The sequence below is a fragment of the Lipophrys pholis genome (assembly GCF_963383615.2).
Source record: "Lipophrys pholis genome assembly, chromosome: 9".
NCBI lineage: Eukaryota > Metazoa > Chordata > Actinopteri > Blenniiformes > Blenniidae > Lipophrys > Lipophrys pholis.
In genome coordinates this window covers 4,146,035-4,434,392 of record NC_137639.1, presented here as the reverse complement: position 1 = coordinate 4,434,392, position 288,358 = coordinate 4,146,035, and the positions used below count along the sequence as shown (strand labels likewise).

At 42.9% G+C, this 288,358-nt stretch overlaps 1 protein-coding gene across 1 annotated transcript; it reads left to right on the top strand.

Moving 5' to 3' along the window:
• The first annotated feature begins 45,142 nt into the window (after positions 1 to 45,142).
• On the top strand, positions 45,143 to 275,449 carry tsnare1 (T-SNARE Domain Containing 1). Its single transcript, XM_080472247.1, has 12 exons — positions 45,143 to 45,231; positions 94,181 to 94,285; positions 132,011 to 132,088; positions 133,137 to 133,206; positions 168,145 to 168,235; positions 168,327 to 168,401; positions 168,514 to 168,570; positions 174,590 to 174,742; positions 202,340 to 202,412; positions 213,665 to 213,747; positions 240,683 to 240,793; positions 273,512 to 275,449. The coding sequence occupies exons 2-11, from the start codon at positions 94,201 to 94,203 to the stop codon at positions 240,776 to 240,778; spliced, it is 861 nt and encodes a 286-aa protein (XP_080328373.1). The 5' UTR covers positions 45,143 to 45,231; positions 94,181 to 94,200; the 3' UTR covers positions 240,779 to 240,793; positions 273,512 to 275,449.
• Positions 275,450 to 288,358: the final 12,909 nt, after the last annotated feature.

The window sequence follows — 288,358 nt, the reverse complement described above, 5'->3', positions numbered from 1 at the left end:
ACAACCAAAACCATAAATATAAGTTAATAAAAGAAAACCCATATTAGCAAATACACCTAAAAACCAAACACCTAAATAATAAACTAAATCCTAAATCCTTCTAAAACTATGTGCCACCCCCCATTTGCTCCTCCTCTTGGTTCAGCCCGGAACTTTCTTTAGCAGTGTCTGTGCAAGGGGGAATCTTTTGCCTGGACACCGGCCTGAACACAAGAGAAGAAGGAAAGTGAAAACTCTCCTCACACACCACACACCACTCTCACCCACATCTTAAAACATTCACAGCAACACATCAACAACTAAAAGAATCAGCCATTCTTAAATACACATATATTGCACAATGCTCAATTCATCAATTAATTGTTGTGTTGCCTCTACAGATGGCCGGATATACGGACAACAGAAAATTCAATAAATAAGTTAAAAACAACAATTGTGTGCATAGCTATGTTTTTGTGCAAATAGCCTGATCTTACAGTGCTGTGTGCTGCTCAAAGGGCTGGTAACATTAAAGTGCTGGTATAAAGTGCTGCGAGTGCTTAAATCAGGAACGAACTGCCTGTTCGTTACAGTACAATTTATAGGTGCATTTAAAATTTGCTTTAATTTTATTGCTAGTAAATGTGAAATATGTTCACATATGTTTGACCAGACAACCTTCTTCAAAGGTCCACCCTAAATCATTCCCCCCCAGCTTTCTTTAAGGTCTGGATTGATGACTTTCCTCCTTTCGCCAGAATCTTATAAGATCCACTGATCTTTCCCTTGATTGTGTCCGAAGTTTGAAACAGATCTTTGATTTCCAGAAGTTCTTTTCGCAGTTTGTTTGTTTTTTATAAGTGACTGGACAACAATACAAATTTGTACAAATTTTAAGAAATCTTTATTAGAAATATCATATTCATCCGTCTTTGCTTCAGGAGTCGTAAGCAGAGTTTGGGTTCAGTGTAAGTCACGTTTGGTGGTCAGCAGGGCGTCCTCCAAGTCCGAGATCCTTTGGTCTGCAGTGTCCAAACGCTGCTGGTGCGCATGCAGTGTTTGGTTTGTTTTAGCCAATGTGTCCTTTATCCCTGATACTTTTCTAGTGACCTTATCCAAATGGCTGTCAATGCCATCCAGGCGAGTAATGCTATCTTGGCCTTGTGATTTCAGTTCGGCCATGATATCTGCCAGGTCTGGCCCTTCGTCATCCTGGTGTTCCTCCACCTCTTTGTTCTTAAGCTTTGACTTTTTTTGCCTCTTTGCTTTGGCTTCTGGTTTTACCATCATCAGGCATTGCTCTTATCATGTTTACTCGCTCAGTCGGTCAAACTTGAGATTCAAATTGTGCGGTGAGGGCGAATAAAAGTAAATTAAGCAGTGAGGAAATTAGGAGCTCTCAGCTCAAGCAGCCATCTTCGTTCCTCAGCCAAGCAGCCCAAAACCTTGATTTTTACAGCATTTACATTTTGTGTGTGTGGTCTGGCTCACTGCAGTGAATCACTGTAAACTTTGATTGATCGACCATGAGAATTTAAAGACCATTTCTGATTAGAGGCCTGATTAGAGATTTACAAAGATGCTGGAAGAAGTCTTCAAAATCTCAGGGAAACAGGAGTATTGGAACAGGGTTTGTGTGCATTCTGGCAAAGAAGTTCAAATAAAACTGAAATCTCCTCCTACACACACACACACACCCACACACACACACACACACACACACATATATAGGGGCATTTAGTGATGCTGGAATCACGAATGCTTATTGAATCGGTTCCCTCATGAACGAGGATCATTCCATGTTTAATGGGAAAAGGAATTAAAAGGCCACCTTGCATTTACTTCATGTTTTATGCAAATACAAAATGCACCCAGTAGTGAGATGAATAGAGAATGGGAAGCAGAAATTAAATTAAAAGATCAGTTGAAGAGCTACCATGAGTTTTCCTTTTTTTTAAAGATCATGTTTAAAGTGTTTCTTCTTATTCAGACCCTGTAGGAAGGACCGATTATCTTCTATGACTTTAGACTAACGGAGCCTCTGTCCTCTCTCTTTCAACCTTCCTGCAGGATTTAATGTCAATATTTATTGTTCCTACTCCTTTTGACTTCGTTATTGTAATTGCGTCCATTTGTTATTTTCCAATCACTTCTTTTGTCTCTTCACGATCTACCAACCATGGTTGAGGCAGATGTGGTCCATATCTGTTGTGCCTGATGTTTCTTCCTGCTGGAAGTTTGTTTTTTCTTTCTCCAGATTCAGTCATGTCGTGCATGTATTTGCTGTTAAGTGTTTTTTGTTCTTTGGCCTTAAGATGGCCGGATATGTACTATCATATTTTAATTCTAAAAATACAGCGGGCTGAAGGGCTGCCCCTTTTCCCCACCCAGTCAGGGATTATAAAGTAAGACATCCAGAATAACCATTTCCTCACTTCAATATTTTGAGCAGTAATTTAATTTCATGTAAAATTTTTCTGTAGAAGTTATTTTGTATATTTTGCTTCTTTTGGCTCTCTGCTGGTGTAACATGAATTTCCCCATTGTGAGGTGAATAAAGTACAATCTAATCTAATCTAATCTAACCTATCACTCTTTCAAACTGTGCTTTTGGGCATACTCTTGAGGCCCTTCCATCTTTTTCACATTGTGCCTCTTCAGACTGCTTTGACTTGCACACGGACCTTGTATGTGCACGCGGTGCCATTCATAAATTTCAGGGTTCACGTCGGTATGCGTTCCATAACATAACGTAACAATCCCAAAAATAATTAGATTTCTGGTGGCCGGCATTCTCCGCCTTTTCTACAGTTGTTTATATTTCAGCCAAGGCATTCAAGGCTGTCTGGCTCTTTATGTTCTATTAAAATAGGATTGTACAGACGGGGATACCAGAGGATTTCCTCACACAGGTGCTCAGTAGGCATCCATTGTTGTTGGTGTACGTTGCTTCGGTGCATGCAGTCTGTGCAGTTACCAAAATTGGGCTGCATGCGGTTGACTGCAGAGGGGCCCGCAGAACCTCCGGCAGCGGGGATGATGACATTTATGTCACATGGACCAAAGCGCACCTTGCGGACACAGACAATATGAATTGGTCTTTAAAAGTTATGACGTTATGTTGCATTTATAGATTGTTGATTGTAAGAGGCAGGGTCCATGTTGCCTCAGGCTGCCGACACAATACAAGCCATCACTCCCAACATTGACTTCATACAGACAAAGTTAAATGAATTCATGCCACTACACAGAAGGCGTAAGGCAAAATAATGTGACGTCTGGAGAAGCTGGGAGGTTTTCTTTTGAGCTCAGGGTTTGTGTGCAGGAACTGGATACAGCCAATTGCTGCATTTCATTGTAAATAAAACTCAATTGAGTCCCAGTTGACAACCTTCACTATACATCAGACTAAATGTTCACTAGGCCAATCAACACCTGTTGTACAGCTCATCAGCAACCCTTCACCTGACTACGCTCCTATATGTGGGATTTGTAGTCGTTCAGTTGTTGCCAGAAACTCTTGTGGTTCTTGCAGCCACCATAAGAACTTCTCTCTCCCCTTTATTACATAGCTCTTCCTGAGATCACGTCTCTCTTCTGGGTTGAGACCATCACCTCGGTGCAAACCTGCCAACCTGTACGCATTTTGCGTAGCAAGTACGCAATTCGACATCTAAATACGCTGGTACGACTCGCCCCTCTAAACTACGCAAAAAGCTGCGGACATGTGAGTTCTGTGGCAGACGTGCACGTGCGGTACTCATGTGTGACAACACGATGCAGCAGCGTGGTGAAGCAGTTTCGGCCAATCATTGTAGAAAAGCAGAGAATAAGGAGTCTACTAAACCTATAGCGTAACATCCCGCCCCCCTCCTCCCTGCCTCCTCCTGCCCTCCGCCTCCCTCTCTAACTGTGTGTGTGTGTGTGTGTGTGTGTGTGTGTGTGTGTGTGTGTGTGTGTGTGTGTGTGCGTGCGTGCGTGCGTGCGTGCGTGCGTGCGTGCGTGCGTGCGTGCGTGCGTGTCAGCGGACCTGCGTAATGTTACTTTCACTGTGGAAACATTCGAGCCGAAGTCTAAGTGAACAACAAAAAAAAAAAAAGATTTGCGAGGTGTTTTTTCTTAGCAAATCTATTGATCATGTTCCCCTAATGACCCCAATGCATCGTCAAAGAAAAAAGAGAAAGAGGGAGCTGTGTGTGTGTGTGTGTGTGTGTGTGTGTGTGTGTGTGTGTGTGTGTGTGTGTGTGTGTGTGTGTGTGTGTGTGTGTGTGTGTGTGTGTGTGTGTGTGTGTGTGTGTGTGTGTGTGTTAGCATTTACATATATCCATTGCAGATAGTCAGCCTGTATAGACTGTAAGGAGGAATGTGATTCTTTATTTATTTATTATTTAAGTTTTGCAACCACTGTTAGGTCAACAAAATATATATATTTTTAAATAATATAGTTACCTTGGTTTGTTAACAGCATTTTCATGTTTTGAAAGTGTTTCTGTGTTCCATTGAAAGGCTGTCATTATAAGAACATAGCATTTTTTGGTTTTCTGTTGATGAGTGCAGAATGTCTATATTTTCTTTATTAAAAGTATTGTAATCAAAATATAAGTTTTGTTGTTTTTTTATGACCAATTTCCAGCCACTGAACGGGTAAATTACTGTGTGCAAAGCAATGGAGTTGCAAAAGTCTGCGAAAAAAAGCCGCACAACACAAGTGGTACTCCAAATATTTTGACAAGGTTGGCAGGTGTGCACGGTGAAAGAGGCCAGCCAAACATCATGTGGTAACAAGAACTCAGCAATTCCATGTTTCCAACCTGCCTGTGATCAACAGAGAAGTTAATAGCTTGAAGACTGAGAAATCACTACTTTTTGTTTCTTCCATTAAAGAGAGGCATGGTGTGTGAGCAGTGAATTTATGCACCATGAGCTGATAGTGGAAAGTTTAATGGGCCCACTTAATGGCCACGACCCACCTCTGAGGCATCTGCCTGAACAAACGCCTCACTGAAGTCCTGTGCTGCCAGTGTTGGCAGGGAACATAGAGCCCTGTTTAGGCTGGTAAAGGCCTCTTCTGCTTTCTTTGACCACTTAAGTATTCAGAGTTGCTTCTCTGTTGTCAAGTTTTTAAGGAGGCAGGACGCGTTCACCTGGCTCTTTGACACACTGTGTGGCCACTCTGAGATGGCCTTGAGTTTAACCTCCTGAGGTTTGACTAGAGCCTGGCCTCGTGTATCTCAGGTGCTTGGTTTCACCGTATACAAGTCTGCAGTGATTGGCTGTGAGTTTGGCTGCAGAAAGAGCATCCAGCGCCTGCTGTAGCTGAGGTAGATGACTTTTCCAGTCAGTGCTATGTATCACCCTGTCATCCAAATAGGCTGCAGCATACTCTTTGTGTGGTTGCAGGGCCTGGCCCATTAGTCACTGAAAGAAGATTGGAAGAGTCTCTCACTTAATGGAAAAATGGTTTTCGCTCTTGACGCTGGGGACAGGGGAACTTTTCGGGATCTCTTTGTGAGCTCAAGAGTTAGAATAAATGAAAGCCTTCCTAAACAGTTTATCAGTGGTAAACATGGTAAACATCAAAGTCAGAGACTCCATTTGCTTTTCTAAACGTCATTGCAGAGTTCAGTGTCCCTGTCAGGCACTATGGGATTCATCAATGAGTGAGAGCTGAAATTGTGTAGAATTGTTCTTGGACCAACACCTTGTTTTAGGCAGACTGAAAGAGTCCAGCAAAACAAATGGGAAGCGCTAATGTTTTAGAATGCATCAATATAGAAATGTTGATGGGGAAAAAGAAAAATGTTTTTGTGAGTTGCATATATAGAAAACCAAGTTCTAACAAAGACTCATCTACTGAATAGATGGAGGAATTCAAACATCCTCCCTGCACACTGAGCTCCCTGCCTCCCTTTCATATGTGAATTTTTTTTTTCCCCTTTCTATCTCATATTGTGCTTTTTCTTTTGCTATGTCTCACTACTGCCAAGAACCTGAGGGGTCAGTTTGTCCGTACAGTGTACCATTTTCCTTGTTGTTATCGTCATTATTATTTGTTGTCGCTTTTTTGTTTATGTTTTTGTTAGTTATTGAAAGATTCAATAAAAAAAAATTATGGGAAAAATGAATAGATGGAGGAATTGTAGTTTTCACTTCTTCCTACTCCTTTTTGAACATGTAAAACCAGATTCGCACATAGTTAAAACAGGTTGTGAGTGAGAGTCTCATCTATGTTTGTTTAATCATTTGGATGATTTCCTTTGTTTCTTTTAGCTTCTTTTTTTTATTTTTTTACACGTTTGAAAAAAAGAGATAAATAAAAATAGATAAATGAATAAATAAGCAAATAAATAAATAACTAAATGACATAACATTAGACACAAATGCCCATGTGTGAGGTGTCACAAAACTTCTTTAACTTGAAAAACATATCCAGCGTGTGGACATTACTCTCTCTGAGCAACACCGACACTAATGCACACCTTCGTATTTAGGTAGACTACTGTATCGCTCTCTTTTCTGACCTTCATCCACAGGCACAACCTCTCAGGGCACCTTAGATGGCTGAGAATATGTAGGGAGCTGGGTGAGACCGTATTTAATTGCAAGGAATCATTATTTTACTTTCTGGTACAGCACAAACTGCTGCATTTTTGACGGCCTAAACGTGCTCAAACCGTCATGAAAATTTGCACTCACATCAGAAGTGATGAAACATTTGATAATTTATGGAGATTGGACTCGTGTCTGGCAAAATGGCTCCATAGCGATTCTGCAATGTGCCTGAAACTTCACGTGTCAACGCAATGCTGCTCTGAACAAATCCAAACATATGCTTATGTATATTCAGTCATAGAGGCACCTTTTGGTAGGAGGAGGTTTAAGGATTTGTTTATTCACTTACCATGGCCCCAAACTTTATGATATCATCTTTGACATTGGTCGGGATATGAAGCACATCAGGACAATCATAAATGTCATGACACCCAGACTCTAAACTCAACAGGAAGTCAGCAATTTTGCGTGAACTCTGACAATCTCGTGTTGATCTCCTCCTACAGGGCCAATCCAAGGGACCTAAAATTTAGCCTGTATGTACAACGGTCCTTCCTGATGCAAATGGTTTACGAAAATTCACAAAAGTCAAATGACGTGGCCCTGGCAGTCTGGTGAACATGTGAGGATTTGCCATGAAACAAGAAGTGGTGTGTAACGCTGCTCCACATGCTGCAATGGGCCTAAAACGTTACATGTTTGATCAAAAACCTCTGTCAAAATCCATACACAGACATAGTGCCACATGCTGGTAGCAGGAAAGATCAGGTTTTACATTTTAATGTGTTATTATTACCTACTTGACCTACACTTATTAACCTTAAATGTTGTAGTTTAATTGTGTTAATTTTGTCATTCTAACTACATATGCATACTCTTTTTTAACGAAAGGTGAATGCAGTAAAACGTTTTTTACCTGGCTGACATGTTTCGGCTGCAGCTGCATCCTTCCTCAGAGCGTCCTCTGACGTGTGATGACGTGTTGTCATCAAAGAGAACGTGAAAAAGAAACAGCAGGATGGCTCACAAGATCAAACAAAGACACAGCAGAACAACAAAATGCTAAATCAGCCGTCACCGACCACCGCAAAAGAAACAACCATATCATGAACTGGAATGAGGGAAGGGTCATTACATCGGAATAGAACAAGCTCAAGCGGTGGATAAAGGAGGCCATTGAGATCAGAAAGTGGGACACCATAAACCTGGACGAGAGGGCTTGCATACTCCCACACACCCGGGATTCCATCCTCCAGAGACCACCGAACGGTAGGGGGCGTGGCCGGCCTGGCAGGATCTGACAGGCCGGTCACCCGATAAAGACCGACACGTCATCACACGTCAGAGGACGCTCTGCGTAAGGCTGCAGACGCAGCTGAAACCCATCAGCCAGGTAAAAAATGTTTTCCTGCATTTACCTGTCGCTAAAAATAGTCTATACATACTTAAATGGTGCTGTGAGTGTAAAAACTGTTGATGATGACTCACGGTGAAAATTGTGACTTTTGGTCAAAGGGCCTCTCTGTGGCGCCTCTCTGAACTTTGATGTGTCGGGTCTGACAGACACACAGGTCCTGCAGTGAGCTGCAGAACCACACTGAGCCCTGCTGAGGAGTCTGACACACGGTCATTACATAGCAACTGTAAAAAGCAACTATGAGGTTTTGCGGAGTGGAGGGGAAGTGGAGGAGGCAGTGTTGCCAACTCCTCAGTGAGGAAAGTACAGTAGCTATTGGCTGTCCTCAAAGTCGCTAAATGACGTCATCACATAATTTGCACAATTGGACATTAGCGTGTAATTGTAAGGCACGCTGTAGGAAAGAGGAATAACATCAAGGAAGAGTCAAAGTAAGTAAAAAAAAAAAAAAACCGCCCTAAATGTTTAGAACTGCAAATGAGCTTTCTGCTGCTGATTCTAGTGTTTTTGTTTTTATTTTTGTCATTGAAATAGGACGGTGCGAGTCAAATGCAGTGATTTACTGGATCTGATTTTGTGTGATTGAAAAAACATTTATATTTACTTGCCGCTCAGTAAACCAGCGGCGGCCTTGCGCATGCGCGGTTCCTTCTCAGTGTGGACGCAGTGTGGTGAGGGTCTCCTCTGGTCTGACTGCAGGAGGGGGGGACGTACTGTCAGACTGACCACAGGTCTGTCAATGCTTCGGGACGGAGGAGAGGCTCACAGCAGGACCCGCTGCTTGTTGACCACAGTGACTGCAGAACCAGACCTGCTTTCATGTCAGAGTCATCAAACACACTGAAAACACCAGATAACATCACTAGATTTGTCGCTGGTCGCTTTTTACAAAAAAGTCACCAACAGGACCAGAAAAGTCACTAGATTTAGCGACCTTAGTGGGGGGAGTGGGGAATCTCTGCCGACAGTGTAGCAGACATTTGACATGTTTGTCACTTTCACGTCACATTGTTCGCCCACATTTCTAGCGCACATTGACGAGAACAAAACCTCGGCATGCTCCATGTTCCAACCTGCATGGATGTGCGAGGACCTGCTCAACACTGCTGGCAGCTTTAATTTCAAACGGGACCTCAAAACTAACCTTTTCTGACTTTTATGGAATGATTTGTTATCTATAATCTTATAGAATTTGGCTCAATGTCTCACTAACACTATCTTTCTCCAGAAAGGTTTGACTTCTATTTTAGTTGTATTTAAATTTGAATCACATCTCACGACTGAACTCATGGATGAATTACGGGGAATACTGATTCTACCATTTGGAGGGTGTGTGTTCATCCTTATTGCACATACTGTATATGTTCCAAATGCTATTGGTTGAAGGTTGGACTATAATGGCTTCCTGCAGCCTGACCAACCAATCCGAGGCAGGCCAGCTGCTCCAGAAGCTCCAATAAGACACGGTTCACCAGGTGACCCTCTAAAGGACCAGTCATGCAACGGCGAGTGCGGGAACAGCATGAAATTAGTTGGCTGGAAGAATATTGTACATGCAAGCAGAGTTCCTTCACACGTTTTCCTCCCGCAGTTTCTGCTTCATTACTTCCTGTCTTGTCTTTGCACCAACATGCAAAATAAAGCTTGAACATAAAATCCCGTTTTATGACGTAGAAAATGAAGAACTGCTCTGGTGAACCATATTGGTACAGAGCTGCAAGCGTTTCTCCTTGTTTTTCCTGTCCATTGTTTCTATAAATGCTTTTCTAGCATCACATGTTCATAAATATCTGGTCTATTGCCATTTGACTAGTTAAATGGGATTAAATAATGGGATCAACATCATCCATGTGTTAACTTGATACAGATGAGTTGAGAAGAATTTATTTCTTTACCTAGTTTATTTCGGAGATAACAACAGAAAGATAAACTAACACAAACAACAAACATGACAGAGCAAAGCAAACAAAGCAAGAAAAAGTAACGGATAACAAAATAAATAATGGCCCAGCATATCAGAAAAGGAGTAGGAAGAAGCAAAGCTTATTTACTCCGACTCCTTATTCACCTCAACCAACAGTCATTTGTACCCGTTTTTTATATATACATATATATATATATATATATATATATACACATACACATATACATACGTATACATGTATATATATACTGTACATACACCAACAAAGTGTTTATCTATATTCTTTACAAAAAACAAACACAACAACAAAAGCAAACCAGTAAAATGAAATATAGATAAATAATAAGTACTCCTTCCACACGTGTCTACAGCCCGTCCTCCTTGTACTTTGTGTTGTGAATACCATTGCTTTGCACTGTTTTTTGAATTGATTCGTGCTTCGACACTGCCTGAGCTCCACCCCTAAACTGTTCCATTACCTCACTCCACATATAGAAATACAAAAGGACGTCAGTGTAACCCTCATCTCTGAAAATAAACGGGTTTTGAACATTTGAAGGAAGTTGGTTGTGTATTGCTTTATACATTATTTGTGTTGTTCGAAGATTTACCAGCTCAGTGAATTTTAGTAATTTTGCTTTTAAGAAGAGTGGATTTGCATGGTCTCTCTAGACAGTATTAGGAATGATCTGTATTGCTCTTTTTTGTAAAATTGATTGTGGCTGTAGTGAACAAGTGTTGCCCCAGACCTCTGCACAATAATTTAAACATGGTAACACCAGTGAACAGTATAATATGTGGAGTGATTTGTGGTCCAGAGTGTATCTTACTTTATTGATAACTGAGATGCTTGATGATATTTTGTTTTGAGTGTGTTTTATGTGAGATTTCCAATATATTTTATCATCGATTATAACACCAAGCTTCCCGTGGGCTCACCACCTGCAGGAAAGGTTCTTAATCGGTGCGATGTGACCTGGAAACAGATCAGTGGGAGAAAATGGATGGATGAATGGATGGATAATACCAAGAAAATTACTTTCATGAACTATCAATTTCCACACCATCCACCTGTAATTGTGCTAATACATCCCTTTTGCCATTGCCAAATACCATGAAATTAGTTTTGCTTAAGTTTAATGATAATATATTTATGGGAAACCACTTTTTTAAGTTTGCACATTTTGCCACTGATTGTTTTCAGTAGTAACTGTAGATCACACCCTGAGCAGAAAATATTTGTGTCATCCGTGAAAAGAACTACTTTTATTACTTTTGATATATTAGTAATGTCATTGATATAGAGCAAACATTAATGTGGACCCAATACTGACCCCTGAGGGAAACCACAGGCAATGTCCAAGCACGCTGATGAGTACTGTCCCATCTTCACAAACTGTTTCCTGCCCATTCAGTAACTTTTCACCCAGTGCAATACCACGCCCCTGCCCAGAAGGCTGAGAGGCCCCTCATGGACTTTGTGTTATTTTGGACCTGCAATCGATTCTGTCATGTCTGAGATGACAGATGATAAAAGTATCTGCCAATTTATCAGCTTTCACCAAGCTGGAAACCCCAAACACAAAGTGTGTGAAAAAAAGTGAGTCAACCCTCTTCATAAAGCCTGGGAGTGACAGGAAATCCATTTCTGTCGTATGCAATTACCAGCATGCTGATTCGGGGAAAACACTGCTGCTTTATATTTCATCAAGGCCGTGGAGGAGCTGAGGTGGCACTCAATACTGGCCTCAGAGCAGCACACATACATGCACAGAGCACAAGATGCTGAGTGATCACACACACCGACAACGGGACAGGACTGCACAGATTTGATTTATTTTAATGTTATGAAAGGAGAGGAAAATGAAAATTCCCCTCCAAAAAAATAAAGTGACAAAACAGCCTTGGTCAGTGTATGATTTGGTCATTGGATTTACAGTTAAGAAAAAGATATTGGAAAAAACTAAAATGAGTTGCTATTTGATTTTTATTATAAAATTTAAAAAAACTCATGATTGAAATTCAATCCAGTTTTTCTTTATCAGGATCAAGAAGGTACAAACAAAACTTTGAAAAGTATTATAACTCATGTTCTGTTTCTCAAAACAAATACAAAAAAATTATTTAGAGAACATAAACAAACAACCGCCCATTTCTACATATTATCTGAGTGGAAGTTACCATTTTTCAAAATAAGGGCGCATATGAGAGGGTACTGTGGAAAAGAAATAGAATTTCAGTGCTGCTGTGTAAGAAAAGTTGATAGATTGATCAGTGTGTTGTTTTTTGAAAAAATAAAAGAGTGTACCTGGGCAGGAGGAGGGTGGAGGCGTGGTCAGACTGGCTGAATGGTGGCTGAATCCTTGCTGTACGGCTGTCTCTGGAGAGAGTAACAGTCATCCAAAGTTCTGTCTCCTTTGGAGGGGAAGGCGATGTGCTGACGGAGTTCCAGCATCATCTTCCTCAGGGTGGCACTGTTAAAATCCCCGGTCACGATGAAGGCTGCTTCCTGGTGGTTAACCTGGTAGCTGTTGATAGCATCATGCAGCTCGGCTAATGCAGCGTCCGTGTCCGCTCACCGATGAATGTAGATGGCACTGAGGATGGTGGAGTTGAACTCACGGGGTAGATCGAAAAGCCGGCATTTAATGGTTAAGACAAGTCCAAGTTGGGCAAGCAGGAATTGGAGAGATAAGCAACATCTCTGCACCAGTTGTTATTGGTCATGAGGCACACAGCCCCGCCTCTCAACTTTCACGACTCAGCTGTTCTGTTATACAGTCAACTTTGAAGAACTCGGCTGGTTGAACAGCATGGTCCGGGATCATGGGGGTCAGCCGTGTCTCCGGGAGTCACATGATGTTGCGGTCTCTTGTGGCCCATCACTATTTTATCCTGGCTCTGAGCTCATCCAGCTTGTTGTCCAGAGACTGGACATTAGTAAACAGGATGCTGGGTAATGGTGGTTGGTGTGTGCATTGCCTCAGCTTGTTCCTGATGCCGCCTCGTTACGCTACTGGCCTCCTTTGTTGTTGTTGTTGTTGTTGTTGAGACCCTACAAGACCTCGCTGGACCACAACACAACGGAGGTAAAAGATGTGTAATATGCTGCTAAACCGATTTACCAGAGTTTCTCTGTCGTATTTTATGCGACCAGAACGTGCCATGGCAAAGACAGTGAAAAAGGATGAATTGCAATAAAAGAAGTTGTAATGGTGCTGGATCAGGTATGACAGTGGCTGACTTCACCGGCGCCACCTTTGGTAGGTGATATAATATGGAACGAACAGTCAACATAGTTCTGTCAGCATAAAGTCCTCACAGGACATTAGGATCTGGTACACACTCCCGATATGTCATATCAATAAATCAATAAAACGTGTTAATGTATGTGTGCCGTCCTGTTTGAAGTTCAGTTTCTGTGTGTGTGTGTGTGTGTGTGTGTGTGTGTGTGTGTGTGTGTGTGTGTGTGTGTGTGCGTGCGTGCGTGCGTGCGGGCGGGCCCATCATTACACATGCAAACCTTTAGTACATAAAGCCCAAGTTGGAAAATGCCCCAAGTCTTTTTTAGAAAATGAACACCACCAACTTCTGCAGTCTTATCTGCCAAGTTTTAGAGTAGCTGCCACACTATATAAACTGAATATTTTCCATGAAATGGTAAAAAAAAACATTTGGTTTGTTATCTGTGTTGTATTGTAAGTTGAATGTGGATTTGTAAGAGTTGCAGGTCATTGCATCATGTTTTTATTTACATTTTCTACATAAAATGAGAATCCATTTTAAAAAGCTTCAAATTGAGTAATTCACAAAGTGAAGCTTCACAACTTGTGGATCAAACACCCAGCGGAAACTGGCGGTCACAAAAGTGCAGCTCCACTGTCTTTTCCAGTTTCAAACTGAGAGCAGAGCAGAAAGTTTGGCTTTAAAAGTGAGCCTGGTTTCTTAGACCCTGGGGAGGTGGAGTCACAGGTCGTCAAATGTTAATGAAAATGGACAGACTCTCAAGCAGACACCTTGTGGCCCCCCGAATTCTTTAAGATCAGTTATATTTCTTATTGATATAAACATTTGATTTGAAAAAAACATTTGATTAGCGATGATGAATCTGTCAGTTTTTTCACAAACTAAAACCTAATTGGAGCTCCATTTACAGAACAACCCCATACACGTGTGTGTGTGTGTGTGCATGTGTGCGTGTGTGTGTGTGTGTGTGCATGTGTGTCTGATCTCTGACCAGAAAACAAATCCCAGTGACATTGGATCATGAAAGTAGGACATTTGAGAAGAAGGATCGATGGCGATTTCATCTCAAGCAACTTATTGCAAAAGCGAATGACACGGGAGTTTATACCAAAACAAAGAATGTCCATATCTCAATAACTTCTCATGTGACCTTGAGCGTCAATTGCAGCTTGACAATGACGTCTCCTGCTGTTCACAAGTGGACTTGATGTCTGCTGAGGCATCAAACTCTTCTTGGAGGGCGGCTCTCAGGGCACTAAGGTTCTGCGTCCAGAGCCTCTAAACGACTACTCAGCTGATAACAAGGGTTTTCTATGGATTCAAGTGTGGAGGACATGCAGGTCGCTCTATTTCAGGTCCCACAGTCTGCAGCAGCTGTTCACTGATGATGTCACCTCCATACGGCTGGAGCATTGTGGTCCATGAAGATGAAGTGAGGCCTGTGTTATTCAGGCAGGAGCACAAGGACTATATGAACAATGTTCTTCAGGTAGTCTGGGCTTGTCACTGAACCATTCACAAAGTGTAGAGACTCTCCCAGTCTCTGTATCTCAAACTACAGCAGGTAGATAGATATAGCTATATTTGTCATTGTTTGTTCATATAATGGAAATACAGGTGGCGCTCTCTTTGTACATCAGTAAAAGTTAGACAAAAGATAAAAACTAGACAAGAGTAACACAATATAGATGTATAAATATTAAGTGTAAATGTTTAAAAAGGTAAGTAAATGAGTATGCAGACACTTTGTAAAATAATCATGGGCATGTGGGGGGTATAAAACTAATTAAAGATCTGATGCCCCAAAGATAAGAAGATTAAAAGTCTGGATGTGCGAGCCTCCATCAACCTGGTGCACTTGAAGGCAGCAGTTCAAACAGGTGATGAGCTGGTGGAAGGGGTCTTTGAACAGCTGATGAGATGGTGGGAGGGGTTTTTGAGAAACAGGTGATGAGCTGGTGGTAGGGGTCTTTGAAGAGGTGATGAGCTGGTGGGAGGGGTCTTTGAGAAACAGCTGATGAGCTGGTGGGAGGGGTCATTGAGGATTGCAGTAGTCCTCCTCAGGTATCTTTAGCTGGTAATCCCTTCCAGAGAGGTAGAGGGCAGCCAATGATTTCCTGGGCTGTGTTTCTGACTCTCTGCAGGGTCTTCCTGTCTGCAGCCAAGCTCCCAGAGTTCAGTCCTGTAGGTCCAGCAGGTGGTTTATGTGAATGTCTGGTATGATTGTGTTGAAGGCTGAACTGTAATCAATAAACAGCGGTCTGAAATAGGTTCCTGGTTTTTCCAGGTGACTCAGTGTTGACTGGAGGACGGGGTTGATGGCGACCTCGGTGGATCAGTTGGCCCTGTAGACAAACTGAATAGGGGTCGAATGCTGAGGCTCGTCCTTGATGTGACGGGAGACCAACCTCTCAAAGCTCTTTATCAGCAGCGATGTGAGCGATGGCCTGAAGTTGGTCAGGCTGCTGTTTGATGGAGCTTTGGGGACAAGGACAATGGAGACTGATTTGACTCAGGCGGGATGGTGACTGTGGACAAGTCTGGGACAGATTGAATAACCTGACACTCTAAGCTCAGTGGACACTTGAACGTCCTGTTTGAAGCCCTCAATGTCGAGGTACTGTTGATCAATTGTTAGATCTGGGCTTGATTTCATAATGTTAAAATATGTCTCAGGCCTTGTCTCTGGCCTTGTCGCTGGCCTTGTCCATGGCCTTGTCCATGGCCTTGTCCATGGCCTTGGCTGCGACAAAGCAGACAGTGATGGATGAAGTGAGGACGGACTCAATGATGGCAATGTAAAAGACGCTGGCTGCCTTGGTGTGTTGGTGCGCTCTTCTCACCAACTGCCAAAAAGAATTTTGTTGTACTTGTTCAATGACAATAAAGAAAATATGAACTATGAACTATAGAGGTTCATTATCATCTTCGTAGGGAGGTCAAACTTTTTCAGCTCCTGTAAAAAGTTAATCCTCTGTTGAGCCTACTTGGTGAGGAAGCTGATGTTCTGCTCCCACCAGAGCTCCTGGGTGATGGTGGTGCCCAGGAAGTGGAAGGACTCGACAGAGGTCACCGGTGTGTCACAGAGAATGACACAGAGCAGGGTTTGGCTGAGCTCCTGGTGGTTCCTGCTGCACCATGACACCAGAATATCTGTCTCACTCCACTTTAAAAACAGCAGTAGAACTGATTCAGTTCATTGGCCAGGTGCAGGTCGTTAACAGAGTAGGGGGCTTTTGGCTTGTAGTTAGTGATATCCTTGTTCCCTCTTCAGACAGAGGAGGCACTGCTGGCTGAGAGTTGTTGTTTCAGTTTTTCTCCATGAAGTGATTTAGCTCTTCTCACCTCTTTGCGAATCTGTACTTGTCCTCCATGTCTGTCTTTGTCCCCACATCTGAATGCAGCCTCTTTCTCTGACCTGAGCCTTCCGAGTTCAGCTGTGAATCAGGGTTTTTCTTAAGTGTAACTCACCCATGTCCTCACAGAATTCAATGTAGGATGTCACAGTGTCCGTTTATTTGTCCAGACTGAATGTGGCAGACCTCAAAATATCCCAGTTCGTACTGTCCAGACATCGCTGAAGTTCTCCCACATCCTCGCTGGTCCACTTCTTTGAAGTCCTCACAACAGGTTTACAGAGTTTCAGTTTCTGCCTGTATGCAGGAATCAAGTGCGCCATGATTGGCTAAAGTTGTGGGATCTGTGAAGAGGTGTTACCCCAGCAGTTAGGTTTGATTTTTCTTGTCTCTCATTCTACGTCATGTGACTCAGTGCAGTTTGGGGGGACATTGTGCAACCAGCATCCATCATTACACAGCGATTCAAAAATCTGAAGAATGGCGAAGTAGATGTCCGTCAAACTTTGACCAGTTCACCTGAATGTCCTTGCTTTCAAAATCAAAGTCCTATACTACTTGAAAAAGAAAGCTCCTGTTAATTAAAATGACAGTTAAAACCTTTGAAATTGATATTTTATTCATATTTAAATGGCCCAGATGCAATGATTGGTCCGATCTGATGACAAGAGTATAAAGTCATTATAATTATTATTATTATTATTATTATTATTATTATTATTATTATTATTATTATTATTTGCAGTCAGTGTAAGAAGTGTCTCTTGTTCCCCGGTTCTACTTGCACATTGATGCAGAGCCAGCATTGACATCTAAGTTTTTTATTTTCACCATCACAAGTTTGTGTTGCTTTTTCAGGGTCCAACCGCCTCCTCCTGGAGCTTCTCCCCCTTTTAACGCCTTCCCAGCCGCTACGGTCAGGGAGGAGACACACAATTAAACGTTCATGGGCATCAGGTGTGCCGCCTCCCACTGTCTCTGCTGCATCTCTGCTCGGCCACACCCACACCACCACATAGGACTTAGGCCGGGGAGCTGTCTGGCTTAACCAACTCCCCCTCCCGCTCCTCATGAGAGCGGGTGAGAAAGTCGGCCCCTGGCCTATAGATCACATTGAATTTAAAGGGCTGTAAAGCCAGATACCACCGGGTGATCCGGGTGTTGGCATCCTTCATGCGGTGGAGCCATTGTAGGGGAGCGCGGTCCAAACAGAGGGTGAATGAGCACCCCAGCAGGTAGTACCTGAGGGAGTCAACCACCCACCAAAAGGCGAGGGCTTCTTTCTCCACCGTGCTGTACCTGGTCTCCCTCTTCGACAGTTTGCGAATTTATGTACACCACGGGGTGGTTGACACCCCCTACCTGCTGTGACAAAACAGCCCCCAGCCCTCTGTTCGAAGCTTCGATCTGCAGCAAGCGAGAGAAAAGTTAGGTGTGTGGAGAAGCGGCTCCCAACAAAGGACCTGCTTCACCTTCTCAAACGTCCCCTGGCACAGCTCCGACCACTGGACCGGACCTGAAGCACCTTTTCAGGTGAGGTCAGTCAGAGGACTGGTCAGGTCAGCAAAGTTTGTGATTAACTGCCGGTGGTACTCTGCCAGTCCCAAAAGCCTCCTCACCTCTGTTTTTGACCTGGGCTGCAATTGCTGCAGTCTTGTCTATCTGTGGCCGCACCTGCCCGCCCCATAAGTGGTACCCCAGATACCGCACCTCCCTCCATTCAACCGCACACTTCCTCGGGTTGGCCGGAAATCAGAGCACCGCTGCCAACCGCTGCACATGCTCCGCCCACGTGCCACTATAAATAATGACATCATCCAAGTAGGCGGCAGCATACCCAGCGTGAGGAGGCAGGACCGGGTTCATGAGACGCTGAAAAGTGGTGGGGGCCCCAAACAAACCGAAAGGAAGTGTTTCAAATTGGAAAAACCCGTACGGAGTGGCAAAGACTGTTTTCTCCCTGGACTCTGGAGACAATGGAATCTGCCAGTAGCCAATGGTCAGAGCCAGCGTCATGAAAAACCGAGCCGTGCCTAGTCGGTCCAGGAACTCGTTGACCTGGGGCCTCGGATAATCATCGAACCGGGAAACCGACAGTAGAATCGTGTAGACCCATCCTTGATAGCCACCAGCACAATGGGACAACACCAGGAACTGTTGATCTCCTCTATCACCCCGATCTCCAGCATAGCAGCTAATTCTTCCTGAACCACTTTTCTTTTATGTTCAGGCAACCTATAGGGTCGTGAATCCACCATCACCCCTGGGGTAGTCTCAATATTATGTTTTATGAGGTTTATGCGTCCTGGCAGAGGAGAAAACACATCCACAAACTCCTGCTGCAACCTGGCAACATCTGTTCTCTGGGCTGGGGAGAGATGGTTGTCAAACGTGAGGGAGGCAGGATTGGTGAAACTTGGCACCTCAGGCCCCAGCTCATCTCTCTCAACACCAGCACCTTATCTCCCGGTGAAAATGGTCTTAACCTGGCCCCCCTGTTGTACAGGCGTTGTTGGCGTTCCTGGGCCTGGAGTAAATTCTCTCGTGACAACCCTCAAAGTGTGTGAAGTTTTGCTGTCAGGTTCAGAACATACTGAATTAAATTTTTACTGGGGCTTGGACCCTCCTCCCAGTTTTCCTTAATCAGGTCCAGCACTGCCAGTAAAATTGGGCCATAATTCTTTCCAGAGTTTAATCATACCCGATGTGACCAGCAATTGGGCTATAATGACCCGCCTGGAAAACCATATTCCTGCAGCTCTTTGACACTAGCACCTGGGTTTTTTCTATGTTTGTACGGGTGTCACAGGTCACCCTATATTATTGGTCCTTAGTGACAGAAAACCGTGGGTACGTCTGTGCTGCATCAAGGCGGACCAATAGACCATCAATATAAATCACTTAATCAAAGGCTGAGCGCAAAGTGTCGTCAAGAGACTGCTGGAGTGGCAAATCCTCCATGGAGCTTATTTCTGGGACCAGCCACGCCTCCTGCGGAGGAGTCGCAGCTTCCCCCTCCCTCTCTGCAGCGTCGGACGACCTTGCCTCACCACTGTGCACAGCACAAACCCTGCACGTCCGTGATGAGCGCACCCCTGCACACTGTCCTAATAAACTATTAAACCCAGCTCAATCTGTACCCATTATCAGGGGGTGCTCTTGTTGGGCGCTAACCGCAGCTTTCATTCTATGCTTTTTACCCAGAAATTTAATCTCAACTGGTACCAGTAGGTATCAGTGAACATCCCCATGCACACATTTTATTTCCACCCACTCTGCCTCCCCCAAAGACCCAGGTTGAACCAGGTTCTGATGAATCATGGACTGCATGCAGCCAGAATCCACCATAGTCCGGTGTACACCCCCTTGGATCCTTACCAGAAAGCTGTGTGTTTCTCCCGGACTGGGGGAGGGTGTCGAAAGTCCGGCAACCTGGATCACCTGGCCGACCTCCATTAGAGGGCAGTTGACCGCCAATGTCCGGCCCGGCCGCACCTCCAACACTCCTTCCCTGACGTATAAGGAGTCATTTGTGGGCTGGGAGCAGCGCTCAGAGCGGCTGGGATCTTTGGAAGATAAAGCACAGGAGCGGTGTTAGAATAGGCGGGGCCCCCCATCTGCGCTGTCACGGTGGACCCCCAACTGCCATGTCCCTCTGTGAGGAGCTGGAACGGTACGTCCGGCGCTCAGGGCTCGACTCTCCGCCTCCGGCTGGGAGTTGATAGCCAGATGGTCCTCTGCGGCTTCCAGGTCGGCCGGGCGATGGCAGCGGACCCACTCGGACTTCACTGTCAGCACCCCCTTCACGAACTGCTCGAGGACGACCTACTCCAGCAGCCGGCCCTCCGCCGCGGTCGCTCCCGGCCGCTCCCGGCCGCTCTGCCTTTCCCAGGTGAGCTCCCCAGAATCGATGACACTGATCCTCCGGCGACAGCCCCAGCCTGTCCAAGATCCCCCACATGATGTTCCAGAAGTTGCCGCGGGCTGTGGCAGGCAGGCTGAGTTCCGCGGTCTGAGCATCCCCAGTCAGGAGTGGAAGCTGCCTCACCGCCCATTCTGCTGCGGGCCACCCACACGCCGCCGGTGTCGCCACAAACACCCAGAGGAAGGTCTGTGGGTGGTCCCATGCAGACATTTCATGCAGCGTAATGCCGGCCAGTGAAGAGGCTGCAGCACGTCCCTGTGCATCCCCCGACCGAGACAGCAGTCCCTCCAGCACCTGGGTCTGCCTCTCCAACTGCTGCAGGGGGTCCTCCAGACACTGCCGGTTCACAGCTGACTGCTCCTGCTGTAACCGCGCCATGTCCCCCATCATAGCGGCCAAGATTGCCACTGGTTGTGTCATTTGTCAGTGTAACAACTGTCTCTCGTTCCCCAGTTCTACTTGCACATAGATGCAGAGCCAGCATCGATTGTTACGTTCTTTTTTTGCACCACCACAAGTAGGTTTTTCCTTTTCAAGGTCCGGCCGCCTCCTCCTGGAGCTTCTCCCCCATTTCAACGCCTTCCCAGCCGTTACTGTCAGGGAGGAGAGACACAATTAAATGTTCATGGGCATCAGGGCATCAGGTGTGCCTCTCAGTGCCTCCCTCGAGTCGCCTCCCACTCTCTCTTCTGCATCCCTGTTCGGCCACACCCACACCACCACATTAGTATTAGTATTAGTATTAGTATTACTATTAGTATTAGTATTATTGTGGTGTATGCAGCAGCGCCCCCACCCCTCTCTTAAATCCTGCATGGAGCTTCATGCATGAAACTTCACTCTTTCACTGGAATGATTTTTCTGACTAGAGATCAGAGAGCTGATCATTACAAAACACCTCTGCGTTCAGGTAACAAGATGTAACCATGGACACACGCATACATACACGCACGCACGCACGCACATTGAGGTGTAAGCAGGTGATTCTACATGTTAGGTTTGTTAGAAATGTTTATTTAGCACATTCGGAGCTGTGTACCTGTTTTGTGAAGATATTTTGAGTCACTGTGATGTGTGTGCAGTTTATCACGCGAACGGTAAACTCTAGTACACAGTGACATAATGAAGAGGAATCACCTCAGTTCTGCCCTCTTTAAATATACAAGCCGCACTTGCTTCTTTCAGCATGAACACATTTAGCCATAAATACATTTAAGTATACATCCCTCCATTAAACCTTGATGAGGGTTAGATGTGTTTAGAAAAGCATAATCATCCTGCAGAACTGTATTCCAGCTTCCTGTAGGCCTTCAATAATAAATACTGACTGATACAGCAGCACATGACTCTTTTATAGTGCTCAAATGTCTCCTAAGCTCTCCCTGAAGCATTCAATTGACACTCTGTACCACCTGTCTAACCAGCAAATACTGTGTCACATACTGTTAGTGCCCATTGTGTGAGGCGGGACACTCATTTTGAGGTGAGATATTCTCCTCCACGCTGTGGGGAAATCAGTCCACACGGCTGCAGGAGCCATTAAACTATTAAACACCACTGTAGCGGCTGCACCATGAACACAGTCAGTCACATGACAAAGTCATCACCAGCCTTGAACCGTACACGTAAAGGCAAAAGCAGCTCAGACACAAAAGGTTGAAATTGCGCTTTAAAATTGAACATTACAATAATGTGAATTATAACATGATAGAATATTTTATAATGTGATCGCTATCGTAGACCAAAACGACCAAACATCTTGAAATGCTGTCTTCAGAAACTCCCTTGACTGGTACACGAAGGATTGTTCAGTGTGCAGCAGGTACAGTAAGCTCATTGACAACATGAGCAGGTCACATCAGAAACGTCTGCATTTATCTCCAAAATGAAGACAAATGGAGAACTTAGAACTTCACGAGGAGTTATTTTACCGGCTTTCACACAAAATGTGAACCATGGAGGGAGAACGTGGTTAAAACTCGTGAAACAAAACCGTTTGCAAGAAATTTATCAAACATTTTTCATAGTCATTTTGGTTAAAAATGCTCTTTGTGAAGCTTATTTTCAGATTTTTTTTCTATTATTGTCCAGCGTGTGTGCATGTATGTTTGTGGTGTGCATGCGTGTGTGTTTGACAAATGGGACCTCTCTCGGTCACACCTTGCCTTTTACCTCCATGAGTCTCATTCGTCCACCAGATTGTGCTAATTCAGCAGCCTTGTCAGTTTATTCTTTGCTCCACGGTGTCACTCGAATCTCATAACGTCCTTTGGTACAACATCACTTTTGACTGGATGACGTCAAACACCACTCATTCAGAGGACGGCTGCTACAATAAATCAGGAGAGAAGAATAACAGAGTGTCATGAACAGTGCTGTGAGGAAAAAAAGACTTAAATTTTCACGTAAGTGAAACGATTGTCGAGGTTTTTATTTGCACATACAGAAAATAGAAAAAAAAGCAAATGTGTGTGTGTTCTTGTGTTTGACCTCTTTGAGAATCCAGAAGTCATTTGTTGGACGTTCTTGCCAGCGTGGTGTGGATGGTTGTGTAATTTGTATTGAAAAGTAGTATTAGGTGGCAACGTCTTGCAGGATTTTATCTCCTCTCACATTATCATTGGTGAGTGACAGCCACATCTATTAAAATTTTTTTTTAAACAATTCATTATTTTATTAAAATATACAGATTTTAGAACAAAATGAGTCGTGAGAAATTGAGAGACAAATTACATATTTATAGTTGGATCCTCCTGTGAAAACAGCAGCCATAGATGGACCAAGTCCATTGCTTCACTGGCATGTTGGATATTTGAATGACGGGAATTAAATTGTGGTAATGAGTTCATAAATGCAACCAAATAGTTCCTGTCTTCATTATCTAACTCATGGTTGCAAAACAGCGGTTTTCTTCTCATCACAGTGAGTAGGCAGCACGCATAAATTTACATTAAAAATAAACTGCAGACGTATCCATTGTTACCATGATTGGTACAACTGTCCAACTTTACAGGTCTCCTTTTACCGGTGACATTAGACCCTATTCCTCCATAACAACGGAGCTGTTGAAGACTGCCAATGACTATTCACTTTAGCTGACACCAATTCAAACTAATGGACATTTATTGCAATGAAGCCATGAAGCCAGCCTGTTTTAAAGCACACAGGATTCACAGACACCCAAATATTTCACAGTTTTCTCAGTTTGTCATCTTTGTTGTTTGGTCTTTCTGAAAGTGGTTCTTGGTCCCGTTATCACCACTGCCGCGAAGTTTTCTAACGTCAATGTCTTGTTCTGCAGTGAAGACGTGCAGTACTATATGAAATAAAGCCTTTTGGTGACAGAAGAGTTTTTTCTTCAGGAACAGGAAGAGATTGGAAGACGGTATTTAGCCCCGTTTCCACAGTGCCCCTTGGTACCGGTGCCGGTCAGGTGGGGGTTGACTATCCGTAACCAGACCCGTATCAGTGCCGCGTTTCCATTACACGGGGAACGGTTTGAAATGTAGGAGGGGTTATGAACGGTTGCGTAATCATGCAGGATGTGACGCCATAACTAGTGGACATTTTCAAAAAAGTTTCCTGATTGCTGCAGAAGAAGTGATTGGAAATGGCTGCTTGCTGGGAGAACAGCGGTTGTCACGTACCAATGAGCAGACGGCAGTGTTGAAGCTCCTCCCCCTCATATCCGGCACATTGTGCCTGATACCCCAAGTGGAGGGGTAGCGAGAAATGGTTACCAATGGTACCGGTTGGTAACGGTTCTGAGTCAGTGGAAACGCACAACAACCGGTCCCAACCTGACCCGTACCGGCACCAAGGGGCACTGTGGAAACGGAGCTTTAGAGACTGGCACGGTGTGTGTGTGTGTGTGTGTGTGTGTGTGTGTGTGTGTGTGTGTGTGTGTGTGTGTGTGTGGGTGTGGGTGTGGGTGTGTGTGTGTGTGCACACATGCATGCTCACTGGAATGTCTTGAACATGAAGATGTGCAGAAGCGCTGAAGGAGGCGGCGCTTTCAATTGTTTAAAATAGGAATCTACCTTCTTTAATATTTCACAAGCTCCGTCTTTTCCAACTTTTGTTAAATGTAGAAAAATTAAATCTTTATGAGCATTTCACGCATGAGAAGCTTGCTAATAATAAATAAGTTAAATGCGAGCGTCATGTCGGCTGATGTTTTACTTCTGTCTGAGAGACCAAACTTCAGAGTGGAACATTGGAGGTTCTGCATTATGAGAGTGCCGTGCGCTTCGCTCGTGTCATGTCATGTCTTTGTCATCCTTCGCTCTGCTTCATTATGGCTGCAGGATTCTCTCAGACGGCTGCAGATGGAAGCAGGTCGAAGTGTAAACACAGTTTTACGTTTGATAATAAAATGTTTGCCCTGCATTTTAAAATGTATGCAGAATGAGCAATAAGCCATATAAACCTGTAGAAGAAGGTACATGTGACAAATAAAGAGCCTCATTACTGAAGTCCGTGTTTTCTGACAGCTCTCCACTGTCTTACGTCTTTTAATTAGCTTGGAAGGGACATTTTTATAATTTGGATGGCTTGACAGGTGTAATTTAAATATAAAAAGAGCCGCTGGATCTCACCTGCTCAGCAAGAGACATAATTAGATCTGTTCCTGAGGAACAGAACCAGACCGTCTTCTACAGATTTCTCTCTGTACAGCAGCTTGTAATTCTACATTTTCCACAAATGTGTTCTCTGTTTATCTGAATCCGGATAACTGGAGACGATCTGGGCTAAAATCAGGACTCACATGATGGTTTCTTCTGGTTTAAAAGGATTTATTTATTTTGATTGTTCACTCCATTTGCTTTTGTTTTGTTCTTTGTTTTTATATAAATTCTAAGTTTCAAATTCTATAGTTTTCATATTTCTAATAAATAGTTTTACGTTCGTTGTAAAATGCTGTCACATGACAATGATATAATTATCACCACACAAATGAATGTGACCTGATTGACACCGGTTGGTCAGTCCACCACAGAACAAACACAAAGACACACAATCCTCACAAGTGCTTCACTGCCGTTCTTTTACTGGGATTGTGAGCAGATGTTGGGCCACCGTGATGAAATCCAAGGATGCACAAAGATGCACTCCAGACAGAAAGTCCCGGAACCACGACCCATTTCAACAGGGTTTTCCCACCGTGTCCATTCAAAACACACATTGTCCTGTTTCTGCAACCGTTCAGTCAAACAATGAATCAAATCACTGGTTTGATCTTCAAAAGCTGGTGAATGTCTTAAACAGTCACCCTCTCAGTGTAATGTCAGCACTCTCACAAAAGAAAAATCCCCGGTTTGATTCCAACCATAAAAAGTTTCCTCTCTCTCTTGTTCTCTCTCTACTGTACGTTGGGTTGGATCCAGCATCCTGCGATAAGCAGCTGCACAAGATGGATGAAGATGGAGAACTTTTCACTGCTGTACAGCGAGCAAGGTGCAGATATGCTTCTCTACAATCCAGGATGACGGGGTTCAGAGGAAAAGTGCCGGGTGTTCTCCAGCTGTAACGTGTTGTTTTCAGACAACAGCGGCATTTCTGAGGAGGCAAAGGAGGTGAGGATGATGAATGGATTTTGTAGATATCCATAGAGTGGGAAACTACAAACTTCTTTTATTTCTTCCAAACAGTGAAAGATTACTTGAAGGAATGGTTATGGCAAACAGTAAGATTTGTGTAAAATTTCAAGATACTTATGAACATGTTAAAAAGGCATTCATCATCCATCCTTCCTTTAGTCCTGGGCATAATATTATAATATTAAACTGCATCCGATGGTGAGTCTCCAGAATGGGAATACTGGAGTTTTGTGGAAAATGGGGTGAGCCCTGAATCACCATCCCTCCCAGGTCCGCTCTGACCCGGAGTGGGAGCACCTGCCCAGAGTGCCAGCTATGGCTCAAAAAGTCCACTTGGCTGAGTGTAAGTATAATTTGAATGTTATTCTAAGGTACACTCTGGTGGTAAATTTTTCAGTCAAGACCTTTTCCCACCACAACGTTAAACAGAAAACTACCAGCAACAAAACACAAGACACAACATGGTTCATTTTGTGCATGTTTAATTTGCAATCCTGTATAAAAATAAAGTGCCTTAACAGTAAACAGATATGCATCATGTCGCAAGAAACATTTCCATAAAAATATTAAGACGTTTAAATGCTGAAGTGTAAACAGTACTACTCGTATACTATTCAAAAGACACAAAAAAATTGAACTGTTTATGCAAACAATCTTTCAAATTCTCAAAATAGTTCTGCTACAGTCAGAGTGCTGAGGATGTGTGTGCCTGGTTGTTTTCTTTGAGGCCTTGATGGTTGCTGGTTGGGTGGGTGACGGTGGGGGTGGGGGTCCAGGCCAGCAATCTTTATTGTCATTATTGAACAGAGTTCCATCTGCAAGCACGTCGGCACCGCTGTAAATACTCAGTCTCAGAGAGATCAGTGACTACAGAGGTGGAGAAGAAGAGTCTGATGTGAAGGTGGAGGCCTGAGAGTGACATCATGGGGGAGAGTGACATCATGGGGCAGCACCAGAGCTCACTACTGGACCCCAAAACAGACTCATGATTGTGACGCCACCGTGTTTCAGAGTGTCGGAGAGGAAGGAGACATTCTGGTGGAAACACAGCAGACCGATAAAGTTCAGTTTTATAGTTTATTAAATGTATAAATTAAATATATGAACGGGGACTGTAAAGAGGAGCCCCTGGCTAGCTCAGTAGGTAGAGCATGAGACTCACAATCTCAAGGTAGAGGGTTCATGTCCCACGCCAGGCACCACCTTCCCGTGGGCTCACCACCCGCAGGAAAGGTTCTTAAACAGTGCAATGTGATCTGTTATCCCGGAAACGGATAAGCAGGAGAAAATGGATGGATGGACTGTAAAAAGGTTCAGTGGACTTTGTGTTTTATCCTCAGTCACTGGAAAGTTGGAGGTGGAGGTGGAGGTGGAGGAGGTCGTCTGTCTCCAGCAGCAGTGCTTCCAGAGCGAATGACCGTACCGCGAGCGGCTTTTATCAGGATTCACAGCCATAATGTAAAAATATACTGAACTGTACCACGTATGTATGATAATAACATAAGCAATATAGAATCTATAATTTCTTTATTTTACATGGAACCCTTTGGTAAATCATCTCAATTACAGTTTTTTTTTGCCTGAGACTTTCCCAGAGACTCACTTTAGTTGTACCGTGTACCTACAGTTTAGTATATTTGTACCTTAAAGCTGTAAATCCTAATAAAAGCAGCTGGAACAGAAGAGACGTCCCCATCGACAGCCAGTCAGTCTGCTCTCTCGTGGACGGGAATCAGTTTTTGGCACAACACCGGCGCAGCCACACTGCAGCTTTACACACGACTGTCACCGCACTATTTATGTGTTTATTCTGAAATTAGACTGATTGTTACACACTTTGTCACAATTGATGATCAATCAGCTCTATCCACCGCTCTGGATCATTTGAAGATGAAACTATGACATATGAACATGGTGATGCTGATTCAGCAGTAACGTTCCACTAAAGAAACATCTACACCATTGCAGCTCGGCTGTTTATGATCACGTGAGATGAATCTGGCTTCAATTCTTCACCTCACAATCAGCACCGCCAGGTTCCCCGTCTCCAAAATGTGTCGCGCTGAAGGTTCAAAGTTTGCGTACCAGTACACACATTCTCCCGCAAAATGTATGTTCATAGATCACAAACTTTACGTGGGAAGTGGCGTACGCGTCTTTCAGGACCCGTTTTGTGCTTCAGCAACCTTTAGGAATGAGGCCCCAGAGCTCTTAGTGATGCAGCGGCTGCTCGCGCCGTACAGAGCAGAAGAGTGGAGGCGGAGGCGGAGCAGGATTGGTGGGATTGCGACGCCAGGAGATTCACTGACTCAGAGTTCATCCACAACTTCAGCATGTCGAGGAAGAATGAATACATCTGTCAGGGTTTCTCCTCGCGACTCACAAGACAAGACACTAATCTCTTGTCTCACGTCGATGAGCTTTCAATTCTGATTCCGTTCCACTGATGGTTTTTTCAGCACACTATTATCCCCTCCCTTGGATTTTTAAATGTTTTATGTCATGTATGTATGTAAGTGCATTATTATTGTTTTATACTCGCTGCAACACCAATTGCCCTACGGGGGGAACAAATAAAAACTGAAGAAGATTTAAGAGCAATAAATACCTTGTGTGCACTGTGATGTTCATCCTTCACATGCAGTTCAATCTGCTAATACATCATCAAACCTCTGATGAGCAGAGGGAGAAGTCTTTTTAAAGGGGTGATGCAGCTTCAGGACTGAACTGATGATTTCATGGTTGAAGATGAAGCGACGCCACAAACCTGCAAAATATCTTCAGTTTAAGTAATAAACACCAACAGCAGCTGGTCACAGGTTTGCTGCCGAATTGTTCAGAGGAGAGTCGGTTTCTCAGTCGGTCCTTGACGTGTATTATCTGTCATGCTTGGGTTCTGCCTCTCTGCCAAAAATAAGTGATTAACTAAAGAAAAGAAATTTATTGACATTTGTGTGAATCCATGAAGAATCTTCGGGAACCCACGCATGCATGGGAAGAACGTGCAAACCTCCAAACAGAAATGGAGCCTGAAGCAGGACTGTCCTCACTGTGAGGTCAGACTGCTAATAACTGTATCACTCCACAGGCCATTGTGCTCATTTGAAAGATGATATTTTAATCCGACTTTTTTGATGCAAATACCTCTTCAGAGGTCCACAGACGTCTCACATTTCCTCCACTAGTTCTGTGAGTGACACAATAATAAACACCCCACTTCAATTTGTGGAAAACGACAATATATCAATTTATTTTTGTAATTAGTGCAAAAAAAAAACTGGAAAGGTTTGGAAGGTTTTATTGCTTGTATTACAGTTCATCAGCTTTCATAAATGGTAATTATTTCAAAAAGACGAACAATGAGCCTAAGAGCGTTTCAGTGATCAACTTCTCTCTGTCTGTCATCCTCTTTTAAATACCACTTGCAAATACTTTTCACGGTGACTTAAAAATCCATTCCCCACTTCACGTCGCTGTTCTCAGTCTATTCATCTTGCCAGGACTCCCGTGCTGTGCGTATCGATTTGCTGCTGCCTGCCGTCGTGGACGGGACCAGAGGAGACCTTGAGAGGAGGGGCAGCCAGTAATGGAGTCGTCTCCTTCTCGTTATCCTCGGCGTCCGGGCAGCTTGTGACTTCTACCTGACCTTCACCTCCTCTTCAAAAACAACAGATGACAGGCGCTCCTGTTGGCCAGCATACACGATGAAAACACACATTTTCTCTGAGTCCCTCCACCTGCAAAACAGCTGCTGTCCAACCCCCCCTCCAAGGAGAGTGACTGGATTATTGGCCTGGCAGAATGGGAACATACTGATGAAAATACTTCCAATTTAATGCGCTCATGTTTTGAAATCATTAGGTGTTGTTACAATTATATGTTGTGCTGTTTAAATTTGTGAAAATTGCTTTTTTTTAATATACAGTGATGGTTTAATGCAAACTTATACTGTGGTTTCAGAAACAACACTAAACATAACACACACACACACACACACACACACACACACACACACACACAGACACACACACACACACACACACACACACACACACACACACACACACACACACACACACACACACACACACACACACACACACACACACAACCTCACCTCCTCTTCAGAGTAACTCAACTGAAACCCAAAAGAACACAAACAAATGTAAAAATCTCACCAAAACAAAACACAGCAGTCCCCGGCTCCTGCAGCTAATAGCTAATAATCTTAGTGTGCGAGTACAAACCTAATCCCTGCCAATCTGGTGAAGTTCCTTTGGAAAAGTGCCTCAATTCATTGATTTTAAAGACTCGAGAGAACAAGACCAATCATGAGCAGTAAAAGTGGGACACGGCGGTGGGATTATCTCAGACAGATTGACAGAAGGAGGCGAGGTCAGACTGGACTCAACATTAACAACAGGACAGAAATGATGACAGGCTCACTCTATTCAGAGAATCCCATCACAGACATGGGATGAAATCAACTGTAAACAGAGTCAGAATGATATGGTTTGATGTGATACATGCACTTTAACCTCTTGCGTCTTGAATGAATAGTCCAGTTTTAACTCTTTCAGGGCCACGTGTCCACGCTGCTGCTCGTCTTCCTGTCCCTGGTTGGCCAGTACTGATTCCATTTCTCTGTTCTAGTCGGTTCAGGTCTGGCTGAGAGGACTGAGACCAATGTGAGGACTGGAGCATCACTGGTCAAAAAACAGACAGTGTGTCAGTCAGTGGATAGAAATGTGGACACCCTGTAATCTGAGTGAGAACACAAGGGATTTTAGAAGAAAACTTAGTGACAGACAGAAGAAAATATGATTGCGAAGACAGCAAAGAAAAGCTGCTCAACTTGTGGGTTAATGATTGTTTCAGTGTCTATAAATACCAAACAAACAAATTGATTTGAAAGTCAAAAGTGAAAAGTGAAAATAAAAAAGTCCACTGTGTAAAGGTTTAATTTCAAAGTTTCGAAATTAAAATGTCTTGTGTTCTTGTGAGTCATGGAGATCGATGAGCACTTCAGGAACTGACAGTGACTGACAGTTGTGGCTGCGGTAACCTTTCATACATATTACACACGCCAGAATGTGGTTTTCAAGATGATAGCGTATAATTCACAATGCACACTTCATTAAGCTGGAAACCTGCTTGAGCCTGCTCAGACTGCTTCTCTCCTGCTCACAGCTTTAGAGATACTTCATTTCCCTCTGGGCAGGGTCACCTGCCCTGGCAGCTGTGCACGGTGGCTTTATCTGATGATTTCAAAGCCTCAGGAAAGGAAAGTGTGAAACAGTCACTGACCATGTTGAGAAAATAATCCTTTATATTTCTTGAAGAGTTCCACTTTGGCACCACCGAACGTGTTTATTTAGATGTGCCGCATGGCTCAGTCGTCTCCAATCAGTCAGGTAAAAACCTTCTTGGCGTTATCAGTTGTCACGATGAGGTTGTGTACTCCGTGCTGTGAAACGTCTCTTGTTTTATGGCCTTCACTCCACCGAGTGGGCAGAATAGTGAGTGGGTACTTCATTCACGAGATAATTTGGTTCCTTATTAAAAGCAGAGAGAGTGGCTCGTTTAGTGTTTGCTGAACATTTTTCTCCACTCTCACGATGCTTCTCTACATGTCTCCATGATGATTATTGTATGAGTAATCTCTCCTCTCATGACCATCTGGGTGGGAGGACTGGAGCACACAAGTATCTCACCCCACCACTTCCACCTCCGTATGCAGCATGGACGAGACGTGAACCACAGCTGACAGCCACGCTCCCAGTCAAGTGCAGATGGTTAGCATGGAATCATCCTTCTGTTACCACCTTACTTTATCAGGATTTTTATTCATTCCTCAAGAATAAATGCTTATACTGCCAATGCCGTGATTGCCTCATTGTACTCTGAAATGAAAGCATTAAAGGAAACAGACTGTTGAAGTCAAATGAAGGTATAATTGAATTCAATAAAAAAAAACAGACACACTTATCACATTATTTCTTTTTTCTAATCAAACATTTTCTAATAAGTTCTCCCATGAGTGGCAGAACTTGGTTTCCCTTCATTCTTCCGTCCAGTTCGTCCCAGACCAGCTCCATGGGGTTTCATCCTAGTGACTGCTGGCGGCTATGTCTTCTCAAAATTACATGTAGTTTTCCTTTGTTTTGTTTTGTTTGTTTTTTTCTGAGATAGGTCTGCCGCAGCTGCTGCTCATGTGTTGGTCATTGTTGTGTTGTCAAATGAACCCCTGACCAACTGGATGGTGCTGCAGGATGCTGTGGGCGTCTCACATTGTACCAGTCACTGAGCCTGGATCCAGAACAACAGCCCCACACTGCCAAGCTTCCTCTACCAGGTTTGACCGTTGATTTCACAAACTGAAGAACCCTCCCATCACCCACTCAAAAATCCCTTGTGATGGACCTGAGCTTTCATAATTTGCTTCATCAATCCGGAACACCTTCTTTAGCCTTGTTTGCACTGCGCAGTGTGGCACAGCACAGCACGGTTTGGTAAGGTAAGGCAGAGCGCACCCAGATTTAATTTGTTGTGTGGTTCTGCCACAGAGAGTACCATTAAAATGTAGGCGGGGCTGTGAACACAGCGTAACGTCGCAGGTATGTGACGTTATTACTCAACAGTCAATGCGGGACCAGCCTCCAGTCCCGGTGACACAGCTTGGAAAACGTTCTCATTCTGAACAACAGCGTCCAGCTCCCGCTGAATCTCCTCTGGAGAGGAGCATCTGCAAGTCGTCAGAACACCAGGGGGCGGTGTAGCGCCGACATTTCAATAAAACCTGTTACCAAAACAACCAGTGAGCACAAAGCAGCATATGAAAAACAACAACAGGAGGGTTTATGGCAGATGAGCTATTTCAATACTTCTGCTTGTCGAGGGTGACGATCGTCACTGACCAATCAGCAGACGGCTGCGTTGTAGCTCCTCCTCATGGAACCGTACCGATGTGCGAGGTACCTCAACGGAGGGGATATTAAAATGCTTGGGTGCGGGATTTTCAGTACTATTCACAACTTTTGTCTGTGGAAATGCATGAAAACCTGTATCATACGGTGCAGTACAGCACATAGTGCTCAGTGGAAATGAGGTTTTGCAAAAGTCAATAATCCATTGGCAGTGTTTCGTGCTTCTTGTACTCGTTCTGACATCTCAGCAGTGTCTTACTGCAACTGGACCTGTCAAACCTGCCGCTGCACGTCTTAATCAGGCTTGAATGTGAAAAGAAAACCTGTGAGATAGATATGCATGTTTCTTATTTGCTTCACTTTCATTATGTTGACTTCACGGACAACACAGGTCTGTAAACAGTTTGTTTCTGTGAGATGTTTGCATGTTCTCCCTGTGTGCCTGTCCAGGTGAACCTGACTTCACACACAGTTACCTGGGAGCCGATCAGCTGCCCACAACAGTGAACTAAAGAAATAAATGAACATCATCGCTTTAGATTTTTGTTTTTTGTTGCTTTTTCTCCAACAGTTCTCCTCGTTCATCTTGAGACATCCACATTCTTTGAGTTGAAAAAATAGAATAATCAAAATACATCACCTCGACTGTGTTGTTACTCTGCCAAGCTGAGGTCTTTCCTATTTGTAAGTCCAATGTTGGAGAGTTGCTCATCTTACGCTGCCAACATGAAGTCAACATGTTTAGAAATGCAGCCTCAGTCAGGTCTTAAATGCCTGGTGGACAGTGAAGAACATTCTCCTGCGTGTGGATATTCCAGAGTTACATTCCTGCCGGGAAAACTGATGCAAGCCTCGTGTTTTCTCCTAAATCATCCAGTTCCAGGAGGATGAGCAGCAGCAGGGCAGAGGGAAGTGAATGGCAAACTTAACCTGAGGGATTGTGTCTGTTAGAGATGAACTATGGATCTGCGTGAGTAAAGTGAGCCGTATGTGTGTGTGCGTGCGAGTGTATGTGTGTGTGTGTGTGTGTGTGTGTGTGTGTGTGTGTGTGTGTGTGTGTGTGTGTGTGTGTGTGTGTGTGTGTGTGTGTGGTGACACTGAGGAGGCCTGACAGACTTGTCCTCTGTCAGCAGATGGAGGCATGCATAATTCAATGGGGAGGCAGTTTCATGCTGTTTCTTTTCCAGCCTCGTCTCTGTTCCCCAGAAAAGACAAAGCAGGACTTGGATTTGGCTGCAGAGACGCAGGCCTACAAGTTGTCCTTCCTCTCGGGCACAGCGGCGTGTGGAACTGCCCCTCGCTTGACAGGAAGAGGGGAGTCCAAATAAAGACTACTGCCTAAGATGTGAGGATACGTTCTCACAGGCTTGTTTTGTATTTGAAAGTACAGTATAAGTGGCATGAATCCATCCGGCTTCCTTCTGTCTTTGCCTTGTACACAAGATTGACAGGAAGCAGCGGAGTTTTGGGCAGATACAACAGGAAAAATGTACAGAGTTGTCACCAGGACAACAAGACAAGCATTCACAAACAGCTCATACACTTGCGAATGCAGCCAGTTTAGACCCCAGCCTGTGGAACTGGATCCCTCCAGTCCCCCATGACTCCAAACTCAGTCTGTTGTCTCTGACTTTCTTCAGTCAGAGCTGCTAAAGCTGTCACTGTTCACTTTTATGTTTTTTATTCTCAGTTCACCTGCATTCTGACGTATTGGTTGAGTGATGTAAGTCAGGGCGTTTTAGCTGTGGAGCTGCTTCTGAACTCATAATGTGATAAAGCTATGAGGTGGCTGTGGGACTCCAAACACTTTCATGTCCAAACAGAGTATGAGATAACTGAACCTACCAAATACCACCAAGCTGGTGTCTTGGATTTTCCATATCACTCTGTATCACAATAATTCACAATAACCACAATATCATAAAGGTCCAGATCACAGTTAGAACACCACATGTACAAATCTAAATTCTATGACATTAAAGAAACTCACAATAGCAGGTTTCAGTATCATCGGCTGTATTATATACTCTATTATATGCTATTTATACTTCAATATACACTAATATAAAGGCACTCCCTGAATTAAAAATGTAATATAACGGACAAAAAATATTATATGATATAACATAATGATATTAATGATGTTATATTTCCTTCACTCTGAGCTCTGTGGAACAGCCTAAGGGGGATACAACGTTTGTCTTGTGATGACGGCGCTGGCATCCGTCCTGAGTGTGTGAGTGTATTTTCTTCCTCATTGGATGTGGCTGATCTGTGGAAGCAGCTTGGTCTGTTTCCTGTCCACGTTGACGTGTTTCCTGTCGAAGCGCCTCGGCTACTCTCTGGTCGGATGCTCACGTGTGGTAACAGGATTCCCCAGACTGCTCTGTTAGTCACCATAAATAATTGTGAGTTTGTTTGACTAATGCTGTAGTATGTATATCTCATGCTGTCATCTTTGCAGAAGAGCCTCAGATCAAGTCTCATGTTTTAGTGATCAATAGTTTTGGGCCAAGATCAATATTTACAATATTTGCATTGTGCTTTCTGTAATAGTAATGACTTAATTTGCTGCACCAGAATACATTCATGATAAATTTGATGTGTAAATCCAAATGCCATCAATGCACCTGTGTGTGCGTGCGTTCGTGAGCGAGCCATTAACATTAACATTCATTTCAAGATGAACAATCAGGTGAAACAGTTTAGGTTTTCTTTGTGTCTGTATTGAAGAATTAAAAATCTTGTTTAAAAAAATCATGCAGGTCATTTTACCTTGCAGCATCTTTACGTGATGAGGGGGCGTGACAGCAGGGTGACAGTTTTCTTTATTTTTTTTATAGTATCTAGTGAACTGCATATATGTGACAGGTGTAATTATCATTGAGTTTATTGAGTGACAATACACACAAAATCATCATGTTCCCAACTGTAGATGTGAGGCGTCTGGTTTCACACCGACAGCACAAAGATTGAGTAAAGACAAGAGTCTTCTATCAGACGTAACATGGACGACACCGGCTGGCTGTGGTCCAAAGAAGGCATTAACGTCTCGATCACCACATAGATCAGTCTCACTCAGGACGGGACAGCTGGCCGGACTCTCGCAGTATTTTCTTCTAGCCATATGCAGCGCAGTGATCAGACAGTAGGAGGGTGTGAAGGTCACTGTGGTGTCAGCGAGGCAGATGTCTCTGAGGACGTGGCGCCCCAGAGAGAACCCGGCTGTAGATTTAAAGGCTGCTGCAGTCTGAGCCCGGCAGCATGCCGCTATGACACCAGGAAGCTGGAAGACGACAAGAATTTTAACAGCAGACTTACTCTGTGCTCAGGCTAATGCCAGAAAAACAACAACCTGGGGAGTACACAGGAAGACGGGTCAGAACCATACCGTCACTTCTGGAGCTTGCTCAGCATGTGACCTGGAAAATCAATATGAAATAAAAAGTGAACAAAACTGCACAGATGATCAAACCATTTCTACCTGACGCCCTGTTACAGACTGGAGACCTGTCCAGGTGTATCCACAATGCGCTGGATGGATGGATGGATGGATGGATGGATGGATGGATGGATGGATGGATGGATGGATGGATGGATGGATGGATGGACACCATGACAGTGTTTCAAACTGGGAAGCTGTTGTGTTCACTTGTTAGATCCGGATCAGAGCTAAGGTGAGCTTTCACAGAAACCCAAATAAAGCCCCTGAAGTGAACTCTAGTCCAGATCAAACAGGCTGGTGTGAACGAGCCCTAAGAGCCTCCGCTAAAGACCGAGGTGGGTGGAGCCTCCATGCTGATCAGTGTGTCACAGATTTATTCTGCAACACTTTAATTGATGAGGCCCGACGTTCCTCACTGCTTCTGCGGTCGTTATTCCTGTCAACTCGTTCACAGAGGCGTGACCGTAAATGACCTGTGAGTGTGTCACGTGCGTGTGGGTGTGTGGGTGCGTGTGTGTGTGTGTGTGTGTGTGTGTGTGTGTGTGTGTGTGTGTGTGTGTGTGTGTGTGTGTTTGTGCGTGCGTGTGTGTTTGTGTGCGGGTGTGTGTGTGTGTGTGTGTGTTTGTGTGCGGGTGTGTGTGTGTGTGGGATAGATGGCTTACCTGTCCAGATGAATCTCTCTCTCTCTCTCTCTCTCTCTCTCTCTCTCTCTCGGTGCATGCTGGGAGTGCGGAAGGGCTGGGAGCGTGTGTGAGCAGGGAGCGTTTTGTCACATTTTTTTCTGTATTTTTCATTGTTAATGTCCACAATCAATATAGTTTAATAATCACAGAGCACTTTTGGTTTTATTTCGTTCTTTCTTGGGGGTTTCGGTGGGTTTGCGTGGTCCGTGTTTGCCGGCGACTGGCTGAGGCCATGTCGTCCGAGCTGAGAAGGCTCACCCGCAAACACGGGATCCGCATCTCGACACCTTTCCCCTGCAGCGTGGAGCAGATTGCTCTGGCTGTGGGGGAGAAGGTCGGGTACAGCAGCGTGAAGGCGGCGGCCCGGATGAACGGCGCCGTGGTGATCTTTAGGGACCGGGTGGAGAAGGCCAACTCCGTTGTGGAGACGGGAATCACCGTGCTGGACAGGTTCGTCCAGGTACAGCCGCTGTCCCAGCCTGCTGTCCGGGTTATCCTGTCCAACGTCCCTCCTTATGCTCCAGATGAGCTCTTGACTAAGGAGCTTTCTAGATTTGGAAAAGTCGTGTCTGGCTATAAGGAAATCCTGTCTGGAATTAAGTCTCCACTGCTGAAACACGCAATATGTTTCAGAAGACAAGTATTTATGATACTCAATAACCGGAATGAGGAGCTCAACCTCAGGTTCCGTGTGAGAGGAAATGATTATGACTACGTTGTCTTCGCGAGCTCAGCTGGCATGAAATGCTTCGGCTGTGGTGAGGAGGGACACACGGTGAAGTCCTGTCCGCGGCGGGCTGAGTCGGCTCAGCCCGGTTCCGCGGAGTCCCGTGGCGCTGCTGCCACGGCCGCCGCTGCCCCGATGCCGGGGCCGCGGGCCTCCGTCTGGGGGGTCCCCCCACCGCTGGTGGCTCCGCAATCCGGGCTCCCGGGAGACGCGGTGGCTGGGGCTCAGTCCGAGCGGCCAATCGCTGCTCCTCGGGTTTTACCGAGGAGACGCGCTGCTGTGACCGATCAGGAGAGCATCAAACACGGGGTGAGTAGTGTAAATACACCGGGTGGAGGTGTGAATGTGAGCGTGAGTGAGGAGAGTATGTCGGGTGGAGCTGGAGAGGAAGGAGGAGTGAATGACCCTGAATGCAGCGTGAATGAAAGAAATGTAAATATCACTGGTGAGGTGGAGGGAGAAAAAAGAAAAAAAGAAAAAAAAGTGGTTGATAAAAAGAGTGAGCCAGATGTGGAGCAGGAAAGAGAGGAGGAAGGAGAAGGAAGGAGCAGCAGAGCTGATCAGGTGGAGGAGACAGGAGGGAACAGCATGGGCAGAACAGGTGGAGGAGGCAGAAAGGAGTACAGCATGGGCAGAACAGGTGGAGGAGGCAGAGATGGAGGAAGAAAAAATTGGAAAAAATAAACCCGCAAAAAGGAGGAGGAAGAGAAAAAACAGTGAAACAAAGAAAATGTGTGGGGAGAATCGGGGGTCAGAAGACAGTGGAAACGAGTATGCGTCGGATAACAGTGACATTTCTTTTAACAGTTCTCAAAAATCCAAAGTACCGTACAGTGCAGATAAATTTAAGATGTTTTTACAGCAGACGAAAAACCAACACGGGGTAAAAGTAGAGGACCATTTCCCAGACCTCAGTCTTTTTATTTTTTCGGCCAGACCCCATCTGAGCAGCAGACAGGAGTCTGTCCTCACAGGACAGGAGGGTTTTAGACTAAGGAAACTTGTGCTGAAAGCCAAAAAACTTTTAGACGATGATGCTGACAGCCAAGTTTGTTTTAATTAATGTATTTGTTTTTATCCTAGTTTTAAACATCTCTTTTATCATGGATGTTTTTAAACTGGGTATTTTAAATGTGAACGGAGCAGAGATCTGAGAAAAAGACAAGCAATCTATGAGACAGCCACACTTAAAAAGATAGACGTCCTGTTCCTTCAGGAAACCCACAGTGATTTTAGTAATGAAGCTGAGTGGAGGAGGGAATGGAAAGGGGAGGCCATTTTAAGCCACCACACTCCTCTCAGTGGAGGAGTGGGCCTCCTCTTCTCCAGGGCTTTTAACCCCAACTCACTGGAGGTCCAGCACTGTGTACAGGGGAGGTTGCTTTTAATCAAAGCTCAGTTCCACCATTTTAAATGTGTTTTTATTAACTGTTACACCCCAACAGCCGGTGCAGAGAGGAAGCCGTTTTTCCTCAAGTTAAGTGAGGTGGTAAGTGGGTGTGGGTCGGAGGACTATTTGTTTCTGGGTGGAGATTTTAATTGTACAGAAGACGCAGCATTAGACCGCAACCATGCAGAGCCTCATCCAGCCTCTCAGCACGCCTTAAGGTAGCTAGTCCACTCTCAGGGCATAGTGGACGTCTGGAGAAGGATGCATCCTGACTGCCGACAGTATACCTGGTCCCACTTTAGAGAGAGCAGGGTCTCCTCAGCCAGGTTAGATCGTATTTATTGTTTTAAACATCATTTTAATGTCTTTAAGAAGTCTGATATTTTACCTATTGGTTTTACTGATCATTGTTTACTTTTAAATAGTATTTTTATCAGAAATGTTTTACCCAAAAGCGCCTACTGGCATTTTAATTCAGTTTTAACCTTTGATAGAAGTTTTAGAGAGGCTTTAATATTTTTTTTGGGAGGTTTTTAGAGAGAGGAAGGGTGATTTTAGCAGTCTTAGGCAGTGGTGGGACCAGGGTAAGACTCAGATCAAACTCCTGTGTCAGCAGCACACCCTAAATGTCACAGGTGACATCACCAGGTCTATGAAGCATCTAGAGACCGAGATAGTGGAACTGGAACATTTAAATGAGTCCACAGGAGATCGAGGTTATATTGAAAGCCTCGAAAGCAAAAAAAGGGCTTTAGCCGACCTGCTGAACGTTAAAGTGCAGGGCGCATTGGTCCGGTCCCGGTATCAAACCATCTCTGGGATGGATGCTCCCTCTAGCTTCTTCTTCAGCCTGGAAAAAAAGAACGGTCAGGGGAAAGTGGTCCACGCACTGCTCTCAGACACGGGGCAGGAGATCTCGGAACCAAGCCAGATGCGAAGGAGAGCGGTGAGCTTCTACGCGTCCCTGTACCGGAGTGAGTACAGGGAGGAGCATGGTCTCCTCGAGGGGTTCCTGCGGGGACTGCCTCAAGTCTCCGAGGAGACCAACAAACAGCTGGAGGCCTGCCTGGAAATGCAGGAGCTGCGGGCGGCACTGCAGGCAATGGCAACGGGCAGGTCTCCTGGGATTGACGGGCTCACCGCTGAGTTTTATAAAGCGTTCTGGGACATCCTAGGTAAGGATGTCCTAGACGTATTTAATGAGTGTCTGGCCTCTGGTTCCATGCCAGTGTCCTGCAGGAGGGCAGTCCTCACCTTGCTCCCTAAAAAAGGGAACCTGCAGGACATCAAAAACTGGCGCCCTGTGTCGTTGCTCTGTGTGGACTACAAACTCCTGTCCAAAGTACTGGCCTCCAGGCTGGGGAGGGTTATGGAGCAGGTCATCCACCGGGACCAGACCTACTGTGTCCCTGGCAGGTCCATGGTGGACAACGTCCACCTGATTCGTGATATTTTGGAAGTCTCTAGTTCTTTGGACATAGATGCTGGTCTAATTTCAGTAGACCAAGAAAAGGCTTTTGACCGCGTTGAACACGACTTCCTTTGGAGGGTCATGGAAAGCTTCGGTTTCAGTGCTGGTTTCATAGCTAAGATCAAGGTGCTGTACAGAGACATTGAGAGTGTGCTGAAGTTTAACGGCAATCTGTGTGCTCCTTTTAGAGTGTGTAGAGGTGTCAGGCAGGGCTGCGCCCTGTCTGGGATGCTCTATGCACTCTCCCTGGAACCCCTCCTCAATAAGATACGTTCTAGTTTAGGGGGTCTGTTTTTACCGGGTTTTAGTGAAGGTGCAATTTTATCTGCTTATGCAGATGATCTTATTGTTTTTATCAGGAGCCAAGAACAAATAGACCTTTTAAGTAAGATAATAAGGGATTTTAATGTGACATCAGCAGCGAGGGTCAACTGGGGAAAAAGTGAAGCCCTCGCTGTTGGCAAGTGGCATGGCGGTCTCCCAGTTCTTCCCCAGAATTTAACATGGAAAAAAGATGGTTTTAAATATTTAGGGATACATGTGGGTAAAGAACATTTTGTTCAGAAGAACTGGGAGACCGTCATGTAAAAGATTGAGGGTAAGCTCTCCAAGTGGAGGTGGCTCCTCCCCAAGATGTCACTCCGAGGTAGGGTTTTAGTTTTAAACAACCTGGTAGCATCCCAGCTGTGGCATCGGCTCACCAGTGTAGACCCTCCTCCAGGCCTCCTGGCTCAAATTCAAAAAAAAATGATGGATTTCTTCTGGGATGGTCTGCACTGGGTGCCACAGGGGGTGCTGTTTTTAGACAGAGAGGAGGGGGGTCAAGGCCTTGTCCACTTGGCCAGCCTTACTGCCACTTTTAGACTCCAGTTCCTGCAGAGATTCCTCACAGGCCCGGCAGATCTGGTGTGGAGAGGGGTGGCCAGCTGCATCCTGAGGCGTGTCAGTAAGTTGGGGTTGGATGATGTTCTGTTTTTAACTGATTCTAAATTCCTAAATCTCAAGGGGCTTCCTCCTTTTTATCAAAGTATTTTTAAATGCTGGGCTTTATTCACACATAGAAGGTGCCTGAAAGCCGACTCTCTGCACTGGCTGTTGAAAGAACCCCTGATCCACGGAGCCAGACTGGACATCAGCGGAACAACAACTCCTGGGCTGACGGGAAGGCTGATCCAGTCTGGGACCCTCACCGTGGGTCAGCTTGTGGATGCTGTGGGGCCGGACCTGAGCGACGCCCAGGCCCTGGGCTCTCGACTGAAGCTGCAGTCTGTCCGGGTGTTCCAGAGGCTCCTGGAGACCTGGAGGACGACACTCACGGCCAGAGACAGGAGCCTCCTGAGGAGATACAGTGAAGGAGAACTCTCCCCGGACGCTGCAGACCCCTTCCCTGAGGTCCTGCTGAGCCCGGGGCTGGGGGGATTGTCCGGCCCCCTCCTAGAAATCACACAGCCCGAGAGACTGTCGTTGCACAAGGCAGACAAACGGATTTTTTATCGGAACTGTGTGAAGAGCATCCACAAGGGTGGACTGAGCAACAGACCCCCCACTGTGTGGTCGCAAAGACTGGGTCAGGGCGGACCCGGTCCCCAGTGGAGGATCTTATATAAACCCCCCCTAAAGAAACGAACTGGAGACCTTCAGTGGAGGATTTTACACGGCGCGATCGCTTCCAATGCTTTTATCTCTGTTATTAACCCTGCTGTTTTAAACACTTGCCCATTTTGCACTAAAAAAGAAACTATTTATCATGTTTTTACGGAGTGTAAGAGACTTTCAGATTTCTTCACCCTTTTAACAATGGTTTTTACTCTTTTTAGTGTTGTTTTTACTGAGAGGATTTTTATCATGGGAGCAGGCTATAAAAAGAGTACAAAAGCAAAATGGCAGCTCCTGAACTTCCTCTCAGGTGAGGCAAAGATGGCCATATATGTCAGCAGGAGGAACAAGGTGGAAAACAGAGAAGGGCAGGATGTCATAGAAGTGTGGCGAGTCAATATCAAATCCAGACTCTGGCTTGAATACCGTTTTTTTAAACAAAACAATGATTTGAATGCTTTTAAAGAGGTCTGGTGTTTTAAAAACATTCTGTGCTGTACGGAAAACAATGAACTGCAATTTGCACATTTTTTAACATAAATGATTTTATAAGGCTCTGATGCACAATGTCACTGTTTTCTGACAAAATGGTGTAAATAAAAGTGTTTTTAAAAATCAAAAAAAAAATCTCTCTCTCTCTCTCTCTCTCTCTCTCTCTCTCTCTCTCTCTCTCTCTCTCTCTAGGCTTCAATCCTCCTTCACTCCAAGTACAAGATGCCTCACAAAGTAAATATAAATATTAAGTATTAAGTAAAAGTAAGTCTATTCCAGTGTGTTTGGTATCAATCGGCAGAACTACCCAGAATGCCTTGGGGAGCATGTGGTCAGTAGGAACAAATTAGTGTTGCTCTGAACTGACATTCTTGTTACTTTTCCTGAAGTCCACTGTGTTATTTTTCTGACACACTTTTACAGTGAGAGTGTGACTGTTTGCGTGGTCAGTGACCTCCTGTCAGTGTGTCTTCACTGTCTGTTGAACAATAAAGCTTTTGGCTCTCGTGGTCGTGCGGTGGGGTCAGCCTTTAAACGGTCGTCCACTCTGACTGACTCCAGCCTGCTGTTGAAAGGAGGAGCAGTGGTTTTGTAGCTGCTATTGACTTCATCATGAGAAACGACCTGTGAATGGATGAATGGATGTTCACAGACAATTATTGGCTCAGAGCAGTCGCTGTGGTGAGTCCCACCTCACCAGGAAATGGATGGAAAGGAGAAAGGAGAGGAGGAAAGAAAGGAAGGAAGGGAAAGGAGCCAGGAAAATTGATTTCACTTCAACAGTCCCCAGACTGCTTTATGTTGATGATCACATGTTCTCTCATTCACACACACTCTCACACTAATGGGACCGCTGCAATCTGGCCAATAGTGTCTTGCTGGGGGAGCCTTTGACATATACTGTATATGGGAGGAATTAACACACAGACTGAACACAGACTGAACACAAAGTGAAAGACGACCCCGTCAACAGGTCACCTCAGTCAGTGGTAAACCAAACATCCAGAAGAAACCTCACGGTCTGATGCCAAATCTTCTGCTGGAGGTGCAGATAGAAAATCATATCCCTGCTCAGTGAAATGTCTCTCATGTATTGAGTGGTGGTAGTTTTGTAAAACTCTGCCTCACCAGAAATGTTTCATCTCAAACTCTCAACCACATCTCAAGAGAGACGCGGTTGAGATTTGATGAGAAATTGTTGTTGCATACTTTATGATGCCTATTTTAATGTGTGTGTCCACAACAGGAAATAACTATTTTGGTTTCAATGTTTTGGTTACAGGTTTAGCAGCGGATTTTAATTCCTGTAACCTCAACATAGAGTAGCAGTCGTAGCAGTAGTTAGGAGTTGGGGATGCTCAGTTGCTCTTCGTGGCTGCTCTGCGTCGTGTCCACATGCGTGGTGGAAGCAGCGAGGGCGAGGCTCAGATCGAATGTGATAACGATCCTCTCCAGCTCGCCTCACTGTCGGTCTTCAGGACCGTTTCGGGTCCGAGCCCGGAGTCTTCAGACTGCTGGTGGCCAGCTTTCTGAAAGTGGGCTGACATGTTCACCCGGTCGGTCTCAAAGCTAAACCTTCACAGGTAAACAGAGGAGCTCTGCCTTCCTCATTTTATCAGTTCAAAAACACAACATCTGTTAATTCACAGGCATCGAGAGGGCGAAGGTCCTTCGGATAGTTTGATCAGAATGTTAATTAAGCTGTATAATAGTGTGGAAATGCAGTTAAATCAAGTTTAACTAGTAAATTTAGATGGAATAGTTTCTGGTTTACTGGTATCACTGTTTTTTGTCGATATAAAAGTTCTGCATGCTTCAAACCAGTGTTTAGATGCCATTATTGTTCCATCTCTTTAGTGATTTATATTGTGCATGTAACTGTACCAGTTGATAGTTATCAGACCATAACATTTCTGAGAATAGGACAGAGTCCAAAAGGTGTCTGTCAAAATAAAAGTACAATGAAATATGTTTATTGTAATGCGTTGAGCCCCCGGCTAGCTCAGTTGGTAGAGCATGAGACTCACAATCTCAACTTAGAGGGTTCATGTCCCACGCCGGGCGCCACCTTCTCATGAGCTCACCACCTGCAGGAAAGGTTCTTAATCAGTGCAATGTGATCTGGGTGACAGTGCTCAGACTGACACCCTCACCACCCAGAAACAGATAAGTGGGAGAAAATAAATAGATGGATGTAATGTGTTGATCATAACATTTCTTATTTTTGCACCATTAGTCTATTTGAAAGATGACTTTCATTATTCCAGATAGATAGATAGATAGATAGATAGATAGATAGATAGATAGATAGATAGATAGATAGATCTACTCACAGTGTCTGGTACCAGCATTCTCACTACAGATCCCAGGATGCTTTGCATTGGCTTAATCTGGTCATATGACCAGGCAGCGTGAGCACTGGTCACATGATGTTGTTAGCTGAGGCTTAGGAGCAGCAGCATTTCCACTGAATCCAGCCCACATCACTCCCTGCAACTAAAGGTAAAGCCGGAGGAATCTCTCTTTGTGTTTTGTGGGCGATGCTGCATCCCTCAGTGGGAGGGAGAGGAGGAGGAGGAGGAGCAGGAGGAGGAGGAGGAGGACAGGGGACCAGGGATGAGGGGGATGGGAGGCCATCAGGATGCCTCTCCGTTGCTTTCTGTAGACAGGAAGCACAGATGTTAGCAGTGTGTAAATCCACCTGCTGTAAACAGGTTGTGTGTCTCGGACATCAGACTCTTGTGTATTGTGGTGGAGTCTGATGGAGAGGTGACGGATGTGAGCGTCATACATATTATGTCTAAACAGGAAAGCTTTGTTCTTCTGGCAGGGGAATGGGATGTAGAGTGTGATAGCAGAGATATTTTCTCACAATCGTATCCTCCATGGGAGGTAATGACAGAGATTTAGTGAATCAGTAAAACTTCTGGTTCTGGGAGGCTGTTCCTCTGCTGGAGGTGTTTGGTTGGGAGCTGTTGTCACCCGGAGGTTCAGGTGGTTGGCGTCCCCCCACGCTGTTCTGACTGAAGTGGTTGATCTGGCTTAGATGTGAGTGTGATACCATGACTGACCCTCACTGGAGAAACACAGTATTTCATCTCCAGCTCCAGCTTTGCCCAACATAACCCTGTTTAAAAATCACAGGGCCCTTGTTTGTATGAAACCGACCTCTGGTCAGTTAGTTCTGTCGTTAAATTAATGTGACATCATTCAGGGCTCTGCTCTCTGTTCACTGACAGTAAAAGGTTTTTATTTTCTCCTTCAATCTTCCCCAACAGGTCGAATCAGATCAAACTCTTTCTGAATGAGGACACGTGCCCGGTGACAGCAGCGCTGCCAGTCTGACCTGCAGAGTTTAAATCTTAGTTCCTGTTCAAACACTGTTCACTGCTCCATTTAGCGATTCCTCACTTTATTGTGGCGACCCCTTCTAGTCCGACGAAGGATGAAGATGGGCTGAAAGCTCAGCTACTTTAAAAATGACTTCACAACAAGTGTCAGGTATTAATGAAGACGTTTTAATCCATGGAAGTGAAGCACAGCTGCACATTTACTGTTTGACAGGCACATTTTCATTCTACAGTGTGTACTGCTGACGGAAAGACCTCCCAGTGTTTAGCTCCTCTAATCCAGGAGAACAGTGCTGGTTTGGAGGTTAAACCGCTGGTTTAAGAGGTAAACTGCTGGTCCAAGGCCTGGTGAATGCTTGTACAGTAGTGACCTGCTGCTCTGCCACAGGGACGGGGAACATGGGTAGAGTTGGATGAATGCAATATTTTTTTGGAAGCCATTTTTCCTTTTTATTTTTTTTTGGTTTTTAGTCTTTTGGATGACGTGGTTAATAGTTTTACTCACGGTTTAGTTATTTCTGTCCTTGATAGTTTTAGTCATTAATTTCAGGCAAAACAATAATGACTTTCAAACATTAAACCAAGACAGACATAGGAAAGTGTAAGTTTTGTCAAGGTTGACAGATTGTGTTGCAATTTAAAAAGGACCCGTTAACTCTCCTCACACTTTGGTTTAAGAAGATGATATTCTGTCTTGCTGTGCTTGCTATTCTACTAAGAATAATGTTTTAAACACAGATAAACTAGTAACATTGGGTGGAATCAATGCTCATCACACCAAGACGGTGAAGAAACAAAACATTCTACCTTTGTGGCTTTATTTCTGGGAACCAGTAAAGTGCAATTAACACAAACGCGAGCCCACAATATGTTCAATGGATGAGTAGATGGATGAGTGTGTGCTGTTGTTTGGACCGCCGGGTTTGGTTTCAGGTCATGTGGTCTCTGGGATCTGTCACAACAATAAAATGCGGACCAATGATATTTACATTCTTTGATATGAATGCACTGAACAGCTGTAATGTAATGAACAGTTTTATCATAGGACGTGTCACATGTGACTTTTGAAATGATGGGATAACACAATACAACTCGCCTATATTATATATACACATCATCATGTGTTACACCATATTTCACACAATCCTACCATGTTAACAGAATAACCTACAAGGTTTCTACAAGTTACATTTAAAACTTTTTTTAAAGACCTTTTTAAGACAACTTAGAACAGAATTGATTTCAAAGATTAGTTCACGGTCGGCACAAATTTCTTCCTAATTGGAACTGGAAACACTAATATTACTTTCTTTGCAGTTTGGACACATCTGAACACAATATACAGTAAAAACAATTATGGCAACAAAACGTTAGTACTGGCCCCATCGGCTAATTGTGTAACGATTAATCTTTTGACTAATATTTTGATTAATCAATGACTAATTAGTCATTGATTAATCAAAATATTAATGACTAATTAGTCATTGATTAATCAAAATATTAGTCAAAAGATTAATCGTTACAAAATTAAAAAATTAAAAAAAAAAAAAAAAAAAAAATCTAATGGTTTTCATTAACTTGTGTTCACTTTATTTTTGAATTCAACTTAGGGGCCAAAATATAAAAGCTCACCTGTTCCATGACAAATGTAAATTAAATATGACCAAATAATAAAAACAACAACTTTATATATATATATATATATATATATATATATATATAGTAGTCTGCTTATCATCCAAAGACAGTCATTGTTCTTCTGAAAACTTAGCCCAGGAACACATTTATTCTTTAGAAATGGGCACTTAAGCCTACTTTATTCAGTAAAAATTCATCCATATTTGCTCATTGTCACGTAATCTTGGTATAATTTAGCGGTTAGCAATACTTTGTAATGACCCACCCTACTCCTCCTGTGATTGGCTCATCAGCCCTCATGCTGCAGGTAAACATAGATGTTAACCAATCAGATTAGAGAAAGCAGCCAGCCCTTGCCAATCAGAGGCAGGGTAGAGCGAGTCGCCGAGACGTTTGTCCAACCAGGTGCAGCACCTGAAAGCTTCCAAGGAAACTGATCACAGACCGAATGACATTAACCAAATCTAGCAAATGTACATGTGACGTGTTCACGGGACTTCTGCTAACGGTAGCCTTCTGCTAACGGTAGCCTCCTGCTAACGGTAGCCTCCTGCTAACGGTAGCCTCCTGTTTGTCAGAAACAGCAGCGTGGTGAGCCTTTAAATGCCTCTTCACGTTGGTCGTATTCGTGCCTCGTAGTTTGTAGCCACGTGTTGCTCTGTGTCACACTATAAGGCATTTAGTTTTATTTTCTGATGGATTATATGTAAAGTAAATCCATAAATCACACATCTTCTCCATGGTCCATTTGCTGCGTGTCTGACTGGTGTGAGGCTGGTGGTGGGCGTGGCTACGTGGCTGGTAGTGGGCGTGGCCAAACAAGGACAGGGTGCAGGCGCATTCCTGATGCGTTCAGTTTGTCAGACTGATTCCACGCACAGTTGAAGGAAATGCTCTGCATTTTCAGCACTCTATAACGAACACACTAACATTTTCCTCCTGTCTCCTCTCGTCAATGAAGATAACAGCTACAACTCGTCATATCTTTTGTCATCGACGAGCTATGTTCAGCTTGTCGCCATTTTTGTTTCAGCCATGAAAAAAAGATGCGTGAACAACATCGTCCTGTTATCATAAAACGAAAACAACACTGCATGACGATTAAGCCGCCTTGTATTTAAATTAAACACTAATCGGTTCTGAAATTTCTTCTAACGAGAGGCTGAACTTTTACTTCTTTGTTCCACTAACTGTGCACATCCCCTCTTTAAAGGAAGAGCATATAATTCAGAAAATAAGTCAAGGATGGAGAAATTTATAAAACAATATTTGAAATGCTTTATTATTTTATTTTTGTTATTTGGGAACAATTTTAATAAAAAGTAAAAATATATTTGAAACAGTGAAATTTCACCACAACTTTTTGTTATTATTTTCCATAAAAAAAAAAAAAAAGTCAATTTAGTTTCTTTTCTGACAAAAGTTCTTTGTAATATTGCAATAATAGAAACCCTAAAACAATTGTGGTTCAGTCATGGTAAAATGTTATCACAATATGATGAATGATGTATTGGAAAGGAAATCTCCATTTCATTTATTTATTTTCAATTGTTTTATTCATTGTACTATATTAATTCCCCTGGGGGGGAATTTCTTTACTGACTTGGGTTGGCAGCCACACAGCGCAGGGCTCGGGGGGGTCGAGGGTCTTGGTCAGGGAGAGCTGGAGGGGGTCAAGTGGGGGTGCTGGTGCATGTATTTTGACGTTTTTGGCGAAATCTCCTCTTGCTGTATTATATACAGTAAGTTGTTATTAACATCACTGCAATATGAGCTTTGCGCTACATCATCCTAAGGAAGGAATAAAATGAAATGATTTGGATTGTGGTTGAAATTCTTCATTTATTGAGATGTTTGAGGATTTAGCGCAGATTCAGAACTGATCTCTAATTTTCTCTGATATGAAGTAAGATCTGAAAGAATTGAAGGTAGAATGAGTTGAAGGACAGATGTGAGCGAGTGGACGGCCCTGATGATGAGCTGCACCTTCGTCATCTGAACTGAATGATGACATTATGAGGTGTGAGTATATGTAACGGATGGAAAGTAAGACGGAAGTGACTGCTGCGTGGCTCGCTGTGCTCAGCTGATCTTCTTCCTACACTCACATTCCTCCCAGAGCGTCCGTGGTACGCACTGGGTTTGTTAATGGTGACTCACTGTAACTTAAATCAACTGCCAACTTCGCTTTTACAAGTTCAGTGTCAGTGTGGGAGCATCTCTCGATGGATTCGTCATGATTCCTGTTTGAACATTTATGGGCAGATTCAGGATATACTGAACATGTCTATGGCAAACAAATTCATTTGGAAAGGAATCCTTTCCTAACCTGGTCCTGTGAAATGGTTCAACTCCTTTACAGTTTGTCGTTTTGGTTTTAAAATCAGCAACATTGCTGGTTTGCTCCAATTACTGATTCTCTGATTAACCGGATTCTCAGCAGCAGACAGCAGCAGTTTACACACGCACGCACGCACGCACGCACGCACGCACGCACGCACGCACGCACGCACGCACACAGATCTGTAAATGTAAATTAATATAAAATATAAATATTTAATATAATATACGTTTTAGAGCAGGTAGAGGGTTTTGGGACTTTTCTGTCTCTTGGTGGAACTCATCAGACGGAATTTGTTACCATTGTCTACCAAAACCAACTTCCCTTGTCTGTGTTTCAACAGTCTCTTGTAATATATTGTCTAAACTGATTTCTAACACTTTATATTCTCTCCTCTTTCACTCCTTCCTGTCTCTTCTGATGATAGCTACTCATTATCTCCGATTGAATTCAAGTTTTCAATAATTACATTTCCATTATCATTGTTGGCATCTAGTATGAGTCAGTTTACAACAGAACATTGGATTCTTGCCACTCAACCAGTATTTACAAGGGGAGCAGGATGATTAAGTGGCAAAATATAATATGTAAGTCATCTCATATGTTCTAAGAAAAAATAAAGTGAAGCTTGTGAAATGACATGGCCATACAGTACATTTTGCAGGTAATCAACTAAGAACAATACTGGGAGTGAAATCAAATCCAAACATGAGTATTGGAATAAAGTTATCATGTGCATTCAACGCTGTTTACTTCTGAACAATCTTGTGTTTTCCCTCGTTTGCCACGCAGCGACTGGACGGAGCGTTGAGCCGTCACAAGAAACTGTACTCATGAAGTTGGTGGAGGAGAAAGAAAATCTGTAATTGATTGAAAGTTTTAAATGTTTTGTAGTAAACTGACTGATCACTGATTGATCTGTGATCGTGGACTGATCCCAGTACTTTGTGTGATCCAGGAGGCGCACCCATTATTAAATCTTCATTGTTCATGTGCGCCGTCATGGTCTTGGGCTTCCAGTTGCTGATAGAGCTGAGACACGACGTGTTCTTGTATAATACAAAGTGTGTGTGGTGCTAAAATGTGTGCAGGGCGCCGCCCACACGCTGAGCTGTGTCAGCATGGCTTGGGGCTCAACATCTCCCTTGTATTTGTGGGCAACGTTTACACATGGCTCCTATTCAGAGCTGCCATCTGCTCGGTATCTGCACAAATATAAGATCATCCTTTGGCAAACAGTCCCAGTTACAGTGTAAATATCCTCTTTTATCCTGACACTCTGGTTTTTTAGCAGCACACTGCCTGCTGACCATGTCACAGGGACGATGAACAATTTCCACTGCTAATCCAGATCCTAATAATGTTATAGTTAGATGGATGATTACTTCTGTCCAGGTTTTCAGCCGGTCACAGCACTCTCATGTCCCACGTTAATGTAAGTTATGTCTAAATTAACACCATAAGTCAGATCTCAGGACAGGTTTTCTGTTTGAAATTAACCAAACTGAAGGTATTTGATGATCTTGAGAACTTCCTTCATCATGGATGGATGGATGGATGGAGGGCTGAAGACGCAGCAGAAAGCAGAGTTTATGTCTACCCAGTACTGAGCGCAGCAGGTTTCAGTCCGGCCCATGGGCCAGCCTTTGTTCTGTGAAGTGCAGAAGTGTCTCTCTGCAGAACATTCAAACCCGCATTGTTTACAGTTTTTGTGGGTGAATGGTTGGACGTGATTGATCTTGACTGGTGACCTGTCCAGAAGTCAACTGTCTTCATACACTGTTAGCGTGCATTGGCTCCATCAGCCCATGATCCTGGCCTCCAGACTTTCTATAGAACCAGGCTCAGAGGTGAAGAAACCTGCAGAACCAGACTAGAGGTGGAGTCTTTCTGCTGCTCGGGTTTTGGTTCGGGGATATAAGGACAGAAAAGGACAGAGACTTTGTGAGGTTGCTAAAATCAGTGGTGAAACATTATAGCTGAAATACATTCACCATTCCACAGGTGTGTGTGGGCAATTTCATGCTGACACCATGCTGAATGTTTAGTGGACCAGGCCCTCCGTTTTTTTGGACAAGTTGCAGGTCCATCACAGGACAAACACAGAGACACATGTTGGACAGCTGTTGATTTAGAGACGCAACTTCAAATAATGCCATCAGCTTTGGAAGTGGGTTGGGTTGGGTTGGAAGTCGCACCTCCACACCCTACAAATAGGATTGGTCAATGTGGAAAGTAAAATTCCCCATGGGTATTAAAGTTAAGATATCCTTTATTTATCTCACATGTGGAGAAATTTGCAGTGGTACAACAGACAGGATAGTAAAAAAGAAACGAAACACACATAGCAGAAACTAAAAAAACAGATAAAAATACAATATAATAAAATAGAAATAGATAGATATTAAATATTATGCACACGGTGCATATAAGTGTGGACATGTACAGAATATGGGGGTGGATGTATTGCACATAGTAAATACGTTTTTATAAATTATTATTGTTATTGCACAGTTGGAGTGGAGTGATATTGTCCGGTTGTGGTGTGTCAGTGGTCTACTGGGAGCAGGCTTGGTTGAAGCGGTGGTGGTGGATGAGAGCCATGTCATCTTTCTCTCAGGAATAACTTTAAACATTTAAAAACAATCTGCTTTGACCTTCTGGGTAGACTATATTGTGGGACTGTCTATGAGGAAAATGGTTGAAAAACACTTTATTAGTCTATTTGCTGAGGATGTGGACTCAGTGTGAAAACACATGATGACTTTAATGCAGCGGCATTCTGGACAGACTGGAGTTCCCAGTCCTTGTTAGGAGCTTCAGTGGAAACACACCTGAGCACGAGGCCTCGTTTGGTTCCCTGTAAATCCAGGTAAAATGTGGGTTCATCAAGAACACTGCCCAATAGCACTGCTGCTGGATATATTCACTAAAGTATTTGTTCATTTCGTTCTGTGTGTTTGTGTGGGTGCACTCATTTTGAATAATGTCCGTCAGGGCATACAATTGATTTTCATCGCAGGAACAGTTTTGTGGAAAATTTTCAACGTTATCAGGTTATTTTAGTTATTTTTCTTAGAGTTATTCAGTAACTTAAACTAATGTGTAAAATATTGTGAAAAGGCTACTTGATGTACTAAAATGAGTGTTGCTTAGTTTCAACTGACGGTTGTAAAATGAGGCCAAACATCAAACTGCAGATAGAAATCTGTTCAGCACCAAGGACAGTTCACTCTGACCCGAAGAGAACTTCATACATCACAGAGGTGTTTTGTCACCCAGTGACTTTGCGCAGAAAACATAATAAAGTTTGCATTAACTCGTAGTGATTCTGCTCCTTATCGTGTTCCTTATCACGTTCCTTATCGCGGCCAGCCTTGTGGTCGGTTGTTTCAATGACGCTTATTTATTTACAGGCAGTGTGTGACAATATTTCCATGCAAGGTTCCAAGTGAGCAATAGAAAATGTTCTAGATGACACACAGTGGCGTCGTGGTCCCTGGAGAAGTGGGGATACTCTTGAATTTTGCTTTATTTAAAATAAGCACAGAAAGACATTGGGTTGTTTTTTTTAAACAGTAGCATGAAAAACTCTGTTTAGTGAAAATGGTTCTATAGTATTTGCTCATTGTCTCGGTATAATTCATTTGTTAGCAATATTTCTCTTATAATATATAATAATATAATATATATATATATTAACCAATCAGATCAGTGAATGCAGCAAGGAGGGCGGGTCAAGGCTTCATCAGCCTAGAGAATAACAATACTGCTGAGTGAAATGAGATTTAGAAATGGGAGCACATATTTCTTACTGTACTGTACCTGGGAATACCCTGGACACTGAAAAGCACATGAATAATACAGCTCTTTTGACTGTGGGAGCAACTGAGCGTACATACAGGTAAACATGCAAACTCCACAGAGAGAGGCTTGTCAATAAAACAATACCCGTCCTACTGTCTCGCTGTGTGGCCTTGCACCCTGAGTATCTCTTTTAATCTTTGTGCTGCATAAACTCCAGACTTTCTAAGAATAACACACTTCTTCATGTCGCGTTGTACTGTGATCTAGACGGGTTTATGAAATACTTCACCACCCAGCAGGTCTTTACCTCTTCAGTCTTTTGACTCCAAAGACGCTCCAGGAATGCAAAATGTGTTTTCATTCAGCACCACTGCTGCGGCTCACTTAATAGCTGAGGTAAAAGTCTTAAACGCCGAGAAGCAACTGAGAGTCTTCAGTAAGGACAGGGAGGAGAGGGAGCCGAGACCTTTTCTCAATTTAATTTGTGGATTCAGGGAGACAAGAGGCCTCGCCATCGGCGATAACAAGGCCAGGCGCTGTGATGTGTGAATAATGGCCGGATGGAGGTTTAGACATCATTAGAATAATCAGTCTTGATGTGGATGGAGATGCGCTGCAATACAGAGGAGGCCCACTCATGGCTGATATTGTGCTAATTTAGATAATCTAGAGCTGGTGCACCGTTCTTTTCTTTGACAACGCTGATATGATATAATCCAACCTGCCAGGGTTTCCCCATGAAACTCCGCTCATCCTTTCATCCAGACTTGTTCCCTATGTGGACGAGGATCTGTTGTGGAGATCTTTTGGGCAGTTTTGTGCAACAACTCTGATGTGGAGCAGAGAAAAAGACCCATTTATCTTCTTTTTAATCACTCTCGCTGGAACATTTGCATGGTCCCCTTTCTGCTGAGGCCAAACAGTTGGATGGCAGCTCAGTCCTGCTGGAGAGCATTCAGCATATTTGAGGTTTTATAGTATTGCACTACTCATCTTGCGGTTTGCCAGATTGGAAACCCCATTGATCATATCAGATTGGTTAAGTAATTGATTGTTACTGGTTATTAACCTCCCAGAACTTTGGACCCACTTGCCAGCCACCGAGAACAGCCTGTAATCAGTCACAAATGGCAGCCGCTAATGAAATTAGTTCCTGGTTCTGCCTCACAACTTTGTTTGTTCCACAAAGTATTGGCAAGGGCAAAGAGATGCCATGGTTTACTCTCCCCGGAGAACGGAGTGATAGAACAACAGAATGCAGATAATGAGCTGCTGTGTCTGTGTTGTCTCTTTGTAATTACTCATGTGTCTGACCAAAATATAAAGATGAGGACATGAAAACTCCAACCTGCAGCCGTTTGCTTGCTGCTCAGTTTCTGAATAAACAAGCGGTGGTTCAGGTCCAGCGTCTCTGAGTGACTGTCAGAGGTTCCCCAGACCTTTCTGAAAGCTCGTCGTAGTTTTAAACCCACAATTAAATATACTATTTCAATCTATTCACCACAAAGCCATTGCAATCCAAGTCATGATATCAATACCACAGATTAAAATGTATATCTGAGTAAATCAAAATATTCAATATTGATAGAAGTGGACATTCCTCTGTTGACTAAATTTCAGTTTTTTAATTTGTGTTGACTCGTCTGAAATACAAACCTCCACAAGTGACGGGGCTTTTTGTTTCCTTTTAACACAATTCTTTACAATAAACAGAAACAAAAGCAACACAATGCAAATTTTGATTTTAAAACCACAATCCAGCTGTGCTTGAATTAAATATATAAGGGCAGTGAAGTCATTTTATTTAGAGGCCACATAAAGGCTGGTTTAATCCAAAGAGGCCCAGAGCATTTAGATGACAGCACTATAATGTTTAACTAACCACAAAATGTTAAAACAAAGCTGTTTTATCATGGAGAGGCACATCATGAAACACACAAAGTACTCTACCTCTTCTCTTTCATTGTCTTTGACACGCCGCACGGTGGAGCAGTGGTGAGCACTGTCGCCTCACAGCGAGGAAGCCTGGGTTCTCGTACCTGGTAAAGAGGTTCGGAGCTTGCTCTGTCTCTGAACTCAACTTGAATCTTACTGTTGTGCTACATTCCAACACAATCACTATTATCAATTTGAAAGAAATACTCTCGTTTGATTTTTCTACGGCTCTGGTCAGGTTTTTCCCTCGAGTTGTATGTTTCACACCCTCAAAGTATAGAACAAACAGAAACAACATTTAACAAGTAAAATGTGGAATCTTTGCATTCAGTTGGAGTACAAGTTTATTTAAGGTTTGTTCATTTTTTTTACCTCCCAATGTCTAAAGTCACTCTTGAAATCTGTGCTGTGGTTCAGTGAGAGCCCTTCCTGGGACATGGATCCTCAACAAATCCTCTCACTCAGTTGGTCCTTCAGTAGGTTATTTGGGCAGGTGATCAGGAAAAGTATCTCGCGTTGTCGTGTCTTGTCTCACTTGCCGCTGTCTCAGTTCTTTTTCATCTACATCTTTTTTGCTCACAACAGGCAGTGATCAGCGAGCAAGGAGCTACATTGGGCAGATTATACAAAATGTGGTTTCAGTGTGAAGGGATTTCAAGTTATGTTGTTAATATCAGTGATCTAGTACAACAAGTAATCCCCACCAGAGGGATTCATGACAGATGATCATTGTTGTCTGACAGTGGCAGCAACTGAGTGACAGTTAAGCAGCCATAAGCAGTACAAAAAACAGCATCCACCGCATGAATTTATGGTAAAATTCTTTTGTCATTTTACCAGATACATGTGAAATACCAAAAAAAGATCATACACAATGTCTGATACTATGGATGCAAAACAGAATGATGTGTGTGTGTGTGTGTGTGTGTGTGCGTGTGTATATATGTGTGTATATACGTATGTATATATACATAGGTAAGGTGGGGCATTCCACAAAGCCATTCATGTGTTAGGAACTTCATAGTGATGACAGGGTTAATTTAAAGAGCTCATGAGGTAAAACAAACATCAACATGAGAAAATTTTAGCTGTTTACTTTTCAAGATGCCACAAAAGTGATAATTGTTCAACAAACAGAACAAATGTGGTTTAGAGAATTTAATAGTAAATTGTCAGAGATGTGACAAATGCTGAAACACGTTGACACGTTCACATATAAAGTTTTCACACCCGAGTTAATGATTTTTGAAAACAGTGTGAGCCTATTTAGTGTCAGTAATGGTAAACTGTGCAACTCTGATTAATAGCTTGACACACAAAGCTGTTCATAACTTACTCAATATAATTTCTGTTTGATTGTTTGATTGTTTGTTTGTTTGTATTTGCTTCAGCTGGAAATATCTCACAGACATGAATCTAATGCAGCTGTGTTTATAGTCGCACATCTGTCCTCCAGATCCAACACTGACAACAGAATTCATTCATTCATATCTTCTTTCATTGGAATATTGATTGTTCCTAATGTATCCGCTTTCGTGTGTGTGTGTGTGTGTGTGTGTGTGTGTGTGTGTGTGTGTGTGTGTGTGTGTGTGTGTGTGTGTGTGTGTGTGTGTGTGTGTGTGTGTGTGTGTGTGTGTGTGTGTGTGTGTTTCCTGCTCAAATACATAGATTTGCACTTTGACCTAAAAGCCTAACGGGCTTATAAAGACGTAAAAAGGAAAATCAAGCTGTTTCATGTATGTTTTATTTCTTTGCCTAGAAGCTGCACTGTCGCTTTGCAGCTTGTGAAGCTGTGCTTTACATCAAGCCTCATATTCCTACTGGCTGCCTTTGTAATTGGGATTTCGTTTCTTCAAATGATTCTTTCATGTGTACTTGGCTGCATTTTTTGTCCACCTGCCTGTGTGTCTCTCTCTCTCCGAACTCTCAGAGCTGATTTACATTCATGAATTAGCTATATAATCAATCGTGTTTGCTTTCAAAGTATTTCATGATTAGCCTGAGCTTATCAGTCAGCCAAAGCAGGCTGATTGTTTCCCAAAGCATGCGCAGCTGACTGCTCTGAACGCTGCTGATTATCTTCTCATAACAACGGTGAAATCCATTTGTGGGAGAGTCAGCTATTTCCAAGCTTTAAATGTGATGCGTCTTATCACGGAGTTCCAAAGATCCAGCTCCATGACATGTGAAATCTGAATATTGAGGCATGTTAAGACACGCTGATGGCCACCACAGCGTCCCACTGTCCAGAATTAGGGAAATGTGTTGTGCTGATAAAGCTTTGCTTTGCAGTTTGATTGTGCTGATCTGAGCTTGAAGAGGCTTTTCCTGCTGGTGTGTGTTTGTGTTTGCTCACGCTGAGGTCTGTTCTCTACAGTTGGGATTGTGTAGCCATGGTGACGGCTGTGAGGGACTGTGAGAAAGCCATCTCCAGGAAGTCGTAGCCGCGGGGTGAAGCATATGTAGCATGAGTATGGCACCAGAAGGCCGCATCCTGAATGTCCAGTTGGCCATCTGTTGTGGTCCTGCAGACGAGGCCAGGAAGCCCTCTCCTCCCCACAGAAAGCACAGACGTCGAGCGACATTTCAAAATGCCAGATCTCTGGACAGCGCTGTGTCCCAACACATCGCAGACACTCGGCTTCACAGCCTCTCTGTGGGACTTCCAGAAAACATCCTTGAGTGGAGCGATGACTTCCTGCTGTGCATTTGTTGATGTGTAGAATGAGACTCTCACAGTGGACAGTCTCAGCCAAAGATCATTACTCTTCCTTATCTCAGGCCAAGTCCTCAGGCTGCTTCAGTCCGGGTCACTCCAGGCCTTTCCACCAGGCGTGAGGAGAAATATTGGCATTCATTTCACTGCTGGTCTGATGCTGGTTTTGTCTCTCGGCTCTGATTTAATACAAAAACAAAACAAACACAGATTTTAATTGTTGGAATGCATTCCTCCATAAACAGAATTAGCGTGATTGTTACAGCTTGTGTCATATTAAGCTTAAAAACATTAACAGATGAAACAGGACTGAACAGGATGATCTGAAGAAAAGTCAAATAACAATGCAAATGAAAAGAGTTGGTGTTTTCTTCACAAGAGAAAAACAACTCTGTCATGTCAACTGATAATTTGGACTTGTACCTTCACATATTGAAGGTATGCTATAGCTTCCAGTGACGACCTGTCCAGGCTGACCGGCCCTCTTCTGGTAGTGGAGGTCAATTAACCCCCTGACCCGAAATTAGATGAAGCTGTATGAACTTTTCATTCCTGGTTCAAACCTTTGTGTGTGGAGCTTGCATATTCTTCCTGCGACAGTGAAGGTCTTGGTCCTGATCAGCAGTGACGTTGCAGTCGATGAACATCCGGAGGACTTTGTGTCTTTGACTGTCCTTCAGATCTGTGGTGGTTCGTGAGAGATTCATGTTAGATTCTGGACTTCTGTCTGTGGTTCATCCCACAAATGCATCACAGCTCCCGCAGCACTGAAAGCTCGGAAACAACTTACATCAAACTTGTGATGAAAGTTGCATGTTTGAACTGGATGAATTGGACTTGATTCATCCTTTTGTTGTGTACTTAATACAAATATGAACTGTCTTAAAAAACAGGTGGATGCTACTGGGAATGCTCTGAACACAGTGCGTGCCCTTTGAGAACAGAAAGCAAACATTTGCAGCTTGTGACCTGTGCCTGACATCTTTGTGCCTCTCTTGAAGTAAAACCTGCCTCTGACTGTTATTATGCTTCAGCCTCTACTTTAATCCAAAGCCTTCTGGTTATTTCCTTGTTTACTTTCTTCTATCAAGGGCCATCGTTCTAAAAACACAATCAGCCGAGAAAGTTCCTGGACGGCCTGAGATAATACTGTAGGTGTGTGTGAGCACGTCACACAACCCTGAGGTAACATAATAGCTACTTTCCTTAAAGGTCAGATGAAAAAGAGGTCTGTTAAAGTGTCCTGCATGCTCGTCTGTCCTTTAGAAAAAGGCCAGAGCCAGACGGAGAGTCTGAAGGAAACCAGAACAGAACAGTTCTTAAACACAGATTAGTCAGAGGAGTTTGTGGAATAATGAACTTGTTTCCCTTGAGGACCATCACCTGCCTCGCTCCACATTCGTATGCATGTGAGATGCTGACGTGACGTAGAAAATGTTCATCCTGCCACTGACAATCCAATCAAATAAGTGCAGAGAAGACAACCTTTCTGGTCCTTTCAAACAAATGAAAGCAAGGTAGCACGGTAGCCCCGCCACTCAAGGTCACCTTCAACTCCAAGCCCCGTCTCCCGATGACTTTGTGTGAAGTGTAACATTCTAGGCTACAGGACAGGGAGTTTTGTGCCTAAACACTTGTGTCAATCCTAATGACAGCTGGTTCTTTGCAGAGAAGAAAGGACTTGTTTCAGCTGCATTTCAGGCTCAGAGGTTAGAAGAAATGTGCCAACAGAATACCAGTGTGGTCCAGTTGTGCTGCACTGTGGCAGCTCACCACTCCCAGTATGTCGATAAGGTTGACGTAATGCAGAATCCGTTTTCACAAGAGGATTAGTAAAGAATGTCTTCTTTCGTGACCTTCCCAAGTGAAAATACAGTTACAGTCTACTGAACCACACGGTGGTAGCGGTCAGCCTGGTGGGAGCCTTTCTGTCTGGAGTTTGCATGTTCTGTCTTTTCACCGTTGTTTGCGTTGTGTGTGTGCTGAAAGCTGCTAAATAGAAGGTGATAGGTTATCTCACTCTATGTGTTCCCAATATTTCGTATGAGATAATGTGAAATATCATGTGGTGCTTCATTACAAAGATTTGAATTCTGATGTTTCCTTTTTCATCGACATCATGTTAGTAAGTCTTTTTAAGTTTAGAAACCAGTTTTAGATCTTTGAGTGACTTTCTCCACGATTAACAGGATTTTTTTCTTTTTAGCTGAGTGCTGAACATTTATGCCAAAATGAGAAGCATGATATTATGATAAATAATGAAATTGTGATCAACTATCATGATAATTTATACATTTTAGGAAGAATATATTTTTTGAAGCACCTACAATAGATGACACTTTCACTGGCATTCTGTTAAGCTGTGGCTAAACAAAGTGTGCGTTGTTATGCACTCGAGTTTCCAAGGAGAAAATACAGGCACAAAATGTCCTGAAGATAGAAAGAAAATACACGTCTTCTCAAATTCAAATGGACCAAAGCAAACAGACCAAAGGAAGCGGAAATGTTTAAATATCACAACCATTCATCATGAAATGTAATCTGATTAGCCTCCATGTGTAGATCCTGTGAGCTTCTACAATTCAAATCAGATACTATTAACCATAGTTGAGGTTTACTATTTCTAATGAGCTCTTTATTTTTTTCTAGTAGCACTAGTTGCACAAAGTAGTTTTTAAATTATAAATGTGGTCAAACCAATGCGTTGTTGTCTACTTGTGCCTTATTGTCGGATCAGATTAGCATTATGATTATTTGTACCGAGATGTACGTGATTTCAGAGGTTTTGCAGAGTTTTCTCAGCTACGTGCTGTCATTGTAATTAAACACGCTGTCATCAGACAATACGTTTGACTAATGAAGAGAAACAGTCCTGTGTTTAAACGACATGTTAGCTGGCTGGAATCTTTGTTTTTCAATAAACAAGAGGTCTGCCTGTGTGAATGTGAGGATATATGCAGTATATGCATTGCAGGAGAGAAAACTGCAAGAAGAGACCAATGTCACTTTTCATTTTATCACTTCATGTGAGACAAAGGGCTAAAAGTTGTAGCTCTCATTATAGTGTTCATTTCTGCAGGACACATCATGCTGACCAGTGGTCCTCTGAGAGTCTCAGTGTCCCTGCAACCCCCCCGGGAGATGTCCCAACGGATATCAGAGGAGGACTTTTATAAAGCATACCGCATGTTTGTTTCATACTGGACTTTTTGTTTTCCCTCCCTCCAGATGAGCCTTTTTGCCACTGTTTTAACTTTCACAGTCCAGAGCTGAGCTCCAACTTGCTCTGTGAACGGCAGGTAACTGGAATTGATTCCCTTCTGTCACACAGAACAAGCTGTGCTCTAAAAGTCTCATTGTCTTATTGACCAGCTGAAGCACAGCGATGTGCAGAAACTTTTTGTTGGCAGTGATGGAACACTTCTGTGTCACTCCCCATCTTTATAGTTGCCGAGACAGCTCAAAGCTGAGGCTGCATTGCTTGGCATTATCTCCTCAGCTGAAGGTGTCTTTCTCAGCTTATTAGCTCCCTGATGGAGTGGCTGTCTCCATGGTTTCCAAACCCAATTAAGGAGGTTGTTCCAATTAGAGCAGAGAGAACTTGGCTGTGATAGGTGGGAGCAACAAGGACCCTGGTATCGCCCAGTAGGCTAGCAACCCCTTCCTGTTTCCAGGCTGCCAGAGAGTTATATTCCCAGTTCTGGGTTCAGCCAGTAGAGAAACTCATCCAAGCCATGATTCATTCTGCCCATGTACATTTATAGAACATGAAAAGTTAAGAAAACTAAATAGAAACATATTTCATTTTTAGAAAGAAGACAAAAGTAGTGAGGTATTTTCCATGTACCATTTGATTCGCATGTTCTGAATGTCACATGTTGTTACTTTAGAAATGTAGAATTTTGAAACTAGTAATTTTCTATTTTTTAATTTAGATTTTAACAACAATTGGACTGTAGTACCACATGGGAAAATATCAATATGGGCCATTATCAATGCATTACTGTAGTGTGCATTTACAAAGGGTTGCGCTGAAAAGCCAACACAGTCAGCTTCCAGTGTACTCCACACAGCAGGACATGATAAGACCTGTGAGACGGTAAGAACTGAGGAGGGTTTCTGCCTTTCTCAGGTCAGTGTCTTATCCTGAGCAACACTGTGACAGCGAGCAGAGCAAACACTCCATCGAAACCTCTTTTATAACAATTCAGCCTACAAATGTACACTTATGAATAAAGAGGGGAAACAAAATCATTGCTGCAGTTCATCAGATCCATATCCTGAATGATTGTGAGGCTTCTAACTTCTCCGTCACACTACTGTAGATTGCCATCAGAAATTTTATGTCGGTGCTGCACACACAAGCCTTTGTGTTACAGCGTCAGAGACACAGTAGTGGTCTCGTGTACAGATCTGTGCACAAACCAACAATAATCACACAAATAACTAGCTATGCATCTACATTGTGGTAAATACTTTTATTGAGCAGATTAGAATATTTCATCATGGTAGTGACATAATGAATGTTTGTATGCGTCTTCGTTTCACAGGGACACCAATTATGCTACTTCTTGTAGCAGGCTAAATCCAACATATTTTCTAATCAGTCAGTATACTGAGATCTAAACCTCCACCCAACCCCCACTACAACCACAGATACTTTAAATTGGCCACATTGGGCTTCAACTACTTAGATTAACTCAAAAAACACATATAACGAAAAAAAAACAAACAAACAATATGTCAAATTCAAGGGTAGGTTTACACTATGTCCACGGCTCCACTGCAGCCCCGTTTGCCCGAAACATAGTGCGCCGTGGGATTTTGGGGAATTCTGAGGAAGGCGTGGCACGTTTTTCACGTTCTGTCAAGGCTTTCTACGGATGAAATGTGGACGCCGGGCCATTTTGAAGCAAGTTTAAGCCCCAATGGATCACCAAAAGTGAAGGCAATCATTGTATCCTGAGATACAATATACCTGAGATTGTGCTGGGTGCATACATACCTCTTGATTTCTTTGTCGGTGGCAGAGCTTGTAGAAGGTGTTCTGTCGTTAATTGCTCAGACTCAAATGAAACTCCCCTACCGGCACGACTTCCTCCCAGACCATGCGCGCCGTGGCAGACCGGAGTAGAACGCAACGTGTCGGGTCCACAAACCGTCACACGCCGGGACAAGCCGCGATTGAGCATGATGAAACGGCTACCATACACCGTACCTACGCCGTGAGAACCGTGACGGAGCGCGGCGCGACTTGACAAAAGGCGAAGCAAACGGGAAACAACCGTGATAGAACGCGCACTAAACGTCACTTCCTGTAAGCCTCCCGTCCCACTACGGACCGCCTCCAAGTTCTGTTACGGCCAATTACGTGCTGCCACGTTTTGTGACGTTCAACCCGTTTTGTTAAGGGCTACTAAGTTTCTCAGCCGCACCGTGGCCGCCGTGGCCAATTTTTTGACAGTTTAAAAATCTGCCACGGCACACATTTGCAATCATGACCTGTTACGTTTGCTCATCCCGTCCCCCTGCGTTGTCTCATGTCTATCCCGTTTTGTTCATGGTGGCCTGAAAGGGGGCTGCCGTGGCTGCCGGGAACACAGTGTAAATGTACCTCTAGCTCCTTAATAACGCAACATTATGAATGTGAACAGTCAAACTGATTACTAAAACCAAACAAAAACACGGTGGCCTTATCCACTCTGATTTTACTGTGTGGTGTTTGCATGTTTTCCTATGCCCACGCTTTGTTTTCTTTTAAAGCTCCCTCAAACAGCACGATTTTCAGCCGTCTGAGACGAAAGATCAGATCGTGGGAGAATCATTCGTAAAATCTGTGGTCGCGGCTCAAATCGGTTGGGCTTTGTGCACATTTCTAGGACGGCCAAAGTATCAACTGTAAGCCCGCGACCACTAATGGCCTGTGTCTGATATTTGCAAAGTCATAGCAGCAGCTGTGATCACTTCAGCTTATACAAACCGATAGAAATGCAGTATGACATGATGTAGCTATCCGTGTGACACTGGAATGCTGACGTAAAATGCTAGTACATGCTTACTAACTTCAAGCTCTCTTTGCAATGTTGGCATCTCCAGTTCACGTCTCTTTCCGAGCCACGACCTCGTCCATGTTCCGCTCTTCCTTTTAGGGGGATTTTTATCCAAACATAAGAATACCTCAAGGGCAAGAGTTCTGTCCATGTTTAGAACCTTCGTATTTCCTAAATGGAAAGCGTACGCTTTTTACGTTGTATTCTTGCGTGATCACGTTGACTCATGCCGGTGTGATTGCATAATCACGTCAAGTCGGTGCAGATTCAGCTCAATCAGTCTGCAAAAACGATTATGTAAATTCATCTTGTACAGCCGTGAACAGTGTTTAAGACTTTGACAACTCAGACCGACGAAGTTTGTGGGAGCCTTAAATGTGACAAACATAGCATTCATACTTACTATATTGGTCCAAATATATGATGAAAATATTTGTTTTCCCCAAGAAATAGGTTTGAAAAATGGAGGTATATCATCTAAATTAAAAAAAGTGATATATGTACTTTCTTATCTTGACTTTTAAATGTCAATAAACATAATCTGTTACAGTTTTTATTCTATGAAGAAGTAAAAGTCTCCCTAACATCTGAATAATATTAACCTGATCCTAAAAAAATGGAGCAATATAACTATCATCTGGAGAATAGTGGATGAAAAGTGAAATGAATCATCTCCGCAGGACGACTTATGAGGACCATTTTAATCTGATGGTGATCAGAATGACTGTCAAGATAATTGGAGCAAATAATTGTCAAGAATTGTAATCTGCTACCCTGATGTCCGGACACAAAGCTGGGTTAGCAGTTCACCATCTTTATTACCTCTATTACTATAAACACACCCAAACCTCTGGCTCATGGTCTCCACCCTCTGGCTCATGGTCTCCGCCTTCTGGCTCATGGTCTCCACCCTCTGGCTCATGGTCTCCACCCTCTGGCTCATGGTCTCCACCCTCTGGCTCATTCTCTGCCCTCTGGCAGACTTGTAAGAATCTGGCCTGGTGGAGAAGATCCATGAAGTTCAACAGACTGTCATTATGGAGGAGAACCACTGTTGTCTAGGATGGACTCACACTGAGGAGAACCAATGTGGTCCAGGATGGACACAGAGTGAGGAGCTGCAGTTGTTCCACACAGGAAGATATCAGTGACCAGGAGGTCCAGTGGATTGAACAGAGTCAGTCTCTGTCCTGCTGCATGTCTCACTGACTGAACTGAACGTCCTCCGCAAGTAGTCCTGAAGCAGGAAAACAGCTGCATGGAGAACTGTCCCTGTAGATGTTCTGACATGTTCTGACATGTTCTGACATGTTCTGATGTTTATTTGTTCACACATAATCATCATGTGTCAGTCTATATTAAAGTGTTTTTTTCCTCTAAACAATATCTGGTATGCAAAGTTTTTCTTTATCAATATAAGACTTGTAGGACTGCACGGTGTGGAATGGTGCAGTGGTTAGTACGCTCGCCTCACAGCGAGAAGGTCATGGAGTTTGGATGTTTGCCCTGTGTGTGCGTGGATTTGCTCCTGGTACTCCGGTTTCTACCCAATGTGTGATTGTCTGTATCTGTGTGTTTGCCCTGTGATAGACTGGTGACCTGTCTAGGCGTATCCTGTCCTCACCTGTCCAGGTGTATCCTGTCCTCACCTGTGCCTGTGTATCCTGTCCTCACCTGTACAGGTGTATCCTGTCCTCACCCTTCGTAAGCTGGGATCCTCTCTAGCGCCCTACGACCCACAACAGGATAAGCAAAATAGAAGATGGATGGATGAGTATTGTAATAGGGGGAGGTTCGACATTCAGGGATGTCTTATTTTAAGAACAATGCACAAATTGGTTGAGTAGTTAGTCCCAACTGTGACACGAGTTTGGATTCATCCAGAGTGAACCCCGGCTCCAGCTCAACCCCACCTCTTCATTGCTGTGTGTTTTAAAGATAATGCATACAGATAATACATGAGTTATTTTCCTGCATTACCCCTGCTGTAGTTGTAATTGCTATGTTGTAGTTTAGTTAGTAATTTAGTTTGATTAAGTACAGCAGATGGACTATGTCCAAATCATATCAGTAATTGCATTTACAATCCAAAAGGTAGAAGCAGATTTATCATTTTTAAATGACACAAGCTCCTACATAGCATTTATTTTCTCTTTTGTGTAGGTAGATGAACAATCAGGCTGAGAAGACACAATATAACAGCATTATAACTTATGTTTTACAACCTGCTCTGCAGCCTGACAACTTGTAAACCTCCCTTACTTCTACACTTCATTACTTTCACTGTATTGTTCCTCTTGAGCAGAGACCAGCCTGTTTGGTTATTGAACTGACTAACAACCACATCTAATTTTAGAATCAGGCTTGATTGTTTATAGTCATTGTGTTTCTGACTCAAACTGCTTGTCAAATGTCTCTTGTGAGAAAATGGGAAGACCTGCAACAGTTAGCTCTTGTCTATTTCTTGAGCTTTCTTCTATGAGGTTAGTGGAGATGATACAATCACGTATAATAACAAGTCACTCAGGCCTCAGATTCTCCATGTTGGCTTGTAGGCACAGCGATCCACCCTCTGCCTCACCACCACAGATACTATTAGTGCATATGCAATGCTGTTTTTGATTCAACTGCCTTCCCAAGGATATCCTTGAGACATGGGATTGTTTTTATGTCCTGGACACTTTCCACCTCTCTGGAAAGTGTCCAGGACATTACAAGAACTGATTGGACCAATAGCCTGACAGGCATCAATCAAAGGTCAGCATGGCCAAATAGAAACAGCTCACTAGTTATTAATAAGAGATGAGGAATTAGCATTTTGTGATTCCATTATTGATCAAATTCAGCTTCTTGCTGGTCTACTAATGTGTAAATCTTGGTCACACTTTTAATGGAACCTTTTGAGTTGTGGTAGGGTTGAAATTAGTAGAAACTGGCCGAGCTGATCTGACTCTGGACCTGTGATACTATCCTACTGGGGACCAGAGATTTATCAATCATTCACACATCCATCTTCTCTTTTACATCCTGTCCAGCATATAAGACAGAGGGCAGCAGGGCAGTGGAGCTGATCCCATCTGTGGGCGAAGGCAGGGTAGCTGGACAGGCCAGCCGTCCATCACAGGTCCTTTTACTAAACATTTAAAAAACATTCTCATGAATGTCTTAATATCACTCCATGTGTGTGAGGACCTCAAAGAACAGTGCGTGTGCAGTGAGTTGTATAACATGTTATATCAACAAAAGGTCTGCTTCATGAGAACAATCACCGAGTGAACATGTCCTCTCCTCCGCTCAACGTGAGGGAATTTATAGGGTGGCTCAGCCCAGTGTGGGAAACACAAGGTGAAGAGTACACACCTACATACATGTGAAGAACACAGGTTCCATGCATTACAATTCCTTTGTGTTGTGTTGAACGGGCACAGACTTATTTGACTTAACAGTTTTGTAAGTCTTAAATGTTTTGATGCTTTATTGAATATTCTTTCAACAAATGAAACAGGATCATCATTCCATTATCGTATTTTGCCTCGTCCACATGAGATTCTGGAGATTCTCATCTGTTCACAAGCTGCTCCCAGGCCACAGAGAAATGTCTCACCTCGGGACTTCCTTCCAGTGGGACTTAACTGGTAAATGGCAACCTACCTCGACTGGTTCTTCTGAATGCAGAGTAGCGGATCACATTCAGTTATTCTTTTGTTCATGACTCAAAAGGTCATAAGTGAAGGTGACGGTGTGGATGTACTGAGCCTAATAAGAGCCTAAAATACCTGAACTCCTCCCCATAGAGTAGTTGAAGTAGTTTCTTCTTCCTTAATCTTGACTGTGAAACAAAACGGGACTTGGAAATGGAGGTATTGAAAACAGGAGGACCTTGTCTGATGGTGCCAAAATGACATCATCTGTGAACAGCAGGGACGTCATCCGTCAGCCTGCCCATACGATGTCCTCCTGAACTCGTCCATCCATCCATCCATTCATTCATTCATTCATTCATCCATCTTCTATACCTCTTATCCTGTTTAGGCTCATGGAGGGCAGGAATAGATCCTGGCTTACGATGGGCGAGGGCAGGATACACCTGGAGAGATCACCAGCCTAGGGTCACCAATTAACCTCACATGCATGTTTTTGAAAACCGGAGTATCAGAGGAAACCCTTGCGCAAAAGGGGAGAACATGCAAACTACACAGAAAGACCGCAGGTGGTGTTTGAAGGTGAGAACACTAACCACTGCACCACCATGTGGCTTGTCCTGAACTCAACTGCTCATATCATCATCATCATATGGTCAAGAAAGTAGCTGACGCTGTCTGGAATAGAGTGAAAAAACACTATGAGAGTGTAGAGTTCAAAAACAAGAGACAAAGGAAAGTGAAGAACATCAGGTTTGGGTGGAATAATGTGGAGAACTGTATTCATTTCTGTCCTCAAGAAGAACTCACGTCCAAAGAGACTTCTCACACTCACTAGCAAATGAAAAACCTGAATAAACAAGTTTTGATGGAAACCCTGCAGCCTTGAAAAGAAGATCAGCAGCAAAGTCTCTGTGGAGGGACTGTCATTCCGTCACCTACTATCCTCCATGTAGTTCACTTATTAAAGCAATAATGAAACAGATGGATCACCAAGGTAAAAGAGAAATGTGTGCGCCACTCCGAACAAGTTTGAAATAAAAGTGGACAGTTTTAACAAACAGTTCTGACTTAAATCCTGCTGATAAACTGAAAATCTCTCATGACAGACAAAGGTCCTGCACACCCCCTAAACTAGGAATGAATGAAACGAGTGGAAGTAAATACTAGCAGCTGTATCAAGCAGTCATTAGTGGCTAAACGTCCGGCCCCAAACGTTAGTGAGGCGTGTCACTACTGTGTCCATGGTGCATTTCATTTCATGGTCTTATATACTGAAGATGGTGGGACCAGACTACGTTCTACACAAAGTGATGCCACAGACATGTAGACGTGTCGTTTTCTTCTGACAGACTCAGCCTTTACCGCTGGGTTTCAGCTCAGTCATATTACAGACGTTTTGCCACTTACTTGTAATGAACTCCACCAGCAATTATCTTTACAACTGCACAGCGGACTGCGGCCTTCCGTGGCCCTGATCCTAACCTTTCTCAGGTGTGTTGCTGTTCAAGCTGTCCAAACCCAAACTGCTGTAATTTCTCTTGATATAATTGCAAAATGTCTTACACTCCATGTTTGATCAGACGTTTATGTTGTTTTGTGAAAGAGAGCTCCGAATTATTGATATTGTGTTTTTTCCCATCATTCTTTTTTTGGTTTTGGGTGCAGGTCTTTATATTCTATATGGAGCGTCCCACCAACTCGTGCTATATGTGGGCTCTAAAATCAAAACAGCAACTGCTAAGTTGTTAGTAAGAGTATTTGAGTCATGTGAAAGTGAGTTTGGATGGTGGATATTGAAGTTGTACCTCCAGGCGTGAGGGGAATCATCTGTGTGAAAAGTCTCTGTACCTGCTGTAGGTTGTAGGTGGAGTTATGGGAGTTATAGCTATGCTTCTGTGTTCGGGGTCGTCTAACTTTGCAGTGCCTCTTGGTATTTCTTGGTGCTCTATCACATTGTGAGATTGTTCTTTATGCTGTGCATGTGGTGTCAAATTGATGAAGATGTTTTCTTCATTTGTATGCAAATATGGTGATTTCCTGTGTGCTCTGAGTGGACCTGCTATAAACAGTTTAGGAATGTAGACGAGGAAATCAGGACTGTGCAAGGGCACTTTAATTTAAGCCGGAACGTGTATGTTTCTGCTTTTTTTCCTTGTGAAAAAAGAGTCTCACTGGGTGCCGTCGGGCGGGGCACATGACACCGCAGTCACACCGTCACGCCTGGAGCTTATTTTACTGTCTCCTTTTAAACAGACAGTGTTTTACCTTTTGACTGATGCCTCCAAATTAAAATGCAGGTGTAGATCACAGTGGAAAAAGCAAAGCCACCGGCAGCAATGTTGGACTGAGGAGGCAGACAGTCTCAGTCTAAGAGGAAGAGCACATGCGATGGCTCGGCTGGATGGCAGCTGCCACTGGAAGGTAAGCCGAGGCAGAGTTTAGTTATGGAATAGAATGGGGTGATTTATCTCAATAATGACTCCTTTTTGTGTGACAAGGCAATTTCACTGCCCGAAGGCGTTGTTTTCTCTCCCTCTCCCCTCCTCCTCTGCCTGAAGGTTGTTTTCAAAGGGAATGGTTGAGATCAGACTGGGGACAAGGTAGGAGGCTTTAGTAAACACACAAGCAATCCTTAAGTTTGGCTGTGTCAGCTGGAGAGGTGACAATAAAGAGAGGGGATGAAGGATAGCTGCTGGAGAGACTCTGATTTCCAGTTCATCTTCCCTTTCTTCTGTGAAGAGGTTACTGTCGAGGGTTGAGCTTCCAAATACTCAGCCTTTTGATTTTCAGGCTTGGCTTTGATCCTGTCATACAAATCGACCATGTGGCGACCTATCTGTATTTCCAAGTACCCACATCAAAAAGCCTGCAATCAGACCAACAGTGCGTTCATTCTCTTCATGGTGTCCATAAAACTTCCGTTGACTTTAATCTTACATTACAAGCAGGCTCTGAGTGTAGCCGCAGGGTGTTTTAGCCGCAGTACAGAGGGCTGCATTCAGAACTGCTTGGAGCAGGTGAATATTGGAGCGTTTTAATGTACGACCTCTTGGATTTGTCTCAATTCTCCAGATCTTATTATAAAACCATTGAAAGAGGGTGGACACAGTGACACATATGGCTAGTAGAGTCAGTGAACAGTGAAATGTGATGATGAATATTTATTATAGTGACAAATCCGTCCTTAATCTCAAAGCCACACGTCATTTTAAAACTACTCTTTCCAAAGTATTTACCATCTAATACAGGTGTAGCTGCTGTTGGGTATGAAATGTTTTTGATTTTAACCAAATAGGAAACAACATGTGACATTAAAGAAAGAAATGCTTCCAGACAAGCTCTCAGAAGAGCAAACGGGCCGTTGGTATTCTGGGACGTCAACTATAACTGTCCAAACAGTCCTCATGTTCTCCACCCACACTGAACTCAGGTGGAAGTTCTGTGATGCTGAAGGTGATCTCAATACTGGACCGACTGATATGAATGACAGTATGAATACTTTCACTGATCCTGGTTCAACTACATCTAATGTCAGTTTGAATTTCATTGACTGGACATTTCCTGTTATTGCAGATGTTCACGTTGTTGTTTCCCATTCCAGAAGGATTCACATGCATGTGTGGATTAGAATTATTGTTTGATTTATTATAAATGTTCATTTGTGTATTTATCATTTTGTTTGTTGATGAGGAGATGTTTACAGTCTAAGAGACAAAGTGGAGAAACAATTCAAGAGGAATGTCTTAAAATGAAAAGTTTCCAAGACCTTGGAATCTTGCTCATCACTCTCAGTAATAGTAATAAAATAAGATATGAGTTATGGAACATAAAAAAAAAACACCTCTGTGGACAGGATTGAAGAGTGAATGCTAATATTTGATGGTCACAGTGTTCAGGCTGAAACTGAAACTGCATCAAAATCAGACCTAACATTCCATTTTAAGATGCTACAATTGATCAAGGATGACAGATTTACAGGAGGAAACGTCTGGTAGAAAAGAGCAGTTTTTTATGCACCGTGTGCACATGTAAAACAGTAATTGAAGTTTCCCGATCAGGTGAACTAAACAGTGGAAGGAAGGGATGTTATGCAGGACCTCTGATGGCAGCGAGGTATAAATACATTGAGCATGTTATGATCTACTAAGCCTGCCCCTCCACGTCCTCTAAAAAGCATCAGGCAATATTCTACTAAGTGTAACGAGGGCTCTTAAAGTGCAGCCTGATCATTTCTTCATGTCCGGACAGATGATCTCATGTTACGACTGTCACTGAACTGTTCGTCCTGCCCGAGGACACAAATGTTAGGAAGAAATTAAAAACATTACCAAAGACTACAGAAACTGGAATGATCCCAAAAGACATTTCTAGGTTGGTAAATGAATTCGTACTAATGCCTTTATATATCCATTGACCTGCGTTGTGTAATTGTACTTTGTGTGTTCACTAATTAGCTGAGTTGGGATCAGGAGGCGTTGGATGTCAAACTGAGCTGATTGGTGAAAATGGGCTCAGCCGACAACACTGTCGTGTTACTGGCGCTCCCTGAAGAACTCTGGATCTTTTCACTCGAGACTGAACCATACTGACGCCGATAAAACCTACAGAACAGGACGAGCTGTGTGTGGGTCTGCACTCATCAGCCGTAACGTTAGGCACAACTCCCAGGGGGTTGATGAGAATAGATGTGATATATGGACATGAAAATAGTGCCCAGTTCACTCGTGACTATCAGGAAGTGTGCATCAAATTGCAAACTCCATAATTCTGTGAAAAAAAGTCCTTCATATCCAAAAAAGATTCTGTTTCTAAAATGCAAACATCAGTTTCTGTATGTGAGGCTCAGAAGAACAGAATTACCAATTAAGATTCCCAGATATGGAAACTGTGTTACTTGGCCTATTTTATTTCCCTGAGGAATTAAATGAAGAGAAATTGAATAGCTCACTCATGAAGTTTGTAAAATCTGAGGTTTTGTTTTGTCAGCATTTCCATGGAGGGTGTAGTGAACGTTTTCAACGGCCCACTGACACTTTGCAAAACATGTTTGTATGTGCTTTCTGAAGTGTTCCACAGTTTCAGCACAAAACTTTAAAATACATCCAGATTGATTCTGGCTGATGATGTAGACCCATCCATCCATCCATCTAAAGCTTTACACACACACACACACTCACGGTTGGTGTCCAAACTGTTTACTAATATCTACTTAGAATCTGCATTAAAACATGAAAGTAAAACAAGTTGTGATTCACAAAGATCCAGTATCTTTACCAGAACTACCAGCTGTGATTGAGGCCGATCGTCCTTCAGAATGTCGCTTTACTGAGGCGAAGCAAAGGCAGAGTGGTCGTGTGTGTGTGCGTGCAGTCAGTGAAACAAAATTCAAGTCATGACATTAATAATATTTTCTGAACAAAAGTTGAGGATGTATAATGTGAACAAAAATGCAGCCATTGGTTGTTGTCATTGTTGTTCTGATCCAGACATTTAATAAATACCTCGATACCTTAATTATTGCGCCTATGAAACAGAACTGAGCCGCTCAATGTCCCGGGATTCATTCAGAAGAAAAGCTGCATTCACTTTTAAAAATAGTCTCGTTATGAGAGCATGAGTGCTTCACAAACTGTTTCATGCTTTTTGTCTTTGATCAAACTCACAACTGAAATGCAACCGTCAGAAAAGCAGCATGAGGGAGGAGAAAACATCACACGGCTGTGGTGGAGCCTCCTACAACCACCATCACACAGCCACACACAGCTCGGGATCCAGATTCACATTCATCACATTGACTTGATATTGACCTGTAATGGGAACTAGAATACCTTATCCCCAATGAATGAAACTTTTCAGACTGCCTCAAATACAACAGCAACCTCAGCATTAGTTTGCTGTGCCTCTTATAAATCTCGTCCATTTTAGCAAGGAAGTTGCGTAGTGTGAAATGAATAAAGTCGCAACCTTTCCCTTGATTTAAAATCAGTTGGGGCATTAAAACCCGAACTGAGGCGTACCAGGAGGGATTGGGATGCACAATTTCTGAGATTGGTAGCAACAAAACAATGATAAATCCTTGATTGAGCCCTTGCTGCCCTTCAATAGCGGATTCTCTTGTGGTGTTACATTTGAATTTGAGGTCATTGAGAGAAGTTATGGAGGCTGTAAAATTATTTTCTTGGGCCTTGATGCTCATTAAACGGACTCGGTCCACACAGCCTGATAAGAACAGGAGTTGGGGCAGATAATTGGAATTAAAAGCCCACTGAGTGTCGTTCCGGGGGAGTAATAAACGCTGGTACACTGCAGTCCAGGCACATGCACACCAAATGTTGGACACAGTATCGTCAATAAACTACAGCATTTAGAAAGAAAAGAGAGCAGGTGAAAATCCAGCTCATTACTTACTTTTTTAATAAAGTCATCTCCTGGGTCAGTCAGGACTATCTGTCATGACAACGAATACAAACCCCATCATTCACTACATTCCTTCATCCTGTTCCGTCTTGATGCAATAGAATCACAATGTGACACCACACTTGTACGATTCATCTGCTGTTCCTCTGCTGTTCCTCTGCTGTTCATCTCCTGAAGGCAGCTGGCTGACACATTGTTGATGGTGTTTATGTCTCATTCTGTCTCATTTATCTAAAAGCAATGATTTGCTCTAAAACTTACCCAGAAGTGGAGGATATTTGCGATAAATGTAAGGGCTCCCCATGTCATCTTGGCCATATGATTTTTTTTATCTGTCCTTATTTATAAGATTTATGGTCCAGTTATTTTAAAACAATTTCTTTGACTCTTAAAGTGAAGGTGCAACCGTCTCCATTCATTGCCATATTTGGGATTCCTGATTCCTCATTGGCTTTAAATTCAGCACAAAGAGATATGGTGGCCTTTACGTCCTTAATAGCAAGGCACACATTATTGTTACATTGGAAGTCCACCACTTATCCCTCAATTTCCCTGTGGCTTAAGGACATTATATTTTTTCTAAAACTTGATAAAATTAAATATACAATTAGAGGATTTACAGAAAGGTTTTACCAAAGATGGCAATGTTTTTCATCTTATTTTTCAGATCTCAAAATGCTGCCCAACTAAATGTGCCTGTGTAAATATGTATAATATACATTTGTTGTTGTACTTGTACTGAATTTAGTGAGCTGAGGAGGGAGGGTATTTTGCTTATTTTTTTTTATTTTTACTTGTTTATTTTTTTCTTTTTTTGTTCCTTGGGTAGAAAAAAAAACACAATAAAACAAAAACGTGTGCATTTTTGGAAGTATACTTTAATGCATTGTTAGATTGGAACTACAGAGTTAAATGTGTGCTTTAAGAAGATGTATCATGTAATATAACTCCACACCAAAAGGAATGTGTACTTCACTAGAAAAATCTTGATTTGATTTGATTTGAAGTTTTTATTTCGAACATGTAAAAAAATGAAAACACGCACAAAAACAAAAAACAGAACATCTAATTACAAAAACGATATAAAAGAATCAACACCAAATGTGCCCATGTTTATCACATGCACGAAAAGGAGTCGGAAGAAGACGTACTTATTTAATCCTACCGCTTCACATCATTGCTGTTTTCTTAATTTACAACAATATATCTCCATCACTTTCAATACATTAAATCCTCCAATATACAATACTATCAACAGTTAACACACACCTATCACTCAAACAATACTACTGTATAAACAAACAGTCCTCATGTCATCAACAAACAGTGTACCTCGCCAGGATCAACTCTTTACATCTCTTTTTGAATTGGCACACATTTGACAATCGTTTAGTCTCCACACAGTTTATTCCATGATTTTATGAAAGTTTTTGACACAAAAACCTTTCAGGGTGGTGCGGACTTTATGAGTTTTAAACTGTAACTCTCCTCTTAAATCATAAGTTTTCTCTGTTACAGAACAGTTTTTGAATATTACCTGGTAATAAAGTTTTCTTTGCTTTATGAATTAATTGAACAGTTTTAAACTATGATGATACATAATTTTTAAAATTTTTGATTGTGAAAAAAGGGGATTAGTATGCTCCCTAGTACCAACATTGTGTACAATTCTTATTGCTCTTTTTTGCAGTATGACAAGTCTTTTCAGGGAACTTGCATAAGTATTTCCCCGTACTTCCACACAGTAAGTTAGATAAGGTAGTATCAGTGAGTTGTACAGAATATAACGAGATTTCTTGTCTAGCAAGTACTTAGCTTTGGCCAGGATTTTGTCATCAATCAGTACTCCTAACAAATTGTTTTGATATAGCTACACCCTCTATCTGTACTTTAGCCTGATTATTAATTATATATTTTCCAAAAATCATAATTTTTGTTTTACATAGATTTAATGCTAACTTATTTTTATCACACAATAATTACATTGTTTTCAGCTCTGAGGTGACTAATTCCAAAAGTTGCTGGGAATTCTCACCAGTTCCTAAAATACTTGTGTCATCAGCAAATAATACAAATTTCACATTTTCAGAGACTTTACAGATGTGGTTGATGTTCAGTATAAACAGTTTAGGTCCTAACACTGATCCCTGGGGGACCCCACACACTATATCCTACTGTTCAGAGTAACAGTTTCCCATTTTAACAAACTGTTTCCTGTTCTCCAAACAGCTTCTCACCTAATTCAATACAACTCCTCTGACTCCATACTTCTCCCGTTTATCAATTAATATGTCATGATTCATGGTATCAAATGCTTTTTTCGAATCAATGAAAACTTCAGCTGTGAGTTTTTTTATTGTCTTTAGAAATTGTAATCTCCTCAATGACTTGGGTTAGAGCTGGTGTTGTCGACCAGTTGGTTCTAAACCCAGATTGACTTTCTGAGAGTAACTTGTATATTTCTATGAATTTCTCTAATCTAGTACTCAAGATTATCTCAAGGATTTTAGAGAATTGAGGGAGAAGAGAAACAGGTCTGTAGTTTGTAAAGTGGCGTGTGTTCTTGTACAGTGGTATGACCTTGGCTGTTTTCATTTGATTTGAAAATTACCCTGTTTGAAATGATCAATTAAAAATGTAGGTTAGTGGTTTGGAAATGCCCACAATGACTTCCTAACGACCAACATGTCAATGTCGTCATAGTCAGTGGATGTTTTGTTTTTACAATTATTAACAGTTTCTATTATCTATTTTTCGTCAGTGGCATGGAGAAACATGGAATTTTGTGTTTTATCTACTAATATCTCAACACCTTTTGTGGGAGCAGGAATTCTTTCTGCCATAATGGCCCCAAGCAAGATTTTTTATTTTCTTCTATTGTCCAATCAAGGCTACTCTGTGTGACTTCACACCATATTTATTGTGTATCTGCTTTATTATGTGTTAAGGAATGACCTTGGTAGTGTTTTGGTTGTAACCTGTGGTTATATTCTGCTCTGTTTAAGCAGTTTGATGATCCTCCTCTGACCTCTGCAAGCATCAAATTGTCTTGGTCAGTGATCTGCTGCTCACTTAATATCAACAAAACGACTTTATTCATACAGGACCTTTTACACAAGAAAAAGAAAGTATCATGAAGGCCTTTACAAACAAAGAGACCTACAATTATAAACCACTAAATAAACAGTATATATACTTTATAATGAGGAAACACAAGAGGTAACATCAGTCTACATTAAAAGGTGGCGCCCTGAGTTCCTAAGGTAAATATTGTTTGTGTCCACAGCATTGACGACTGGTTTGTTCTAACTTTTGGTTTGACTGAAATATGTCCAGATGAGCTGTGAGCTCTCACGGGCTCAGATGATCAAATCTGAGGTTTTCTCCCCGCACCTGTAGTACAACAACTAAAATCTAAGTTTTAGCTCTAGAAGGTTTTTTGACATCCAAGACTTTTTGTCGATCCATCTTTTATACCGCACGGTCCAATTCAGGGTGCCGGAGCCAATCCCAGCTAACAATGGGTGATGACAGGTACCTGGACAGGTGAGGACAGGTACACCTGGACAGGCGAGGACAGGACAGGTGAGGAGTCCATTACTTTGAAAGAGATACATGGTTTTTGTACTGTAAGAGGAAACCCATGGATATATAGAAGATGCAAACTGAATACAGAAGGGTACGGCCAGTATTTGAACCAATGACCTTCTGGTTGTGAGGTGAGAGTGATCCACTGTGCAGACACAAGGCTTAATATGAAAAATAAAATGAAAGAAGATATGAATCTCTCCTGGGCCTGAGGAGACAATCCAGGAGGAACACCACAGTCCATGCTATAAAGACTGCACAGATTAGGGTTGGGGTTAGGATATGGTAGGTTTAGATTAGGGGTAGGGTTAGGTGGGGGTGAGGGTAGATTTAGGAATATGGTGGGATTAGGAGAGGTTTATGGTATTATTAGAGTTTGCATATGATTATGGTTAGGTGAGCATTTTGGTAGGATTCAGGTGAAGTGAGGACTGAGTTAGGATAAGGATTAGGTGAGGTTCAGGGTTAGGGCAAGATTGGGATTAGGATTAGGTTATGGTCAGGTTTAATTTGGAGTTCGGGTTAGAGTTACCCTATCTCTATTTGATGGTAACCAGGTCTCTACTAATCATGTCCTGAGACTTCCACATCCTTTCTCTTCAGAGTAAATTTTAGAATAATTTGATTGTTATACATTTTCTTAAAGGAATGAGCCACATTGCACAATAAATTGCCTTATCAAAAGTACTAATTTCCTAATGATGCATTTGTAAATGTATTGTTAGTTAATGTTCCATTTTCTTTCAATTTGAATGCTTCTGTATTTTTTCACTGTGACTGTGACTTTGTCTTGACTTTCTTTATTTTGACTGTCATTTTTTGAAGTGTTTACCGCTAAACCATCTCCAACATCACAGGAGGATGGTCCAAATTGTCCAGTCAGGAGCCACTTTATTTGTAGAATAAAACACTGAAACTTCCTGCTGCTCACAAAGATTGATATAAAAGAGGACACAGTAGCGCTCAGTCCTCTTCAGCACACAGATAATGGCATGATGATGAGCATGTCAAGCCCAATTTAACTAAATATTAATCAAATTTTCACTATTTCAATGTATTAATGAGTTTAGCCGTCATCCTTCTCATAAATTTCTGTTATAAGGAGGGGAGGGACACAATTAGTCCTCCTTGGTTTAAAGTATCATCTCTCTTGTGGTTTGGCTGTGAAGTATGCTGCATAAAATATACACTGTTAATCTGCCTGACGGCCTGCCTGCCTGTCTGTCTATCTGTCTGTCTGTCTGTCTGTCTGTCTGTCTGTCGAGTGATTGAACTCAATCATACTCATTGTGTGCTGTGAGGAGGTTTGAACAGAATCCGAGTTTGTACATTAATGAATCAGTGGTATTAAACACTCCATTCAAAGGTCATCAGGGGGTATTTGTTTGTGAGATACAGAGACTGAGGGTTCAAGTTAGAGTCCAGTTGGTGAAGTTCTCTGGTGACAGTAGAATTGTGTGATCAGACAGACGAAGGAGATGCAACAGTTGTGACATAATTTAAATCAAAGGAGAGTTTCTAATGTCAGATTTTCCAGAGAAGCAAAAAAACAAAACAAACTCTCTCTGTCTAAATTAAATCAATCAATTAGATAGATAGATAGATGGATGGATGGATGGATGGATCGATAGAAGACATTTTTTTTTATATTTTCTTAATTTTGACTACATATGTAAAGTCAAATAAAAGTGTCAAATAAGCCATTTCAGAAGAAATACATAAAACACACACACACACACACACACACACACACACACACACACACACACACACACACACACACACACACACACACACACACACACACACACACACACACACACACACACACACACAAAGCAAGAAAAGGACATTGAAGACAGTGTGACTGTTGCATTGGGCTGCTGTGTGATGGGCTGATCAGAGATGTGGTGGAGCCACGATGGATGAGTGTCGATGATCTCAGTCCACTCTCCGCTGAGGAACACATGTGAGGCTTCAATTCGCAGACTCCACTGCTAATCTTCAGGTGTGGAATGATTTTCTACTTCCTGAGAAGCTGCTGGGATCATTTCCTCTCAACATGGCGAGAAGCGTAAACCACAGCTTTTCTACTCTGGAGGTAACTACAGAATTTTCAGGATTTCTGCAGCATTCCTTCCTGGCTTTGGCTGTGGCAACAGTCCGGCTTTTAGCCTGGTGGATGTATTTTAATTCTTTATATTGTTATATGTAATAGTCATCTGCTCCTCCATTATGTCAGCTGCTCTGCAGGGCTTGTGATTGGCCAGACGATGAAAACTCTGCCCATTTCACGTGAAAAGCGCACTGATCCTGGAGGGAAAACTCTGGGTTGGAATATCGAGTTGATAACCTGCTTCATAGTAACGCCGCTCAGGATTATAACTGTCTGGGTAACTTAACTAGGTAACAGCCAGCTATCCAGGTATGTTTAGCGCAGGTTGTAGTATAGACCAGCGACCCTCAACTGGCGGGCTTGTTCTGGGTGGGTCGCGGACCACTGGTCAAAAATAAATAATTCGATAGCATCTCGTGTTGAACTTATCTTTTGTTTTGAAAATTTTTTTTATTTTGGCAGGCAGGCATTAGAGACGTGCAGTAGTACCATCTCTGACACATGCCGGTGAAAAGTTTTTCACAGTAACTGTTAGGTATTAGTGAAGGTTTTCTTATAACCATATATATTATCCTACGTCCGTGGAGAGGTCAATTTATTTAGTTTGTTATATATATATATATAAAGTAATATTTTAATAATAATAGTAAATTAATCTCTATATCCCCTTGTTTGTTTTCTTGAGGGATTATCTCAGTATTTGTTATTTATTACTTTTTGTAGGATTCGTTAAAGCCCGCCTCTCCGCCTATAAATAGGCGATGTCTAAAGCGTTCGGGGCTGCCCTCTCTCGATGAATCCCGTACTGACACGCAGCCCGGCGGCTTCTCTACTTCGACCTCTCCCATTCGTACCCGCAGTCAGGCGGCTTCCTTCTCCAGCTCTTCCGCCTTCGTTGTATGTTTGGGGTTAGCACAGATCCTTTTTCCCTGGTGGGATCGGTGGTCCTGTTTTCGTTTTTTGTTTGTCCTGCAACAGTAGGTTGGGGGTTTTGTTTGTTAGATTGGGTGTTGGTACCGGCTCCGACGGCCCTGTACAGCACCTGTTTGTTTGTTTGTGCCAGCCCACCAGGTACTTGTTCTTTTGGATATTTTGGTAGTTTAGGACACGGGGTGGTTTTGGGTTTTGTCGGGTTCTAGTTTGTACATAACCCGCTTGTTTTTCAGGTTCAACATTTTTTTTTAATTAAAAACCAACGAGTGAATTAAAAGAAAATTTAATAAAAATTGTAAAAATCCAACTGTTTCCCAGTGTCCTTCCAGATATGTTCCGTCCCTCCTCGGGGTGTAACAGTAACCATCATTTGATTGAGGCTCATTTTAAGTTTTTGTTGATGTCCGGATATCAAGACGTCGAAGTGCAACTATGACCTGGAGAATTCAAAATGTGGATTTTCCTACATTGAGGACAGAAAAGTAGAGGAAACCCCAGTGTGTGGTCTGTAGTGAAGTACTTGAAACCATTGAAACTGAGGCGCCATTGAGAAAATGAGCATGATCTGAGAGTAGCGCCATCTCCTGTCACCACAGACTTTGAAACAATTCAATTCAACTTTATTCATATAACTACGGTGGCCCAGAAGGGCCAACAACACAACACACCAACAAAAGCCAGAACACAGCAACAAAAGTCGCAACACAACAACAAAGAGTCGTAACACAACAACATAAGCCACAACACAACAACAAAGAGTCGCAACAGAACAAAAGTTCTTAAAAGCTCTCTGACTGCTGCGTCCTTCCGTTGTGGCATTTTGTTGTTGTGTTGTGGCTCTTTGTTGTTGTGTTGCAGCTCTTTGTTGTTGTGTTGTGGCTCTTTGTTGATGTGTTGAGGCTTTTGTTGTTGTGTTGCAGCTCTTTGTTGTTGTGTTGAGGCTTTTGTTGTTGTGTTGCAACTCTGTTGTTGTGTTGCAGCTTTTGTTGTGTTGCAGCTTTTGTTGTTGTGTTGCGGCTTTTGTAGTTGTGTTGCAGCTCTTTGTTGTTGTGTTGTGGCATTTGGTTTTTGTATTGTGGCTCTTTGTTGTTGTGTTGCGACTCTTGTTGTGTTGCAGCTTTTGTTGTGTTGCAGCTTTTGTTGTTGTGTCGCGACTGTTGTTGTGTTGTGGTTTTTGTTGGTGTGTTGTGTTGTGTTGTATATATATAAGATGATGTTTGTTTTCAACATATATTTTTGAAAAATACATTTGTTGGTTGAATTCTGAAAAATTGGGTTGCAGCTTAATTACGTGTGAAAATGTGGGTCCCAGAGTGAGACCTGTTAGAAACCCCTGCAATAGACCTCTGATGTTAAACCCATAATATAAGTGTGTGTGGCATGTATGTGTGTGTGTGTGTGTCTTTAAATAAACTTCAGTTCTTTAAATTGTAGAATATTTGCTGCTGGGCTACATGAGATGAAAATGGAAATTAAAAGAAAAAAATAAAATTTAATAGAAAATAAAATAATTGTTACTGTTGAGAATAATTTTAACTTAAAATTGAAACTGTAATGAAGGAGGCTGAGAGACTCAAGAACATGAAATAAAACATATATTGAGATTAATTGTCTGTAATAGAAAATCATTTTACCAAATGATTCCCTCAAACACAATTTAAAAAAGGAATCTGACTAATTAATATTCTACTTTACTTGAAATCAGCTGTTTGTGTTTGATGTCCTCCTGATTCTTTATCAAATATCATTATTAACTTAAAAAGAGAAAGTTCTGTGTTTTAATATTGGTTTTTTTAAAACAACACAATTAATTGAAATCATGAGTGGCCACTAGCTTATGGTGTTGGTGATGATGTGTTCATTCTTTCTTCGGTTTATGTTGTACGTGTTATAAAGAACCGGTTTGAAAGTGAAGACGTTTAGAAATATTTTTCAGACCTTTCTGAATTGTGGAAAATCACAGTTTAAGTTTACATGGTGTATTTTATTACATACCAGAGTAACTAAATAGTTTTACAACAAAATTAAGAACTTTAGATCCTTGTTGACCTGGAAGAATTAAAGTTCTATACTTCTTAGTGTGTCTGACGGAGTTGACACAAATCAAGTTTGAGAGAGAAACATGTCTTCAATTAAAAAAAATTAAATAATAATAATAAAATGTTCTTTTAAATGATTAAATAGCTAAGATTGTTCTTTACAGAAACATATAACTCTAAATAATATTGAGTGAAAAAAGATTTATAAAACCTGTTTCGTCCGAACTCTGAAGAATCAGTGACAGTTGAAGATGTTTGTGTTAGAAATATTTGGATTGATCAATTTCCTGGTCAAAAACAAGACACTCATGATGACCACTGATAATCTCTGAGATCTCCACAAGATGGAAATGTGAAACTGAGGTGAAGAAAATACAATTAAATGTTTAAAAAATAGGTTCTGTTTTGTTTTTGTTTCTTTGTCAATATATGCGGAGATGATGGATGGGGGGGGGGGGGGTTCAAATCAAGAGCATTTTTTATGGGGGTGTCCATATTCTGCTGTGGGTCCATATATGATACTACCCCAGCACTCCAGGGATCACACCCTGATAGACAGAATCGTCAGAACAAGAGAGAATCTGGCCTTCGATGCTGAGCAATGAGAAACTGTCCCTGGAGTCCTCTTCAGCGGGGATCCACACATCCTCTGAGCACCTTCATTGGTCTGCAGCTCTTCCCCTCTGCCAGATCAACCTCAACATCATCCAGAGGTGACGAAGGAATCGTGGGCAGCTCTTGTACAAGATGTATGGAACGCCGCTGTTTGGCTTTCTTCACCATCTCCTGAACCTCTGTCCAGCTGGGCTCTCTCACCGCAGCAGAGTGCACTGCTGGAGGTTCTGGACTTTTGGTGGCCCTCTGTGGCCCAAGCTCCTCTGTGGCTCGCTCATGGCGTTATACAGGAAGGCCTCCTCAATTGAGCACATGAGGTTTCCCTACGCTTGTCCCCCCATAGCTTCTCAAGCCCCGTCCACACGAGCCAAAGTGATCTTTTTTCTCTCTGTCGTTCTCCAAAACGTTCTATCGACACGGGAAACATCTGCGTCACCACGACACCATGGGAACTATTCAAAATGATGTAGTACATACGCCAGGCTTACAGGTGGCACTGTGACACTGTGACACTGCCACAGAAAAGCACCAAAAAAGGAGGAGAAGATGAGGAGCATGCAAAAAATTCGGGAAATCGACAAATCTGACATTGTTCCTTATTAAAGCAAATAACATGAGTAGCTTCTGCAGCTCAGTCTGGGGCAGGTCGTCCTCCATCGTTGTTGTTAAGTGACGTTGTAGAGAGGGTCGCGGCGTTATCACATTAAGATGTGGGGCGATGACATCATCGTCTTCAGCTAATGTGCGTCTTGTCCGTCCACAAGACGCACATTAAATAAATAAATAATAATAGCAGCATAAAAGTCAGTGTCTGGAGTCTCCAGACTGCAGGTTCCTCTTCCTCCATGCTTCTGTGCGTTTCAGCGGCGTTTTAAAATTTCCCCACTCTGGGACCTTTTTAAAAAAAAAATCTAAATTATTTACTATTTATTTACCATTCTGTCCCTCCCCCGTCCTCCACTACTTATTCGCTGTGACTGCGTCTCTCTTTTTTCTCAATGTAATTACAATTTAACTGTCCAACGCTGGAAACCTTAATCATAATGTCACATCTTTGACATAATGCAGGTTGTCTTGTATAATCCTGAGAGATTAAAGTCCTGCTGCATGGAAAGCTGTCAGGACGATGTCAACTGCTGTGGTCCAGGCAGGGACACGCCATGAACGGATACGTTTTTTAGGACTTTATTTGTTTTGAGCCAGGTTGCCATGTCCTTGTCATTTCACTCGGGACATTCATTACTTCTGACTGCTTTGGCCATTTGATTGTAGATGAAAGTGGCTGTGAAGATATTCAGTGACACATCTGAAGTGATCAGACATCATAAACATTAAGACATCCACTCTGCGTGAGCTCTGTTTTTGCCCTCCACCACCTCCTGAGCTGAAAATACTCCCCTGTTATCATCAGCTCATCTCTGACAGCGTGTGACAGTCGTCGGCTGCAGTTACGAGTGCACTCTGACTTTAAAGAGCTTCTTCACTCAGAGCGTCTACTTTAGGCCCAAATCTGCAGGCTTTGACAAATCCATTACTCGTATTAATTAGACGTGTTTCCAGGAAAGAGAGACAGCTGGATGCTTCCATCCCTTTAAGCTACAGTAAAGAACATCATGATGTGACATCTTCGGTGCGTCTACAGGTCCAGAAACGCCTGTAAGACTCTGCTACCTGTGGCTCTTTATCTCCTCTGTCTCGGCTCACTCAATCACATGTAATCAGACCAACGACCTTTAGGCTGCAGGTTGACACCTTCATGAGGAGCGATGCGTCGGTTCACTTCCTTCCACTGCAGGTGATAAACGCTGTCCTCACCAGCAATAAATCCAAACAAAGAAGTTTCAGATGAAAACAAAGAGATTAATTGGATCTACTCGCTGTCATTCATTTTCACTGCATTCAATGCTAGTTTTGTTCTGTTTTTTTAGAGACTTGGAATTTTTTCTTTTTTTTTTTATGAATTGTGGAATAAGTGGACAAAATGAAACTGCTCATATAGATGAAACATAAGAAAGGCCAAAACATGTAAAAGTACTAAAGCTGCTAAAAGAGTTTAGATGGATGAAACAGGAAAGCTAAAATGCTAAATGCTAATGTAGCTGAACACACAATGACTGAAATGCCTACAGCAGTTAAAAGGGAGAATAAATAACACAGAAAAACTCATCTTAACTGTAGCACCTACATGTTATTAAAACAACAATAAATATAGTAAAACTTCACTGATGGTCTCTCAGACGTCTATTAACTGGTGAGGAAATCTCTCTCAAAGACTTAAATCCAACTAGTTTACCACAAACTCATTGCACCGGTTCTGTTCTGCTTTCCAACAATCAGCTTTTTTTTTTACTTTATTTCTCCCATCTATTCTTTTATATACAGGTTACTGCTGTGTGGTGGCTCATCAGTCTAACATGAGCAGTTCTGTCTGGCTGGTTTTAGCTTAATCTTCAGCATAATCTGGTTATTATCAGGACACCACATATCTCAAACACACTTCAGAGGGAATTGAGAACTGTGTGGAGTAATGTGAACTAAAAAAAAAAAAGAAGATTGTTTTTATTCCTCTACGATCTCGACAACTGTGATTCAATAGAATTATTGAAACAACCGTAATCCAGAATAATGTGGTTGAATAAAACTGTAAAGGACTGAACAATGAAAATACTTTGCATCATCACCAACAGATATTAAACACACACACACACGCACACAAACACACACACATACACACACACACATACACACACACAGGTTAGCCTTGCCTGTTTGTGATAAATGCAGCGTTGTGTCCCGGCTCGGGGCTTATTTCTGCTCGGCTGCCTGCTCAGACTAAGCTAAGCCTTGTGTTGCTGATAATGACAGCTGTGAAAGGAGTGGGGGACTGAATGGAAACCAGTGGGGGTGGCGAGTAGCTGTGGATCCAGTCACTCTGCCCTGCCAGGCCTGTATTTACCATCTTCTGTGTCCTGCAGTGTCACACAGGGGTGCACACTGCTCTGCCTCACTTCTGCTCTGTTTATCAGTGTGTAAGGGCTTATTTTTCTCTTTGAATGAGTGCTGTCTGTATTCAAAAGCACCATTTGACGTGCTTGAAAAATCTTTCACTACATGGCATTTTAGTATGTTGTACAATTGCTGGAAAAAGCACATGTTTTCATTGTGATGCGCTGTTTTGAAGTAGAAACCACCAGGAAAGGTTCGAACAATCACCTTTTATTACAACTTTTTGGAGTCTTGAATTTGGACAATGTCAATGTGAACTGCGGCTGCTTGCATACAACTGCAGTTATTTCAGGTATGGTCTGAGCCAAACGTCTTTCACCTATACAACCAGTAGAGTTTGTCCTTTAACAATAAAATGTTGATTAATGAAGATGCACTTCTCTCTTAATGTTTCATATGTAGTTTTACCATCAGTCTTCTTTACTAAGTGTGTAGTTCATGGTTATACGATGGTATCCCACTGACGGTGTGAAGGCAGGTTCACCTGGTCAGGTGAGTTTCCCTCACAGGACACACACATTGTCAGGAACCGAGGTGAACCCATTTACAGACTCAGACTCAGGCCCTGTTTTCACGACAACGTTTCACGTGACAACACCTAATCCATTAAAAAAGAAAGGAGTGCCTTTACACTGCAGCAGCGGACACAGAGACAACGATGTAGTTAGTATGCCGGGCCACTGGAGGGCGCTGCTGCTTGATTTTGTTATGAAACCACACAGACATGTGCAGAGAACAATACACTATAAACGTGAAGAAAATGGAGAGAACCCGACATCCGTATGGACTGATGATGCATCGGATGCTATCAGGGTGAGTCTCAACTATTAAACTACTGATCTGGACGATAAAACTAGAATATGGACCGAGGGTTGTACCACTACGGGTCGTACCACTACGGGTCGTACCACTACGTGGCCGCCATATTTGTTTACAACTGGATGAGCAGGAGGGAGGGGGAGAGATATGCACGCGCAGTAACAGGCTCTGTAGCCTCCATCAGTCTCTGCAGGAGGGATTATGCACCATGAAAGAATCTTTCCACCTTGGGAGCCGATATAAAAACTTTGCGCATACAATGCATCCGTAAACTGGTGCCGTGTAAAAGGACCCGACAAAAGTGAAGAAAGTTTTGCAGATACACTTTTATTCGTTGTCGTGTAAACGGGGCCTCGGATAAAACGTTCACAGAGTTTATTAGAAAGCCAGGCGTACAAAACCAGATGGGCGATCCAGAAGTAGTAGTCATAAATCAGGCAGGAGTCCAAAAACACAGACAGGTAAACACAAGGAAAAGGCTGGAGTCACAAGATCAGCTGCAAATGACGATTGAGCACTGAGACAAGGGGAAAAGAGTAAATACACAGGGGGAGCAAGGGCACAGGTGACACAAATCAAACAGTAATCAGACGCACACAAAGGGAGAATGAACAGGAAAGGGATCTCAACAAAGATGCAGACAAGATGGAGACTTCAAAATAAAACAAAATAAAGCTGGAAGAGACAAGCAGGAAAGAGACACAGACTTAACAGAGACACAAGAGGAACCCTTAAGGCCAATTCATACTCCACAAGAACAAGAAGAATGTTCGGCAGTGCGGGGTCCTGCCGAACAGAATTACGTCATTTCCTTGTTCCGGCTGTGCCAACCGTCCTGGCTGAACTATGTAGGAGCCACACTGCCGAAACTTCTGCACTGCCGTGTGCTGCGCATGCGTGTTCCAGTTTGCTAATAACTGTCAGTCATATTTTAATCATATTTAGCTTGTAACATCGCTACTGTACGAGCGCCGCGGCTCGTTAAAATGTCGGAGTGCAGGCTTACGTGATGCACCTGAATGCATCACGAACAGCTGTCAGCTCCTGTAGTTAAAACCGGACCTACATGGAGCTTGGATGTCAATGCCGAATTTTCTTCTTGTTCTTATGGGTTCAAAAAGGGAGTATGCAGAGGCCATACACACATTTACAGTCAGCAGTACGAAACACACGCACACACAGACACACACACACACACACACACAAACACTAGGAGAACATGCGAATGGTTCAACCTTCAACGAGGTGGGAGTGCTTTCCACTACAGATATCTCAGTAAGCTAACCCTAATTTGACCATTAATTGTAAAGCCTTAGTTTTTTAGCATTTTGTTTTTGGAGGGTTTGTTTTTGTTCTGACAGCCCGATGTTAAAGTAACAACTGTTTTTCTGTGGTACAGTAGCATGCTATGCACTGGTGTTGTACATTATGTTAATATATGTGACTTAAAATCCAGTACATGTGACATTGGTGCAGAGGTTAGCGCTCTCACCTCACAGCGAGAAGCTTTTATTGCTCCTGACATTATCAGTCACATTTACTTATTTTAGGTCACACTCACACATGTGTTATTACACCAATGGCAAGTTAGATGGAAAGAACCTAGTTTATGGTTTGGTGTTGTGCTAAAGGACACTTTGGTACCAGAAGATGATTATATAGGCTCTTAAACCTGCAACCTTCAGACTGGAGGACGAATTCTCCCTGATTACCACCGACCGTGTAACGTTTAATGTGCAGAGCTCCAGATAACAACCCTCCACGTGTCGTCAGCATCTTCAGCTGTCGCTGCTCAGACTTTCATCACCTGAACGCCACACGCTGCTGGAGGGTTAGCCACTGCACTGATAACCAAACAGGGAGACAGAAGCACGATATAGAGCACATTCAACGTTATTGTAATATCAACAGCTGCAGTACACATATTGCAAAACACTAAGATAACCGTGATAAACGAGTTTTCTAATGGACTGGAGATTCAGAAGAAAATCCCTGCAGTGGTTTCAACCTGAACATTTACAGTATAATGTATGCATGTGAGCTGCTATCAGGAATGAAAGGTAAAACATGTTAAATCTTCTCCTGCATGCTTGTGTGTAGCAGCCCTGTTAAACAGCTGGGAGGAAGATAATCTCAGGACACTGCAGCATGAATCCACTGTTTATCTTTACTGATACTTGAACCTTGAGCCCTGAGAAAAGGTTCCACAGGTTCCTTTTTTTCACACGAGTCATTGAATTAAATCCTGCCTTGAATGTTATTGGATCAGTTGCGTTGCTCAGAGGACCGAGGCAGCTCTGCTGGATGTTATTGGATCAGTTGCGTTGCTCATAGGACCGAGGCAGCTCTGCGGGATGTTGCTGTGTTACGGTGCTGTGTTGGAGGGCTGGACTCCGAGCGTGAGGACCAGCTCTGGTGATATCAGCATCGATGACGCAACCACATCAATGAGTTATGGCACCTTTTTCACTCCTCCATCATCATCTAATGACCTCAATTTTTGAACTCGTTGGAGAAATTAAGCAAACAAGTGAAGGGAGTGTAATCCAGCACAGTGATGGAGGGGGAGTGTGAATGTGCATGCATCCATGTGTGCATCTGCCTGCAGATGGAGGCAGTACGTGGCCACGTTTCAGAGGCTATGCGAGCCACAGTCACTGGGCTTCAAATCAAACAGAGTGAAGATTGTTTATGGACTGCCAAAAGTAATTAATCTCCACTCTCAATGAAAATTAATCGGATTAAACCTTCTCGTGGCCCAGTGAATCTGTTTCCGTGTAATGTGTGAGTCTCTCGCCGCTTGCCCCGCCTGCTTCTTACCCATAATGCTGCTCCTACAGGCCAGATTCAACGCTTTCACGCCAACAATGAGCAGCACAGTGACTCCGGAGTGTAATCACATTGTCCTGCTTGTCTGAATTCTTGTCTTTCACGGTAGGGAAATGAGCTTTGGCCACTTGACCAGTATCACATTCTGACCTTTGGTAGACAAGCTGAAGCTCTGAGAGAGAGATTTGTTGATTTAAGTGTCATCTGTGCTTTTCTGGCCGCAGGTCAAACACATGTTCATATCATGATTTGACCTTTTTCTGCAGCACTCACATTGGAAGTCTGCACCCACTGCATTTGCCCTCATGCCCCTGAAGTGTACGTTGACATCCTGAAGACGTGGAATCTAGTAATTGTACTCCCTGGGTGTGTTTAATGACACTAAACGTTCCAGCTCATACTCATACTGGAGAGTTTTTACTCAGGGTGTACTCAGAAGGCTCAGTGCCAGTCCCACATGTCTAACAACCAACAGCAAGTCACAGGTCTGCTTTTACAAGTGAAAGAGAGAAACAGAAACTCAGCAGACCCTGTTCAGTTATATAGTTATATATATTAGGGATGTATCGGTATCGGGTATCAGGTCAGATACTGCAGAGTACTCATATTCATGCTCGGTAAAAGATCCGCCATACAAGCCGGCAAGTACTACGTGACATCATCCAGCAGCAACGATACACACTCACTCACTCACACACACACACACACACACACACACACACACACACACACACACACACACACACACACACACACACACACAGACTCTTGTTTCTTGTTACTTGTTTTCTACCATCATTCGTTCAACTATCAAAATCATGTTTTTCTTTTGTTGTTGCTTCTTTGTTAATTCATGTTCCTGCTTGAAAATCATTATCTCTCTCTCTTTGAGCGATCCCCCCCGGTCGTATACGTCAGCCATGCCAACTTCTAATAAAGGCAGCAACAGGATAAGACTCTTAGTCTCTTCCTGTTGCAAGAGCAAAAACTGTTCTGACACCGGAAGGTTCTCAATCACATCATATTGTTTGCCCAAGCTGCCGAACAGGACAAGGGGAAAATAAAAAATTAAAAAAAGTACACATAAGAACATCAGCGATGTCCACGGTTTGGAGATTCTTCAATATCAATGAGAATGATAAATGTACGACAGATTGTAAATTATGTTCTTACAAAAAATCAAGAGGAGGAGAAAGACGCCAGCAGAGTTATCCCAATGTCAATCATTAGTTTAAATGTTCAGTACGTAACTCTGAGCCGTGCTACATGCTACATGCTACAATAAAGAGATTCAGGCTACATGCTAAAGAGTTTCAGGCTCACACACCAGTGATGCTGCATGCTAAACATGATTAAAGTCTGACTGATACACTCATTAACAGCGACTTCAGTTCCTCAGTCTACAGTTTAAAGTAGCATAGCGCAGTTGATGGATGCTACGCACTGCGCTACCGATACTGTAGACAGTGAGGCTGGAGGAGGAGACGTAGTGTCGACACAGAGGCTGCGTAGAGGCGGTTCGCGGCAGTGCATAGCCTTCAAATATCGTGTGCGTATGGCACTTAATAAGTACTCTTATCAGTACATGGTATTGGCAAGTAGCTATTTAGCAAGTAGCTAAAAGTTAGTGGTATCGGTGCATCTTTAATATATATATATATATATATATATATATATATATATATATATATATATTTAGCAGTGCTAACTTCCCCAACCACAGAACTCAAACCTCTTTCAAACAACTGAGAGCAGCTCACTACAGGCTTCACATCATGAGTTTTCATAGTCAAGCTCTTTTTTTTTTATCAAACATACACACCATAGCTTTAATGAGAATAACATTTGAATGCTTTTTTTTATGTAATTCTTCCAGAATTTATACTTTAAATATCTTAGTTTGACTGGAAAGGACCACGGGTGTTTTCACATTGCTATCACCCTTCCATTCACACCCATCCTCTCTAGCTTTCAGTCTTTCTTGTAAAGATCTGGGTGAATGTTCAATTAGTGAACATGAACTGTTTCCATTTTAAAACACCCTGAAATGTAGTGATTTGAAATCCAAACCTGATCTCTCCAACCTTCTTGGTGCATTAACTCTGTTTTGCAATGTGAATAACCTTTGATTGTATTTCCTCAAACTTTGGCACAAGAAGGATTTGTATGCCCAGAGAGCAAAGTGTGGTTCATGTTGGTATGATTGGATGAAGGTTGGTTTCACTGATCATTGAAATACTTTTTGATGTGTTTGTACGTCATATTTTATGAACGGAGCTCACGATCAACCAAATCCCCATAATAATCTGATACTGACCTCCTCACTTTTTAACTGTCTGCTGTTTTATATATTACATGACCACATACAGTATCATCCACCAGGGAGAGTCATGCAAAAAAATAAACCCACCACACATTGACTTGTCTCTCTCTGGGGTCTCGGGACCATCTGTTGAACAACGTCTGTTTTCCTGCTTTGGGTCAGGTTGTTTTTCAGCCTACAAAAAACATTTGCTTGTGTCTGCTGTGTGGGACTCTGATTGGCCCACACAAACCATCTGCACAATGAACCTGCTCCTGAACCCAGAAAGGAACATATTGAACGTCTATACAGAAGATTTTATGATAACTATTGGCTGTGGTTGAGGAAAGGTCAAATAGATGATGTTTTGCAGGATTTTTGACACAAAGGGTAATAAAGGTGACATTTGGAGCAGGATGTGGTGAGAGGACGAATTGTAGTGTAATAATTCAACTGTTCAAGTCCGCTGGAGACACAAAAGTCAATTGTCATTTTCAATAATAGTAACATGACACTCCGTAGCTTCGTGTTGGACCTGAATCTTTATCCTGAGTCATAATGTTTGTTTAACAGAATCATATAGTAAAGAAACTCCCTTCTTGATATGTCTTGAAGCTCGGCTGATGAAACGTCATCAAGAAGACACATTTAACTAAAGCTAAACATTCCACATGCAAGTACCTGTACACAGTATGTCCAGCTCAGAGTAATATTAATTTCTTCAGTTACCTTATTTATGTTGTTTAGTATGATGTTATTACTTTATTATTGTCTTGGTGCAGAATAGCTTAGGTGATATGAAAAGTGCATGCAGGTCCAGTGAAGTTGATAAGTTGCATTCTAAGGACCAATCTTTACTTTTAGTAGTTCCACAGATTGTTTTATTTTATTCCCATCATTTGTGCTAAATGCTGAATGGTTGTTTATCTTGAGCTCTGCAGACATTTTAAGTTCTGCGTCTTTATTATTAATCCTTTGACTGAGTCTGGATTGTCTGACTTTGATAATCTATAAATATGACAATCAGAACTTGACTGCTGGTTTTAGACTTCAGATTCTGTCTCCAGGAGGTAATACTGCAGCTCCGCATACATACATCACTGTCGCTTTGATAAGACAGAAGCACTCCTTCATCACTGTTAAAAACAACTGCAGTTTGCACTGAGCGGGCTTGGAGAAAACTTGTGACGAGACTAATGGAGCTGTCTGCAGAAATCTCTCAGTAGATGCATTCAGGTACTGACTATTTAAGGAGGGAGGAATAAAATGCCTTGTGGTTTCATTGTGGATGTTTCTTTCTGCCCAGGTGACACATCATCAGACACAATGTCCTACGGGTCCATCGATGGGGACTCCTTCAGAAGCCGGAACCCGTTTGGAGGTCCGACGCGGCAGGGCTACCAGCCAGTAGGTATGAACAACACCTTCTTTGTTTGTGAAATGTTCTTTACTGCTGTTCCCCCATTTAGCCAGCAGGGGGACGGAACCCCTGGTCAAGCACTGAGAGTATTGACACTTTCATTATTGCCGCTGCTGCCACTAAATTATCCAGAGTTTCACAAGGTTTTAATACAATATGGCTTTTAACGCGTGGACACTTTTATTAGATTAGTTTAGATCAGAGTTTATTAATCCCACATGGGGAAGTGCAGTTATCACAGCAGCTCATCACAGCACACATAGTTAAAGACAGTTAGAATAGTGGCGCAAAAGAGAATAGCCTATGTATATATAAGTAGATAAATATATATGTATATATACACATAGAAGTACTAGAGACCCAGATGGGTAAAATACACACAGTAGCAGTAATATTAGTGAGGAGTGAGCAGTGATAGGATGGTGGTGTTTACAGAAATTCGGTTTCTGCTGTTGAACAGATTAACAGCAGCAGGTATGAATGTCTTGTGGTAGCAGTGTCTTGGAGCTGGTTAATGCTGACGCGGTGGTGCTGGTTAATGCTCTCACAGTGTCTTGGAGCTGGTTAATGCTGATGCAATGGTGCTGATTAATGCTCCCACAGGGCTGGTTAATGCTCCTACAGTGGTGCTGGTTAATGCTGGTGCAGTGGTGCTTGTTAAGGCTCCTACAAGAGAGTGCGTCCTGGAAAGTCAGCCAGATGGTATAACACCGAGGCTCCTGAAGGACTGTGCTGCAGAGCTGGCCATGCCTCTGCACACGCTCTTCAACTGGAGTCCCCGAACAATGCAGGTGCCGAGCCGGTGGAAGACATCCTGAATTGTGCCGGTGCCAAAGGGTGGGAGGCCGTCTGGGGTCAAAGATTACAGACCAGTGGCCCTGACGTCTGTGATCATGAAAACCCTTGAACGGCTCCTCCTACGGCTCCTGGGGCCACAACTGCAGCAGGCACTGGACCCATTACAATTTGCCTATTGGGAGAACATGGGTTTCGAGGACGCCATCCTGTATATGCTCCATCAGGTCCACTCCTTTCTCTATGGCTCTGGAGGGTGTGTGAGGCTAAAGTTTTATTATTTCTCCAGTGCTTTCAATACCATACGGCCTCTGATCCTCAGACGCAAACTGGAGAATCTGGGCATGGAGCCTGCTTTCACGGAGTTGATCACTGATTACCTGACGGAGCGTTCACAGTATGTCAGACTGGGGGACGCGAACATGGGAGCCCCCCAAGGGACTATGTTATCCCTTTTTCTCTTCACTCTGTACACATCAGACTGCAGATACAGATCACCATCATGACGTATACAGAAGTATTCCGACGACACTTCTGTGGTGGCTTGTGTGAAGGGAGGGCATGATGGGGAGGACAGGAGGGTCATCTCTGACTTTACCAACTGGAGCAAGGACAATGGACTCATACTCAATGTGTCAAAAACCAAGGAGATGATAGTGGACTTTTGGAGACGGAGAACACATCATCTTCGCGTGATGATTGAGGATGTGGGCATTGAGAGAGTCCAGAGTTATAAATATCTGGGAGTTCATCTGGACCATAAACTGGACTGGCCGGTGCATGCAAATGCAGTGTACAAGAAAGGACAGAGCAGACTTTTCTTCCTCAGGAAGTTAAAATCCTTTGGAGAAGAGGATGAGGAGCACTACGAAGGCCATTCTCAAGCACCGTGGCCACCCCCTGCACAACACTGTGGTCACTCAGAGAAGCCGCCGCAGTGACCGACGCCTTTGAATGAGAGGTTCAGGAGGTTGTTTGTCCCGGCAGCCATACGACTGTATAGCAAATCTATGTAATGAAGATTTTATATCTCTATTGACAGTAGCTTTTTAACTTATTTTTTATTATTAGAATTGTTTTTTTCTTTTTAAGTCTGTACTAGTGTGAGAGTGTTTAGTTATTGAGGGCACCCTGGATGATGTTGGACATCTGAATTTCCCCAATTGGGGATGAATAAAGTATCCATCTATCTATCTATCTATCTATCTATCTATCTATCTATCTATCTATCTATCTATCTATCTATCTATCTATCTATCTATCTATCTATCTATCTATCTATCTATCTATCTGTCTATCTGTCTGTCTGTCTGTCTGTCTGTCGTGCAGCTAGTTAATGCTCCTATAGTGTGGTAGAGGGGATAAGAGGTGTTGTCCATGATGGATTCCAGCTTTGCCAGGATCCTCCTCTCACCCACACCCTTGATGGTCTGCAGACTCTGAAGGACTTCAGCCTCGCAGCAGTTGGAGTTGGCTTTGGCCCTTCATGTACAGGGTGTCTGTGATGATAACACATTTTGTTGGACGATATATTGCCCTACAAGTTGTTGCAGATAAATTATATTATTGTCAATAAAAATGGTTGAGACCCAATTTACCACAAATGTAATGGTAATATATCAAATAAATACAAATATACCCTTTCAAATGAAAAAACCTTTATTTCTTATTTTTTACCATCGTAATTGGAAAATAAAACAAACAAAAACACATTGCAACCACAAACAATTACAGAGACCCTGACGCTCTTTAAAAAAAACAAAAAATCAAATATAAATCCCCACACACCAAAAACATTGAATAATACAATAATAATAATTTAGAAAAAAAACTCAGGTGGTTATGCTTTAGCTGACCATATTTGCATTTCTTTGTTGCCACGACTTTTACACATATTGCTCAAACTGGGCTCGTCCGTGATGATGGGCTCACCTTGCTCATTCAGTTCGAAGCCGGAATGTTTCCACTCCAGGGCCGTGGCAACAGCGGCAGTTAGCTTTGCAATAATTTTTTTCTCTTAATTTCTAGTAAGGTACCTCGAACTGCTCCTCACAAGGCTCACATTCTACACTCTATATAAGCGTGCGTGCGTGCGTGCGTGCGTGCGTGCGTGCGTGCGTGCGTGCGTGCGTGCGTGCGTGCGTGCGTGCGTGGTGCGTGCGTGCGTGCTAGTGCCCCGCCTCCCTCCACAGAGACAAAGGTTCTAGATTACCAACACGATGGTTCACTCCTCTGTTCATTCCAGTATGAAACAAATGCAGAGAGTGAAGCCTCTTGCCTTCCAGTGTGTTTGTAGGCGAGTGTGTTTGTATGGTGATATATTGAGGCCGGCAAGATTGTCAAGTTCATTTCTTTTATAGTGCAAAAAATGTACTTATTGATTATCGTCCCTGGCATAGTTTTGGTGACTTTAATGTTTAAAATGGTCTTATTATGCAAAATTTACTTTCTAATGGTTTTCCAAAAGTAATATGCATCCCCATACCAGGAATGAAGACGGTCTGTCATCTCTCTCCCTGGCTTGTTTCATCTTTTATATATTGTGTCCCCCGACGAGCAAATCAGAAACCCTATTTGGTGTCATCGGGGTTTAGCCCATCCCAATCCCTCCCACAATTAAGCTCTTCTCTGGCACATGGCACCACGAGAGGAAGTACTTCCTCCTCTTCCCAAGAAGGGCATGTGTTGGAGGAGCCAGTCCAGCTCACACAGACACAGCAGATTCTGAATGCAGCTCCTATGATCCAATATTCAAAATGGAGGAAAATCTGAGAAAAACTGAATTTGGAGCAATAAACTTTAAGTACAACATTTTTGGACCAACAAGACCATGTGAAAGTGTTGAAAACCTGGATAATATGACCCCTTTCAGTAAACATCCAGTCATTTGTCGGAGTCCACTGTCTCTTTGTCCAAACCCTGGATGTTCACCGGTTTGTGTGTCGGCACCTTCCTGCAGAAGTCTATCACCATCTTCTTCCTCCTACTGGCTTTGATCAGAAGATGGTTCTGACCACAGCAGTTGATGATGTTAGTGATGACCTCCTTGTACTCCAGATCGCCCCCCCCCGATACACAGAAGACAATGGCTGTGTCATCAGAGATCTTCTGGAGGTGGAAGCTGTCCGTAGTTGAAGGTGTAGATGGAGAGGAGGAAGGGCGAGAGCACAGTGCCCAGAGGAACTCCTGTACTGCAGACTACCACATCAGAGACACAGCCGTGAAGCCTCACATACTCCGGTCTGTTGCTGAGGTGGTCCATGGTCCATGCAGTCAATGACATCCTGAGTTCTCCAGGTGAGACAGGGACCAGTTACAGCAGGTGGATGAGAGCAATCGCTACAGCAATCCCTGCTCTGTAGGCGAACTGCAGGGGGTCTGTCTGACAGTGATGAACTCTGAGTTCTGGTCCACACTTTAAAGCTGAAATCATTGAGATGATGTTGCTTCTCAGTAAACACAACATGCACTCTAAGAAACGAGCCAGCAGACCTTCAGATTTAAGAATGGCCACATGTTCATGTCAACACATCCTTGAGAGATATTTGTACAGATCCAAACAGGTCATCACATGCTTGAGCGACTACTGCTTCATGCACATGACAGATGGAATTTGTTGTTCTCAATCCCCAGAGCGCACATCTTTTTGGGTGACCTGCTCTAACAAAAGCAGTGAGACGAGGAGTGATTGACAGGAAGAGGAGAAAAGGCTTTTTCTGGCTCATATATAACACAGATTTAAGGCATGTATAATGAAACTGCTCTCATCGCAGCTCAAACACGGTGCCAGTTGGTGAAAATAATCCTCTCTTTGCCTCTGTCTCACAATGAAGTGAAATTGTTTTCTTTGGTAAAGGGAAGAAGACGCACTCATGTCACCATGTGAAAAAAAATAAAATAAAAAATCTTTAGAGAAACTTTGATTATTGCCCAACATTTCATCCTCACTCCCATCACCAAGCACATCCAGCACAGGATTTACAAAAAATATGGTCACTCAAATTGAATGATTGGAATTGACATCAGGGCATTGCATTTTCTTTATCTTGACAAAAACAGTAATTCAATCATTTTGGTTATTTTCCATTGGTTTCAGGTTCAAATGTGCTTCAAATGACCTGTGAAAACAATCATTCATAGAGCTGTTGAAAATGTGTTTTGGACACAAACGACAGACATGAGGGCTGAATGAGAGCCGTGGGCAAATTGTTGCCTGTCTCAACTTTAACAATGACAATTTCCCAACCTCAATGAGTTAAAATTCTACAGCTGCATTTGCATGCAGTAAACAAGTGAACTCAGCACACTACACACACACTCACTGTGAAGCAACTTTGATAAACTGTGGATCCTGATTAAAGGCATTTATTCAAGTGAATAACACGAATATCTATATTACACAAACTAGTCAAACTACGTGACTGGGAGATGACTGTTTCCTTTGAGAGATACAGATAACTGTTCATAGGTCAATAATAAATCTTGATTCATGCAGTTTTGTCGCAGACATTATTAACTGAGTGAGTTCCTGCTGACGTGTGGATCAGCGGTAACTGGCTGTTTCCTGAAGGTCCCCGGTTTAAATCTGTTTGTTGATGGGATCATTTTGTTTGAGGTTTGCATGTTCTTCCTGTTTTTCCTTGTTTCTCCAGTTTCTCCCTCCCAGTGTCAGGTTGATGTAGGACTAAATCTTCCACCTGGATTGACCCCAGCAGTCCGATACACCACTTTAATTTCAACCTAACCTGCTTCACACTGCACTGTACCGATGATCAGACACACAAATCAACCCAATCACTGACAGCTTCTGACAGCTCATTTCACAAGAAGCCGGCTAATATTGAAGAACATTTGTGAGTGTGGATTGTCAACAAGAGATATGATCCAGATGCAAAAAAGAAACTTGAAATCTTTTCTAGTCACAGAAAATTTTTGACAGCAACAAATTATTATTGTGGCTTGCCAACATGGTGCCTCTCGCAGAAGAGATTTCATAGACTCCCATATTCCTATTATAAAGCAGGTAATCAGAGTCAGGTGCCTCAATCATTCCAGCACATTTGTTATTCATACAAAAATGAATAATTCAAGCAATCACGGCATCATGCACATGTGTAAAAAAGACACATTCACATTTGCACAATAAGGTTGCACAAGGATGTAGTTTGTGAATTACAATGATAGTTTTTTTTGTTTCTCCATATATTTACATTCATGTTTGAATTTCCACATTCAGAAGTGTTTACCCATCAGTCCTGTGATGTTTCTGTTCAGTGTGTGGGAACTGAAAACCTCGTCACACACTCACATCGGAACGAGACATGTCGTCCGTATGGGGAGGACACCCGGGGGGCCAGAATGAGAGGAGGGGGACGCAGAGTCTCTTTTGCAGGGGTTACATGTTTTTATCGGGGTTAAGCAGTGCAAAAAAGCTGCTTCATTGGATTTGATCCTCTCAGTGCTTTCATTAGCTTCATAAGGAGGAGGTAGGAGCAAGACTGAACCCCCGAGGCAAAGCCCGTCCCCTGCCAAACCGTGTGCGTGCGTGCGTGCGTGCGTGCGTGCGTGCGTGCGTGCGTGCGTGCGTGCGTGCGTGCGTGCGTGCGTGCGTGCGTGCGTGCGTGTGTGCGTGCGTGCGGAGAGAGAGAGACCGACAGATGGAGATGAATAGATGGTGAGGAGGGGGTAATAATGAAATGACAGATATGAGACAGAAAGTAAATATCCTCACAGATAAACGCAGGATGGCTGCATCATGGGAATATGTCCAAAATAAGTAACACCAACAACTCCCATATACATTATTTGCTTCATCTGGAACTAGTGATTTTGTGATATTTAACAAACTAACGTCAGTTTGCTAAAACACACAAACGTTTCAGCCAAAATATCGTGATCAGCTGTCGGAGGACGTGTTGTTGTTGTTATCATCTTTCATTCAGCAGCTTTCAGTTCACAAACATTTACTTCATCCAACTGAACTCTGACAAACACAAATGGTGCTAAATTCTTTTCTGTCTGTTCGGTGATTAATCAAAGTTCTAAATTAACAGTTTTGTGTATCTTTTTTTGACTCATCTGATCCTTTTTGTTCAGTTTCCCATCTTGATAAAGGCGTTGCCCTGAGGAACTCAGTTTTAGGTGTGTAACAGAAATAACTCTGTGTCATTTTGAGCTTTATTACAGCTGCGCAAACTAACCATATAAATGGTAGCACCAAGGTGACCCGGCAGCACCAAGGTGACCCAACAGCACCAAGGTGATCTGATGCCATCAAGGTGACCCGGCAGCACCAAGGTGACCCAACAGCATCAAGGTGACCCGGCAGCACCAAGATGATCCGGCAGCACCAAGGTGACCCTACAGCACCAAGGTGACCTGATGCCACCAAGGTGACCCTACAGCACCAAGGTGACCCGGCAGCACCAAGGTGACCCTACAGCACCAAGGTGACCCGGCATCACATTTCCCAGAGTCAGCTCAGTCAGCTCACCTTCTTACTGTACCACATCATGGTGCCGTATGCTCATACTCACTTCATCATCCATCGCTCGACCAGGTAACCTTCATCGCCTCGTGGTCCAGTGCTAGTGTTCATGTATCACTGTTGGTGCTCTCAGTCTTGTTGGACTGAAGTCAGCAGTCTGACTGCTCTGTGACTATGTAGCCTCTTACACACTGAACTCTGATGCTCTGTTGATTCTAATAGATTGGACCATATGGGTCAGCTGTCTCCTACATCCGTCAAGCTTTGGCCCCCCATGACCCTGTGGCCAGTTTACTGCTTTTCAACCAATGTATCACTTTTAAAAATATACATATGATGGCCGCTTACAGGAAACAACCCACATGAGCTGCAGTTTATTTACCTAGTCATTGTCAGACTCGCTCCAATCCTTACACCATTCCTTTTTAAAACATCAGCTTTGAAGACAAGACGTTCACTTTCTGCCACAACAGGAGTTATGAGGAAGAGATAATCACCGTGACTCACTTCAGCTGTCAGTGTTCATACTGTTATGACTGATCATTGTTAATGCATTTTTATAACAGTCTGATGTTTTTCATTACTTTCGTTTCATTAACCACGTTACTGAAACGAGGTTAACCACATACTGTACCTTCATGCTTTGCTGATAATTATCATACGCAAATAGAAAAATATCTCTGAGCTAAATCTTTACTCTGTGCTTACTGCTTACTCATATGCATGCACAAATAACAGCTGGTCTTATCTGAGATGACATCAGAAAACCTGTAATGAAATCAGACAGCTTTTCTTGATGCTATACTATCTGCTTTCAAATTGATGTGGAACGTGCAAACAATGGATCTTCATATAATACGTCTGGTGCTGGAGCAGAGCAGCTGATGAAACGTAGTGACTATTTTGTTGTTTCACACTGAAACTCTTTAATCTCAACCTGTGCTGAGGGGTGCAGGGTGAGTGTGAACATGTTGAGTACATAGTGAGCAGGGTCAGACACCTTGTTTATCACTGGGGTTCGTCGTGGATCCAACTGTGATCAGAAGCTGTGTGAACAGCAGACCTGTTGCTCGTGCTCACAATGCATGAACAAAAAACATGGCCACTACCAAGAAGGCAGCAGTTTGTGGTAAAAAATTCAGCAGAAATGGCACTATTTGATCCAGTGGATGTTTGTCAAGTTTAAAAATTCAGAAATGCTTCCTTTTACTTTACTACAGTGACATGAAATCATTTGAAAGACCAAATGCATACACTGCATGGAATTGGTCATGGGCTAAGCTTACTAACAGCATGTGTGAACGTTTACTGTGGACATAGTTTTGGATATCTTCCCACCTTCAACATGTCAGACTATTCAAAACATGAAATACAACCATGAAATCCCTCAAAGTGAAAAACAATGTGGCACAGAAATTAGTGATGTTATGTAGTTGAGGCTTGAACACAGAGGAAAGGGAGGGAGAAGATACTCATAGATAGATGGATGGATGGATGGACGGACAGACAGACACTTTATACATCCCCATGGGGAATTCACAGGTTCAGCAGCATCAGTACACGGCAGAATGGCGTTGCACTAGGTAATATAGGACTAACAAGAATTAAAAAGAGAATATATAGAATTTGGTCAAGTGTCACTAGTTGCCCGTTCACCAAATCTATGATGATTTCACCGGTTTTAACCAGTTTTACCTGTTTTCATATTCTGTCTTAGATGAGCTGAAGCTTGGAGTGTGTGCTACACACACGCTGACTTGCACCCACCCATGGTGACTGATTTTCTTCCAGCAGCTTTTTTTGTGGATCTGACCTTCAGGTGTTAGTAACATCCCACCCAGCAAAAAATGGTTCAAAAGATGTTGAAAAGACGCCTTTGCTTTCCATCTAAATTACGTCAAAATTTGGTGGAAGAGTGAAAGGTGAAGAGCCGTCTTTTTCAGGTTGTAAAAAAGACGTTTCCAGAAAGACGTCTCTTCATGGTTTATATAAAGTTTGATATTCAAAGGAGAAACAACGTCTTTTTCGGTTCGTTGAAAGGACGTCTGTCTCTATTCAGACATCTCTTTCTGGGAGAAAAGTGAAAAAGTGTTCCAAGATAGTTTTCATCCCTCCATCTTCTACACTACTTATCCTGCTCTGGTCGCCAGTCTATCACAGGACACACGCAGAAACCAAGCTGTGGAAATGATCTCATCATATATTCACTAAGTTGATAAGATATAATACAAGGACAGTCATCAATCTATGCTGTAGATTTTGAACTTTCACTCTAAATGAGACAATGGACTAAAAAGTGTTGGTAAAAGATTAATTTATTTACATAGTTGTTTTCATAAAATCAAAAGTTACCAAAGTGGCTCGTTTCACCACGTCAGCTTCAAAAGTTCAGTGCCTAACAAAGCAAAACCTGGTCATAACTCAGACATTGTGCAGTCTACATGCTAATGACCCACCAAACACCTGACGTGATGTACACATTGATTTTTGGACTGAATCTGGTCAGTCCATATAAATTGGATTGTTATTGGTCCGTCCAATGTGATTTGATTATAGTCCAAATATGGTAATTGAAATTGGGGTATTGGGGTGACCGTCATTGGTGGGTCCAATAACAACTTAATTTCAACAAGTATATTTGGGCTAAATTTGTCCCAAAACAACCCTATTCTTCTGCCCCAGCTCCATCACACCATCAGCCTTGTCGTGTTGTTCTTCAAGACTCAGTGCTGGTTATGGATTTTAAACACATACATGCTGCCCCTTGATACCATTGTCCGTCTACGTAGTGTCCTGCCACTGCTATGCTTATGACACACAACTATAATATTAAGGCTGACCACAAGCCCTCTGTTCTCTTTTCAATGTTAACAACACCACTTAACACGTTCTCCTGCATGTGTGGAGGAGGTTATGGTGTGCATGGAGAATAGCTTTTAAAAATGGGAGCAGAGTCATGCATCTCCCAGGAGATTGAACTCCGGTGAAGTTTCACGAAGCTGTCTTGCATTGTAAACTGGTTCATTGAGAGCTGCAGACACTGGAAAGCAAGGTGGACACAGAACACCAGAGGTTCTCCATTGATCCAAGCACATGGTGACAAGAAACACTGGCCACTTACAGCAGCAGAGTTTTAAAAATGTGGCTTGCAAAATTTGATACAGCAAGTAGTCATCCAATGAGATGTGTCCATCACCGCAAACCAGACCACCAAAGTTTAGGAATCCTCATCAGCACAACTTCAGGGCAGTACCAAAAAATAACCCCAGAAACTAAAGTTCCTGGTTCCTTTGGAAAGTTCTTGCTGTGGAAATTCTGCATCACTTTCCTATAAACTAGATTGCTTGGAAGCACTCGTCATTTTTAGGATTTTAGACAAACGATTTCACAAACGTCTGTGCCTTCGAAACAGAGCAGAGTCAGAGTTACCATCCTCTGTATCATTTTGTCCCTGTGTCTGCATGGTCTCATCTTTACATATCACTGTCTACATGGAACTATCCCTTCCTAACTGAAGGAGCTGCTCGTCTCTCCGTTCTTCACACTTTATTCCAATAACTTAGACTGTTTTCGTCCACTTCTTTAAGCTTTGATCGAACATTATGGACTTTGTATGTACATTTGGTGAGAGTTTAGGATGCAGGTAGATATTCTCAGTAATACAGATTAAATCAACCTCTCAAATTTCCAGCTTTCCTGTTTGCACATTGCAGAGTTCGTCCTGTTATCAGCCTGTTGTTCCTCCTGTACATCTGAACATACTTTTGTGCTACTGTGATCAAGAGTGGCCTTCTCAGCACCAAGGAGACTGAATTACAACATCAATAGTGAATTGTAATGTGGTGATTAGTGGTAACTTGTAAAATACCAGCCATGCACTTGCTGGCTAACTGCTAAACTCGTTTGTGTGGTGTCATGGACAAATTGCCACATTTTCACTGGGAATGTGAAATAATGGAGACAGTAAATAAATCACGTTTGGTCGTTGACATTTCGGAGGAATCAAACTTGACAATAAATGTCACTTGTGTTTCGTCAATAATAAATGAAGCTCAGTTGATTATGAGCGTAACACAGTTTTAAAATGTCATCAAGATTTTTAAGTTCACATACATTTCATCTGAATAAGCGGGTTTATCTGCTTTCATCATAATATTTGGATTTGTTTGACTCATCACTTGAGGAACTGAATGACAGACATGATGAATGGAAACGTTGACTGAGCGTGTGGTTGAAGCAGACAATCTGCATTAGCCTCTTCAGAGTTAGCTGTGACACAAAGTAGTAAGACGAAAGGCCAAACAATCATTTTAGTTTATACATTTGTGACATTTGCTCTTCAAAATACTTCTTCTATCTTCCAATTATGTTTTGATGCCATGGTGTCTCCCCAAAACCATTCAGAAGGAGGCTGCAATGAAAAAGAAACATTTTCTCTTCTCTGGTTTTTCCTTTCATTGCTTACTCCACTCTTCTGATGTTTCTGCCAAAATACTGAGGTGCAATCCTCCTGAAAACCCTTAAAATACTGAGGTCTAATCCTCCTGAAACACATTCAAAATACTGAGATCTAATCCTCCTGAAAGAGCTCGTGTGGATATTGAATTCTTTTGTGATCGTGGTGACATTAATTTTCACCCAAATTGTTAGAGGAAAGAAGCCATCCACCAACATATGCTGTCAGAGACAATGTATCCGACAGGTGCTTCACTGCAGGGTTATGATAATTCACTTGATTACTGCTGCAAGATGTTTAATAGCATGTTGGGCACCATCGTTTTCAGTAAAAATTATGTTTCTGTGTTGTTTTGAAGGTATTTTACTTCCTTCTCTCACGAGCTACTCAGACATAATTATTATAGCTGTTAACCATGTAAAACTTGACTCTCATTGTTTCTCTGCAGAGTAACTGCTGGGAGCACAGATGCAGCAGTCTGTTCAGGCAATCAAAACCTCAGTAATTTATGAAAAAGCTCAATTTACTGAGCAGAGAATTCAGCACAAGCCAGTGCTCTTAGTGTGCAGCTTAATGAATAAAGCCTCGGGCCCTTTATACTCTCGATGTTCCCAATTTGGCCAGTCAGCACCAAAATGAATATGCCCTTATTACTGTTTGTGTGCACGTGTGTGTGATTTGTACTGTGCATTTGAAGGAGTGCGTACAAACCTATGTTCATAGCTGTCACGTTTGGGACTCCAGGGGAGAAGCTGGCACAAGTCATTAGTGTGAGATTCAGCCACACAGTGAAGGAGAAAGCCATGAAATGTCAGAGGAGAAACAAACATCTCATATGTTTTTTTGTCTGAGGACTTCAGAATACTGTACTGCAGTGTGTGTCTGCTCACTGCGTCTGACAGCAGCCCCTCGTCGCTGTCGCCTCCACTGTGGGCTGACAGACGGAGCCTCCGTCACCAAGACGGGGCTCTTTGATCACACTGAAGTCTGGATACATTCTGAGGGATATGAGAAGTGTGTGTGTGTGTGTGTGTGTGTGTGTGTGTGTGTGTGTGTGTGTGTGTGTGTGTGTGTGTGTGTGTGTGTGTGTGTGTGTGTGTGTGTGTGTGTGTGTGTGTGTGTGTGTGTGTGTGTGTGTGTGTGTGTGTGTGTGTGTGTGTGTGTGTGTGTGTGTGTGTGTGTGATGGGGAGATAGAGCCCGAGCCTGTCAGATTGGCCGTCTGTTGCTCAGGCTGATCTGAGGGGAGCTCAGGAAATGATCAAAGCTCAGGTTAAGTCTCTAATAGAGCTGTCGTTTAGGCTAATCTCTCTCCTCCCTGTCCCAGCCAACACTCTCAACCCTCCACCCTGCTCTCCGAGAGGCTGCGTGTCACTGCCAAGCACAGCCAAGTGTCTTATTCAGGACGACAGCACAGCATGCGTTTAATGTCAACACATACTGACGGGCCATATGTTCCTTTTAATGAATTCCTTATGAAAAAATGAAAACTTGAAATGGCACACTGTCCTCTCCAGTACCAAACACTACCTGCTGTCACTGTACAAGAGTATGACCAGATGTGTGTGTGTGTGTGTGTGTGTGTGTGTGTGTGTGTGTGTGTGTGTGTGTGTGTGTGTGTGTGTGTGTGTGTGTGTGTGTGTGTGTGTGTGTGTGTGTGTGTGTGTGTGTGTGTGTGTGTGTGTGTGTGTGTGTGCTATATTTAGTGCTGTATAAAGAATACATTGCTTAACATTCTTCCTGCAGCCATTGCTGAAATCCTCTCAGTCCCACTTTGAAGTTGAAAATGTTCTGGAACTCAGATGAGAGCTGCTACATTTACTTTCAGAGCTCAGTGTGGTGGGTTCCATGTCTGAAAGGGTCAGTCTATCCTCTGGTGAAGAGCACAGTGACTTCTCAAGTTGCAGAAATGACCAGCAGGTGTCGAGACTCTGCCCTCCAGTGGTCAGAGTCCCTGTAACAGGAAGGCAATGAAGGAGGAGAAGCTGTTTCTGAGGCAGACGCACACGAGCACACATGCACGCACGCACGCACGCACACACACACACACACACACACACACACACACACACACACACACACACACACACACACACACACACACACACACACACACACCCAAGTGAAAAGCAGGAGTTGACGAGTTGGGAGTCCAGATCAGTTGATGAATGAACAACTTTATATCTGTTGTTTATGACTGTTTTCTCATCTCAGCCACAGAGAACGTTCTTTTAAAGGTTCAGAATACAAGTGAGTTATTTCTTGAGAAAACCTTTTTGAGACTAAAATATTGAGTAATCAGTTCGGTTGTTTCAAATTCACCACCAACTCCCACCACGATGTCACTTTTCACCCTGGTTCTGCTGCATGGTGCTGGTCCTGGTTCTGCTGCCCATTGCTGGATCTGAGCTACAGATGTTTCCACAGTGTCAGCTGCTTCTGACAAGCTATTTGAAGAAACTGCTCTGAAAGATAAAGCAATGGGTCTAGTGCAGTGGGTCGGGTGGTGTGGGTCTGGTGTGGTAGGTTGGTGTGGTGTGGGTCTAGTGCGGTGGGTCGAGCGGTGTGGGTCTGGTGTGGTAGGTCGGTGTGGTGTGGGTCTAGTGCGGTTGGTCGAGCGGTGTGGGTCTGGTGTGGTAGGTCGGTGTGGTGTGGGTCTGGTGCAGTGGGTCGGGTGGTGTGGGTCTGGTGCGGTGGGTCGAGCAGTGTGGGTCTGGTGTGGTAGGACAGTGTGGTGTGGGTCTGGTGCGGTGGGTCGAGCGGTGTGGGTCTGGTGCGGTGGGTCGGTTGGTGTGGTGTGGGTCTGGTGCGGTGGTTTGGGTGGTGTGGGTCTGGTGCGGTGGGTCGGTGTGGTGTGGGTCTGGTGCGGTGGGTCGGGTGGTGTGGGTCTGGTGCGGTGGGTCGGTGTGGTGTGGGTCTGGTGCGGTAGGACAGTGTGGTGTGGGTCTGGTGCTGTAGGTCGGGGTGGTGTGGATCTGGTGCGGTGGGTTGGGTGGTGTGGGTCTGGTGCGGTGGGTTGGGTGGTGTGGGTCTGGTGCTGTGGGTCGGTCGGTGTGGTGTGGGTCTGGTGCGGTGGGTCGGTCGGTGTGGTGTGGGTCTGGTGCGGTGGGCCGGTTGGTGTGGTGTGGGTCTGGTGCGGTGGTTTGGGTGGTGTGGGTCTGGTGCGGTGGGTCGGTGTGGTGTGGGTCTGGTGCGGTGGGTCGGGTGGTGTGGGTCTGGTGCGGTGGGTCGGTGTGGTGTGGGTCTGGTGCGGTAGGACAGTGTGGTGTGGGTCTGGTGCTGTAGGTCGGGGTGGTGTGGATCTGGTGCGGTGGGTTGGGTGGTGTGGGTCTGGTGCGGTGGGTTGGGTGGTGTGGGTCTGGTGCTGTGGGTCGGTCGGTGTGGTGTGGGTCTGGTGCGGTGGGTCGGTCGGTGTGGTGTGGGTCTGGTGCGGTGGGCCGGTCGGTGTGGTGTGGGTCTGGTGCGGTGGGTCGGGTGGCGTGAAGAACGATGATGAGCGCTCAGTGTTGCAGCTCCATGCTCGGCTGATGGGCTGTAAAGTGGCCAAAGTGAGCCATATGTTCAAAGGCCACGCGTGGATTAATGGACCCACTGAGACGCCATTGATCTCCAGTCCCAGCTCCTGCAGCCTTGCTCCGTCATATCGGCTCCTGACACGAGCTCCGGCTGGGCTTTACTGCTGATCTCACTCCAAAAACACACCAGAAGTGATTATAGCTTCCATTGAAGTCTCATTTCACACCTTGAGAAACTTTTCTAATTGAAAACAAGAAGAAAACTCAGCTGCTGCAGATGCACATTTTTGTGCTGTATAATTCTTAAGACCTAAATAGACAAACACTTTTCTTTGTCTTTTATTCATTTGTTGGGTTTGCACTGTAAAAGTGCCCTGAAATGTCTTGTGTTAGATTGAATTCAATCTGTAATGAAATAAGTCCATGAAATTGTGACATTTCTTTCTTTTTGGAAAAAAGAAAAACAGCAGCATGACTCAACAGTGTCTGAATCATGACATGAATCTATAAAGATATATAGACTTGAATGGCCTCTCAAACAAAAGCATGAAAATTGCAGGAGAAACTAATTTCCTGATGTAGTACTTCAGAATGAGGCTCTTTAATAATGACTTCTGTGCTGCAGTCTCAGTTTGAATGAAAGCACAATGTTGGTCTCCATAAGGAAAAACGTAGCTAGATCATGGGATGATAACGTCCGTCAGGCCGTCTTCAGTCAGTTCTCCTGACAGAAGCTCAGACTTCGCTGTAGAAACAAGTCCGGTCCTGGTGAGCCGAGGGAAGAGCCTCCGTCTCAAACCATAAACACAGTTTCACTATGAGATTTTGACATCTTATTGACCACAACAACATAGAGATGGCCAAACTAAAGTGCATTTCAGGTAATTTACACTTTAAATGTACAATTGTAAGTGAATGAAACAAAACAGTAGATTGATTCAACCTGATAGATCGTGGCTGATCTGCAGTAGAAGATTCTCTGACCTCAGCACAACACATGGATGTTCAGTAATAGAATTTAATAGAATATGTCTTTATTGTCACTCTGTTGATACAGTTAAAAATCATGTTAGCAGCAGTGAAATATTGTAACTACCCTGGACAATGACTAGTATGAAGCTTAAAACAATGAGCTCAGAATAAATCCAACTTTAGTGACATATGTACTCATTCTGTCGCCTGATTGAGCTGCTGAGATAAAATAATTTATTACATCCATTATTATAAAGTTTTACTGAGTTGGATTCTTCCTCTCATCAATCCACTCAGCTTCATTTGTCTCACATGATGCAAGACTGTAACTCACGTATATAATTCTGCACCACGCAGTTACTTTTAGAGTACAGTAGACAGTAGAAAAGATGATTCGTCAGTAAATCTGTGCAGGAGTGAGTCCAGAGGCCCGACGAGACGGAGGGAGAGCTGTCACTTCTGTAGCAGAAAGAAAGTCTGCTTTATGGTATGATGGTGCTCAAAACAGTATTCCATCCATCCATCCATCCATCCATCCACCAGATTGATGAGAGCTTTCACACATATAGTATAGTATATAAGTGTCGGTGTTGGTTGTGAGCAGAACAAAGACGTGTTGAAGCTTTAATTTTCTTTTCTTTTAGCTTTAGCGTCGGTCTGCCGGCTTTGCCTGAGCGGCCCTGATAGCTGAACAGAGCCGAACGCCTCCAGACGGCTCGGTGTGAGGGTGAGCGTATGTGCACGTCTTCACAGTGAAGTCAGGGTGAATCTTTTATGGATTCCTGTGGTTTGCTCACTCTGCTGTCCGGGTACTCTAACCTTTATTCAGTCATCCTGCTGAAAATAACACACGATGAAGTTCCTGTATCGTCTGAATCACAACGCAGAGCTCCAGCCAGAGCACATCAAGGACATGAGTTTCGGTTCTGCTCAAGGCTGAAAGGAAAATCTGGAATGGAGAATATAAAGACATTCCTCTTCTGCTCCACTGTGTACACATTGAATCAGAATCAGAAACTTTGACCGTCGCTGGATTGAACAGTTTTTTCTAAGAATCAGCATTTAATTCAAGGTGCAATAAAGATGGGTCATGAGAAAATACACCGCGTTGCTTTGTACAGTAGAGAAATAGCAGATTATTATTAACTATTAATTACTTATTTTATTAACTTGATCACTGCCAGTGGGGTCAAATGTTTTGAAAATGGTTCAGAATTGGTGAAGCGGGATCTGATAGTCGCCGAGCCTCTGCCTCGGCTGGAGTTTGATCCAAACGCAGACTCGCACAAAAGTTTGCAGTCGACACGAAGAAACAAGAAGTAGGAAATTGATCTCAGACACAGGGAATAGCGACGATCTGGCACAGATACAGAGGAAAATTCACTGGGAGTGGGGGCACAGGCGAAACAAATCAACCCAATCAGACACACAGAGGGAGGGGAGACAGGAAGGACAAGACAGGTGAGTCAAACTAAAACAGGAAGTCACACACAGGTAAGAGATGCAGATACGATAGCCTTTCTAGAAATAGTTATTTTACCATTTACATAGATCTTCAGTAGTTTCATTAAACTGCATATACCATGCGTTTGTTTTTCCATTAAAAAAATCGACTCTCTATTTGGGAAATAAATGAACCAATTAAGGTCTGCAGGGTGCAATTAGATGAAATGTGACTCCAATTTTCTTCACAAGATGTTATGATGAAAATGAAGTGCAGTCAGATTTTTAGCCAAGAGTTAAAGGCAGAAGATTCAATCTGGATGTGTGTGAATTTAATGGAAACACAAAATGTTGAGGTTCAATCTAATGCTAAAGAAGAATTCATCACTACAGCAAAAATAACTCTGCAGATTAAACTGTTCACAGACCAGAGGATCAAACTCGGATCCTGAACCGTTTCTATGTGTATGACAGTGTCATTGAGGCTCTTCCAGCTCGGACTCTGGTCAAACCTGCCGGTTACTATGGATACGGAGATGCTGTCCTCCACCAGTAGCCCCGCTAACTAGCAGTCAACCAGTGGCGCTAAAGAGTTCGGCCTGACAGAACTAAACTGAAGTGATGGATATTAGTCAGGACACAAGAGACGTTGTTTGTTTGATTATTTTTTCGGGACAGGAATGGTTTCATGGTCTATTCTTTTACTTAAAGACAGAATAATTTTAGATGGATTTCCCCTCGCAGATGTCCGTTATATGGCTGTGTAGGCAGCTGAGACAGGCTCATGTTGCATTCTGCCAATGTTTGGTGATCAGAGACTAATGGAAGAGAAGTGTAACGTCAGCTCCACCTGCGGTGGCTGCTGCTGGGATCGAGCCAGCTTCTTCTGGCGGCGTTCAGCCGCTCGGTGCGCTCGATTGCACAGTTTTTTGGGGAGCAAAAAGCTGCCCGTCGTCAGCGAGGAGAGACAGCCACTGACCTCAGGCGTAATTAGATGGGAGCTCTTGATTAAGTTCTCTCTGATTTGAGAGTATAATTGAACATGTTTCAGATAGCACGTTTTTGCTATCGACCAGCTCTTCGGTGAGGGCGTGATGCTAATTCATCCCAGGCGTGCTCGGGACTCACACTCATTACAGTAGGACAAATCAGGGCACTTTGAATTGATTATTCAGCTCTTGAAAAAGACGATAGAAAGAGAGAAGGGAAATCAGTGGCACTGCCTTATTGATCATGTACAATCACTTTATAGGGTTAATCACTCACAAACAAAAAGATGTAAAGTAATCATGCGTCCTACTGTTTTCTGCTTTTTTCTTCTTCTTCTTTGATAAATCTTGAAAAGACTGATTGAGACTAAAGCCCTGTTTAGTCCACATTAACCCAAAACAAACACTGGGATCTAAAATTAGAATATGTCGAATGATTTGTTCAACGTTTGTTGAAATGTTATTGTTTTATGGTTATTTCATTCATCTTCAGTTGAAACATGCACACACCTGTTCGTTTCCACTCCATATAGCATATCAGCAAATGATGCAGCACAGACTCGATCTTAAAGTCCACTTCAGCATCAGAACTTGTGTTCGTCAATGAGCTCACGCCGCGATGCTTTAAGATTGTTTTCCGTCGGGAGCGATAGTTTCTGATCCCCTCAGGCCTGCTCACGCCACACTGAATGATCAGGAGTGTCTTTGCTTCCCCATAAAGCTCGTTCATGTGGGAATTCTCACCTCATTTTGTGGGACTTGTTTTTACTCTGCTGCCGTGAGTTCAATTAAACTGTTCGTAATATAGAGAGAATTGCCAAGCTGAAGTGGAAGCGACAGCAGAGTTCAGGACTGACATCAAGGAGTATATCTGAAATCATCTGCCTTCAAGTTCCATGTGAATACTGAGGTTTTTAACACTAGAGGATCTTCCTAACATGTTTTCAGGTAAAACCTCCACTGATGTGGCCAATTCGTATATTTTCTGTTGGACGAATCAATACATGTCTCAGACCAATGATGTAAGTTGATGTTTTCAGTGTTTGACATGAACCTTTTGGTATCCAGATTATGGGTATAATTGTTTTTACACTTTGCAGGTTGGAATACTTTCATTGACTTTAGAATCTGCTCGTTGTGAGTGATGAAGGTTAACAGACTGACTTCCTCCTCTGAGGGAAGAAGAAATGCTCTCTGACTCACAATTTAAAACAACATTTCCATCAATCAGCCTCAAAGACACAAATCCAGCTTTTTTATCACATCCGGGCTTTTAAAGTTGCTGTTATCTATTTATTAACATTTGCAAGCCTCCAAAAAAAAAACTTAATCCAGTTTTCATGTAGTTTATTGAGGAAAACCATCTTTAGTTTTTTTTAAATTGGCATGTCTGGAATAGAGAGAGACAACATAAACAGCTCTTTGATGTTCATGATGAGAAGTGACCTTCATCTTCAGATCTATGAACTTCAAAATGAAATCAATATGACAAATATCATTATTTTGTTCTTTAGTTATAATCAAGCTCAGATGGTGACAAGTGCGGATAACTGATGGGAGTCTTTTGCAACGTCAAACTTGACATTTAAAGGGTTTAAAACGGGACAATATTATTTTCTCTTGCTTCAGTGACGTGAATTATTTTGGGCAGATATTTCTGAAAAGTGCAGATCATGAGCTCCAGTTGGTTAGAAAGGGAATCTTTAGGTTGGATGACGGACTGAATTCAAACTAACCAGTTGGTTTGCTCCTCTTCTTGCTCTGCGTTTGTGATGAGTGACCATCAGAGATGGACTTTGTTCTCTGCTGCAGAGTAGACGTGAAGCGTCTCAGACGACCTGCTTGATCTCCTGATGGTCTCAGCTGATAGACGAGTGGAGCTTTTCATGCGGTAACGTAATACACATCAGAAGAAACAGTAGTGGACACTTAACACACGTTGTGCTGATAATCCAGACACTGTCCAGTAAATATTGACTGAGGAACGAGTGCAAATATCTGGTGTCCATACATAGAAATGTTTTCCTCCAGTGTTTGTCTTTCAGGATCTCCAGATCAAGTCATGTGTGTTCAGTCAGCATGTGTTCTGTGTGTTGGTATGAGGAGGTGATCCAGGATCAGCTCTGATTATCTGGTGGATCCGTGGTGAAGTGCTGAAGACATTTCTATCAGGAGAATCGAGGCGGCGACGCCTTTAAACACAGCAACAGTCAATCAGGCAGACTTCTGTTCAGTCCCTCGGCATGTTTCCAGAAAGAACAAAAAAACTACAGCATTTTTATTTATCTATGAAGGAATTTAGATGTTTAAATTTAAATGTTAACAGACATTGTGCTCCATGTCTGTTTGACATTAGATTGTGAAAGTTGGTCTGACTTCTGCTCCATTGAGAAGATGAGGCACACTCCACCACGGAATCAGCAGGAAAACATTGTGCAGATGAAGTTTGACTGTGTGACACTAACCAGCTGATGATTGGAATCACTTCAGGTGTGTGTCTGGTTTCACTTCACGCTCCAGACATTTCCCCATGATTTATATTAATGTGTTCATTACCATTTTAAAGGAAATTGCCTTAGACTTAAACCTGCTTCTGAATCTTCTGCGATTTTTTTCCAGTATTTCAGCATTTTTCACCTTAGATATATATTTCTTAAATAAAGACTGTGAGTTAAGGCATCCGTTTATCGTACTAATATTATTTTATTGTGTCAATGTGAACACCAAATTTAAAAAAAAATGACTCTAATTCAGCTGACTGCCTCAGAATTGTATATGACTTCAATGTCTGTGTAGAAGAAAAACATCTTAACATGTCCCCCCCCCCCCCCCAGTTCTCAGCCGGCCTGCAATACAAACCTCCATTAAAACCGGCAGACGCAGCCACAATATCACTTTTCAGATTCATGGAAGAAATAAATTAGTTGCAGTTAATAATTAGATCAGTGAAAAAAAAAAAGAAGATGAACATCTGTTTTGAAAGGCAGTAACATCTGCACTGGAATAAGTGAATCTCCCGTAGCTGCGATGCATTCATCACGTCCGACATGAGCGGTGAGCTTGAGAGCTGTCTGCTGCTGCTCTGCATCACAGCTGTTCCGCTGACGCTTCTTCTCATTGTCATTTTAAAGAAAAGGTGTTCGTAGGAGTTTTGTCCGTATCTGTATGTCCTCACTGGAGGACATACAGTGAAGCGCTGGCGGTTAGAAAACATTTTAGAATCGCCGCACGCGGTGGGTAACGCTCTCGCCTCACGGTGAGAAGGTCATGGGTTCAAATACCACCCGGGGCCTTTTTATTTGGAGTTTGCATGTTCTCCCCCTGTGTGTGGGATTCCTCCGGGTACTCCAATTTCCTCCTGCAGTCCCAAAAACATGGCACCTCCTTCCCCGAGCGCCATGCTGTGAATCTGTTACTGATCTGTCAGTGCGAGAAGGAATGTCCCCTCTGGGGATTAATGCAGTGCAATCAGATGAAAAATAATCATATCATACGAGTGAAAAACTCAAACGGGATCAAGTAACTTCAACGAACTGATGTCACTTATTTTCCACTCGTAAATGTATCATTGCGCCCAAAATCTATACTGCAACTAATGCAGGAGTTACTTTATCAGGCTTGTAGAGTAATTTACTCTCAGCACCTGGTCAGAACCCACTTAACTGTAATCAAGTACTCTTTGTGAGACACTTGCACAAAACTGCATCAGTGAATCTGAGAACTGTATTGTTTTGTTTCTAAAAAAGATTACTAAGTGGAAGTAAGTACAACGTGCACACAAGTGGGCCGAGCACAAGACCGCATGACATGTTGGTTCTGCAACAGCTGATGTGCAAAACAACAGATCTTCTTCTGACCCAAAGTCATGTGCAACCAACACAAAGTGTTAATGCAAGACGTCTCTGATTCTTTATACAAAAAGACCAAAGGAAACTTGAAACCAACTAGTGATTTCTAGAATATAACACACAGGTTTCTCACTCACACATTTGCCACACAGCCTGATTTGTCCAGTGATTTTAAAAAGTCGATTTAAAACTGATATTGTGAGTGTAAAAATCAAAGTTTTAACTGGAGAATAAATTCTGACGCTGCAAATGAGATTCTTGCTAGTTGTAGATTCTCCGGCACAGAAGCTCTCAGTCAGCACACGTTTAACCATTCATTTGTTCTCCTCTATACAGTGTGAGGCCTTTTCAAGCCACCTTTACACATCCCTAGGCTTTTACTAAAACAGATATTTACAAAAAAAAACTTTATTTACACGGACCCACATATACACCTGGTTCAGAGCTACTATGAGCATGCCAAACCTGTAGAGGGCAGTGTAACGAGAAGCATGACACCATGCTAGCCAATCAGAATCCTGGAGAAAACATGACATCATGAATGGCAGAAGTTATTTCCTGTTCTTTCAATAAAACTGTTTGTTTGGAATGATAAACAAGTGGAGTTCCTCCTAAATGTGACGTTAGAATATAACATTAAGGCCCTGTTTACACGACAACGTTTCACTTGACAACACCTTATCCGCTAAATAAAAGGAGTTCGTTTACACTGCAGCAGCGGACACAGAGACAACGATGTAGTTAGTATGCCGGGCCACTGGAGGGCGCTGTTGCTTGATTTTGTTATGAAACTACACAGACGTGTGTGCAGAGAATAAGACACTATAAACGTGAAGAAAATGGAGAGAACCCGACATCCATATGGACTGATGACACATCGGATGATATCAGGGAGAGTCTCAACTATTAAACTACTGATCTGGACGATATAACTAGAATATAGACCGCGGGTCGTACCACTACGGGTCGTACCACTACGGGTCGTACCACTACGGGTCGTACCACTACGCGGCCGCCATCTTTGTTTACAACAAAATGAGCAGGAGGGAGGGGGACAGATGTGCATGCGCAGTAACAGGCTCTGTAGCCTCCATCAGTCTCTGCAGGAGGGATTTGCGCCGTGAAAGAATCTTTCCACCTTGGGAGCCGGATTAAAAACTGTGGATAAAGTGCATCTGCTAACTGGTGCCATGTGAACGGACCCCCCAAAAGTGAAGAAACTTTTGCGGATACACTCTAATTCGTTGTCGTGTAAACGGGGCCTAAAACAAGCAGCTTTCACTGGATCCAGTTTCATCATAGCAGTCAAGCTGTAAACACGGGTCGTACACAAACAACACCAATGTCGCTTCCATCGTATATTGTAACGTAAACCTCCATCTCCCTTCTTTGTATGCAAACGGAGACACAGAGTTTTTCTGAATCTCCACTGTGGCCAGAGTTTTCAGGAATCCTTGTTTGTGGTGACTCGTAGCTGTGTTTGTGTAGATATCTCCGTTTTTTAAATACCTGGGTACACGGTCTCGGGCCGCTCTGCTCTTTCCACACCCTCAATAGTGATCTCTTTCTGTCCCAGCCTGCTGCTGTTTGAGAGATAATTAGTCCCCGATGAGACACAGAGACGCCGAGTTGACACTCTAGCTGTGTCCACAAACTCTCCCCTGCCAACCCAGTCTCGCTCCAAACTGTGTAATACCGGCGTTTGTCCACAGCTGAAAAACGTAGTCATTTCACAAAGTTGCACAAAAGAAATGCTCCCAAAATGTAAAATGGCTATGTTTCATCTGCCCCTTCTTTTCTTTGGACAGACTTCAGGTCACATGACTGCAGAGTTACACCAGGCAGGAAGACAAAACATGGCCGACATCATTTCTATTTTGAGCAGAAATCAATGTATTTTAAGAAAGACTATGGTTTTGGCTTCATTTTGATATATTTTTGGGCAACAAATGGACACTTTATTTTCATAGTATCCATTCAGACTATGTACACAATCTGTACTATTTTCAATTCAACCTACATTCATTCAGCTTTTTCAACTGAAAGAGTTTCTTCTGGTTGCTGTGGTGTTGCTGTGGCGTTACTAAGGCGTTACTAAGGCATTACTAAGGCGTTGCTATGACGCTATCAACAACGTGCCGTTAGGAAGTTGATGTGGCGTCACGGCTCTTAAAGCTACACACACATATGCTTCTCTGCATCAAATAATGGCTTCTGTTTGATTTTCAAAAGAAAACTAAATCTTTTTAGATCAAAGTATTTTAACCAAAATACAAACTGTAGAATGCAAAGATTTTTGGTTCTTAATTTTACACAATACTGCTGAAACAATATATCAACCTTTCAAATTAATAACATCTTTTAAAACAGGTTTGATAAGATGACAAACTGTGATCAATACCACAAATTATTTCTGCTTCATTTCTTTATATATATTATTTTGGTAGGTTTATGTTATTTGTTTCATTTATTTTATTTCTTTCTTCAGATGTACGCTATGTATTCATACTGAAACAACAATGGCGTTCCCCTTCTTCAATCAATCAATCAATCAATCAATCAATCAATCAATCAATCAATCAATCAATCAATCAATCAATCAATCAATCAATCATCAAAAACAATATTAAACTAAACTAAATATTAAACATTGAACATATATAAATAATAAAACTTGGACAATGTCTTTATAAGATAAAAAGATCAATTCTCCACAGCACATGGAACGGGGCTCCCCCTCCAACTGCATTTGGTTCCTTGAGAAACATTTAAAACTTCTTTACTACCATAAGAATTTACTGTCAGAGGACAGAAGAACTGTGCTGAGTTAAAATCCACTAAATGCTTCGTAGTAAAAGTTTATATTTACATTACATTTCTACTTCAAATCAGTACAAAAAACAACCTTCTGCAACTTGGTCTGTAGAAAATATTACAACAAACAAGGAGTCATTTTTCTTGTTCAGGCTGTTTGTGTTGAAACTAGATTGTTGTCAGATTCATTTAAAGGAGCTGAGTTCATTTAACCCTTTAAAGGAGCTGAGCTCACTTAACCCTTTAAAGGAGCTGAGTTCATTTAACCCTTTAAAGGAGCTGAGCTCACTTAACCCTTTAAAGGAGCTGAGTTCACTGAACCCTTTAAAGGAGCTGAGTTCACTGAACCCTTTAAAGGAGCTGAGTTCACTTAACCCTTTAAAGGAGCTGAGCTCACTTAACCCTTTAAAGGAGCTGAGCTCACTGAACCCTTTAAAGGAGCTGAGCTCACTGAACCCTTTAAAGGAGCTGAGCTCACTGAACCCTTTGAGGCCAAGACATGAAGCCTTTTGCTCTCATTTGTCCTCGACAGTAGAAACATACCTGAAGACCTCTGTAAAGTGTGAAATCATAATCTGGTGGAAGCCTTTGACGAGCCCCTCTCCAACAGGAAGTCGTTTCAAGAAGGAGGTGGGCCTTACAAATTTTCAATATTAGTCCCTGGAATCCGTTAAATGTCATCTTATTTGGAGCAAATTTGACGAAGTCATGACGCTTAAGTCATCCTTTTAATTGGATGTTTCCGCGCCCTCTACGGGCAGCAGGAAGCACAAACTGGTACACACTGTATGTTTGCAGCCGCTTATGTCAATGAAGTGCAGAAAAACAACTGTGGTGATCCTGTCACTACTTCACTGTAAAACCCTATAGTTCTTCGAGCCTTTCATTTAAATTCAAAAAAATGTGCCCATGTGGAATTAATCTGAAGTTATGACTGTATCAGGCTCACAGCATGAACCCACAGGGGCTAAATCTGTCCCAGTGATTCGGAGGAGGCAGTGCCTATCAGTCCAGCTTTGAAGTGGCCCGCTGATATGTGAAAATGTTCATGTAAAAGAAAAGTTTCAAGTGAGAATAGATAAAAAGCTGCTGAAATGAGCCAAGGCGCTTACCGAACATTGATTGGAAATGACCCTTTTTGGAGCTCTCAACCTGTCAGGGAACACAACATCATGGCTCTCTGTGAAATGTGCACATAATCAGACCTGCAGTCGTTGCTTTGTGGGCTGAAACGTTAACAATTTTGCAGAGGACTGTGTGATAGCTTTCACCCAATCATCAGAAAGGTAAAATATGCAGAGCAGTGGAGCTCTAACAGAGGCTGGATGATGGAAAGAGTGTCCAGGCTGCAATTCCACTGCAGTAATCTCACTGAGCACAAAGACTCATCCTAAAACGCGAGGGTGGTTCTGATGGCGTTCCTCTGAGTGGATCACTCTCCTCAGGGCCAAAAAAGTCCTGCTGGGTGCTGAGGCCTGTTCAGGTGATGATTCTCTAGGCGAGGGGTCCTCAATTCCGGGCCTCGAGGGCCGTTTGAGCTCTCCCAGGTCATCAGCGAGGTCATCATCAAGCTTGTAAAAAAAAACAATAATGAGTCCTTTTTGCATTCAGGTGTGTTGAAACTGGGAGGGACCTACAATATGCAGGACATCAGACCTTAAGCCCTGGAATTGAGGAACTCTGCTCTAGGACCCCCTTTTGGGTCTTACTTGCAAAAAATCTGTCTGAAAAACTTCAATCCGGTGCAGATCTTTATGAGCATACTACTACTACTACTACTACTACTACTACTACTACAAATAATAATAATAATAATAACTATTATTATTATTATTATTATTATTATTATTATTATTATTATTATTATTATTATTATTATTATCATTATTATTATCATTATTATGATTAAGGAAAGAAGCTTGTGTGGAACCTCCATCAGTCTAAGTGGCGGAACTAGAAAATGATCCAGAGTCCTGATGCAGCTTTAACTCTGTGCTTTAATACATAGAAAAGTCTTGATCCTCACCTTCAAAGTAAAGACTGTGTCAGCGTCCTCTGAAGAGAGGCGCCTGAGAGCTGAAAGCACAGCCTCACATTCTACTTGTAGAAAACCCGAGAACCTCCAGGGGGCAGCACTCTGAGAACCAAGCGTTCTGCTGGATCATATGAAAATGTGGTTTTAGTGCATTTTGCTCTCGAGGTTTAAAGGTTTTTGGTGTGTTATGAAAATGCAAGAAGCAGCTGCATCTGATTCATAACTGCAGGCCGGCCGCTGCACCGAAGAAACACAAGCTGAAATTGAACCTCTTGGAAAAAGGCTCCAGTCTAGTGAGAATTTAAGTGGCCGGTAGAAGGTTGTAAATTGGCTGCGACATTTTCTCTTTAAAAAAAAGTGTAATATATGGTTGTTCAAAGCCAGACTTCATGATGGGCGGAGTGAATACAAATGGGCATTTCGATTTTGCTCTTTCACCAAATGTTTGTCCGGGACTCAGGCAGAAGATCCAAACATAAAACACGGCAGACAGTTGATCTCCAGTGGTGGAGGGACAGGGTTCGACCTGGAGCAGCAGATCAACAGGCAGAATCAGATCTGTCCAAAAGCAGAAAGGGGTCAAAACTAGACTTCCCCCCCCAAAAAAAAACAAAAGCAAAAAGGTGAGCAACGGCATATTGTAAAAGGCTGACACAGACTTCTGATGCAGACTTTAGAAACAAACTGACAAATAACAGAAGAGAAGGCAGCACGGGTGCACAGCTTTCACTCCATAGATGATCTGAGTCTTCATACTGTCGACCAGTCAAGGTCCGATCCGTCCTTTCCCCTTTAGCCTGGCATTTTCCTCTCTGACGGTTCCTGTACCTCCACATCGGCAGAAGCTCCCTCGTCCCCACGGCTCTCCAGTTCAGTGCCATTTGTGCAGAAAGTACTCAGCCCTTGTGCTCATGTTGGTATCGACAGTGGCTGCAGCATGACGAAGCCTGCTTGACATTTAGTACAGCCCACATTGCTGCTGAGCAACAATGAGAGGAACCGAGTCAACTAGTGCTGCTACAAGGCTGAGAATGCTGGAAACACTAGAGGAGGAGTCACACCGAGGGAGAACAGGAGAGTATTCCAGAAAGGAGCGTGCACAACCACAATAAATAGCCATCATCAATGGAGCCCCGATACCACGAGTCGCTATGGCAACAGACCAAAAACTGCTAATTTTGCCGGAAAAGTCCCAGCGGAGGAGAGACGACTGGGAGAAAACTACTGCCAGAGTCAACGCATAAGTTTGAATGAGCTACTCCATTGGCTAAACATTTATAACTTAAGATCGCAGCACACAGGTAGAAATAATAAATAGGTAAACTCAGAATTTCATTTAGGTGCAATCCAGCAGGAGGAAGGCGACTTGGAAGCAGCTAACAATGAAATATAAAAATATCTTTCAGGATGTAAAGGCATATATGTAGATATGCTCTGATTGTATCTCATTTTGATTTTAATTTTAGTCTTTAAATTGATGTAGGCTATTAAATGTAAAGAAAATATTTATTCAGGAGCAACTTCAAGTAGTAATTTAAACCAGCAACAAAATGTTGTTTGAACTCGTCCTCTGTTAATATCCTACTGAGTAGAGTAACTCAGTGTTCAGACAGTTTTATTATACTGGGGTCATTTAAAATGTGACGGTGTGGACAGCAACACTCAATAAATTAATACACACATACACACACACACATACACAAACAAACACACACAATACACACACACACACACACACACACACACACACATAGGCATTTCTTTATTTACATAACCCCCCCCCCCCAAAAAAAAAAGAAGTGGTTTCAGTGTGACAGTGATTCTCTAACTGCTCTACACACTGTTGCTTTACCAATATTATTAAGGAAACTACCGTTTCACAAAAAAACATAATGCTGTGCATAAAATGTGCTCTGATGAGAGGCACGGGTCGATTCGGGAAGGAATTAATACAGTAAAAAAAATAAAACACTTCTAATCTGAAGACTCTCATGACGTAAGTTATGTCAAATTATTTCTGCTTCGATGTCGATCAGGTTTAGAAATAACAGACAATCCATTTCTAGCAGCTGCTTCAGGTGGGAGGAGCCAGTAGAACCTCAGGTTTTCCTCTACAAAACCTGCCGGCAAGCAGGTTCTGTTCAGAGTCTGTTACCGTGGTGACTGACCCCGAGCTTCATCCAGCTCTCTTTCTGGAACAGAAAACTCTGACTTTCCCTCGTTTCAGGGTTCAGGGTTCAAATGCTCAGAACACCAGACCACAAACAGCAGACCGGTGACAGAGGGAAGTTTTATAGCAACTACTTTCATGCTCCATTGCTTTTCAGTTGTGATAAACGCATTGAAACTGGCCAGTTCCTCACAATTGATGAACAGCATTATAACGGCTGCACATTTCAATGTTGAGTCTTATTTTTAGAAAACCAGACATACAAGAAATGGAGAGGGTCAGGATACGTCTCTGTACTTTACTGAATGAATCGATCTGCTTCATGCTCTCTGAAGACCTGCTGCCGGCTGGTAACTCGTACCCTGAGAGGACACCAGCTCAATGGACCATCTGCTTCTTCGGCATCAATTTGAGTACCAGTGAGGGAGGCAGCAGCTTGAGCACAGATTAACACTTTCCAGTCCAGACCTTCTTTTTATGATGCCATTCGTCCTGCCTACCAAAAAAACTTTTAAACTAAAAATTAGGCTTAATCATGAAGACAATTCTAGAAGAGAGCGATAGAACTGCTCGTCTGAGGGGCTCTCCAAACAAGTCATGATGGATAAAAAAAGTCCAAATTATTTGGTTTTTAAACTAATTATGCAACCATAAGTCAGCTTGCTGGGCTTTATGGTGAATTAGTGGCTAGTACTTCTACTGCATGTTCTCCCTGCGCATGTGTCTGGTATCCTCCACCAGTATAAGCTGTGTGTGTGTGTGTGTGTGTGTGTGTGTGTGTGTGTGTGTGTGTGTGTGTGTGTGTGTGTGTGTGTGTGTGTGTGTGTGTGTGTGTGTGTGTCTGTGTGTGTGTGTGTGTGTGTGTGTGTGTGTGTGTGTGTGTGTGTGTGTGTGTGTGTGTGTGTGTGTGTGTGTGTGTGTGTGTGTGTGTGTGTGTGTGTGTGTGTGTGTGTGTGCCGTGAAACTGACCCTTTGATTCTCTTTCCCTCCGGGATTAATGTCCTAAAAGTAATTGAAGTAATCTCCCACAGCTCCAATCACAAGCTGATGGGGACTTCCCGTCTTTGATTTCAGACAGAAATGGCTGGAGTAATAAATTTTACTATTAAAACATGAGTTACACAAAATGATACCTGTTTTCGACAAACTTCTCACCGCAAGTCATGAAAGGGTGGAGAGGGAGAGCCTGTGCTATTAGTCTGTACAGTGATGTGGATATTTAGCTCAGCATGAGCGGCACCATTAGCAGAGCAGCCGCGACGGCTGCAGTTCAAGGAGCATCAGGTTTCTGCTTCTGCATATACCGGGATTTTGAGTAAAAATGACATGAGAATGTAGATCACACATCCAAATAACTGAGGAACTGAACACTTAACGTGTGCATTTAGCGCTTGGCGGGACAACACAATGCATCACATAACTAAATCAGATCTTTATTGAACATGTACTGCAGTTTGAAAAAAGAAATAGCAAAGTCTTGGAGCCTTGTCTAGTCCTGGTGTAACCACAAAAAAAACACAAATTTATTTGCGAGTTTAGTTCCAAAAAATATGAAACGAATTCAACATGGCAGCATAACACTGCAACAGTTTCTACATTTCAACAGAGATGAATGTGAAGATTTTACAGTGTGATGAAGGGTAAACAACCACGGTGAATTCTTCTTCAGTTTGCTCAGAACGTGGACACACAAACACGTGAATGCATTACAAATAACTCAGAGATGCATTTTAACAATTCACCAAACAAACGAGTTCGAATTAGAGATCTGCAACCTTTCCAATCACACACATACAAAAAATAAGATGTAATACACTTCTAAACTCCAGTGTTGTGTTTCGTTTGGAAGTCCTGGTCCGAGCTTCAGTGTTCACTGAGAATTAGTTTATTCAAAGGTTATTGCTCCATGTTTTCAATCTCTTTAAACCAAACTTCAGGAGAGAATTGAAGTGTCTGCAGCCGTTTCTCTAAAATACATTCTGCATTTTATCATTGCAAACACACACAGTATTCATCACAAGAACAGGGATAGAAAACCACATTTATTTCAACAATTTAATCCATTAAAAGCTACAAAAAGGATGTATGCTCTATTTTACTGTAAGCAACATGGTGAAAGCATTTCATTGATATCGATGTGCTTTCATCACTTTGACCAGTCTCAATGAGCACACACACACACACACACACACACACACACACACACACACACACACACACACACACACACACACACACACACACACACACACACACACACACACACACACACACACACACACACACACACACACAGCTGCTCAAACAAAATGAGCAGCAACTTGTGGTTCAGTGTCACCCAAATGATTTAATCAAGTGTTTTTGTATAATAAGTATAAACATTAAAAGTCAGTAGTAATAATGAACTTCCCGTGGGCTCACCACCTGCAGGAAAGGTTCTTAATCGGTGCAATGTGATCTGGGGGACGGTGCTCAGACTGCCACCCCCGCGACCCGGACACGGATAAGCGGGAGAGAATGGATGGATGGATGGATGGATAGTAATAATGAAACAACGCTCGCAGCCAAGAGATCAGCAATGCAGTGTAGGAAACGCCAAGCCAGACCAGGAGTATTTGGTATTTGGTCAGTCACTACAGTGTTCTTTTATCTGAGGGTGTTTCCACCAGGCTGCGCAAAGCATACTGAGCTACTAACACACTCACAGACAAAAACCTCATCATACATCTGCACTGCATGGCCACCAGTGAGGTGCTCACCCGGTGAGGTGATCACCTGGTGAGGTGCTCACCCAATGAAGTGATCACCCAGTGAGGCGCTCACCTGGTGAGGTGATTACGTGGTGTGACTTGTGCCACCTCTGCTATGGTCTGAACACTGGAGAGCCATCCATCATGGCCAATGAAAAGTGGACAGTGTGTGTGTGTGTGTGTGTGTGTGTGTGTGTGTGTGTGTGTGTGTGTGTGTGTGTGCTGAGATAACATTAAAAATGTAATAAAGGTCCTTCAGTTGAAAAACGAGCCATTACCAAATGTATCACAATCTTGTAACACTGCTTGACTGACCGCATGCAATCATGTTATTACCTGGACAATTTGTCAGCACAGCTGAGAGAGTGGAGTTAATGACTTGTGATGTACAATGGAGGTTTCACACTTCTTACTCCATCCTGCACCATTACTCAGTTTCTCAGCTTTGGTTCTACCCTTCCCTCTTCTTGGCTCTTCCTCTCTCTTTCATGACAATATTTTCATCCCTTACTCATCATATCCTGGGACCTTTTAGCTTTTTGGCTCCTCTACCTTCAATCTATAACCTGGTCCTTTTGACCATGTCAGGAAAAAATGACAAGTGCAGTCATTTCAGCTCACAGTATTCAACAAAAGGGTGGTGGAGATGGCCGCTTATACAGGTCGTGATGTTGATCTCAGCTGCCTGTAATGGCTCCAGGCCATTAACCCTCCCTGTCATTTGCAATGACATGTGCTTTTGAACAAGGAAAATGGCCCAGCCCACATAACTTACACAGCACACTCTCCATTCCCACTGCCAGCCAGTGGCTCAGTGCCATGCCATTTTCTCTTCCCCTGTCCAGTCTATCATCCTCACTGCAGCGAGATTCTCCATTAGAGGCTCCCGCAAGCTTTCATGTTCCCACTTCTATTATTGTAGGAACAATGCATAATAATTCTGTGTAATTACTGGAGATGTCAAAATTGCCACTATTTCCTACAATTAATTAATCCAACTTTGATGTGGTCCCTTTTTTTTACATTTATTCTTCAAAATCCTTTTGTCAGCTCTGCTTTATGTCTTTTAATGTTCCATGATTGGTGGATTTTTCTTCCTGAAGAAAGGCAGATAAAAGCATATAGCCAGTTCAGCAATAGGCACTCGGTGGAGTGAAACAAGTGGCTGTCGTCCCATTGCGTTTTTTTTTTTCTTATTTTCCTTATGCAAAGAGAAGTAAAGGACACAGTGCTGCTTTTTTTATGCCTTTAACATTCATTAGTTCTATAAAACCAGAGTATTCACACAACCCATGACCACAATTCATTTCTCAGCACTCATATTTCACCCTCGATACAAAGCTAATTGTATGAGTGGATTTCTTTCAGTGTAAACTTTCCAATATTATTTTATCTCGTAGCCTGCCTCCAAAATGTAAATTAAAGAAGGGAAGAAATGAGCTTGTCATCAAAACCTCAAGTAACCCCTCAAGTGAAAAGAGTGGAGAGTAATGAGACCACAGACCTTTGGATGTGCTTATTCTAAATTATATTCCATCAGCATTGTTTTAAACAAAATGTTATCTATAAGAGAAATATTAGCTGGAACATCCTGTTTCAGCCCTTTTTTTTTACCTCCACTGTTTGGAGTGCTGGACGTCGGTGATTTCTGTTTTTGAACAGCAAATATTTCTGCTTGTTTACTGATGCACATCTCAGCATGGCAACACCTCGGGGTCCTTCCTTTTGTTTTCCCCACATAACGTGCCAGATATTGTAATAGGGTCACGTGGGGAATGCTGTCAGGCCACTTTAGCAGAACGGTGCGGTTGTTTGGTGATACCCTCTTGAAATGCAGAAAACACATGATCTGAAACCGAAAACATTGTTCAGCATGATCAGCGCCTGCAGGGCTGTGCCAGTGAAGCATGTCGTGTGCATGAATAAGCCCCCACAATATGTGACTTTGAACATGAAATATGACTTTGAACTGAAAGATAACTAGTTCAATTGCCCACCCCCATGTTACGCAGGATGATGTGATGCAAATGATTACAAAATGAAAAAAAGATTTGAACCAAAGGATTTGTGGATATTTTATTTATCGCAGTCTGTAAGATTTGCTTTCAGGCCCGTTTCTCAAACTTATTGGTGTCTATTTAGTCTTTGCTTGAAGTGGAGGAACAGGGGTTGAGTTCTGGGGGTGGCAGAAAGGGCATCCGACAGAAAAACTGTGCAACTCTCGCCGCATGCTGCCATGACTCCCTGTAAAACAAAGCAGCACAATGGACACTCGCGTAGTGTCTCCTCACTCAAACTGTGATCACAGACAGTGGTTTCCTCCACAGACTCATCCGTCACCACTTCATTCAGAATGGGCTCATGAAGAACTGATGTTGACTTTTCTGTGAGAGGAATTGTACCGCGGTGACATTCAGACTTCGGGTTAATTCAGAGCCTTCAGTTCAACTCATACGTGTGTATTTGGACTGTGGTTGATGTGCTGAATCATTAAACAGACACCAGGAAACCTAAAGAGAAAACATGCAGCACAACCAACGGCCTGGATTCCAACCCAAAGTGCCACAAGGTGACGGTGCTAACCACTGCACCACTGGGAAGTCCACTGCATGGTGGTGGTTTTATTTGAGTGTTATCTGAGAGCCTAGACGTCACAGCCAGGACTCATTGCTATGCAGCCCGATTCTTCAATTTCTGATTCTTTTCAGGTCATTCTATTCTGTCAATTGAAAATACAACGTTTTGTGTTTCATTTTGGAATAATTGCCTGAATCATTGCACTGTTTGGCAGTTACATACATTGATTTCTGTTTTATCCTGCTTGGCGACGAGGGACAGTTGCAGTTAAGCACCTTCACAGTTGGTTCTCTGAGCCAGATAATACATGTTATGGCAAATAGTGAGGAGCTGAATTGGAACTAAACAGGGAAGAACACTGACTACTGACTAATTTCTAAATAACCACTAAGATAAAAATAAGAAGCAAAATGAGTTCAGAGAGTGATTCAGTTAATAGTCAGCATCTAGTGGTTGGTACTGACAGTGCTTCTTCAGACATCATTATTCAAATGCAGCACTGCACTGGAATAATGAAACAATCTCCGGTGTTTTATGAACATAAATTACAAAGCAAATGACCTAAGATGCTACAGATTCACATTGTGAACCATCATCTCTTTCTATGTCCTTTTGTAAATGCTTTCTAAAGCAGTTCTCTGGGTTATTGATGGCCTGTCCAGGCATATCTCTGCACATAGATGCATTACTGAAGGTTCACAATAGTTCAAAGGGACATTATACATAAAATTGCTGTTGTATCACCTTGTTGGGTCCTTCAATCACTATTTATAATGTCTGAAGCTTGTATCAGCAAATACCCTTGGACGAGTGGAGAACCTATACAGTATGAATGGCTTGCCTCTGTGTTATGGTTCTGAACTATTCTCATATCTAAGTGGTGTTAACTGCTGGGAAAAGAAAGAGGACAACCAATATTTTAGGTTGGTTTATTAACCAGCCAAGCAGACCAGAAGCCTCCAACGCTTCAAAGTGCTTTCATGTTCTAGACTTCAGTTCATCAAAGGGCTGCAAATTTTCCTTTTAACGTTTATAATTAATTCTTAGAAGACCCCAGGCAATATTAAATCATGCCAGCATGGATTACATTTTAATTATGTTTATACATCATATTAAAGCATTGTTGAGAAACTGTAACTGAAACCAACAATTACTGTTGGTTGTTGCCTCTCACAATAGATTCTCTTTTTACTAGAAATGTGAAATATCAATGTTTAATTCAACATTCTCATTTCAGATTTAGATTTTTTTAATCAGAAAGATGAACCAAGTTTTATTCAAATATGCTAATAACCATTCAATCTGAAGAGATACAAAAGTGAGCAGAGGTGAAATGAAAAAAATAGGCAGACACCAGTTTTTCACTAATCGTGGCTCGTCAGTTTATCATTGTGGCTCCATTCTGCAGACTAATTAACTAAGAAAAGTAAATAAATTAAGGCGCTGCGCTGCATCTTTATGGATCTTGAGAAAATATATAATAAGATGCAGAGAGAGGGACTGTGATCACATGAGGACATCAAGTATGTCAGTGCTACAAGACAGGAATGACCATAAGCACAGCTTCAGCTGTGCTCCACCCCCCTCCGCTCCATTTGTAGGGTTTTGCTCCATTACAAGCAGGAGCTGATACCTGCTGAACACAGTGAGAGGCAGAGGGACGGAGGAAGTGAGGATCCAGGAGTCTGCAGGGACTCTGATGTTTGCAGACGACACAGTGATCTGCAGGGAGAGCAGGTTGAGGAGAGCCTGGAGACGGGGAGGTTTGCATCAGAGGAATGAAGGAGATCAGGATAAAACAGAAAACGGGTGTGAATGCGACAGAGGACGGCAAATCAGTGAGGATGCAGAGGGGAGTCAACTAAGGCCCCGTTTACACGACGATGTTTCACGTGACGACACCCAATCCGTTAAAAAAAAAAAAAGCGTTTACACTGCAGCAGCGGACACACAGACAATGATGTAGTTAGTATGCCGGGCCACTGGAGGGCGCTGTTGTTTTTGATTTTGTAATGAAAGCACACAGACGTGTGTGCAGAGAACAATACGCTATAAATGTGAAGAAAATGGGGAGAACCCGACATCCGTATGGACTGATGACACATCGGATGCTATCAGGGGAGAGTGTCAACTTTAAAACTACTGATATGGACGATAAAACTAGAATATGGACCGCGAGTTGTACCACTACAGGTTCGCCATGTTTGTTTAGGAGGGAGGGGGAGAGATGCACATGCGCAATAAGATCGCTCCATCGCCTTCATCAGTCTCTGCAGGAGGGAATAGCGACCGTGAAAGAATCTTTCGGCCCTGGGAGCTGCTATAAAAACTTTGCAGATACAGTAGATCCGCACACTGGTGTCGTGTAAACGGACCCCCCAAAAGTGAAGAAAGTTTTGCGGATACACTCGTATTCGTTGTCGTGTAAACGGGGCCTAAGAGACAGAGGAAAAATACACTGAATCAACCGTCCCGAACAGAGGAAGGAGTGACGGGAGGTGACGAGAGCAGAAGAGAGCGGAGTCAGGAGGACTGAGGGTCTGTGGCAGAAGAGTTCCAGTCAGGTCGTCCACAGATCAGCATTTAGTCCAGCTTTGTTTTAATGGATAATCAGGACCACCAGAGCAGAATGTTACAGAAGACATGACCCCCGAAAAAAACTGAAAAATGGGAAAAATGTGAAAGAAAAACGTCTGACCTGTGGTTGCTTTCAGGTGGCACGCAATGTGAATGCAAACAGCAGCAGCAACCTTTAGTTCTATGTCTGTCATTTCTCAGTGCTGTTAGTGTGTGGTCAGCTCTGTCCGGCTCAGCGCGACGCTCCACTGGTCCGAGGAGTGTTTGCTCACACCGTGTTTTCTCTGAAGCCACACAGGTCAGCCCCGCAGAGCTGCAAGACCTGTTCCAGACGACCTCGTCCAACATCTTCCAGATCAACGCCAACGGTAAAATCACCATTTATCACTGCGACTCAGTGTGTGTGTGTGTGTGTGTGTGCGTGTGTGTGTGTGTGTGTGTGTGTGTGTGTGTGTGTGTGTGTGTGTGTGTGTGTGTGTGTGTGTGTGTGTGTGTGTGTGTGTGTGTGTGTGTGTGTGTGTGTGTGAACTGTTCCTTCTAAGATGAGGATCTCACTGTCAGAGTGGCAGTAGATGAGGATTAGGGTAGTTTAAAGACATTCTTCTAATATTTGGAGAACCATTACTTCAGGATTAAGAGTACTTCAGAGATTAAAGCTTCAGTAAAGATTAAATCGGAGATCTGATATGAGCGGTAGCTGGCTTCAGTCATGAACAAAATCTCCACTGCAGCGTGTTGAGAGTATCAAACTGTAGTTATAAATCAATTTGATACAGATGAATTGTTTTTGTGTCAGTTTAAAACAAGAGCACGTCTTTAGTGACTTTAGCTTTTGGGCCTAATGTTTCAGGAGCCTCCCGAACTGAAACTGGGATCTGGTTCCTCCATTCTACTTTTAGAGAACCTGGGAACCTCCAGTAAGTCAGCGCTCTGAGAACGAAGTGCTCTTCTGGGTAGATATGGGACTACCAGTTCTTTAAGACATGATGCAGCCTGGTTGTTCAGAGCTTTGTAAGTTAGAAGGAGGATTTTAAATTCTATTCTAGGTTTAACAGGGAGCCGATGAAGAGAGGTTAGTGTTGGAGTGATGTGGTCTCTGATGCTGGTTCTTGTTAGGACTCTCGCCGCAGCATTTTGAACCATTTGAAGACTTTAAGCAGTTATTTGGTTATTTGGACACCCTGATAATAGGGAGTTATAACAGTCTACTCTCGAAGTAACAAATACACAGATTAGTTTTTCAGAGTCAGCATGTTTCTAATTTTGGAAATATTACGTAGGTGAAAAAAGGCCGTCTCACCAATGAATCTTCAATTAACATAATAACTGAAAGAAAAACGTTTGGTTTAGTTTCAATTTAGATTTTAGAAAATGTGCAAAATATGAATTCTGTGTTTCGCCCATCTGTTCCTGCAGTTGTTACATTAGAGAAAAACCTTCAGTCACTGGGAACATCGAGAGACACAGCAGAGCTACGACAGAGCCTGTAAGTACCACACACACACACACACACACACACACACGCACACACACACACACACACACACACACACACACACACGCACACACACACACGCACACACACGCACATTTACGCATGCATGCACAAACACACACACACGCACACACACACACACATACACACACACGCACGCACTTTTGCATGCATGCACACACACACACACACACACACACACACACACACAGTGAACTAGTTCCATGGTCTCGTTGGTCAGTTACATTTTCCGCTGCTTTATTTTCTCTTTCACCCTCTTTCTCCTGCATCGATCTTTTTCAGTTTGACTTCCAGCAATTACCAGATTCATCCATGATGACAAAGTGTCCAATCTAAGATGATTGCATCTTTTGAAAATGAATTGCATCCCACTACGTTTGCTGGCATGTAATCAATTCTATCTAACAGTTTCTATGATCGCCTCAGAAACTCACTGACAATGCTTGGATGCTTTAATTTTTAACTTCACATTTCCTTGTGCAATATTGATGCTGCTTGCAAACAACCCATCCAGTGCTTCCAACTGATGCAAATTACATCCAGTGAGGGGATTTGTGTTCTTCAGCGGCCCTCTGTGTTTTGAAAGATTGTTCAGGAAGCTCAGTGTTTTGTCAAGAATTTAATGGCGACTTTTCGAGCTCATTAACTGGAAGCCTTTTGTTTTGATTGGTTTTGTGGTAGCGACAGAACTCTCTTGTCGCCTGCCATAAACTTTCACACAGTTTCTTTCCATGATTCTTCCTCTCAGTCAGAGCGGCCGTTGTGCTGCTCACGTCCATCAGCCCCGCTCTCACTTTGCTCTTCTGCACCTTCTCTCTCTGCTTTCTCTTATCACTAATCAGAGCTCTAATTCCCTCTCAGCTTCTTGCTTGTTTCTTCTTTAGCCTGACCTGACAAAACCTCATTCCCTCTTTCCATCTGCTGCCTGGTTTTTATACTCTCAGATTTTATCGCCTTGGACACACTGGAGTCTGAGTTGGGCATTTGTTGTATGAACTCCACCAGCCTTTCACCAAAACCAACCCAAACGTGTATCTACTGTTATAATTACAATAATAATGTTGTACAATTCAAGACCATCCTCTCATTTTAAAGCCTTTGAACCTCTTGGATAGGACAACCATGCAAAAATCACTGAATCTGTCAAATCATCCTCACTAGAAAATCTTATTTATCGATCAGCCGGAAATAACATTGTGAAGGTTAGTTGGTATTTCTTGGCCAAAATCAATTCTCAACTAAATTTTTGTTCATATTGTGCCAAAAACTACAGTCATTTCAAGGCACTTTTACAGAGAAAACCCAACAATTCCACGTGAGCAAGTAGAGGAGAAAGGAAAAACTCCACTTTTTGATAGGAAGAAACCTGCAGAACCAGAGAAGGAGGAGGAGACGTTGTGCAGAACCAGACTCAGAGGAGGACACGTTGTGCAGAACCAGACTCGGAGGAGGAGACGTTGTGCAGAACCAGACTCAGAGGAGGACACGTTGTGCAGAACCAGACTCAGAGGAGGACACGTTGTGCAGAACCAGACCCGGAGGAGGAGACGTTGTGCAGAACCAGACTCGGAGGAGGAGACATTGTGCAGAACCAGACTCGGAGGAGGAGACATTGTGCAGAACCAGACTCGGAGGAGGAGACAATCTGCTATTCTGGTTGCAGTTAGAGGATAGAAAGGGAGAAAAGGAGAGGACAGACAGATAAGACAGAGATCCACTCGCTACAGACGGATCAGGCCAGGAGGCTTCAGACCACCAACTTCAGTTCTACCGTTGGAGATCCTGAAGGGGTGAGACAGAGACAGAGACAGAGACAGAGACAGAGACAGAGAGAGAGACAGAGACAGAGACAGAGAGAGAGAGAGAGAGAGAGAGAGAGAGAGAGAGAGAGAGAGAGAGAGAGAGAGAGAGAGAGAGAGAGAGAGAGAGAGAGAGAGAGAGAGAGAGAGCACAGAATACATGTAGTAGTGTCACATGGTGAGTGAGAAACCAGTTTTTACTTCTGCAACATTTGCAATATTGTTCAGTTTTATTGTTTTATTGGACGACACACGTCATCATGCATGAGAACCTTGGATGTTCACGACCACTTTTTTTTCCTTCTGATCAGACTTCATAGATAATTATCAACTCAAATCCTCAGCTGCCCATTTTTCTGCTTCTCAACTTTTCAAATAATCAGCGTCCTTCATTTGCGTTTTGAGTTTTAACTAAGTACTAAAATGGTGTTTTAACTTTGTGGTGTCAGGATTGAAAGTACCACAGCCTCTTTAATGTCAACAATTACAGACTGGGAATGGACTATATATACTCAGTTACTATAATTACAACCTTTGCACCTCTGAACAAGTTCTGCTAACACATTAGCTGGTTCTGTTGATAATGATTCCACAAATCACGGCCACATTTTCTGGTGAGGTCACATTCAGAAGTGACATTTTGTGACAATACACAGACGGCAGCTGCCTGTGCAGCTCAGACTTTGACCGTGTTGCGAGCTCGATCTTATATATTCACATACTGAATACTTTCAAAAAGGTCTCATCACTCCACCATATGGCTTCATCCATACTAATAATAAAGAAATAAAAAACCTGATCTGAAAACAAGGTCAGGAGAAAATCTTATAAGTTTCACAAAATTAACAGTTCATATTCATAAATAAAAATAATTTCTTTCCGGAATCAATCATCAAAACAGTTGCGCAACACAATCAAAAACAATCTGAAATACAAACACATTAAATAGTGATATCCACGATCGCGGCTCCCGCTAACCCGAAAATCGCGATTTTCACACAAAATAACTTTTTTTCTCACTGCGATCAGAAATCTAACGTACTGGTTCAGTGGAGACCGGGCTTCGACCACTCACCGTCACATCTTGTGAACTGTCGTGATGTGGTTTCAAAGTTATGGTAACTTTTCTGAAGGTTTGTTTGTAGCTCGGGTCAGTACTTGGTCGCAGCGGAAGCATCGACTTGCCGACCAGAATGGACGGCTGTCGGCCATTTTTATGCTAGCGCCACTTGTGGCGGAGGACTGGAGCGGACATGGGTTACACAGTGCTAGGAAAATTGTGTTTGGTTGACAATAGTATCCACATTGATGTATTTTATGACTTATAGATTATATTTTCTTAGGTTTTAGTGAGACCGACTGTAAAATGTGACAAAACATTAAACTCTGCAGGGAGAGAACGACATTTAGAGGTTTTTCACTGAGCAAAGCTTCAAAAAGGGTTATTCTGTGGTGTGATTGGAGGACGCCAGGATCTTCACCCTCTAAACGGGTGTGAGGAAGAATTTGAAGGATAAGTTTATGTTCTGGTTTTTCCTGAACTCACACTGACGTCCATTACAAAAAAAGGAGAGACATTCTTATCGGACACCGTCGAATCTATCAAGGCCCATTTCTGAATTTTTAAGTTGATCTGTGATCAGCAAAGTGAACTGAATCAGCTGAATGTTGTGAACGCACAATGACCAACTTCAGCATCACAGGGTTACATACGTGTATACATACATACATACATACATACATACATACATACATACATACAGTGCAGTGAGGCGGTGCCAGTGTGAAAACAAACACCACAACGCTTTTGGGGGAAACGGCGTTGCATTCTGGTTGTTGGTTTCCATGACAACGCTGCCCAGTCACTGAAAAAATATTTGGAAAAAGCTCTTTATGTGTGTAAACATGGAAAACTGCATTTTCTGAAAAGCTGGTACTGCACATGAATACTGCAATAGTATATAGTTCTGCACATGACTACTAGAGTAGTAAATAGTCCTACACATGAACTCTAGAGTTTAGGAAATACTTCTACACATGAATACTACATTAGTAAATGCTTCTACACATGTCATAGTTCTACACATGAATACTTCAGTAGTAAATAGTTCTATACATAAAACAGGAAGTGAACACAGAGTGCGAGATGAGGACTTGACAGACACACACAAAGACACAGACACAGACCCTTACAGTGAATAGTTATACACATGAACACTACACTAGTAATGAGTTCACATGAGTGAGTAGACTTGCGGTTTGTGCTGTTCAGCCTTTAGAATTGATCAAAGAAGCTTCAGTGTTTACATCGTACTATTACTGTTGTAAACACAGCTCCCACAAGTGGTCTCCAAGGAAAACTACATTGTTTTCAGCGTTTCGGCCGTTTCTTTGTAAATGAAGATGGTGAAATGGTGTTTTCATTCAATCGTGTGAATGAGGCATCAAGCCTTTGCCCTGCATATGGGATAAACAGTTGGTCGCTAAATTCCCTGAACATGCCGTAATGTCTGAGCTCAGAAGGCTCCCATAGTCTGATGAGGAATGCAAATGATTATAAATGCACAGCTTTCCACAATACACAAGAAGAGAGTTTTGTATGCTGTGTTCAGTAAATACCCCTGGGACGGGGGTTCTAAACGCTCCATATAGCAAAAAACAATCTTGTCTGTGCCATGTGACCAGGATGCCTTTAAAGCTTCTGGGTTTACGTCAAGCTGTTTCCACATTGCATTTCAGACTCCGCCCGCCTTGCCGCCTTGACTTGCAGGTCAATACAGAAAGAAAATGTGTCACATTCGGAAAGTATCAGAATTTAATTCTAAAAAGTCTAAAAAGTGCCAAATACTCTGATCAGGATGTTTCTATCACCCAAAGCGATGGAGAGCAACTTTGACATGCAGCAGGAAAACGGCTCCCACTTGCTAATGGAGGTCATCTGGCTTTTCTTTGGACTCTCTCCTTACTCACTGGAGTCATCTGCCTCACTTGAGTTCACTTGAACAGTGTTGTCGCTGATTTACACCTGATTCAGTCTGAAGACATGAATCATTAACCCGGGATACAGGAAGTAACCACATCACAGTGTGCTGAGCTACATGCAACAATCAGCTGCGACGATACCGTGCCTGGCCTGTTCTCAATTTGTTATGTTTGGTTTATACTTTAGTGTGTTTGGAAGTGGACCACGCCCTGCTTGTGACAGAGAAAAGGATGATTAAGGCCCCGTCCCGTTTACACGATAATGTTTCATGTGACAACACCTAATAGGTAAAAAAAAGGTGTTGAGTTTACATTGCAGCAGCGGACACACTGACAACAATGTAGTTAGTATGCCAGGACACAGGAGGGCGCTGATGCTTGTTTTTGTGATGAAACCACACAGACATGTCTGCAAAGAACAATACACTGTGAACAAAATTGAGAGACCGACATTCGGATTGGCTGATGTTGAATCCGATGCTATTAACTATTAAACTACCAATATGGACAACAAAACTAGAAAAGGGGCCACAAGTCATACCACTACGGATTGGTTTACTGACACATGAGCAGAAGGAACTATTTAGCCTTTTTGTGGTCTCTGCAGGGGGGGAATCGCACTTGTACAAGAAAAGTTCCACCTCGGGAGTCCCCATTAAAAACGTGTAGCGTAAACTGACCCCCCCAAAAGTCAAGAAAGCTTCGCGTATACACTCATATTCGTGTAAATGGGGCTTAAAGCTATAAAGCTAAATGATAACCTGAACCTTTCTTCATGTCCGATGGCCGAGCTGTTCCTTGGGAACAGATTGACAGTTACACATTAGGATCTCTTGTGACCATTTTTATTATTGCCTCTGACCATTTTGCCCCACATCTGCATGTCTGCCATGAGGCATAAAAACATTCCCTGAATCACACGGTTAATAGAATTTGACCCAGCCTGTAATCGTGGAAATGCACACGGTAAAAAAATCTAAGTGGATTAATGGTGGGCACCCTCTGAGTGTCATTGTCTTTGTTAGCACATTAGGCATTCTCCAGTGTTCTGCCTGTAACACCCTGGAGGACGTGGGGCCATGTTTAGAGGAGAGCGCCCCCGAATGACTGATGGCCTCGCTGCAGACAACATTTCACAGTAACACAGAGCCAGACGCTCGCGACAGCAACAAAACACCAGGAGACAGTCACATATGAAGGGAAGACTTTGTTCTGTGAGCAGTGATTGAAAACAAACAGAGAGATTCCTGGCACATCAATACACATTAAAATACTAACTGTACAGTGTTGACATCATCTTCACAGATCAGCGTATGGATATCAATGTTAAGTAAGATGAGATGAAATGAGATAGGTGGTGGTGGGGGGGGGTTCTTTTACCGTTAGATCACATAAAGCTGAGTCTTTATGTTCATATTTGATGTCAGATGCTTGATTCTGACTTGTGAAGAGTATTTATTCATCACTGGGGTACCAAATTATCTCTGGGACCTTGAGGTCAGTCTGACCCTTGAGAATGACCGAGGCTTTTAGATGTTCAGAGCTTTACATTTCCGGAATCCTTTTGCATTGAAGTCCAGGCTGTTTCATTATGTCTGTGATAAAGTCCTGCCCTAATCTCTGTGTACTGCCTATCTATCAATTCTTAATTTTCCTGGTGTGTCTTCTCGTAAAAACACAGTGTTGAATCATCAGGCAGATAAAACTGTCAGACAGGAATTTCATCCACAATTACAATCAAAGCTTAAATTGCCATTAAAAAAAAAACACCCTCACAGTCGATGAGGTGTGTAGTTTAAAATCTACACACTGAATAGGGATCTGTTTATTCATGTAAATTTTTCCCGGGCAGTGAAAAATGTTTAAGAACTCCAGAACTAAAGGACGTATCTCCACAGTGGACTGACATGTGCTGCACCGCTGGCGTCCTTCAGAACAACTCCGAATCTGCATTTACATTAAAGGTAGCACGTTTTTCACGGGGTTTTAAAGCTGCTGTAATTTCTGCAATGCCATTTTAAACTCTTTTTTCTAGTCAGTGGGCCACACTTGCTTCAGGATTTCCCATATTTTAAGAAGATACACACGAGCTCCTGTTCTTCTCAGCACTGAAAGACAACTTTTCTTTTAAAGTGCTGTTCCACTTTTCTTTTCTACGCAATGTGATCTGTGATAGTAGGAACCAAAACCATTAAGACCCACTGCCAGGTTCACTGCTCATCCTTCTTTTGCCAACCCACCAACACCAGGGGTTGTTTATAACACAGGGTGTGGGATGCACACAAGCTGGGCATACGGCAGGACTCATATCGATAAAATTGTACACTTGCACACAATATACCCTTTATAATTCCCAGTCCACCTCATAATGTGCATACCCCGCTTTATATCCTTCCCCTAACACATGCACATTCAACTATAAATAGGCAATGCAACACAACTCATGAATATTAATAAACAAGCAAGAATCTGCACTTGAATTGCTTTCAGTGAATCAGGGCTGCACGTAGGAAGAGGACTGCAAAGATGAGGTTTGATCAAGGAGTTCTAAGATCCCACATACTGTTTAGTGACCTGTTGTGGACTTTTAGAATAAAGTAAATCGACACGGCTCGACTCAGAATAGACCATAATATAATAAACAAATGCCACAAAAATGTAAAGATGGGAAGAAAAAAAAAAAGCCCCAAGATTTATTTCACTTAAAGGGAAATCATTAAAAAATCATCAGTATCTCAAAGAAATCATTTTGGCTGAAGGTACCAGCCAAACGGAATAAGAGAAGGCAGAGAGGGGAACAAACCCAGCAATGAGTCGTTGGACATTTACACCTTTTGCTAAAATACACAACTAAAACACTCCTCACTTATTCCAGGCGCAGACCTGGAAAACAAAAAAGTCACTTGGTTTGGGCTACCTACGGTCCAAAGTAAAAAACAAACACTCCACATTCTGATAGCGATGGGGGGAAAACTAAACTCAAAGGTGCTTGGTTAAAGGAAAGAGCATCAGGATGCAAACTGAACCTCAGTCAATCCAGGAGTTTGTCTCTGACAGCGTCTCCTTCTCTCAGCCACTTTTCTACCGGGGAGTGAAGTGACTGAGGTGTGCAGCCTCCAGATGATGGAGTTTCATTGAGATATAAAGATTGTATGTCGAGTGCCCAGCACGTGAATCCCTGGTCTGTTTCTCACTGGATTTATAATAGGATATTTGTCAGTGTGCTACATAACATTGCAGAGAAGCAGAACAAACAAACAAACCTCAAAATGTTTCAGTGCCAAAACACACATGACGGCTTCATTCTCCATGGCTGAGTAGAAGCACTGATAAATAGTGAACTTTTTGGAAAAAGATGAACGTGGATGCTCCATCTCGTCAGCACCAGACCAAGAGTCAGGAGCCATTCAGACGGCAGGTTTGAATGGACGGTCAAATGCTAGTGCCGCCAAAGCACCCGTGCTGATTAATGCATCAGAAGCGGTGTTGACTGCTGTCTGACCACCGGAAGCAACTTCTAGGAGGAAGCAGGTTGAGGAGGGGAGCCGCCACACCACAAGTCTTTCTACAGAAACATGTGTGTCAGCCTGCTGTCCCCAAAGAGTATGAAGCTCCTGTCTGACTAAACCACAAGGCAGCCTCAGCTTTTAGAGCTCTTTTCTTTTATACATTAATTCACTTCAAACATGTCAAAACCAGGGCACGCACACACACACACACACAAATATAAAAACATATCCATCCTTTATTGATAATCTGTACAAATAATTCAATTAATATTTTATGAAAAAACATGTACACTATACTATATCCAAGCCTGCCCACACCTATACATGGTGGTATACATATAAGAGTCATAGTTCTAGTTTAATGGAAGAAGAAAATCTTATTTAATCCACCCCCCTTTTCCAAAATTCAAGTCACATTTATTGATTATCGTTCAATGTTATAAATGTATAGTTTTATATATGTAATTGTATACAGTCACTGTATAATGTCATTTATTATAAATAAATACACATGTGTATATACAGTACATACATATATAGACACGCAGATACATCCAGTGTGCACACACACACACACGAACAATATACATTTTTTTGTGTCTAAATTTAATGATTTATATAAAACCAGTTTTCTAATTTGTTCAATTCTGAAGTAATTTCCTCTGTGAGCTATTCTACATTCTCATTGTTCCCTGGGTTGACTCTCCCCTGATAGCTATCTATCCATCCATCCATCCATCCATCCGTCTGCCTGCCCATCCATCCATCCATCCATTCATCCATCCATCCATCCATCCATCCATCTGCCTGCCCATCCATCCATCCATCCATTCATCCATTCATCCATCCATCCATCCATCCATCCATCCATCTGCCTGCCCATCCATCCATCCATCCATCCATCCATCCATCCATCCGTCTGCCTGCCCATCCATCCATCCATCCATTCATCCATCCAGCCATCCACCTTTCCTTCTCTACCACTTATATCCCGTTCACCTGGACAGGTAAGGAGAGGTTCTGCAGATACTCTGTAGTGACTCTGTGGCTCTCCAGCTCCTCAGGCTCTCTGGTTAATTTGAGGTAACGGGACAGAGAATGTCACTGACATGGTTCCAGACTCAGATGGTGAGTGCGTGGACGCTCCTCTCCACCTCGTCCTCCTCCACTCTTACACAACACGAAGGCTTCATGCTGCCTCTCCAGCCCACATCACTGCTCAGCTTGCAGTGCGATGTGTAACAAACAGTAGGTGTACGCTCTCTGGAGCGCACGTTTAAATGTCACATTTTGCAAAACTACAGGTTTAACATTGACGGGGATCGTTTTGCCGTGTTGGTGGTCTTCGGGAAAACATCTCTAAATATACATGTACAGTAAATGTGTTGTGGAGCTTGAGCGTAGCCAGCAGGTCGTGAACAATGAAACATGCTGCCAGCAAGCAAACCTGCATGCGAAACACATGGAGGTTTCTTTCAAAGAACTAAAAGAAATGTGTTCTCTGTTACAAAATGGTGAGTGACTTTTTGTTTTATTTAAATTTGTTTCAGAAAGAGCTCCATGTTCCTGGAAAATATCTGGTCATTATAATTATTGGTTCCTCTTAAATACAGACATGTAGAAGAAATATAAAATACAAGACAAACTGAAGCTCAGGTCAAAGGAGGTTTTATAATGACCAAATGTAATTTCATTTCTCATCATACATGAGTATAATGGGATTTTTTCAAGGAAATTTGGGCATTTTGCTTTTATGCAAATTGTGGATATGTTAATGTTCAGAGAGTGCTGCCACATATTTGTCCTCCTGAGGCCATGATAACAATAAGCACTCTAAAAATCCCACAAAACAACCAAGCCTGTCAAATGATTACAGATTAGCCGGAATATGGTTCCAAATTCCTATTGGGCTTCTTCAAAAAGTACATTTAGCTCATTCTACAGTTTGGTTACTTTGGAAAACAGTATTGCCATGAGCCTGTTGAAATACCTGCAAACCTCACCAGGGGTTGCTACTCAGTGACCGGAGGGTTGCTCGGTGAACTAACCCAGAGATGTTAGAGTCAGATAAGCTCCAGTGCTCTGCTACAATAGGTTAAACGCAGAACTAGAAGAGGAAGATTGACAGGATGGAGATCATCATGCAGTATTCGAATAGTAGAGTAGATCGAAAAGAAATTCCTTCATTGAACTTTTCTCAAATGTCTCATTAACTTTGAAACAAAAGGTGAACCACTGTAGTTTAGTTCATTCCTGTTAAATATCCACATACCCAGAGCACAAAGCACATTTAAACCACGCGAGCAGCATCAGCACCTCCACAGTACCTCATCCTCCTCCATCCCTCACACCTTCGTCTGCAGCCAGCTGCTCCCAGACTCCTCGGCTCCCCTTCACAATAGCCAGCAGAGCTCAAAGGAATACCAAACACCCTTTGCCGGCTGGAGAAACACACAGCGGAGGTGACTGATTGAAATTCACAGTGTGAGCACTTCCAATTTTTGGCATGCTGTTTCTGGCTCTCCAACTTGTTGTGGGGGAGGATTGTGACTAGCAGATGTATCACTGAGCAGCGATGCTACAGAGGTCCTCATAAGTGGGCGAGCTCTGATTGTTTGGTAACAGCATGTCAGTGGTGGGCGGGGCCTCTCCTGACTCATGGATGATCCATCCAAAGTACAACTTTCACTGTATTTTTAGAAGATGGCTGCAGGTCTGAAAGGATTCCCTTCATATTCCATTAAAAAGTAGCTGTCACACTGTACTGCTTCAACCACTTCAGGGTCAAAGGTCACTGGATTCTAAACCCACCAAATCTGTGAGATACAGGTTCACCTGGACGGGCACACACACACACACACGCACATGCACATGCACGCACACACTGGGGGTCAGCTTCTCACCCGGCAGAGCCTGATGTTGTTGAAGGCACCGGAGATGTCAATGAGCGTGGCTCTGGCAGAGCTGGCTGGTCTGTCCAGGTGGAGATGATGGCATCCTCCGTTCAGAGTCGTGGCTGGTAGATGAACTTGGGGAGATCCAGGTGAGGCTTGACGAGGGGCCATAGCTGCTCCAGGACGAGTCTCTCCAGGGTCTTCATGATGTGGGACCTCAGCGCCGGTAGTCCTTAGATCCACAGGGACGTAGTGTCCTCTGAACAGGAACAATGTAGGACGTCTTCCACAGCACGGGGACACTCTGGGGGCTCCACAAAGCTGGCGGGGGAGTGCAAGGCTTCAGGACCCTGGTGCTCACACCATCAGGGCCAGCACCATTTATAGATTGGAGTTACATCAGATGTCTTTGAACATCCCCCTCTGTGATGGTCGGAGATTGAGTTGATCAGCGCTGTCATCAGATCCATTCACCTCTCTGTTGTCAATGTGCATTATCTTAATCCTCCACTATTGAAATAAAAACCTTTTTGACCATTGAATCCACCATGGTAAATGCTACCTGGAGAATCAGAAAGAAGATCAGAAAGACTTGTTCAGTTTTGTTTGAAGAGATCAGAAAAAAAAGCCCATTCGGGCTTGTTGAAGATAAACGTCACAGGAGCATCGCGAGCAGCTTGGTGTTTTCCATCAGCTCATGAGAGTGAGCAGAAACCAGCTCCAGGTGGTGCAGGAGAGTGGTGTGGGGGTAAATTCCAGGCTCGGAGGAGCCAGAGTGATGAAGAAAGGAATGAGAACATAATAGAACATTAAGTAAAACTACAGACTGACGTGGCCAAACAGTGTGAAGAGATAAAAGCAAAAACAAAGCTTCTTAAGGGACCACATGTTCACTCCTCTGTCATACTTTAGGAGCTGCTGTCCTGCACTCAAAGAAAAAACCTGAGGGCATTAAAACAGTTGTTGAATAAAAATAGATGAACATTAGAATAAACTTCTAACCACTCAGTGGGTGTATCCACACATGAACACCCTTTCATGTAAGCCGCATCGTTTTTGTCCGATCAGCCACACGGCGCAGCGTCGAAGGAGCCTGAAAACATTTTTTTGTTTTTAAGCGGGTTCCGGAGTGGAGATATTCTGGCTTTAAGGTGTGGATGAAAAAAACGCACATTTGTGGAAACGATGATGTCATCGCCATACCTCTCAACCAACCCTCTCTGCAACGCCACTTAACAACAACAACGGCGGACTACCTGCTCCAGATCGAGCTGCAGAAGCTACTGATGCTAGTCGCCATAGATAGATAGATAGATAGATAGATAGATAGATAGATAGATAGATAGATAGATAGATAGATAGATAGATAGATAGATAGATAGATAGATAGATAGATAGATAGATAGATAGATAGATAGATAGATAGATAGATTTCATTTTCTTTAGAGTGGCTATTGCATTTGAGATGAAGGATTTTTTGTTATTATTTTTTTGAGGCCAGAGGGACTTTTTTTAAATATTTTTTTAAAAATGTTTTTATTTATGTATTTATTCCAGGCAACTTATTCCACAGTGGAGCACAAGGGACACATCGTCATGACATGGTTTGTGACATATCAACATACATTTGACATTACAAAACAGCAAGCTCCAGTTTTGCCTGACAGGGAGTGGGAAGAAGAAACCTTATTTAATCCAACCCCCATTTTCAATTAATATTCTATATAATGAGTTTCACTGCTACCTCTTCCTTTTTTTCTGTAAATCATGGACTCAGGACTGATTTGCCAATCATCTATACAACAATATTAATAAATCATACAACAAAAAGAAATAGATAAACATATCAGCAATGGTAATAAAGAATATACCATCAATGGTAAAGAAACAAACACTCGTTGTCAGAGTATTGATATAAAATAAAATTAAGACCCACTTTCTCTATATTGTGATCAGACCTGGCGTTTATATAATAGTTTGAATCTATGAATGGTTTGACATTGCTTGATTTGTATTTCCAATCTATTCCAAACTTCTAATCCACATACAGAGACACAACAATATTTCCGAGTGGATTGAGCAATCGGCAATGTAAAATCTCCATATCCTCTCAGATTATGAAGTCTCTCTCAAAGTGTAAAGACACGTTGTACGTTAGTCGCTAATAATTTGTTGAACATTTTATATGAAAATATTGATGTATTATAATTTACAAGTGCCTTCAATTTTAACAACTTCGACTGAACAAACACGTTATGAGTGTGATCTAAAAAACCAACCTTGTGAACGATCCGCACCGCTCCTTTCTATAATATGATTAATGGATTAATTATGTTCTGGTAAGTATTTCCCCACATTTAAACACAATACGTAAGGTATGGGAGTACCAAGGTACAGCATAAAGTACGGAATGCCTTTTAATCCGTGATATAGTTTTGCTTTATATAAAATTGAGAGGCATTTGGAGGTTTTTGTTTTAATGTGTCTGACGCTGGGTTTCCATGACAATTTATGATCAATTATAACTTCCAAAAATGCATTCTCATTTACATTTTCACTTGGGGTACCGTCAATAATTATTTGCAGTTCCAAATTAATTTTGAGACTGCCGAATGTAATTGCATTAGTTTTTTGTATATTTTAGGATAATTTATTTATATTACATCCATCCACTTTTTGTCATATTTAGTTCCTTGTTCAAAGTATGCACAAGCGCATTACAATTATCACTATTGTTCAATATATTCGTGTCGTCTACAAAGAGAATAAGTTTTAGAGCCTGCGATACATTAAAGATTTCATTGATATACACATTGAACAGTTCTGGTATGTATTGAAATCATTTGCTCCATCGTACCATTTTCACCATTTTCATCAATAAAGTATTCAGGGTATGTTGACTTTGAAGATCCTTGTTTAATTAGGCTATTCAGAGGATCCCAAATTCCCTTTATATTGTTTTCATTGTCATATTTTTTTTCTTTCTTATGATATAACTGTTTACTGGTTTTTATAATATCTTAATTTATTTCTGTACATCTTATTTCTTTGTTTTATTTTTTGATGAACCGTTTGCAGATTCTTCTTCTTTTTAAAGGCATTCATTATTCCTTTCATCAGCCAATGGCTTTTTATGTGTTTTTTCTTTATGCAATATTCCCTCACTGGACAGTGTTTATTATGCAGAAAAGTAAATATATCTATAAATTTACTGTAAGCACTACCCACCTTTGGTTCTCTGGAAACTGAAGTCCAATCCTGAAGCGCTAAGCTGTTGTTCAGGGCACTGATACTATCTCCAGTTAATGTTCGTTTCGAAAAAAGTGTCATGGTATCTTTCATTTTGTTGAGATTACAGTCATACAGAGTAAAGACAGGTATGTAGTCAGTAATGTCACATATCAATATACCACTGGTGATTTAATTTCCCATAATATTAGTAAAGATGTTGTCAATGATCACCCGGCTAGCTCAGTTGGTAGAGCATGAGACCCACAATCTCAAGGTAGAGGATTCATGTCCCACGCCGGGCGCCACCTTCCCGTGGGCTCACCACCTGCAGGAAGGTTCTTAATTTGTGCGATGTGATCTGGGTGGCGGTGCTCAGACTGCCACCCCTGTGACCCGGAAATGGATAAGTGGGAGAAAATGGATGGATGTTGTCAATGATTGTGGCACTATGAGATGTTATTCTGCTTGGTTTGGTAATTGTTGGATATAGAGACAAACTGTACATTATGTTGGTAAAATCATCAACAGTTTTTAGCTTAGTAGGATTTAACATTGTCAATGTTGAAATCACCACAGATGAATAATTTTTGGGGGTTTACTGTGGAAGACAATTTGTCCATCCATTCATTGAAAATGACTATATTAGAACCTGGTGTATGATATACACTTATGTTGACATTCTTCTTTCTTCGATTTAAAACGACACTGTTAGACCTATAGTATAAAGTATAAAGCAACCCCACCCCCTGCTTTATTGATTCTAATCATATATCTTAGTTCATAACCATCCAGACAAAGATGCATACCTTTGTCAGCATTTCTGTAATAGCAATGATACTGAATGGATGAATGAAATTGCACAAATACTCTTTGATAGACTTAAAATTTGTATACATACTTCAACTGTTAAAGTGTATTATTGACAGTTTGCTTTCTGATTCCACACTGTTTTCATACTGTTCATTGGTATAATAATTACAGTACTTAACAATAGAGGAAATTATTATCGTGGTCTATGTCAGTGTCCATCTCTGTTGTGTTGTGCTCATGGTGTTCACAAGTTTCCATTTACATTTGTTTATGTTGTAGAATTCCCTGTAATAGATCCATATCTTTGCTTGGTGTAGTCTTTGTTCTTGGTTTATTTGGCATTGTGATGGTGAGATTCACACGTTACCTCAATAGCATTTTTGTATCAGTACTTATCCAGATCTTCCATCTTCTTCACCACCAAAACTTTAGCTTCCTCTGGACTTTCGTTCAGTTTGATGAAGGTCTTGCAGCTTGTTACCCAAGTTTGTTGAATTTTGCTTTGGTTTTTGAGTTGTCTTGCATTTCTTTTTGTCAAATGTGCATTAATGTAAACATCTGTGCCTTTCAGTTTGCATCCTTGTTTCAGAAGTGCCATTTTTTTTGATTCGTAAACCTCATGACAGCTGGTGGTCTCCCGTTCTTGGTGGGTCGTGGGTGACACGCTCCGATTTGCTCCAGGTCCATCTCTATCCCTTTGCTCTGGAGGTAGGAATCCACCTGTTGCTCCACCCAGGGCGTCTCCTAGTTGCTGGGCTCCCCGCATCGGAGCGCGGCCTGATCTTGATGCCGGTGATTGCAGGAATTGCTCCAGCTCGTCCACTCACCTCTCGAGATCCACGATGCGCTGGTCTTTCTCTGCGTTCTGGAGGCGTCGTTGTTTCACCTCCTCCACCAGGCCAATAAGGGGCTTCTGCTGCGCTCTGACAGCTGTCACAATGCCACCTAAGGACTCAAGGGAGTTATTATTTCCTTGAACTCTTCCAGTGTCAGGCCTCTCCTCTGTTGGGGCACACTGGTGATGTTTACGCCGATGTATCCAGTAGCAGAGCCTCCGTCCGTCCAGAATCTAGTATCAAAGCAGAAAATAGCCCAAAATCGAGATTCAAAACACAAGAGCGCAGTCAAAGTCAATCTACCGGAACCAGAACCGGAAATGTTCTTCACAAAAACTTTGAAGCATCTACCTGATGGGAGTAAATGGAAGGAGTGATGAAGGGGGTGAGAGGAGTCGTCTGTGATCAGGGCGGCTTTGCTGATCACAGAGTGGTTGTACAGTTCAGGGAGTTCAGGGATCTGAGTTAGTAGTGACCCAATAATTCTGCTGGCCTGTTTAACAATACGGGAGAGTTTTGTTTTGTCTTTAGTAGAGAGGGAGCCATACCAGGATGAGATATTGAATGTAATGATAGATTCAATGAGATGTCAACTAAGGTTAAAATGCCTCTGCTGACATTAAAAGTCCTCAGTTTCCTCAGCGGGTGGAGGCGGTGTTGTGCTTTTTCATAAACAAAATCAGCGTGGTTTGCAAACGACAGGCGAGTGTCTATCTGTGTTCTTAAATAATTCAACCTCAACCTGCTCGACAGACTCGTCCTGGATAGTGAGGGTGTAAAACGGGGTGTAAGAGAGTTACCTCTACAGCACAACTCCTTTGTTTTGGAAAGATTTAGCTCAAGGGAGTTTTATCCAAGGCTTGGATCAGGTTGTTGACCATGTGCTGGTAGCGGGTCAGTACTGTGCTGGCCGGCAGGTGAGCCATTAGAGCCATGTCATCTGCATATTTAAAAAGTGTCATTCCTTCACTGTTACACGAGATGTTATTAGTGTACACAGAAAAGAGATAAAACACAACACTTGCTGTGGCCTGTCCTATAAAAAATTGTGAATCCATAAAATCAGGGTGGGGTGAACCTGAAGGCGTGAGAGGGAGTGCAATAAAGTGTTAATAGGGTGAGACTTTGGATTTCTCCAGTATGAGGATGAGCAGCAGTATTCTCTGTGTCTTCTGCTACATTATTGTCTTCTCCATGTCTTCTTCTACGTTTTGGTGTATTTCTGTTGCGGTTACAGCGCCACTGAAAGGCCTGGCATCTGTACTAAGTCGTTTTGAGTTGTGTTCATAGTGACATATGGACGGAATTTTTGCTCGTGTGGACAGGGTCTGTGTTCTGTGTATAATAACCACAACCATCTGATCCGGGAGGTGTTGGCACCAAATTCCCACTTTTTTCCTTCGTTTGCGATTGGCAAATAACATGAGTTTAGTTTTGTTGAAATTTAAGAACAATTTATTTTAGTTGAACCATATTTGTTTTTTTCTTTCCTGCTGTTAGTATCTCAAAAAGCTGTTGCAATTTTTCTCCAGAACAAAAATCATGTGTATCATCTGCAAACAATACAAATTTTAAAACTTTTGAAACTTCACACAAGGCATTTATATGAAAGGTTTTGTTCCCAATATTGATTCCTGTAGGACTCCACAGGTAATGTCCAGGCACGGCGACTTGTATTCTCATATTTGTACAAACTGTTGTCAGTTCTGTAGCTTTCTTTAGTCAGCTTAATGCCAATCCTCTGATACCGAGCTTTACCATTTTATTAAGTAGTATATCATGATTTATGGTGTCACATGCTTTTTTCAGATCGATACGTTATAGAAGTGCATATTTTTCAATGTCAATGCGCGTTGTTATTTCTTCCATCAATTCTATTAGAGTCATTGATGTCATCAGTTTTTTCTAAAGCCATATTGACTGTCCGCCAACAGCTTGTGTTTTTCTATGAAGTCATCTAATCTATAATGAAAACCTTTTCTAGTACCTTTGAGAGCTGTGGTAGACGAGACACTGGCCTGTCGTTGGTAAAATGCTGTTTGTACAGTGGAATTACCTTAGCTATTGTCATTTAATGTCAGAGGTAAGTTGCAGATGTAGGTTAGCGATTGTTAGTGTTATTGATTTGAATAAAAACAGGGATGAAACAGGAATGAGAGATTTCAAAGGCAGTTTGTTCGTGTCAAACAGTTTAAATGTAACTTTCTCCAAACGTCTCCTCAGGACAGAAACATTTATCGTCCTGGACTGAAGTTTTAGCTTTGACACATCTTTCATGTAAAATGAAGACACTAGCACTGACCCTTGTGGGACCCCACATGTTACATTCAAAAAGGCAGATTCACGATTTGTGTTTACTGTTTCCATGTAAATAATTCAATTTAAAATGCTTAAAGTGAAGTCTATTTGTTGATGGTTTCTAGTTTTACCTCCATGACTGCTCCATGATTTTTTTTGTTTCTGCTCTTTCTGAGCTCGTATCGACTGACAGGAAACTGCACAGTGAAGTCATCAGGCCTCCTAATGGAGTTTACTTTCTAATCGTCTTTGTGAGATTTGGTGCTGTGATGGTCAGACCTGTAATTAGTGAAGTGCTTTTTGTCTGCAATAACTTTTAGTTTCAGGATTCAGAGAGGGGTTTTTTTTTTTTCACTTGTCTTCATTTGATCTCATTTTGGTCCTATTAAAACCATTTACCATGCCATGCATATCATTCAAACAGAATATTCTGTGTAATCTGTTTTAGTTGAACCGTTCCTAATTATACCGTTTATTATTTTTCACATACCAATATTATTGACTCTTCTCCGTGACATTTTGGAATAATTATCCTGAATAAGTCAAATCATTGTTTCAAACCATCATGTTTGTTGTGGTTCTCTGGGGCTGTGCGTTATAAATTGTCTGTATAGATTATTCTTGCCTTCCTTGAAGTACTTTGCAGTTCTTTGTGATGTGTGGCTTGTCTGTGTAGTTTTGTCTATTGCATTGATTGATTTGTTGAACATGAATCTGTTATTATTTCAGCTTCTTCAGCTGCTGTTTTCCAGTTCAGTGGTTATAGTTCAGCCTTAAAATGTATTTATTGATTCCTCCATGGAAATTATTTGTCCGTATTTAACTGAACGGCGCGGCATTGCGTTAATGCAATCATCTGACACCTTCACCTTTTTATGATTTACCACATTTACGCAATATTAAAATCCTTCTTACTAACAAAGATAATATCCATATTCTACTTTAAATGTGTTAACATTAGATAAACACTGACCTGCTTTCTGCAACCTTATATTTTGTACACACACACACACACACACACACACACACACACACACACACACACACACACACACACACACACACACACACAGTTATTCTTCCCGTTTGTATAGTTACTATTTATGTAATTTATGTACTTATTTAGAAACCTATTCTGTCTTATAAAATAATTCTCAAATCATGAAATCACTTCAACAAACTTAATTCTAACTACAGATATCTACTATTGAAATAACTCTTTGGCATTCCCATTGTTGTATTGTTTTGTCAGGTTGTTATTTAAATGGTGAAGTAAATGACAGTATGGGTTTTTTAGCTCTTCAGGTGTGGGATGGCTTCCTCTGTTGAGTCTGTCAGTTCTTCACAAGTTCAGCTGATCGGGCTCGGTTGACGTGTCTCTTCAGCTCTGTTCTTGTGTTTTGGGTCTGGTGAGCAGGTCCTGAGATCTGTGCTGTTGTCTGTCTCTATGTCTTTATGTCTGTCCTGTTTGTGTGCTGTTGATGAAGGCAGTCAGTGCTCCTGGAGGTCCGTCTGTGTCACTGGCCCGGTGTACGACCGTCCAGGTCTCCAACCCGCTGATAACATCATTAATGAAGAAGTTCTGCTCAAATCAGCCGCTCTGCTTCTACTTATGTAAATCACTTAGTCTGCAGAACTGTTTCCTCTCGGTCCATAAAACCCCATTTCACCCCGGGACCCTGATGCAGCTGTACCTGTGTGTGTGTGTGTGTGTGTGTGTGTGTGTGTGTGTGTGTGTGTGTGTGTGTGTGTGTGTGTGTGTGTGTGTGTGTGTGTGTGTGTGTGTGTGTGTGTGTGTGTGTGTGTGTTACGCACCGTTTATTTCCTATGAACAATGTATTTAAATTAAATTGCACTTTGCTGAAGATGCTGTGGAAACAATCAGTTCCGCCTCTAACCTGTCCACATCGTGTTTTTAAACTCGTATCATTTTATGGTTATGTCTTTACACCAAAAATCTTTTTTGATATTTTGCCATGACCTGAAAAAGAAAACTATTATGCTGTTGTTTATTTAGTTTTTCTGTACCGAAGAGAAATTATTTCTGTCAATATTTAATTCAAGACAGATTATTTTTCTGAGCGTTACAGCATGTGGCAGTTTTGGATTAACTGGACTGCTGTTGCGGGCTTGTCTGTCTCTTTAAAAAAAATGATGCATTATGTGAAATGAAGGCGTTCCGTGTCTTTTTACTTTTGGGAAGGGTGGTTTTTCACGTACCCCATATCACTTTAAATCAGACACCCACTCAATTATGGTGCTCAATAGAAAACAGGGGAACCTAAACATAACTTCGGATTGACAAAAAAAACTAATCTGAGTGACTCTGAGGAGAAGCAACAGGCGAGTTGAGCATGAACATGATCCAGACCCGTGGTCCTGCCGTCTCAAGGTGTATAAACTGCAGTGGCGGCTGGTAAAACATTTCTTAGGTGGGGCTCTTCATTATTATTCATTTTCAGCCAATGTTGACCTAATTTAAATACAGTGTTTTTTTTAAAACACTTTACAACAATCTTGCCTTTTTAGATTGAGAAATGCCCTCAGTGATGAAAACTATTGTACTTTTAAACAGCTCATGAATAGAGAGCACTTATTAAGATGAATTTTTTTTTAACATACTTGTAAACAAATACAAGCAGATGCTTCATTATTCTCTTGAAGGAAAAGAATTTGTTTTGGGGCTGCTTTACTTGAAATGACAGTCTGAGTTTAGGAGAAAAAAAAAGATATATCAGCCATATTTTTAAACAACACATCAATTCATCTTTCTAAGCATTTTAGAATGATTTGAAAGAAACCTCAAAAAAAGAAGTGCAAAATAAACTTTTTTAAGTTTAAGCAAATCTAAACATTTATAAACATGAACAAACCTGGACACATTTGGCAAAATCCCGAACGCATTTCTGTTTGTGTTCATATAAAACTAACTATGATGGAGAAAGTTGAACCAGATCTGCAGCTTTTCAGCCAAATTTATTCTTTCAAACCGGTAAATTAGAAGAGACGTGACTGAGTTAATAATCAGATACTCACTGCTTGTTGCCTTCATCTCAGCATCTCGAACAGACTTTAAGCCAATCACTGAGCGATGGGCGATTTAAACGGCGCCCCAAGTATCTTACATCGAATGACGCTGATTGGTGAGATCGCTACTAAGCTCCGCCTCCCCGGGGCGTCTTTCTGCAGCGCCCCAGGCTGCTCACCCGCACACACTCGAGAGAAAATCAAGAAATCATCCCTTTTATTGAAGATTTATCTGTAGAGAATGAAGCGAACACAGTTCAAGGCCCATTGTTAGTTATTTGGCATAAACATATTTTGAGAGATTTATAGTATATTAATATAATTCATTGAAAAACAAAATCCTTATTGAGCCCAGGGAGGGCGGCGCCCTGGCGCCCTCTGTTGGCCAGCCGCCACTGATAAACGGTATTATTAATATTTAGCTCTGCGTTGTAGAAGATGGTGATGAGGACCGGATTTCTTGTAGACAGGTGGTGGTGGTGTGTGTGTGTGTGTGTGTGTGTGTGTGTGTGTGTGTGTGTGTGTGTGTGTGTGTGTGTGTGTGTGTGTGTGTGTGTGTGTTTGCATGAAGAAGTCTTGTGGAAGTATAGAGATAATGTGTTGTAGACGTGTTTAGGACCAGTTCTGCTCAGAATAAATATGTATATCATTGAAATAACTGAAAAATATTTCTGGTTGTGTTTTGTACTTTTACTTTTCGTACTTAAGTCATTTCATGTGAGGTACGTTGTGACTTTTACTCAAGTAATTACTTTCTAGGTGACTTTCACTTTTACCGAAGCAGATTTCAAACAAAGTATCTTTACTTTTACTCAAGTATGCCTTGAAGGGTTTTTAACAGCACTGAATTTCTGTCAAATAAAGTGACCGACACAGGTAGAATGGACATCCTCCGTGTCATGACAAAATGAACACCATTCTCTGAGAGGGCAAAGAAATGGCCAGAGGAGGCAGAGCGCAAGGAATTGACAAATTATTTCAAGAGTACGTTTTCCACATCTCACAATGGAGGGGAAAAAAGCCTGTAGGTACTGGACAATATATAGCAGCTCAAAAAAAGACCTTTTGTATACCATGCATGCTCTTCTTCTGCACGTGAATTAGAGAAAAGGTCAACGAGTGCACTAAGTTCTACAGGTGGGATTACAGTAGCTGGGTGCATCTAAACATCACACCAAGAGCAGCTTTAAAAACAACAGTAAATATTGATTTATTTCCTGCCAGTGTGTAAATCCCGATACATAAGAAGAGTTTACGTGGCCCAAACAGCCTACGTGTAGGTTGTTGATGTTAACCACTCTTGTAAATGACTTTTCTGTTGAGGAGGAGAGGAGGTGAATAGCAGACGAGATGAGAGGAACAGGAGAGGTCCGTGTGTGTGTGTGTGTGTGTGTGTGTGTGTGTGTGTGTGTGTGTGTGTGTGTGTGTGTGTGTGTGTGTGTACTTGGCATACTTTATTCGTAATCATGGAGTAAAAATGATTTTTGAGGCTGGCACAACAGACTATGGATTCAATTTAAATGTGTTTTGAAGTTCGAGGTGAAACGATGAAGACCTTTCAGTTCGTCTGCACCTTCCTTTGTTTTACGAGGAGAGACGGAGATGCTGTTGTCACTAATAGCATGGGACTGCTATTGTTAGCTCTGCTGATCCTCCTCCACGGCTTCACGTTGCTTGGCTACCTGGAGGGTTGCATTCAGGCTCTGGTACGCTGCAGGAATTCTCCGCTGCTTTCATTGCTTTTCTCGCCTGATTTGAGTCATGCTGGAATTGCTCCGGGTGAGTCCAGGGCTGCTTTCAGGCTGCATGTGGCCCACGGATCACCACTGGAACAAACCATCAAGTTGTGAGTTTGGTGCATGAAATGTTTTGGGAAAACAGAACTCAGTTATTTGTCAGTCCCTCGCAGCCCCGATGCACTGTGCTGTTTCACATGATGGAGTATTAGCTTCCTGTCGCTTCGCAGTAATCCCTCACTGCAGCTTCTTCACAGCTAAACGATGACACATCAGGCTGAGGTTTAGCACTTGTTAATCTCTCTGTTTGGGGTGTGTGTGTGTGTGTGTGTGTGTGTGTGTGTGTGTGTGTGTGTGTGTGTGTGTGTGTGTGTGTGTGTGTGTGTACATACACTCTTTTGCAACTGTCACTCCTGATATATTGCAGAAAAGTTCCTAAATCATGAAATATAATTGCTATAGTAGCTGCATGTGTAGTACTCAGTGAAAGATAAGTTGTGTCAGATACTGCATGCAACAATCTTGTGTGGGTAATATTCATGTTATCATGCTATCTGAGCTCAGAGTTACACAGATTTACTATCAACAGTACTTGGTATACCTAAAGTCTTAAAACCTGCATACTCAGAGAGACTATTCTGTGTTCTGGGGAGACGTTGGCTGAAATCCAATTCAATTATTCCCTTTTTGTGAAAACGTTTACTTCAAGCAGGAAAGCTTGGTCTATTTTCCTGACTCCTCTCCATCCCTTTGCTCCACATGTTGCACCTGCTGCTGCTTTTTAGCACCACGCCACGGCCGCTTCTAGAACAGATGCAGAATTATAGTGACATGCTTGTCGGTGTAATCCACTGTGTCTGTCCACCGCTCAGCCACTGGCTTCACGTAGATCAATATTTGAGTAGCAGCAGAGGTGTGTTTGTGAAGCTGCCTATCTCTGTGGGGCAGCGGTTATAGTGTCAAGTCTGTAAGATGGCCGAAATGACCCCACTGCGTAGATATTTAATAACTGCCTGAACCTGGCCTTCCTGTGGATGTGCCGCGGAGTTCTTAATATGGCTGCACCTTCAACCTTTCACCCTGCTGGGGCTTGGAAAAGACGGACATGAGAGAACAGAGAGGATTTGGCTGTGACGCTCTTCACCTCTATCAGACAGATGTTAATGCTCAGTCACTCCGTTGGCCCAATGTAATCTCAGCATATACATATACCTGGGAAGAGGGCCGCTCTCTATTCATCCGACCGGAGCCTCCGCCTTACTGCTGGTGCAAAGTCACTTTTTTTTTTTGGGTGCAGCCATGGGTGTCAGTCTTACTCCCTGTTTACATGACGTTGATCTGATGGATCTGGATGAGAAAGACTTGAACAAATAGATGACAAGGATCACAGCACACATGGGGATGGTAGAAACATTCAAATCTGTAGTTAGCCTGCTTGACAACTATGATGTAGAGCCGTCAGCTCCTTCTTGGAGTAGGTGCACTCGGTATCTGTGGAAGAAATGTTCTTGACATAAGCAGATGATGGAGTAGTAACCACAGGAAATGTTTACTTTGTTGGACAAGGGCGGTTCAAATCTGACAAACTCTGAGCCAAAACAGGCGAGTGGCTACTGATCCAGCTAGTGACACGTGGGCCCCAGTAAACAGGAACTCTAGAGCAAACAGAGTTGGCTGCTCTGAAATGGATTCAAGGATAGCTGTAGAAAAAAGCCAGCTGGAAGTATTGATTGGGGAAGAGAGTATCTTCAGATCTCGGGAGGCTTCCCTGCCATTCTGGATATTGATTTGGAGTTGGCACTGGTGACTGTTCTCCGTCTGAGTAGGTGGCGAATATCAGGCTCTGGAATGGAAGACACAACTTCATCTTCCTCTTCATTCTCTTCACAGAATCATTATCACCCTATGGAGGAAAATAAAGACACACAACCTTTGAGTGGATCATCTGCTTCTCTGTTTCCATTAATTATACATGCAAGTCCTTAATCAGACACAAATATGTGCGAGCACATATAGGCATACACATCTGTTGGTCCCAGATGTTATTTTGACCTCTGACCTTCATCTGACCTTCTAACTGGACCTCTAACCTGATTCGCATCATAAAAACTGGGTCTAACAGGTTAAGGAACAGCTTTTTCCCTGGAGTCGTAGCCTCAGGACAGTGTTTTATGTTTTTGTTTTTTTATCTTAGGCCTATTTTGTATATGAATGCAAACTTGAAATTTTCTGTTTATATATGTAAATGCGTGTATATATATATGTAATAAATATGTATATGTGTGTGTGTGTGTGTGTATATATATATAAGTCTTCTAGATTAGATAACATTCTTTCTGTTATATTTACATATATAATACTAACTACTCTTGATACAGAAGGATAATTATAAAAAATAACTACTAAATATTGGAGGAGTAGGACTTTATAAGTTTACTTCTTCCTGCTCCTTTTCAGTCTTATTAATCAGATACATGAGGTGTATGGGTGCCTATGTACGTTTAAAGTACGTGTGGGTATACTTAAATATAGATTATATATTTTGTATAAATATATTTTCATAAGCTATAATAAAATTATTTATTATCATCAAATGGTGTGTATATTTTTGGATGTGTGTATGTGTGTGTGTGTGTGTGTGTTGTGTACATAAGGATATGGGTTGTGTGTGTAATTGCACAAAATGTTTGAAATGTGACATGCCTGAAATGAATTAATGTATTTTCATACTATTTTTATACTCTTTTTTATCCTTTTTACTTTTTCGCTGCTTCTCCAAGACTGACCGACTGCAACCAACAGTTCCATTGCTTTTATGGCAATGACAATAAAGTTTCTGATTCTGATTCTGATTCTGGGTCCACGCTTCCCAACGGTCACGCTCATCCTCAGTTCTTTGTCCTCGCAGTCCGTTGGAATGACTCTCACTTAGTTTCAGTCCTGAAGCTGTAAAATGTCGCTGTGTCCATTTCCTCTAATAGATCAGTCATCAAAAACATTTATGTTCTCATGGGCCGAGTCATACACATCTCCCAACATCTGTATTATTGAAAGAGAGAACGAAAGAACACAATTTCAATGTGCAAACATCACACCTGCTTCTTCACATGTCCGTGCATCTCCAAGTTAAAAGGACAGAGACAGAAGCTGAAGTGTGGTTTGTTGCTGGAGGGAAACGCGGCGCTGTCCAGGGTGAAAAGCCTCCGGCGCGACGTCACGGGGCTCCGTGTTGGTTCACATGATGCAGCAGTAACATCTCTTGAGTGAGGAAAACATACATTTGAGTTTTCACACGGAGGTTTGAACAGCAGCTGTTACTTTCTTACTGCTTGATGAATATTTTCTCGTGACAGTAATTTGTCATTCAATTTGTGTTATAAAGATCTTACTGTGATAAAAATCCAGTAACTTTGATGTGGATGTAGAAGAGGTTGTGGAGGAGCCTTTGTTTGTGGCTGGCAGTCACTACACAAGGTACCTTAAAAGGGGTTAAAATGATTGACTGGCTCCCTTCTCCAAAATATTCCATTAGAAAATTGAGGAGGTGAACTTGGACACGTCTGGATGCACTGGCATGCAGATCCACAGACTGTGTCTTTTTAGATTTAAAGTGGGGCCCGAGGCGTTGTAATTTAGTCGGGCAGTGCTCTAATACAACATGCTGGGACTGATGTTCCTGTTGTCTGCTCCTGTTTCAATCACTTTCTTGTTGGATGCGTTTTGCCTGTCTATACATCTTTTTCTAATTAGAAGTAGAACTCAGATAAAACCTCCTGCTGGGCCGTGCCTGCACTCAGCTGTCCCCACTGCTCCACTGACAGTAGCACTATGTTGAGTCACAAACATCTCCGATAATGAAAATCTAAATTGTTCTTGTGGAAATTGAGGTGTCAGCTGCCTGTTCTTACACTCGTCTTCTTTCGGGTGTTAATTCTTCGAATGAGCCAATCTGTATTCACACTGAGCTGAGGGGTTGATCTTTGAAACTCCTGTATGACCCTCACAGTGTTCAGTCACTTTATTTACACAGTCAATGGTTTGCTTGTTGTTGTCGTCACACTGTGCAACATTAACAAGCTTTCCTTGTTTTCACTCTCCCATGTCCCTGATCAGCTTCATGAATGGTGGCATAACTCATATACACTCGACTGACCAGCCACGGATTCAAACTGATTGTTGTCACTTTCTAATCATGTAAATTGGGTCTTTTCTTAAAATCAATCTACAGACATTTTTCAGTACATCATATTCTCATTAGTCCAGTACGAAGCAATCTCGTACTGGACGCTTGCAGGTAGTTTGGAAAAAATGTGTTTTTGGGATTTACGTTTCGTCATTAGCATTAAATTACTGTAATGTATTGTTGAACGTAATAAATTACTGGAAGTCATTTATGAAAAATGTTAATTACTAATTGAAGTAAACTGTCATCAACAATTCGTAAAGTGAGTAAATACTTAATGTTAATTATCTTAAAATTATTAATTAGGATTATTAATTGTAATAAATCCATTTGTTTTTCATTAATATCATGACATGATTGTATATGATATAATTATTATTCATTAATATTCATGGGGAAAAACCTTTGAATCCAGAAATAGACTAATAGACTAAACTATCAGTCCCCTTTGAAAGAATCTACTTAAGCTAGTTAATATTTCTTTACAGAATATAACAATACTTAGATAAAAAGGAAGATGTGAGATTCAGGCACAGACTGTTACAACCCAGCAAATGTGACAATAAATAAACAATAATCACTAGTGATCGTTCAATTTAGCTAACAGGTGTAAATGAACAAAATACTTGAATTGACAAAGCAACATGTCTGAGTAGCGAACGTCGCTACACTGGTGGTGGCCACATTCCCCACTAGTGGGGCACGTCCCATGGGTTTCCCCATCCCAAACATCTGGTTGGTCCCCTACGTATGTTGTGGGACTTGCCGGTCTGCCCGGGCTAGGGTGATCTGTGGGGCAGCGCCCCCTGTGGTTAGAGGCTGTGCCACTCCCAGTGTGGACGGCCCCCAAATGTGGCCTTTCCTCACCTTCGTCCTCAGTGCCCTGCCATGTCTCCATACCAATAGGCATGTCTGCATCTGTGTGTGTTTGTGTGTGTGTGTGTGTGTGTGTGTGTGTGTGTGTGTGTGTGTGTGTGTGTGTGTGTGTGTGTGTGTGTGTGTGTGTGTGTGTGTGTGTGTATGTGTGTGTTCATGTTAAGCATGTTAAGCACTTTGTATTACATTAATTGTATAAAAACAAGCTATATAAATAAAGTTCATTAAATGATTGATTCACTGTGAATAGTAAAATTCTATCAAATATCTCTTTTCTCTCACAGTCACATTTTATTGTGTCCAGCCGAAGTGGTTAATCACGGGTTCCCAAAGATCAGTAAACTGATCAACTTTCAAGTGGAGTTGGGCTGTAATTTTCTCCATAAAGTAAAACCTCCTCAGACTCTCTTGCCGTTGTTCAAGTGTGGGAGGTTGAACTTTGAGCCAAGACTTGGTAATCATTTTTCTTGCCACGAATAGCAATATTTTAATCAGGTTGGTACACTTCTTGCCTCTGCTCTCTTTTGGGGCTACTCCTATAACACCGTGAACTAATTCTAATGACAGTTTACATTTGAACATGATTTGAGTTTCCCCTAAAACTCCCCGCCAAAATGGTTTCAGGATGGGGCAATCCCAAAAAATGTGCGTATGATCTCAATTTGCTTACAATTCCTCCAGCACAAATTTGATTTACTTTTATCGAAAATGAATATTGTAGGGGGGTTCTAAAGAATCTCATCATAACCGTCCAGTCGAATTCTTTCCATATGGGACTATTTGTAGTTTTGTGACGCATTTCGCATACCTTAATCCAATCCTCATATTCAATAATAGTATTTGCTTCTAATTCCCATTTATATTTTATATCAAGAGAGTTATCTGACGATTGCACTTGTATGAGATTATACAAATTTGAAACAATTTTTGTCTTATTGTTTTCAGTCACAGTTTTGATAGATTTCTATTGAGGTAGGCAATCTTTTCAGAGATTCCAATTTCACATTCAACCGTATATAGTCCCGTATCTGTAAATATCGGTAGAAATCCTTAGAAGACAGCCCATGTTTGTCTTGCAAATGTTTAAGGCATTTTAGGATCTCCCCATCAAACATTTGATGTATCGTTTTTAATCCTTTCTCAGCCCAATTCAAAAAACCCGGGTCCATTTTATTTGGAGGAAAGTCACTTAATTTGGCTATTTGAAGTACACGAGAAGTTGCTAGAGGAACAAACCATTCTCTTCCTCACAATTGACCATATCCCATACGTACAGGCAATCCATTCGTTTTGTATTTAACTCTCTTTCCATTTCTTTTGTTCCAGGAACAATGCCGTCTCTAAGGGAACTGATGTGCTCGAATGATTTTCCAGCTTTATCCAATTTGTATCTTCATCTTCAATCACCCATTCGACTATTCCTCTTAGCTGTGCTGCCCAATAATAAAACTTAAAATTGGGTAAACTTAAGCCACCACTTCCCCTGAGCTGCACAAAAAATTCCTACGTATCCTCGGTTTTGTTCCCATGCCACACAAATGTAGAAATCGTCTTATCTCGATTTTTAAACATAGATAGGGGTATTTATATAGGCAAAGCCTTAAAAAGATATTAGACGGGGAAGAATGTTCATCTTTAAAGCTTCTATTCTTCCCAGTAAAGACAGGGGAAGAATATCCCAGCGCTAGACACTAGTTTACTGTTGTTCTCACTGTAGAGATGGGAAGAATGAGGTGTAATAACGACACCTAAATATGTGAAGCCTTGAGGGGGCCAATTAAATGATACAGTTTTTTCAAGTTCTTTTGGTCTTTCTCCTACCAGCATCAAAGCTTGTGACTTGGTCTTATTGACCTTATAGCCAGTCAAAATTCCCCCCAGCTTTCTAACAATGCAGGGACTGAAGTCACTGGGTGAGAAATAAATAAAATGACATCATCGGCATATAGTGATAATGTAAACTCTGTACCCCTAACAGATACTCCTTGTGCTCTATGCTCTTCCCTAATCATTTCTGCCAACGGTTCTATACTAATTGCAAACAGCAGGGGGCTGAGGGCCTGCCTTGTTCCTCTTTTTAGCACAGATTCTTCAGAAATAAAGCTATTTACTCTAACTTTGGAAGTAGGGTTTAGATATATCATCTGAATCCATTTAATAAATTTAGAATGCAATCCCAATTTCTTTAAAGTATTCTCTAAAAATAGCCAATCAACCCTGTCAAATGCTTTCTCAGCATCAAGGCTGAGAAACATTAATGGATGAGCTTTTTTCTTAGCTGCTGTCATTATATTTAATGTTCTTCTGATATTATTAATTCCCAAGCGACCTGGAATAAATCCAGTTGGGTCAATATTAATAACACTTTTTATACACCTTTGTAGTTTTTTTGCCAATATGGATGTTAAGATTTTCATGTCAATATTGATGTTAAGACTTATCGGTCTAAATGAGGAACAGCTTGTTGGGTCTTTGTGAATGACAGATATTGCCGCTTGAGACCAGGATTTGGAAGGATCATTTTCTGTTAGAGCATAGTTAAAGGTTCTTTGTAATCGAGGTATAATTTCATCTTTGAAGCACTTATAGAACTCACCTGGATAGCCATCCACCCCTGGGGACTTATTGTTTTTTAAATTCTTAATCGCATCTTCATATTCTTTTTTTTGATATTGGATTTACTATTTCTTTTGATTGGGTGTCCAATAATGAAAGTAATTTAATATTTTCCATAAAGCTTTCAATCTTAATTGCTTTGTCAGTGACATCTGGTGAGTTGTATAGTGCCCCATAGTATTGGAAAATGCATCAGCAATATCTTTAGGTTGAGATACTATTTTTTTGGAACTTGGATGTAAAATTTTTCCTTCTGTGCAGCTGGCCTGAGCTTTCCGTAATTCAAATGATAGTAGTCTACTTGCTCGATTTCCTGACAGTAGTATCTTTGACTAGTGTATCGTAATGCCCCCTCTGCTTTATATGTTAGCAGGTCTTAAAGATCTTGTCTGCATTTCTTTAAATCTTAGTATTTTCTTGATTACTCTTCTTTTGTTCCTTTTCTGAAACAATTTTTTTTTTCAATTGTTGTTGTCCGCTAATCCTTTCTTTCTTAATTTTAGATGCAAGGGCAATCTATTTTCCTCTTATGATCACTTTTTCTGCCTCCCATAGCGTCGATGTTGAGACCTCTCCATTATCATTATGTTCTAAATAGTCTTTCCATTCTTGCTTAATATTTTGTACAATACTCAAATTATTAAGGAGGGAAACATTTAACCACCATTGTCTCAAGCTGTTGGCTTTATCCAGGGCCAATGAAAGAACTAGCAGGGCCTGATCAGAAATTGTTATTGGCTGAATATTGCAGTGAGCTGCTTTATACATATCTCCCTTTAACAAACATATCTATTCTGGAGTACCCACCATGCATTTTAGAAAAAAAACGTGTAGTCTCTTTCTTTAGGATGTTTTTGGCGCCATACATCTACTAAGCCCAGCTCTTCCATCATACTCCGCAGTACTCTTGGTATTGGGCCTGGTTCAAAAGGTTGTTTGTCTACTTGGTGATTCAGCACACAGTTGAAATCTCCAACTATTACGAATAACCCTTCAGCAAGTGAAGTTAGAACAACAGAGATATCTTTGAAAAAGTTAGTATAATCTTAGTTTGGGGCATACAAATTTAAAATTGACATTTTTGTCTCTCCTATTCTTCCTACAATCAAAATGTATTGACCTACTTTGTCCGCATGTTTTTTCTCCAACAGTGAGGCCCAGTGCTTTGTGTACTAACATGGCAACCCCTCTTGTCCCCCCCTCTCTACATACTGAACTAGAAACCTGTCCTACCCATTCCCTTCGTGGTTTTTGGTGTTCTGTATCATTTTGGTGGGTTTCTTTGACTAAAGCAATTGAACAGTCTAGTTTTTCCAGTTGGGACAACATTTTTTTTTCCTTTTGATGGGATGATGAATACCATTTATATTATTACTAACTGCATTGAGATTGTTCATACTATATGATCGAAACAGTAACTAGGAACAGCAAAAATATACAGCCACACATACTGCTGCCGGGTGCCACAAAAAAACCCAAAAGTAACATCAATGCAAATTACTGTATTGAGCGAATCTTTATGAACTTCCATTAAACCAGTGGTTAGCCCTTGAAGTAAGAACAGCTGAAGAACAAGTAAAGGGCGTCCCACTCCCAGTGTCCTTTGGGGAGAGAGTGTTTGCTCTCCGGGTGAGGTGCACATTGTGCGGTGGAGACGTTCTTCTTGGCAAACCTGTGGTTGCATTCAGACCGTCCCAAGGCCAATCTCCTGTTAAGTCAGATGGTGGCCCCCTCCCCCCTCCCCAACAGATCCACTCTTAATGTACCTCAGTATGATATTTTAAGCCTCAAAATCAGAATTCAAACAACAAAAGATTTTGACAAATGAGTCATTCAACTCGAAACAAATTGTTCATTTTACTCATACCCTGTTGAGCACTACTCATCTTCTCTACAGATGAGCTCCCTTATATCTGATGTATTCAGCTGGCGCCGGCTCTTTCTCCCCCTGTTGGACTGTGTTGTCCAAGCATCTCGAGCCATCTTCATCTCAAGGACCTCTCTGTCCTCCAGCATGACGTTCATGCCGAGCTCTTTCAGTGTAGGCTGTGCCACCAGCAGTGTTGTAAAGATGTAGGTACCCGAGTCCCGGAACATTCTTAGCTGAGCAGGGTACGGCAACTGGGCCTTGATGTTCTTCTCTTTGAGCGTTTTTATGACTTCCCAGACTTTTTTTCTCTTTTTCTGCACTTCAGACGAGTAATCTTGGTCAAAATAGATCGTATGGCCTTCAAACTGAACATTGCGTTGTTTCCATGCCTGCTGTAGTACTGTGTGCTTCACCTGGAAGTCCAAGAAGAGAACTATGATAGATCGCGGAGGGGCCGTGCCTCGGGGCTTCAGCCCGAGAGCTCGGTGTGCTCTTTCCACTTTAATCTCCAGCCCCTCCGGTATCTTCGGCTAATTCCTGAGAAAGTGTATCACGAAGTCAACCATGTCGTCTTTCTCTGATACCTCTGGAATCCCGTATAAGCGCATATTGTTGCGGTGCAGTCGATTTTCCATATCAACATTTCTGTGTAAGATCGGCTTCTCTGCGCAGCAGGTAGCTTAGCACTCTCCCGTGTTTAGCATTGCTATCTTCCACGGCACTCGTTCTGTTCTCGGCTTCGGTCATTCTATGTTCCAAGTCGTCAGTGCGTGAAGCAAAACTGGTCAGCTTGGTCTCCATTCTGGTGTGAGAGGATTTTACTTCTCAAAATGAGTCTGTATTTTCCTGTCAGAGTTTTCGTAGCTCTGCTAACACATCGTTGGCCCCTGTGCTATCCTTGTTACTAGCATCCTCACTTGTTTTTAGTGGAGTAGCTTCGGCCATCGTTAGCTGCTTATGGCCTGGTTTTCCTTCTTCAGTTTTACTCACTTTTCCTGCTTCTCTCCTGTTCGTGTTTTGGTTTGGCATGCCCGCTAGGCTTTCTTTTTCACGTAGTCTAATATTCATTTATCAAAAAAAACTTTATCAGACGGCTATTTTTTCAGGGTCTGTCAGAACTGAAGAGTTTACGTGTTTCGATCGCGATCATGACGTAGGCGGAAGTCCAGTTTTTGCTCATTTAGATAATATTGCATTGGTTTTATATAGCGCTTTTCAGGACACTGAAAGATGCTTTATATTGCATTATTCATTCTCTCCATACTCAATGGTAGTAAACTATGTATGTAGCCACAGCTGCCCTGGGGCAGACTGACAGAAGCGAGGGTTAGGGACACGGTAGAGGCGTGCATTTTAGTCCCACGAAAATTGGTCCTTTTTTTACGGTTTTACGGTTCTGTTGAAGAACGGCTTTAGGAGAAACGTGCATTCTTCGTGCAGGTTGGGAAGACGGCTGTGCAGCGTCCTCACGGCTGTGCAGAGTCCTCACGGCTGTGCAGAGTCCTCACGGCTGTGCAGCGTCCTCATGGCTGTGCAGCGTCCTCAGACGAGCCAACAAAAATGGTTGACTAAAAAAGTAAACCAAGCTATGTTCTTCTCGTCCAGCGGGATGAATCTTGGGCTTGGTTCTGTGGTTCCACATGCGATTTTGTGTCCCCTTTTACGTCTGTTTACTGGCTTGGTAGACTGGAAAAAGTAAGGAGGTTGTCCACATGAGAACGACGTTTCATGTAAAAGCACCATTTTTGTCCGATCAGCCACAAGGGTGGCGTTTTAGGAGTCTGAAAACTTTTTTTTTTTTTTTAAACCTGGGCTGGCATATGTACTACATGCCCTGAAGCATCGTGTTGAGCCAAGTATGACCTCCTGGACTCCCACTGAGTCTGGGTTCCTTTTGACCAATGAGTGGCACAAGCATGCATTTGAATGGGTTTTGCATCCATGTCTGAGTTTATATTGGTCCCAAAAATGAGGGACACGGCCCCTACGGGTCTCGCCAAGACTGGGACCTGGTCTTTGTTTGGGGTATTATGGTCTGTTTGGTTGTTGGTGACCCCCCCCCCCCCCCCCCCCCCCCCCCCACACACACACACACACACACACACACACACACACACACAACCACCACCACTGTAAACAAGCTCCAAATATAATGTGTATATGTGAATGTCTTTGTACAGTGTTGAAATGTCTTTATGTATTTCAGTAAATACTCATGCGTGTCTTCTAACTTTTTTCCAGACACTCTACTCAGCAGCAAACCAACAAAGTCATCACCAGCACCAGCCAACTCATCAAACAGCTCTCAGATATAATCAGTGGCTCCTCACGGGTAATCTACGCACCAGCTCTCATATTGAAGAATTAAATATAGATTAAACAATAGTTAAGCTCAATAAAACTGCTCTTGTTTTGTTCCACAGCAAGACCGTCTCCGTTTGACCAGACTGAAGACTGAACTCTCAGAGTCTGTGCAGCGTTATGGGGACCTGCAGAAGGTATCCACATATCAAACATCTTCTGTTAATAGCATATATTGCTGAAGTGTTCCTTGAGTGATGTCTACAAACAGTTTTCTTGACCTTGTCTCTTCATTTGCTGCTTTCTCAGAAAATTGCACAGCGCTCAAGGGCCCTGCTCCCTCCAGCACAGAAAGACAAGAAGAAGGTGAGCTGAAAGGATGAAATACTCTGTTTGTTTCTCTGTCATTCGTAAATGACAGGAATGATGATATACAAATTTCTCCACATGCGAGATAAATAAAGGGATATCTTATCTTATCTTATCTTATATGGCGTTTCTCTATTGAGTTGCATCCTTACGAGAGCTCCTTTGAAGCTCTGTCTCCTTTCACTCATGGTCATATTACAGAGGAAGTCATTCATGTTTCTGTGTGCACTGCTAAAATATCTGTCCTCTGACTCCAGTCTGACCACAGGCAAATCATATTTTCACTTTGTGGAGCCATTAGCACGAGGGGTGGAAGTGACATTCCTTATTAAACCCACATACTCAGCTCTGCTGCCCATCCCACAAATGCATGTTCCTCACAAGTGTCCTTATTAAAGATAAATTCAAATATTAAATATCAAGCATTCCGTTGGTCTAATATTTACTGTTAAGAAGTCAAATAATCTATCAAACACATGGTCCATAACCTTTGCACATACTCAAATGTCAGCAATAAAAATAATTCAAATGACCATGTATCTGTAAATCTAGCTGTAAATTACAAAGATGTGCCACATCTTTCTTTTAACGACCTTACTAAAGTAATAGGTTACCTTGAAGCAAGTGAAAACTTGTCCGGTTGATAACAAAGTGAAATCTTTCCAAACAGATGGTAATGTAGTTTACAGATGATCAAATACCTTTAAAATAACAGCAGGACTAAAAATGGTTTCTGAAAAATGGCACAAAGTGTCAAAACAGTTCATTCACACAAAATAAGTGAGACTGGATATTTGAAAGGAGCATCCACACACATTATGGAAGAAGAGATGGAGCGGCCGTTGTGCACGCAGTGTGAGTGTGTCGTCGGGCCACTTTCAGCCTCTCTCCATGCAGACTGAATTCTCATGGAAGAGTTCTGCTGACAGCTGTGTGATACCTTGTAAGTTAACTTCAATAAGCATTGTTTGTCTTTTAAAGACCAATGAACGCCATCATATGTGAAATAATTCCACAACTTTATGCTTGTACTAAGCCCCGTTTCCACAGTGCCCCTTGGTGCCGGTACGGGTCAGGTCGGAACCGGTTGTTGTGCGTTTCCACTGCCTCGGAACCGTTACCAACCGGTACCATTGGTAACCATTTCTCGCTACCCCTCCACTTGGGGTACCAGGCACAATGTGCCGGATATGAGGGGGAGGGGCTTCAACACTGCCGTCTGCTCATTGGTCCGTGACAACCGCTGTTCTCCCAGCAAGCAGCCATTTCCAATCACTTCTTCTGCAGCAATCAGGAAACTTTTTTGAAAATGTCCACTAGTTATGGCGTCACATCCTGCATGATTACGCAACCGTTCATAACCCCGCCTACATTTCAAACCGTTCCCCGTGTAATGGAAACGCGGCACTGATACGGGTCTGGTTACGGATAGTCAACCCCCACCTGACCGGCACCGGTACCAAGGAGCACTGTGGAAACGGGGCTCTAGAGTAACCTCCATTAAAGAACTCATTAAGGACCAAACTATCTTGATAACCCAAGTGTGCAAACACCTGGTACAAGAGTAGTCTGTGAGGTCATCTTCAAACTTAAATCTGCTCCTCCAGTCTGATGTGAGCAGCTCACCGGGTTCTGCAGGTAAACATGATGAAGGTCAGCTGATGAAGGTCAAAGTGGGATGAAAAAGGTGATTGAAGTGATTCTGAACCTCCATGGTTGTTGGTCTGAGTATTTCACAAACTGCCGATCTGCTGGATCTTCACACCAACCATCTCCAGAGTTTACAGAGAACAGAGAGAAACAGAACACACAGAACACAGACACAGAACTGGACCAGAAAAGGTTTGCCGAGTCTCCATTTCTGTTGCCATATTCATAATTTGTTGTAAACACCATGAAAACTTGGCTCCATCCTGCCCGATATCAATGGATCAGCTGTCTAAAACCGAGGGATGATGAATGAATGAAGGACTTTTTCTTTCTAGTCACACTGTTTCAAAACAGAATGTTTTCTGTGAAGATATATGTAATAAATGCAGCAATGATAAATCCAAATGAATAAATAATACATGGTGGAAAATCACATATTTAACAAATGGACTGTTTAAAGGCTCTCCAGTGACTAAGCATGAACTTAGAAGTGAAGCCTGAAATAAAACTAGTACATGTTCAATAATGCTTTGTATTGCTTGTGGATCAGAACTGTCTTGAACAACAATCTATTTGAATGTGAAAGTACTGGATAGTACCAAATTACTGGAGAGAAGCAGAAACTGCTGTGTACCAGAGTACCAGAGAGAAGCAGAGTTCTAGAGAGTACCAAAGTACTGGACAGAAGCATATTACCAGAGAGAAGCAGAGTACTGAAGAAAAGCAGAGTACTGGAGAGTACCAGAGTACTGGAGAGAAGCAGAGTAATGGCGAGTACCAGAGTACTGGAGAGAAGCAGAGTACTGGAGAGTATCAGCATACTGGAGAGTACCAGAGTACTGTAGAGCACACAGGAAGAACTTGCAGACTCCACACAGAAAGGCCCAACTCCAGCCCACAATCTTCTAACTATGAAGCCAGCACGAATCAAATGGGAGTTTAATGTCACTGCCATCAAGCTTTCAGACACAACTCCAGCTCACATTCCTCGGAGGGTGAGAAGGATTGAAAGAAACCAACGTAGGATCAAGGACTCCTTTGGAAATGAAGTTAGTGTAGATCGAAAAAAGTTAACACTGTGTTACTGAATGAAAACATAAATAACCAGCTTTTGAAGCTTGATAAAACCACAATTGACCAAATAAGTTAAAAAACCTGACATGTGTTTCTGTGTCAAACAGAACCTGATGTCTATAGCCACTTGAAGTGGGTCATATTACACAGCTTTTCAACAGTTTCACGTGGGTCCAAAAACCTTGTATTCAAAGTTCATTGTCCCAAATGTTTGTCTTGATTTTCAGAAATTTGAATATTGGATCATAGGAGCTGCATGCACAATCTGGTGTTGTCTGTGTGAGCTGGACTGGCTCCGCCCACACATGTCCATCTTGGCAAGAGGAGGAAGTACTTCCTCTCGTGGTGCCATGTGCCAGAGCAGAGCTTCCTAAGTGTGGGAGGGTCAAAGGGTGGGTCTTCATTGGGACTGGCTCAACATTAATACATCATGAAGCACGTGGAAATTGGAAGGGGACAACTCAGCAAGGCAGCAGCTCCTCTGTGCTGGAGCTGGACCTGAGCAGGACTGGTGTGCGTGTGTGTGTGTGTCCATATTTTTTTGAATCAGTGGATGGACACATTGGAAGAACGATCTGGTTAAACTCTATTTTTTTAAGTGCAGAAGATGGAAACATCAGAGTGGATTTAGTGCTGCAGAAGCATTTTCAACAAGTGGAGGGAAAAAGATTGCAGGTGTCTTCAATGGGAAATGGATTTCACTTATATGATGCTTTTAAACCACTATAGCAGTCCCCAAAGCACTTTCCATTGTTAGTCACAATCACCCATTCACACGCCAATGAAGGCAGCTGCCATGCATGATGCATAATGCATCCATTGGGGGCAGTGTCTTGCTAAAGGACACTGACATGTCAACAGGGGAATTGAACCTGGAACTTTCCAATTGGGAGATGGCTGCTCTACCAACTGAGCCACAGCCACCTGCCATTCTTACGTGTTTAGAAAAAGTATTTTCTAAAACATCAATCCTCTGCTTCTTCCAGACTCTTTCTCACACAGCTGAGGTCAACTGTAGTCGACCGCGACAGTGAATTTACACAGTGCATTTTAACTGCCTACTATTCCTATTATAATTAAAAAACACTCCATTAACTTCCATTGTTATGCAGATGACACACAAATCTATGTGTCTATGAAACCAGACGATAATAACCAACTTTCTAAACTAGAAGCTTGTCTTGAAGACATAAAGGCTTGGATGAGCCATAATTTCCTGCTTCTGAACTCGAATAAAACTGAATTGATTATATTTGGCCCAAAACATCTGAGAGAAATATTGTCTCAAGATGTAACACTAGATAATATTACTCTGACCTCCAGTACCACTGTGAAGAACCTGGGAGTTATTTTTGACCAGGATTTATCCTTCAACTCCCACATTAAACAAATCTGCAGGACTGCCTCTTGTCACCTCCGTAATATTTCCAAAATTAGAAAGATGCTGACTCAGAGTGATGCTGAAAAACTAATCCATGTATTTGTTACTTCGATAAGTAGACTATTGTAACTCCCTATTATCAGGGCGAAACAATAACTGCTTAAAGTCGTCAAATGATTCAAAATGCTGCAGCGAGAGTCCTGACAAGAACCAGCATCAGAGATCACATCACTCCAACACTAACCTCACTTCATTGGCTCCCTGTTAAACCTAGAATAGAATTTAAAATCCTCCTTCTAACTTATAAAGCTCTTAACAACCAGGCTGCATCATATCATAAAGAACTGTTAAGCCACGTTTCCACTGGGATGGAACGGAGCGGCACTGAACAGTATGGCAAAGTATAACCAGAGCCATCATTTACACGGTGAACTCACGGTAATGTTAAAGTGAACTTACAGTTAACTCACACAGTGAACTCACACAGTGAAGTCACTCCCTCTGCTCTGTCTCAGCCAGATCGGTCCTGGGTTGGTCCAGGGTCGGTCCTGGGTCGGTCCTGGGTCAATCCCTTGGCCGTGTGTGACTTAGCCAGGTCGGTCCCAGCTCTGTCCCTCCGGAGTCACCCACTGTCCTCCCGTACCCTGGACGCACAGACTCACAGAGAAGGAAGACATTCGTGATGCAGAAGAGAAATGCAGGTCTTCTTCCTCCTCTGCTTCTGTTTGCTCTTGTATAAGAGTGAGCAGGTTTAGCCTATACTTTACTCTGCACTCAGCCAACATTGTTAAAGATTAAAGCCAATGGCCACACCATTTAGTCTGCATTGAACTGTCAGTACTTTAATTATAAAAGTAATCGCCTCTCTTTGATCTTCTCTTTTGTTTTGAACAAAAGTTACATGGTGGAAATATGGAGTCTGTCTTCCCTTTGTGACGATGACAGCTACTCTGTTTTACTCTCAGAAAAACATTTCAGTTGGACTTTTTCCCTGCTGCAGTCAGTTTTTCTGAAGCGGTGGCAGTCACTGTACTTAAATCCAAATCATTCACTTTTGATACAGTGAGACCCGGAACTATATTTTAACACATGTTGACCTCTTGACCTATTGTATGAAAAATCAAAACCTTCTGAAAGATGAAAGCTTTTAGACTACGGGTCATATTGTACTTAAAACTAAAGGCTTGTCATATTGCCTGATTTAATTTAATCGCATATCTTCTTTGCCATCGTGATTGTCATAAGACGTGGTGGAATACAACCTGTCACTTCTCAGGTTCTATGACCTCTGCAGCCTTCACAAACACACCGATGCTATTTCAGGAGTGATGAGCGAGCTGGCTATCACTGGCTGCTTAGTTTCAGGTTTAATGTCAGCTAATTTTACCGGTAAGATTTGGGGATTGTAGTTGCTTTTATTAACAATTCTAATTGATTTCACCCAAAATAATTCAGAAATGTCCCATGTGAACGAGTGGCCGATTGAAGCCTCTTGCAGTCTGGTTGTGGCCTGTGTGCCTTATGTTCTTATACTCAATTCTATGAAGCTTGAGGTCATGAGGGGTCGCATCAGATCCCAGCTGTCTATGGCAGGTTGTCACCATGACAATTCATCCTATAATCACAAGATCAACACACAGGCATCTAACATACATAAACAAGTACAGAGAAAACCTTATTAGCACCAAGAAAACATGATAACTCTTCACAGAAAGGCACAGAATCCATCTGAGGCTGCTGCAGTAAAGAAGAAGGGCCAAACAAAGTTCTCCTCTTTATGTTATCGGTGCTGAAAATGTTCATTGTGATGTGAAAACACAGCAACGGGAAAGGGCAGTTTTATCTTGGAGTAAGAAGAAGTTCCTCCTCGGACCCAGGTGCTGGTCTTTAAACTGATGCGTGTTCTTGCAGAGTCCTCAGACACCATCCACCGAGCTGCTGGAAGGACCTCTGTTTGGAGAAGCAGCCGGCTCAGACGGAGGAGAGCAGGCTTTCCTCTCCGAGATCAGTGAGGAGGACGTGGAAGTGCTTCATCAGCGGGAGGAGGCGCTGCTTCAGATCGAGGTGAGAACACTCCACCAGCAAAGAAACGAACCGCTGCACACTTTGCTCTGAGTCACCGCTGCTCAAGTTCTGGAAACCACCGGAGAAGAAGAGAGAGAGAGAGAGAGAGAGAGAGACATTTAATGAGACAATCAATCTGGTTCGGGAGGAGGGGAAGTCCAACTGACTTGATGGTTCCAATGAGATTATTGAGGCGAAAGAAAAGTCTGGTGCTTTGACCAAAAGCTCATTGAAACAGGCTAAAGTCTCTGTTCATGAGTTCAACACATGCAGGTCATCAGTGAGCTACGATATCCATGGAAGGACATTCCCAGGAAAGCTGAGAAAGGAAAGATAACAGTGGACTGTATGTTCACACGAGAACATCTTCAGATAAGCTGTAAGACACCGTGTCCTTTAACTTACGCCTCCAGCAGCCAGGGGAGGAACATGCTTACAGCGTCTGCTGCCAAAAAAGGTTCAAGCTGTTTTTTAATGAAGGATTTACTTCATTTCCCAGCAGCACTGTGAATGTTGGCTGAGTTTCACAACAAGATCAAGTCTGCCATATCATCAGTACACGCTGAAAAAACACGTACGAGGCCGACACAGTTCTGCTTCCCTGGGCTTTTGCGTCACATTTCGATGTGTGTGGTTTTTGTGTGAGGGTGAGAGAAGTCAGTGTGTTAACACACTTTGTAAGTTTGAGTCTCTTCTGAAGGCCTGAAGGTCTCTGGATCACAAATCATTGCAGGTCATTGTTTTTCTAGTGTGAATGTATATTTTTGGTGATATTGTTGTAAATTCTAATGTGTGGTCACAGTGCATGTTGTTTCTCTGCGGCCAAACTCGTTGACACTGGGTTTTAGTGGGCAGCAACCATCGTTGTTTACTTCCCTCACTCGCACACTGCCCTCCAGCTTCCAACACTCACACCGACACTGTTGTGCTTGGAATCCTGTTGGGTGGTCTTCTCTCTCCTCTCAGCGGCTCACACTAGTATCACACGAGCTGTCCAGGAGCAGAGCCACGACCCAAAGTCTGCTGAAGCACAGAGGGCATCAATGATGGGAACACTGTAAGAGCCAAGTATTTCAGACAGAAACGCACATTAAGAAACAAACCAGGTGATTGTTTTCCTCTGAGATGGTCTCCTAGGATACCGACACACGCCGAGTTCGAAGGCAGAAGCTCCAACAGTCTTCTCTCTCCTCCTCCCTCCCTAGTTCCAGAGCTTATTAGTATTTTGTCAAAGTACGCTAATGCTGCTGCAGGATATTGAATGCTACCCAATTACTCTGCTGCTTACATAGACTTGTTTGTTCCTCTACCTGAGTGAATGTGTGAGGAATTACAATGTTTGATTCCTGAAACCTGTGTGTCGCTTAAACAGTCTGGAATCATTTCCATACCGAGATGACAGGATGCAGGTGACAGCATGAATGGATGGAAGTTCTCACTGCTCAGTTAGAACAAGTGAAAGATGTCCAGTGTGTTTGAAACTGGACGATGCTCTGGGAGGTGGATCGCTCTGCTCCTTAAGAGAACCTTGCTACTTGAAATAGTGTGGGCGCCTGTGGCCTCTTCTGTGCTTACAGAATAAGTTGGAAGGCAACTGGGGAACCATGTGCTCCGTTTCTTACCATGCAGCAGGAAATACTTTGGATTTAGACAATTGATTTATGTTGGGGCATTTTGTTTTGCCTGTGGTCAATGATTTGTAAAGTTTTGTGAACACTTCATCGATGAGCCTGAATGAAGTCAGACACGAAGCCACAGGAGCTGCAGCAGCCTCCCTCACACAATGACTGCAAATCCAGTTGTGGAGCGCAGACCTGTGAGGACTAATGATCATCTTTTATGAGCTCTTTGTGGCGTAATGAAGATCTATCTCTGTGTCCCGCTGAAGCTGTCTGAACTTCATCAACCTTTCAAATCAGCTAATACCACCAAAGAAGCCCAGTTCTGAATAGGAGCGACAAAGGAAGAGCATCAATCTCTCTTCCACAGAGTGAAACCCAGCGAGCAGCAATGACAGCTTCATTTCAGTACTGGAGGCGCGACGGGCCGGCAGATGATTGGTGTTCAGACGCTGTCGTCTGTGCTGCGCTTTAGTCATAGCAGCATGGATAAATGTCATCATCAGTGCTCAGGCAGGTGCCGAGGGACTTGATACTGTCCCTTTTGGGAGAGCTATCACGTCGAACAATGCTCCCCCCCCCCCCCCCCCCACTCACTCAGTCCTCTAAATCGGCCATGTTTTCAGTCAACCCACAAACAACACTTCTGTCATTGTTGGCTGCTTCTTTCTGTCTCTGTAGAAAAGCCTGAATGTAATTGTAGAGTTAATTTAGATTTCTTCGCTGGGTGAATGAGTGTGTTCTGCAGACTCAAGTTACAGCTGGGGGGTCCTGGGGGGGCTCGTCTCAGCAGAACACTGATTGGCAATAACTGTGTGCGCGTGGTTTGTTGAGTTCTCAGAATGTATTCACAGTCAGTGGACTTCTCTGAGCAGACGTCAGTGCGGCAGACGACACATAGACCCTCAGAGGCTACAGTCCAACATGTGGGAGGACCAGCAAACAACCGCTGGACAAAAATGTGGCAGCTATCGACATCCTCACATAAAAAAGTCCCTGATTATCAAATGGATTAAAAAAAAAAAAATACAATAAAAGAGGGGGATGTTTTGACGTCCCTCGAGATACTTAAATGACACAGAAAGTTTACTCAAAGATGCCATATTATTTAAATATATTCATACTCTGCCTCTGCTATATGGATAAAATGAGCTTATATAACATATCTGTATGCATTCAGGGATGTTTAGAAGAGGTTACTCAACATGCTCCATTATGCCTGAAATATTCTCTCTTCCACAATCAGTTGTACAGAAATGAATCACAAATCTCCGGAATGAAATGATGATAGAAAAATGCCCCTTTTGTATAGAAATGAAAAAAAAAAGTACATCGTTCTATTCAAGTCTCACGGGATGCAAAAAGTAGATGAAATATTCGAATTCACTTTAGAAAATCCAGCTGTGATGAAAAACTGTGTTTTCAATGTGATGATGAAAACAATAACACGGCCCCATTAGATGCTAATTGAACAAATTAAATGATGTCTACGCTAATACATCCAGTAAATTGGTAACTTTGGCATTTTGCAGGTTGGTATTTTGTGGACAGAGTGCTGACCACCGCACCACCGTGCGGCCCCTGCCATGACTCCATCATTTCATTGAGCCATTAAAAAGATTTCTGTCTTTCTAGCACCATGCCAGCCTCAGTGTGTAACGACAGCGCCGCGCTCTGCACCAGCATCCCCGCGGGACAGCCAATTGAATTTTTTGGACATATCGTCCTTGAGTATCATCATATTATTCCACATGTTCTGGAAGGAGATGAAAGTCAGAATATTAGTATCCAGGCTCCGGAGCAGCCCTTCCACATTCAGATACCCCTCAGACTGTCACCTCCCAGCAGCACTTTATGTGCTTTGGCACAGGAGATCATTTCATCAAAAATGAAATCATAAAAAAATGCTGAGGGCAGAACAGAGGACAGGTTTCAAGGGGAATCTGAATACCACACCTGTCTCAGCTGAAAAACTGAATAACAGGCCCAGAGCAAGGCATGTTTGTCCTCCCAGTGTGTCCTCAGGACAGACCATCCACAGTTCCACCCTCCACTGGAGGCGAGCCTTTATGTCAGCACACACAAGAAGACCACCAACAGCTCCTGGACAATGCCATTTATTAGGCGAACAATTTCTTTTTAACCCTGCCGATCGAAAGTGCCTTCATTTTTCTCCTCTTTACAGACTAAAGCTAATATTGTTATGGCTGATCACGTATCGCTGGCTGGCTCCCGAAAAATGATGAGAATACCAACCTTGTGTGAAATCTAAATGCTGATATCCTGCTCAGACTTGATTATCTGCTCATTCAGACTTCAGCTTCCTTCTAATAACTTACTCCGTTCACACAACAAATTGTCTCTTACTTGTTGTCATTACTGCGGTTTAAGATGTACAAGAAACATAACAGTCACAGCAGGGAAATGAAGGTATTTCCAAGAGGTAGTGAAACACCTCCAGGCACAATCATGAAAACAATTTCAAAATATCATCAGAAAAAGCTCTGACATTTAGCTGAATTAAAATTCAAGTCAAGGTAAGGCGGATGTGCTAAATGCTCGCAGAAAGCATGACTTTCATTCAGTCACAATTTCTTTCTTTAGTGAATGTGATGTAAAACAAGACAAATCTTCAGCTGCACAGTTTGTTTCCAGCTGAAGAGTCCAGTGGATCAGAGCTTCACTAGAAACACCCTTAAGTCTGCAAAACCTTAAATCCACAACAACACCGCAACCCCACGGTTAAAACTGCACTTCTTCAAGTACTTTTAATAAAGACTCAAATTCTAACCACTTTTTAATTCACAACTCAGTTTTTCTTCAATTTCACGAGTCGATCGATCAATAAATCCTGACAAATATAGCACTTTGATACGTAGCTCAGAATGCAGCGCAAAGTGCTTCAGACGTTAAAAACAACAGAATACGAGAATAACAAATATCATAAGAAGTGAAGAAATCAATAGATAACCAACATAAAAACATTAAATTTTAAGTATAAACAGGTTGTAATGGAGTGATGGATGAAGATGGTTGTCAACGGCTGCCCCTGATTAGAATATTTAAGGCACGTTATATGAAAGACTAAAAAACTACTTTTTACAAACATCACTGTGTTGTGTTCTGTTATATCATCTAAATCCCACAGAGTCACAAGCACCATTAAAACCTGTGAAACTACTCTGTTTAACTCCTTTGTAACTCATCAATTCACCTGAATAGAGTATCGACAATAAAAACACTTTTCTCTGCCCCCCCCCCCCCCCCAAAAAAAAAAAGAAAACAAACTTGTAGAAAATGCTTGATACTAAAATTATTGAGGACCAACTTATCATTACAAAAGTAGGAAATGTTATCACTGGGAGGATTACTTTATTATCTCAACAAAACAAAAATAGAAAAAGAAGAATTTACCTCGGAGACAAGCTTCTATTCTATTCTATTCTATTCTGTTCTATTCTATTCTATTCATCCACTCATGACTTTTGACCTTCTGAACATCTTCACAGTTTGCCACTTTTTAGTCACATTTTTTATCAAGTTGATCCACGACTTTTGTTTCCAGATTTGCAGACATGAACCTTCATATCCCATCATGTCCCCTGTTCACTTCGTCAGCTGCATTTTATCAGTTTTTATCAAATCATCTGATTTGAGAATCCAATGTGGGTTTGTTATGTTCCAAGCCATTGAAAAAAAAAACTGTGCGTGCGTGCGTGCGGGCGTGCGTGCGGGCGTGCGTGCGTGCCTGTTCTCTTTGGACATATACTTGATGAAATATCATGTCAGCGCCTGACAATGAGGAGCTTCTCCTCAATAAGCTATTATTTTAATGCTCGCACAAGAAATGCTAAATCTTTGTTTTTTACTTGGCAAATCTGCTGAACGAGTTAAAATCCTGTCCTCCACAGTGTTTCTCTTCAGACTGAAGCTGAAAACAGATTGTAACTTCGGAACGTTGTTTCTACTTTGTGAGCATCAGATCTCCTTCTGTGTTTTTTGTTGCCCATTAATTAAACATCAGAGTGACTGTTCCCCACCCCCCCCCCCCCCCCCCCGGGGACCAAGGACCACGTTTGGCCCAAGGCCCGTGTGTTTTCCAGCCCCACTGTGTTGACGATGAAGACGGAAGACTGAATCACAGTAACTTGAACGTCACAGTCAATGAATTGTTTGCAGACCGTTGATCCCAGCATCTCCTCTCAGCTGCTCCCTCAGACACTGTTTCTGAGTTCTGGACCAGGTGGAGAGATTTAAGTCCAAGAGTACAAGAGCAAACGCCGTTTGGTAACAGCGAGATGAGCTCCGGCTCAGTGTAACCTGTCTTTAACGCCCCCTGCTCGTCTCCTCGCTGCCCTTCAGGCTCTGCTGCTGGCACCACAATATTCAGATGTGTGCTCTTCTTGGGCTCCTGCCAGTGAGGAAACATCATTTTACATTTATAAACCGTTTATACAGTAAGGGCGAAAACGATCTCTGTCACCGAGTTGGTGTGAGAACAAACGCCCGCGTCCTCTCCACCCCGCCCTCTTTTCTCAGCAGCAAGCGTGTGAGTAAATCTGCTTAACGGTTTTTCTGCTGCAGCAGTGACGCTGCATCCTGCTGACCTGTGCCTTTGGGCTCGGGTGGGAGATGTGGGGAGAATTTCATATCAGCATTAAGCACACTTAACAAAGAGGGCGAGAGTCATATGAAGGATTGGGACGGCGAATGACTGAACATCACAGATGAGAACAAAAACCTATTCATCCTCCACGCAGACAACTTTGATCGTCCCGATGACTGTAAGCTGTCCCGTGGTAATTATGTATTAGTGCCCCACTGTTTTTACCCAGTCGTCATCTCCACCCTCCACATACCTGATCAGATGATTGTTGATACTCATAGTCTGAAACCTCATTGCAGAATTAGACGGAGCATTTTAAAGGTTGTGTGTCCCCTCGTTCATGATACTCTCCATAATGTATGTACAAGAGTTTGGGTCTTCTGCCCACGTACATTAAGCATACAGGCCCATATGTTTGGGAAACCACCTGAGAAGAGGTGAAACATGCTTTTTCAAAGTGTCTGCAGCTCTTATCACTGATCTAAATGAACTAAATGTCCAACATCCTGCTTTACTGACGTTACAATGTGAAGAAGTGTGAAATGACGGGTGCTGTTTGAATAAAGTTAAATCGAAACCACATGAAGGTCATTCTGATCTCACACTCTATCTTTTTGAATGCAAAGAATAATCTGCACTGACCTCCAGCTCCATATCTACAGTTTTCATTGTGAACGCATTCATGTGAGGAAAGTGACTTTGCCTCATAGAAACCTTTAACGTCTTTAGGTCGAGCATTAAAACATTTAAACATTAAATCCTTTTTTAAGTCCTTTTAAAAAATACACTTTCTTGGAGGCGAAGACTACAAGAGATCATTTCTTTCAGCAAAAATATGATTACATGGGATATTCTGAGAAGGTTCCAGAGGCCAATAACAGAAACTGTGTTTGACTTTCATCAGCAGTTTGTGTATAAAACCTTTGGACAGCTTCTTTTATAAAATCTCAGTCATGGTGAACATTTTCTTCCAGCGTGGACCCTCTCAGATATCTGTCACATTGCACTGTGATTGAAACGTGTGCATCTACATGGTGAGTGTTTGCCGAGCTGTTGGAGGGTGTGTGACAGATCGTGGTGATAAAACATCCCCAGTGGGAATGTGCTCCGGCCCACAGACTGATCTGTACGAGGTGGAGGTGAGGAAGACTGCTCATTTGCTGTTGTTATGGAGACAGTTTCTTTTGTCTAATCATCTTCCCATGTGAACTGAAGCGAGTATCATGCACTCGCATGTATCAGCAGGATCTAGATTGCAACTGTGGCACTGCTCCGCTCTGTAAGCCACGTTGTCATGTGATCAAAATTGATAAGATGTTTTCTTTGCGGCTTTGTTCAGTTTGAGTTCATCTGAGGCTGCGTTCTGATCTATATTCAGGGTTGATTGGGAGCACAAAGCTGCAGCAAGCTCCTCCACACGATAAGAAATAATGTGCATCCCTTGTGATGTGCCATTATGCAGCAAAAGCAGAGGGAACTCGAAGTGACAAGCACTGATAGAAAGTGATGACCAATGTAGAGGGAGGATCCCCGCGGTCCCAGAGTCTGTCGGTGTGCCTGGACCAGGGGAGGAACCAGGTGAAACACTCCACTGTGCACATTGAGGCCCAGGAAGAAATGTAGGGAGTTATTATCACCACGAACCTGACGTCCTCCGTTTGTGTTTGGGCTGTCAGGTTTTCAGTGTTCTAAAAGTGTCTCTTAAATTGATTTAATGTGGCAAAGCTGTTTGACTGTTAGAAATGAAAAGATTCTCTGGTAGAAATGATTCCCCCATGTCGTTAGGGTCCGCTCTCTTTACCTGGAGAAACAGAAGAAACACTCAGACGCAGCACTGAGTCATCCGATGGGCCTCCGTCGTCTGGAGCTGGTGGAAGCTGATCTGCTGAGACGCTGAGGCTCGAGGCTGGCTGACATTTGAAGTAACACACTATTCATCAAGTGGCTTCCCTTCACGAACATGAATATCAAGTGTGTGTACCACATCATGTAAAAAGGTGGTGGGAGTTTATGCAAATGGTCTGATTTACAATGCACAATGGGACTTTCAACATCAGAAAACATTAGAGTTTTCATCATTGCGTCTGATTTTAAAGCACAGCTCAGCTTCAGCAGGCGTGCAGCTCTTAATGTGGTCTGGGACGTTTCATCAGCTGGATCCCTGTGACTTGGCGTGTTATACCCCTTCTTCCAATCTCATTTTCTTCAGTTGTGCTCTTGTTTTTGTTTTTTTATATTTGTGATGGATTATTGTTTTGTTTTTTAATGGTTTTTTTTTTTTTTTTTTTTGCCAAATCCACTTTTAGTTTATTTGGTACGTTCCTTCCCAGACTGGTTTGCCTCCATGGTGTTACCGATAGTGTTGGTGGGTCTCAGCGCTCCATCAAACCAATGTTAACAATTGAATTGCTTCAGTTGGTAACATCTTCCAACTTCACGATTTAGATTAATTCATTTAGATTTTACCACTTGAAGCAATTCAGTTAAGTTGGTCCATCTATTTATTTAGTTTTCTCAGTGTAGTGTAGTGGTTTGTATTCTCACCTCCCAACATCCAGTTTCATTGCAGATTAATTTGGGGCAAAGACTTAATGTTCTCTGTGTACATATGTCCTATTATTTCTACTGTGTTTTCCTCCTACAGTTTAAAAATGTGTATATGAGGTTATTTCTGTCTGTAAAATAGCAGTAGGTGACCGTGGGGCCTCAAAGCTGCTCTGCAGCTTGAATGAAAGATGCATGGATGAACATATGAAAATGTATTTATCTCCTGTAGACAGCTGAGAAGTCCCTCTGTAGTCACATGTCGTGTGTGTGTGTGTGTGTGTGTGTGTGTGTGTGTGTGTGTGTGTGTGTGTGTGTGTGTGTGTGTGTGTGTGTGTGTGTGTGTGTGTGTGTGTGTGTGTGTGCTGTAGTTGGATTACAGTCAGATCACGTGCGGTGGGCTTGGTTTTGGAAGAGCGCCCTCTCTCAGTGAGGTCTTGCTCTCATAGCTGAGCTCACATTTGGCCAGGAGAAGCAAACTAAGTGGGAAAAAGCAGTTGAGAGTTCCAAGTTACTTCTCAGAGTGAACAAGGTGTGAAAATGCCTTAAATCTCCCAGACGCCTCTTCAGGGGTCGTGCTGTCTATCAGCGTTCTCCCTACCAGTGGCTGCCTTGCATGCTTAATGGGCTCTTCATATTGAGGCTGGCTCACCTTAAACAGGCTGACGCTGCTGTGCTGTACCACACTCCCCTCTACAGGCTCAAACCAGACCTCCAGCCACACTCCCCTCTACAGGCTCAAACCAGACCTCCTCCCCTCTACAGGCTCAAACCAGACCTCCAGCCACACTCCCCTCTACAGGCTCAAACCAGACCTCCTCCCCTCTACAGGCTCAAACCGGACCTCCTCCCCTCTACAGGCGTAAACCAGACCTCCAGCCACACTCCCCTCTACAGGCTCACACCGGACCTCCTCCCCTCTACAGGCTCAAACCAGACCTCCAGCCACCCTCCTCTCTACAGGCTCAAACCAGACCCCCTCCCCTCTACAGGCTCAAACCAGACCTCCTCCCCTCTACAGGCTCAAACCAGACCTCCAGCCACACTCTCCTCTACAGGCTCAAACCAGACCTCCTCCCCTCTACAGGCTCAAACCGGACCTCCTCCCCTCTACAGGCGTAAACCAGACCTCCTCCCCTCTACAGGCTCAAACCAGACCTCCAGCCACCCTCCCCTCTACAGGCTCAAACCAAACCTTCCTCCCCGCTACAGGCTCAAACCAGACCTCCTCCCCTCTACAGTCTCAAACCAGACCTCCTCCCCTCTACAGGCGTAAACCAGACCTTGTCCCCTCTACGGGCTCAAACCTGACCTCCTCCCCTCTATAGACTCAAATCAGACCTTCAGCCCCTCTACAGGCTCAAACCAGACCTCCTCCCCTCTACAGGCTCAAACCAGACCTCCAGCCACACTCCCCTCTACAGGCTCAAACCAGACCTCCAGCCACACTCCCCTCTACAGGCTCAAACCAGACATCCTCCCCTCTACAGGCTCAAACCAGACCTCCTCCCCTCTACAGGCTCAAACCGGACCTCCTCCCCTCTACAGGCGTAAACCAGACCTCCTCCCCTCTACAGGCTCAAACCAGACCTCCTCCCCTCTACAGGCTCAAACCGGACCTCCTCCCCTCTACTGGCGTAAACCAGACCTCCAGCCACACTCCCCTCTACAGGTTCAAACCGGACCTCCTCCCCTCTACAGGCTCAAACCAGACCTCCAGCCACCCTCCTCTCTACAGGCTCAAACCAGACCCCCTCCCCTCTACAGGCTCAAACCAGACCTCCAGCCACACTCCCCTCTACAGGCTCAAACCAGACCTCCTCCCCTCTACAGGCTCAAACCGGACCTCCTCCCCTCTACAGGCGTAAACCAGACCTCCTCCCCTCTACAGGCTCAAACCAGACCTCCAGCCACCCTCCCCTCTACAGGCTCAAACCAAACCTTCCTCCCCGCTACAGGCTCAAACCAGACCTCCTCCCCTCTACAGTCTCAAACCAGACCTCCTCCCCTCTACAGGCGTAAACCAGACCTTGTCCCCTCTACGGGCTCAAACCTGACCTCCTCCCCTCTATAGACTCAAATCAGACCTTCAGCCCCTCTACAGGCTCAAACCAGACCTCCTCCCCTCTACAGGCTCAAACCAGACCTCCAGCCACACTCCCCTCTACAGGCTCAAACCAGACCTCCAGCCACACTCCCCTCTACAGGCTCAAACCAGACATCCTCCCCTCTACAGGCTCAAACCAGACCTCCTCCCCTCTACAGGCTCAAACCGGACCTCCTCCCCTCTACAGGCGTAAACCAGACCTCCTCCCCTCTACAGGCTCAAACCAGACCTCCAGCCACCCTCCCCTCTACAGGCTCAAACCAAACCTTCCTCCCCGCTACAGGCTCAAACCAGACCTCCTCCCCTCTACAGTCTCAAACCAGACCTCCTCCCCTCTACAGGCGTAAACCAGACCTTGTCCCCTCTACGGGCTCAAACCTGACCTCCTCCCCTCTATAGACTCAAATCAGACCTTCAGCCCCTCTACAGGCTCAAACCAGACCTCCTCCCCTCTACAGGCTCAAACCAGACCTCCAGCCACACTCCCCTCTACAGGCTCAAACCAGACCTCCAGCCACACTCCCCTCTACAGGCTCAAACCAGACATCCTCCCCTCTACAGGCTCAAACCAGACCTCCTCCCCTCTACAGGCTCAAACCGGACCTCCTCCCCTCTACAGGCGTAAACCAGACCTCCTCCCCTCTACAGGCTCAAACCAGACCTCCTCCCCTCTACAGGCTCAAACCGGACCTCCTCCCCTCTACTGGCGTAAACCAGACCTCCAGCCACACTCCCCTCTACAGGTTCAAACCGGACCTCCTCCCCTCTACAGGCTCAAACCAGACCTCCAGCCACCCTCCTCTCTACAGGCTCAAACCAGACCCCCTCCCCTCTACAGGCTCAAACCAGACCTCCAGCCACACTCCCCTCTACAGGCTCAAACCAGACCTCCTCCCCTCTACAGGCTCAAACCGGACCTCCTCCCCTCTACAGGCGTAAACCAGACCTCCTCCCCTCTACAGGCTCAAACCAGACCTCCAGCCACCCTCCCCTCTACAGGCTCAAACCAAACCTTCCTCCCCGCTACAGGCTCAAACCAGACCTCCTCCCCTCTACAGTCTCAAACCAGACCTCCTCCCCTCTACAGGCGTAAACCAGACCTTGTCCCCTCTACGGGCTCAAACCTGACCTCCTCCCCTCTATAGACTCAAATCAGACCTTCAGCCCCTCTACAGGCTCAAACCAGACCTCCTCCCCTCTACAGGCTCAAACCAGACCTCCAGCCACACTCCCCTCTACAGGCTCAAACCAGACCTCCAGCCACACTCCCCTCTACAGGCTCAAACCAGACATCCTCCCCTCTACAGGCTCAAACCAGACCTCCTCCCCTCTACAGGCTCAAACCGGACCTCCTCCCCTCTACAGGCGTAAACCAGACCTCCTCCCCTCTACAGGCTCAAACCAGACCTCTTCTCCTCTACAGGCTCAAACCAGACCTCATCCTCTCTACCGGCTCAAACCAAACCTTCCTCCCCGCTACAGGCTCAAACCAGACCTCCTCCCCTCTACAGTCTCAAACCAGACCTCCTCCCCTCTACAGTCTCAGACCAGACCTTGTCCCCTCTACAGGCTCAAACCTGACCTCCTCCCCTCTACAGGCTCAAACCAAACCTTCCTCCCCGCTACAGGCTCAAACCAGACCTCCTCCCCTCTACAGTCTCAAACCAGACCTCCTCCCCTCTACAGTCTCAGACCAGACCTTGTCCCCTCTACAGGCTCAAACCAGACCTCCTCCCCTCTACAGTCTCAGACCAGACCTTGTCCCCTCTACAGGCTCAAACCAGACCTCCTCAGTTTTAAAGTTCTCTTGCTGAACAAAAATACTTTTTAACATTTGTTCGTGAAGTAAATATATCTGGGTCAATATTGACCCATAACACCACAGCTGTTACTGTAGTTATTATTAATAAAATATAAAAAATGAAATAAAAATAAAACAAATGTATTCAGGAGATGTGTTCTAATATCACTCAGGAATAATCAGGTAACACAATAACCCTTTATCGGTTTATATTACTCTCAAGGTTTATTTTACTTTTTTTTCAGTTGAAATTGAGGTGTAATGACAAAGAAAGGCCCAGAGCCCCACATCAATTTATTTTTAAATAATATGTTCATGGCTAATGAAGCCTAACAATGTAACCAAGAGATGACAAACAAATTGGATGATAGAAACTTTTTTTTTTTAATTGTCATTTACAGCTGACTTAAGACACGGGTTGAAAGCGACCCATAAACGTAAGATTAGGCTGTGAAAGCTAACACAGGAGCAGGTTTAATACTGTTAATATTTCAATTCAGTTGAAGTATAATCAGATTGTAATCTCACTGAGTTTCTGAGAAAACATCAGTACTATAAATGTATTAATAGTATAAATAATATTTCGCTCTCCCCCTTTGGAGACTTAAGCACCTTTTCTGTACTAATACTGAAAATACTTGCTGTCTTGAAAGACTGTTTTAAAGACTGAAAATCTAAATGGGAAATAGGGCGATGCTTCGTGTCAGAGGAGATTGTGATATTGTAAAGCTCTGGAATGTAGATTTCTTTGGGGGATTTTCCACCAGAAAGAACCAGGTGCTAGTTCAGAGCCAGGGCCAGACTTGGCACCAGTTCTTTGTCTTTCCACTGCCAAAGCCCCGGCCTATCAGGGGCTAAACGGGCCGGACACGTCATCAGCTGGGGGCGGAGTTATCGCTGGCGTTTTCACTACCTACGAGGCGGAAGAGATTCTTAACTGGCATTCTGAAATCTACAGCGAACACGGAGCCCCGGAGTGGTTATAGAGAAAATAATAAATAATAATGCGTGGGAACGATATAATAAGTCGCTCCCTTAAGTTAATAATACGTGTGACCTCGTTCCTGTATGCGGGCTGTCAACGCTATATTGGTGAAATCAGTGGCGCAATGACATGGTTCTCACATGGCTCCATTAATGGTGGAAAAAGAACCGGTTATTTGGTGGCGCTCATTTAAGAACTGGCCCTGGCACCGGCCGTGAACTACCTCCTGCTTCTTTTTGGTGGAAAAGCCCTGTTACAGTGTCAGTCCCGTCCTTATGACTGGACACAGCACACAGACTTTTTCATCACATGCTTCTGACCTGTTGTTTCACTTTTAATTGTGTTTTACTGTGTCCGAGTGTCATTGACAAAGACAACTGAAAGTATGCTCAAGTATCAGCCCAACCCAACAGGAAGAGCAGCAGAACTGACAGGAGGAATTAGAATCCTCCACAGGTGAGCTCTTTCCGGAGGATCCTGCAGCTTCCATCAAAACAACTTCTGTCCAACAACAAGCTGAGTGACAGTTAACTGAGTCCGAAGACGAGTCTGTTGAATCTGTGCCTCAGACAGAAGTGCCGCCCCATTGGCCTGAATCAAATTTAGATCACATTTTTCAACTTTTATGTCCCCTGACTTGTTCCTCTTTTTTATGGTGATTTTGATGAGAAATGTAAGCTGGGAGATTCCGTGGCATATTTTTGGCAGCCCTAAATAAGATTTAGCTGAAGTCGCAGCAATGCTGTATTCACATCAGCGACGGAGTGTTGGAGGGGCCGGAGACACTGCTCCCCTGGGCGCTCTAGCAGCCCCGCAAACATCAGAAAATGTCCTTGAGGGTCTGCTCATAATTTAGAAGACTTACATAAGTTGTACAAAGGCCATCCTACTTCTGGGTAATCAAGATAAAGTGCCATATACAGATTATGAGTGTCACAATTAGAGAAAAAATACAAAAGGTCTTCAGATAAAAAACAACATATTAAAGGGAGCTTTGATATGGCTGATGTTCTTTGGACTAAAACATAGACTGTGTCATTGATGTTTTCTCAAATAATCGGTATGAATCATTCCATACTATTAAAAAGTGCACCGCTTAAAAACCTCCACCAAGAGCCCCTTAAGAGAGGATTGGATCATTCTTGGCACATCAGCTTACATCAGTTGCTGCAGAGGTTCTGGTAGAAAGTGTGAATATACAGAGGCGTGGCTTACCTGGGGTCAATAATATCACCAGGATGCATTGTGGGAAGGAAGCATGTCAGTATTCTGCTGGAAAACTTGATGCTGACCACCTCCACTCTTCCATGATGAAAATGATGGGACATGTCTTTCCATGAAGCAGAAGTTTGAGGTGGCCTCTAATTTTCCCAGATCTCATTCTAACGAGGCATCTGAGGGATGTGCTGGTCCACAGAGGTAAAACCAGCTGTGGACCCAACATCAGTCACAGTATGCTGAGTGGACAGTGCTCCAAGGCCTGATAGTGTGCTGCACGCTGGACATTTTCTTTTCAAATTTTACAAATATGGCAATAATACTATGAAAAGAAACAGCATTTAGAATAGAATAGAATAGAATAACATTTTATGGTCACATAACAAAATTTGCTGTTTCTTTCACAATGCAAAAAACACACAAAGAATTGTGTCATGACGTTCAGAATGTGTGTGAATCAGTGAATGTGTGAGTTCCAGGTTTTTATAGCTCTGGCAAAGAAACTGTTTCTGAGTCTGTTTGTTTTTGGTTTGATGCACCTGCAGTGCCCGTCAGACAGCAACAGGTCAAACAGATGGAAACCCGAGGCTGAGCTGTTGTTGACAATGTTCTGTGCTCTGCTGAGGCATCTGGAAGGACGACAAGGCGGCAGTCTTTGAGGCTGACTGGGGATGACTTTTTTGGCAGATTTTAGGCAGGAGGGTATGACTGATTGAGCCGGGGAAAGGTTGAACATTCTGTGGAAGATTTGGGTGAGCTGGTGGGCAAACGCTTTGAGATTGTTGCCTGCCCTCATGCATGTAAATACAGAGCCCCACTCCCCACTTCTTACTGGAGTCCAATCACAGCAGAACAGCGTGCAGCGAGCTCACCCCACGCTAGCGTCCAGGACTCCCGGATGGAGCCAGGTCTTCATGATGATCAGGAGACAACAGTCGCAGATTTAGTGATTCCCAGCAAGTTGTAAATCTACGACCTTCATGTTGTGTGCCATGGATCTGGCAATGGAGAGATAGAGGCTCGGTAGCGATGGCTGGTGGGTTTGGTTTGTCTTATCGGGAGGATGAAACCTGCAGCCCCACTTCTGCTTCCTGTCCCTCCGCCACACACAAAAGGTGTAGATTTTGTACCTGTACAAACATGCACATGTAAATGTAAATGTGTATTTATCTGTAGCATTGAAGGAAATCGACCCTTAACTTTCCAGCTCATCCTTGGAACACCCAGAGCCATTTCCAGGTATAGATTCTTTCTAGTAGTTGACTGAGCTAACTTGGAGAAATTTGACCCTTTTCATTGATTGAGCCTGTTCCACCATGAAGGGAGAGCGACCAGGCATACCCTAACCAGATGTTTTATGTCTCCTGTCATTGTAAAGAAATGGATGATTTAAAATGTATCTCGCCCCGGGCTAGCTCAGTTGGTAGAGCATGAGACTCGCAATCTCAAGGTAGAGGGTTCATGTCCCACGCCGGGCGCCACCTTCCCGTGGGCTCTCCACCTGCAGGAAAGGTTCTTAATCGGTGCAATGTGATCTGGGTGACGGTGCTCAGACTGCTCCGCCCACGACCCAGAAACAGATAAGCTGGAGAAAATGGATGGATGGAAATTTACCTCAGAAAACCAAACTTCTTGCACTGTGATGTAGGGAGAGCCCGTCCATCCTGTCGAGGAAACCGCTATGACAATGGGTGAGAGCAGGAATGTGGACTTACTGGCAACCAGAGCTGCTGCGGCTTGTCCTCCCATGCCATCAATCTCACAACCCTTCTTGACATGACTTGTGACCAAATCATCAAGCATGTTGTAATGTGATGTGAGGTCCATGGCAAGTGGCCCCGACTCTTCCAGGCCAACAGTCTTCTTTAGTCATTTTCTTTTCTCAAAAGACACAATCATGTTAACTACAGTGTGTACATGGTTTTACCTTACCTGAGTAATGCCTCACGGACTACTTGTACTGTGGTTTAAACTTAAATCAGCAAGACTGGATATATTTTTGACTTCTACAATGTACATTACCCATTATTTGGAAAGGGAGAACATATAATAAAGTGTCTACAAATATTACATTGGGGAGAAACGGTGAGAAAGCAAAAGAAACGCACAGCCCAGAGGCTTAAGCTAATTTATATGTGACTATGCACCCTGAGGGAGACAGAACTGGAGCGAACTCCTTCTTTAGTGTCTCCCACCAGGAAATATGCATGTTTGGCAATTTTAATGATAAAATAAATGAATTAACAGAAATCACATGGATATTTTGGCTGTAGAATCTTATATAAACAGAATTTAATTTGAACATTATTGTTTTTTATGAAGACATGTGCGGCACCTCACCTGCCTCTGTCGAATTCGCTCACTGGACCAAAGACAAACTAGTCCAATGAGGGGATATCGTCTTAATCTAAGAAAAACAACTAGCCAGCTTCACTCTCAGATGCTAATAACTTCTGGGTTTGATGAAAGTACTTGTCCGGTGATGCCAAAAAGTCAACATCATGCCTGACAGGCAGGGTCTGAGCTCATTGACTTGAACACAAAATCTTTCTAGCTTTCACCTCGTCTTGACGTAAAAATCACCAATGGAGGTAGAAATGGCAAAGTCCAACAGCCACCTGAAGCATGCTACCCAACATATTAAGAAATGTAGTGACGCTGCTCTCGATCTGAGGATCAGTCACAGGAGTGGACGTGACACGTCACACCCACCGGACCACCAAGTGAACTCAGTCGTAGACCAGCTCCCTTAACACCTTTAGATCAGACTGGCAAACGTCCATGTCGCTTACACACTGTATCTGAGCATATTGGAAGGTCTATCTATTGTTAGTACTACACATAAAGAAGAAGCAATGCTTTGAAATGTTTTGCAGAGCAGTCAAGTCTCTGAGCTCATGAAGTTTTGATCACCCAATTGTGTCTGCATCTAGACTTATACCAAGATGTGTTTGGATTGTGTCTTGTTGACCTGTCGTATCCAGAAGAGTAAAGATACCCTTTGTCTTTTACCTCTTTGTCCGGAGCAGAACAATATTAACATATAAAGTCAGTCCAAAGTCAGTAGGCAATCAGACATGGGAGGAATAACTCACTGTGGAAAGAGTAAAGTAAAAAACCAAATCAGAAGAAAAGATCTGGTTTATTTCAGCTTTGAAATACAAGTACCACACTCTCCAAGTTCAATTTGATTAAATCAAATCAATGATGAAGAGCTGCTCAGCCTCTATTGGCACTTTTCCACGAGGATCTACTCCGCCCTATTTGACTCAACTCGCTTTTCCACTATGAGTTAGTACCAGTACCAGGACCTTTCGTGGTACCTGCTCAGAAGAGGTTCCAAACGAGCTCAGGCAAGTAGAAAATGTGACATTGGCAGACAGCAGGCCACTGATTGGCCGGCATGTGACGACAACAGATGAGTCAGGAGTGCGGCTCATTCACCCCGCCATTTCTTAAACCCGATCACAACAAAAACGCTCACAGAGATAGACGCATAGATATCAACACTGTGGAGCAACAACAAGGTGCAGATGTTTCTTTGTCGGGTGGCCAACCAGAGGATTCAGCGGGAGCTCGATGGAGCGACCTGTTATGAGAAGGTCTGTTAACCACAGGTACAACCAATGTTTCAGTTTAGCTGCTTTCCCTGTTAACTGGTGACTGGCTTTTTTGAGCGTCCAAATTTCACAGCAGATCTTAAAAATCCGACCAAAATCTGTAGCTGTCCTGGCCATTTAACCGCATTTCTATTGAAGTTTAAAGTAACGTACCGTTTGTTTGTCTTATTTTAACATCAGCTGCTATTAACGCCTTGTGGCAGAAGTCACTAGTTAACAGGGGCACAAGTTAAACCGAAACACTGGACAGTGAAGCATGATTTTAACAATCCACATTTTGGAATATTATTAATAAATAAAATAAAAAATATATATGTATTAATATATTATTTGAGCTGATATTCAATGCATGTTCGCTCTACATCAGGAGATACAGATTCTGTCAGGGGCGATTGCTTGTGTAAAGCTCCGATGACTCTGCCCACGCCGCGGTGGTACTATATTGTAGTCGAAAACAAACAAAACTGAGTTGAATAGAGGAGAGGCGAGCAGAGTCGAGTAGGGCTGAGTAGGTACTAGTGGAAACGTGCTACAAGACAGTGAAGAACCCAAACACCAAATCACATTTGTGTTCTTCACGTCCTCATTTCAGCATCAAGCCTTTTCGCTGGAGCCCAAGAGTTTGGATTAATATACATTATTCCAACTTCTGCTTGTTTTCCTTCATGTTGAATGACAAACTGCAGTGTGCTTCCAATGTCCTTTGGATGTGATTTCATTTTCACACACTCACGGTTTTTGACTGTTTTATATTTGTGCTTTATATTTTCTTTTTCCTTGTTTGTCAGACAGTTATGGAGTGTGCACAATGGGAATGTGATTGGACTGAACTTTTGTAGCACGTGCCGTGTTAGCTGACGATGAATTGTACACATCAGTGCGATAAGAGAGCACAACTGTTCTTACAAAGTCACCGCAATGAATTCATGATGAATCCAAATCAATCCCTCACACACATTGAAGGGAGACTGAGGTTTTAAATCTACTTGGTTCATTTGAATTCAGAATAATCACAATTTTTGTACGATAAAAACTTTGACTGATCACTCTTAATATCAGTGTGACTACTTTGACTGCCCCCGTCTTCGTTGGGAGCTTTTATTAGTCCCCAGAGGACACTTCCAGGGTTGGATTAAGTTTCGCTTGGGTAGAGCAGGTTCGATACTTCAGCTTTCAGTTCAGTGTTTCTTCTACGATTTTCTTCAGTTGGCACCCTTGGAGGGGGGCCTTCGAACTTTTGCTGGGTCCCAGTACGAGTCACCTGGTCTAAACTATCGGAGAGTGAAAAGTGTTTTAGAGTCCTGGTGTTGGTTTGTGCTGAAGTACACTTTCTGCCCACTCATTAAAAACTAATGGGATGCAGTTTCCGCACCGTAGATTTTTTTTTCCCAGAACATTTGAGTTAAATACTTTGTTCACACTCGTCAGGTTTGGCCTGATCGTAATTGGTCTTTTAGTGCATTTGGAGAGGTATGAACACTGAACTGCGGTGGCGTTGCAGAGAATTTGATGAGAAGTGATTCTTCGTCTACTTCATTCTGAATCTGACGCAGGTTGATTCAGTCTGAAGACCTCCCACCCAGTGACAGGAATCTCCATCTCTCTTGGGAAATTTGTGTGGCTGTTTAGACTCTGATGAACTTTGTGCCATTAGAAATATGCCTGTCATATATCTTCATACCTGAATTAATATTATCATTATCATTATGACTTATTGTTAGTTGTTATTAGTAGTAGTTTGAAGCACATTCTAGTTGAGGTTTAACCCTGCCGTAAATGCAGCTACAGTATAATCATCTGTTTTTCTGGTTTCAACCTCGTTTTAATGGAAATAGTCACCCTCTTTATGATGAGGTGACAAATGTGAAGCCTGAATTAAAGAACCGTTAAATAGTTTGTAAAATAAAATACTCATCACATCCCCACACTTCAGTGGCCCGCTGCCTTCACTCCATGTGATAAATGTGGTTTTTTCAACCACATCCCTAGAAAAGGATATGAGCTAAATAAAGAGATTTTAAATCACTTTTCTTTCAACATGGACAGACTTATTGGCTGTGACTGTGAACAACACTGGTTTACATCTTTGACACACGGAAATGGCAATAAAATGGAAACTGTTTCAACATCTGAAACATGTCAAACATGAAGGATAAAACAGCTTATTCCAAAGTTGTGCTTCTGTGCGGAGGGAATGTCCTGTTCATTTTGAAGCTGTAGGTTGAGCTTGCAGGCCGCCGTCCTGTCTCTGCTGAGCTTCGTCAAACTGGTTTTACATTCATTTTACTTAACTTTTAGCATTTTTATCACAGTCAGAGTCAGCGTACAGGGGATCGAGGAGAGGAAAGACCTTGGATCATTTGTGAGAAATGTTGACTAGTCATTTTTCTGGAGCTCGTTTTGTCCCATTAAGCTTCACATAGTAACGGTAACAAATCAGAATCAATCAAATTCTCCAGTGATAAAGTTATTGGCAGTCCGCACAAGTCCAAGTGTGGGCAGGTGATCAGTGCTATCTATCTATCTATCTATCTATCTATCTATCTATCTATCTATCCATCCATCCATCCATCCATCCATCCATCCATCCATCCATCCATCCATCCATCCATCTATCTACCTATCTATATGAAACAAATACACAAATAGACTGACCATAATATCTGGTCTTGTTTTCCTGTGGTTCAAGCAAACTGCAGGTCCGAAAAAGCTCAGACTTTCCCTGCAGCTTCATGTCTTCGCAGGAACTGAAGCAGAAACTATCTCAGAGTAGTGCTGATATACTTTGCCCTGGGTGATAAAAAATCTCCGGCAGCAGACCTGTTGTTGGAAACATAATAGAAAAATCTCCAGGCCTGGTTGGCAGCCCACTGCCAGTATCCAGTGGGTGCTAGATTGGCCATGAGCAGAATTTAAAGCCCATGAAATATGGAAAAGGGCAGAGCTTTGGCTGGGAGCCTGGCCACCCACTCAGCCCCCAGGCAGGGGTCCCAGCCCATCACATCTCTGTCTTTTCCCCGTGTGTCTGTCTCCCTCCCTGCTCATTCACATCCACACAGTTTACTAAATTGGTTACACACTGTTCTGTCATTATGATGAAACGAGCCCTGATTGCCCAGTGCTTTGCCAGGTAAAATAAATGTGTTATTCTATTACAGCCTGATAGACGGGGTTGCCTAAAGATAAATGCAGAAAAGTCTTTAGCATCACAAGGTTTGCCAGCGGCCATTCTGGCTCCATCCACACGCTTTTTGCCAAGTAGCCGGACGGCTGCCAGTTTCCACAGCAATCTGCGCCACCTGTGATGGATGGCCCAGTGGGTTAGGTTGCACAAATGCATCTGTGATTGCACAGCACTATAATGGAGGAAAGGGGGACCTGTGAGCAGGAGATAGACTGAGGTTTTTAAAGCTTTCGTTTTGCTTCGAGCTGAAACATTGAGAGCAAACTGTGGAGAATTAGCTGCGGTCAACCATGGCTGCACGACTTTGCTCTGTTCTCTGACTGAGGAATAATTGAAAAGAAAAACAACTTTGAACTATTTTCTTTTTTTTTTCTTATTCCTTCAAGCCGAGCTCAAAACAGCCGGGATTAAACACTAATCCTCTGAATGTGTCCATTAAAATGCCCACAATGTTTATATTCTTTGATATCGATCCACATCAGAAGTCCTGAGCAATGCTTCAATTCAAAAGAAAATACGATTCATGCAAACCTAAGAACATCAACACATTTATGATTCCCTTAACTTTGAATATTCAGTGACTCTGATACATAAATATGTTTAAAATTGAGGTGAGGTTGTGTTCATGCTGCAGTAATTATAACAGAGAACAAAACAGGGATGTAATGCAGCATGACAGCCAACAGGAACATTAAAATCTGTATTTGGAACAGGATGGGCTGGATTGGACTTGAGACTTTAATCCAAAGGATTCTGAACAAAGTCCAGTAAGAAGACAAAAGCCCACATTTATTCTGAACTTAGTTGTACGACACCACAAAAGTAATTGTTCTTTCCATTTCAGGATAATCTGAGCTTAACTCAGTAGCTTCCAACCTGAACAGCAACAGTTGTGGCTGAAGCGCAGTGATCATGCAGGAGTCCCACAATGCAATGTGCTCCTTTGAGAGCAGGTGGAAATCTAAATAATCATGTTCATAAAAATGCAGGAGAAAGGAAAGACTCATTAGGGAAACGAAACCCACAATTTTCTGTGTTTTCCATTCAAATTACCAAATGCAGGAGGATTTTGACCCTCCCAGGGGGGGGTCATGAAGGCTGTAGCAGGTCAACTGTCAGACTCCAGAGGACGTGCATATTCACAACTACGTCACATAAAATGTGAAATGGAATTAATTTGTTTCCACCAATACAACTCAAACACAGTCATTATACAAACCAAACTTTTCGCCCCATCTTAATGAGCTTTTATTTTCAGTTCAGCTTTTACAATTCATGCTGGTGAAGACTGCAGTACCAGCTGGAACATCTTTGCAGGACTATAAAGTTAAATTGGTTTTAAACTGTCGTAGTCAGGAAGGTTTACCAATTTAAACTTGGACTATGTGTCATTCCCTCTGTTTTTATGAGTTTTTGATGGCATGCAGGTCTGAAGAAATAATTACACAGAATACAGACTTCTAATGTGTTTTCTGTTTTAGAATGTTTTTTTGTTTTTTTTTGAGCTGCTCCATGATGTTTAGCAGATCTGATCAATATGTTTTATTTGTATTTATGTTGTATTGCATGTTGTTCTTCTGGATGTAGTCATGTCAGATCTGGTTTCAGCTTTCAGGTTGTAGTGAGTGTCTTTTTTCATTTCACAAACTCCAGTTAATCTAGGTCTGATATCACACCTCACTGTGTCCATTTCATTGTTCCCGTCTGTGTCTTGTCAGGTTCCCCTTCCCTCTGTGTGTATACAGTACGTAGCCTTTAGCAGAGTAGTGATGTCCGAGATGCTACATGATGCTGCCAGTTACCCACGATGCTCCAAAATGTGCTTAATAGAGCTTCCAAGTGAAATGCAGTGGAATCTAAACCCCAGGACAGAGCCAGGACAGAGACCGGGACAGAGTGGGAAACAGAGCCCAGGACAAAGTGGGAAACAGAGCCCAGGACAAAGTGGGGAACAGAGCCATGATAGAGCCTAGGACAGAGTCAGGACAGCGCCTGCTTGTGGATGAAAAACCACTGACAAAGTGAGCAACACCAGCAGGCCAGGGGCAAAAATGAAAATATTACTATAACTATTCTCGTGCCCTTACAGCTCATTTTACTCAGTCACTTTACTGCTCTTTTACTGTGCTCACTTTGCACTTTATTTATCTGGATTGTTTTTGTGTTTATGTTATTTACATTTGCTGTACATAATCTTTATTCTTATTCAACTTTAACAGTATTTGTAGTTGTATATAACTTTTATGATGGCATGTCTGATGTACTTGGTGTGAAGCTCACAGCTCATCTGACCGTTGCGTGTCCGTTTTTTGGCACTGTGGTGGACGAGGGGCAAATTTTGTTGTACTACTGAATAAACTGTGTGATTTTGATTTTGCAATGACAATAAAGATTTATTTTATCAAACACAGAGTGTCTTAAAGGTGCCATCTTGAGTTTGTTCAGCTGATTCCACTCATCCATGTTCACCTCATCTCCAGGATGGATATTAACCTTCTGTGGCAGAGAGGTGAGGCGGCGCACCTGATTCACATTAAGGTGCTCGGTTGCCTCTCAGCCCATAAAGGAAGAGCCAGTGTGGCTAACCTACTCACCACCCTCAGGTACTCGCACAGAGACTGACTTTGTGCACAACCTTCTTTTATTTATTTAACTCGAAACCAAATCACACACTCATACACGTCCTCTTTCAGGCTCCCTCCGGCCCTTCTCCCCCCATCACCAGGCAGCTTCTCCTTTATAGGCAGAGAGGCACTGCTTCACCTCTCTGCCACACCTTCCTTTAGTGCCCTGAAGTCTGAGTCGAGTTTGTCCCAGCAGCCTTTTACTTACAACCTTTTTTTAATCTTATTTCTATATGCACTTAAATTAAAGTTTTAATCAGTTCTGGAGCTGATGTTAGTCCTGACAGCAAAATTAAAGTAATCTGAAAATAACCTATGTTTTATGGCTGCATCACAGAAAGTACACCTTCGTTATGGATGTCAACGTCCATTTGTGTCTATTTGCAGTTTGCAGAGGATTTCAGTCATTAAATACAGTTCCTGAATCAACTTGAGACGTCAGAAATTTCATCAAGCTTCTCACCGCAGCTTCACCTAAACCTAGACAAATGAAGAGATCTGTGCCAATATGTGGACTATTTTTATCGTTTTGATTTGTCAGAGGTTTCATAGTTATTCAGCAAATACAAACACTGGGATGTGTTGTTCACAATATTCTGTTAATTCATTGCATATTTTGACATGGGAAGTATAGTGTGGTATGGAGATATACGCACTGTGCACAAGCACTGCTCGCCAGACGTGGAGTTTTTACTGCTGAGATGTCGTCCCTACTACTTACCAAGGGAATTTACGTCTGTGTTTTTGGCCGCTGTTTCCATTCCTCCGCGAGCCGACTCCACAGCGGCGCTTGGCAAGCTTCATCAGCGCACTCGAGACGACTCATCCCGATGCCACTTTTATTGCCGCCAGCGACTTCAACCATTGCAACTTACGTTCTGTATTTCCCAAGTATTACCAGCATGTGGACATTCCCACCCGTGAGAAAAACACCCTGGTCTACATTAACATACATGGGGCATACAGGGCTGCACCCCACTCCCATTTCGGACACTCGGACCATATCTCTTTTTTCCTGTATCCGGCCTACAGACAAAGACTGAAACATTCACCCCCTGTCACCAAACAGGTTACGCTCTGGACCCCAGAGACTGAGGGCACACTGCTGGACTGTTTTGCTAGGACAGACTGGGATGTGTTTAGAGCTGCAGCCACACTGGAGGACTCTTCTGTCAGCATACAGGACTATGCTGAGTATGTGACTGGGTACATTAGCACCTGTGTTAACAACATCGTACCCACCGTGCAAGTCAAGAAGTTTCTCAGCCAGAAGCCCTGGATAAACGGTCAGGTACGACACATGCTGCATGCTCGCTCTACTGCATTTACATCTGGCAATGAGAGCGAGTACAAAGCTGCAAAGTAAAAACTGAGGGAGGCCATCACAGCGGCCGAGAAGCAGTACAGAGGGAAGCTGGAGGACTTCTACTCTACTGCTGACTCTGAGTGGATGTGGCAAGGCTTGCAGCACATCACTGACTACAGGACCAGCTCCAGCACCATCAGTGCCTCAGACAGCCTACCAGACAACCTCAACCCCTTCTACGCACGCTTTGAGACCTCCACCCCCAGCACAGAGAGGAGGAACCCACATAACTACTCACAATTTCCAACGGGCGCCTTGAAAAAGGCCCCCGAAGGCCTGGGGCCCTGTGCCCTTTATCCTTCTCTTGTGGGCCCCTCTTGCCTGGGGGGGATTCCTCTCTGCATTCTCCGTCTGGTGCTTTTTGGGCGGGGGCGGGGCTCTCTGGGGTGGTTCGCTGGGGTCTCCCCGGGCCTGGGGGGCTTCCGTCTGCCGGGGTGGCGGTGTCCGGGCCCGATGGCCTCGGACCCCGGGGTGTCGCCATGGGTCCCCCCACAACAGTTCCGGTCACACCCAGTGGACAAGCCCCACACACACACACACACACACACACACACACACACACTTCCACTCCTCATGAAAGGTGCTTCTGAAGTTGCTTGTTCTCTGTCATCATTTGCTCAAACTTTACAAATCATGTTCCTCTTTTGTTGTCGCCTCTTTGTTATTTCATGTTCCTGCTTCACGTTACTGTCTAGATAGAGCTGCTCAGGCTGGTTTAATCAAAAAACAGTTGGAAAGTATTTGGATCAGTGTGATAACTGCAAATAATATATGTAGCACAACAAGGATATTGTTTGTTATCCCCGTCCCCCTCCCCCTCCCCCTCCCCCTCCCCCTCCCCCTCCCCCTCCCCCCTCAAACTTTCTTCTATCTTTTCTCTTCTCTCTCTCTTTGAGCGTTCCCCCCCGGTCGTGTACGGCAGCCATGCCAACTTCTGACGGAGAAGGCAACAGGAGGAGACTCCAGGTCTCTCCCTGTTGCAAGACCAAAAACTGTTCTGACTCCGAAGGCTCTCAATCACATCATATTGTTGGCCCAAGCTGCCGAACAGGACAAGGGTGAAAAAAAAAGAAGAAAAATGCCCCCGAAGCAGGTCCGCTATCGTATCATCCGATCTTGCTGTTAAATTAGCCGCCATCACCTCCAGAATAGCAGATAATAACAGTGCGTCATCACGCACCTGCCCATGGGCCAATCAGTCAAGCTCATTTCAATGACGACACCAAGACCAGCAGTACAAACTCCGCTGGCCCTGGGGCGTTCCGTCAATAACACCTCAAAATTTGATTGGTTGATGATACTGTCACTCAACATTTTAACCCAATAGCAGCGTCCGTAACCATTTGCTTTACCAGTTACATACTGAACAAGCAGCCTAATTGATTCCAGACACAGATTTCAGAATTACTTTTTAATTATAAAAAAAAAGAAAATACATTTTAGACCCTGACTGCACACCACTGCAAGTTACACATATAATGAACACAGAAGATAGACAGAAGCTTATTCCTCCGTACGAGTATTCAGCCTGAAGAATATTGAGATCAGTTGAGAGTTTTATTTTTCAAGATATCTGCTGCTAGTTCCCGTCAGCACACTTGTTGAATCCTTTTTGCATCATCTGGAGACAAAGAGCTTTGTGAACACCAAAGAGCTGCTGATCTGTTGTGTTTTCTTCTGACAATGGTGTTTGTTCAAGTGACAAGACAAAGTCTCTCATGGAAAGCAGAAAAGATAATAGTCTTTCGAACTGAACAAATGTTTTCAATACTGGGATAAATGATTCCATCAAGTGTAAGACGAGATGTATCTAAGGAAGCACTCGCCATCAGCATAATCACCAAGCTGATAATTAGAAGAGTTTCTCTGCCAGTGTCCGATTCAATCAGTGTTTTAACACCAGCATTCTCTGTTTCCCTGTAGAGAGACATGTTGGACGTCAGTCAAATCATGAAGGACCTGGCCAGCATGGTCCACGAGCAGGGAGACGCCATCGGTAAGCTGTGTGTGTGTGTGTGTGTGTGTGTGTGTGTGTGTGTGTGTGTGTGCGTGCGTGCGTGCGTGCGTGCGTGCGTGCGTGCGTGCGTGCGTGTGTGTGTGCTTGATGTGCATGCCTGTGTGTGCGTGCGTGCGTGCGTATGTGCGTGTAGTATCTTGTGAGTTGCATAGAGTGAGATGACCAGATCCTGGATTCCTCAGTAGTGTGGGCGGCATGTCTCGGTTGGTAGAGCGGTCGTCTCCCAATCGGAAGGTTGCAGGTTCGATTCCCATCTCTGCCATCTCTGCCTGCCCACATGCCGAAGTGTCCTTGGGCAAGACACTGAACCCCAAAAGTGCCTTGTATGCTTGCTGCAGCCTCCAATGGTGTGTGTGAATGTGTGTGGATGGGTGAATGTGATCAACCATGTAAAGTGTTTTGGGGCTGCTGTCAGTAAAAAGGTGCTATATAATATGTATATATTTACCATTTAGTAATAAATAGGGTTGGGCGGTATTATGTTATCCCACGGTATCTAAAAGCAATGCTATCAGTTTAATTACCGTCTTTGAAAAATAAATAATCTAGAGATAAATTTATCTGAGATTGACGGATTTCACAGCCAATCAGAGGAGAGGGACTTCTGCCCCACAGCCAATCAGAGGAGAGGGATTGCTGTCCCAAAGCCGATCAGAGGTTGTCTGTATCGCGGCTGAGAAACAAAGTTTCCGCTGCTCAGGATCGAAATCATCAGTCATAATTCATTGAATCAACAGCAGAGAGGTGTTGTCTTTTGAGTCACATTAATATCAATGTGACTCAACCCGCCCCCCAGGACACGTATATCGCCCCCCACATCACCATCGGCAACACTGAACTAAAAACAGTACAACAATTTAAATATCTTGGCTGCATCATCTCCATTGATGCTCGCATTGATAAGGAGGTTGACAACAGGCTTGCGAAAGCAAATAGCTCATTCGGCAGACTGTACAAACGAGTTTGGAAAAACAAACACCTCAAATCCAACACTAAGATCAGTGTGTACAAAGCAGTTGTTCTTACCACCCTTCTCCACGGTTCAGAAGCCTGGGTTCCATACCGCAGCCACATCAGTCTCCTTGAACGTTTCCATCAGCGATGCCTGCGCACCATTCTAAACATCCACTGGAAGGACTATGTAACCAACACCAAGGTCCTGGAACGTGCAGGAGTAAGCAGCATCGAAGCCATGCTTCTAAAATCACAGCTTCGCTGGGCCGGACATATAGCTAGAATGGAAGATCATCGTCTACCAAAGATCATCATGTTCGGCGAGCTTTCGAGTGGTCACCGGGACAGGGGTGCTCCAAAGAAACGATATAAGGACTGTTTCAAAAAGTCTCTCAACATCTGTGGTTTAAACCCAAGCGAGTGGAAAACACAAGCAGAGGATCGAGTTGGATGGCGTCACACCATCAACGTAGCCGCCTCAACCTTTGAGAGTGAACGTAGGAGCAACTTAGCTGTAAAGAGACAACAACGGAAAGACCGGATAGCACAGCCATCAGACCCAGATGACCAATCCTTTATCTGTCGACACTGCAGCCGAGCCTGCCGTGCTCACATTGGACTTATGAGCCACGAGAGGTCTTGTGGGAGAAAACGGGGTGGACCTCCTTCATGAATCTTCGTTCGCGAAGCCAAAGCCATGAATACATTAACTTTCACATCCCGTCACTTCTCTCTGCATCAAAACAGAAAAGCTCCTCTCTTCTGATTGGCTGCGGGACAAAATCATCTCTCCTGATTGGCTGTGAAATCTGTCAATATCAGATAAGCACCGCCTTTTTCTCTATTGACCGAAAGCACAGGTCTTTTTCACCAGATATCTCAGCGGAGGGGAGCCGCGATGTTTGATTTGTAGTTGAAGAAAACAATCTGTGACTCGTGTGGAAGAACTTTACATCGATACAGGAGCACAAATATGTTTTTCACCAGATGTACTGCAACAATTGGAGGAAAACTATCAGCGTGACAGTTTTTTTAATCGGTGACTTGTATCACTAAATTTGTGCTCCTGTAATTAAGAAGTTGTGACTTTGTAACTGTGGTGTTGTTTTTGTGGAGAGAAAAGAATTCTATAGGTACACAAAACAATTGTACAGGTACACAACTCACGGCACACAACTACAAATTCACTTTTACAAGTACACAAACCTTCTTCACTAATAATACCTCCATAATTGATCCCTTGATTGGCCGGCCAATCAGGAGCTCAGGTGATCAGCTCAGATGATCTCAATCTCCCTCCAATGGAACTGAGTAAGACTCAGCTGGTAAACACAAATGAGCAAAGCACTTCAGCAACGTCCCTTTTCAACCAAAATAAACCTGATGTCAATTTATTTACCTGGAACGAACATCCAATGCCACAAACTTGCTCTTCAAACAATCTTATGGGACGGTGCTGCTGCCTTGCTCCACTGCATAGACTGCAGTTAAACAGTCAAACTGGAGGCGGGGGTTGTGAACGACTCAGGTATGTGATGTTACTACACGACAGTGAACACAGGACCTCTCTGACACAGCCTGGAAAACATTGTCATTCTGAACAGCAGAAATCCAGACAGAACCTGTAGGTTGTTGGATAAAATCCATGTGAACTCTTTTCTAACTCTGAGTGATTTCATGCTCCCTGCAGTAATGTCGACTTTACAAAAAGGATGAAACATAGAACTCTGACGATACGGCAGATTTACAGCCTCTGCTGCTCCAGGAAAATGTGCTATTAGTGATGTCTAACTCCAGATGAGCCTCCAGTGGAAGGCTGTTTTGAAAGTGGCTGTTCTGATCGGGTTACAGATCAATTCAGGGCAAAAGTGAAACGTCTGATCACACCAGTGACTCTTTAAACACATTTTTTTTAAATTCTTTCTGTGGTGAAATATTGAAAGGTAATGCTGGAGGACAAACGCTCCATTTACACTCTGTTTTGTCACTTGATTAACCAAGTAAATAGCCAATAGGACCAATGACCTCTGACCATTCATTTCTCTGGACCAGGTGTGTCCAACATGTTGGCCATGGGTCAAAAGCAGCTCACCAGGGAGTCCAATACGTTCTCCAGAAGGATCTTTGAAAGGGTGTAAAAGGAGACACGGTTCTATAAAAGAGGCTGTTGCTCCTGAACTGTCCACTGGGGATTTTAGTGATTTTCCACAATGAGTAGAGGTACACCATCTTTTGTATTGCGGTGCAAAGACAATTTCAGTTTGCCATTTTGAAGAAATGTCAGTTAATTCTCATTAAGTTTACTAAAAAGTGAATTAATTGTGAACATTTCCAAGACGTTTGTATGTCTATATGTTTTTTTGTTTTTTGTTTTTTATGTTGTGTTATCACATTGGGGTGTACTAAATGACTTTTATACTACTGTTTTAAACCATTGTCACGATTTTAATCAAATCCATGGACACAAAATGAACGATTATCATTTTTAGTGCTTAATTAACAGCTTCCAAAACACAGTCAAAATAATTGAGCTGCCTACAAATCAGAAATGTAATTATTCAAAAGCATAGAGCTGAAAACTCCATGGAAAGAAAGAAAGAGTTAAACCTTTAAACTGCGTCGAGCTGTAAACTTCTGAAATGAGTCTGTTTCTGCTTGAAGACGTGAGTCAGAAACAAGCAGCTGCCTTAACATGAACACAGGAAGCGTTCAGGGTCAGTGTCTCGGTCTGTTGTTCAGTTATTGTGAACAAATGATCAGATATGATTATAAAAAAGAAATAGCATGTCTTTCAGAAGACATTTAAATCTGTATGTGTTTCACCAGTAGAGAGGAAGTCACACACTGATTTCATCCTCCATCACATTCTTCTGCAGTGATTTTCTTTTTATCAGGAAGCATTTCTTCTTTGTCCACATTGGTGCTCATCTGTTTTTCAGGGATGCAAAGTATTTAGTCCAGCTGCTCTTCGGAGGGGGTAAAAAACGGAGCTGCCCGATAGTTTTGAGGCAGAATGACTCGGGGAACAGCTGTATGAACGGACTGTAATCTAGAAAAGATAAGACATTTGTGGAGGCCATTTCTGGACACATGAGTAAATAGATAAAGAAGATTACCCTGATGCCTAACCATTTCATAGAACCATGTCTTCTTGGGCAAAACAGTTCTCTATTTTAAATCATTTACCAAATTTACACATACCAATGTATCCTTAAATTATTTTCTTTTTACTTATTTTTTAATGGTCTATTTTGTATTTACCTGTATATCTCATCTTTAGAATTGCACTTTAATATCGTAGAGCACGTCCATTCAGCTGAGACACAGCAGGGGTAAGATGTTTCTGGTAAATATGTAAAATCCAATAGAAAAAAATGTAAATAAAGAAAGAAAGACTCATCTCTGTGAGCGGTGCATCATCTTAGTCATTATGGAAACAAACAGTCGGAGGCTTGTTGTGAGAATAATGTGTCATGATTATTCTGTGATCTGATGTAGATATTGCAAATGGAATAAATACTTAAATACAGTCTTGGAATAATGAGTTGAACAAGCTTCATGTATTTTACAGCTTTATAATGAAAAACCAGATGACGCTTCTTACATGAAATACGCGGCAATAACTGGTGCTAATTGCTGCTTTTTTGTTGCAGAGTGTCCTTTTGTCTGCTGCCTTCCTCGGGCTAATGCAGATGCCCTTTAAATACCCTTTTGCATTCAGGCTGACTCAGACTGACTCGTCCCATTTCCACGGGAACCAAACACCTTTTTACTCTTCAGTCTGCTCTCATTTTCCCTGAAGCCCCCGGCTTCAGATTCACTTCAAAACATGATGACATATATTTGTTTCTAAATGAGAGATATTTTTATTCTCTGCCGTGAGTAATATTAACCAGTTACTCGACAAGTGACCATATTTGGTCCTTATTTCTTTGTGTTTCATTCTAACTAATAAAGCTGAGATTTTACTCATTGTCATGGAAAATAACCTTTTCTACAGTTCATGGTTAGTGCACAAGTTTAACCGGTTGAGGCCTTCATATTGAAAATCAGATAAAATGTGAAAAGTGGCGCATTAATCTCGGTACCCAGCAAAGATTAAGTGACGCTTTGTGGCCCGTTACGCCTTGTTCCACTGTACAGAGTAATATAGGACAGAAAGGGATGGGAAGGTACGTAAAGAGTACCCAGACCCAACTCTGTTACGCAGTCCCACTGCAGAGAGTACGGTTAAAATGTAGGCCGGGTTGTGAGCGCCACGTGACGCTGCAGGCGCATGACAATGCAGGTGTGTGACGTCATTATGCAAGAGTAAGCGCAGGCATAACGCGGAACACTTTTGTTATTACAAACACGGGACCAGTTTCGTACAATGGAGGACTTATTCGTTGTGCTTTTTGATTTTGCTTGGTTCTGATTATGTAAGCAGTGTGCCGTGTGAAGTGCTGTAGCATTGGGGCGTGCAGCCGATGAGGGATTATAAGGCGGCAGGTTTGTCAGGATTGATGTGAATCACTGACCAATCAGCAGACGGCTGCGTTTTGCTCCTCCTTATTGCACCCGCTCTGTAGTGCTGGGTAAACAAATGGAAGGGTGACGAAAAATCATAACACTTTGGTACGGTTCTTCGGTACCATCAACAACTTTTGCAGTAGGGATGCACAAAAAGCCGTCCTGTCACATTCTGTGCAGTAGAAACGAGGCTTTATAAGCATTAGTAGAAAACTACAGATCATATTTATGGCAGAAGAGGACACAACCTCATACAGAACTTTCCCCTTAAAGATACATTTAAAATCTATATCTCAAATCATTTGAGAAAAAGATAAATGTATTATGGTGGAATTAATGTTATATTTCTGTAACTTTGAAAAGTCTCAGTTATCAAATGAGCCTTGAAATACTCACTGACCACTTTAGTGAGTTCCCTATGAAGAGATAAGCTGTAAATGTTCACTTCCAGGGCATTTAAAGTCTCCACGCTAAATTGACCTGTTTTATGCATTTATTTTGCATCCCATTGAAAAGGCTAGTGGACTGAATACAAACTAAAAACAGCAGTTGCTGAAGGTTTTTTCAAGTAAAATGAGCTGTAAAGACGTTATTGTGCAGCTACTTCAGTCACATTTTACATTGCTGCCACATCATGGTCCGATATGGAATAAAGTGTTGGTCCTGGAACGGCACTCTAATCCTTCACGTGGGCCACACGGTTCGACGACAGGGCAGCAAAATAAGGTTTCTTACAGATGAATGAATGGAGTGGGAGAAGAAGAGGCTGAGGTAGATTGCACAGTATTATACCACAGCAGAAGTCCAATCTGATCATTACGGAGACTGGCAATAATGGACCTCTTCCCATTAAAAAGAAATGCTCTAATATTGCCTTTGGCCTTTCTGTACAAGGCTTTCGTGGTGTAGTGGCAGATGTGAATAATGTGTGATTGTGCTGTGGAGGCGTTTGTAGAAAAAGCAGCAGGTAATACAAAGCCATGAATAGGCTGAAAAAGCAAGGATTAGTGCTTTTATGGTGTATTCACGTAGACTAAGGACACACTATTAAAGTGTGCAGGTAGAAGTACACAATCAACAAGGTTTCTCCAGCAGGCAGACTCAGATTCTGGCGCGTTACACAGACGAGGGGTAAAACGCATCTGTACAAATCAAACGACGACAGGCTTTTGTTCTGCTGAGTGATTATTCAGGGACGATTGAACATGTCGGGACATGTTTGTACTCGATATTATGATGTTCTACAGATCCGTGTGTGTCAGAAAGAGGGGGTGGATCTTCATGTCTCATGAGGAAATTATTCTAAATGTATGAAAATGACTTAATAGTTCATTATGAATCAGCTCATGACTGAAAGTCTGCATTGCTGTTTTTAAACACAAAATAAAGGTTCATTCACAACCACACAGTACTATCCTCACATAATTCCTTAGTTATTTCTACACCTATTTGTTTCCGTAGTCAGACGACTGAAAAAAAAAGAACAGGCGTAAATTCGAAACCCCAAAGTGTTCAGTAATTTCTGACCTCTCATGGCCATGGATCAAAGTGGCAGGGTCTTATATTGGAGCCCTAATATTCAGCTCCTGGTTTTATGCTGAGAACAGGAGTTTTAAAAACAAGAGGACCGTGCTGGTTTTTAATCAAACCTGTCAACAGTTTACTGAGTTGGTCAAACTTCAAGTGCATGTGATGAACTGTGACTCAGGGGGAGACAAGCAAGCCGAACGTTGTCAGAGTTCCTTCAAATACTGCATCACAAATGTTCTCGATGGGAATGCGGAGGAGCAGCAGGAACATGAGCATCAGAAGAGATCTGAGGAGAAACAGACGCTGGGCACTGTGGATAGGGTTAGGGTTCTGCTTCTCCTGTTTTGTTTTCAGAAGAGGTGTGAGCAGAGGGCAAAGTTTTGATGATGACCGCCGTACATATATTTGGAGGACATGACTGCACAACAGCCCCTGTCTAGCTCAGTTGGTAGAGCATGAGACTCACAATCTCAAGGTAGAGGGCTCCTTCTCGTGGGCTCACCACCCACAGGAAATGTTCTTAGTCGGTGCAATGTGATCTGGGTGACGGTGCTCAGACTGCCAACCCCGTGACCCGGAAACGGATAAGCGGTAGAAGATGGATGGATGGATGGATGGATGGATGGATGGATGGATGACTACACAACACCAGGATGTGAAGCTGTCAGCTCATGTTCTCTGTTCTTCTGCCTGCTTAGAGATCCACTCAGTCCCTGTATGTACAAATGTTCTCCATGTATGCAGGTGGTGGTGAAGTAAATAGTAGCAATTGTTCACTTTGTTGGAGAAGAGTTGATAAATTCTAAAGCGTGAACAGCACAAACACTCTGAATCCACCACTTGTATCTGCACAGCATCTAGGGGCTTTTAAAGGTTACACTCTAATGGTGTACACAATTGATTTATCAATATCAATAGAATAAAGTTGGAGGACGAGTCTCCATTCAAACCGCTTCAAAAGACATTTGACAGAAAAAATAATATTTGGAAAATGCACCTACCTAGAAGCCCCTCTGAGGGACTGTACAGCCCCCAAGAGTGCTGCGACCCACACTGTCAGAACCGTTGGCCCACGTAAATGTTGGTTTTACACTCTACTGGTCAAATGACCTCCTGTGGTGTTCAGGTCCAATCATTTTTTAATTGCACTGAATACAAGTGCAAAAACAAGTGTCAGCTCGTGTTTGGCTTGACTGTAATGTTTTGGTGAGTCAGACACTAGAGAAAGAGTCTGCAGTGCGTCCTGGAATAAACAGGTCCAATAAAACATTGTTCTTCTCTGTGAGACGAGGCTATTAGCCGAGACTCCACATTACTCAAATTTAAACCAACACCTAAAAGAGACAGTTTTCGCTTTCACATGGTGCAAAGCCTGTGATGCACCAGACACTGCATGCTCCATCCAGCGTAAGCAGTTGGCTGCAGATTAAACTATTATTGACAGAAGAATTCCTTTTACAGCAGTGAAAAACCCGTTCAGCAGAAAGAAAGCTCCCATAGAGATCGGGCAAGTAGAAGAGCCCATCTGTCTCCACCAGTTGGTTCTTTGCAGGAGCAGAGAGGAAAAACATGCGATTTACATTTACAAAAATACTAATTTAGTGAGACTTTCCTTTTTTTTAGTGCAACATGGCTCCATCAGTGCAAAGTGACTCTTTAAAGCAGAGCGGTAGAAAAAGTGAATGAATAAGTGAATCCATTAAACACCCTCACTTCTTTCGCTTCCGCATCTGAACATGTATTCCTCCAGCTACTCCAGCTCACTAAAAGTGAGGGCACGCAGTCAATCAGCACGATTCATTCACACTGCCTGCTGCTCTTGTTAGGTTCAAATGTTAATTCGCCACAAGCTCAAGTGATGCAGTAATTATCAGAGGCCATCACGGGCTTAAACACAAGTTCTTAACTAAATCTCTGCACTGGCTCTTGTGTTTCTCCTCCCTCCACACGACGCAAAATCAATAGCACTCTCACTTTTATTGGACATGTGCAAATATATGTTGTATTTATAGAGTGATGCCTAATATTTTAACCTGCCGAGGTCAGTTCACACTCCCCATCTCATCTCATTAACTCCGGTTTACTGAGTGAAAAAGTGTGGGTTGCTGTGATTGAGCCAGAGGTTTTCCATCACAACGAAATACTGGGGGGGGACCATAACCTGCACACCCACAAAAGGGCGCAGGGAAACCATATAAAGATGCCGATGGCTAAGCTAACTGAGGCTACGTTGACATTGTAGGTCTTGATGCTCGATTACGATTTCTTGCTGAGGACTGAGTTCTATGTGTGATTACTACATTTTAAACCTGACCTCCATCAGACTGCAGTATGAACGTCATCTGACCCCAAAGTGACCCGCATGTGCTGAAGAAGGACGCTATTTATGAAGTAAATGTGGATCCTACACAGGTCAGGGTGTGTAGGTCAATTTTCAAGGGGTTGTGCAATAGGAGCCGACAAAATCTCGAATGAATGAGGACGGAAGGAAGGAGTTTGAGAAAATAGAGCACACAGCTTTTAAAGTCTTTTGTGGAGCAGCGTCTGCTCGCTTCACATCTCCAACTGTCTCCACCTTCCTCCACGTGTCCTGTTCTCCTACACTTGTGGAGCTCTTGTTATGTCCAGTTGACACGCTTGTTTTCAGTTATTGGAGGTAGTGGAGACGACCCAGGAGAGAAGGCCTGAGCTTTTTGGTCCAAATGAAGAGTAAAACCAAAGAAGACACACACATACACACACACACACACACACACACACACACACACACACACACACACACACACGCAAGCAGAGATAGAACATGAAATACCACACCGAGGTGAAGTTACAGCAACATGAGACACTAGTGCACAATAAAACAGGAAGCATCCGAGAAAAACCAAGAAAGCAACAAAAGAACTAAAAAACTCTTGAACCACGAACAGAAACACACTGAAAATGACTGAAAACACAATAAACTTCAGAAAACTTTGGGAAAACACAAAATCAAAGCCAAATAGGTTGTATGTGCTTTGTTATTTAGAATGAGGAGAACGTTTCATAAACGTGCTCTTTTTCTAGTTTTGTAGAATGCTAGTAGGCGCCTACTCCAGCTTTCACTTTCACTCCACAATAATAGTAATTCAAAGAGACGTCTGCACACCTGATTTCCCGCAGAGAAGAAGAATGGCACCAACGCTGCACCCACAAGTCATCTGGTCTTCTTCATGCAGTGGAGTAGTAGCAACAGTTCCCCTTCAAGGCTCGATTCTGATCCAAGGCCAATGCAGAGTTTGCCTGTTTACCCTGTGTGTGTGCAGCTTTTCCTTGAGAACTCTGGACTGTTTGAGTAGAATTTCCAGTGGCTGCTTAATGTGAACGGGTGTTGGTCCAGTGTGTTTCTGTCTCTTTCACAACCTCATGTTGTTTCTGGTTTATTGCGTTTTGGGGTAACTCCTTGTCTTCTATCTCCTTCCTAGTCGTGCCTCCACTGATTTATTCATATGTAAAAGAAAAGAATAAAAGAATAAAGGAGCTCCTGCTTGTCAAGTTGGCTCAAACTGCGTATTGTGGCTGAATCAAACTAAAAGCTCTTGAATTACCTTGAAGCTAAGCTAAACATGCAAACAGCCCATGCAAAGAACATCTTCAGGTCATGTCAGGAGCTAATACAGAGTGTACTGATGTTGTGTTCACTGGACATTTTCCAGGTTTCTTATGTCTACATTTGTCCAACTCCACGCGAGTCATGTTTTAGATTCAATAATTAAACCTTCCAAGTGGTTTCAGCTTGTTCTTTGAATAGGAACCACTTCTTTGACAGTATTTATAATATTACAGCACTTCAGTGTACAGTCACCTCATATTTGACTTAACAAGTGAAACAAAGAGTATTTGGGTGTAAATTTGGAAAAAGCTCAACAAGCACGGCTTGTTAGTTGGAAAATTGTTTTCAAATGCTGTAGGACACGGGTCTTCAGTTCCGGGCCTCAAGGGCCGCTGTCCTGCATGTTTTAGGTCTCTTCAAGCTCCAGCACACCTCAGCCTAATGTTGATGTCATCGTCAAGCTTGTACAAAAGCCCAATGACGAGGCTCTTATTGCATTCAGGTGCGTTGCAACGGGGAGAAACTTAAAACATGCAGGACACCGGGCCTCCAGGCACGGAATTGAATATCCCTGCTGTAGGATCACACGATTCCATCCGTGTCTTTTGTCCTACAATTTGACCCAATCTGCTCTTTTCTTCCTCAGATAGTATCGAAGATTACATCCAGACCGCATCGTCCAACGTGGACTCAGCCAATCAGGAGCTTGCCAAGGCCAACCAGTACCAGGTAACCGGTGACCCTCCTCGCTCTGCTTCCACTTTGTTCTTGTTCATGTTTCTACTTGACTGAGCCTTCGCATTGTGATGCTCCCACAAGAAGCTCAGCTTGATCAGGAATGCAAACAGGGACTCTGCTAACTAGATTACACAGCTTTATCACATCCCCACAAGCATAATAACAGAGATGATGCAATTCCATGTCATACTTTACTAGCTTTTGCCTTCAGTAAAATTAATTGTATTTAAAGGCAGGAAACAAAATGATTGCCTCGAGTCTTGTGAAAACACAAAAAACTATATATATATTTCCTGTTCCATGAACATGTTTCTCCTCCTAAGATAATGGTTGTGAATTTGCATTTTTTATCCTACGAGTGTATTGACTTAGAGAGGAAATGTATTAATGGGCAAGAGCTGCGGCCAGAAATTAAATAGAATTTTTCTTCACGGTGTGATTTTGGGGGCAGCAAAGATTTTCCACTTCGGAGCACATAGTGGAGAGACATTTTATGACATGCCCAAGGGTCTGCTTTGGTTCGTTCTGTTCAAAGAAATATGTGTGTGTTCTACCTTTCTGTCAAGGACTATCTCAGCAGGCCTAAGCTGTGTGTGACTATGTACTTCGTCGGCCCCCAGCGATGGTAAATAATGTACTAAGTTGAGTGTCACTGGGTTAATAAAGAATCTACCTTGTCGTTTTTTAACCTGCTGATGGATTTCTTCAGCGGCATACAAACTCCCTCATCGCACTTTTTCAAAGAGATAGATTTTATTTATTAGTATTTATTCACGTGTGATTGATGGTGTGTAATCATATGTGATGAGTGTGTTCAGTCGTCTCTGCAAGGTGGATTATTTTCTGGAAAGTGAGGCCAAGGTAATCTTTTCTTCAGATTTTCGTTTCAAGGAGTTCAGTTTTCATTTTTATATGCTTACGGAGATATTTTGTGGCACATCGGTGGCTTTAATGTGAAAACAAGTGGAACAACAACTGCAATCATGCAGCCAGAGTGTGTCATGACTGCAGTCAGTCCCCCCATGCTGCTGCACCACTCGCCGGTGAACAAATGAGCGAATGGCAACAGCTTTCCCATTAATTGTCATTTCATTATCTCAAGGAGAGCTGAGCCGTGACCGAGCTCACACTGAGCAATTTAGCTCTCAGCCAATCCAGACAGTCGCTGTCTTTACAGAAGAGCAGCTGAATAGAGGAAAAACAAAGACGCACTGAATACCACACTCTGTCTTTTTCGAAGAGTCTTATGATCAGAACATTAACATGTGAGTGTCAGAGAGTCCAAAAGGAACAGAACGTGTATCGTCTATACAATAATAGTGTTTTAAAGTATGAAAGAAGACAAGATATGTGATCGCTCTTTAATTTTAATGTGGCTTCAAACTATGTTTCCTTACATTTCTGAGACCAAACAGTTTCAGAAAATTTGATCAAATACATTGAACATCAATTTATTCAGAAAATACAGTGAAACAAACTCTGGACATTGTGTTAATCCTGAAAAAGAAAACTGAAAGAATAAACAAGTGTTTTAAACTACTGTAATACCCTGCTTGACTTCCTGTGCAGGAGGTTTTGTCTGGGTCCTGAGGACATCGTGTTGTTGGGGTCTGTACTTGCAGTGTTTCTGTGTGTTGGCGTTGTGATGGATGGTGACCTCCACAGAAGGGTCACCTTCTCCCAATGTCAGTTTCCTTACCCTTCCATTCCTCTTCACCCCCAAATTACAACAAGGGAGTGTTTGAATTCCACAATCTTGCCTCGCTACAATAGTGCACATGACATAAGTGAAGGCTGTTGAGGAATGCTGAACAGTAATTCTGTCAGGACAAGTCAAAAGCAGACCGAGTCCAGAGTTCAGTTTTCAAAGAGTTTACTTTTGCATGCATTTACACATCGGCACAATGAGCTATGAATATCATTTTCCCGTCATTCCTGACAACATTCCTGACAACATTCCTGACATATGTGGCGCAATGCATCTGAATAAGGTTCTTAAATGGGCGAATCGCTGCGCGACAGTCGTGTTATTCGTGGAACATGTTTTTGGCGGCCCAAAAAGTCTTTCAAGAATGACAAGGCTCCCCTCGATAAGTGAAGTTTGCAACTGAGCCTGTGGATTAGTTGTGATGTGTGGTGATGCGTTATACAGCGTGACAGCATTCGCTCCCCTGTCGCATCCTCCTTTTTGATCAACTCTAGGGCATTTCTCTGGATGTGGAGCGATCTGGAGGGTGTGAACTGTACAGCAGCTGATGGTAGAATGACTGGGGCGTGTTTTGAGCCATAAACTATACATATAAATAAGCTGTGCACATTAAGGCGCAACACCACGGAACAATATTGATGACCGTGCGAAATGACTCGTAATGATCCGCCACCATTTTGTGCAATTCCTTGTAACGCATGATAATCGGTTGCGACTGTCCGTGACGGCACGTGATGTCTCTGCTCTGAATCGTAGAAGTCAGGCCAAAATCGTGATCCACGGTCAGGAATTGACATTCGTGCCATTCCTGACTTGTCATCGTTTTGTGTAGACGCACCTTTATCAAAGTCTAACATTGCTGAATCGGGTCGGCTGAGGCAAGAGGGAGGTCCAGATCAAGCAAGGCCAAACATGAGCAACAAGAGAAACACTGAGAAAAAAACACAAGAACCTATGGTATGACAAAGTAGTTCAGCATGTTTTTACCTTGCCAACATGTTTCGACTGTTTCCACAGTCTTCCTCAGAGCGTCATCTGACATGTGATGACGTGTCGGCCTTTATCAGGTACATAGCGCTGGAGCAGGATTTCTCAATTCCAGCCTTGAGGGCCGGTGTCCTGCATGTTTTAGGTTTCTCCCAGTTGCAACACACCTGAATCCAGTAAGGGCCTCGTTACTTGGCTTTTTTTACAAGCCAGACGATGACATCAACATCAGATTGAGGTGTGCTGAAGCTGGGAGAGCAAAAACATGCAGGACACCGGCCCTCGAGGCCCAGAATTGAGAACCCCTGCTCTACAGCAAAGTGATGCAATGTACCTCGTTTGGTGTGACTTTTTCCAAGTTCCTCTCCATGTTATTAACCAGTCGGACTGAAGAGTGTGATATGCCAGAACAATTCCATGACTTTTACTGAAATCCACATAGTTTGTTTGTCATATTTAGAGAAGCTATTAGGCTCTAAATGTAAGAGAGTGTGTGACGATTCTGGTCACTCTTACCCGTCACACTGATGATTAACTGTCTAACCCGAGGATCGGCAACCTTCAACAGTCAAACAGCCATTTGGACCCGTCTGCCACTGAACACCACACATTGGGAGGAACACCCTCGCCTTAACACATTGGGAGAACCCCCCCCCCCCCCCCCCCCCACACACACACACACACACACACATACACACACACACACACCACCCAACGCCCGCCGCTAATATTATTATAATATTACTAAAACGACGCATATGGGTTTTTTAAAACCATGAGTGTGAGTGGTGTGGCTTTCTATGTCATTCATTTGTTATATAGATCCTAATTATTTCGCGTAAATTGAATAATTGTGACGTGAAGGGCCCTCGTCAGCATCCTTTACATACGCCACTTTGCACACACTGGTTTTTTTTGTTGACTGGGTTTATTGAAATGTGGGCGCTCCACAGCGCCGCGGCCTTTCGATGTCGTTCAGATGCTCCTGTTGCGCAGAGGAGGAGATCCAGCCGGAGATGGATGCTGCTGTTCGGAATGAGAAAGTTTTCCAAGCTGTATCGCAGAGAACGGAGGATCACGGCTTCGGACGGCCACAGAGCTGTGTCCGCAACTTCTGCGTTCTTTGCGCCACTATTGTTGCTACATACCTGCGTCTTTATGTGGCGTTCACAACCCCGCCTACATTTTACCACACTCTCTGTGGTGGGACCGCGCAACATAGGTGTCTGGGTTGGCTTTGCCTTACCGTCCCATCCCACCCCGCCGCGCTCCGGGACATAGTGCAGTGGGACCGGGGCCCAAGGAGCCACAGCAGTGGTGCAAAAGAGTCGCATGTGGTTCCGAAGCCGCAGGATGCCAACCCCTGATCTAAACTATTGCAGCATATACAACCGGGAATGTTTCTTTCAAATTGAACGTGTTTGTGAGTGTCCTACAAACAACGCAGCAGCATGGCATTTTGAAATTATTCAATGTTTCTGTGACTTTGTGGAGCTCATAAAATGACTAAAGTTGTCTTCATGCTGAGAAATGTCATCTATTTTGGCTGACTGCTTGGTGAGATGTGCTCTACTGGTGACTCACTAAGTGATACTTGCACAGCTCGCAGTGTCCATTGTCAAACTGTCAATCCATGCTCTCACTTCATTGGACAGTTTGTCTGCTTTTAGTGGGTTTTCCCTGTGTGACATTTCACAAGCTTTCAGATCATTTCTCCCCTGCTGACACTGTTTCCATTGCTCTGTGTCAACTGTAAAGCCAACTGCTGTTTTCTTGTTTAAGTGTTTTTGACTTCCAGATTAACTTAAATGTGCATTTTTATCATCTAAGCTGCTTTGATCTTTGACTTTCACAGCCTCCTTGTCTGTTCTCCATCGTCCCGAGACTCCCCTTTTGTTCCATCAGAGGCCCTGGTACTCAGGGTCACCTGAGCCAATGTGTAGATGCTACCTCTGGGATCTGTACCTTGGCCTTGTTCAGGAGGACGGTGGCAGATGGAAGAGAGGCTGTGTTTGTGACATGAGGTTCTGGTCTTGATGCACCGAGGCCTCCGGCCAAGGAGAGTGTTTGGAAGAGTTGGTGTCCAGGGTGGGAGGGGTCAGTCACAATCTTACCTGCAAGCCTCACAGTCCTGGAGGGAAGGCAGATTGAAGCCAATGACCTTCTCAGCTGACCTTGTCCTTAGCCGTAGCTGCAGCATGCAGACGGTGATGGAGGAGGTGAGAATAGATTCTATGATGGAGGTGTAGAAGTGCACCATCATCTTCACGGGCAGCCTGAACTTCTTCAGCTGCCGAAGGAAGTACATTCTCTGCTGGGCTTTCATGATGAGGGTTGAGCTCCACGTTGTTCAACCTGCACCAGGACACCGGACGGTCTGTCTCCCAACTGTAGGCAGACTCACCTCCATCAGAGATGAAGCCGATGAGGGTGGTGATAAGGGTGTCGTACAAGTGTGACAGCTCGTCACACTGTACGCCACAAATCTAATAAACTTTGTTCACAGCATGAAGATCATTGTCATAATCATGAGAACAATCAAAATGACTTTGACACAACCTCCCATCTAACCCTAACCCTTTTTTAATTGAAACACAGTTTTGTGGAGCAAAACCTTGAATATAAAACTGTCCCTGTGTTTGGACACACAGCTAAACAAAATTAGTTTCACATTGTGGTGCTGTTCACCTGATGTATAATCAGCCCCAGTGAACTCCAACTGTGAAGCAAAAGCATTTCAGAAGCAAATACATTCAAACATGTTTGAATTAAAAAATCTCTGAAGGATCATTCAATCGTTCTTTGCTCATTTTATAAAACAAACAAAAAAACAATTTGGCATTCTGAACCTGATGACTTTCCATCTGACTTTTTATCTGTTTGTTTGTTTTATTTTTATTGTTCAGTACAATTGGCATTTCAATCTGGACTCTCAGCAGTTTTTCATTAGAAAAAGAAACCAAATCCACCAAATCCACTGAAAAACAACAGAAATAAAAAAGTTGTACTGGCTTTTTTCATTCTCTTTTTTAACCCACCTGAACACTAAAAATCACTTAACCCACAAGTCTGTCTGTCTGTCTGTCTGTCTGTCTGTCTTTACCTTTGCACACCATAAGCTACACATTATGGGAAGGTTGGCAATTGGATCAAATCACAAACGCATACATTTTAACTGAAAATGTGTGAAGAAACATGAAAAAACTCTCTAAAAATCCAAATGGCATTGCTGCAGACACTATTACCAACTGACCGGAAGGAAGTAGACGTCACTTCATGGCTCTTAAAACTCCATTTGACCACAAATGTGCTTCTATGGATTAAATAATGATTGTGTTTGATTTTCAAAACATAACTAAATCTTATACAAATAAGGAACCAGACCAAAGCAAGCCAACCACAAAATATATCAAAACAAAGCTAAAGTCCCAATATATCTTAAAATATAACAATTCCCACTGAAAATAGAAGGGAAGTCGGCCATGTGTTGTCTTCCTGTTGTGAGTAGCTCAGCAGTCATGTGACCTCAAGCATGTCCACAGAAAAGAAGAGGCAGTTGCAACGTACCCATTTTATATTTTAAGAGCAGATTTGTGGAATTTTATGATGTGATGTAAAATGTAAATACTGAAAGTTAACTAACTCATGTTTACTTCATCATCCTTTGGCACTATCCACCACTGCACTATTATCTTATACATATATGTCTTGTACATAATAGAATTACATGTTTTTATTTTTTGTTTTACTTAATGTTTCCATTTGTCCAAAGAGAGCAAAGTCTACCGAAGTTAGATTCCTTTTGTTAAACATACCTGGCCAAGCTGATTCTGATGACTATGTTGTTGTTTTTTTAACTGTGAACAAACCTAGTATTGCACACATTGGCGTGAGAGACATTGACTTTCAAGGAAATGTATCTATTCATTCATTCATTCATTTATTCATTCATTCATTCATTCATGTGTTTTTTTGCCTGAATTATGTGCTTGTAATCTGCATATATCTATATATATAGATATATGTTAATATAACCGTCTCTATTCTGTAGTGAAGCATGCTCTGTCTGTTTTCTCCGTGTCTGTGATTGGTCGTACGCAGTGAACACAACGCGTCTTACCAGCTCGGGTTAAATTGCCCAGTTGATAACAAGCTGCTTAATGTCACTGTGGTAACTCCTCTAGACTTCGCTTTGTGCAAGAAGCTGCGTGAGGAGCAGCTCCAGCTCGGTGCTGTCGAGCTTCACTAGCGCTGTGTGCACGCCACCGTTCACCAGCCCACAGCAATGCGTGCTCCTGATGCAGCTCCGTCAATGTGTTTGAGGCTCTCCACCTTTCACTGTGACGAAGCGGTTCTGAGGCTGAACGTGTTCTGGATGGTTCTTTATTCAATCACCACATTTGGGAGCTTTCCTGTGTTTTTCCTGTTTCCTCTAAACTCGCATTGGGTTCATGAGGATCACAGAAGACATTAAAATAAGCAGCTTGTAGAAAGTGTTGCTGCTTCAGTGAGAGTTTTATAGTACATTGGGACAAAAAGCGACACTCCTTGAAATATTGTATATCTTAACCTCCTAAGACCCGAACCCAGATCTAGACAAATCAAAATTATGTCCACATATGTGGACACCAGGTCCTAGGACATGAATGAGGTGTAATTGCACCTCATTCATGTTTTTCTTTAAAAACAGTTGATGATGAGGCCTCACAACGTAGCTGATCATAGTAACAAAAAAAAAAGATTGTTGAGCGGTTGAGCAGTCTCTATCATGAAAAACACACCGAAGGACTGAATGAGGTTTTATAATCTGTTGCAGAAACACAATGAAAATTATTCTCGATTGAAACACAAAGCAATATATCACATTTTTGCAATCATAAATCAGCATATGCAACTCTGGCTAGTTCCATACATTCCCCAAACATGCATTATAATTCATTGGGACATAACGATGTTATTGAGTTACTGTTGTGAAATTAAAAAGTGTAAGGATGAACTTGAGAATGAAGGATTTCGGGGTTAATTGAAGTTGTGTGTTGACGCTGCTTCATAGTTCAAATGGAACCAAGACCATGAACAGGAAAAGTGAGCTCAACCAGGAGCGCCTGTGAGAGAACAATTCTCTTTATTAGGTGTTTTTCACTGATTGATTTGTTTAATTTGGATATTTAGCATTTTGCTGTCATGCAGTGGTACGCGCCCTGGCGTCTCAGTAAGATGGTTGTGGGTTCAAATACAGCCTAGGGCCTTTCTTTGTCACATGTTCTCCGCGTGTGTGCGTGGGTTTCCCCCCACAGTCCAAAAACATGCACATGAGGTTAACTGGTGATGCTAAATTGCCCCAAGCTGTGAATGTGTGTGGTGTTTGTCCTGTGACAGACTGGCGACCTGTCCAGCTGTCTCTGCCCTCGCCCAGAGTACGCTGGGATCACCTCCAGCGCCCTGCCACCAAGAACAGCAACAAGTGAAGAAAATGGATGGATGGATGACGTCCAATTCAAAACAGTTTGTCAAGGCGAATCATTTCTGATCGTTTTATCTTGACAGACGTTATTTGTACTTATATCTGGCCTGTTGACGTGTTTCAAGTAGATGATAAAAAGTGAGTGTTGTGGTGGATGAAGGCGGCAGCAGGTCTGAGGACGCCTGTCGCCCTGAACGCTCCACCATGCTGCTCTGCATGCTCCACTGCATGCTCCACTGCACATATCCACCCATGGTCAATTAAGAACGGATGTCATTTTCTTCTCGCCCCCCTCTGTTGTCTACTTACTTTACACTGAAAATAAATTGAATCTATAATCCATTATCCGGAGGCAGATTACTCTCGACGCTGCAAGTTTCTCTAGTTGTTGTGATGTTTTATCACCTCATCTGTGTTCAGTGGACCATGATGAACTCTGATTGTTGATTACTGCACAAGATAGTTTATAATTACCAATAAAACAGATGTTGTAGCAGTTGAGTGAACAAAAGCTGAAGTCATTTGGAAAGTGGAGAAACCTGTGCAGTAGATGGAGTCATTATTGACTTGAGTTGCAGAATGGGGGTGGGGCCTTCATGCTGATGGCATTGTTAAGACGTACAAGTACATCCATCTTCAGATTTGAAAATTGATCTGCAAGTGAGCAACTACATCCTTCTGAGCCCAACAAAAATCAATGTAACACAGTTTTCCTCCGGCTAAATTGAGAATAATATGGAGCACTCACCATGAGATGGTGAAAGGAACAAAAGAGGTGAGTGAGGAGGGAAAATGACATGAAAAGAAGATGGCTTTTAAATGAATGGGTTGACGGATGAATGGATTCATCCCTATGCAGGCACATATAACACTTTGCCCTTTTGACCAATAAAATAATGAACCTAATGACAGTGCTGGAGTGATGAGTGCTCTTGGGCTGGGGGACGAGTTTGTGCTGAAAGATTGCAGGGAAGCAGGTTTGCTGTTCAATCACTCTTCCTCTAGTCCCTCTGGACTCTTTGTGCCACTTTGAAGGATATGGAGGAGAAATGACAATGTTTGAAGTTACCCAGGTTGATGTCAGTGGCACTCCTCTGGCTGCCCTGATCAGGCACAGCTGAGCTGAGCTGAGCACGTTGGAAAATCAAACACTGATAGATTCTGCAGATTTCTCTGAAGCCACTGTCTCCTTTGACTAACACATTCGGTGTAAAAGGCTAAATAGGTACTGTGCAGTTTAATACAGTGGTGCTTAATATTGACTGTGAAACTGCTCGGATCACACAGTGTACGTACATGTACATCATGTATACTTTTATTATTTCATCATCCAACTCCAGCTCTGTTTCCTCTCTGGCCCCCGGCTCGCTCAGTTGGTAGAGCATGAGACTCGCAATCTCAAGGTAGAGGATTCATGTCACACGCCGGGCGCCACCTTCCCGTGGACTCACCACCTGCAGGAAAGGTTCTCAATCGGTGCAAGGTGTCCGGGTGACAGTGCTCACACTGCCACCCCCGCCACTCAGAAATGGATAAGTGGGAGAAGATGGATGGATGGATGGATGGATGGATGGATGGATGGATGGATGGATGGATGGATGGATGGATGGATGGATCTCTTCACGTTCGCGCTGTCCCTGTCCTTCCTCATGCATTCGCCTGTGAACGCTCTGAGACTTCCTGCTGCTACACCTGAGTCTCATCTGTTTCCTTTCATCCTTCCCTGTTTTCAGTCTGTCCCTTGTATTTGGACTTTCCTCTGTGTGCCCACTCAGTAGGATGGAAAGCAAAAAACACCTGCTTCACTGTGTGTTTGAGTCCTGAGGCCTCAAAAAAAACCCAGAGACAAATAACAGACGATAGGAAAAACATTTGCTCAGGGTGGTACAATTCAGACCCAGGATAGATTCAGAGACAAGGAAATTGGAAAGCAGTTTTGCTTTCATTAGGAGTATTTGCGAATCGAAGGAGGGTGGTGAGTGGAGGCCTGAGATGGCCTGAGATGGGATGGAGGTCTGAGGGAGAAGCGAGCTGGAGCTGAGGATCGGAGAATCCTCCACACTGAGAGCCAAACACATGAAAGAGCCGCAGGACAGAACCTGAACAGAGGGACACAGCTGATAAATTCAACGAGTTACAGGGTAAAAATCAAACTTGACTTTCTAGAGCCCGACAAACAAACTACCACATGAGGTAAACAGACGACTTGATGATGAGTGGAAGATGAGCCGGAGTCTTCATCGTGGTGTTGATGACGACGGCTCCCAGGCGTGCAGCTCAGCCAGAGCGTTGGTCCTGCTGACTCCGCCCACCACAGACACAAGGGGACGAGAGACATGAGGGACGGAGAAAACTCAAAGAACAGGGCAGAAACCGTGACATTAGGACAGAGCAATGCATACAAACACACACACACATATATATATATTTATATATATCTATGTTATGGTCAGGTTAGCGCACGTATTTCTCTTCTGTTAATTTATTTATTTCACTGTGAAAAAAAAAAAAAGAAGGTTATTTTCTTTTTTTCGTCTCTCACTTGAATATACAACACAAGAGGAGCTTTCGTTGCTAAATATTTGCAACCAGGCAGATTATATTTTGGATCAAGTGTGTTGATGAGTTTTCTGAATCCAGACTTTTTTAACCACACTAACGGGGACCATGTCTTCTGCTATGTGCTGGATTACCGTGACGTTATCGTCTTATGTTTTGGACTATTTCTGTGGTATGGTATTGATCTGGAAAGGGAAGACGCCAGATTCAATTGCGTCAGTTCTGGTTGCTTTGGCTTCTTAGTTGTTTTGGAGGAGATGTTGGCGTGCATAGTTTCAGACACTCTTCATATTTTAGTGGGTGGATTTTGAAATTGTGATGTGAATTTGTTGTGCTGCTCCCTCTAGTGGCGACGTTGCGGCAGCATATTTTGCACAACACTGTTGTTTGTTCAACTTCTTCTTTCTTGATTACAAACTAGCACCATACGATGGACCCCGTGCTCTTTTTCATTAAAATTAACTTGTCTTATTTCATCTTCATATCCATTCACACATACTGCTGCCCGCTAGCACTCTGCTGAGATTAGGTGTATGACGTAGCTCTCACGAGGGTATGGAATGTCTGTAGGTGCGCTCGTTTTTGTCTCTGAGAGCCTGCCGGCTGCTGCGGCAATTTAATGCCCGCAGCTAAAAGCTACAGTGTGAAACTCAAATATTCACGACATCATCTTTTCTATATTGCACAGAGCCACGATTCATAGTATACAGAGTATATTCAGTACAACACCTAGCCCGAATTCAAACAGTGAAAGAAGTGAATGTAAAAAGCTCATATAAATATATTATTTGCAAAGCAGTAAGCCAGGATAGAAAGAGTCCAGTTTAGGACAATAATTGTACGTCTTCCTGCTGAAAGGTCAAAGTCCAGCATTGAAAACACCCCAAACCAAACCTCCAAATTGTCCCGTTGTTTTTCATTTTTGATGGTTTTCTTTATGATGTTCAGCAGTTCCCAAGCTCCTGCTATGCAACGCATAAACAACTGTACCACACTTATTAAATGTGTTCTTAAAAAATAGCATTTTCCATTTTCCTCTGGGTTTTGAAAGTTTTCAGCCAATTCCTTCAGCAGCAAGTAACAAAGAGCTCTACATCCTCGTGTATTTTCTCCTTTTCCACCCACCCAGCAATCCGGTGACTGAACAAATGCAGAGTATTTACTTTGTTGACAAAGTGGCACCTACAGAACCTTGATTAGCCAAAAATCCCAAATCAGACAGCTGAAGGAAAGAAACAGACCTGCTGTTTGAGTGACAGATCTTTGGAAAGCACAGCAACACATCAGAAGTCAGGTCTACACAACAAAGTTTGAGGACAAACTGAAAAGCACACACCGCGACTTTTCCTACGCAGGAGCACTTCTCTCAAACAAGGAGAAGAACAATAAATCCCGATGAGCTTTTTCTGTGAAAGCTTGTGTTTAGTTTGCTCTGTGGTACGTGCTCTACGTCAGCATTCACGTTAGTTTTTTGTGGCGTCGCTGCGTCTCAGTGAGGTTGTGGATTGGAGGATCAAACCTTATCCGTGCTTCCTAAACTAACTTCTCCTTCAAGTCCAGCTTTGCTCTTGGCCAATGGAGGAGCAAATGTCATGTGGGTTGAAAGCCGCAGCTGAGCTGTGACGGTCGGGCTGTGCCACACGCCTGGTGCTTGACTCTGTTTCACTCCTACACACTCGTGATGTGAAAACCAGGGCTCTCCCTATTGAATCCGGTCTGATTGTACACACCACACTCTGCTCTGAGATTAGTTCACCTTTACTTGCTCAAGGTTAAGCATCAATAGCAGCAACAAAGATTTCTTTGTGGGTCAAAAAAGCTTTCGTCTGTCTTTATTGTATTCTCTAAAAGCTTGGATGAATCAGCCATTTCACCATAAATGGATTTGCGGTCTGTTTAAACAATGAGATGTGAAGCAGCTGGTCAGAGGTGATCCGCTGAATGCAACGTGTGATTCAACAATCTCATTTGATTTGAGAAAAGCCTGCAGTGTGTTTCCTTCAGGGCAGCAGACTCATACGGATATTGTGGAAAGATAAATAATCCAGTTAACTCTTGAACTGAGATTTGTTTATGTAGACCCAATTAAAACCTTGTTATCTTACTACACATATCGAGAAAATATGAGGGACAAATAATGTGCCATTGAATGAGAAAAAACCTGCAGCAGAAGCAGATTGTGAGGCAGCAGCTCAGGCAGAAAGAAATGAATACGACTGAGCAGGTTGTAGATTGAAGACAAACTTTAGCTCCACGTCTGTACGTTCAGCAAGAAGATACAGAGAGAGCACTGACGACAGGAGAGAGGCACACAGAGGCAATGAGCGTACATAGTTACACATGGAACGTTGTTTAAAAAGTAGCTCCTCCTGTCTTCTGGTAGTTCAAACCTGCAGAAACTCAGTCTTGTGTGACCTGAACCAGCTTCAACTTAGAAACTATAACTAAGAAAGCTTTAAGTCTGGCCTGGTGAGGTTAACCTCCTGCACTGAAGGAGGGACCCTGGAAACTCTGCCTCGAGTTAATGTTGGGAAACTTGAGGAATATCCAATAAAGCAGCAACGTGAGAAAGAAGTGGTCTGCTGCAATGAAATGGGCCGGAGGATGGAGGATCTGAAACCTGAAGCGAGATAAGGGGCATCGGCGATAGCGTCCTGGAATGTGATGCGCTGTGATGATGAGAATATTTGAGACCACTCGCCATGTGATCTGACACATGAAGGCATTAGTGATTTCCTAAATGAACATCCCTTATTAATGACCTGAACTACGGCAGTGTTGTCACACGCCACAGCAATCCTTTTTCTTTCCCAGACATGGCCCCAGAGGCAGGAAGCCATGGCCATTGGATAGATTTCATGCAGTGCAGAGGACACTGATGTAGGGAGCTCTGGAGGCCATTTCCCTGCAAACCATTTGCCCTGGTAGAACCCCCCAAAACCCCCGGATGATGTAACGTCTGTGAAGAACTGCAGGGCAGCCACGGATTGGATGACGACGTCGTAAAAGAAAGACATGCCCTTCCGGTCGCGGACCAGGCGAGCCCAGAAAGAAAGCGGCAGCCGTCGTTGAGCGAGATCGTGAGAGGGTGGCCAACTGGGCAATGACATGAATGTGAGCTTGTTTATCGAGGGGGAGGGACGCGACCATGGCGATGGAGACAAGCTTGATGTAAAGAAACTCCAGCTCGGTGGCTGGGCCCACAGTTTATTTGTCCGACAGAGGCATGCCTAGTCGCCTGAACAGGGCTTGTAGTTTAGGGAGGGACGGGCCGGGCGAAAGTCGTTCTGCAGGTGTAGCACCAAGGGGACCCTAGTGTTGTTGAGGAGGATCCAGCACTGCGCCTCTGCAACCATGTTGAACAGGCAGAGACTACTCCTGCAGCCGGAAGTCAGACGAACTGCAAAATATGTGTTGGGATTAATGGTTGGTTATTAGCATTAAATTACTGTAAGTAATAGATTACTGAAAGTAATGAATCACTGGAAGTAATTTATGAAAAGTTTTAATTCTTAATGGAAGTAAACTGTCATTTACTTATTAACAAGTCATACAGTAATTGAGTAATTACTTAAAAGTTAATAAATTATGGAAAATAATTTATAAATGAAAAATTATTAATTTGAATAAATTTGTTATTTATTCACTAATACTGAAAAGGGGGGCACCACCAGAGAATCTGGAAATAGCTAATACCAAAATATCAGTCTCATTCGGAAAAAGGTTATTTAAGTTAGTAAATATTTCTTTGTAAATATAACGATCTCGGCGGTTGCTTAGCAGCCAGATAAACAGGACGAGGGGGTCTCGGAGCGACGCGGTCTCACCTACTCCTGTAAAGACCGGGTGGCGTTGTCGACCCGGTTCTGAGTGCCGGAGTTCTAACTGGATGTCGGGAACATGCACGCGGCTTTGCGTCTCAAACTCAGAGAGACTTCCTATCACTCCACTAAAGTTTCTCTTTAAAACAACCTGGACGAGGAAAACTGTTTGTTGGTGCATTTGGCACTTAGATGCCCTGAAAGTTTTTATTTTATCTGACTAACATGTCTCGAATGTTATTTCTGGAATTATACACAACAAAATAATGAATCATGCCCCTCATCTCATGTCCTTTTACAATCTGAGTGTGGAGAACTGTCTATTGTTTCTCATCCAGAATGTAATGAGCATTATTTTTCCTCAATCTGAGGTTCCAAACAAACATCTATTTTCACAAACCTCCATTCTCCAAACATACATTACAAGTTGGAATGAGCCCTTTTTCTCTCACACACACACACACACACACACACACACACACACACACACACACACACACACACACACACACACACACACACACACACACACACACACGCACACACACACAATAGATTAAGTATTTTTATCTTACCCTTCAAAAGAACTGCTGAATGAGAATAAATGTGTCCATCTCATGTTGAAACTAAACTGTTTTACTGTATTTAAATGAAATAGTGTGTCCATGTTCACCAATGTGCTGCAGCGGCTTCTTTCAACTACACTATGGAATTGAAATGATTTTCTCATAATTGCATCCATCACATTTCCGTACCTCTGTTAGTGGGGTCAGAGAAAACTATTCACCATGTCAGAGGTACACAACACAAATATTTTTTTTCCAGATGGCCAGTCAATAAAAGGCCCAACATGCTGATGCTGCCCGGCGTTTCTGCTCCATTGTTGACTGCTTGTCACTGGGCTTCCTCCCAGGATGACAGGATTGGCCGTCAAGTCTGTGTTTATTTGCTGCTCCTCTTAAATATCATAATCAGGGCGACTGCATGGGGCTCTGAGTTTTATGTAAATTACACATAAGCCGATTACGAGTGAGGCAGTTCTGCTGTAAACATTATTTATTTTATGGACTCCCAATTTTCGCGACCAGATGCGATAAAGGGAGAATAATATTATGGCCATTATCGTTGCATTGCATTATTGTAGTATTATGAGGATATTTCTTGTGTCACACTAGGTAAGTAGTTTTTCTCCCAGAAACACAGCAAATTTGTCTCGGTGGTGTGAGAGGCAGAGGTTAGAGAGACAGTTCATTCCTATGGCTGCTCTGTCATTGTTAATAGTTGTAATGCACTTTTGTTTTTTGTATATTTGTTGTAGAGAATGGGCCGTTCGGAAATGTTTCTGTGATGATAGAAAATCTCAGGTGGCTGCGGAAGTATGGGAAGGTTGAACGGTGCATTCATGTTCCTCCTCTATCTCCTCTTTGCCTTAACTAATTTCTCCTCCTTTCACTTGACCGACACTGCTGACCTTCAAATAGGCAAGTGGGATTTTCTGAACAAGGACAGCACATGACTGGAATACATGAGAGGCAGAACAATGACAGGGCTTAAAAGCTGTGCAAAGCAAGTTATATTCCACAATACGAAACTGCAGCGGAAAAGCTTTCTACCTTCCTGAACCCTGTTTGCTCAAATGTTTTCCACAGTTATTACAGCAAATTCATCACAGACAAAATTAATCCTTCAGTGTTTTGAACTAAAAATGACAACGCTCATTCTGCGAGCTGTTTTTCTTCTACATTACATTCATTAAAAGGAATTTATGAGCTTTTTGCGGTTAGTTCCACATATGTCAGGACATTAAAGTCTAAAGACAAGCAGCTGATCATGAGCGGATGTAGAATCCACTTCAGCTTCAAAAGATTCTCACAAAGAGGTGGAAATGCTTATAATAAAAAAGATTAGATGCCAGTTTCAACAGCTTATTCAAACACTTGTAACAAGATTATAAGTCACTAATGTAATCATACAGACACGAAAACTCCAGAAAAAAAATGTGATTATAACTTTAACTCATAGCAGAAACGCCTCCACCTGCGTGACCAGAAGATCCAGAAGGTTCAATCCTGGATGTGTAAACTGAAGCTCAGTTTCTGTGTTTTCTGAGGAGGCAGAACAATATTGGCCTGATCAGAGAAGAAGCAGTGCAGAATAATCAGCCCAGGGATCGGTTATAGAATTGTCACAACATTTACTTTCTAATAAAAAAACACAGAGCCTTAAATTACTCATAGAGGACTGTTCAGCAGGAGGAAACCTTCAGCAGAAGAGTCAGAAACGGTTTAACCAGGCGATCACATGATGAGTGAAACGTGAGTTTCACTCATCATGTGATCATGTTGAAAAAAAGAAGAACAAAAGAAACAAGTAAAAACAAGTAAAAAAGTAAACAAGTAAAAAAGAAAAATACATCAAAAGAAAAAAGAAGCATGTGTGTGCGTGTGCGTTTGTGTTTGTGTGTGCGTGCGTGTGTGTGTGTATATATATATATATATATATATATGCCATAGCGCACACCATTTAATATCCTACCCCTTTGCATAGTAATTATAATTTTAGTCACATGATAATTTTTTATCTTAATTTAACGTCGGTATAATTTCATAATTACACCCATGTACCTACAGTGACACTTATACAACATATTATACAACATTCATCAATCAACAATCAATGTGACACCGTGAGCACCCAAACCCTCATTGTTGTGAGAAAACCCTGGACCTTACTACTATCAACTCTTTATACATTTTTAAACTGAATCAAGTTTGGTACTTGTTTGATTCCGACATTTATTTTATTCCATATTTTAACGCCCTGCTTGTGAGACAGAAGCTTTTTATGGTGGTGCAGACTTTATACGTTTTAAACTAATTCTCCTGAAGTTGTAACCTTCTCTTTCCTGAAACAATTTCTGACTGTTCCACCGACAGTAAGGTATTCTTTGCTCTATATAAGATTTGAATGGTTTCAAACTGCACAAGGTCGATGAATTTTAACGTTTGTGACAGTAAGGTCAGTGGATTGGTTGATCACAAAAGCCCCTTTTCTGTAGGATATTAAGTCTTTGTCGTGAATTTACAGTAGTATTTCTCCACACCTTCTCACCGAAGGTGAGATATAACGGTAATAATATCAAAGGGGTGTTTGGATTGGCTTAAAAAGTATTTTATGTGTGGAAGTTGACGTACAGGTTTCTGCTGATAACATAATTATAATTAATTACAACCTCTTCTATTTATTAATGTTGGCGTTACATTGTTCCTGGGTATAATAAAAACTATTTTCATTGATGTGACAACAAAAATTGTGCACCAGATCAATGTGCGCTGTGTGAATGGTGCCCAGTGTATTGATTTTTTATTTTTTTTTCCAGGTGTGAATCATCGTATTTAGTGATACTGAGGAAGGAATGATTGAGTCCAGTGTGTGTTCGTTGCTCTTTAAGCCATCAAGAATGGTGAATGTCTGAATGCATAGTTGCTGATATTAAGTTGAGGTGTCATTTGGCTGTGTTGGAGTGATGCTGCAAATGAGAAAAAACACAAGAACAACAGGAACCACGAGAAGAAAGGACGAAACAACTGAAAAACATAATTTAGAGTATCCAGTTGCATTTGATAGACAGACAATGGAGTGTTTGGCTGGTTTCTGTTTATTGTTTAAAGAGCTCGGTGGTTCCAGGAAGAACTGTTGATATTACTCCTTTGGAGTATCGTGGAATTCCAGGGACACTCCTACATTACTCTTTATTTTTCACTAGATTACTGATTACTGCATTACTGTATATTTTCAGCAAGAGACATGATGGGAGGTTTTAATCACCATGCTGTAGTTTGATTCACAGTCTGGGGGGGGGGGGGGGGGGGGGGGCTTCTTAAGAGTAATATATTTCCTTTTCTCATTTAATTTTTGAAGTGAAAAATTAAATAGATCATAGGTCCATATAATTAATACCACCTGTGTGGATTCTGCAGATATAATTCCTCCTCTCTGCTTTAGCATTGGAATGCATCAGAGAATTTTGAACCAATCAGATGCCGCCTTTCAAAAGGTATAGACCACATGGCCCAATCATCTTGCTCGTTACTGGGCGTAATACAAAACAGGAAGTCAGTTGTGAGTTGTGTACAAAAGCCGATAATTTGCTATATTTCAGCGAAAAAAGATGAATTGAGGTAAAATTAGACGGAGACATATAGTGATGGTCATTATACACATATTTTAGAGGCAATGAGCAACACGTCCGCTATTTCTTTGGCCGTCTTTTCCAAAAATTGACCGTCCAAATGACGGCTGGACGGTCTGCTGCTAAAAACCATGATTTTCATTAACACAAATAATGACGTCTAAAGAGCAGCGATTGGCCCACAGCAGACACCTGGAGTGGACCAGAGCGGTGCAGAGGGAGGGCCGTCGTCCCCGGGGTTTTGCACCGTGGAGCTTTCTGCTCAGACTGTGAGCCTCCCCTCCTGCCCCGCAGCAATCTGGAAAATTCGGCTTTGAAAATACTGCAACACTTCCTTTGTCACACTAAGCCCCTTTGTCCCCCCCCCCTCTAACTTATTTATTTTCTTGTTCTCCCCAAATAAGAGCAGCGGTGGGAAGTGCAGGCGGGAGACAGAGAAGGGTGGAGAGCGTGGTTTGGGAGAGGCTGTCAGAGCGAGCAGGGGGAAGGAGAAGCTGGCGCAGAAAGTTTGTAAGGCGTAGTTTAGGAGGAAATGCGTGAGAGAAGCTGGGGAATCTGTGGTGGCCAGCTGCAAGAGGGGAGATAGCGGAGAAAGGCTTTTAATTCTCAATCCCCACAGAGCCTTTGAAAATTACCAATCTTCTTATCACAGACGCAGGGCTGCTTATGCAAATTGTTGTGGAGTGGAACGTTTAAACGGAAAATTACTCGACAGCATTTTTTTCTCTGGCTCTCCCCGCTCCCCCTCTCCCTCTCTCTTCCTCACAGAAAGCCTGTTTTGAGTCTCAGATAAGAAGATGAATTGCTCTCTCCGTGCTTTGAAGCGCGTCAGGATTTAAAGACTCCAGCCTCGGCTCTGGTCGAACGCGCTGCTCTCACTGCCTTTGTAGCACAAAACAGGCTGGGAGAAAATGGAAGAAAAAGCATTTCAAAACAACATAGATTCTGTGCTCCAACACATCGTCACTGCCTGAGGAGACAAGGAGCAAAGGAAAATATTTAAATATCCCCGAAACCTTCTCTGCACAGATTTGTGCTCGTCTCCTCTTTACACGGTCGACATGCTGAGAAGTCCTCACATCGGACCGCAGCTCACATGTGCAGCCGACTGGAAAGCGAAGACAAGAACATCGTTCTGTTTCAGAGAAATGACTTTTAATGACGAGTGAAGGAAAATTATTTCACCTTTGGGGTACTTTTTGGTACACGGCGCATGAATAACTCAAAGTTTGAAATCATATGAAATATTTTCAACCTTGAAAAACCACAAAATACCAGAATAATAAAATAGGATCAGTTTTGCAGGTTTTAGTCATTTATAGAATGACACTAGCAGTTTTTTTTAATCAAGGGTTGTTGAGAAACTTCTACTTCTCTTTTTGTCACCAATTATACAAATCCTGAACACACAAATAGAGAAACATCTCAAGTGATAAATCTTTAAATTATAACAACCAATGAACAACCTTTCATCGCCACATTGATTCACTTCCCAGATGAGCTTGTTGATTAGATTGTTAACTGTCCGTTACACGGCATCACACAGAAAAGCTGAATATACAATTTAGTTAAATTAAAAAAAAAGGTTTGGGATAGAAAATAGAATTAAAAGAACAACTGAAAATTCACACATTACAAGTTATATAAAATGAGCCAAATGAACCAAATTTCAATTAAAAAAAAAGACATTTGATGGCTGAATCTGATCCTTTTCTTCACGAATGTCATTCGCACTGAAACAAAATTCAAGTTATAAGTAATTTACCCTGTCCAACACCAGACCCGCCCAGTTGGGGGCTGTGGAGGCACGCCATCCAGAAAATTCTTAAACCGTGTATTCATCATGCAGAAAGATCGTCATGCTGCACATCAAATCACACAGGAAACACTCCACTAACAACAACTGGCGGGACCAGGGTACCACGACTCAATTCTATTGGCTCTGACGCAGTGGTGTAAAAAGTAGCTGAAAGCCATACTTGAGCAAAAGTACAGATATTTTACTTGAAATCTACTTCGGTAAAAGTGACAGTCACCCAGAAAATAATTACATGAGGAGTCAAGTCTTAAAGTACCTTGTATGAAATGTACTCGAGGACCAAAAAGACACAAAACATTTTTTAGTCTCTCGCTCTCTCCTTCTTACAGAGAGAATGAAAGAGAGGGAAACAGATAGAGAGAGAGAGAGTGAGAGAGAGAGACAGCGAGAGAGAGAGAGATAGAGAGAGAGAGAGAGAGAGAGAGAGAGAGAGAGAGAGAGAGCCTTTATGTACACACCAATAACACAAGAATGTGTTCATCTTTTGGTTTTTGTACATATTTAATTTCAAGAAGGGATACACACATGCACGCACGCACACACACAAACACACACACACACACCCACGCACACACACACTCACACCAAAACCAGACATCTCATTGTGTCGGCCCACAGTCGACTGCGCTTTCAAACGTGTGTTTGTGTTTGTTTGTGTGTGTCAGTGAAAAGGGTTGTGTATAAATTAACATATTCATTTATTATAACAGGTAAAATATGTGTATAAGTGAGCATGTGTGAGAAGTGTGAGAGTTTAATCTGAGCACACTCATGATGCTCACAGCTGTATGGGACATATCAATTATAAAACCTCACATCATCACACTGAGGTTCATCTTCAGGGAAATCCTGAGAAAGGTCCGCTGGTCGGCTCTCTTCAGTTTTCCTTCAAGTTTTTCAACGCGGGCAAAGTTGCTCATTCTCCGTTGACTCTGGTTGATTCTGTCTGTTGTTGCCGAACAATGGCGGCTGATTCCTCTCCTCGGACACACACTGGACGGTGCATTGTAAACAGTGCAGCACACACACGCCTGCAGCATCGCAGCAGGAGCGCAGGGAAAAACAAAGATTACACTTCACAAAAGTAAACAGACGCTCCACTTCCCACAATGCATCATTACTTAAGGCAACAGGCCATGTCTGTGATACACAGTCTGCTTAATCCAAGCATGATGAGACGTTTGTATACAATTATATTCACATTTTATTTCGTAGCATGTCCAGCATAAATGTACCACAGTAAAGGTATAATTTTTTTCTTCTTAATATAACAAATTAAAAGTGAAAGTCGTCATAAATGTAAACACACGAGTAAAGTACAGATACTGACAAAAACTACTTATGTACAGTAACAACGTATTTCCACTTGCTTCCTTAGCACCACTGGTCTGACGGTTCGATTGAGGTGGAGGATTGGCCAATCCGCTGCCGAGGTATCGGCGTTAGATCAGACATCAGTGTATCGAGATCTGCTAGATTTAAAGAAAAAAGCCAATAACGGTTGTATTCGGACGTAATGACACCAGTAGTCATATATATGTCAAATATATAGTTTAGTAGATGAGAAATTTAAAATGGCACAGATGGAACCAGAATGTGCCATTTTGGAGATTCTCCCTGACCGGTCTGCACTAAAACCTCTCTAATGTCGCCCTGCTTCACTTTGTCACAATCACACTGCAGAGCTGATGTTTAGATATTGTACTATTATTTTTTAATGATTTAAAGCTGCAACTGCATCATCCCAAAATGACATTCATTCCAAAATCAAACCTGTCATTCATGCTGTGTGCCATGTTCATTTACTCTGACCCAGTAACATTTATACTGATACTTACACATCTGAACAAATTGTCCTTTTGTTATCACACCAAAATAATTTAAATACACCTTGTGGCTGGAGAAGGACAGAGAAACCAGCAACTTGAATAAATCAGAAAGATGAACTCCAAACTACATGGAAATCAAAAATAACAGGCTGAAACAGACGTTGGCGGTCCCTGTGCATTGAGCCTACCAGATGAACCAGTTCTTTCCAGAGCTGACGGTCTTGTGCCAGCTGCTCTGCATTCTCCACAGCAACTCCATGTTGTTGGAGGTCGCCCGTAATGACGTCGAACTAATCAGGTGTGGGGTTTGCCTCGTGGTCGTCTCCAACCTGCGGCCCTTGGGTCAAACTGGAGAATGGCTCTCGTCGGATGGTCCGGAGGAAGGCGGAGGACATGGCCGAACCAGCGGGTGTGATGTTGCGCAGCCAGGCTTGATGCTCTGGGCTGGCACGTGCGGGCTCTAAGCACTTAGTTGGAAACTCGGTGAGGCCACCTGATGTTCTCAATGGTTCTGAGAGCCCTGCTATCAAAGCCATCGATTCTTACAGCCAGAGTCTTGTTTAAGGGCCAAGTTTCCGAGCCATGAAGCAGGGTGGAGAGTACTGCAGAGTTGTAAATCCGGAGCTTCATCTTGCGTGAGTTGGTCTGGTGCCGCCAGAGTGGTTTCCAGAGAGACTGCAGAGCCGATGCAGCAAGGGCTCTTCTGTGGATAATCTCTGATTTTAGGTCGCCGCTGTCTGTCACTATGGACCCCAGATACACAAAGTTCTTGACAGGCTCCACGATGTTGTTACCGAGCCGTAGGGGAGGTGGATCCGGTCCATCACCGACATACATGAGCTTGGTTTTTGTCCAACTCACTTGGAGGCCAAGCTTCTTTGCCAATTCGCTGTAGAGCGTCTCTCAGCTGTGGGATGTGCTGAGCAGAATGGTGTCGTCAGCGTACTCTAGGTCAGTCAGGTGGTAGCTGCTGAAGGACACTCCGGGGACCCGCTCACATACCCTGCACATCAGATGGTCAATGATGCAATGGAAGAGGTCGGGAGCAGCCACGCAGCCCTGGCGAATGCCACTGGAGATGGGAAACCAGTCAGAGTCTCTGCCGTTAATACGGACACAGCTCTGTGCATTGCTGTAGAGCAGCTTGAACAGGGCAACGATCTTAGATGGTGCTCCAAGGGCCTGTGGAATACTCCACAGTGAAGCATGGCAGACGGTGTTAAAGGCAGCCTTCAGATCTATGAACCCGATGTAGAGATGGCGGTCTTTACGGAATTCATAGGTCTTCTCTATCAGCAGACGAACAGCGGAGATGGTGTCTGTTGTGAAGTGGTTGTGCATGACGCCAGCCTGCTGGGGACGGCGGCTGCTTCTGATGGCTGGGAGAGCACGAGTGAGCAAGATCCTAGTAAAGAGCTTCCCGGGGATGGAAAGAAGGGTAATGCCTCTGTGGTTGCCGCAGACTAGCCTGTTACCCTTACATTTCCAGAAGGGTAGGATAACTCCTCTGGTCCAGTCGCTGGGAAGCTTCTCTGTCTCCCACACCTGATTGAATATGTGGGTGAGCCACTCGACGAAGGTATCACCACCTGATTTTAGCATCTCAGCAGTTATTGCACAGATGCCGGAGGCTTTCCTGTTGTTAAGTTTCTTCAGGGCGGCTCTGACTTCCTCAGGTGTGACAGGGTCTGTGCTGCAGGAGTCACAAGGGGCTGCAGCATTAGCGGCCGTTAGGATGATGGGATCAGCCGAGGTGGCATCGTGCTGCAGAAGGAGGCTGAAGTGCTCTTTCCAGCGTTCAAGGCAGTTTGCTTCAGTTGGTATGAGGTTGCCGTCAGAATCTTTCACCAGGGCTGTCTTGATGCGTGGGCTTGGCGCAGCAAACTGAATACACGGCTCATGTTGTGGTTGTTGGCCGCGGACTCTAGGTGTTTAGTTTCAGCTTGCCAGAACTTCTCCCTGTCCTAGGCTACAGCCACATTGTGTTGGTGGTCCAGTCGCCGATACTCCGATAGGTCACCTTGGAGCCGGGCCTCACGCCACCACTCGATGATGTCAAGAGTTCTCTCCGATATCCAGGGCTTTTTCGGGGAAGGTCGAGAGCATCCGAGGACATTGCGAGCTGACTGGAGGACACTGACCTTGAAGGTCAGCCAGTCACTTTGCCAGGGCATCTGAGGTGCGGCGGATGGCGCAACTGAAGTCTGTGGCGATATTGGGATCGCTGAGTAAAGAGGAGTCCAGGTGAGGCTGAGTCTTAGTGTGCTGGTTGGCTTGCAGCTTTAGTTTTAGCTTCAGCCACCAGCAGACGATGGTCTGTTGCCAAGCTCTGCTCCTTGGTACACACGGCAGTTGGTGACAAACGACTTCCAGCGTCGAGAGATAAGGATGTGGTCCAGCGCTTTCCTGGTTCTGCCATCTGGGCTGCACCATGTCCAGTGATGGATGAGTTTCCGAGGAAACCAGGTATCAGCGACGGCGGTTACCGTTGTCGTTTGTGGACCTGTCAGCAAATGTTGTGCTGAGGGGCGAGCCTGTGGACCGATCACAGCTGGACAGAGTGGCGTTGGCATCGGTGAGGATGATGGTGATGTCGTGTGGTGGGGCTTGGCCAACAGCCTGGTGGAGTTGGTCAAAGAAGGCGTCCTTCGCGTCCTCATTAGCAACATTGGTGGGGCATAAGCAACAATTACTGTCAACTTGCCATGTTGGCGGAGAAAGCGGGCTGACAATAATCTGTCACTCAGAGGTGTCCAGCTGATGAGGGACTTGCCTTTGGGATGGCAAGTGCCATGCCATAAAGGCCCGTCCGTCTCTCGGGGCCACTCCAGATGTAACAATGGTCTCCTGCTGTTGTTTCGCGAAGGAGTGTCTCGAGATTCCTGTGACGAAGGTTGATCCATACTTGTTGGTCGGGGGCAGGCGGGGGTCCGTTACCGTGTTGGGCAGTCCGGCTTCTATATCTGGTAAGTTTCGGAACAAAAGAGTTTCTCCTGGGTGGGTTGTTGGCCCTCCGCAGGATAGTCAGTTGGTGGGGCTGCCACCTCACAGCGTACCGACACGCTGGGGTCTTTGTTTGTCTGGAACCTACCCTGGAGACCATCTCACTTAGGGTGACTCTACCAGGAGCAAGCTCCCAACGGTATCGCTCTCCAGGAGCAAGCCCCCTCACCACGTCAAGGCCAGACCCAGAGAGAGGGTAAATGAATGACAGGTAAATGAATGATTTGCCTCTGAATGAAAACTGCTCTGTCTGTGTGTTTCACCATAACTATGAACAAATATTACTTGGATTTGCTCCACATATAAGAAGACTGAAATAATGTAAACTAGTAAAGATGCTCAACAATCTCCTTCAGGTTCTTAATTAGAGTCTCATCATAATAATTACGGTTGAAAGAATTTTACAAATAATGACTATTAACAATGATAACAATTCAGTGCTGCCGTGTACATTTAGATCCCAACAGAAAGTCTCCTCCTCTGAATCTGGTTCTGCAGGTTTCTCCTACACTAACTCGGGTTCTGCAGGTTTCTCCACTGGGTCTGGTTCTGCAGGTTTCTCCTCTGAGTCTGGTTCTGCAGGTTTCTCCTCCTCTGCGCCTGGTTCTGCAGGTTTCGTCCTGTTTAAAGGAAGGTTTTTCACCATCTCCATTTCTTGCTCATGCAAAGTCTTCTTTTTTTTTTTTTTTAAATGAAAGTCATGTGAGATGACTGTTGTATTTAGTGTTATGGAAATAAAACTGTATTGAAACTGAATTAACGTTCCATGAGCTTCCTCGAAGCAGTTTGCCTTGAATCAACAGAGTCACAGATATAATTAATAGAAAAAACAATAAATTAGTTTTTATATACTTTATTTCACCATAATTATCATGGCAGAGGTACTCTCAAAGTGTTTCAATGGAAGCTGATTAGTCTCATCAAAGTTTAACCACCTTATTAACTCACAAGCTTTGTTTCACAGCAGGATGCATTCTTTGGTTCATCATCTAATTTATTATTGTTATTATTGTGTGAGTTGGACACAGTTCATTTGAAATATCTCTACATACGGTGTGCACCTGTCATGATGTGAATGCTCATGGTTTTGTACCAAAGCTCACTGTCTCATTTTCATTAGTCTCTTATATTTGCAATAAACTTCATAAATAAGTTTAAAGTAATCACTATTTTTAACCTCCACTTATTTCTCTTCATCATGATGAAATGAAACAGAGAATCTTTTCCTGTTGCTCCTCTTCCTTCTCTTTCCATTTTGGTGTGTGTGTGAAATTCTGAGCAGAAGAACTCTGAGTTCGGTGTTGTGCCTGTGTGGCTATTAAAGTGCAGCTCGGCTTTTCCAAAGAAGCTGAAACGCTATCGGCAGATAGTCTCTGCCTCCAGACGTCTGCCTCCTTTAAATGGCCCTCACACAAACACACACACACACACACACACACACACACACACACACACACAATCAACACGTGATTTTACTTTGTCATCCAGGCTGGTGTACAGCGTTCACTTCCTCCACATTCCAATCAACTCTTTTTCTTCCACAGAGACAGCTGAGGAAGAGGAAGTGCTACCTGTTGGTGGCTGGTGCCATCATCCTCACCATCCTCATCATCATCATCGCTGTGTCAGCACGAAAATGAGGTTTGGCCACGAAGGTAAGACCCGACCGGCGTCCACAGAGAAGGTCAATGGAGTCTTTCTCAGGCTGTCCTTTTCGGTCTGAATGGTTTTATTTTTGTGGAAGAATAACTGGACACAAGCTTTTTATTAAAGTCAGACAGCTTCATCCACCTGTGATGTTATCGCCTGCCGGTCCCTGCTGACATTTCCCTATGTGCCTTTCATTTAAAAACCGCATTGTAAATAACAAATACGAACAAACACACACACACACACACACACACACACACCCACACACACACACACACACACACACACGGTCTGACATTTGTGTCCCAGTTTTGTCATTAAATGGAGGGACACACAGTTCGATTGTTGAACTTGTGTTGATTTGATTTGATGATTTTATTGTCATTATACATTTTCAGTACAACGAAATTACGTCAAGCAGCGGAGGCGGGAACAGTTCCGAGTTTTTCAATATGATTACAGGCTGAGTTTAAATCAGAATGAGTTCAAGTATATATGAAGACTTTTATTGTTTGTTTGTTTCCCTCCAGAAATTTTAGGTATTCATATTTCACAAAACATAAAGTAGTACAACCACTTCTGAAGAAACCTGGATTTGATCAGGCTGTTTCTAGGCCCATTTCCAAGCTGCCTTTTTTTTTTTTCTAATATCTTGCCTACGTGCAGCTAAAGTTTTACTTGGATGAACACATTATTTTATAGGTCATCCAGTCTGGTTTTAAACCACTGCTTAGCACCGACTCAGTACTGCTCAGGGTTTTCAATGTTGTACTCCTGGCTAACAACTCTGGTGATCACGTCTTGTTCTGTGGGAAACAATGAATCTAAGAGCTGCACAGTGACAGGCAGAGCCGCATTCTGCTCGTGGTCATTGGGGGTTTAGCCAATTCCAATGAAGGTAGGCCCTTCATTTGACTCCTCCCACAATTAGGCAGCTCTGCTCTGGTACATGGCACCATGAGAGGAAGTACTTCCTCCTCTTCCCAAGATGGGCATGTGTGGGTGGAGCCAGTCCAGCTCTCACAGACACAGCAGATTCTGAATGCAGCTCCTCTGAGCCAATATTGAAATGGAAGAAAATCATTTGAATGACTGAAAATCAAGGAAGAGCTGGATATGGGGCAATAAACTGTGAATACAATAGTTTTGGCCCAATGAGACCCACGTGAAAGTTTTGAAAAGCTGGATAATGGAAGATCTTTAGAAAACATTTTGAATCCTTTGCTTTTAACCCAGTTTGAGATTCTGCATCTGTTTTTATGTTGTATTTCTATTGTTTCAATTTTATTTATTGTATTTGTTTTGTTTGCACATTATGTGTTTAGGTTTCCACATGTACAGTATTTGTGTACAGCACTTTGGTTCGGCTGCAGTTGTTTTCTAAGTGCAATACAAATACATTTGAGTTGAGAGTTGAGTAGTGAATGAAATTGTGCTGTACGGCTTCAAATATTCAGTGGCTCTTTTCAATTGTTTCCCGATTGTACCCTTTCAAGAGTTTGTTTTAGGACATAAGATTGAGGTGAATCAGACGTTTGACTTTGTGTTATGTGACTTATAGCGATCTGCTCACTTCCCTCTGCCTTTATACCCGGGCCTGAGGAGACGAAAACATGGTGTGTGTGTGTGTGTGTGTGTGTGTGTGTGTGTGTGTGCGTGCGTGCGTGCGTGCGTGCGTGCGTGCGTGCGTGCGTATCTCATATGATAGCACATCAGTCCATGTCTAACAGTTTTTTTTAATAGAAATTTTCTTGCAAGGAAATCGTCTGTCATTTTAAATATTAACGATAAAAACTGGAAAAAAACAACCACATTTTGGCAATTTTCCTCTTTTGGGGAAAACTAAAATCCATGCACTACAAACAAATTTACACCGACCATCTCCTGGTCTCCCTTCACTTCATTCATGAATCTTTGAGGTTTTCCGTTCTCCTCCTACCTGGCAGCTCCATCTCCAACATCCTTTGTCCAAAATCTCCACCCTCTTTCCTCATCACATGTCCAAACCATCTCAACCTGGCCTCTCTAGCTTTATCTCTAAACTGCGCTACCTTTACTGTCCCTCTGATCGGCTGGTTCCTCATCCTGTCCAGGAGCGACTGGTCATTAGGGCAATGCTGAGCCCCACCTGGTGTCACCAGAGAGAACTGCATGCAACGTATGTTCTTTAGTCTTTAAGAATATCTACAATATTTTCTTCTGTGTGATTAAAGCTTCCTCCTAAATTGCAGATAATGTGTGTGTGAGGATTTTATTTCCTGGTTATTGGTCTCCTCTTGCCGCTTCAGGCTGTTTTCTCCTGATCTACACTGATGATGTATGAGTGGGGCTCGCCCCTCTTTCCCAATGCAGTGTGTATTGCATGCAGTAAAACAGAGCTATTCAACTCCGGACCTTGAGGGGTGGTTTCCTGCATGTTTTAGGTCTCTCCCAGTTGCAACACACCTGAATGCAATAAGGAGCTCTGTATTGGGCTTTACACTATCTGTCCTTTGTCTTTCCTCCTCTCTCTCCTTCTTTCATTTTTCTTGTTCATCAGCTCTTCAAAGTACTGCTTCCACCTCCTCAACACACTGTTCACTCACCAACATGTTTCCCTCTCAATCCTTCATCAACCATAACCTGCTACACATCCTGTCCTGCCTTGTCCCTGTTTAGCCCAACGATACAGGTCCTTCTCTCCTTCTCTACTGTCCAGCCTTTCATATTACTCATCATAAGCCTGTTGCTTTGCCGCCAGTGTTCTCTTTGCTATGCGCCGAGCCTCAGAGTGCTCCTGCCTGCTTCCTTTACTCCCTAGCTATCCCACTTTTTCCGAAGTGCCTTCTTCCTCTGGATGCTCTCCTGAACTTCCTCATTCCACCACCAGCTTTCCTTGTCTTCTTTCCTCTGACCGGAAGAAACACCACACACCTTCTTGCCAATTTCTCTTTTGACTTTAGCTGCACTTTCCCAGTCCTCTGGTAGCCCTTCACTACCCCACAGGGCCTTTTGCAGTTCCTCCCTGAACTGCCTGCAACAATCATCCTTCTGCACAGTGGTGTTTCTAGATGGAAATACTTGGTGGGGCAAGATTTATTTCAGGTCTAGTGATACCACTGAACTCCAAAGTAAAGTGGGTGCACAACCTTTTGGCCACAACATTATAACTACCATATAGGCGCTGATCCCGTATAAATCTTTTGCAACCTTTTATTCACAGACAAGAAAATATTGTAGATAATCTTAAAGAATTAATAACATACTTGCTTCTTCAGCTTCCACCATTTAATCTTTGGATCTGTCTTCACTCTCTTCCTCTTCCTTGTTCCTAACCTCTCCTTACATACTTCCATCCTATGCTGCTTTGCTACAGTCTGTCCTGGCGCTACTTTGAAATTTCCAATCTCTTACAGGTGACATCTACTGGTAAGGATACAATCCATGTGTGCGCACCTTCCTCCAGTCTTGTATGTCACTCCATGTTCTTCACTCTTCTGGAAATATGTGTTCACTACAGACATTTCCATTCTCTTTGCAAAGTCTACAACCATCTGTCATTCTGCTTTCCTATCTTTCACACCATGCCTTCCCAGCACCTCTTCTTTTCCACTGTTTCCTTCACCAACATGACCATTGAGGTCTGCTCCATCACTCTTTCCTCAATGGAGATACTTTCTACTACTTCATCCAACTTAGTCCACAATTCCTCTTTCTCCTCATACTGGCAACCAACCTGTGGTACATACACACTGACTGTTCAGGATGGGTCCCTCAACTTCCACCTTCTAGCTCATGATCCCATCTGACACTCTCTTTGGGTCCAGAACACTTCACAAATTGTTCCATAGGATTAGCCCTACTGTTTCTCTTCCTATCCCTACATGATTCACTCTTCCTGAAACTTTACATGTGTGATCACAGTCCTGCCCTGATTAATGCCATTCACCAATATAAAGTCACAGTGAGCGCGCCATCTGGTGAATGGACAGGAAGTGCTGCACAGGAAATCCAGTACATGCTCCACTCAGCCTGAAACTTTACGTTTGTGATCACAGTCGGCCCTCATCACATCCATTGGGCCAAAATACACGACAGTTAGAGCAATGCTTCCAATTACTGACCAGCAAGGATTTGAGGACCCGTTCAACACTAGTTGCAGCTTGAATTGTTGTTTTTTTTTATTTCGAAGCCCATCCCACAGCATGGATCAGAGGCTCTTTTGGCCCGGTTCCGGTTCAAGAGCTGCATGTTAAACACTCTTGAATTCAGAATTGAGAAAGCTGCTTCACACAAAAAACAAAAGGCTTGAAGGTTTGTCAATGACATTAGTTATTTTCATTTCATTTCATTTCATTTCACACATGTATTAGACCATCACCCGGCTAGCTCAGTTGGTAGAGCATGAGACTTGAAATCTCAAGGTAGTGGGTTCGTGTCCCACGCCAGGTGCCACCTTCCCATGGGCTCACCACCTGTAGGAAGGTTCTTCATCAATTTCAGACTGCCACCCCCGTGACCTGGAAACGGATAAGTGGGAGAAAATGGATGGATGGATGGATGGATGTATCAGACCTGTTGGATTTATAATGAGGTGCATGCTGGCTGTGATCAGACCTACAGTCAGATTTCATGCACAGAGCTGCATGTTGACTTGGGCTGGTGTAAGCTCACAGTTGGCCTGAATGTTCTGGAGAAATTAACTTTCAACTTGTGTGTTATCTCCAGGTTTATAAAGGAAGTGCAGATGTTTAAGATGTTTTAAATATGTAAGACAACAGAAAGAAGGTCCTGTTTACTTACATATCAGCATGCAGTCGGGATCATGTTGTGATCGAACTACAGAAACAATTCAAACACTTATGCGGTTTTATTTCAGGTAAACTGGGTTTAATGTGAACTGTAATACACATGTTGATATCCACCTTCTCCTCTGTCCACAAACATATATTTTTTTTTCATTATAATGGAAGGAAAATGTATACTTTAATAGAACCTGTTGGATTCACTGATGGTTCCTGTTGAATTTTCCATCTTTAATTATCATTAACCAAGAAAACAGTGTAAGAGATGACTGATCTGTACGCCGTTTTCAAGTGTAAATATTAGATTGTAGTGAACAATCTGTAACAGCAGTTTAAAGCAGAGTGAAGTGAGTTGAAAAATTCAGCTATAGACACTAAAGCAGCTGCTCGGCTAATTATAGTCTCATATTACTCACAGCTGAAAAAGCTTTCTTGACAAACATTGTTTTACTCTTACTTGACGTTCAATACAAGATGTCTCTGCCTGCATAAAGTATTGGTCGCCACATATTTTCCTCTGGAGGGAGGAAAATGGAAATCCATAGGACCAAAGTGTTCTATTCATGAAACAGCAGGTTGGATCGATGCTCCCGTGGCGACCAGCCCACGCTGAGGCTCGGCTGTTGGCAGCGAATGCTCAAGTGGCTAGACGCTAGCAGTTACAGCAGAAAAGTCTGAGAGCTGTAAGAAGAAAGGCACTGCTGTGCTGTCTACTGCACCCTGTGTCATTGCTTACTCATGTTCAAAGCTTTATTGACATCCACATGTCACAAAGTCCAGATCAACGCCGAACTGCAGACTGATGGCCTCTTCAAATATCACCAAACCATGTTTTAGCTTCAGTTGGGGATCCCGTGTTGTAACATGACTTCCAGCAATGATTTTAGTCTGCAAGTAAGAGTAAAGTGAGAGATCAATTTCTTATATCCACTCAGTCATTCTAAAACAGAAATATAAAACAATGTAACAATGCAGTCACACACAAAAAAGACCATGCAGGTTTCATTGATTTTTGTCTTTGGAGAATTGGCTAAATTTCATTGAAGGTAACAGGTGTTTCCAGATAATTCACAGAGGATTTCAGTATGTTCAGTAGTGTACACACGACAGTGTTATGTTTGGCTCCGGAGAGGTCGACTCAGAAAGCCAGAGAAACTCATTTTATTGCAAAAGATGAAACCAATAAAATTCAAAAGACCAAAGCCAATGTCCACAAGTTTAAGGGAGCGTTATCCAACAGAACACAGAGACACAAATATTGGGGCACTGATGCTCAGAAGAACCACGCTGAGATTGACTGACAACCAGAACAGACAAGAAAATCCAATTATATACCAAAGCCACCAGGAGACGACAATCACACATGCAGAACATGTGAAACACATCAGGGTGAAGAACAGCAATCAAACACAAGGAGGGGAAGCCGAGGAGCCTGAAAGCAGAGACAGATTTAGAATCAAACACAAAAGACAAAACAAAACATGAACCATGACAGGGAGAGACTGGGGCCGAGGCAGCAGTCTCACCATGACAGGGAGAGACTGGGGCCGAGGCAGCAGCCTCGCCATGACAGGGAGAGAGTGGGGCTGAGGCATCAGTGGAAGGTGCAGCGCACTGTGGCTGTCCAATGAGGGCGAAATAGGGAAAACATGCATACTGAAGGCATCTGGTCTACTTTTCCCTTAGAGGTCAATGTTTTCATCAACATTATCCTGAAGAGAGTTACTGTGTTCAAGAAGATTTCAGGTCTTTGTGTAGATTTACCAACTGAGGCTCATAGTCCGCACTAAAACAATTTTTGTCGTAGGTATCAGTGTGGATTGTTAATGTCTTCTTAATGTTGTGTTTTAAAACCTACCTTTTTACTGTTGGTAGTATTAGGTTGTAGAGATGTCAGCGTGTTTGCACTCTAAGATGCAAAAGAGACACGCTTTCAGATATTTAGATATCTGGTACAGGAGTCATTACATACAGTACATAAATCAGAAATGTATCAGATATGCGCCAGCCAGCCAGTGTATCCAGGCTGATCAAATTATCTTTACATTGCATCTCTAATGTGATCAACTCCACAACCATTTTGTTTTCTAAATAGTGAAAACGTGGTCAATAAATGAGAATGGCTATTCGACAGGAGGAAAAACCAGCAAAGTGGTCAGCTGAGGAGGTCACATGACTTCTCCATCTTCAGGGAGGGTAGGAAAGAGCAGCGTATTGTAGCGGCGGCAGTGGGAGGCCAGTGAAGATGTGATGATGGGGGTTATGAGGTCATGTTAATATTAATTCACGTTTCAATATGAAATCACAGTGAGTCCTTCATAGCAAGCCCTGCCGGTGCTACAATATGCGTAAGATGCAATTCTGGCCCTTTTCCTCCTCTGCCTAGAAATTCTGGCGATGTTTGGTGAACTTCTCAGGCACCGCGACATTAGCATCAAACATACTCATCATTCATGACCTCACAGTTAGTGCTGGGTTCAGAAGCAGCCTGAAGCTTGTAAACACTACAAGTACGCATGTGCAATGTTTCTGATGTTGGAGGCAAGTGCGATCACGAGAATCCGATCTGGGTCACTTGATAAAATATGTTTCAGAAAACGGTCAAAAAATATTTAGGCAGCACATCCGATCTGTGCACCAAGCAGTGTAAATGTAGCCTTAGAGTCAGCAGAGCACACTGAGAACAGATCAGCAGAGTGAGAACAGATCAGGAGACTGAGAACAGATCAGCAGACTGAGAACAGATCAGCAAACTGAGAACAGATCAGCAGAGTGAGAACAGATCAGGAGACTGAGAACAGATCAGCAGACTGAGAACAGATCAGCAGAGTGAGAACAGATCAGGAGACTGAGAACAGATCAGCAGAGTGAGAACAGATCAGGAGACTGAGAACAGATCAGCAGAGTGAGAACAGATCAGGAGACTGAGAACAGATCAGCAGACTGAGAACAGATCAGCAAACTGAGAACAGATCAGCAGAGTGAGAACAGATCAGGAGACTGAGAACAGATCAGCAGACTGAGAACAGATCAGCAGAGTGAGAACAGATCAGGAGACTGAGAACAGATCAGCAGAGTGAGAACCGATCAGGAGACTGAGAACAGATCAGCAGAGTGAGAACCGATCAGGAGACTGAGAACAGATCAGCAAACTGAGAACAGATCAGCAGACTGAGAACAGATCAGCAGACTGAGAACAGATTGGCTGTAATCTTTTTGGCTCGGTCCAGCTAGGATCAGGTTGGGCTTCATGAGGCCCTGAAATTAAATTAATTAAATCCTCCCGATTTGACAGTGAAAGAAAAAACTCAAAATAAAACATGGAATTTGTGGTTCATTATTTCTTTTCAGTACATTTTTTTTTCCAGTTGTGAATATTTTGCTGGGAGACATTGAAGGCAGCTGGAGGACTGAAACACATGTGATAGTTGAGGTTTTTGTTTGTTTCAGTTCACTTCGTTCTGGAGCTCCGACATACTGACCCACAGCTTTCCAGTGGTCAATATATTTCATTTTATTGTGGGACAGCTGGACTGATTGAAGGCATGTTGGACGTTTGCAGATTTATTCCAAGCAATGCATTGTTCCCTAAATGAAACCTCAGTTTAACTCAACATGAACATGTGCGCTTGTTAGGGGATATGTGATTTTCACTATTCTTTTGATCAATTCAATTTTCCTACCCTGAAACCTGAGAGTAGCATTGTGTCACCTATAACCAGAACCAATCACAGCAAAGAAAACTTTTGGGATTTCATCTTTTTAAAAAAACTTTGAAACTGTAAAATCTTCTATTTATTTCCCGTAGCTCAAAAGATACAACACACTTCAGGTGTTAAGCGTTAGTATCTGTCTTACTTCTGCCCTGCCATGTATGAAGGTGCAACCTGTTTCTTACTGACTTCATGTTTTGGCTCAGGAGATGAGGTGTGCGTGTGAGTGTGTGTGTGTGTGTGTGTGTGTGTGTGTGTGTGTGTGTGTGTGTGTGTGTGTGTGTGTGTGTGTGTGTGTGTGTGTGTGTGTGTGTGTGTAGGAGAGACAATAAGTCTTCTTGTTCGTAGTGTGGAGGGATTACATTACAGTGCCTTATTGGAGTACAGTACAGCGCTGCCAGGCTTTAATGGCTGTAGAGTGGCCATAAGTCTGGCAAAGGAAACATGATTCAAACTCGGCTTCAGCTCCATTAAACATTTTGGTGTTTGCATAAACAACTTCATTTTCATTTTACTGCAAAGACTGTCCCACAAGATTATTAGACTTGAAGTGCATTCAGTTATAGAAACATATTTACTCTCTTCAGTAAAACATATTAGTGCACTTAAATATTTTATATATATATAGATGTATTTTATACCCAATCACTCATGCATTTCGGAAACTGTAGGGGTGTTGTCAATAATTACGTTTCTTTGAAATGGGACATCAATGTCCCCAGCAGGGAAACTGGAATGTTGCTTTGGGATTGTTTGTCTGAATCAGGGATCGGGAACCCGGGTCTCTGGAGCCGCATGCTGCTCTTTCTTCCCTCTGCTGCGTCTCTTTGAGCCTCCATCCCACTGCAGTACGTGCTGGAGCGGGGCGGGAAGGTAGGGTACGATAGGTACATTACGGGATGGTATGGTAAGGCAAAGTGCGCCCAGACACAAGTCTGTTGTGCGGTTACACCACAGAAAGTGCAGTTAAAATGTAGTCAGGGTTGTGAACGACGTTTAACGTCATATGCAACAGTACACATGGGACCAACGTGGAAGTTGCAGCTGCAGCTCCGAGGCTGCCCAAGAAAAACCGTGAGCCTCCATTTTCTGTGAGACAGCAGAAAACGTTCTCATTATGAACAGCAGTTCATGAACGGTAGTGGGGGGACAGACGACACGGAGAGGCTGCTGGTCTATTCCTGGTGGGTCAGAAGCTTCTGGGTCGGAAAGGAGCCACTGCTGCCTGGTGTTAGTGTTTTTTGTGAAGGGGAAATTGAATTGGGGCCAAAACTTTTATCAAAAAGATTGAACTGAGTGACGCGGTGCTAAAATCTTTGTTGGAAGCTGCTTCACCTGTGCAGCCACAGTAATTCAGTGGTTATGACTCGAACATGCTGTGTGGGGCGACCAGGGTTCCAGTTCTTATCAATCTTATGTCATGAGGGTTTTGGAGCTCCCAGTGTGTTCTGTCCAGTGGGAAACGGATCCCAACGGCTCTTTGAGTGTTGAAGATTCCCAACCCCTGGTATAAATCAACCAGTAAAGTTACAACTGATTAGACTTTTTAAATTGAAAATAAGTGGTAGTCACAATACAATGACTTTGCCAGTGCTGATATTTAGAAGTCAGACCTTTGGTAGTGGTGTGGCCTCTGAACTTCTCCTGTTCCACAATTCTCAGTTTATAATTCTCTCCCTCTCATCTTGAGGGTTGCAGACATTATTTCTGCAGTAGCTGATGTCAGCTCTTTCCAAAGCCAGTTGTATTTGAGTCACATCTCACTGGTCATCACATCACAACATTTTCGGCCCTGTGTTGCAGCATGTGTGCGTTTGTTGTTGTCCTGCTCACAGGCCAAACACATTCACCATAGTCCACTTTTCCGGACATGAGTTAACTGGTGCTGGACAAGCAGGAAGGCTTTTGTTAGGCTTCATATGGCGGGACTGATACAAACAGATGTTCTGCATTCCCAAAGAGCTCTGGACTAGATGTAGGTCTCCATAGAATATCCCGGAAAGACTTTTCATTCTTTCTTACAGTAATGCTCTCCTCCTTGTCCTCGGTCCATGGAGTCCTGCTTGGTTTACAGTTCAGACTGAATACAGAAATCCACATTGTTCCAGCTGAGCCTGGAGCTTGTTCCATGCCCTGTTCTTCACTTTCACACACTTCTCCCATTGAGTTTCTACTTAGCTCCACAATCCCCAAGTCGACTGGGTGAAGTAGGAGATCATCCCTGGAGCTCCCATTGTTCCAATCACTTCCAATAACTACGTTCTGCCCTGACTCCAGCTGCTCCCTCCAGACCAGCTCCTTCTTAACCTGTGGACCTCTCTGTGCCTAGTCGCCCCTGGTTGCACATTGCTGTGGACTTTATCGCCGGGCTCCCATCATATAATGTTAAAACCACCATCCTGAGCATTGTGGATCGGTCTGCACACGTTTGTACAAGCTTCCCAAAGCCAAGGAGATCGTGGACCTGTTGGTGTCTGAGGTTTTTCCGCCTGCATGGAATCCCGGCGGGCATGGTTTCAGACCCGGCCATCAGTTCACTTCTGAGGTGTGGAGAGCCTTTTGCACTGCACTTGGAGCCAAGGTGAGCCTGTCCTCTGGTTTCCATCCTCAGTCCAAAAGGCAGATGAAATGCCTGAACCAGGAGTTGGAGACCTTCCTTAGATGCGTTACGTCAGAGGACTACCGACCTGGGTCGAGTGTGCACACAACTCTCACATCAACTCCTCCTCTGGACTGTCTCCATTTCAGTGCTCCCTGGGATATCAACCCCCCCCTGTTCCCTTCACATGAGACTGAGTTTTTCGTCTCTTCGGTTCAGGTCCACATCAAGAGGTGCAGGAGGATTTGGAAATGGGCCTGGGCTGCTTCTTGTCCTCTCGCAGAATGGAGCGCTAAGCCAACCATAAGCGTTCTGTCACTCCGACTTACATCCCAGGGCAGAAAGTGTGGCTGAGGGCCAAGGACCTTCCCCTGAGAGTGGAGTCAAGATAACTTTCACCCCGCTTTGTTACGCTTGAAGCTCCCCTCATCGATCCGTATCCACCAAACCGTCCATGTGTCCCAGATCAAGCCAGTGGAGGGGAGTGAACCAGCCACCCCTGTCCGTCTCCCCTCCGTGCGTCCACTGGTGGACGTTCATCGCCATGGACAAGGTCTCCAGTACCTGGTAGATTGGGAGGGCTACGGCCCTGAGGAGTGATCATGGGTACCGTGGAGTTGCTCCTGGAATCACTCACCTCTGCTCAGCTCCACTCAGCTCTGGACTTCAATTATAATGTGGGTTAATTCTAATAAACACGCTTGAAAGTGTTTCCTGGTCTGTCTTCTGCACCTGAGCCTCAGATCCCGGCCCGTAACAAAGTTAATGTCTGACTGCTTCTTCCATGTCTGTGGTGTTTTTATGTGAACTATCTCTTCTATAGTTTCATGTGCATCACCATCATTACACCATCAACCTTTGCTTCTGTGGCAGAGAGGTGAGGCAGCGCACCCGTGGTCGGCCTCTTGAGTGGTCCTGCCTCCCAATGTCCCACCTCAACCCCCTGGGGGGGGGTTTGGTTAGGCCTGGGCCTAAATCAGGCGGTGGGGATATGTGGCAGAGAGGTGATTAAGTACCTGATTCACATCAGGTACTTAATCACCTCTCTGCCCATAAAGGAGGTGCCGCCCAGAGACACGGAGTGACAGGAGGGAGACACAGTGCTGCAGTCTCTGTGTTTGAGTTTTGGTTTTGTTTTTGTTTTAATTTAATAAATAATACTGTTCCGAAGTTGTGACTCCGTGCCTTTGTGGGTGGACCCCAGGGTGCATGCACAACTGCCACAGCCTCATAATCCCACTGCTCCCTGTGTGTATTTAGGGTCCCTCATTATTTGTCAGGTGTCTGTTTTTTTTGCTGATTTGGACTCCAGTCCGTCGTTGTTTATCTTGTTTGCTATTTTTTGTGTAAATTGATTTGGTCTTCCAACAAACTGCTGCAATCGTGTTTGTCTCTAGTCTGTGTGTTTGGTCGTGTGTCTTGTTGTAGAGAGTTGTGTCTGTGCTCAGCTGCAGGGAGAGTTGTGGGATGTCGCTGCAGTTACCTGTGAGAGCCAGCAGAGTCTTTATTATGTTGTAGTGTTTATTTAAAAACTGTACAGACCTACTAGTCAAAAGCAAAGTCTGTGGTCTTGGACCATATGGGAACCAGTGAGTTAAAGAAACTTTAGGGCTTTTCATAAAGCGCAGCATGATGAGCAGGTTCAACCTGTGTCTTTATAGTCCTTTTGTGAGTATTTATCCTTATATTTTAGTTTCTCACTTATTATTAATGTCAATATGATATCTGTTACACAGACAGACACTGACTATTGATGGTACATAAATGTGTCCCTTTAACCATTTTTCACTGTACACTGACATCATTATCACTGAATTTGTGCTCCACATCCACAGTGTCTGAAAGGGCGAGAAATAAATACAAGGCTAAAAGAACATCAGTGGATATAAAATGAGAAAAAGTTTACAATGAAAAACAAATAATAATCAAGGAAACTAGATAATATAATTGTGGCTCCTACAACAACAATGGGGACACTTTGCACACGTCCCTATGACTGAGCAGCATTTACACATGTTTCAGTGATTTCAAGGGAAACTAGTCGTAGTGGGCATATTTTTATTGAAGCATAATAAAAGTAACATGCAGATGAAAAGTTTGATGAATGAAAAGAATACAGGAGCACTTTATATATTCTGGGACAGTATATGTAATTTTACCAAACACTTTTTTAAATAACTGTTTAGAAGCTGAGTGATTCATTCAAGGTCACATCCATTTAGCTGTTAAAATCTTAATTACAGAGGACATTTCTAAAGGAGTGAATCGAAAAGGGCCTGTTGAGATCCAGGAAAGGAAAAGAAAGTAGTGGACTGTTGCCAGAATATAAAACACACATTATTCCAGAAGCTGTTTGGATTAAATGAGCCATTTCTCGTAATAATGTATTGCTTATAAATATATTTGAGGGGCACTTCAGGTCAATGTCTGCCAAAGCGACAAGACTTTTCTCAGGGACTGTACAACCACCTTCCTTTGTGGTTTGTGGGGCTGGATTGGAGCCTTTTGCGGGCTGGTTTTGGCCCACGGGCTTTACATTTGACTCCCTGGTATAAAGTGTAAGTTAAGAGGAGTCACAGCGCAGCACCGCGCTGCAGGCAGGCTGTGGGCTGTCCGCTCATTTAGGTGTGTTAACAGTTAAATACGTACAGGCATCCACACTTAACAGGTCCCCTTGTCATATTTTAGACGGCTTTGAGCAAACCGTCCATTATGCGTGTGTGCGTATGTGCGTGCGTGCGTGTGTGTGTGTGTGTGTGTGTGTGCCTAGTGCCTCGGTCATTGATCATATAATTTACACACACACAAAATACAGTAAATGCCAACTTGAAATTGTTGTCGATTTGGCGCCCCCTGTGGCACGGCACCCCTATGAGCCGCACATAATGCGTACCCCCTTTTTGTGCCACTGGTAGGTGGAGATGAGGAGTTGAACCAGGCACCTTATGACTGAGAGGCTTTAATAACTGAGCCACACAACTGAATGTCATCCAACAGACAAACTCAGATTGGAGCAGAAGTCTCTTTATTCTGACGGAAAGCTCTCAGAAGGCACCACAGAGCCTCAGCTGGGAAGCCGCATGGCAGGGAAAGAGTTAATATTGACTTATCTGTAAGACTTCCAGTCGTCATCAGTGAAACAAGCAGCTACGCCGTGCTACCGGGTGTAAGAGGACGTGAGTCGATGCACAGCTGAGAATCTGAACTGGACCGCAGAGCAACGGAAGGAGACCTGCTTTGATGGAAGAAATGTTCACATCACATCCCGGGAGCTTCCATCACAGTACCAGGGGCAGGCGGAGTTCCCTGGGATACCCTCATTCCTGTGAACTCTGCTAATGAGGAAGCTGACATATCCAATAAAGCCTCTGTTAAAGCTTCTTCTGGCACACGTTTGGTGTGCTTGATGCAGACTATGATGTTGCATGGCATCCCTGTAGGAGATAAGTTGAAACACTTTATCAAACATCACCTTCCAGAGATCCACATTTCAAGATTTTCAAGACAGCAGGGTTTTGTTTTTTTTCTTTTAGTTTAAGTGGGGAGTCCAGCTGTTTAGAAATGGGGTAGCGACAGTAAAAGTAGGTAAAAAGTGCAGACCTTGGATTCATCACTTTAAACAAGCTGTCAATCTGGCTGCTTGCCACTTCTCTGCTCAAACTGCAGAGACCTACCAAAAGAGCAGTGACAGTAAAACTGGTTTTACTTTCTCCCTGGAAGCAGTGATAATCAATACTTTTTATGAAAACTTGTGTGGAAACACTGCCTCTGTTTTCAGAGTGTCAGGATTATTTTCTGCAGATTGTTCAGACAGCCAGCTGCAGTTGTGTGTCTGAGCTCTCGAGCTGTAGTGTCATTTTCAGGCCCAGCAGGTGACTGTTTACAGAGAAAACCTCTAAAAACAGTGTGGAACCTGCTCAGCATTTCATACTAAAGAGAAGTAACCACCTCACTCCTTTGAGATGTTGATAGAGGATAAGACACCAAAATGCTCGGGTACATGATTTACACCTGCTGGATCAAATAGTTTGATGTATCCGGATGTAAACCGGAAGAAGAGCAGCACAAGGGTTGGATATGTCATGTTAGACATGTTGGACTGGTCCATCAGAGGGTCTCTCTCTCTCTCTCTCTCTCTCTCTCTCTCTCTCTCTCTCTCTCTCTCTCTCTCTCTCACACACACACACACACACACACACACACACACACACACACACACACACACACACACAGTACAAGTGCTGTATATAAAATGCTGTTCATAGTCACAGTCACATGTACATTAGCATGATAAACATGAAAACTGTGTAAATTAAAGCTGGAATTTTAATGTTGTTATTAGTGTCAATGTTATTCAATCTTTTTTGTTAATAATTTACTTTAATATCATAATTATTTAATTACTTTTGGGGGTTTTTTTTGCTCTCATTATAAAGACTGCTCATATCAATTCTGGTATACAGCTTGTTCAGGTTGCTATGATTCATTTCTCTCATCATTGGTGGGAATGTCAACAGAGTTAACATTTCTTCTGTTCCAGAGAATTCCAGTTTCCTGTTTTAAGAGTAAACCAGTTCTGACATAGTAATTCATCCACTGGTTTTCATATATCCATTCATCCATCCATTCATCCATCCATCCATCCATCTTCTTAACCGCTTAATCAGTTTAGGGTCACGGTGGCTGTATAGAGAGCGAAGAACCCCAGACATCTCTGTCTCTTGCAACTTCCTCCAGCTCTTCTGGGGGACCCAACCTGCTCCCAAACCAAACCAGAGGTCTAATCTCCACAGAGTCCTGGACCGACCTCGAGGCTTCCTCCCAGTTGGACGTGCCTGGTAAACGACTAGGGGGCGTCTTAATCAGATGCGCGTACCACCTCAACTGGGTCCTCTAATGTAGAGGAGCAGCGGCTCGACTTTGAGTCTCTCCCAGATGGCTGAGCTCCGTCACTCTATCATGCAGAGTGACGCCTGCCACCCTGAGGAGAAAACTCATTTTGGCCGCTTGTATCAGCAATCTCATTCTTTTGGTCATGTTCTAAAGTTCATGACCATAGGTGAGGGTCAGACCGGTTATTGGGTGTTGCCCGGGGCCGTAGGTCCTGGCTTGAAGGAGGTGCTTGATCTGGGGGGACCTGACCTCGATCAGATCCTCCCGCTGTTCAAGGGCCCCAGGGGACCTGTCTCTGATCCAGTCTGGTGGCCGGCCTGTGCCGGTGCCGAGGTGACCGCTGGGGTTGGTGGGTTGGAATGTAGTCTGTGCCAGGGTGGGGCTTTGTGGTGGTCGGCCTTCTGGCCAAGGGCAGCATGGCTCGGTTGGTAGAGTGGTCGTCTCCCAAACGGAAGGTTGTAGGTTCCATTCTTGTCTCCACATGCCCAGTGTCCTCGGACAAGACACTGAACCCCAAATTGCTCCCATTGGAGTGACTGCATTATTATTGCAACAACACATCATCAGTAAAACTAACCTGACTCATGACAGTCTAATCTCAGCTCACGTTCCCTATTGGTGGGTGAACAATCCAACGTTTGGTGAATTCTGCTTCACAATGATAGGAAGAGCCGACATGCAAGGATCAAAACACATTCATTATACAGCCTACCTGTCTTCCCCACTGAGCCACAATTAAGGTTTTAGTAGGAATATCCTGGACATTGCTTGGACGTCTTGTCTGGACGTCATTTGAACGTCAATGTGAAAGAAAAAAAAGTGTGACTCCACCGGGAATTAAATCCACATTCACATGCACAAAATAACCTCTGAAATACGTTAACACACATTAACAAATCAATAATTGACACCAAACACTCATGAGCATCAGAATTAGAAAAAAAAGGTCCAGACTCCCAGAGCTCCAGTCCTCAGCACCATGATATACAACACAGTGCTGAATATTAATACTACAGTTTATGGACATTACCTTCAGACAGACGCCACCACAGACCTGGATCAGCTTCTGTTGCTGCTCCTCAGAGTCCCCCACATTATTGTTTACAAGGAAATCCAACATTTACCAGGTTTTCCTGTTTGAAATTGAGCAGCTGTCTGATTTAAAGTGACATTTGTGACGGTAACCTTATTAAAGTGAAAGAGTGACGATTCACCCTCATGCGCAAATAAAATAAATACAAATAATCTAATTTAACACATGATCATGACAAAACTGAAAACAAAAAAAAACTAAAAGGAAATGCATAGGAAAAAACTGCATTTTACCAATATTTTAGAGACCCCCCACAAAATTTCACAAATCATGTTTTAAGGGGGGCTCCTGTCTCATTAAGCGGGGCTGAGCCCCCCCAAGCCCCCCCTCACCTGAGAGAGAAGGTGCAGACTCCACACTGACAGGCCAGTCGTGTTGCAGCTCATAGCAGCATTACTTATGACTTTGAGACTCAGCACACATTAAGTCTGTGTGATTAAACCCACCGGACGGTGAAGTTTCATGTTTGGATGTAACAGGAGATCTAGTTCATCCTTAAACAGCGACATGTGTCGCTGCATGTTCTCATCGCGGAATAGGCCTTTATTTATGTTCTGGGCTGAACATCAGTCTTTTGGATTACAGTTGTGTGTGTAATTATTCCGTCCTACAAACATAAAACCTCCTCTTGCGCAGGGATTTAGTTTCAAGGCTGTTGCACAGTAGCTACACATCACCAGCTTCCTGAATGTTGTTGAGACGGGACGATTCGTTCTGCTTCTGTTCATCGACCGAGGTAAGGGAAGTGACACGACTCAGGCCAGGCGAGTCTGCGAATGGGTAAACACACACACACACACTGATGAGGTGCACGTCAACGTTGACAAACCCATGCTGGACAGTTCAGTGTGAAACAGTGTAGAACCCGGAGGTGTTGTCGTGTCTCTTCTGCAGACCCTCGGTTTGAATCCAGCTGCACTCCTCTGCTGCGCAGCAAACACGTTGCTTTAGACCAACTCACCGTTTGAACATGAACATGGTGAACAAGTTGATTTTGGTGGACTTGATGAACAAGATTCATTTGGTGAACAAGTTGATCTGGTTTGGTGAATCACAGTTTGCTCCTCTGACTCTGAGACTGGAGCATGTACGTCAGGACTGAAACAGGTTTTCATAGTGGGACTGAGCACATTGATGCACTAAGTTAAGTAAAGTAGAAAACATTGTTGACGTCAATCCATTTCTTCTGCTGAGCATCTTCTCACAGTGAAACCAGCCCCAGTGACAAAGACAAACGGATGGAAAAACTAAAAATGAGATAAGCGTTGAACATATCGTTTCAAAATTTCACTTCAAGTCATTGAAATTAAAAGCTCTTATTAAAGAAAAATCAGTCAAAGTGACATTCCAGTGGTGCACAGACTGCGGAGGGTTTCTTCTGCTGAAAAACAATAATAGAACTTCATGTACCTGGCGTCTAACACCATCGCACAGTTCTGTGGAAGATGATTGGATGAGGGAGCAGGTCCTCACATGGTCTCCTGGGATAGGTGTGTGTGAAGAAAGCTTCAGTAGCTGTCAGGTAAATGAGCGAGTGACGGCCGATTCAACCTCAGTAGAATTAGTGGGAGAAAACTTTGTTATGAAAGCAACTCAAATAAATCTGCCTGCAAGGAGGCTTGGCTCACAGAGTTACTCTCAGGATTAAATAAATCACTGTTTATTAAACCTGCTTTCTGAAACACTCCAGTTTGAATTTTGGTACGTTTGTGGAGGTTGACATCTCCAATCTGTAGCTCGCGGAAGCATTAGCACTGTAAATGATACCAGAATCACATCAGAGGATCCACGCTGGGATCAAATCTGCTGCACACTGATACTGAGCTGTAAATCTCACTCAGCGTGTGTGTGTGTGTGTGTGTGTGTGTGTGTGTGTGTGTGTGTGTGTGTGTGTGTGTGTGTGTGTGTGTGTGTGTGTGTGTTTGTCTTTTAGCCTTGTTAAGTGAAGTATTTTCATACACACTCTGAAAACCTTCTGGAGGTGCGAGCCTCGAGCTCAAGACTTTTTTCTTTTTTTTTTCCAAATGATTAAAAGCTAATCAATAGCTGAATTGACCCTGTATGTTATTGTCAGAATGGGATTGTGAAACATTGGGATCCAAGCGTATTCCATTTTAATGATGAGACATGAAGCCAGACAGAGCAAATAAAATGTTTGACAACAACAACAGAGGAGCTGGGAAGTAAAGAAGGACGCACTATACATCAGTTTAATGAGGCGACAATGACAGAAATAACCGAGGAGCCGCTTCTGCTTTCACATCAATAGGCCGGCTCTTTATGGCACTCTAAATAATGCAATAAATGTCTGACACTTGCTCCTGCAGGACTGAAGTTACATCTTTTTTAGAGTAATGCTCAGATTCTTCTGTATGCATGTTATTGCCATGTGGTGAAACTGTCCTGTTCAACATGATAAATTGAATGTGTTTGCCTGCTGGATGACAGATTTCCTGCTTTATTCGGCATGTTAACACGATACACTTTATAAAAATATTTCCACCAAACAAACAGTTGTTAACAGCCGAATGGTTGCAAAATGTAATTTTTCCAGAGACTTGTGAAAAAATCTTTTTTATTTCGAGCTATTATTACACACGGAGTTTATAAAAGCTTCAAAACAAATACTGGAGCTACTGTCTTGTCAGGAGTCAATAATGAAATCAGATTTTAACACCGAGGCATTGTAGTGGTTCGACGGCTCCGTACTGATGAACCTCAAGTTTCAAGCTGAAACTACAGATTTCACTCCTGCTACTGGTGGAAACACAGCGAGCAGTTAATCCTGGTGATACATGTGAATATCGCCATATGTCTTATAGGAGTATAAGAAGTGTGTTTTCAAGATAAGCTGACTCAAGCAGAAGTCTTGAAGGGAGCAGAAAGGCACCAGTAGATGAACTTTTCGTACTTGCCGGGTTGAAAGGAGGCAGAAGAAGGTCGTTCTCCCCGACGTGGATTCCAACAGGTTTTACTGAAATGTGTCAGTGTGAACGCAGCCAGTGGCGACCCAGCAGCCTCCGCAGACACAACGCTCCCTGTACCACTCAGCTTCCAAGGGTCAACAGCCGGCACCACGTTCAGAGCCCCAGCTGGACCCTAATGGTGCCGGGCTATGACACATGCTTCAAAGATATTTTATTTCCAGACACAAAGACAAACAGTGCTCTTTCTCCTTCGTTCTCTGAGCTCCAAGTCGACGGTTGGTCTTTAAACATCGGAGCTCGGACATGATGATCTGAGATCCAGCATGGAGGAGCTTTTCTATTTTCTATCAGCATCACTGGTCAAACCTCGATGAAGTGAAGAAAGAGGAAGGGGGGGGGGGGAGGAAGAGGAGAAGGAGGAAAAGGAAGAAGGGGAGGGAGGAGAAGGAGGAGGAAGAAAAAGAGGAATTGGGAAGATGAGGAGGAAGAGGAGAAGGAGGAAAAGGAAGAAGGGGAGGGAGTAGGGGGAGGAAGAGGAGAAGGAGGAGGAAGAGGAAAGGGAGGAGGAAGAATAGAAGGAGGGAGGGGGAGGAGGATGAGGAAAGAGGAAGAGGGAGAAGAAGAGGTGGAGGAGGAGGGAAGAAAAGGAGGAGGAAGAAGAAGAGGAATTGGGAAGATGAGGAGGAGGAAGAAGATGAGGAGGAGGAAGAGATTAACCCGCCAGCAGGAAACAGGAGCGAGGAACTTTGAAAGTGTCTCATTGTCATGAAACGACGAAATTGTAAATATCAACAGTTTCATGCTGGAACCAACAAAGATTCCAAGTGATCAGAAGTATTGATATTGAGGTATTGATGCTTATTGAAGCAACAGGAGCAGTCTGAGTCTTCTGGCCGGCGTCGATAGAGGAAAGTGGCGCAGCCGTTCACGCTGGACTGAAACACCACGAGGACGGGTCCGTCTGACTGATCCATGCAGACGTCTTCTTTACTGTGTTCCTTAAACTTTTTCTCTCCTTTGCAGTTTTTTGCTCTGAATTCTAAACACGATATTATTCAAGCACCTTTTCCCCACTTATAAATATTAAAGAATTAATGCAGTGGATACATGTTATATTTAGCCTCCAAAGCTGCTTTAGTCACTATGAAACACTGCAGACACGTTCTTCCTGAAAGAGGCTTATTCAAATTATGTGGGGGAAAAAAAAAAAAAAAGAAAGAAAAGCTAAGTTGACAACAAAAAGCGGGAATCCGGGAGAGCTCCGGTGCTGCCATGATATGACAAAAAAATACATATTCAAACAGAAAGTGAAACTGGAAAGAGAAAGGCGAGTTGGAGCGAATCGTTCTGAACGGCGGCGCAGAAGCAGAGAAGCGGTGATGCTGTTTGGCGTTAACCTGCCCGGTTCTCCACCACACCGCTGCAGGACGGGATTCTGACGGCTGCTTAACAAACTGGCATAGACAAGTGTTTGTATTTATGATGTGGTGTTGTTGCTTTCTTGCTGCAGACCGAATTCTCATCCGTCTGAAGCAGATATCTGAGGCGGTATAGGGGACGTGGTGAGTTGCTGCCACAGCGAGTGGAGTTCTTTGGGCCCGGTATCGTTAATCCATGTCTATGAACAAGTGTGACAATAAGCTCTCTGTCTGAACAGCAATCCTCTTAGGCAAAGCTTTGTGGGTAAACTCGCCTCATGCAAATTCCAAACCCCATTAGGTTTGAGGGACTAGTCAGCTGCATTGAGATTAATGGCTAAGTGACTACTTGATTTAATAGGGTTATTTCACATCTTCCTGGGGGAAAATAAACAACAAAGTTAATGCAAGACATTTGTCACTGACGTCCTCAATCTCTGCTCTCTAAATGAGAGAAGTTTTTACTTTGCACAGATGTGTTACTCACAGATCTGCAGACGATGTGTTTGTATGCTCTGTCTTGAAAGTAAAACCTTATTTGTGCCCAGTTTCTCAATAGTGTGGACTTTTTAAAAGCCGAAGGTAGAAAGTTTTTGTGCATTGTGGTAAATTACAGTAAAACTGTATTCGAGTTCGGTGCGGCGGAGAGAGAGAGAGAGAGAGTGCAATGTAATTTTTCTTTGCAAAATAAAAAAAATTAAAATCCTTATTTATCTTTTTCTGTGCCGTCAGCTTACTCCAAACTTGGCTGAAGGGGATTACGGGCAGGGTGCATAAGGCTCTGTCACTGCAGAGTGGGAGACAACGCAGTGTGACAACGGTGATCTGAAGGCGCCGCCGACTCCTCCAGCTCACAGCTGTGCAGGAATGATTAGCCAAAAGTTTAGCAGCAGCCTTTAAATACATCCTCGTGACCTTTAATCCCCAATCAAATCGAAATGCCATCCTTCCCTCAGCTGCAAAACACAAGCAAGCCCTCCTCTGCTCAGCTCCCAGCATCCACAGCCAGCAGCTTTCCACACAAGCTGAGATTACCCAAAGCTGTCTTATTACCTTAACAGGTGAAGTGAGTGTCAGTCTTAATGCTGCATCCTGTGAGAACAACCATGGCACGCGTTCATATGTTTGAGACAGCTTTAACATGCTTCCCACTGAGCTGGACTTGGCAGAACGTCCATAGTGCTGTCAGACACTGACCGCTGCTGTCGGTGGTATGAACACCTGCACCTGCACCAGGAAGGAACCGCCGTCATCCTCCAGACAATCTCGTCTAGACTTAAGTTGCAGTGTGACTCAGCCAGTTGGATTTGGGAATATGAATTCCAGAGGAATGTCACTATGTGATTATCACCACTTTTATTATAACTGTAATCTATTTGTTACGATATGTGCCGATATTTTTGAAACACAATATTGCAGAAGCCGAAACCAAAATAATCCACCTTTGCTTCTGATGCAGTGCTTCATACGGACGTTATATCACAATTAAATGATCCTGCTTTTGTCAACCTGCTGTGGTTTTGTAGCAAAATAAGAAAATGAAAGTAACTTCTATGAAAACCAACTTTATTTTTTGTAACATTTTTATTGACAAAAGCTTTTTCTTGATATTCTGACATTGTACCGTCAATACCTAAAGCATGAAATGCTTTTTAATTCTTAACTGTTCCTCGTTGCAGAAATAAAGAAAGTTTACTTTAGAGCTTAACAGAACATAAAATAGTCTCCTATCAGACTCTTGTACCTAATTAAATAGATTTATTATTTCAAGAGCAGGAGCCCATGTGGTTATACAATACTTAACATATAAAGGTAAACTCTAAACTAAGCTCAGACTATTGTACACACTATTCCTAACGTGAAACAATTTATTTACATTGTATATTTTTGTCCCTTATTAGTCGCCAGAGGGAACATTTCTTTGGCAGATTGATCCTTCCGGCTCTCAGGTGGGGGCCGAGGGTCCTGCTCAGGGACACATGGAACCCCGGACCCCAATGACAGTCATCAGAATCAGATTCATTCATTAATCCCCGGGCGAAATTCGACATGTTGACGACGCACAAACAAACTTCAAATCCTTCATCATACAAATCCATAAGGAGAGGCAGGATTTTCTGTATGAAAATAAGCATTGCGGCCTTTTCACTGTCTACACCAGTGGTGTTAAACACATTTTAGTTCAGGAGCCACTTACAGCCTGATTTCATATTTTACCGGACTGGCAAAAAAGTGTCATAATAACAATAGTAATAATGTAAACTGTTGTGGCACAGAGTATTGTAGCAACCCGATTATATTTCTGCTTTTCCTTATTCATTTTAATTGGTGAAATAACTGGTTGATTGATGTGTACTGTTGATTTTGGTCTTTGAATCTGAGCATGTTTGAAATAAAAACTTAAATGAAAATGAAACAAATCTCCCCAGATCCCAGACGAGTTCTTAGAACTGCCACAAAACTAACACAAGGCTCCGATGTCCCTGCAAAAAAAGGGTGATCAACAAGACTTTTCCCACTAAAAGCCTTTATGTTTATGTTTGATATGTATCTGGGCCTGACCCGGCCCGTCGCTCACATCTTTAAAGTCAGTGTGGAACCTGAGCCAAAACGTTTGCCCATCCCTGTGGTATGTCTTTCCATCGTTTCTATTTTATTTTTTTTTTCATATTTTCTCTGCAACTTTGTGTTTGTGAATGAGCATGTCCCATTCTGCATACTTTCAGTTTCATTTCCTCCAACAATGCGTCCAGCTCTGTCCACCCCTGTTCTGTTAGAAACAATACGGTTCACAGTAGATTCTTCACATGTGATCAGTGCTGATGTGTCCGGAACACTTCTGGTTCCACATGAAGCCCCTGATGTTCCATTCTCAATAACCATGAGCACAGTCTGCCTGTGTGTGAAGGAAATGTCAGGATCTCAGTAGACTCTGTAGAGCCTGATCCGTCCAGGTTGATGCTTGATAGATTCTGCCTGTGTGGCTGCGTTTGGCCTCGTGCCAAAAGACCAGCCCCGCTGATATTCAGCACAGCAACACAAACCTCAGGTCAAAATCCACTTCTGTGCATTTGACTGTAATTTTCTATTTAGTGAGCAGCCGGAGGAAAAAACATTGTTGTCGTTAGTAAAATCCAAGCGTGCAACACTTTGAGGGCATGTTCTTTGTTTTGCTGTCACACGGTGAAAGTAATGGAGAAGTTTTGAGGCTGGGAGCGGCGAGGCTCTTCCACTGCTTCTCCACCGCACCAGGTTGGCCTCTGCATCATTCCGGCGATGCTATTCATCCTGATGCTGACTGATAATCAATGGCCGTGCCATGCTACTGGTTTTGGCTGTGATTGATCTGCACTATTAGCCTGGTGCACCTGCACGCTGGGTTGTGGAAATGGGGCAGGACGCTGCCAACCCACCCAAGGAGCCTGTATTGATCTTGACTGGATTGAAACCTCTAAATCGTCCACCGTGGATAAACCGATGTAGTCCCGCCTTCTCTCAGTCATCAATCACGTTGTTTGTGTTGGTTGGATGTGACCACTTCTGAACTTAGTGGTGCATGTTTAGCATAGGGGGCTCGGTTTACCGTGAAGCACTAACTCGGTTTTTGTCTCTCCCACCGCCGCCATCACAACTACATCAACATGGAGAAATGTGTCCTGACATTAGTTCGCGACTTTTTATGAGTTTTAGGGCATTAAAATGGTTGAATTACTGTGGAAGGAGTGTCGTTGTGTGGAGTGTGTGCTTTCATCCTCATTAACTCACAAAGTGTAAAACACTTTTCACATGAAATGTCTTCAGTCGTACCAAAGTTAAAAATGTACTTATGTGTGTTGAGAGTTCGTGTGTGTATGTCATCTATTATACTATATTATGTGACAGAGTTTCCCTCTCTGTGTCTGAAGTCCTGTTTTTCTCATTTCTTTTCATTTTCTTTTTAGTTTTCTTTTGAAAATAATAAATAAAACAAAATAGGGAGTATTTATGAATACTCCCTATTAGTAGGAAGAAGCATAGAATAATATACAGGCCTACCTGTGAAAATATACCTGAGGTTGACTTTAGTTTTCGCTAAACTCAGAATAATTTCAAGTAAACCAGCCCCAAAACACGTAAATCTTCTAAAAGGGAGAATCATTTTCATCACTCTCAATCTCAAAAAGGCAAAATTGTTGTAATGTGGTACAAAAACAATTATTTAAATGAAGTAAACACCAGCTGAAATTGAATAATAATGAAGAGTCTCACCTGAGAAATTTCCCACCAGCAGCCACTACCCGGTACTGACCCCTGGGGGACGCCACAAGCGACGTCCAAGCATGAAGAAGTAAACAATCCCAGCTTCACAATCTGTCTTTTGTCCTCTAAATATCTTCCCACCTCGTGTAAAACAAGTTTTTCTATGAATTTGTCTAGTCTGTTACTGAATACTGCTTCAAGACTCTTTGAGAAATGTGGTGATAAGGGTTATGGCTGGTGAGATATTTAAAATTTGCAGGCTTGTTGAGTCGTCACTGCCAATCAGCAGATGTGTGGACGAATGACGCTGATGAAGGTCCTTCACTTCTTCACTTCACTGCCACAGACAGCGGCAATTACTCACTTAACGTTGAGTAATCACGAATTACACAACAACTGAATGACAATGAAAGCCACGCCGCTCACACTCGTGCTTCTAAAGACCCTGAACTCACGTGTATACAGTAGGTACGGAAAGTATTCAGACCCCTTTAAAATGTTCCCTCTTTGTTTCAGTGCAGCCATTTGCTAAAATCAAAAAAGTTCAGTTTATTTCTCATTATTATACACTCAGCACTACATCCTGACATAACAAAACAGAAATGTGGAAATTTTTGCGAATTTATTAAAAAAGAAAAACTGAAATATCACATGGTCATAAGTATTCAGACACTTTGCCCAGTATTGAGTAGAAGCGCCCTTTTGAGCTCGTACAGCCATGAGTCTTCTTGGGAATGATGCAACACGTTTTTCACACCTGGATTCGGGGATCCTCTACCATTCCTCCTTGCAGATCCTCTCCAGGTCTGTCAGGTTGGATGGTGAACGGGTAATGGACAGCCATTTTCAGGTCTCTCCAGAGATGCTCGATGGGGTTTAGGTCAGGGCTCTGGCTGGGTCAGTCAAGAATGGTCACAGAGTTGTTCTGAAGCCACTCCTTTCTTATTTTAGCTGTGTGCTTAGGGTCATTGTCTTGTTGGAAGACTTGTTGAGCTCTGTCCAGCCTGTCCCTGTCCGGTCGGCTCCCGGGTGGCCGGGTCCTGTCCAGCCTGTTCCTGTACAGCTGGCCCGCCTCTCCGTTTTTCTGAGGGGGCCCAGGAGAACGACTGCTGCCTCTCTGCTTCTCCGGGGGGCCCCAGGAGGCTTCCTGGCCCTGGCAGTGTCCACAACAGCTGTGCATTGGGGCAGTCAAGATGCCCCAGAGGACTTGACGGCTAGCCCGCCTGTCGCCGGAGGAGACGGACCGATGTCTCTCCAACGGACCTTCCCCGGCTCCTCAAGCAGTGGTTGCCCCTGTGTCTCACCTCACCTTTCCAATCAACCAATGGTCTTCTCCCTCTCTGTCGTAATGAGTTCCACCTGTGTCTTCCCTGTGTATTTAAACCCGTCTCCACCTGTCGTCTGCTCTTGTTGCATCCGTTTCCTTGTGTTAACTGGACTTTTGTACAATGATCCTGTTTTTTATGGAACTCTGAGTCTGTGCTTGGGTCCGTCCTCGTCATGACAATGTCAAGAGGGTTTAGTGGCTCCCAGTGTTTCTGTTCAGTGGAAACTGGTCCAAGTGGCTCTTTGAGTGTCGAAGGTTGCAGGTCCCTGGACTAAACCATTAAAAAAGCAGAAATCCTCAACCTCTCGCTCTGTTTCTGCAGAAAGTCTCCACCTCTGAGTCTGGTCCTGCAGGGTATTTCTTGTTAAAAGGGAGTTTTCCTTTCCTCCATCTCCTCTGCCTGCCCATGTTGAATTGATTTTATTCTATAAACACATCTCCTGACTGTATTTTGCATTATAGAAATAAGTGCTTTCTTTTGTGTCTTTAGCAACGCTGAGCGCTCGATCGGACTACTTCATAATTCTACCATTACTCTGTAAATTGCTGGTACACGGTTTAATTTCCTTCAGTCGCTGGTGATATTTACTAACTGCAGCAAACTTTTGTTACAGACTCTTGGAACTTTCGTTGTTTTGTTTTTTTCCAAACAAATGGAAGCATATAGTCTTTTCCCCTGACTTCTGATCTGTTCTGTCAGGTGTAGCAAAAGGTCGACATAAGATATTTCACCGTGAAAATGATTTACCTCTCGTGGGACTCCCTCCTTCAGAGCTCACATTGGTTTAGCTAATAACTGCTCCTCCTACTCTTTTTTAACCTCATAGTCATAAAAATTTGGAGGGGTTTAGCTCGAAACAGCATAAAAGGATGAGGTGAACTTTATTTTTAGCTGAAATTTCAGGATTTTTTTATTTTACAGCTTTGGGTGCAGGTCTGTTTCCTTTTTCTTCAAATCTGAACTTCACATGCGTGCGTGCGTGCGTGCGTGCGTGCGTGTCATGGCTTCCTTCCAGTCGGTCAGAACAGGATCATTGTGCAGATGGGCACAGAATCAGCACACTGATCGAGGCCTGGGGTCCGATCATGGAGGGACTGTGCCTGCAGCGTCATGGTGTCCATGCTCCCGTCAAACCCCATCGTCCTCTCATCACTCTTCCTCCCCGTTCCTCTTCTCACACTCAGCGACGTCCCTTTCAGTGATTCACTCGCGCTCAGTTTTTTATGCTCGGTCGCTGGTTGCTGCCGACGAAGAGAAAAACAGACGAATCTCTCACCGTGGAGGTCAGAAGATTGGTTTTTTAATCTGATCTGTGTGGCAGTTCGTTTATTAGCATATTGTCCGACTCCGGAGGGTTAACAGGAACATTCTTAACCACAATGTGTTTCGCTTGATGATCTGTTTTTTGCTTTTTGTTCAACTTGTTGGCATTAATGTGTAAAAAGTGAGCGCTGGAATTCCGACCACAGCTTTAATATTTGCAGTCACAGTGTTCGGAGGTCTATGAGACAATCGAGAAACTTTTTTTGTTATTTTAAAATTTTTTCAGTTTGAATTTCTTATTTTATATATATATATAATTAAACTAAATACAATCCTTAAAATGCTCGTCCTATATGTTGTATGTGTTTGTATGCATGTGTTAAAGTGTGTCTCTGTCTTTGTGGTGTCCAGGTATTACTGATATTTATTTTAATTTTGTTTCTCAAAAATTCAAAAAACAGACTCATGTTAATACATTTTTTTTAATATTTTGCATTAGTGTGATTCACAGTCACAGTGAATGACATCAGATAATGTCCAGATTGAAACTATTAGCTTCGTCTTCAAATACTATCAAGGGCAGATTTGACAGAAAAAACACAATTTATCAAGAGATTCCTTGGTATTACCTCACTTCAGTTCCACATGATATCAGGATGTGATTTAATTATTTATGCAGTTAGAGCATGTTATACCCTCTGGTAGGAGCAAGACCCTCAGAGACTCACGTGTTTGGAAACACAAACGTTTTGCACCAGAGTCGGAAGAACTTTCTGGAGAATATTTGATTTCCATTGTAGGAAGAAAACTACACGCATGTTCAGCTGTTTTATCTGACAAAGGTAGAACGTTTGATGAGTCCAAAGTCTAGAATGCTTTTTAATTTATAAATTCATCCCAAGGTTCCTTTTTATACTCCAATTTTTAATGTGTTCTATGCTTTCATTTCAGAGTGTAATGAGACATTCAAGTCAACTGAGTAGAAAAATGGGAATTTTGCCGTGCGTGCGTGCGTGCGTGCGTGCGTGCGTGCGTGCGTGCGTGCGTGCGTGCGTGCGTGCGTGCGTGCGTGCGTGCGTGCGTGCGTGCGTGCGTGCGTGCGTGCGTGCGTGCGTGCGTGCGTGCGTGCGCGTAGCCCCCCAGCAGCAGTGATAAAGGTGATAACAGATGAGACACTGCTCGTTCACTGATTATGCCGAAGTGTCTGATTGGACGTTAGAAGCTGCAGAAAAAGAAAAGGAGATCACAGAGGATGTAAATACATTCAAACTGTGTTTGAGGTCAAATCTGCTTAAGGAGCCCCAGCAGTGGTTGAAAAAGTCGTGTCGGAAAACTGCTGTGACGAACTGAGATCAAATAAGATAAAACTTTAATGATCACACACTGGAATACTTTACACATGTCACAGCAGCACAGTGTACAGAATAATGGTAAACACGCACATATATACGCACGCACGCACACACAGTAGTGTGTGTGTGTGTGTGTGTGTGTGTGTGCGTGCGTACGCTCCCCTGAGCAGTTTAAACCCCACACACGACCTGATTAATTATGCTCACCGTGCCCATCCCTTTCTCTTTTGATGTCTCATGTTACAGATACAATCAACTTTGTTTTCTGGGCTGGCATCTCGATGCATCTTCCATACCAAGTGAAGTGTTGTAATTACCAACAAATAAAGCTAAAGTGATTCATGGGAAACAAGCTTTATTATGAGGAAAATCTTTCTCTGAAAGCAGTTGGTAAGAAATCTTCTATCTTCTGGGGAAACCAAAGGGAGGTGAAATCTGGATGTTTGCTCTGGTGTTGGAAAAGTCATTTAGCCCTTCTATACTTCTTGAGTAAAGTGCAAACCCTTCCACTTACCACAGGAGTTCACCTCGTATGTCCTGGCTGTGTTTACGTCCTACCTCGAGCCAGCAAAACAGCCGTGTTGTAACATCTGGCCGACCTGATAACAGATGTAAAGGAAAAACACCAAGACTATCTCTTCATCACTCTGGGCGATTTGAACAGAGCCAGCCTCACTGAGAAAGCCCTGAAATACACACTGAGTAATAACCTCCTGATTCAAGCTGCAGACATAGACTTCAACCAACAGACACTGTGACATCCTGCATCAGCCAAAAACCAACCAAGCAACTGCAAATTTAACAATCAGTTGTAGTTTACTTCCAACCTCGAGCAGACGCAGCTTATTTCTCCAGTTATAGGCAGTGTAGAGATTCAGCCTGTTACCGAACACAACAGAGATCAGGGTTAAAACAAGCTACGGTGAAACTTGTCAGCTGCAGTCTAACTTCCCACCATCGGGTTTCAAGCCCTCACTGACACCCAAACTGAAGCTTGGATTTTTCTATGCCTGTGAGTGAAGACCTACAGCTGCATTACGTATGGATCAATACATAAATCGATACAGAGCAGTGAGTTTGATGCAGTTCAGTCCTGTTTCTGCCACTCGAGTGCAGACATTTTTTAAATAGAGGAGCGCCATGATTCCACCAGCGCCATGTTTAGACCAGTTCCATCTTTCCACCAGTGCCGTGTTGAGCGTCAACACTCGAGCCATGTCGAGGACTTTAGAAACTGGCTTCCTCTCTGCACCATCGTTTCTTGTGTCATTCAGAGTGTAATGCGTGACGATATATTCCACACAGATGTTTCAGGATTTTTTGCAGAGTTGCTGGAATGTTTTTAAAGCCTCTTTTATTATTTACTGAACACAGCATATCCATCCCTGTCCTTATGTATCAGTCAACATGCAGGACTTTCACCTACAGAAGACAAACATTTTCTTTCTTCTGATTCTTTTCTTCTCTCCATTGAATAACTTTATCTGGATTCTCAAATTGGTACAGTGAAAGAGTTCCTGGTAAAGGTCATTATTTCTGTGGGCAGTACAAGTCCATCTACTCAACTTGCATTGTTATGTTTGTGTAGCATTGGAAAATGCATCATTCCTCCAGTGCTTAATAGAGCCATACAATCTTTGGCAGTTTCAGTCAGTTAATAGCCTTTTGTTGTTCAGGAATTCCTGGAAGTTGCCCTCTGGCTGGACCACAGGCTGGGCCCCATGGGGGTTGGTTCTGGACCTCAAGGTTTGGTTCTTGACCTTGTGGGGTGGTTCTGGACTTTGAGAGTTGGTTCTAAGCCTCTCATGGATTGGTTCAGGGTCCCTGGAGGATTGGTTCAGGGTCCCTGGAGAGTTGGTTCTGGGCCCCTGGAGGATTGGTTCAGGGTCCCTGAAGGGTTAGTTCTGGGCCCCTGGAGGATTGGTTCAGGGTCCCTGGAGAGTTGGTTCTGGACCCCTGGAGTGTTGGTTCTGAGCCCCTGGAGGATTGGTTCTGGGTTGCATGCGGCCCACTAATTCATCAGACCTGGTTTAGAGGCTCTGGATTGTTGCTGTTAAATTGGATATTGGCTGTTATATGATTATTTCAGAAGCAGAACAACCTCCTCCTGTTGTATCTGTTTTGCTCTGTTTTGTTTTCATGAGTTAAGATTTAGTGTACATCCTTTTGTTGGATAGAGTTTATGAATCGATTGGGTTAATGGTGTTGAAAACAAGAAATCACCACCAGATGCTGTATGTGGCTCCTACTGGGGTCACTTCTCTGATGTATCAATCGTTGTGTCTCTCATAGAGAAATTGGTTCACTTGTGGTTGGAGGTTCTCAGCAGAACCTTGTCCTGGGTGCGAACATGCTTCCTACGTCCACTCTTTTTTCTTTATATCCTCCCAGGAAACTGATGGTCTTCTCTTTCTCACTGCCTGAACAAACAGTTCTTGCAGAGTATGAATCCAGCATTAGGGGATTGCAAGAGAGAAAAAGACACAATAGAGAACCGTCACAGACGTCGTCTTTAGATCTATGAGGACACATACAAGACAGCAGGATCCAACTTTCACCAATATTAAGGAAGGGCTTCAGTAAATATTCCCCAGTTCTATGAATTTGTAGTGACCTGAGAAGCCTTCAGTGTGGTGTGGATGGACAAGTGTTTGTTAAGTGGTTCAGACTTTGAGTCCTGATTCTGTATTTAGATCAGACCCAGAACAAACTGGTTACTCAAGTCTCTTTGCTTGTTGACTCGCATGTTTCCTGTTGGACAACTGTTAAGTGTAACTGTGATGAACGTGATGCACTGCGGCCTTTGTTGTGTTGTAGTCTGCGTGTTGGTGTTGAATGAACAGTGTGAACACTGGCCTGGCACTGATTAAAACTCTCTCCAATGACCAATCATAAATTACTTCCCACAACCCATGACACTTAGAATAAAGAGGACAAATTGGTTTCTTAAAATTAATAATTTGCAAAAGAAAGGAATAGTTATCCCGATGCAGAGCTCTCAGAACAGTCCAGCATCTTGTGTGCTGTGAAAAAGGCTCCAACCACTGACGGAGCTGCTGGCGCCGCTCTGCCGTCTGATTTATGTCTGTTGTCTGCTGTGTTTGTGTTTTACAGGTAGCTGCTGTCATCAACGTGACACAGTGCTGATCGGGTCTGCTCCGTGATCCAGACTGATCTCTGACCCAAGCAGCTGCTTTCCAGTGGGAGGGAGATGCCCTCCTTCCATCTCTTCCTTGCTCTGTTTGCATGTGCATCATCAGTGTGGGCGCCAAGGTTTTCCTCCGATTGGTGCGGGGCCCGAGGCTTTCCTCCAATCGGTTTTCCTCCTAACGGTGTGGGGGCTGAGGCTTACCGAGGTTTTCCTTTTCCCGCCCTGAAACCTCTCATGTTGTCGTCATTGTGCTCTTTTTGCTTTCATGCAGCAGCTGTTTGCTCTGACTTGAATGTTATCATCCAGGTCACAAATGTGAGTTTGGTAATTACATCAGAGACACATGCTGGGTGATTTCTGTCTTTGATGTAAAAGGTTACTGCTCTGAATCGTGGTGTTTTATCAGTGAACAGTGGATGTGCAGGAGAAGAGACTGTTTTCACTGCTGTAAACTGGATGCTTCCTTCCTTTTAGGTATTTTTACAGAGATAAACTTTGCTGTAATTTAGTCACTGTTATATTGTAGCTATTGTTGATTATTTATGGGGGCATTATTGAAGCAAAACTATTTGTTAATGTGTAAGGAGAGTTGTATTTCAATCTGTCTGTCCAAAGTCAGAGTTGTCAATGAAAGAATTTGTCAATGTGAACCCGAATCTGCCAAATACGTCTGTAATTAGGTATTTAAATGTGTAAAAAATCTGCTCATCTGTATTAGAATTTGTACATGTAAAAACATTTCTCAATACGAAGATATTTGTAGTTGAAAAGTCTGTTTTCAGCTTTATATCCTAAAAATACAGACAACTCACCAGTTACGAGTCCAGCAGTTTCACAATTGGCTGTTTTTTTTTTTATACATGACTTTTGCTACAGTTCTGCCATGATCGGATTCAAAGCTGTAAAGCCGGGGTTTTGCTGCCCTGGGCGCAGCCTCACAGGCTCCTTCATTCTGGCAGTCCTCCATCGCTGAGACGGTTCCAGTGAAAGTCACGGTATTCATACATTCATGGTGACTTACATTGAAAGCAAAGCATTTGGGTATTAAATCAATTCAATCAGCTATGAGGCTACAGCATTCCTATAACTGCAGCAAGGTAGTGGAAATGAAAATCCAAGTGGACTGTAATAACAGTGACAAGTTCACCCAAAGACCTGTTTGTTACCACTGCATTAGGGAGAGAGTAACTATTTGTGAATGTCGTGCCATTTTGAGGAGGATGCATTATTTATCACTCACGACACACATACTGTCACTAGTAGTGTATCAAACACATTTATTTTAAGATATGTACTGATTGTTTCTTGAGGCTACACTTGTCTACATCCTGCTCCACAATGTCATGTATGCTGAAATCCTCTGGGGCATAGCGCCACCTGCCTTACACCTACTGAGGTAAAAGGGAGCAGAGCAGTGTGCAGCCAGAATGAAGGAGCCTGTGAGCCTGAGCTCAGGGCAGAAAACCCAGGCTTTACAGCTTTGAATTCTTGTCATGTAGCAAAGGTCACAAAAAATAGCGTGAAACTTCTCAGCTAGTAACTGCTGAGTTGTTTGTATTTTCAGCATTTGAAGCTGACAACAGACTTTTCAGCTACAAATATCTTTGTGCGTATTGACAAATCTTATCACATGTACACATTCTAATACGGATGAGCAGATTTTCTACACATTTAAATACCTCATTTCAGACAGACAAACTATGAGATGACTTTTGCAGATTCTGGTTCACATTGACAAATTATTTTACACATTGACAACTCTAACTTTGGACAGATGGATTGAAGTAAAGAAAACTTTCCATACGTATTGACAAATACTTTTGCTTCAATAATACCCCCAAAATTATTGGTCAATATTGTCCGATCAAAGTTCTCTGATCAAATAAAATCTTGAGTTTGTCAATAAGCATAATGTTTGAAATTATTTTAAATGTCTATTTTATGTGATCGACTGGACCTACTATGTTAAAATGTACCAAAAAACCACATGTGCCAAGTTTCACCTTATTTATCACCTTTAGTTTCTGAGATAGGGAAGTATTAAAATTAGTGCATACTTAAAAAAATGCAGAAAAAACAAGTAGTGCCTCTTCAAATAAGTTGTATTAGTCCTACAATAGATTTTTGTTATTAGAATCTTCTCTTTATCTCTAATATGAGATCTCTGTATCTGTCGGGCTGGTTGCTGCTCGGTTGACATAAACACATTTAGCTTTAAAAACGTTTTTTTTCTTTATCTAGAATATATTTCAAAAGTCAGAATGTCAATTGAAAAAACATCCATCATGAAAAAAAAGCTTAGTTTTCTTTCTGCCATTTGAATCAATTATATTTTTCAAACAATGGAAAAAAAAACAGTGAACATTTAAGTCCTTTTACATCAACATATCATTGTTTAAAAGTATTGTGCATTGGATTGTTGTCTATCTGACGTATTCTCCACAGTGTTCTTGTTTTTCAGGGGGGAACGGTGCAAAATTAGGAATTCCCAACATATTCTTGTCATTCTTGTTCAGTATAAGACCTGGGGCCTCATTTATAAAAGTTGCTGAAGCACAAACAGGTCCTGAAAGATGCGTACGCCACTTCCCACGCAATGTTTGTGATCTATAAAAATAAACTTTGCGGTAGAATGTGCGTACCGGTACAACAACTTTGAACCTTCAGCACGCACATTTTGGAGGCAGAGGAACCTGCAGCGTGATTGTGAGGTGGAGAATTGAAGCTAGATTTAACTTATACATTTATTATCTTCAAATATCAAACTTGTAGATCCACATAATCATAAACAGCCGAACTGCAGTGGTATAGATGTTTCTTTAATGAGACATTACTACTGAATCAGCAGCACTTTGTTCATATGTCATAGTTTCATCTTCAAATGATCCAGAGCGGTGGATAGAGCTGATTGATTATCAAAGTGTGAATAAACACATAAATAGTGCAGTGACAGCCGTGAGTAAAGCTGCAGTGTGGCTGCGCCGGTGCTGTGTTAAAACTGATTCCCGTCCACGAGAGAGCAGACTGACTGGCTGTCGATGGGGACGTCTCCTCTGTTCCAGCTGCTTTTATTAGGATTTACAGCTTTAAGGTACAAATATACTAAACTGTATGAACACGGTACAACTAAAGTGAGTCTCTGGGAAAGTCTCATGAGATAAAAACTGTAATTGAGATGATTTACCAAAGGGTTCCATGGGTTCCACGCGTTACGGTCATGCGCTCAGGAAGCACTACTGCTGGAGACAGACGACCTCCTCCACCCTCCACCTCCAACTCTCGAGTGACTGAGGATAAAACACAAAGTCCACTGAGCCTTTTTACAGTCCCCGTTCATATATTTAATTTATACATTTAATAAACTATAAAACTGAACTTTATCGGTCGGCTGTGTCTCCACCAAAATGTCTCCTTCCCTCTCCGACACGCTGACACACGGTGGCGTCACAACCATGAGGCTGTTTTGGGGTCCAGCAGTGAGCTCTGGTGCTGCCCCATGATGTCACTCTCCTCTGGCCTCCATGATGTCACTCTCCTCTGACCTCCATGATGTCACTCTCCTCTGGCCTCCACCTTCAGCTCAGATTCTTCTTCTCCACCTCTACAGTCACTGATCTCTCTGTGGTTCTCACACTATTTACAGTCGTGACGACGAGCTGCCGATCGCTTGTTTTTTATGTGATCAGTGATTACACTGCTGTGACAACAAATAATATAATTTTTCCTGACCTCCACCTCCTCCATCACTAGTTCTCTCTCCGTGAAATTCCTTTTCTTCATCTTTACTGTCAGGATTTATGTCAAATGCCGGCGATCAACAGGCTGAATGAGAGGCAGAAATATTGACGAGGCCCTTTGCATTGACCATTTCTGGTAGAAAGTTGAGGCGGGATATGAACTGTGAAACCTTCCAGGTCGACTGTGATCTATAGAAGGAAATGTGTGCAGATGTGTGTACACACGGTTTTATAGATCCAAATTTTTGGGGGTGCAGGCCATATCTGCTTTTGGGTGCACATACTTTTTCAGTAGGAATCTTAAGCAAGGTTTTATAAATGAGGCCCCAGAACATTCAGACTAAATAGTCATTCCTGGGTTTCTAACGAATGACGGCATTGGTGCAGGGGCGGTTTGGAGGTTGCAGCGGCAGATAAAGTTGGAAGGTTCCAGTGTTTCTGAACAAAACATTCTGGTCTCTTCATGTCTGATAATAACAGTGTGGTTTCCAAAGCACAAGGATACTTTCACCTAGTGGGAGTACAAGGTTACCAGAGCAAAGGAGTTGCTGCAATACGGAGAGTCCAAGGACCCAAAAGTCTCCCAGGCAGGCATTGAGTTGAGGATCGGAAGGAAGTGGAGGGCACGGGATGCGGTGGACCGGGCCGAATTGTGGCTGTGCCACAAAGCAATGGTGGGATCTGTGGCTGTAGGCCAACCTGGACTGGGCAGCATTCCAACAACCAACGACAGCAAGGCAAGGGGCAAAGAGCGGAGGGACCTGATCCAGAAGGAAGTCAGAGTCGGAGTTGAACTTCATGCAGCAGCAGGGGGCATGGGCCAAATGGGAACAGGCAGTGGATCGCAAGGTCACATGGTCTGAGTTGTGGAAAGCAGAACCTTTCTGTTCAGTCCATGTACGATATTATACCCAGCTCATCCAACCTTTTCTGTTGGGGCAAGGTCGAATCACCAGCATGTCCCTTGTGCCAAGGAAGAGGAAGTCTGGAGTACTTCCTCAGTGCTGTCCAAAAACACTCTGGGAGGGTCGTTACCGCTGGTGACACGACCAGGTGCTGAAGGTTATCGTCAACTCCATCTGCACTGGGATCATCCAGAGCAAGTGTCACCCACCAAGAAGCTTGCTGCTGGCAGATGAGGGTGGACTTGGTAACCCAACTCAAAGGTCCTGAAACCATTGCTGAGACCACCTTATGACCAGATAGATTGGTGGTCTCTGAAACATGAAGCTCACAGTGCCCTGCGAGGAGACAATCAAAGAAGCCCATGTAAGACAGAGAGAGAAGTACACCGAGCTGGCGGAGGAGTGCCGTAGAAGGGGGTGGTGTGCCATGTGATCAAAGTCGGAGGGAGGGGCTTTGCAGGCAAGTGGGCATCACCTGTGCATGCAAGAGAAAGGCCATCGGTAGAGCTTCAGAGGAAGCCGACAAAGCCTCTAGATGGCTGTAGATGAAAAGGGACAAGCTGTGGATGAATGCTTCTTGGACAAAAGCCAGAAACCGATCACTCCCGGTCAGGTCGCCTGGGCGACGGTGTCCGACATTGAAAGACCCAAAACAGCAGGTGTATTATCACTGATGGAACTGGAAACATCCAATTGTATCTAGAGATGTACCCTACTGTCACCAGTGTTTTTTCTTTCTGTATTTGTTTGTTTGTTTGTTTGTTTGTGATGAATGAAAGCTCAACTGCTTCAAAAGGAGTAGGATGAAACTTAATTTTTATTGTATTCTGAATCCTATTTGGCTTTGCTGATATTCTACTACTTAAAAATCATAATGAACATTCATCATGTGACAATTACACTTCATGGGTTCTCTGTGTACATAAACAGCTTGTCTTTTATTCCCTTTAACATAACCAACTGTTAAAATTCAACAACGATAATCAGCTGCATTAACTTTTAGAGACCAAAAACCTTTTGTTTAAAAAAAAAAAAAGCTCACATTATGGTTAATCATTCGTGACTTGGTGAAAGTGGAGTGAAAATAATTGTATATGCGCATATGAAAAAAAGAGTACTACTTAATACACAGTGTAATAATGATATGTGAACAAAAGCAAAGAACTATTCTCAAGATAACCCAAATTAAAATAAAAACAAACAAAAACCTTGGTATTGCTTGATAAGAAATTCGGAGATGCCCAATTCTGGGTAATCTACAGTTGCAAATGTTTCTATTATTGTTGTACGATGTGCACTTGTGGCTGAGGATCACCGATGATACCAAGCTGGAGGACTTCCGCACGAACGCTTCGTCACACAACTTCATCTGAAGGAAATCCTGTACCATGGAGCTCCACTGCATGGACAGCATGGTAAGACCACAGGCAGTGGTGTGTGCGCATGCTGGAATCTCTCAGGTAATTATTTTCATTTAAGTTTTAAATATTAAAATGTAAACGTTTTTCGTCAGATAAGGACAGATACACCTGGACAGGTCACCAGTCCATCACAGGACAAACTACATCATGTGGATATATGGGGGGGAAAACAACAACAATGTAACCTGCCTAAATAGGGGTTGAATAACATGCTTACTAATTTCTGACCATTATTTCATTTCACCTTATGCTTATAAGTACTATGAGTTGTTGTTGTTTTTTTCAAAAGCTTTATTTTAGGTGTAACGGGAAATGGTATGTTAAATACAAACAGTAATTCACGAGCTGAGCACTGTTTTTGTTTCTCCGTTGAGAGATGAAAACAAGAGAAAAAAGTGCTTGTTTTGCACAAACATATAGAAATTATTTAGTTGATTATGAATGAATGTAACAGCGTTTATTTGATGAGTTGGGTGGAAAATTCACATTGATCCATCGTATCTTATTAAAATATACACATTGCAAGACTTTTATACTGAGATGCAAGTGTCTCCTTCCTTATATCTGACTGAAGGCTAAAGCCATATTCAGGACGAAGGTAAAATATGTCATTTATGTACATTTTGTTAATCAAACACAATGCATTTCATTTAGTTTATTTAAGATCAAAAATCAAAAGGGATTAAAGAGAGGTAATAAAAATGTATAAATATAAGTTTAAAGTTAATTCATTGGTAAAATGTGATCATATAATTACAAATCATTGTAATTTCAACTAGTTAAAATTGTATATTTTGACATTTTGAAAAGATTATTGTAGAAAAAACTACTGTAGTTTCGAGACTATAAGCCGCTACTTTTTCCACACGCTTTAAACCCTGCGGCTTATAAAATGATGCCGCTTATTTATAGATTTTTACTGGTTAACGGGCTTCATGCCGCCAGATTCTACTTCTGCATGTAGATACATGCTGTTTTGAGCCTCTGCTTCTACAAAACTTGCCCTAAGAGTGATATTTCTGCTCTTTGTGACCTCATGTTGTGCTCTCTCTCTCTCTCTCTCTCTCTCTCTCTCACACGCTCAATAGTCTGAAAAATACGGTGTGTCATCTTCCCATGAACTAAAGTATTTTGGTTTCCTAACCGATAATTTTTTTTGTGTGTGTTGTGCAACACTTTGAATGAATCTGTTTGGATGATATTGTATATGAACCTGGACTATAACCCTGTTTTGTAAATACAGGTCAGGTCTTCAGGGATGAATAGAAAAAGTGAAGCTCCAGTCCTTTTGTCCAATGAGGCTGACCGGGGATCCAGTTGATGGCGAGACTCCCAGTCTAACTTTAAGCCTCCAGCGCATCATTCAACGGATTCTGTGTTAGGATTGTGTCATTCCCACTGACCGACACCAACAAGAGCCTTTGTTGGATATTTTCCTTGCTCTTGACTTCTACCCATGACTTACTGGATTGACAGCAAATGATTTCAGAACAACATTTTCAAGTTCTTGGTTTTTGTACTGAGATTTTGTTGTGTATCGTTCCACTGTGCGGCCACTGGTTATTGCTATTACTCATAGTTACTACAAACCGAGGTAGCTACATATACATATTCAGAAGTGAGTTCCAAGAACATCTGGACAAGATCTACCAAACTAATCCTGAAGTTCAGATGTCTGGACTGCCTCTCATCTCATCTGGGTCATTGTTCCTGAACGAAACCTGAAAACTGCTTCTCAGGCAGATTGAAGCTGATCACAAGATATTGAACCGGACTGCAGAAGCTTATTTAGTTCAGCAAGGACGAGTTGGGACTGTTTCCAGTAGAACAAACGTTTAACAGCATTCTCATGTAGCTACGTCTGGATTTACCTCTGAGAAGAGAGAAAACTTCACTGAACTATATGGAATACATTGCAATAGCAACAATTCAGTCGTTCGAACAATCAGTTCATCATTATGTCATTCAAAGCAGAGCATTTTAATGAAAAATGTACATAATAAAACCCTGTTCATGTAATAAAAAGTCACAATTTAATAAAAAGAAAAACAATGAGGCCAGGTTTGGACACCCACAGAGGAAAAACACCCATAGAGGAAATACTCAGCAACTGAAGGTGACAGGAAGCCACATGAACCGGGAGGACCAGGTGGACCAGGTGGACCAGGTGGACCAGGAAACTAAATACTAGAAATAAACAGATTTCAAAATAAGGTTAAAGTAACTAAAATAAAGCATGAAATACCAAATATAAATTGTAACTGAAGGAATAGAAGTCGAGGGAAAGTTGAAAATAACAGTGAAACTCCATCAGTAGCATTAAGAGAATAAAGGAACATTAATAAAAGCGTATTTGGAACCCGTGGACGCTCCTTCAACAGGTCATTCCATGAACTCAGCACTTCTCTGTGAGATCCTTGTCTAAGTGAGCGGCTGCGGTCAGAGTTCATTCCGTTACGTCTGACACATCGAAATGCCATTGAGGCTTTAAAATCAATCCTGAAACTCTGGTTGTGCCATTGCTGCAATTATGGAGCTGGTATAAGACACACACACACACACACACACACACACACACACACACACACACACACACACACACACACACACACACACACACACACACACACACACACACACACACACACACACACACACACACACACACTTGTTTGCCTTTAAACCTCCTTTTCAAATGCATCCATCCATCTTCTATAAGACTCTGTCCAGGTCATGGTCCTAGAGTCAACTCATGTTCGACCTGGAGAAGCAAGCTTCACACAGAGACACTGTTCATACTGATGAGGGTATTTTCTAGTCATCAGTAAACCCATATGTACAGTATGTGTGGCGGGGGCAGGTACTGCAGCCTGCACATGTAGCCTGGAGCCAAACCGACCAGCAGGGTGGCTCCTGAAACAACATCTCAAAACTGTGAATTTAAAAAAGGTTAAGAATGTCTAAAATGCAGTATAAAATGATAGAACTGTTAAAAACGTTTAAAGTATCTGAAAGGTTTAAAAGATTAAAAAGACCAACAATGCCGCCTAATGAAAAGCCATAGGACTCTTAAAGGCCCAAGGTTTGTTGGGAACAGGGATGAGCAGAGTCAAAAGAACAAACCCAAGAGGAAAGCTAATTAATGTATTTCTATAAAAAGGTTAGAAGCATGATATATGACAGATAGAGCCGCTCATCTCATGAGACGTCTCCTCATCCTCCACTGGTCGTAGTATGGTTGTCCAGGCGACAGAGCCATCCCGAGACACGCATCGGGGAGGTCCTGGTCACCGCCCCTGTTGTCCCCCCTTGTGGTGCAACTGCCATTTTTGTCCGCCGCCCCTCCATCTGCCAGACCCCAGTTGGGCCCTGCTCTCCTGGTCTCCGGTGGTCGCAGTTCTCCTTAGTGTTTGAGTCTCTTCTGTCCACTTGGCCCTCAGCCGGGCCAGGCCGGGCCGGGCCGTACCACGCCGGGTCATACTGGGCCTTGCTGTCCTCTGTCCTCTCACATGCCTGTTGTCTTCCTTCTCGGTCTTGAGTCCCTTCTGGCTTCTGCCTTCCTTCTTTTATCTCCTGGAGTGTCGCACCTATTGCTAGTGAACTGACTGGCTGCTGCTTAGTGTTGGTCAGTGAGTCTGTTGTCTTCAGGGGACGATGGGAAAGAAAACCCATAAAATGTCCAGTTAAAGACACGACAACTCTAAATACAATAAATGGATTAAAACACTTGATTTTGAACTGAGAGCCGAAACGTCACCAGCTGAAGAAAACCTGCTCAGAGGGAAAATGTAAACTCCACAGAGAAAGGTCCGGCTGGGATCTGTACAACATGAGGCGAGAGCATGATCCACTACGTCCCCATGCGACCCAAAAACAATCGTAAACCATCGCAAACATTTTGAAGTGCTGTAAAGAACTTGTACATCGCAAATTACTTTATTAGAATTAAAGTCCTCCCAGATATCTAATGTTCTCTACTCAGGTATACATTATTAAATATACTGTAGGTCAACAATGGAGTGCAACGGAAGCATAACCTGAATGACAGACAATGGACACACCTTGTTTACATTTTAAAGCATATGTCTACATAGGTATTAATGCTAAGAGCCACCAAAGTAAAAATAAACAAACAAAAAAAACCCATCTGGGGTGGCTGAGAGCCTGAATTAATCAAGTTCAGACAAACAGTCTTCTGCTTGTCTTCATCACCTCATATTCCAGGCAGGATTTTATATTTCAAGATCGTAATAGGCTTAATGTGATGTGGAAGCAGAGCGATTAGGTAGTTGCTCTGTGTCGTCTCCCGTTGCTCCAGTGAGATAAGTCAGATGTGCTGTGCCACAGGGTCAAGTCCTACACATCCTGTCATCTTTCTCTTTCCACTGGCGCTGCTGAAAACTGCCGCTTCTCACCCAGATCTCTGCATCAGCAACCGTTTCTCTCTTGTTTTCTACATTCTGGAATCATCACTGTCTAAAGGTATCAACACACATCGCGCCGTGATATTCCTCTCAAAGCACTCAGAGTGCGGAAAGCCTGAGATTGTCAATCTAATGGACTGACGCTCGGAGATGTTCTCTTTGTCTCAGGCAGAATGTGGCAAAAGATGGCAAATTCATCTGGGTTTTTTTTCAGCTGCTGAGAAAGGCCACAGGCGGGTGTTGTTAAAAGGTTCTATTTCCCTGCATTTTTCAAGTCTCTGGATATGGAGCGGTTATAAAAACAAAATCACAGAGCTAAAGTCTTACAGTCTCAAACATTAGAAAGCCCATTTTCTTCCTTACCTGTGTCAAAATATAATCCTGCGCAGGTCGGTGGACTGACGGAACCTGGTGTGGATCAGTCACAGCGTTTACTGTTTGACAGTTGCTATAGCTTCATAAAAACAACATGGACAAGGGCATGAATCTCCCGGGGAATGTGGGATGAGGTGAATTTCAATCTCAGGTGGCGCCGTCAGTGTCTGGAATCTTAAGGGAGGTTCATTCATAGATAAAAAGAAAAAGCAAGGATGTGATGTTACAAGACAGAAGAGGTCCGTCTCGTCACCGAATTACGCTGCTAAAATGCTTCATGGAAGATCGGCTGTCTGATGCAGGAATCAATGGTTAAACTTTCAAATATTTTCTATTGATCCATCCATGCTCTTTACTGCTCAGACGCGATACGCTCTATCATAGGAGAGGAGCGTGGTGATTAGAAAACTTACTACCATCACGGATGACATTTCCAGTTGCACACTGAGACTTGACGAAGTAGATGAGACTTTGTCAGATATGAACAGTCGGATCACAAAGCTGGAGACGCTGCGTAAAACCAACGTTGAGCTGAGAGAGAAAGCTGAGAAATGCACAGCCGTAAATAAAAAATTTCCGCAGTGACCACAATCTAATTGCAGTTAAAAGGAAAACAAAGGTACCTAAACAAGGACAGAAATGCACTTGTTAAAGGACTTTTAAAAAGTTTAAAGAGAATGACTTTGTAGCAGAAGTAAGGAATATAGATTGGTCAGCGGTAACACAAGAACCACATCCTAGTAAGGCTGTGGTGGTCTTTAACAATTTGATGACCCAGGGGATAGATTAACATGTTCCCACGAGGAAACAAGCAGTGAGAAATGTCTCTGCCCCATGACCGGATCAAGACCTCAAGCCATACATGAAACAATGGATAACGTCAAAACACAGGCAATAAAAATAAACCATTTGGCAAAATGGCATGGATATCGTAAATTGCGAAATTTTGTTACCAAATTAAATAAGAATAAAAGAAGTTTGTACTATCAAAACAAAATAAAAAATGAAGCTAAATTGAATAGTGCATAAGTATGGAGTACATTAAATGAACTTATGGGAAGGAAGACAAGCTTTGCACCTACGTTTTTGGAGCGGATGGAATTTATCTCACTAAACCGAAGGAAACTGTTAATTACTTGAGACAGTTTTTCACTCAGAAAATTCAGAAATTGAGAAATGCCGTGGAGTTAAGACAAGAAGGAAATATTATGTATGAATTAATAAGATATTATATAATGCAGACCAAAACTTGTACTTTTAAATTTGTTGAAGTGACAGAGGATTATGTCAAAAAAATGCTGAAGGAAAGGAAAGATAAATCTTCTGGTACTGACAATATTGAGGCCAAATTGTTGAAGATTGTGGTTGATTTCATCTCATTTCCTGTTTCCTATATAATAAATATAAGTTTAAGGAAAACATTATTTTTATCACAATGGAAGATAGCAAGAATTATCTCTTTAATTAAAAACAACAAAGAACCACTGTCAGGTCAAAACAGTCGACCAATAAGCTTGTTAACCTGCATTAAGTAAAATAATGGAAAAAGTAGCATATGACCAAATACTGGAATATTCTACAGCCCATGGATTAAGTACAATTTATCAGCAGGCATATCCAATGGGTCAGTCCACAACTACTGCACTTACTCAGGTCATTGATTAGAGGATATTGATAATAAAAACATAATGGGCACAATATGTTTAGATTGAAGTGCAGCTTTTGATGTTTTGGATCAAACACTTTTGTTTGGTAAGTTAAAATGTTATGGATTTCAATCGCCTGCCTTAAAGTGGATAGTAGGTTATCTTAGTAATTGGGCGTATAAAGTTTATTTTAATGGAAATTATTCTGATGTTAGACAGATGGATCGTGGAGGGCCCCAGGGAAGTTGTTTGGGACCCTTATTGTTTTCTATTTTTACAAAATCTGAACGGTCAGACTTATTATCTTAATTATCATTTTCTTTATCCAATCGGTGCTTTGCATCCCTCATTCACAGCATCCGTTTGTTTTCACCGAGTACTTCTCGGCGTGCGCGCGCACACACACACACACACACACACACTCCTTTAACTGCAGTCATTACAGTTACTTCACATTTTAAGTACTTCCGTTACAGCTGGATGGAGCTGTAGCAGCACCAGCAGAAACACTTGTGTCTAAGCTGAGGTGCAGATTCCCTGAGAGGGTCAACAAAGGGTCCGAGGTTTTACCTCTGAGATCGTCAAAGTGAGATTTACACGTATCAAATAAGAAAAGAGCAGAAAAAAACTAACATAGTCTGCCAATACAAATGTTTATTTCAAGAGGAATTGAATTGATTGTTCATTTATCTGACTTTTAGTATTTACTGCCATGTCTGCCTGTTTAAATTAAGCTGCAGTACTTCAATGAAATTAAATCAATTTTTTATCCGATTACTTGATTAATCAATAGAATACTTGATTGCTATGATAAATAGCTGAAGCCTTAGTGGAATCCAGTGTTGCCTGATCTCGCAATAGAAACGACAAACCATCTCTATGGAAACAAGCCCAAAAAAAGCCCAACCGCTGAACCGCCATCATGTAAATGAGAGGCCTCTTGATGAGAGTATAAATATATATACATTTATTGTGCATGCAGTAAATTGACAACCATCTGTACACAATCCAATGTAAACTTTAATATCCAGTCCAATGCTCTGTATGAAACTGGTCAAAGTGGTGGCAGTTTCCTCTGCTGTTTCACCATCAAGTTAACCATCCCCCCAAAACATGTTGACACAGTTCTGTTCGGTTAAACACTGAGCGAGCTGATTACCACACAGCTGTTTGACAGACGTGCTATATGTACTTTAATCTTTTACAATGGAACGCTGGGAGTCTCCAACATCGCTCATTGGGTCTTTGAGCATGTGTGGAGCAATTTCATGAATAATTAATGCAGTGTATTTGGTCCGATGTATTTTGACTTCTTTGTCAATTAAGGTACATCCAATTAATTCACCAAGCTGATCCACAGCACTGATGGATGTGTGGCAGGCTATGTAAATGTGCTTTTCCACTAGTACCTACTCAGTCCTCCTCCACTCCACTTGACTCGCCTCGACTCAGCCTCGGTCAATTTCCATTACAGTATAGCACGAAGCGCACAGGGTAATCACCCCGATGTGATGTGGAGCGACCATGCATTGGCTATCAGCTCAAATAATAAATTACATCGTATATATTTATTGATAATATTACAATATGTGGATTGTTAAAATCATGCTTCACTGTCCAGTGTTTCGGTTTAACTTTTCCCCCTGTTAACTGGTGACTTCTGCCACCAGCCGTTAGCAGCAGCTGATGTCAAAACGAGACGAACAAACATCATGATACTTTAAACTTTAACACAAATGCATTTAAATGGCGTTCACCAGCGATGGATTTCGGTGAAATTTTTAACATTTTCTGTGAAAAGGGGATGCTTGAAGGCCCCTGCGTACTCCTTTTTTGAACCCATAAGAAAAAGCAGGAAATCCAGCAGTGACGTCAGCCAGCTGCCGAAAAAAAAGAAGAAGCTTTTTTGGCAGGACAGTTCATACTCCGAGAAGAAGCTGTCGAACCCGTAGGCCACGCCCCCTCACAGCAGCCACACGTCACAGTGCCTGTAGCGGCATTTTAACTTTTCAACTGCACAGTTTATTTCTGGCCTCCAGTGCTTTCAGAAATACATTTTACCCATGGCACACACTATTGGCTTCATCTGTGGAACACAAACTTACTCAAAGTGGCCTGTATTAAAAACTTTACCAAACGAAGCCAGAATAAAGTGAGGAGGGATGTAGAACTAATTAAAAATCTTCAATTGTTAATGGATATTTTTGTGTATAAAAGACATTTCCATAATCCTGAGTATTTTGCGCTGAAGAAAATCATATTTCACTTCCTTAGAGTGATAAAAGTTTGCTTGTAAAAGCTC

Excerpts from the sequence above, each read along its gene's own strand:
- tsnare1 (XM_080472247.1), top strand. The coding sequence starts at position 94,201 with ATGTCCTACGGGTCCATCGATGGGGACTCCTTCAGAAGCCGGAACCCG. Across the intron at positions 168,236-168,326 it reads TAATCAGTGGCTCCTCACGG|CAAGACCGTCTCCGTTTGAC; the intron begins GTAATCTACGCA and ends TTTGTTCCACAG. Across the intron at positions 213,748-240,682 it reads CCAAGGCCAACCAGTACCAG|AGACAGCTGAGGAAGAGGAA; the intron begins GTAACCGGTGAC and ends TTTCTTCCACAG.